This window comes from Pseudophryne corroboree, chromosome 4, assembly GCF_028390025.1.
Source record: "Pseudophryne corroboree isolate aPseCor3 chromosome 4, aPseCor3.hap2, whole genome shotgun sequence".
Lineage (NCBI taxonomy): Eukaryota > Metazoa > Chordata > Amphibia > Anura > Myobatrachidae > Pseudophryne > Pseudophryne corroboree.
In genome coordinates, this window is record NC_086447.1 from 370,044,126 (window position 1) to 370,332,483 (window position 288,358).

A 288,358-nucleotide genomic window follows, 5' to 3' on the forward strand; every position below is an offset into this window, starting at 1 on the left:
AGAAGTTTGCGGATAAGAAGCGTCGAGCAGTTCCTGCTCTCAAGGTGGGTGATCGGGTATGGTTATCCACGAAGAATTTGAGGTTAAGAGTTCCCAGTATGAAGTTTGCACCTCGCTATATCGGTCCTTTCAAGATTGAACAAGTCATCAATCCTGTTGCTTACAGACTCCAGTTGCCTCCCTTCTTAAAAATACCCAGGACATTCCATGTTTCCCTGTTGAAACCGCTGATCTTGAATCGGTTTCATTCCTCACTTCCTCCAACTCCGAAAGTCCAAACTCAACGAGGCGTTGAGTATGAAGTGGCCAAGATCCTGGACTCACGTCACCGTTACGGTCAACTACAATATCTTATTGACTGGAAGGGTTATGGTCCTGAGGAACGTTCATGGACCAATGCTTCTGATGTCCATGCTCCTGCCTTGGTCCGGAGATTCCATTCCAAGTTTCCTCAAAAGCCAAAGAAGTGTCCTGGGGCCACTCCTAAAGGGGGGGGTGCTGTCACGATCCGGGTATCTGGACGCCATTTCTTACCCATCAGATGCCTCCTAAGGCTGGCTCAGCGCTCCAGGACCGGATCCCATCTGTTATCCTGATGTGTACATTCCTGTATCCTCTCCTGTCACTCTGGGACGCTGTCACAGTAAACGCCATATTACACCTGGCATGGCGTCTCCCGCGGCCTCCGCCGCCGTCCCTGAACTTCTGCATGCAGAGTGTCTGAGTGGCGATTACGTCAGCCGCGGCCTCCGCTGTGTCCGCGTGGTTGGATGTGCATCTGTCAGCCTGGCGCCTCCTGTCTCCGGTGGCCGGCGCCGCCATTACTGTTTTCATTACCACATGGATTACAAACCAAACTTCCCTCCAAGTGTCTGCATGGGCGCAGCCATCTTGGATTCTGTCAGCTGATCATTTCCACCAATCTGTTCTCAGTATTGATAATCTGCATAATTGCCTAGCCAATCCCTTCCTTGCTGCAGGTATAAATACACTGTGCCTGAGCAAGGAAGGCGTCAGTGCTTTGGTTGTCAAACCTAGTTCCTGTTTGTCTCTCTCCTGTGATTGTCTTCCAGGTTCCAGCTCCTGTCTCAAGACTTCCACCATAGAGACCCGCACCAGCATTCCACCTGCGGTGTAGCCTGACTCTCCAATCCATTGTGGATTCATCTGTTTCCAGCTACAACATTACCTGCTTCCAGCTCAGCTTCCAGCAGAGTACAGCTTCCCTTAAAGGGCCGGTGTCCTTTCTACACTTTACCACTCTCCACCGGTATTATTATTTCTCCGCTCTCAAGTTCTACATTTCAGTTCATATTTCATCGCTCCCAAGTTCATTTATTATTTGACTGGTTCCAGCCAGTATCCACTCCGTGCTAACAACAGTCTGGTTCCAGCCAGTATCCACAGCAGCTGTTTTACCTTCAGCAACCCAGCTTTTCCTGGAACACCAGCTGGCACAATCCTGGGTTATCTCCATTGCTACAGTCGGGCCTGGTAAGGACTTTCCATCTAGAAGATCATAAGAACTATCTCACACTACCAGTGCCCTGTGGCTCCTGCCATCCTGTAGTACCCAGGAACTGTATTTATTATTTGCTGACTTTTACGTTTTCTTTTACTGCTGCTGTGTTGCGGAGTTGTCATAATAAACATCATTGACTTTTATCCAAGTTGTCGTGGTCACGCCTTCGGGCAGTTATTATTCATGTTACTTACATGTCCAGGGGTCTGATACAACCTCCCAGGTTCCGGTACATCTCAGCCCCTACAACTGAGGCTGCCTCCCGTCAGCTCAGGCCCTCAGTTGTGACAAGGAGGATAGAAAGAAATTGGAAAACCCACCCATAGTTGACGCATCGGTGTCCAGACTGTCAAAGAAGGTGGTTTTACCTGTCCCGGGATCTGCCGCGTTGAAAGAACCGGCTGATCCCAAAATTGACACTTCGCTCAAATCCATATACACGGCTTCGGGGACGATACTACGGCATACCATTGCCTGTGCATGGATTTCTAAAGCTATAGTAAAGTGGTCTGGCACGTTACTTGAGGACAATGGATAAAAGTGACGTTGAATTGTTCTTACATAACATACAGGATTCTGCAGTATTTACCGTGGAATCCATGAAAGACCTGGGTTCGATGGCTGCTGGGATATCTTCCATGTCGGTCTTGGCTCGTAGAAGACTCTGGCTGCGCCAATGTTCTGCCGACACGGAATCCAGGAGAGTCGTGGAGAACCTACCCTACACAGGTCAGGCTCTATTTGTGGAAGCGCTAGATGCGTGGATTTCAACGGCAACTGTGGGTAAGTCACCTTTTCTTCCATGATCTGTCAGTATAAAACCACCTTTTTTGAAAGGCCACCGAGGCTGCAACACCACCAAGCAAGAGGCATCACACCATGAAGACCAAGGAGCTCTCCAAACAAGTCAGGGACAAAGTTGTTGAGAAGTACAAGTCAGGGTTGGGTTATAAAAAATATCCAAATCTGTGATGATCCCACAGAGCACCATCAAACCCATCATCTTCAAATGGAAAGAACATGGTACCACAACAAACCTGACAAGAGAGGGCCGGCCAACAAAACTCACAGACCAGGCGAGGAGGGCATTAATCACAGAGGCAACACAGAGACCAAAGGTAACCCTGAAGGAGCTGCAGAGTTCCACAGCAGAGACTTGTGTATCTGCGCATGTGACCACAATAAGCCGTACACTCCACACACTTTATGGAAGAGTGGTCAGAAAAAGCCATTACTTAGTGTTAAAAATAATAAGGCATGTTTTGAGTTTGCCAAAAGGCATGTGGACGACTCCCCAAATGTATGGAGGAAGGTGCTCTGGTCAGATGAGAGTAAAATTTAACTTTTCTGCCACCAAGGAAAATGCTATGTCTGGCACAAACCCAACACATCCCATCACCCCATGAACACCATCCCCAGTGAAACATGGTGGTGGCAGCATCATGATGTTTTTAGCAGCAGGGAATGGTAAACTGTTTCGAGGGAAAGATGGATGGTGCTAAATACAGGGATATTCTTGAGAAAAACCAGTTTCAGTCTGCCTGTGATTTGAGACTGGGACGGAGGTTTACCTTCCATCAAGAGAATGACCCGAAGCATACTGCTAAAGCAACACTCGAGTGGTGTAAGGGGAAACATTTAAATGTGTTGGAATGGCCTAGTCAAAGCCCAGATCTCAATCCTATTGAGAATCTGTGGTCAGACTTGAAGATTGCTGTTCACGAGCGGAAACCATCCAACATGAAGGAGCTGTAGCAGTTGTAGCTTGAGGAATGGGCAAAAATCACTGTGGCAAGATGTGTCAAGCTCATAGAGACTTATCCAAAGCGACTTACAGCTAGTAGCTCTACACAGTACTGAATTTAGGGGGGTGAATAGTTACACACACTGAAGTTTTCTGTTATTTTGTCCTATTTGTTGTTTGCATCACAATAATAAAAAAAAAAATCTTCAAAGTTGTAGGCATGTTCTGTGAATGAAATGATGCAAACAATCCATTTTATATCCAGGTTGTGAGGGGCAACAAAACATGAAAAATGCAAAGGGGGTGAATACCAAGGCACTGTATATACATGCATGTTATCATGCATGTAATATATGTGTTGTATCTAGTTTCTCATTGGCCATTACCCACATTGTGAAGTCCCCCGGTTGGCCACCCGGGGTGCAGGGCCGCTTGTCATCTGTTCCCCCGCACCCCACCTTAGCGTGACATCTGGTCACGGCTTTTGTACATGGATGCCTGCCTAGAGCTAGTGCTAGCGCGGCTGATATCACGATAAGAAGCCCACGCTGCCCAGCTGAAATGAGGTATGTGCGCCACACCAGTGACGTCACGCACCTCGAAGAAAGAGTGGTGGCAATAGGTCGACAGGGTGAAAAGGTCATAAGGATAAAATTGTTGACATGCAAAGGGTCAACATGCAAAAAGTAAACAGGGTAAAAAGGTCACCATGACAAAGTTAGTTTTTTGGTGTCCATGTTGACAACTGTCAACATGGACCTCAATTAGTGCAAAGCCTAACCTCAAATGGCCTGCTAAACTCGCCATGCTTCGGGCACACTGTTGGAATCTCACTCTATATCCACGTGGATCATAAAGTAAGAACAAGTTGGTTAAAAAAGACATGAAAAACACATGGTGACCTTTTTCTATGTCGACCTTTTTAAAGTCAACTTTTTGCTTGTGTTGAACTTTTTTCAATGTTGACATAAACTATGTTGACCTTTTGGTGTGTGGACCTAGACACTGTCAACCATTGACCAGATATCGGTAGTATAAAAATACCTGCAGTTGCCCGAGACTGTAGGAGGCTGCACAGAAAAGAGCTCTTAGGCCCTGGTACTTTTTTGAAGCCTGCAGTGTTTCCCCTGGGAGCCTCCCAGGGGAGGATGGATCCTACTGGGGAGGACAATGACGGCGAGTCCCGGGCTGCTGGGCCCGAAGGAGGCCCCCGGGATTTCTGTCCTGCAGACAGCCGTGGAAGTTCCAGCATTGGGAGATTCGGTCAGTGTGGCAGCCCCAGTGATTGTGGACCCTGTGAAGAAACAGGATCCCCAACTAGTGACCCCCAAACCACGGGACGCTGGCTCTCCGGGTGAGGAAACCCGGGGGGGGGGGGGGGTTGATATGGCAAAGGTACCTGCCTGTGGTGAAGTGGTGGATGCTGTGGTCTCTGATAGCAGCTCAAAATCCTCTATGGATGAATATGTGAATATGATCCTGGAAGAGTTAAAAATGGAGCAGACTAGTTTAACCTCTTGTCTTTCCCTCAAGAGAAGGAAATGAAATACTTTTAGCAGCCATGAGAAAGCTCTCCTAAAGGATGAGATTTGGGAGTACTAGCCTGGCTGCAGTAAAGGAAAGAATTAAAGCGTTATGTATTCTGGCTCTTTCTCAGGAGAAAGAAGTGTTGATGAAGTCTTTACCTGAGCAGGATGGTGGGGGCAGTAGCGGCTCGGTCCCGGCAGTTTCGGTAGCGCGTCAGCATTGTGTAGTCAGGTTCTGTCTCAGGGGAAAACTGAGTTGCAGGAATCTCTGCCTGAACAGGATGGCGGTGGCGGCCCGGTCCTGGCAGGTTCAGTAGTGGCATCAGAGCCTCCAGTGGAGGGTATGGAGGTGGGAGTCCAGCCTATGGAGAAGGAAGTGGCTGTCGGGAGCTGTGATGGAAGTGATGTTTCTAAGATCGTGCATGGTGCTGTAGAGATCGTGGAAAGGCCAATGATGGCAGTATCTGGTGGCTTCCAAACGGGGGAGGTGTCTCTCCTGGAGGAAGTGCTGGGCGGTGACGCTGCAGTGGGCGTGGCAGTTGCTGGGGTAATGGCGGGTGCTGGGACTCTGGTAACTGTCGCTGCTCCCTGTGGACTTGTCCCCGAAATGCTCGCCTCTAAAGTTGCAAGTGTGGGGGCGACGCGGGCCATGGTTTATGCTGAGGCTGGCCATCCCTGTAAGCCTGCGGTGGCTGGTTCTGGCTTAGTCACCGTGGTGGCTGAGGGATGCGGGGCTAAAGACGCATCGGGTATAACATCGCAGGTGACATCATTACCCACGGCGATGGGTTTTTGAAAGTATGAAAGAGGGGCAGAGATTGGCTCAAGGGCTGCCAGCTGTAGATAAGAGCAAATTAACCCCTGAAAAAGTTATGTTGGTAGAACCTGTATATGGGCCCTCATTCCGAGTTGTTCGCTCGCAAGCTGCTTTTAGCAGCATTGCACTCGCTAAGCCGCCGCCTACTGGGAGTGAATCTTAGCTTCTTAAAATTGCGAACGAAAGATTCGCAATATTGCGATAAGACATCTCTGTGCAGTTTCTGAGTTACTCGAGACTTACTCGGCATCTGCGATCAGTTCAGTGCTTGTCGTTCCTGGTTTGACGTCACAAACACACCCAGCGTTCGCCCAGACACTCCTCCGTTTCTCCAGCCACTCCCGCGTTTTTCCCAGAAACGGTAGCGTTTTTTCACACACACCCATAAAACGGCCAGTTTCCGCCCAGAAACATCCACTTCCTGTCAATCACATTACGATCACCAGAACGAGGAAAAAACCGTGAGTAAAATTCCTACCTGCATAGCAAATTTACTTGGCGCAGTCGCAGTGCGGACATTGCGCATGCGCACTAAGCGGAAAATCGCTGCGATGCGAAGAAATTTACAGAGCGAACAACTCGGAATGACCCCCATGGTGTAAAGTTCGTTTAACTTTCAGGAAAGAAAAGCAATACCTTAAATGCACAAAATGTTCAGGCCGCTGCGACTGCTAAGCGTGTGTGTGTAAAACCCCTATGAAATGCATACACGTTGCGTAAGCACGCCGTCACGCTGTAAGCACAAAGTAGCTACATGTGCGGCGGAATACACTTTATAACCCCTAACAGGAAAGGAATGCGACACCAATTGTATATGTAATGTTGTGGTCCAACGCAGCAACAAATATTTACTTAAAAGGGGGTTCACAGAGAAATACAACAATACAAGAGAAAAGAAGCTACAACCAATGGATATATACGTTTTGTTCGCCTGCACCACCCAGATCCGGTCCTCAGTCAATCTAGCTAGATGACCTTCAGAGAATAGACTGAGGCCGGCCAGGAGGCTTGTTTTTTATACAATAGTCCAAAGCATGAAACAAAGGAAACTGTAATCTCTTCTTTCATAGGTCAAAGAGCTGGTCATTCACAGTATGTGAGAGGTCATAGGTTGGTTTGAACAGGTGGGCAATGCTTAGTCCAGGTGTACTTGCAGATGTCTTCCACTGGGTTTCCGCCGAATATTAGGAGTACAGTACATACAGTGAGGTATGAATATTGTTTTCCTGCGCAAAACTATGCGCAGGAGCATGCGATTATCTGCAAACTGCAATCGGAATATTGCCCTTGAATTACTGTACATGTGGATACCAAACACTATGTTCTGACCTATTTCTGTCCCCTCACATCCTGTAAAGTTGAATATCTCTATTGTTCCATTTCTAAAGTAAATGTAACTTGCTGGTGTGATGTGTGTAGACTATGTGTAAATTATGCACTACGTGGATGAAATGTCAATTATGTCTTTGTGGCTTTTCCATGCGAATGCGTATGCTACCGTATTTACTCATACCACGCGCTAATAAGCAGGACTTCATGAGCCAATGTACGTAGCGTGCGGGCATGTGCACACTCGGCAGAACAAGCACACGCATGGAGGCCACTCTGTGTGGTGTTTGTACTTGATGCATGTGGGTATAATATTTTTGACTTCGACAATGGTAACATGGATATGCCGGTGAGGGCTCTAGCAGCTGTGAATTTGCTTCAGGTGAACCAGGTCAGGATGACTGGTGGAGTGGGGAGTGTGGGAATAGGGGCTGGTAGTCATCTGGCACCTGCAGGTCTCCCTGTAACTCCCTCTGAGGTTAGGCCGGGTGCTGGTTCGTATGCTAATTCTTTGGCGGCTCCTGGTGGGGCGAGTGCTGGTCCTCAGTTCGGGGTGAGTGGGGGTCAGCCCATAAAAAGAAGAAATGTGGTGCAGTTCAGATGGGTAGGGGATGGGGAGGCTCCTTCGAAGTCGGAGTTCTTAGGTATGATCTTCTCACTGGGGTTTGAGGCTGTAGATCTTTTCGCATGCATTCACCCAGTGAGAACTCCAGATTTCGACCTGAGCTTCCTCTCCCTGAATGGCCTGCAGGCCTTTGGCTCCCGTTGGGAGAAAAACAAGATGAAGGAACCAGATTGTCTTTTCAAAGCCCATACCATCACGAGGCAGGACAGGGTTAAGATCACTGTGTTGGTGCGTAATGAATCACTGCCCCCTGCTGATATTATATATTGGTTGTCTAGGTCTTGTACAGTACTATCTCCTTTGGTAAAGTTTGATCATATTAGGGGGGGTCTGGGGTGGTGCCTATTTGGCCTTTGTGAGGTTACACCAGGTAGAGGTTGAGACTAGACACATACCTTCTGCCGCTTACATTGGCCGTGATCGGCTCCAGTGTTTCTACCCTGGGCAACCCAGAACCTGTCATAAGTGTGGTGACTTCTGTCACCTCAGTAGCGATTGTGGGGTGATTAAATGTGCTTTGTGTGGCCAGTTGGGGCATGGGTCCTGGGAATGAAGCAAGGTCAGGTGTAATCTTTGCGGTGCAGTTGGTCATCCCTACAGTCGATGCCCTAAGGCTTCGCATAATTATAGTGCAGGGGTGGAAGAAGTGGTGCCGGAGGTTGGTCATGGTCGCGAAGATAGCGTACCGGTAACTCTGCAGCATCAGGACATCTCAAAGAGAATAGAAGATGATGGGAAAGAGAAGGTTCAGCCTGAAAAGGGGGAGGCATCCTTTCAGATCGTCAATAAAGGGAGGAGGAGGAAGCCTAAAAAAAAGGAGGCAGATGTTGTTTTCTCAAATAGGTTCGAAATCCTGTCTTCTTCTGATGATGAAGAAGAGGGGGAGGTGGTCATGGTTGGGGAAAAATAATTAGTTTTTGTCCCAAATGTCTCAAAAAATAGAAAGCCAAAGCAGGCCTCTAATCTGTCAGTTGCTGGGAAGGAGGTTGTAGCTAAGGATAAAAAGTAAAAATGGGACAAGGTAAAGACCAAATCAAAACTAAACACTTGGAAAGAAATGGTTCTCAGGGTGAGCTGGAGAGGGATCCTGTGGGGATAGAGTTGAGCAAAGCTGTAGGACCCCTGTTAGACGTGGTTGAAGTAGCTCAGTGTCCAGAAGGGGAAGTCCCTCATTCTTCAGGTGAGGTGTTGGTGGTTGATTAAACTCCTGGGTCCCCTGGTGGGGGTGGTCCCGGAGGCGGCTCCTTTATTAGTACCCCAAAGGCTACTGATCCGAATCTTCCCCTGGACGAGGTGGTAAAGGAGGAGGGGTGTGTTGTTGGGGAAGGGATTGGTAGGAAGGGGTCTGAGAGTCTACTTAGTGAGACTGTGGTCCTTGTTGCTGATAGTGTGAGTGAGGAGGGGGAGGTGGAAGAATCTCCCTGTCTGACGAGGATGCTATCCCTTTTGGGGTGGCATGTAAAAGAGTTGGATCCTCGGATGAGGACTCTAAAAGACAAGCAAAGAAAAAGTGAATGGGATCCTACTTCTATAATCCAAAAAACATGGATCCCCAACCTATGCGATGTGCCATCATTAATGTGGCTTCCGTGTTTTCCGAACGTGCTCATTTCTTGGCCTTTGATTTTTTCAATACGGTTGATGTTGTTTTTTTTTATTTTTACAGGAGACCAAGATAGGTGACCTGGCCACACTTCATCGGGCCAAGGGTCGGTATAAGCGTGGGCCTTCCTTCTGGTCTCTTGCGGCCAAGGCATACGGTGGGTTGGCAGTGCTTTTTTACTGATATGGTAAACGTGCACAAGATTATAGAATTACAGGTAGGTACTGTAGGTGCATGGTTTTGGATGTCAACCTGAGAGGACTTGACCTGAGATTAATAAACATCTATGGGCCCCAAACAGCTTGGGACAGGAAATGTCTTTTCAGGGAGATAAAACCGTTTTTATTTACGGCCCGGCAGATTGTCTTTGGTGGTGATTTTAACACCGTCATTAGGCCAAAAGATAGGGGAGTCACAAAGATGACCCTGGGCTATGATTCCAATTTTTTAGTTAGCATGATTAGAGAGGCTGGTCTGGTCGATGTGCATGTTCGCCATTTCCCAGACCTCACCGGTTTCACCTATCATTGTGGTAGCCGTAGGTTTTGGATAGATAGGTTTTTTGTTAAGGAGTCCTCGAAAACTTTGCCTCCTGAGACAAAGCCAGTAGAGTTCTCCGATCACGTTTTTCTGTGTGTTGCTTTGAATGTCTCAGAAACCCCTCAGAAAGGGCGGGGCCTTTGGCATTTGAATTCCGGGCTCCTGAAGGAGGAGGGAGTTAGACAGTCACTTGAGACTTTTTTCAACTGCAGGAAACACTTCTGGAGGCTGGTTGGAGTAGATCTGAGTGGTGGGAGGAGTGTATAAAGAGGACTCAAAGGTTTTTTCAAAGGCTGGTAGTCAGGAGAAACTTGACAAAAAGATGTATTTACCAGAGCCTGAGAAAGAAACAAGATTTCTTGATCTCTGGATGTGGGGATTGTTGGGAAATCTCCCGGGTGAAGGCTCAGATGAGACAATATCAGTATAATCGTCTGGCTTCTTTGATTTTGGAGAGGGATTATGGGACATACCACTCGCCTGATCCCTACCAGAGTTGCAGAAAATCAGTTGATTTGAGGGAGGTCCGGGGCCTGTTTGATGACCAGGGTACTCTTCATGGAGACAGGGAGGGTATTTTGGGAGTCATCAGGTCTTATTACTGCGACCTTTTGTCTGAGCAGCGACTCATTAGAGAGAGGATGGATCAGTTCCTGGGGGAGACACCTGGGCTTGAGCAGCTTGATCCTTCTTTTGACTCTTTGGGGAATGATGTGACAGTGGAGGAGGTCAAGAAGGCTATAGACGGTTTGTCTATAAAAAAAATCTCCAGGCCCAGATGGGTTAACATCTGAATTTTTTAACGTTTTCTCAGACATCTTTGCTCCTCGTCTTGTAGAGGTATTTAATGAAAGCCTGGGTGAGGGAGTTCTCCCTCCCTCTATGAGATCCTCTGCTCTCATATTATTGTCTAAAGGCAAGGACCCAGGCCGTATTGAGAATTGGCGCCCCATCGCTCTTCTCAATATGGACAGAAATATTCAGGCAATGGTACTCTTTAATCGGCTGATGGAAGTTTCCGGGCTGTTACTTTCCCCATATCAGCATTGCACTGAAAAGGGTTGAAGCACCTTTAGTGCTATCCTTGTCATCCGGGAGGCTGTGGAGCAATGTCATGCTGAAAAATGGGGTAAGTATTTGCTGTCGTTAAACCAGTCCAAGGCTTTTGACCGGGTTAATCATCAGTACCTGTGGGCAGTGCTGGAAAGGTATGATCTTCCAGTAAGGTTGGTAGATTGGCTACGTGTCATTTACAATCAGGCTGAGAGCTTCCCGCTTGTCAATGGTTGGGTTGGGCCCGCATTTTCGGTTGACTCGGGTGTCCGTCAGGGGTGTCCCCTGAGCCCCCTTATGTACGTATTCGCAATTGACCCCTTTGTGTGTAGGATTGAGTGCGGTACTGTTGCAGGGGTGCAGCTGGGCCGTGGGCTACCACTGAGGGTGGCGGCCCACGCGGATGACGTTATTGTGGTCGTGTCGTCTGTGGCAGAGGCGCATGACATGGAACGTCTTATCTGTGAGTACTCTGGGGCTTCGTGCTCCAGGATCAATCAGGACAAGTGTGAAGCTTTCTGGATGGGGGAGGAAGGTGACGAGTTTGCCCTTCCGGATAGTCTCCCCCGTGCCAGTCCAGAGATAAAAGTTCTAGGTATTAAATTTGGCCGTGGTGATTATGCCACTCAAAATTGGGATAAGAGTCTGGAAGATGCTACTAGAAAGGTGCAGTCCTGGAGAGGGTGGCAGCTCTCTCTCGGGGAAAGGGTAGATTTGTTCAAAACCTACTTGGTTCCGCTTTTCTTATAGGTCAGTTATGTGTGCTTTTTGCCACAATCTTTGTGGACCAGGATGTATTCTTTATTCTTCCTGATGTTATGGGGGAATGGAATAAATCTGGTCAAGAGAGGGATTACCTACAGATCGAGGGAACAAGGCGGGCTGAGTATGGTCAACCCAGTAGTGTTTTCAGCTACAATATTTTTAAAGCTAAATCTAGGGAGTTTGTTTCTAGAAACTCCCCCTCGATTGGTAGAAAGTTTTAGGGCCTGGGTGTCTCCCTTCCTCGGGTTATGGATGGATGGTGGCCGAGTAAAAACCCTTGGAGTCCGGCATGGCTACCTCCCGATCTACGTTATACTGTGCTTGAAGATGACGAGGCTTTGGGGGCTGGAGGTGGGTGAAGTAAAAAACTTCTCTAGAAGGGAGTTGGAGAGAAGAATTTTACAGAGTCACTTCTATGCTCCGCTGTCATTAAGGGACTGCCTGGGCAGTGTCAAAGTTGAAAAATATAGCGACCTATGATGCCTTGTATTAACCCCATGCGCTTGCCCGCTGCACGTGCACATTCTCTCCCGTGCGTGCGCATATTCGCAGTTGCGTGACGGCGCCTCCACGGTCGTGCGCTCAGGCGCGTGGTATGTGCATTTACGGTAGAGTTTGTGTGCGTCTGGCGGGCGACTCGATCGTTACATAGTTAATCCAAATAGTATATTTTATAGGTTATGGTCCCTTTAATAATATCTGTAAGTATGTTTAGTGTAACTGGTTCATGAACAAAGGAATTCCTCTTTGCATGATACGAAGGGTCAGACAGGGTCTGAACAGTGGTGTTTAGTACCTAACCGAAGAGTATTTTATTAGAAACATTCCGGTGTTGGTTAGGAAGAGATCGGTCGCTCCAGCGTATAGTTATGTTTAAAAGAAGTTTATGGACTTTAAAAGTATTTGCTGTTATATTACACATGTGGTGTGAGTCCTGAGAATCCCTCCCAGCTGAGCATTTTGGAATAGTCACAACCCACCTGTTCAAACTAACCTATGACCTTTTGTTATAATGCGAAGACAGGTTTCTGTGTCCAATGAACAATAAGATTGTAGGGCCCTTTGTAGTGTACTGTACTTAGTGTATATAAGAACAAGCCAGGCTGGGCCAGCTCAGTCTACTCTCCACAAAAGGTTTTCATCATTGACTAACTAGAGAGCTGGTTCCCAGGACTGCGCAGCGATCATTCCCCAGTGTGTAAGTTTTTCTCTGTGACCAACTTAATCTCTGTCTGTATTTGCCATACTCTCTCTCTCTCTCTCTGTTATTGTTTAGGATTAAGACGCTATTGTATAGTTATGTGTAGTTATTCTGTTTAGATATTGATGTTAGTTTGTAATGTATAAGCTGTTAACTGTATTTTCCCTTTTTACATAGCTAAATCTCGTTAGTAAAGGTGTTGGAACCTCAGCAAGGTGTCTGTGTTTCTCTAGCTAGTACAAAGGGTTTCTGAGTATCTCAATCACTCAAACAGCTTGCTTAAATATCCAGGTTAACCAGTGGTATATCATTACAGTATCTCAATACTAAGACTTACAGTATAATCATACTCTGTGTTTAAGGTTTAAAAGGTTATTATCTGTGTGTACGCTCGCTGTGTGTATTCCGTACACTCAGCGCAGCGTTTGTACGTGACTTGCGTGCCACGTGCGAGGTCTTTGTACACAAATAGCGTATGAAGTGCGTAGCACGTGCACGTGGTTTAGCGGCCACTACGGCTACACGGTATTAGTATATAGCTAATGTTAAAAGGTAGAAAACTGACTCTATCAGCAGTGTCTGCTCAGATGGGTTGCCTCTGATTAATTCTCAGAGAATCCCACTGAAGTTCAAAGATATTGCCTGGCTTTCCTTCCAAGGGAGACTTTATGTGCGGGGTAATCTCAAGTGCCGAAGTGCCGATGATCGTGGTTGCCCACGTGAGGAATGTCTAGAGGAGGAGGAGACAATGGACCACTTCCTCCTTGAGTGTCCCTTCAATATAAAGGTTTGTAAAGTGGTTTCAAGGGCCTTGCGCATCCCGTGCCTTTCGGGGCATAGTTACCCTGAGTGGGTTTATGGGACGCTCAAAGGGTATAAAGGATATGATTTAACCACAATTTTTTTAGTTAGTTTAGCAATTAGGTTTCACACATGGGGTGCACGGTTTCAGGTTTCCCTCAGAGCAAAGGTCCTCCCCTGTGAAGTGGTGGAGGGAAATATTCTACACGAGATTAGGGGGATGATGGATATGGACTGGAGGAGGTTGGATGCTGTCGAGTGGTCCAGGCTCTGGCGCCACTTGAAACCCCCTTGAGTGGGTAGCAGAAATCCTTTTCTTGTTCATCTTCTGGCTTTGTTCTTCACCTCCCCGTAGATTTACTTTTTCTGTTTTTTTTTTTGTTGAGACGGTTTACATGTGGCTAAAAGATTTCATTCATTTTGTCATTGCTTGTGGTTATGATGTGTATTGTTTGTATAGTAGGTTGGTTTTGTCTAGATGATTTGTGTTAAGCTGTACTGGCAGTGTGTGCAGCCATACAAGCTTTGTTGCTTTCTGTTTGGTTAGATAGACAACAATTCAGTGTATACTGTGTGTCTTGTTTTATGAATTTTACCATATTTATATAATAGATGTTGCAATTTTCTTATTAAAAAGATACCGACTCTATTGATTTCAGGTGTCAAAATTGTTGCCCGAGACTCGTTAACCCTTGCAAAATTACAGCTACTTATTCATAATAGAAAATGATAGTGTTAAGGTGCCCACTTGGGCAGCGTATTTCATGCCCAAACCAGTGTTGGGCAAGGCAAAATCCATGTGGGTCATATGCAAGTGACCCGACTCTATTGATTTCTGGTGTCAAAATTGTTGCCCGAGACTCGTTAACCCTTGCAAAACTACAGCTACTTATTCATAATAGAAAATGATAGTGTTAAGGTGCCCAATTGGGCAACGTATTTCATGCCCAAACCAGTGTTGGGCAAGGCAAAATACATGTGGGTCATATGCAAGTGACCTGACTCAGTTGATTTCAGGAGTCAAAATTCTTGCCCGAGACTCGTTAACCCTTGCAAAACTACAGCTACTTATTCAAATTAGTAATTCATAATACTGTGAATGTGCCCACTTGGGCAGCGTATTTCATGGTAAAACCAGCGTTGGGCAAGGCAAAATCCATGTGGGTCATATGCAAGTGACCCGATTCAGTTGATTTCAGGTGTCAAAATTCTTGCCCGAGACTAGTTAACCCTTGCAAAACTACAGCTACTTATTCATAATAGAAAATGATAGTGTTAAGCTGCCCACTTGGGCAGCGTATTTCATGCCCAAACCAGTGTTGGGCAAGGCAAAATCCATATGGGTCATATGCAAGTGACCCGACTCTATTGATTTCTGGTGTCAAAATTGTTGCCCGAGACTCGTTAAGCCTTGCAAAACTACAGCTACTTATTCATAATAGAAAATTATAGTGTTAAGGTGCCCACTTGGGCAACGTATTTCATGCCCAAACCAGTGTTGGGCAAGGCAAAATACATGTGGGTCATATGCAAGTGACCTGACTCAGTTGATTTCAGGTGTCAAAATTCTTGTCCGAGACTCGTTAACCCTTGCAAAACTACAGCTACTTATTCAAATTAGTAATTCATAATACTGTGAATGTGCCCACTTGGGCAGCGTATTTCATGGTAAAACCAGCGTTGGGCAAGGCAAAATCCATGTGGGTCATATGCAAGTGACCCGATTCAGTTGATTTCAGGTGTCAAAATTCTTGCCCGAGACTAGTTAACCCTTGCAAAACTACAGCTACTTATTCATAATAGAAAATGATAGTGTTAAGGTGCCCACTTGGGCAACGTATTTCATGCCCAAACCAGTGTTGGGCAAGGCAAAATACATGTGGGTCATATGCAAGTGACCTGACTCAGTTGATTTCAGGTGTCAAAATTTTTGTCCGAGACTCGTTAACCCTTGCAAAACTACAGCTACTTATTCAAATTAGTAATTCATAATACTGTGAATGTGCCCACTTGGGCAGCGTATTTCATGGCCAAACCAGTGTTGGGCAAGGCAAAATCCATGTGGGTCATATGCAAGTGACCCGACTCAGTTGATTTCAGGTGTCAAATTGTTGCCCGAGACTCGTTAACCATTGCAAAATTACAGCTACTTATTCATAATAGAAAATGAGAGTGTTAAGGTGCCCACTTGGGCAGCGTATTTCATGCCCAAACCAGTGTTGGGCAAGGCAAAATACATGTGGGTCATATGCAAGTGACCCGACTCAGTTGATTTCAGGTGTCAAAATTATTGCCCGAGACTCGTTAACCATTGTAAAATTACAGCTACTTATTCATAATAGAAAATGAGTGTTAAGGTGCCCACTTGGGCAGCGTATTTCATGCCCAAACCAGTGTTGGGCAAGGCAAAATACATGTGGGTCATATGCAAGTGACCTGACTCAGGTGATTTCAGGTGTCAAAATTTTTGTCCGAGACTCGTTAACCCTTGCAAAACTACAGCTACTTATTCAAATTAGTAATTCATAATACTGTGAATGTGCCCACTTGGGCAGCGTATTTCATGGCCAAACCAGTGTTGGGCAAGGCAAAATCCATGTGGGTCATATGCAAGTGACCCGACTCTATTGATTTCAGGTGTCAAAATTGTTGCCCGAGACTCGTTAACCCTTGCAAAACTACAGCTACTTATTCATAATAGAAAATGATAGTGTTAAGGTGCCCACTTGGGCAACGTATTTCATGCCCAAACCAGTGTTAGGCAAGGCAAAATCCATGTGGGTCATATGCAAGTGACCCGACTCAGTTGATTTCAGGTGTCAAAATTGTTGCCCGAGACTCGTTAACCCTTGCACAACTACAGCTACTTATTCATAATAGAAAATTATAGTGTTAAGGTGCCCACTTGGGCAACGTATTTCATGCCCAAACCAGTGTTGGGCAAGGCAAAATCCATGTGGGTCATATGCAAGTGACCCGACTCAGTTGATTTCAGGTGTCAAAATTGTTGCCCGAGACTCGTTAACCCTTGCACAACTACAGCTACTTATTCAAATTAGTAATTCATAATACTGTGTATGTGCCCACTTGGGCAGCGTATTTCATGGCCAAACCAGTGTTGGGCAAGGCAAAATCCATGTGGGTCATATGCAAGTGACCCGACTCTATTGATTTCAGGTGTCAAAATTGTTGCCCGAGACTCGTTAACTCTTGCAAAACTACAGCTACTTATTTATAATAGAAAATGATAGTGTTAAGGTGCCCACTAGGGCAGCGTATTTCATGCCCAAAGCAGTGTTGGGCAAGGCAAAATCCATGTGGGTCATATGCAAGTGACCCGACTCTATTGATTTCAGGTGTCAAAATTGTTGCCCGAGACTCGTTAACCCTTGCAAAACTACAGCTACTTATTCATAATAGAAAATGAGAGTGTTAAGGTGCCCACTTGGGCAACGTTTTTCATGCCCAAACCAGTGTTGGGCAAGGCAAAATACATGTGGGTCATATGCAAGTGACACGACTCAGTTGATTTCTGGTGTCAAAATTCTTGCCCGAGACTCGTTAACCCTTGCAAAACTACAGCTACTTATTCATATTAGTAATTCATAATACTGTGAATGTGCCCACTTGGGCAGCGTATTTCATGGCAAAACCAGCGTTGGGCAAGGCAAAATCCATGTGGGTCATATGCAAGTGACACGACTCAGTTGATTTCAGGTGTCAAAATTCTTGCCCGAGACTCGTTAACCCTTGCAAAACTACAGCTACTTATTCAAATTAGTAATTCATAATACTGTGAATGTGCCCACTTGGGCAGCGTATTTCATGCCCAAACCAGTGTTGGGCAAGGCAAAATCCATGTGGGTCATATGCAAGTGACCCGACTCTATTGATTTCAAGTGACAAAATTCTTGCCCGAGACTCGTTAACCGTTGCAAAACTACAGCTACTTATTCAAATTAGTAATTCATAATACTGTGAATGTGCCCACTTGGGCAGCGTATTTCATGGCAAAACCAGCGTTGGGCAAGGCAAAATCCATTTGGGTCATATGCAAGTGACCTGATCCAGTTGATTTCAGGTGTCAAAATTCTTGCCCGAGACTCGTTAACCCTTGCAAAACTACAGCTACTTATTCAAATTAGTAATTCATAATACTGTGTATGTGCCCACTTGGGCAGCGTATTTCATGGCCAAACCAGTGTTGGGCAAGGCAAAATACATGTGAATCATATGCAAGTGACCCGACTCTATTGATTTCAGGTGTCAAAATTGTTGCCCGAGACTCGTCAACCCTTGCAAAACTACAGCTACTTATTCATAATAGAAAATGATAGTGTTAAGGTGCCCACTTGGGCAGCGTATTTCATGGCCAAACCAGTGTTGGGCAAGGCAAAATCCATGTGGGTCATATGCAAGTGACCCGACTCTATTGATTTCTGGTGTCAAAATTGTTGCCCGAGACTCGTTAACCCTTGCAAAACTACAGCTACTTATTCATAATAGAAAATTATAGTGTTAAGGTGCCCACTTGGGCAACGTATTTCATGCCCAAACCAGTGTTGGGCAAGGCAAAATCCATGTGGGTCATATGCAAGTGACCCGACTCAGTTGATTTCAGGTGTCAAAATTGTTGCCCGAGACTCGTTAACCCTTGCACAACTACAGCTACTTATTCAAATTAGTAATTCATAATACTGTGTATGTGCCCACTTGGGCAGCGTATTTCATGGCCAAACCAGTGTTGGGCAAGGCAAAATCCATGTGGGTCATATGCAAGTGACCCGACTCTATTGATTTCAGGTGTCAAAATTGTTGCCCGAGACTCGTTAACTCTTGCAAAACTACAGCTACTTATTCATAATAGAAAATGAGAGTGTTAAGGTGCCCACTTGGGCAACGTTTTTCATGCCCAAACCAGTGTTGGGCAAGGCAAAATACATGTGGGTCATATGCAAGTGACACGACTCAGTTGATTTCAGATGTCAAAATTCTTGCCCGAGACTCGTTAACCCTTGCAAAACTACAGCTACTTATTCATAATAGAAAATTATAGTGTTAAGGTGCCCACTTGGGCAACTTATTTCATGCCCAAACCAGCGTTGGGCAAGGCAAAATACATGTGGGTCATATGCAAGTGACCCGACTCAGTTGATTTCAGGTGTCAAAATTCTTGCCCGAGACTCGTTAACCCTTGCAAAACTACAGCTACTTATTCAAATTAGTAATTCATAATACTGTGTATGTGCCCACTTGGGCAGCGTATTTCATGGCCAAACCAGTGTTGGGCAAGGCAAAATACATGTGAGTCATATGCAAGTGACCCGACTCTATTGATTTCAGGTGTCAAAATTGTTGCCCGAGACTCGTTAACCCTTGCAAAACTACAGCTACTTATTCATAATAGAAAATTATAGTGTTAAGGTGCCCACTTGGGCAACGTATTTCATGCCCAAACCAGTGTTGGGCAAGGCAAAATCCATGTGGGTCATATGCAAGTGACCCGACTCTATTGATTTCAGGTGTCAAAATTGTTGCCCGAGACTCGTTAACCCTTGCAAAACTACAGCTACTTATTCATAATAGAAAATTATAGTGTTAAGGTGCCCACTTGGGCAACGTATTTCATGCCCAAACCAGTGTTGGGCAAGGCAAAATCCATGTGGGTCATATGCAAGTGACCCGACTCAGTTGATTTCAGGTGTCAAAATTGTTGCCCGAGACTCGTTAACCCTTGCACAACTACAGCTACCTATTCAAATTAGTAATTCATAATACTGTGTATGTGCCCACTTGGGCAGCGTATTTCATGGCCAAACCAGTGTTGGGCAAGGCAAAATCCATGTGGGTCATATGCAAGTGACCCGACTCTATTGATTTCAGGTGTCAAAATTGTTGCCCGAGACTCGTTAACTCTTGCAAAACTACAGCTACTTATTCATAATAGAAAATGAGAGTGTTAAGGTGCCCACTTGGGCAACGTTTTTCATGCCCAAACCAGTGTTGGGCAAGGCAAAATACATGTGGGTCATATGCAAGTGACACGACTCAGTTGATTTCAGATGTCAAAATTCTTGCCCGAGACTCGTTAACCCTTGCAAAACTACAGCTACTTATTCATAATAGAAAATTATAGTGTTAAGGTGCCCACTTGGGCAACTTATTTCATGCCCAAACCAGCGTTGGGCAAGGCAAAATACATGTGGGTCATATGCAAGTGACCCGACTCAGTTGATTTCAGGTGTCAAAATTCTTGCCCGAGACTCGTTAACCCTTGCAAAACTACAGCTACTTATTCAAATTAGTAATTCATAATACTGTGTATGTGCCCACTTGGGCAGCGTATTTCATGGCCAAACCAGTGTTGGGCAAGGCAAAATACATGTGAGTCATATGCAAGTGACCCGACTCTATTGATTTCAGGTGTCAAAATTGTTGCCCGAGACTCGTTAACCCTTGCAAAACTACAGCTACTTATTCATAATAGAAAATTATAGTGTTAAGGTGCCCACTTGGGCAACGTATTTCATGCCCAAACCAGTGTTGGGCAAGGCAAAATCCATGTGGTTCATATGCAAGTGACCCGACTCTATTGATTTCTGGTGTCAAAATTGTTGCCCGAGACTCGTTAACCCTTGCAAAACTACAGCTACTTATTCATAATAGAAAATTATAGTGTTAAGGTGCTCACTTGGGCAACGTATTTCATGCCCAAACCAGCGTTGGGCAAGGCAAAATCCATGTGGGTCATATGCAAGTGACACGACTCAGTTGATTTCAGGTGTCAAAATTCTTGCCCGAGACTCGTTAACCCTTGCAAAACTACAGCTACTTATTCAAATTAGTAATTCATAATACTGTGTATGTGCCCACTTGGGCAGCGTATTTCATGGCCAAACCAGTGTTGGGCAAGGCAAAATCCATGTGGGTCATATGCAAGTGACCCGACTCTATTGATTTCAGGTGTCAAAATTGTTGCCCGAGACTCGTTAACTCTTGCAAAACTACAGCTACTTATTCATAATAGAAAATGAGAGTGTTAAGGTGCCCACTTGGGCAACTTATTTCATGCCCAAACCAGTGTTGGGCAAGGCAAAATACATGTGGGTCATATGCAAGTGACCCGACTCTATTGATTTCTGGTGTCAAAATTGTTGCCCGAGACTCGTTAACCCTTGCAAAACTACAGCTACTTATTCATAATAGAAAATGAGAGTGTTAAGGTACCCACTTGGGCAACGTTTTTCATGCCCAAACCAGTGTTGGGCAAGGCAAAATACATGTGGGTCATATGCAAGTGACACTACTCAGTTGATTTCAGGTGTCAAAATTCTTGCCCGAGTCTCGTTAACCCTTGCAAAACTACAGCTACTAATTCAAATTAGTAATTCATAATACTGTGTATGTGCCCACTTGGGCAGCGTATTTCATGCCCAAACCAGTGTTGGGCAAGGCAAAATCCATGTGGGTCATATGCAAGTGACCCGACTCTATTGATTTCAAGTGACAAAATTCTTGCCCGAGACTCGTTAACCCTTGCAAAACTACAGCTACTTATTCAAATTAGTAATTCATAATACTGTGAATGTGCCCACTTGGGCAGCGTATTTCATGGCAAAACAAGCGTTGGGCAAGGCAAAATCCATGTGGGTCATATGCAAGTGACCTGATTCAGTTGATTTCAGGTGTCAAAATTCTTGCCCGAGACTCGTTAACCCTTGCAAAACTACAGCTACTTATTCATAATAGAAAATTTATAGTGTTAAGGTGCCCACTTGGGCAACTTATTTCATGCCCAAACCAGTGTTGGGCAAGGCAAAATACATGTGGGTCATATGCAAGTGACCCGACTCAGTTGATTTCAGGTGTCAAAATTGTTGCCCGAGACTCGTTAACCCTTGCAAAACTACAGCTACTTATTCATAATAGAAAATGATAGTGTTAAGGTGCCCACTAGGGCAGCGTATTTCATGCCCAAACCAGTGTTGGGCAAGGCAAAATCCATGTGGGTCATATGCAAGTGACCCGACTCTATTGATTTCAGGTGTCAAAATTGTTGCCCGAGACTCGTTAACCCTTGCAAAACTACAGCTACTTATTCATAATAGAAAATGAGAGTGTTAAGGTGCCCACTAGGGCAGCGTATTTCATGCCCAAACCAGTGTTGGGCAAGGCAAAATCCATGTGGGTCATATGCAAGTGACCCGACTCTATTGATTTCAGGTGTCAAAATTGTTGCCCGAGACTCGTTAACCCTTGCAAAACTACAGCTACTTATTCATAATAGAAAATGAGAGTGTTAAGGTGCCCACTTGGGCAACGTTTTTCATGCCCAAACCAGTGTTGGGCAAGGCAAAATACATGTGTGTCATATGCAAGTGACACGACTCAGTTGATTTCAGGTGTCAAAATTCTTGCCCGAGACTCGTTAACCCTTGCAAAACTACAGCTACTTATTCAAATTAGTAATTCATAATACTGTGAATGTGCCCACTTGGGCAGCGTATTTCATGGCAAAACCAGCGTTGGGCAAGGCAAAATCCATGTGGGTCATATGCAAATGACCTGATTCAGTTTATTTCAGGTCTCAAAATTCTTGCCCGAGACTCGTTAACCCTTGCAAAACTACAGCTACTTATTCATAATAGAAAATGATAGTGTTAAGGTGCCCACTTGGGCAACTTATTTCATGCCCAAACCAGTGTTGGGCAAGGCAAAATACATGTGGGTCATATGCAAGTGACCCGACTCTATTGATTTCTGGTGTCAAAATTGTTGCCCGAGACTCGTTAACCCTTGCAAAACTACAGCTACTTATTCATAATAGAAAATGAGAGTGTTAAGGTACCCACTTGGGCAACGTTTTTCATGCCCAAACCAGTGTTGGGCAAGGCAAAATACATGTGGGTCATATGCAAGTGACACTACTCAGTTGATTTCAGGTGTCAAAATTCTTGCCCGAGACTCGTTAACCCTTGCAAAACTACAGCTACTTATTCAAATTAGTAATTCATAATACTGTGTATGTGCCCACTTGGGCAGCGTATTTCATGCCCAAACCAGTGTTGGGCAAGGCAAAATCCATGTGGGTCATATGCAAGTGACCCGACTCTATTGATTTCAAGCGACAAAATTCTTGCCCGAGACTCGTTAACCCTTGCAAAACTACAGCTACTTATTCAAATTAGTAATTCATAATACTGTGAATGTGCCCACTTGGGCAGCGTATTTCATGGCAAAACCAGCGTTGGGCAAGGCAAAATCCATGTGGGTCATATGCAAGTGACCTGATTCAGTTGATTTCAGGTGTCAAAATTCTTGCCCGAGACTCGTTAACCCTTGCAAAACTACAGCTGCTTATTCATAATAGAAAATTTATAGTGTTAAGGTGCCCACTTGGGCAACTTATTTCATGCCCAAACCAGTGTTGGGCAAGGCAAAATACATGTGGGTCATATGCAAGTGACCCGACTCAGTTGATTTCAGGTGTCAAAATTCTTGCCCGAGACTCGTTAACCCTTGCACAACTACAGCTACTTATTCAAATTAGTAATTCATAATACTGTGTATGTGCCCACTTGGGCAGCGTATTTCATGGCCAAACCAGTGTTGGGCAAGGCAAAATCCATGTGGGTCTTATGCAAGTGACCCGACTCTATTGATTTCTGGTGTCAAAATTGTTGCCCGAGACTCGTTAACCCTTGCAAAACTACAGCTACTTATTCATAATAGAAAATTATAGTGTTAAGGTGCCCACTTGGGCAACGTATTTCATGCCCAAACCAGTGTTGGGCAAGGCAAAATCCATGTGAGTCATATGCAAGTGACCCGACTCAGTTGATTTCAGGTGTCAAAATTGTTGCCCGAGACTCGTTAACCCTTGCACAACTACAGCTACTTATTCAAATTAGTAATTCATAATACTGTGTATGTGCCCACTTGGGCAGCGTATTTCATGGCCAAACCAGTGTTGGGCAAGGCAAAATCCATGTGGGTCATATGCAAGTGACCCGACTCTATTGATTTCAGGTGTCAAAATTGTTGCCCGAGACTCGTTAACCCTTGCAAAACTACAGCTACTTATTCATAATAGAAAATGATAGTGTTAAGGTGCCCACTAGGGCAGCGTATTTCATGCCCAAACCAGTGTTGGGCAAGGCAAAATCCATGTGGGTCATATGCAAGTGACCCGACTCTATTGATTTCAGGTGTCAAAATTGTTGCCCGAGACTCGTTAACCCTTGCAAAACTACAGCTACTTATTCATAATAGAAAATGAGAGTGTTAAGGTGCCCACTTGGGCAACGTTTTTCATGCCCAAACCAGTGTTGGGCAAGGCAAAATACATGTGGGTCATATGCAAGTGACACGACTCAGTTGATTTCAGGTGTCAAAATTCTTGCCCGAGACTCGTTAACCCTTGCAAAACTACAGCTACTTATTCAAATTAGTAATTCATAATACTGTGAATGTGCCCACTTGGGCAGCGTATTTCATGGCAAAACCAGCGTTGGGCAAGGCAAAATCCATGTGGGTCATATGCAAGTGACCTGATTCAGTTTATTTCAGGTGTCAAAATTCTTGCCTGAGACTCGTTAACCCTTACAAAACTACAGCTACTTATTCATAATAGAAAATGATAGTGTTAAGGTGCCCACTTGGGCAACTTATTTCAAGCCCAAACCAGTGTTGGGCAAGGCAAAATACATGTGGGTCATATGCAAGTGACCCGACTCTATCGATTTCTGCTGTCAAAATTCTTGCCCGAGACTCGTTAACCCTTGCAAAACTACAGCTACTTATTCATAATAGAAAATGAGAGTGTTAAGGTACCCACTTGGGCAACGTTTTTCATGCCCAAACCAGTGTTGGGCAAGGCAAAATACATGTGGGTCATATGCAAGTGACACGACTCAGTTGATTTCAGGTGTCAAAATTCTTGCCCGAGACTCGTTAACCCTTGCAAAACTACAGCTACTTATTCAAATTAGTAATTCATAATACTGTGTATGTGCCCACTTGGGCAGCGTATTTCATGCCCAAACCAGTGTTGGGCAAGGCAAAATCCATGTGGGTCATATGCAAGTGACCCGACTCTATTGATTTCAAGTGACAAAATTCTTGCCCGAGACTCGTTAACCCTTGCAAAACTACAGCTACTTATTCAAATTAGTAATTCATAATACTGTGAATGTGCCCACTTGGGCAGCGTATTTCATGGCAAAACCAGCGTTGGGCAAGGCAAAATCCATGTGGGTCATATGCAAGTGACCTGATTCAGTTGATTTCAGGTGTCAAAATTCTTGCCCGAGACTCGTTAACCCTTGCAAAACTACAGCTACTTATTCATAATAGAAAATTTATAGTGTTAAGGTGCCCACTTGGGCAACTTATTTCATGCCCAAACCAGTGTTGGGCAAGGCAAAATACATGTGGGTCATATGCAAGTGACCCGACTCAGTTGATTTCAGGTGTCAAAATTCTTGCCCGAGACTCGTTAACCCTTGCACAACTACAGCTACTTATTCAAATTAGTAATTCATAATACTGTGTATGTGCCCACTTGGGCAGCGTATTTCATGGCCAAACCAGTGTTGGGCAAGGCAAAATCCATGTGGGTCATATGCAAGTGACCCGACTCTATTGATTTCAGGTGTCAAAATTGTTGCCCGAGACTCGTTAACCCCTGCAAAACTACAGCTACTTATTCAAAATGGTGAATTATAGTGTATGTGCCCACTTTGCCAGCATATTTCATGCCCAAACCAGCGTTGGGAAAGGCAAAATACAGGTGGGTCATATGAAAGGGACCCTACTCTGTGAATTTCAGGCGTCAAATGTGTTGCCCAAGACACATTAACCCTTGCAAAACTGAATGATCTGAATAAGAAGCTGGAGCTCGAATAAGAAGTGAATAAGAAGCTGGAGTTTGAATAAGAAGTGAATAAGAAGCTGGCCGAATAAGAAGCTAACTTCAGCCTCGTCATCGATGGAGGGAAACCATCTGGTTCTCACCCATCGAAGGCAAAAGTATTCTACATCGGCCATAAACCATCGATGGTCATCCCTATTCTATAGTGCCCATGGCTCCTAGTGGACCCGTCTATATCCCACAGTACTAAATGGATTCCCAGTATCCCCCAGGATGTAAGTGAAATACTATGATAAATGGGCCCCATGATCCGTGCAGTGCGGGAACATCATAGAACTGTACACAGGTGACTGTCTTATCATAGCCAGATGTTACGGTTTCAAGGTGTAGCAAGATGGCTGAAATCTGCTGCCACACACATTGAGACTTGTTGTGTCTCTTCTCGGCCACCGTTGAAAGCGCCGGGTGACACAGACTACGGTGGCCGGGTAGGGGACTGCTGCTGAGTGTATGAGTGAGTAACATGGCTGCGCGTGTGGGGAAGCGAGGTGCGGGGGGTGAGGATGAGCTGCCGCCCCTACAGGCCGTGCTGATAGCCGACAGCTTCAACAGAAGGTTTTACCCGATTACCAAGGATCGGCCACGGGTGAGTGTAGCTGCAGCGTGTGTGAGAGCTGGGTGAGCAGAGGGCTGGCTGCCGGGTGACACATGTGCATATGCCCGGGACAGGTGCAGTACCCGCAGCGCAGCAGCTGTACTCGGTAACAGAGCCATGCACAAGCTCATGAGCAGCAAGCCTTCAGTGGAGTCTGTGGGTCCTATGTACTATGCCTTGGCAAGAGATAAAGTAAGAGCCAACCAGCCCCTCACTGACATGTCACAGGCTGTTTGAAACATGACAGTTAGGAGCTGATTTGCTGGTACTGTACCTCCGTCCACTTGATCGCTCCCCAAGGCTTAGTACATAGTCCCCAGTGTGTTCTGTGTGCCGGGCTGGTGTTATCTCTGTGCGCTTATACTCCCAGCAGTGCTAGTCACCACTCACTGTATGACTGACAGACTGGCACTGCTCCGTCAGCGTGACCCCAGGGCCAGGGGTGCCTCCTCCCCTCACCGAGTGCAGCAGGCTCGTTTTACTTGTGTACTTTGGTCCAGCTACATCATATGTTTGCTAGAGATGAGCGGGTTCGGTTTCTCTGAATCCGAACCCGCACGAACTTCATGTTTTTTTCACGGGTCCGAGCAGACTCGGATCCTCCCGCCTTGCTCGGTTAACCCGAGCGCGCCCGAACGTCATCATGACGCTGTCGGATTCTCGCGAGACTCGGATTCTATATAAGGAGCCGCGCGTCGCCGCCATTTTCACACGTGCATTGAGATTGATAGGGAGAGGACGTGGCTGGCGTCCTCTCCATTTAGATTAGGGTTGAGAGAGAGAGAGAGAGATTGACCTGAGGCTGTGATACTGTAGAAGAGAGTGCAGAGTTTAGTGACTGACGACCACAGTGACCACCAGACAGTGCAGTTGTTTGTTTTATTTAATATATCCGTTCTCTGCCTGAAAAAAACGATACACACAGTGACTCAGTCACATACCATATCTGTGTGCACTGCTCAGCCCAGTGTGCTGCATCAATGTATATATATATCTGACTGTGCTCAGCTCACACAGCTTATAATTGTGGGGGAGACTGGGGAGCACTGCAGTGCCAGTTATAGGTTATAGCAGGAGCCAGGAGTACATAATATTATATTAAAATTAAACAGTGCACACTTTTGCTGGAGTGCCACTGCCAGTGTGACTAGTGACCAGTGACCTGACCACCAGTATATATAATATTAGTAGTATACTATCTCTTTATCAACCAGTCTATATTAGCAGCAGACACAGTACAGTGCGGTAGTTCACGGCTGTGGCTACCTCTGTGTCGGCACTCGGCAGCCCGTCCATAATTGTATATACCACCTAACCGTGGTTTTTTTTTCTTTCTTTATAGTCATACTAGTTACGAGTATACTATCTCTTTATCAACCAGTCTATATTAGCAGCAGACACAGTACAGTGCGGTAGTTCACGGCTGTGGCTACCTCTGTGTCGGCACTCGGCAGCCCGTCCATAATTGTATATACCACCTAACCGTGGTTTTTTTTTCTTTCTTTATACATACATACTAGTTACGAGTATACTATCTCTTTATCAACCAGTCTATATTAGCAGCAGACACAGTACAGTGCGGTAGTTCACGGCTGTGGCTACCTCTGTGTCGGCACTCGGCAGCCCGTCCATAATTGTATATACCACCTAACCGTGGTTTTTTTTTCTTTCTTTATACATACATACTAGTTACGAGTATACTATCTCTTTATCAACCAGTCTATATTAGCAGCAGACACAGTACAGTGCGGTAGTTCACGGCTGTGGCTACCTCTGTGTCGGCACTCGGCAGCCCGTCCATAATTGTATATACCACCTAACCTTGGTTTTTCTTTCTTTCTTTATACATACATACTAGTTACGAGTATACTATCTCTTTATCAACCAGTCTATATATTAGCAGCAGACACAGTACAGTGCGGTAGTTCACGGCTGTGGCTACCTCTGTGTCGGCACTCGGCAGCCCGTCCATAATTGTATATACCACCTAACCGTGGTTTTTTTTTCTTTCTTTATACATACATACTAGTTACGAGTATACTATCTCTTTATCAACCAGTCTATATATTAGCAGCAGACACAGTACAGTGCGGTAGTTCACGGCTGTGGCTACCTCTGTGTCGGCACTCGGCAGCCCGTCCATAATTGTATATACCACCTAACCGTGGTTTTTTTTTCTTTCTTTATACATACATACTAGTTACGAGTATACTATCTCTTTATCAACCAGTCTATATTAGCAGCAGACACAGTACAGTGCGGTAGTTCACGGCTGTGGCTACCTCTGTGTCGGCACTCGGCAGCCCGTCCATAATTGTATATACCACCTAACCGTGGTTTTTTTTTCTTTCTTTATACATACATACTAGTTACGAGTATACTATCTCTTTATCAACCAGTCTATATTGGCAGCAGACACAGTACAGTGCGGTAGTTCACGGCTGTGGCTACCTCTGTGTCGGCACTCGGCAGCCCGTCCATAATTGTATATACCACCTAACCGTGGTTTTTTTTTCTTTCTTTATAGTCATACTAGTTACGAGTATACTATCTCTTTATCAACCAGTCTATATTAGCAGCAGACACAGTACAGTGCGGTAGTTCACGGCTGTGGCTACCTCTGTGTCGGCACTCGGCAGCCCGTCCATAATTGTATATACCACCTAACCGTGGTTTTTTTTTCTTTCTTTATACATACATACTAGTTACGAGTATACTATCTCTTTATCAACCAGTCTATATTGGCAGCAGACACAGTACAGTGCGGTAGTTCACGGCTGTGGCTACCTCTGTGTCGGCACTCGGCAGCCCGTCCATAATTGTATATACCACCTAACCGTGGTTTTTTTTTCTTTCTTTATACATACATACTAGTTACGAGTATACTATCTCTTTATCAACCAGTCTATATATTAGCAGCAGACACAGTACAGTGCGGTAGTTCACGGCTGTGGCTACCTCTGTGTCGGCACTCGGCAGCCCGTCCATAATTGTATATACCACCTAACCGTGGTTTTTCTTTCTTTCTTTATACATACATACTAGTTACGAGTATACTATCTCTTTATCAACCAGTCTATATTAGCAGCAGACACAGTACAGTACGGTAGTTCACGGCTGTGGCTACCTCTGTGTCTGCACTCGGCAGGCAGTCCATAATTGTATACTAGTATCCATCTCCATTGTTTACCTGAGGTGCCTTTTAGTTGTGCCTATTAAAATATGGAGAACAAAAATGTTGAGGTTCCAAAATTAGGGAAAGATCAAGATCCACTTCCACCTCGTGCTGAAGCTGCTGCCACTAATCATGGCCGAGACGATGAAATGCCAGCAACGTCGTCTGCCAAGGCCGATGCCCAATGTCATAGTACAGAGCATGTCAAATCCAAAACACCAAATATCAGAAAAAAAAGGACTCCAAAACCTAAAATAAAATTGTCGGAGGAGAAGCGTAAACTTGCCAATATGCCATTTACGACACGGAGTGGCAAGGAACGGCTGAGGCCCTGGCCTATGTTCATGGCTAGTGGTTCAGCTTCACATGAGGATGGAAGCACTCAGCCTCTCGCTAGAAAAATGAAAAGACTCAAGCTGGCAAAAGCAGCACAGCAAAGAACTGTGCATTCTTCGAAATCCCAAATCCACAAGGAGAGTCCAATTGTGTCGGTTGCGATGCCTGACCTTCCCAACACTGGACGTGAAGAGCATGCGCCTTCCACCATTTGCACGCCCCCTGCAAGTGCTGGAAGGAGCACCCGCAGTCCAGTTCCTGATAGTCAGATTGAAGATGTCAGTGTTGAAGTACACCAGGATGAGGAGGATATGGGTGTTGCTGGCGCTGGGGAGGAAATTGACCAGGAGGATTCTGATGGTGAGGTGGTTTGTTTAAGTCAGGCACCCGGGGAGACACCTGTTGTCCGTGGGAGGAATATGGCCGTTGACATGCCAGGTGAAAATACCAAAAAAATCAGCTCTTCGGTGTGGAGGTATTTCACCAGAAATGCGGACAACAGGTGTCAAGCCGTGTGTTCCCTTTGTCAAGCTGTAATAAGTAGGGGTAAGGACGTTAACCACCTCGGAACATCCTCCCTTATACGTCACCTGCAGCGCATTCATAATAAGTCAGTGACAAGTTCAAAAACTTTGGGTGACAGCGGAAGCAGTCCACTGACCAGTAAATCCCTTCCTCTTGTAACCAAGCTCACGCAAACCACCCCACCAACTCCCTCAGTGTCAATTTCCTCCTTCCCCAGGAATGCCAATAGTCCTGCAGGCCATGTCACTGGCAATTCTGACGAGTCCTCTCCTGCCTGGGATTCCTCCGATGCATCCTTGCGTGTAACGCCTACTGCTGCTGGCGCTGCTGTTGTTGCCGCTGGGAGTCGATGGTCATCCCAGAGGGGAAGTCGTAAGCCCACTTGTACTACTTCCAGTAAGCAATTGACTGTTCAACAGTCCTTTGCGAGGAAGATGAAATATCACAGCAGTCATCCTACTGCAAAGCGGATAACTGAGGCCTTGACAACTATGTTGGTGTTAGACGTGCGTCCGGTATCCGCCGTTAGTTCACAGGGAACTAGACAATTTATTGAGGCAGTGTGCCCCCGTTACCAAATACCATCTAGGTTCCACTTCTCTAGGCAGGCGATGCCGAGAATGTACACGGACGTCAGAAAAAGACTCACCAGTGTCCTAAAAAATGCAGTTGTACCCAATGTCCACTTAACCACGGACATGTGGACAAGTGGAGCAGGGCAGGGTCAGGACTATATGACTGTGACAGCCCACTGGGTAGATGTATGGACTCCCGCCGCAAGAACAGCAGCGGCGGCACCAGTAGCAGCATCTCGCAAACGCCAACTCTTTCCTAGGCAGGCTACGCTTTGTATCACCGCTTTCCAGAATACGCACACAGCTGAAAACCTCTTACGGCAACTGAGGAAGATCATCGCGGAATGGCTTACCCCAATTGGACTCTCCTGTGGATTTGTGGCATCGGACAACGCCAGCAATATTGTGTGTGCATTAAATATGGGCAAATTCCAGCACGTCCCATGTTTTGCACATACCTTGAATTTGGTGGTGCAGAATTTTTTAAAAAACGACAGGGGCGTGCAAGAGATGCTGTCGGTGGCCAGAAGAATTGCGGGACACTTTCGGCGTACAGGCACCACGTACAGAAGACTGGAGCACCACCAAAAACTACTGAACCTGCCCTGCCATCATCTGAAGCAAGAAGTGGTAACGAGGTGGAATTCAACCCTCTATATGCTTCAGAGGTTGGAGGAGCAGCAAAAGGCCATTCAAGCCTATACAATTGAGCACGATATAGTAGGTGGAATGCACCTGTCTCAAGCGCAGTGGAGAATGATTTCAACGTTGTGCAAGGTTCTGATGCCCTTTGAACTTGCCACACGTGAAGTCAGTTCAGACACTGCCAGCCTGAGTCAGGTCATTCCCCTCATCAGGCTTTTGCAGAAGAAGCTGGAGACATTGAAGGAGGAGCTAACACGGAGCGATTCCGCTAGGCATGTGGGACTTGTGGATGGAGCCCTTAATTCGCTTAACAAGGATTCACGGCTGGTCAATCTGTTGAAATCAGAGCACTACATTTTGGCCACCGTGCTCGATCCTAGATTTAAAGCCTACCTTGGATCTCTCTTTCCGGCAGACACAAGTCTGCTGGGGTTGAAAGACCTGCTGGTGACAAAATTGTCAAGTCAAGCGGAACGCGACCTGTCAACATCTCCTCCTTCACATTCTCCCGCAACTGGGGGTGCGAGGAAAAGGCTCAGAATTCCGAGCCCACCCGCTGGCGGTGATGCAGGGCAGTCTGGAGCGACTGCTGATGCTGACATCTGGTCCGGACTGAAGGACCTGACAACGATTACGGACATGTCGTCTACTGTCACTGCATATGATTCTCTCAACATTGATAGAATGGTGGAGGATTATATGAGTGACCGCATCCAAGTAGGCACGTCACACAGTCCGTACTTATACTGGCAGGAAAAAGAGGCAATTTGGAGGCCCTTGCACAAACTGGCTTTATTCTACCTAAGTTGCCCTCCCACAAGTGTGTACTCCGAAAGAGTGTTTAGTGCCGCCGCTCACCTTGTCAGCAATCGGCGTACGAGGTTACATCCAGAAAATGTGGAGAAGATGATGTTCATTAAAATGAATTATAATCAATTCCTCCGCGGAGACATTGACCAGCAGCAATTGCCTCCACAAAGTACACAGGGAGCTGAGATGGTGGATTCCAGTGGGGACGAATTGATAATCTGTGAGGAGGGGGATGTACACGGTGATATATCGGAGGGTGATGATGAGGTGGACATCTTGCCTCTGTAGAGCCAGTTTGTGCAAGGAGAGATTAATTGCTTCTTTTTTGGGGGGGTCCAAACCAACCCGTCATATCAGTCACAGTCGTGTGGCAGACCCTGTCACTGAAATGATGGGTTGGTTAAAGTGTGCATGTCCTGTTTTGTTTATACAACATAAGGGTGGGTGGGAGGGCCCAAGGACAATTCCATCTTGCACCTCTTTTTTCTTTTCTTTTTCTTTGCATCATGTGCTGATTGGGGAGGGTTTTTTGGAAGGGACATCCTGCGTGACACTGCAGTGCCACTCCTAAATTGGCCCGGTGTTTGTGTCGGCCACTAGGGTCGCTAATCTTACTCACACAGTCAGCTACCTCATTGCGCCTCTTTTTTTCTTTGCGTCATGTGCTGTTTGGGGAGGGTTTTTTGGAAGGGACATCCTGCGTGACACTGCAGTGCCACTCCTAGATGGGCCCGGTGTTTGTGTCGGCCACTAGGGTCGCTAATCTTACTCACACAGCTACCTCATTGCGCCTCTTTTTTTCTTTGCGTCATGTGCTGTTTGGGGAGGGTTTTTTGGAAGGGACATCCTGCGTGACACTGCAGTGCCACTCCTAGATGGGCCCGGTGTTTGTGTCGGCCACTAGGGTCGCTAATCTTACTCACACAGCTACCTCATTGCGCCTCTTTTTTTCTTTGCGTCATGTGCTGTTTGGGGAGGGTTTTTTGGAAGGGCCATCCTGCGTGACACTGCAGTGCCACTCCTAGATGGGCCCGGTGTTTGTGTCGGCCACTAGGGTCGCTAATCTTACTCACACAGCTACCTCATTGCGCCTCTTTTTTTCTTTGCGTCATGTGCTGTTTGGGGAGGGTTTTTTGGAAGTGACATCCTGCGTGACACTGCAGTGCCACTCCTAGATGGGCCCGGTGTTTGTGTCGGCCACTAGGGTCGCTTATCTTACTCACACAGCGACCTCGGTGCAAATTTTAGGACTAAAAATAATATTGTGAGGTGTGAGGTATTCAGAATAGACTGAAAATGAGTGTAAATTATGGTTTTTGAGGTTAATAATACTTTGGGATCAAAATGACCCCCAAATTCTATGATTTAAGCTGTTTTTTAGTGTTTTTTGAAAAAAACACCCGAATCCAAAACACACCCGAATCCGACAAAAAAAATTCGGTGAGGTTTTGCCAAAACGCGTTCGAACCCAAAACACGGCCGCGGAACCGAACCCAAAACCAAAACACAAAACCCGAAAAATTTCAGGCGCTCATCTCTAATGTTTGCCCGGATCCATGGTGGTAGCGATATAAAGCTTCATAGTGGCATGCTATATACTTGTATACAGCTGCACACTATATACAGCTGCATACTTGCAACTCCATATTCCAGCTAGCCAGAACTTTGTGTGCCCATATAAACATTTTTAAGGGATCACCTTCCCAGTGCTTTTCTGTAAATGTTATACTTTAAAGTAGTGCCCAAGTTAATTTTATGCACTATAATAGATCCCTAGGGCCGGATTCAAATCATATCGCACCTGCTATCTCCCATCTAAAGTGACGGGAGATAGAGGGGCGATATTCAAATGTGCCCGTTTTTGTGCTGATCGCGCTCATTACAGTCGCGTTTAGGTGTGCCAAGCGCCCAAACCTGACTAGAGTAATGGGCGCGATCGTGAAGTGACCCGTTTGGGCGCTCAAACGGGTCTCTTTACACGCTCAAACGGGTCTCTTTACACGCCTTTTAGCGCGCTACCTCCGGGGGTAGTGAGCTGAAATGAAGTTGTCGCGCCCATTGGCAGTAACCTTAGAATACTGCCGGCAGGCTGGACGGGGGACAGAACATTTGAATCCAGCCCTTCGATTCAAGTGCTGAGAAGATTGCTGTCTACAGTGAATGTAAAACAGCGGAGGAAGGGTCAGGGACCAACCAGCTCCTACCTACCTGGGGGATACTTTCTGATGCAGAGGATTCCACTTTGAGGGAAGATCTGAATTTCAGCACTATATTGTACCGTCCTGAGACAATGCCCGACCCCAGTTCACAGGGTGTAGTTTACTCTTCCATAGTACATTGCTTTATAATGTAAGCTCTCACGAGTAGGGCCCTCTTCCCTCGTGCTTATCCTTTTCTTACGTTAATAATCCTCAACTGCCCAAATCCTGCCGTTTTTTGACCACCGTGAAACTTATCTCTATGTCGTTTACTGCTGTAGTTATACTTAGTTACCCTGTACTTGTCCTATATTGTCTTTAACTGTAAGTCACTGTTTTCCTGTTTTGATTATGTGCATATGTACTCTGTAATTGGCGCTGCGGAACCCTTGTGGCGCCATATAAATAAAGGAAGATAATAATTGCTCAATGATTAGCTCAGCTGTGCCTGTGAGGATGAAATAGGAGAGGCGGGGATATATATCAATGTGGAGCGTTACATGCAGGTAGAGACAGAGACTGCCACCTGTATGAGCGCTGACGAGTCCACCTTTCCATGTCAGGCAAAGAATTGGACCTAGTTGCTGAGTGGGCAATTCTGGGAATTTTGTTGACAAATATATGCCTTGGGCCGAGAGCTCTATAGCGATGGCACCGCCTGCACCCACAATAGTCATGCCCATTGCTGCTCCACGCTCACATGTTGTCTGCAGCGTCACTACTAATCCCACTGGGCTGTTATGGCACCATTTTGTTAATGTTGGGATTCACCCTGCTTTTTTGCCTGCACCACTTTAGAGGATGCCGCCACTGTCTCACATACACCAGTGACAGTCTGGGAGCCACCACACACAGGGGGAGATGTACTAAGCCTTGTAGAGTGAAAACAAGGAGAGAGAGAGAGAAAGCACCAGCCAGTCAGCTCCTGTTATGTTACAGGCTGTGTTTGAAAAATGACAGGAGCTGATTGACTGGTACTTATCTCTCCACTTTATCACTCTCCAAGGCTTAGTACATCTGCCCACGCAAGATGGGTGGAGCAAAGGACCAGGCGCCTGACCATATCTTGGCCTCCAGAAGGCGCTTTCCAGTCACAATGGCATTGAGCTCTCAATGCCAGCAGCAATCTGCTGACCCAGCCCCACACAGGCCGGGAGCAAAGACCACACATTTCACTCTGTCACCCTTGGGGTATGCCACTGCAAAGGTAAGGTGTGCCACCCAGAGCACGCAAATATTAGGCTTCTCAAATCTTGCAGAACAAAGGAAATTGTTGCTTGAATATAAATTTCTCTTACGTCCTAGAGGATGCTGGGGACTCCGTAAGGACCATGGGGATAGACGGGCTCCGTAGGAGACATGGGCACTTTAAGAAAGACTTTAGGTATGGGTGTGCACTGGCTCCTCCCTCTATGCCCCTCCTCCAGACCTCAGTTTACTACTGTGCCCAGAGGAGACTGGGTGCATTACAGGGAGCTCTCCTGAGTTTCCTGTCAGAAAGTATTTTGTTAGGTTTTTTATTTTCAGGGAGCCTGCTGGCAACAGACTCCATGCATCTAGGGACTGAGGGGAGAGAAGCAGACCTACTTCTGTGAGTTTCAAGGCTCTGCTTCTTAGGCTACTGGACACCATTAGCTCCAAAGGGATGGGTACGCAGGTCTCACCCTCGCCGTCTGTCCCAGAGCCGGGCCGCCGTCCTCCTCACAGAGCCGGAAGATAGAAGCCGGGTGAGTATGAGAATAAAAGAAGACTTCAAAGGCGGCAGAAGACTTCATGATCTTCACTGAGGTAACTGTCAAAGTCAGAAAAATATCTCTATGCACACTGCCATATTTGCACCTCACACAGGTCTGCGCTGCGCATGCGTGCGCTCTCCCGTGCGTGCGCATACTCGCTGTTGCGGGCACCCGCGGGCGCGCGGTATGTGCATTTACGGTAGAGTTCATGTGTTCGTAGCGTGCGACTCAATCGTTACATATTTTCACCATATAATGTGTTTTGTAGATCATGGTCCCTTTGATAGATTCTGAAAGTTTGGTTAATGTAGAATGTTCATGAACAGAGAAATCCCCCTTTGTTTGATACGAAGGGTCAGACAGGAGTAATACAGTGGTGTTTAGTACCCATCGGAAGAGTATTTAATTAGCAATATTCCGGTGTTGGTTTGAAGCGGATTAATCGCTCGTGCGAATAGTTATGGACATAAGAAGTTTATGTCCATTTACTATTATTTGCACTTACTTATCCATGCGGCGGGAAACCTTGTTTCCCTCCCACCTGAGCTGTTGGAAATAGTCACAGCCCACCTGTATGAATCAACCTATGACCTTTTGTTATAATGCGAGGAGGAATTCCTGTGTCCAATGAACAATGAGATTGTAGGGACCATTGAATTGTATTGTGTGTGGGGCATAAATAGACAAGCCGATCACATCCAGCTCACTCTTCAACGGTTATCATTGCTGAAAATCGGGAGCTGGATGTCCAGAGGCGCATGCGATCGTTTCCTTTGTGCGTAAGTTTTCTCCGCAATCATATTGTCTTTCTTGTTGTTGTGGGCCATATCTCTCTCATTTCTCTCTCTCTTCTCTTTCTCTCGTATTCTCTTAAACGTAATAGTATTGTATTGTATTTCATGTGTAGTTATCTGGTTAGGTAGTCTATGTTATATTGTAGTGTATGACTTGTATTGTATTAATTCTTTTGCAAGTATAACATTCATAATATATATATTAGGCGTTGGACCCTAAGCACGGTATCTGTGTATTTCTTATAGTGTTAAGTATTCTCAGAGCGTCGGTGACGCTCAAACAGCTTTTAAGTTAATAAGGTTACACTGTGTTGCATCTACACCCTATCTCTATACAAAGGTTTTACAGCATAGTACATTGTTTATGGTTTAGATATAAAGGTTTAACATTGTGAGCGTCTGCGCCGCTCGTGATCTCCTCGTGGTCTCGAGCGTCCGCTTCGCTGATAGCATAGCATTACGGTAGTCGCTCACCTATAAGTGTGCCCGATACCAACAGCGTATTCTCGTGAGCGTCTGTATCGCTCGAGCAGCCCGCTCCCGATACAGCGTCCGTTACGCTATAGTGAACCATTACGTTAGTCGGCAGCCAATAGCGTGCCTGCCTGTGATCTCTTTGCCGTGAGCGAACGTGACGCTTGAGCGTCTCGACCACGGCTAAGCGATTGTTACGCAACGAGCGTACCCTTACGGTACTCCATACGTAAATAGCGTACAGTGTTCTTAGACCTCATAAAGGGTTTTATATAAGATAAATATTTAGCTTTATCATAACGCACAGCGGTGAAGCTGTGCGCCATTGCTCCCATACACCTCACACACGGCAGTCACTGTAAGGGCGCAGGGGGGGCGCCCTGGGCAGCATATGAACCTCTTTCTGGCAAAAATAGACATATATACAGTTGGGCACTGTATATATAATGAGCCCCCGCCAGTTTCAGTATATTTGAGCGGGATAGAAGCCCGCCGCCGAGGGGGCGGGGCTTCTCCCTCAGCTCTCACCAGCGCCATTTTCTGCACAGCGCTGAGAGGAAGCTCCCCGGACTCTCCCCTGCTTAACCACGGTGAAAGAGGGTTTTGAAGAAGGGGGGCACATAATTTGGCGCAGTTATACATGTACAAACAGCGCTACTGGGTAAACATATTTATATAGTGTTTCTTCCTGGGTCATATAGCACTGGGTGTGTGCTGGCATACTCTCTCTCTGTCTCTCCAAAGGGCCTTGTGGGGGAACTGTCTTTAGATAAGAGGATTCCCTGAGTGTGTGGTGTGTCGGTACGCGTGTGTCGACATGTCTGAGGTAGAAGGCTTTCAGGGGGGGGGGGGGGGAGAATGAGTGTGGTGTCTCCGTCGACAACGCCGACACCTGACTGGATGGATATGTGGAAGGTTTTAAGTGCTAATGTAAATTTATTGCACAAAAGATTAGACAAAGCTGAAGCTAGGGAACAGCCAGGGAGTCAACCCATGTCTGTCCTTATGTCGCAGGGACCTTCGGGTTCTCAAAAGCACCCACTATCCCAAATTGTAGACACAGATACCGACACGGATTCTGACTCCAGTGTCGACTACGATGATGCAAAATTACAGCCAAAAGTGGCTAAATGTATTCGATATATGATCATTGCAATAAAAGATGTTTTGCATATCACAGAGGAACCCCCTGTCCCTGACACGAGGGTACACATGTATAAGGGGTAGAAACCTGAGGTAACCTTTCCCCCCTCACATGAGTTGAATGAATTATGTGAAAAAGCTTGGGAATCTCCAGACAAAAAACTGCAGATTCCCAAAAGGATTTTTATGGCGTATCCTTTCCCGCCAACGGACAGGATACGGTGGGAATCCTCCCCTAGGGTGGACAAAGCTTTAACACGCTTATCCAAGAGGGTAGCCCTGCCGTCACAGGATATGGCTACCCTCAAAGATGCTGCGGATTAAAAACAAGAGGGTACCCTGAAGTCCATTTATACACATTCAGGTAGATGGATGGTGGTGGTGGAAGGTGGATAAGGCATTAACACGCTTATCCAAAAAGGTAGCGCTGCCATCCCAAGATACGGCTACCCTCAGGGACCCTGCTGACCGCAAGCAGGAGGTTATCTTGAAGTCCATTTACACACATTCTGGTACCTTACTCAGACCGGCGATTGTGTCGGCCTGGGTTTGTAGCATGGTAGCAGCATGGACAGATACCTTATCAGCGGATATTGAGACCCTAGATAAGGATACCATTTTATTGACCCTGGGACATATAAAAGATGCGGTCTTATATATGAGAGATGCTCAAAGAGACATTAGTCTGCTGGGTTCTAGAGTCAACGCGATGTCCATTTCTGCTAGATGAGTCCTATGGACCCGGCAATGGACAGGTGATGCCGACTCAAAGAGGCATATGGAGGTTTTACCTTACAAGGGTGAGGAATTGTTTGGGGAAGGTCTCTCGGACCTGGTCTCCACAGCTACAGCTGGTAAATCAAATTTTCTACATTATATTCCCTCACAGCCTAAGAAAGCGCCACATTATCAAATGCAGTCCTTTCGATCACAAAGAAACAAGAAAGTACGAGGTGCGTCCTTTCTTGCCAGAGGTAAGGGCAGAGGAAAAAAGCTGCATAACACAGCTAGTTCCCAGAAACAGAAGTCCTCCCCGGCCTCTACAAAATCCACTGCATGACGCTGGGGCTCCGCTATAGGAGTCCGCCCCAGTGGGGGCACGTCTTCGAGTTTTCAGCCACATATGGGTTCACTCACAGGTGGATCCCTGGGCAATAGAAATTGTTTCTCAGGGATACAAGCTGGAATTCGAAGAGGTGCCTCGCCGGTTTTTCAAATCAGCCCTACCAGCTTCTCCCCCGGAAAGGGAGATAGTGTTAAATGCAATTCACAAATTGTATCTTCAACAGGTGGTGGTCAAGGTTCCCCTGCTTCAACAAGGGAGGGGATATTACTCAACCCTATTTGTGGTCCCGAAACCGGACGGTTCGGTCAGACCCATTTTACATTTAAAATCCCTGAACCTATACTTGAGGAGGTTCAAGTTCCAGATGGAATCGCTCAGAGCGGTCATCGCCAGCCTGGAAGGGGGGGGGATTTTATGGTATCTCTGGACATAAAGGATGCATACCTTCATGTTCCCATTTATCCACCTCATCAGGCGTACCTGAGATTTGCGGTACAGGATTGTCATTACCAATTTCTCTAACGTCCTAGTGGATGCTGGGGACTCCGTCAGGACCATGGGGAATAGCGGCTCCGCAGGAGACAGGGCACATCTAAAGAAAGCTTTTAGGATCACATGGTGTGTACTGGCTCCTCCCCCCATGACCCTCCTCCAAGCCTCAGTTAGGTTTTTGTGCCCGTCCGAGCAGGGTGCAATCTAGGTGGCTCTCCTAAAGAGCTGCTTAGAAAAAGTTTTTTTAGGTTTTAAATCTCAGTGAGTCCTGCTGGCAACAGGCTCACTGCATCGAGGGACTTAGGGGAGAGATTTTCAACTCACCTGCGTGCAGGATGGATTGGAGTCTTAGGCTACTGGACATAGCTTCAGAGGGAGTCGGAACACAGGTCATCCTGGGGTTCGTCCCGGAGCCGCGCCGCCGACCCCCCTTACAGATGCTGAAGATCGGAGGTCCGGAAACAGGCGGCAGAAGACTCTTCAGTCTTCATGAAGGTAGCGCACAGCACGGCAGCTGTGCGCCATTGTTGCTACACACTTCTCACTGACCAGTCACGGAGGGTGCAGGGCGCTGCTGGGGGCGCCCTGGGCAGCAATATTAAATACCTTTAGTGGCAAAGAATACATCACATATAGCCATTAAGGCTATATGTATGTATTTAACCCAGGCCAGATTTCTCAAAACCCTGGAGAAAAGCCCGCCGGAAAAGGGGCGGAGCTTATTCTCCTCAGCACTCAGCGCCATTTTCCTGCTCAGCTCCGCTGTGAGGAAGGCTCCCAGGACTCTCCCCTGCACTGCACTACAGAAACAGGGTAACAAAGAGAAGGGGGGCATAAATTGGCGATATTTATATATTAAAAGCGCTTATAACAAAAACAACACCTTTTAGGGTTGTTTATATACATTTATAGCGTTTTTGGTGTGTGCTGGCAAACTCTCCCTCTGTCTCCCCAAAGGGCTAAGGGGGTCCTGTCTTCGATTAGAGCATTCCCTGTGTGGCTGCTGTGTGTCGGTACGTGTGTGTCGACATGTATGAGGACGATGTTGGTGTGGAGGCAGAGCAATTGCCGGTAATGGTGATGTCACCCCCTAGGGAGTCGACACCGGAATGGATGGCTTTAGTTATGGAATTACGTGATAATGTTAGTACATTACAAAAGTCAGTAGACGAAATGAGACGGCCGGAAAACCAGTCAGTACCGGCTCAGGCGTCTCAGACACCGTCAGGGGCTGTAAAACGTCCCTTACCTCAGTCAGTCGACACGGGTACCGACACAGATGAATCTAGTGTCGACGGTGAAGAAACAAACGTATTTTCCAACAGGGCCACACGTTATATGATCACGGCAATGAAGGAGGCTTTGCAGATCTCTGATACTGCTGGTACCTCAAAAAGGGGTATTATGTGGGGGGTGAAAAAACTACCTGTAGCTTTTCCAGAATCCGAGGAATTGAATGACGTGTGTGATGAAGCGTGGGTTAACCCAGATAGAAAACTGCTAATTTCTAAGAAGTTATTGGCATTATACCCTTTCCCACCAGAGGTTAGGACGCGCTGGGAAACACCCCCTAGGGTGGATAAGGCGCTCACACGTTTATCAAAGCAAGTGGCGTTGCCGTCTCCTGATACGGCCGCCCTCAAGGATCCAGCGGATAGGAGGCTGGAAACTAACCTGAAAAGTATATACACTCATACTGGTGTTATACTGCGACCGGCAATAGCCTCAGCCTGGATGTGCAGTGCTGGGGTAGTGTGGTTGGATTCCCTGACTGAAAATATTGATACCCTGGATAGGGACTGTATTTTATTGACTCTAGAGCAATTAAAGGATGCGTTTCTTTATATGCGAGATGCTCAGAGGGATATTTGTACTCTAGCATCAAGAGTAAGTGCGATGTCCATATCTGCCAGAAGAAGTTTATGGACGCGACAGTGGTCAGGTGATGCGGATTCCAGAAGGCATATGGAAGTGTTGCCATATAAAGGAGATCGGTCTATCGGATCTGGTGGCCACGGCAACTGCCGGCAAATCCACTTTTTTACCTCAGACCCCCTCCCAACAGAAAAAGACACCGTCTTTTCAGCCGCAGTCCTTTCGCTCCTATAAAAACAAGCGAGCAAAAGGACAGTCTTATCTGCCGCGAGGCAGAGGAAAGGGTAAGAGAGGGCAGCAAGCAGCCCCTGCCCAGGACCAGAAGCCCGCCCCGGGTTCTACAAAGCCATCAGCATGACGCTGGGGCTTTACAAGCGGACTCAGGAGCGGTGGGGGGTCGACTAAAGATTTTCAGCAATCAGTGGGCTCGCTCACAGGTGGACCCGTGGATCCTGCAGATAGTATCTCAGGGTTACATGTTGGAGTTCGAAAGGTCTCCCCCTCGCCGGTTCCTAAAGTCTGCTTTACCAACGTCTCCCTCAGAAAGGACGACGGTATTGGAAGCCATTCACAAGCTGTATTCTCAGCAGGTGATAGTCAAGGTACCCCTCCTACAACAGGGAAAGGGGTATTATTCCACACTATTTGTGGTACCGAAGCCGGACGGTTCGGTAAGACCTATTCTAAATCTGAAATCCTTGAACCTGTACATACAGAAATTCAAGTTCAAGATGGAGTCACTCAGAGCAGTGATAGCGAATCTGGAAGAAGGGGACTTCATGGTGTCCCTGGACATAAAAGATGCTTATCTGCATGTCCCAATTTACCCCTCACACCAAGGGTATCTCAGGTTCTTGATACAAGACTGTCATTATCAGTTTCAAACGCTGCCGTTTGGTTTGTCCACGGCCCCTCGGGTCTTTACCAAGGTAATGACCGAAATGATGGTTCTTCTACGAAGAAAAGGCGTATTAATTATCCCTTACTTGGACGATCTCCTGATAAGGGCAAAGTCCAGAGAACAGCTGGAAGTCGGTGTAGCACTAACCCAAGTAGTGCTTCAGCAACACGGGTGGATTCTGAATCTTCCAAAATCTCAATTGACCCCGACAACACGTCTGCTGTTCCTGGGAATGATTCTGGACACGGTTCAGAAAAAGGTGTTTCTCCCGGAGGAGAAAGCAAGGGAGTTATCCGAACTGGTCAGGAACCTCCTAAAACCAGGAACTGTGTCAGTACATCAATGCACAAGAGTCCTGGGAAAGATGGTGGCTTCTTACGAAGCAATTCCATTCGGCAGATTCCATGCACGAACATTTCAGTGGGATCTGCTGGACAAATGGTCCGGATCGCATCTGCACATGCATCAGCGGATAACACTGTCACCAAGAACAAGGTTGTCTCTCCTGTGGTGGTTGCAGAGTGCCCATCTGTTAGAGGGCCGCAGGTTCGGCATACAGGACTGGGTCCTGGTGACTACGGATGCCAGCCTACGGGGCTGGGGAGCAGTCACACAGGGAAGAAACTTCCAGGGTGTATGGTCAGACCTGGAGACGTCTCTTCACATAAATATACTGGAGCTAAGAGCGATATACAATGCTCTAAGCTTGGCAAAACCGCTGCTTCAGGGTCAGCCGGTGTTGATCCAGTCGGACAACATCACGGCAGTCGCCCACGTAAACAGACAAGGCGACACGAGAAGCAGAAGAGCAATGACAGAAGCTGCAAGGATTCTTCGCTGGGCGGAAAATCATGTCATAGCACTGTCAGCAGTGTTCATCCCGGGAGTGGACAACTGGGAAGCAGACTTCCTCAGCAGACACGACCTTCACCCGGGAGAGTGGGGACTTCATCCGGAAGTTTCCCACATGATTGTGAACCGTTGGGAAAAACCAAAGGTGGATATGATGGCGTCTCGCCTCAACAAAAAACTGGACAGATATTGCGCCAGGTCAAGAGACCCTCAGGCAATAGCTGTGGACGCTCTGGTAACACCATGGGTGTACCAGTCAGTGTATGTGTTTCCTCCTCTGCCTCTCATACCAAAGGTACTGAGAATTATTCGGAAAAGGGGAGTAAGAACAATACTAGTGGCTCCGGATTGGCCAAGAAGAACTTGGTATCCGGAACTTCAAGAGATGCTCACGGAGGATCCGTGGCCTCTACCTCTAAGAAGGGATCTGCTTCAGCAGGGACCTTGTATGTTCCAAGACTTACCGCGACTGCGTTTGACGGCATGGCGGTTGAACGCCGGATTCTAAAAGAAAAGGGCATTCCATAGGAAGTTATTCCTACCTTGATTAAGGCTAGGAAGGAAGTGACCGCACAACATTATCACCGCATTTGGAGAAAATATGTTGCGTGGTGTGAAGCCAAGAAGGCCCCAACGGAAGAATTTCAATTGGGTCGATTCTTACATTTCCTGCAGGCAGGATTGTCTATGGGCCTCAAATTGGGGTCTATTAAAGTTCAAATTTCGGCCTTATCAATCTTCTTCCAGAAGGAATTGGCTTCAGTGCCTGAAGTACAAACTTTTGTCAAGGGTGTACTACATATACAGCCCCCGATTGTGCCCCCAGTGGCACCGTGGGATCTAAACGTAGTTTTGGATTTTCTCAAATCTCATTGGTTTGAGCCTCTCAAATCTGTAGATTTGAAGTATCTTACATGGAAAGTAACCATGCTACTGGCCCTGGCTTCAGCCAGGAGAGTTTCAGAGTTGGCGGCTTTATCGTACAAAAGCCCATATCTGATTTTCCATTCGGACAGGGCAGAACTGCGGACACGTCCTCATTTTCTCCCTAAGGTGGTTTCGGCTTTTCACTTGAACCAGCCTATTGTGGTGCCTGCGGCTACTAGCGACTTGGAGGACTCCAAGTTACTGGACGTTGCCAGAGCATTAAAAATATATATTTCAAGGACAGCTGGAGTCAGAAAATCTGACTCGTTGTTTATATTGTATGCACCCAACAAGATGGGTGCTCCTGCGTCTAAGCAGACGATTGCGCGTTGGATCTGTAGCACAATCCAACTTGCACATTCTGTGGCAGGCCTGCCACAGCCTAAATCTGTAAAGGCCCACTCCACAAGGAAGGTGGGCTCATCTTGGGCGGCTGCCCGAGGGGTCTCGGCATTACAACTTTGCCGAGCAGCTACGTGGTCAGGGGAGAACACGTTTGTAAAATTTTACAAATTTGATACTCTGGCTAAGGAGGACCTGGAGTTCTCTCATTCGGTGCTGCAGAGTCATCCGCACTCTCCCGCCCGTTTGGGAGCTTTGGTATAATCCCCATGGTCCTGACGGAGTCCCCAGCATCCACTAGGACGTTAGAGAAAATAAGAATTTACTTACCGATAATTCTATTTCTCATAGTCCGTAGTGGATGCTGGGCGCCCATCCCAAGTGCGGATTGTCTGCAATACTTGTACATAGTTATTGTTACAAAAATCGGGTTATTATTATTGTTGTGAGCCATTTTTTCAGAGGCTACTTCGTTTGTTATCATACTGTTAACTGGGTTCAGATCACAAGTTGTACAGTGTGATTGGTGTGGCTGGTATGAGTCTTACCCGGGATTCAAGATCCTTCCTTATTGTGTACGCTCGTCCGGGCACAGTACCTAACTGAGGCTTGGAGGAGGGTCATGGGGGGAGGAGCCAGTACACACCATGTGATCCTAAAAGCTTTCTTTAGATGTGCCCTGTCTCCTGCGGAGCCGCTATTCCCCATGGTCCTGACGGAGTCCCCAGCATCCACTACGGACTATGAGAAATAGAATTATCGGTAAGTAAATTCTTATTTTCAGACGTTGCCGTTTGGGCTTTCCACGGCCCCGAGGATTTTCACCAAGGTAATGGTGGAAATGATGGTGCTCCTGCGCAAGCAAGGTGTCACAATTATCCCGTACTTGGACGATCTCCTTATAAAAGCGAGTTCAAGAGAGCAGTTACTGAACAGTGTGTCACTTTCACTGAAGGTGATACAGCAACACGGCTGGATTCTCAATATCCCGAAGTCGCAGTTGGTTCCTACGATTCGTCTGACTTTCTTGGGCTTGATTCTGGATACAGACCAGAAAAAGGTTTATCTTCCGATAGAAAAAGCTCAGGAACTCATGACTCTAGTCAGGAACTTATTGAAGCCAAAACAGGTGTCAGTGCACCACTGCACTCGAGTTCTGGGAAAGATGGTGGCATCATACGAAGCCATTCCCTTTGGCAGGTTCCATGCGAGGACTTTCCAATGGGACCTATTGGACAAGTGGCCCGGGTCACATCTACAAATGCATCGGTTGATCACCCTGTCCCCCAGAGCCAGGGTATCTCTCCTGTGGTGGCTGCAGAGTGCTCACCTTCTAGAGGGAAGTAGGTTCGGCATTCAGGACTGGATCCTGGTGACCACGGACGCGAGCCTCCGAGGTTGGGGAGCAGTCACGCAGGGAAGAAACTTCCAAGGTCTGTGGTCAAGTCAAGAGACTTGTCTTCACATCAACATCCTGGAACTGAGGGCCATATACAACGCCCTACGTCAAGCGGAGACCTTACTGCGCGACCGACCAGTTCTGATCCAGTCAGTCAACATCACTGCAGTGGCTCATGTAAACCGCCAGGGCGGCACAAGGAGCAGAGTGGCAATGGCGGAAGCCGCCAGGATTCTTCGCTGGGCGGAAAATCATGTAAGCGCACTGTCAGCAGTGTTCATTCCAGGAGTGGACAACTGGGAAGCAGACTTCCTCAGCAGACACGACCTGCATCCAGGAGAGTGGGGACTTCATCAGGAAGTCTTCGCACAGATTGCAAGTCAGTGGGGACTGCCCCAGATAGACATGATGGCATCCCGCCTCAACAAAAAGCTGCAGAGGTATTGCGCCAGATCAAAAGATCCGCAGGCGGTAGCTGTAGACGCCCTAGTGACACCGTGGGTGTTCCAGTCGGTCTATGTGTTTCCTCCTCTTCCTCTCATCCCAAAGGTGTTGAGAATAATAAGGAAAAGAGGAGTAAAGACAATTCTCATTGTTCCAGATTGGCCACGAAGGACCTGGTATCCGGAGCTACTGGAAATGCTCACAGAAGATCCATGGCCTCTTCCTCTACGACAGGACCTGTTGCAACAGGGGCCCTGTCTGTTCCAAGACTTACCGCGACTGCGTTTGACGGCATGGCGGTTGAACGCCGGATCCTAGCGGAAAAGGGCTTTCCGGATGAGGTCATTCCTACTCTGATAAAGGCTAGGAAGGACTAGACAGCTAAACATTATCACCGTATATGGCGAAAATATGTTGCTTGGTGTGAGGCCAGGAATGCTCCTCCGGAAGAATTCCATCTGGGCCGTTTCCTTCACTTCCTACAAACTGGAGGGAATTTGGGCCTAAAATTAGGCTCCATTAAGGTTCAGTTTTCGGCCTTATCCATTTTCTTTCAAAAGGAATTGGCTTCTCTCCCAGAAGTACAGACTTTTGTAAAGGGAGTGCTGCATATTCAGCCTCCTTTTGTACCTCCGGTGGCACCTTGGGACCTTAACGTGGTGTTGAAATATCTCACTTGGAAAGTGGTCATGTTGTTAGCCTTGGCTTCGGCTAGGCGAGTATCGGAATTGGCGGCTTTGTCTCATAAAAGCCCCTATCTAGTTTTCCATATGGATAGAGCGGAATTGCGGACCCGCCCTCAATTCTTGCCTAAGGTGGTGTCATCTTTTCATATGAACCAACCTATTGTGGTGCCTGTGGCTACGCGCGACTTGGAGGATTCCGAGTCCCTTGATGTAGTCAGGGCTTTGAAAATTTACGTGGCCAGAACGGCTAGAGTCAGGAAAACAGAAGCACTGTTTGTCCTATATGCGGCCAACAAGGTTGGCGCCCCTGCTTCAAAGCAGACTATTGCTCGCTGGATCTGTAACACGATTCAGCAGGCTCATTCCACGGCTGGATTGCCGTTACCAAAATCGGTCAAGGCCCATTCCACTAGGAAGGTGGGCTCTTCTTGGGCGGCTGCCCGAGGGGTCTCTGCACTACAGCTGTGTCGAGCTGCTACTTGGTCGGGTTCAAATACTTTTGCAAAGTTCTACAAGTTTGATAACCTGGCTGAGGAGGACCTCCTGTTTGCTCAATCGGTGCTGCAGAGTCATCCGCACTCTCCCGCCCGTTTGGGAGCTTTGGTATAATCCCCATGGTCCTTACGGAGTCCCCAGCATCCTCTAGGACGTAAGAGAAAATAAGATTTTAAACTTACCGGTAAATCTTTTTCTCGTAGTCCGTAGAGGATGCTGGGCGCCCGTCCCCAGTGCAGACTACTTCTGCAAGACTTGTATATAGTTTTGCTTACATAAGGGTTATGTTATAGTTTTCATCGGTCTTGGACTGATGCTATGTTGTTTTCATACTGTTAACTGGTTAGTATATCACAAGTTATACGGTGTGGCTGGTATGAATCTTGCCCTTGGATTAACAAAATCCTTTCCTCGTACTGTCCGTCTCCTCTGGGCACAGTTTCTCTAACTGAGGTCTGGAGGAGGGGCATAGAGGGAGGAGCCAGTGCACACCCATACCCAAAAGTCTTTCTTAAAGTGCCCATGTCTCCTGCGGAGCCCGTCTATCCCCATGGTCCTCACGGAGTCCCCAGCATCCTCTACGGACTACGAGAAAAAGATTAACCGGTAGGTTTAAAATCTTATTTTAGCATTGAACATGCATATACCCACACATTAGATGTCAAATATCTGAGTAATCAGTGCAGACACACTACCTAACATAATTTTCTTGTGAACCTGTCGTACAGTGCTTGACATAATATAGTGTTCATTCTAGCACCTAATCAGTGAGACAGAAATATTTACCCTTCAAAAAAAAAATATGTTCTCACTGACTTAGGTTCATGGTGATACATTGAACACTATAACAAACATACAACTGTGCCGGTTGAGGTAAAAGGGAATTTCTCAAGAAATTATATCAGTAGCCATTTTATTTGGAAAACTATGAATTTTGGGCACTACTGTGTGGCATAATATGAATTCTGGGCACTACTGTGTGACATAATATGAATTTTGGGCACTACTGTGTGGCATGATATGAACTGTTGGCAGTACTGTGTAGCATAATATGAACTGCGGGCAAACAATGAATTGCAGGGATTACTGTGCTATAATATGACTTGTGGGCATTACTATGAGGCATAGTATGAATATGAATTGTGGCCTTGTTATGTGGCATTTTATGAATTGGGGGGTTCTTACTGTTTGGCAAGTATGAATTGAGGACATTATAGTATATATAATGTAATTTCTCATACGTCCTAGAGGATGCTGGGGATGCTTCAAGAACCATGGGGTATAGACGGGATCCGCAGGAGACATGGGCACACTATAAGACTTTGAATGGGTGTGAACTGGCTCCTCCCTCTATGCCCCTCCTCCAGACTCCAGTTAGATTCTGTGCCCAGCGAGACTGGAAGCACACTGAGGAGCTCTCCTGAGTTGCTCAGAAAAATACTTTATTTAGGTTTATTATTTTCAGGGAGACCTGCTGGCTACAGACTCCCTGCAGCGTGGGAGTGAGGGGAGAGAAGCAGACCTACTTCTTAAGAGTTCAAGGGCTCTGCTTCTTAGGCTACTGGACACCATTAGCTCCAGAGGGTTCGATCACTACGGTACGCCTAGCTGCTTGTTCCCGGAGCCGCGCCGTCACTCCCCTCACAAAGCCAGAAGATAGAAGCCGGGTGAGTATGAGAAGATCAGAAGACTTCAGTGACGGCAGAAGACGCGTTTGAGGTACGACCGCGACCGATGCGCGCCATGCTCCCACACTGATCCCGGCACTGCAGGGCGCAGGGGGGGCGCCCTGGGCAGCATGGGGGGCCTCAAATAGCACTGGCATAGAGTATAACAGTGCCCAGGCACTTGTTAAGGGACCCCCGCCAGTATAAAGAATTTTGAGCGGGACCTAAGCGCGCCATGTCGGGGGGGGGGGGGGGGGCTTAGCCGCATAGCTCTCACCAGCGCCATTTTTCTCTTCACAGAAGGCTGTAGAGACGCTGGCCCTGATCCTCCACACTGCTGTAGAAGTAACAGGGTGCAAAACGGGGGGGGGGGGGGGGGGGGGGCACTAGTGATTGGTGAATTATTTTATATGATAAAAGCGCTAGCAGGTCTGGGCAATCTTGTTACTGACTTCAGAACCAGGATAGGCGCTGGGTGTGAGCTGGCTGAACTCTCTCTGTGTCTTTCTAACAGGCTCTGCTGTGGGTCTGTCTCCTATATCCCAGTGTGTTTGTGGCTGTCTGTACGTGTGTGTGTGTCGACATGTCTGAGGCTGAATGCTCCTCCCAGGAGGAGGCTGGTGTGGGGACAGACAGTTCGGTGAGAGTGACAGTGTCGGCACCGCCAACAGATGATTGGGTCAATATGTTGAGTGTTTTAAATACAAATGTGACTAAGTTGGCTAAGAGATTTGATAAATCTGAGTCTAAGAGCCACACATTGAGGAAATCCATGGAAGATGCTTTGTCACAGGTCCAGACCCCTTTGGGGTCGCAGAAACGTGCATTTGCCCAGATAGTAGATACAGATACCGACACGGACTCTGATTCCAGTGTCGACTATAGTGATGCCAGATTACATCCAAAACTGGCTAAGAGTATTCAGTACATGATTGTGGCGATAAAAGATGTTTTACATATCACTGAGGACCCTGCTGTTCCTGATATGAGGGTCTGTATGTTTAAAGGAAAGAAACCTGAGGTAACGTTTCCTCCCTCTCATGAACTGAACGCCCTTTTTGAAAAAGCTTGGGAAAATCCTGACAAAAAGATACATGTTCCCAAAAGAATTCCAATGGCATATCCGTTCCCCTCTGGGGACAGGGACAGCTGGGAGTCAATCCCCACGGTAGACAAGGCTTTATCGCGTCTATCCAAAAAGGTGGCGCTTCCGTCCCCTGACACGGCAGCCCTGAAGAATCCTGCGGATCGTAAGCAGGAAAATACCCTGAAATCCATTTATGTCACTACAGGGTCGCTACTCAGGCCCGCTGTTGCTGCGGCTTGGGTGAGTAGCGCTATTGAAAAGTGGGTGGATAACTTGTCCTCTGAGGTAGATACCCTGGACAGGGATAGTGTGCTTTTGACTTTGGATCACATCAGGGACGCTGCAGCGTATTTAAAAGAATCGGTAAGGGATTTTGGCCTTTTGGGATCAAGGGCCAATGCCATGGCAGTCTCAGCTAGGAGAGCATTGTGGATTCACCAATGGAATGCTGATGCTGACTCTAAGAAGGCGATGGAGTCTTTACCGTTTAACGGTAAGGTCTTGTTTGGTGACGGCCTCACTGACCTGGTCTCTACAGCTTCCGCGGGTAAGTCATCTTTTTTACCTTATGTTACTGCACAGCAGAAGAAATCGCCTCACTATCAGATGCAGTCCTTTCGGCTCAACAAATTCAAAAAAGGACGTGGGTCCTCCTTCCTGGCTGCGAGGGGAAGAGGAAGGGGAAAAAGGTCACAGGCTGTGGCAAGTTCCCAGGAGCAGAAGTCCTCTCCGGCTTCTATCAAATCCACCGCATGACGCTGGGGCTCCTCTGCGGGTGTCCGCTCCAGTGGGGGCACGTCTCAAACTCTTCAGTCAGGTCTGGGTACACTCGGGCCTGGATCCTTGGATAATAGACATAGTAACCCAAGGGTACAAAATAGTTTCAAGACGTGCCCCCTCACCGATTTTTCAAATCGTCCTTGCCAGCTTCTCTTCCAGAAAGGGAGATAGTAAGCGCTGCGATACTAAAGTTGTGTCAAAATCAAGTGGTTGTCACGTTGACCCCGTCTCAACAGGGGGAAGGTTTTTATTTGAGCCTGTTCGTGGTCCCGAAGCCGGATGGCTCAGTCAGACCGATTCTAAACCTAAAATCCCTCAATTTCTTTCTAAAAAAAATTCAAGATGGAGTCTCTATGAGCAGTGATCTCCAGTCTGGCGGAGGGGGATTTTATGGTGTCAGTCGACATAAAAGATGCCTACTTACATGTCCCCATATATCCTCCACATCAGGCTTACCTGAGATTTGCTGTGCAGGATTGTCATTACCAGTTTCAGACGTTGCCGTTTGGTCTGTCCACGGCTCCGAGGATTTTCACCAAAGTAATGGCGGAAATTATGGTTCTCCTGCGCAAGCAGGGAATCACAATTATCCCGTACTTGGACGATCTCCTCATAAAGGCGAGGTCCAAGGAGAATTGTTGAAGAATGTTGCTCTTTCACTGACGATTCTGCAACAACACGGTTGGCTCCAAAATCTGCCAAAATCACAGTTGGATCTAACGACACGGCTGTCGTTCCTGGGTATGATTCTGGATACAAAAAGCTTTGGAAATACAGAACATGGTAAAACAGATTCTGAAACCGACAAGGGTGTCCGTTCTTCACTGCACTCGGTTGCTGGGGAAAATGGTGGCGGCCTACGAGGCCATTCCGTTTGGCAGGTTCCATGCCAGGGTGTTTCAGTGGAACCTGCCGGACCAGTGGTCCGGGTCTCACCTGGACATGCACAAGAATTTCCCTTCTGTGGTGGCTGCACAGTTCTCACCTTCTGGAGGGACGCAGGTTTGGGATTCAGGATTTGATCCTGGTGACCACGGATGCAAGCCTCCGAGGCTGGGAAGCAGTCGCGCAGGGAAGAAACTTTCAGGGAAAGTGGTCAAGTCAGGAAGCTTGTCTACACATAAACATTCTGGAATTAAGATCCATCCACAACGGCATACTGCAAGCAGAACATCTTCTTCGAGGTCTGCCGGTCTTGATTCAGTCAGACAACGTGACAGCAGTGGCGTACATAAACCGCCAAGGCGGAACAAAGAGCAGAGCGGCGATGGCCGAGGCCACGAAGATTCTTCGCTGGGCGGAAAGACATGCCAGCGCTCTGGCAGCGGTCTTCATTCCAGGAGTGGACAACTGGGAAGCAGACTTCCTCAGCAGACACGATCTCCATCCAGGAGAGTGGGGTCTTCATAAAGAGGTCTTTGCAGAAGTGACAAGTCGTTGGGGAGTTCCTCAAGTGGACATGATGGCGTCCCGCCTCAACAAGAAACTTCAGAGATATTGTTCCAGGTCAAGGGACCCTCAAGCGATAGCGGTGGACGCCCTAGTGACACCGTGGGTGTTTCAGTCGGTCTATGTGTTCCCTCCTCTTCCACTCTTTCCGAAGGTGATAAAAATTATAAGAAGAACAAGGGTTCAGGGGATCCTCATTGTTCTGTGTTGGCCAAAAAGGGACTGGTATCCAGATCTTCAGGAGTTGCTCATAGAAGGTCCCTGGCCTCTTCCTCTTCGGGAGGACCTGTTACAACATGGGTCGTGCGTGTATCGGGACTTACCGCGGCTGCGTTTGACGGCGTTGCGGTTGAACGCAATATCCTAGCCCGAAAGGGTATTCCCAGGGAAGTCATTCCTACACTTCTTCAGGCTAGAAAAGAAGTAACGGCAAAGCATTACCACCGTATTTGGAGAAAATATGTGTCTTGGTGTGAATCCAAGAAGGCTCCTACGGAAGAATTTCACCTGGGGCGTTTGCTCCATTTCCTACAAGCAGATGTGGATGCGGGCCTAAAGTTAGGCTCTATTAAAGTACAGATTTCAGACTTGACGATCTTTTTTCAAAAAGAATTGGCCTCCCTTCCAGAAGTTCAGACCTTCGTAAAAGGCGTGCTGCACATCCAACCTCCCTTTGTGCCCCCAGTGGCGCCATGAGACCTTAATGTGGTGTTGCAATTCTTGCAATCCGCATTGGTTTGAACCTTTGCGCAAGGTTGAGTTAAAATTCCTTACTTGGAAAGTGGTCAAGTTGTTGGCCTTGGCGTCTGCAAGGCGAGTGTCTGAGTTGGCGGCTTTGTCTCACAAAAGCCCCTATTTGATTTTCCATGTTGATAGAGCGGAGTTGAGAACTCGTCAGCAATTTCTGCCGAAAGTGGTTTCATCATTTCATGTTAACCAGCCAATTGTGGTGCCAGAGCTTTGAAGATCTATGTTGCCAGAACGGCGCAGATTAGGAAAACAGAGGCTCTGTTTGTCCTGTGGGCTCCCAACAAGATTGGGGCTCCTGCTTCTAAGCAGACTATTGCGCGCTGGATTTGTAATACAATTCAGCAGACTCATTCTACGGCAGGATTGCCGTTACCGAAATCGGTGAAAGCCCATTCTACCAGAAAGGTGGGCTCATCCTGGGTGGCTGCCCGGGGAGTCTCGGCGTTACAACTTTGCCGAGCTGCTACTTGGTCGGGTTCAAACACCTTTGCAAAGTTTTACAAGTTTGATACCCTGGCTGAGGAAGACCTTTTGTTTGGTCAATCGGTGCTGCAGAGTCATCCGCACTCTCCCGCCCGTTCTAGAGCTTTGGTATAAACCCCATGGTTCTTGAAGCATCCCCTGCATCCTCTAGGACGTTTGAGAAAATAGGATTTTAATACCTACCGGTAAATCCTTTTCTCTTAGTCCGTAGAGGATGCTGGGCGCCCGTGCGGGCTGTATCTGCAGTTTGCTTATAGTTACGCTCGTGTTGCGCTGTGTTTCATCACTCTGTGACTGTTGTTGGTCGTGCCGTTGCATACGTTGTTGTTAAATGCCATGTTGTACGGCGTGTTAGTGGTGTTAGCTGGTCTATATCTCACCTTAGTTAAATAATTAAATAAATCCTTTCCCTCGAAATGTCCGTCACCCTGGGCACAGTTCCTATAACTGGAGTCTGGAGGAGGGGCATAGAGGGAGGAGCCAGTTCACACCCATTCAAAGTCTTATAGTGTGCCCATGTCTCCTGCGGATCCCGTCTATACCCCATGGTTCTTGAAGCATCCCCAGCATCCTCTACGGACTAAGAGAAAAGGATGTACCGGTAGGTATTAAATTCCTATTATTAATGTATTACGATGACTATGAATCAGCTTGGCTTTAGTCACGTCCCAAATTTTGCCCCTCAAAAATAAAATGTGCCCTCCTTACTAATCAGCAGCAACTTGCCCAAAAAAATCCACTGTGAAAACTACACCACGCTCACATGTTCTTCAACTTCATACTTACATGTTATAAACTTGTAATGTGATGCCATGGCTGACACTACATATACGGATATTAGCCATACTGCGTTCCAATATGGAAACATGCAAAATCATCACCAACCCCTCATCCAGAGTCTTCCTAGATCCACACAAAATATTATCTTCTGGGTAAGACGCTATCCCTTTTTGCCTAATCCCACCCATTTTGAGGTACATAATTCAGATATGTCAAAATTGGGACAGTTAGGAGGTCAGAGCCTGATTCAGGGCTGATCGCTGCTACAACAGCAATTGCACCCTGAAGTCCTGTCTCTTGTGCGCACGCGCACCCATTGAGATGCAAAAGCATCTCACTGGTGCGATTGCCTCTGCCTGATTGACAGGGAGGCGGTTGCAGGTTGGGAGGAGGCGTGCCAACGGCATTAGAATGCCGATTGGGGGGATGCAGTCCTGACACTGCAGGCATTTCCAGACCATTGCTGGGGCGCGCCGCAGCGGCTGCTTGACGCCACACGCTGCTGCGACCCAAAACATGGCGGGTAAACATTGAAAATATATGGAAGTTGTTGAAGTGGATGCAAAAATGGCTAAGTTACACATCTTATATTAACGTATTTTATATGGCCATCGTTACCAGATTAAATATTTTATGCTCTTCACAGTTAATCAAGTAGATAGAGGCCTACATTGATTAACATTGATTCTGCAGGTTTAAGTAAATTGTATCAGAGCCATTTGGGGAGAGAAATGTAACATGAGTAACATGTCAAAGTTGATTAAAAGTATAGTTTGGGTAAACATTCAGTTTTTGTTTGTGTGTCAATAATAAATGAAGGGTCTTGTAAGTGTATAATATAACAATCATATTGTAAAAATATGAGAGCAGGTTTAAATACATATATAAGTCCCCTCAGTTCCCGTGTCCACTCTGTTGTAACATAAGTCACGCATATAAACAGTAAAATGTAACTACAGTAATGAGTGTACATTTGCTTTTATGCCATAGTAACAACTGACAAAAAGGTCTAAAAACACAAAGGGGTATATTCAATTAGGATCGGATCCATTCCGACTGCAATTTGTCGGAATGGATCCGACAACCCCTATTCAATCTCATCTCAATTCGACTTTTTAAAGGAGATGAGACTTGTGAGCGGAGGAGAGGGGGGGAGACCAACAAGGACAGCCGCTGGCAGATGGAGGAGGGCAGCGATACAGCAGTGCTGCAGAAGGATGTCTCACAGCCGCCAGACCTCACGGCAGCATCCACCCGGCTCCAGCAAGCGTGACCTCGCTTGCTGGAGCCGGGTGGACGCTGCCGTGAGCGACGCGACTATGAGACATCCTGGTGCAGCGCTGTGCAGCGATGTCTTTGCACTTCAAGAGTATCTCCCGGCCAGCGCAGCTTTAGCGTGCTGGCCGGGAACTACTCGTCACTCCCTGGCCCGCTGCGTGTGACGTCACGCAGCCGCCGCGGCCCGGCCCCCCAATGGTCCGGCCAAGCCTGCGTTGGCCGGACCGCACCCCCTAATTGGCGACTTAACGCCGCCGTCCAGCCCCCTCCCGCCCAGCGACCCCCTCTGCCTCAGAGGCGATCACTAGACAACGACGGCTGGCATGTTCCGGTGCACTGCGGCGCCGGCGCATGCGCAGTTCCGACCCGATTGCTGCACTGCGAGAAACTTCAGCGAGCGATCGGGTTGGAATGACCCCCATTGTTATGTTCCTTCTCTCAAGTATGTCCTTTCTCCTTTGGGCACTGTTTTACCTATAACTGCCTGTGGGAGGGGGTATAGAGGGGAGGAGCCAGCACACCCAGTGAAGAAATTTAAAGTGTACCAGCTCCTTTGGACCCTGTCTATACCCATCATACTAATTCTCCCCAATATCCCTTATGTACTGCAAGAAAAGGATTTACCGGTAGGTAATTAAAATCCTATATATAATTTATTACCAGTTATTTATATAGCATATCCATATTCCACGGTGCTTTACAGTGAGATTTTGGCCATTCACATCAGTCTCTGTCAGTGGTAGCTGCAGCCCCTGATCTGCAGCTCAAACCACATACGACAGCGGGAAGCGGTATAGCAGATATGAACATACATGCAGGGATGTATGTAACATATGTGCTGGCTGCAGTTGTCCTGGGATTGGCCGCGCTGTCTGTCTTCCAGCCGCCGCTAAACCCGGGATTCTGCTTTTGGCTCCACTCCTCTTCAAAGTCTGCCCCCAGACTCTTGTGAAAGCTAGCCAATGGGAGCCTGGAGGCGGGCTCAGCAGGAGGTGTTATGCTGAATGCTGAGTCTCGGGTTCAATGGCGGCTGTAAGAAGACATGCAGTGCTGCCAATTTCTGGACACCTGCAGCCAGCACATATGTTACATATCCCTGTATGTATGTTCATATGTGCTATCCCGCTCCCCCTGCAGTATGTGGTGTGAGCTGCATCCACCACTGGTCCCTGCTGCAGTGGAGCTTACAATCTATGGACTCTATTCAATTCAGTGCGGATTGAATAGCTATTCAATTCAGCGCGATGTGATGCCCAACAAGAGGGTTTCTTCTTGCATCCCTGGAGGGGTGCAAGCAGAAATCTGATAAAAGTGCTGGCGCCATGCTGATTTCTGGCAGAATCAGCATTGCCCCCGGGCACTTTAGTTGAAGAATGCCGGTTCTCGCGACAAATCACCCTGTTAATCAGCAAGAACTATGCTCACATTATTTGGATAACATTTGTGCAAGTTTTGATAATGCCACCATGACTATATATATATATATATATATTTTTTTTTTTTTTTTTTTTTTACAGGCTCTCTTACCACTGGCTAATGTGGCTTTAATTGACTATACACTGGAATTCCTCACTGCCACTGGTGTTAAAGAAACATTTGTGTTTTGCTGCTGGATGGCAAATGAAATAAAGGATCACCTGAGGTAACAAGTGAGCAAAGCACTCATCACTGAATTTAGTTAAACATTGCATTTTTTCCCCACACAGTTACTTAGCCTTCAATAAATGATTTGAGTGTGATATGGTCAGTCCTGTGTCACAGTTTGTCATGTAGTAGAATGCTAGATGATGCAATAGCTACCTAGCATTAACATGCAATGACTTTTCATCAACCGTCCTTATTACTGAAGATTGATTTAAAGGGATGTGTGTTTAATTCAACTTTCATAAAGTAAATGTATATTTTACATTTTGTTTTCAACAATAATTAACAAGATATATGTCCATATATAATTGTGCAACTAAGATAATATCCCCATTCATAAAATATGTGGGAAAAGTCACTAGATATGTAAGTATGTAAACTTTTTCACAGGCTGTGTTCAAAATATTTATACTAATTGTGTAGATATTGATTTGATATGGTTGAAAACAGTGACCTCCTGTGGGAATAGAGTACATACGTATTCCCGGCGGACGGGATGCCGGCTGTCCATATCCCGACTGCAGCATCCCGCCCGCTAGAGTTCCGCCAGCGAGCATAATAGCGCAAAAAGTCCCCTTGTGGAGTCACTGCGCTTGCCTTGCTTTGGCCTTGGTGGCTCACTGCACTCGCCACAGGTTTTATACCCACTCTATGAGTGTCATGGACACTCCCAAGTGGGAATAGCCCCTGTGCGCCAGTATTTCGGCTGACGGGATTCCTGACCGCCGGGATCCTGACAGCCAGCAAATTAACTGCATTTCCTCCTATGTGGGTTACTCCTTTCAAACCGCATATAACGTGTCGCGCCCGGGAGCCATACACGGGTGCGACCCACTGAGGCCCCTTTCACAGAGGCGTCCCAGCCCGGCATATTGCTGGGATGGTGACGTCCGCAGTGACGCGTGCGGAGGCGGCACTTGGAGATCAGATGATCTCCAAGCACCACCCATTCATGCAGTGTGAACGGGAAACGGGTTGCGTCAACCTGCCAAATATCCCGGGTCGCTCGACCTGGGATATTTCCCCTGGGCCCTTTCAGACCACACAGGAGTCAGGGTTACTGCGCGATCATATGCAATAACCCGGGTTATAAGTTGGCAATCTGAAAGCGGTATATTTTCTACTTTCCTACCGTCTCTGATATTCAGGGAAACTGTTCCTGACTTGTTTAGCACTATCCCTAAGGCCTGTCAGTTGGTGCTGCACAATTATGATATCACTCTCCTCCCACTATGGAGGGAACACTGGTAAGAAGAGTAAGGAGGATTTATGCTAAAAGAAAAAAGGAGCCACTCTTCTGCATGCTGATGGCTGCATGAGTGGCTGTGTAACAAAGAATGTGTGATGCGTTGCAGGTTATCTGTGCTAAGAAGTGTGGTAATTTCTCTTACGTCCTAGAGGATACTGGGGTTCATTTAGTACCATAGGGTATAGACGGGTTCACTAGGAGCCATGGGCACTTTAAGAATTTGATAGTGTGGGCTGGCTCCTCCCTCTATGCCGCTCCTACAAGACTCAGTTTAGAAAATGTGCCCAGAGGAGCCGGTCACGCTGAAGGAATCTCCTCCTGAAGAGTTTTCTGCATTTATTTTATGTTTGTTATTTTCAGTCAGGACTGGATGGCACCAGACTGCCTGCTTCGTGGGTCTTAGGTGGGGGAACGGCCCAACCTCTTGAACGGTTAATGGTCCCGTTTCCCGCTGACAGGACACTGAGCTGAGGGAACTATTCGCAAGCCCCACCACGGCGAGCGTACAGTCCTGCAGCACGCCGCCAACCCTAACAGAGCCAGAAGAATGAAGAGTGGTGAGTACTGAGCCGGCGTCCTGGCTAGCGGGGCGCCGGCCATTATGGCGGCATGAGGGTACGGAGACGCACGGCTTCTAAACGGGGCGTAATGCGTCTCCGGACACAGTGCACAACTGTGTCCCAGTACTCTGCACACAGTACCCATACTGGCACAACAGCCTTAAAAGTTTCTCTCCATTTTAAGCACAAAAATTACCTCAGCCAGTATAAAAAAAAGTGGGAAGACCGCGTGCCATTGAAGGGGCGGGGCTTCACTATGAGAGGATCCAGCAATTCATCAGCGCCATTTTCCCTCTGCAGCGGACACTGACAGGACAGGGACGCGCAGCTCCTCCAGTGTGACTCCAGATTACCTCAGCGGTACCAGGGGGTCATAGCAGGGTGGGGGGGAGTGATTATTTGTGTACTAAGTCCCCTACCAGGGTACTTAGTCTGTGACCGGGCTAAGCTTGGCATTAGCGATAAGGGCGTGGTGGGGGCTGGCTCCAAACAACTCTGTCTCCCTGGAGGGCTCTTTGTGGGTTAATTGTGCTTAACCTTTCCTGTGTGTGTGTGTGTGTGTGTGTGTGTGTGTGTGTGTGTGTGTGTGTGTGTGTGTGCTGTCACATTACATTGTCAGGCAAAGAGTGTGTCTTCTACCGCAGAGTGTTCTTCTTCACCAGGTGGCTCACTACCGGGTACTCGGGGTTCACAGACTAGCGGGGCTGAACCAGAATGGGTTAATTCTCTTAAGGAAAGGATCTCAACTCTTTCTACAAAATTGTCCCGCAATGAGAAAGAGATGCAATACTTAAAATAGACTGTGGGGTAAATTTACGAAGATGGGAGTTCTATTTAAGATGGGATGTTGCCCATAGCAACCAATCCGATTCCAGGTATTATCTTCCAGAAGGTGCTAGATAAATGAGAAGTAGAATCTGATTGGTTGCTATGGGCAACATTCCGTCTGAAATAGAACTCCCATTTTAGTAAATTTAACCCTGTTGATGAGTTTATGAACAGAGACTCAGTTCCCAAGACAGCGTCTCAATCCCCACCCATTTATCCGCAAAAGCCATCTCTGGACCATATCCTGCAGTCTGACACTGACAGGTCAGACATGGAGGAGGGGGAGGTAGACTCAGAGAGGGGGAGGGGGAGGGGGGGTGCAGCTCTGTCACAGGGAATAGAGGCTCTTATAGAGGCTATCAGAGATGTTCTGCATATTCCTGTTAAGGTGTCAGAGGAGTGTGAGGAATCTTATTTTCTCTGACGTCCTAAGTGGATGCTGGGGACTCCGTCAGGACCATGGGGATTAGCGGCTCCGCAGGAGACAGGGCACAAAAGTAAAAGCTTTAGGATCAGGTGGTGTGCACTGGCTCCTCCCCCTATGACCCTCCTCCAAGCCTCAGTTAGATTTTTGTGCCCGGCCGAGAAGGGTGCAATCTAGGTGGCTCTCCTAAAGAGCTGCTTAGAGTAAAAGTTTTTTATTTTCAGTGAGTCCTGCTGGCAACAGGCTCACTGCATCGAGGGACTTAGGGGAGAGAAGTGAACTCACCTGCGTGCAGGATGGATTGGCTTCTTAGGCTAGAACAAAAACGAAATTGGGCGCTGATGTTTAAATTAAACGCTAGCCGCACATTCCTGGGGCCTGGTTTGTGAGCCTCCAATTCATTTAAAACAAGACAAAACAATTTGGAACAGCGCTTAGCATTTAATAAAAGCTTTTTTTATTTTATTGTCTATAAAATTAAATCAAAATAAAAGATAAAAAATATATATATAAAAATACGGGAATTATATAATTATACAATTACCGGCCGGATTTCTTATATTATACAATCAGTCCATAAAACAATTAATATGTATATAATACACAACTGTTGCACACAGCACGAATTTCTCTAAAGTGATTATATATTTAAGCACAGCAGGATATACTCCACCAATTAAGAAAAACTTCTTATAATGACAATTATAACTTCGCAGGCGTCCCTGCGCTGTAAAATGTCTCTTATACTATCCGTTTGGTTTAGGGAAAAAAAATTTGTGATGAATTTATATCTTAATTGCTGAATGATTCCAAGCCGTCCTAAAACCGTAGATGACAACACAATAATTGGACAGATCTTAAATAGTTTATCCTTCCATGTCCATGTATCAGCACAGCGGCATAAATCACAGCTGTTGTGTGAATCTGATATTATGAAACTGCGGCACCTGGGGATAAAGGGAGTTTCATAATATCAGATTCACACAACAGCTGTGATTTATGCCGCTGTGCTGATACATGGACATTTTCACATCAGAACTCCCTCACATTTCACATAGAGACTGTTGCTTCATTCCGCTGCTTAAAGGAAGGATAAACTATTTAAGATCTGTCCAATTATTGTGTTGTCATCTACGGTTTTAGGACGGCTTGGAATCATTCAGCAATTAAGATATAAATTCATCACAAATTTTTTTTCCCTAAACCAAACGGATAGTATAAGAGACATTTTACAGCGCAGGGACGCCTGCGAAGTTATAATTGTCATTATAAGAAGTTTTTCTTAATTGGTGGAGTATATCCTGCTGTGCTTAAATATATAATCACTTTAGAGAAATTCGTGCTGTGTGCAACAGTTGTGTATTATATACATATTAATTGTTTTATGGACTGATTGTATAATATAAGAAATCCGGCCGGTAATTGTATAATTATATAATTCCCGTATTTTTATATATATATTTTTTATCTTTTATTTTGATTTAATTTTATAGACAATAAAATAAAAAAAGCTTTTATTAAATGCTAAGCGCTGTTCCAAATTGTTTTGGCTTCTTAGGCTACTGGACACCATTAGCTCCAGAGGGAGTCGGAACACAGGTCTCACCCTGGGGTTCGTCCCGGAGCCGCGCCGCCGACCCCCTTGCAGATGCCGAAAAGTGAAGGTCCAGAAACCGGCGGCAGAAGACTTTTCAGTCTTCATAAGGTAGCGCACAGCACTGCAGCTGTGCGCCATTGTTGTCAGCACACTTCATAGCAGCGGTCACTGAGGGTGCAGGGCGCTGGGGGGGGCGCCCTGGGCAGCAATGATAGTACCTTATTCTGGCTAAAAATACATCACATATAGCCCCTGGGGGCTATATGGATGTATTTAACCCCTGCCAGGTCTCAGAAAAACGGGAGAAGAAGCCCGCCGAAAAGGGGGCGGGGCCTATTCTCCTCAGCACACAGCGCCATTTTCCCTCACAGAAATGCTGGTGGGAAGGCTCCCAGGCTCTCCCCTGCACTGCACTACAGAAACAGGGTTAAAACAGAGAGGGGGGGCACTTATTTGGCGATATGACTATATATATTAAAATGCTATAAGGGAAAAACACTTATATAAAGGTTGTCCCTGTATAATTATAGCGTTTTTGGTGTGTGCTGGCAAACTCTCCCTCTGTCTCCCCAAAGGGCTAGTGGGGTCCTGTCCTCTATCAGAGCATTCCCTGTGTGTGTGCTGTGTGTCGGTACGTGTGTGTCGACATGTATGAGGACGATGTTGGTGAGGAGGCGGAGCAATTGCCTGTAATGGTGATGTCACTCTCTAGGGAGTCGACACCGGAATGGATGGCTTATTCAAGGAATTACGTGATAATGTCAACAGAGACGGCCGGCAAAAAAATAGTACCTGTCCAGGCGTCTCAAACACCGTCAGGGGCTTTAAAACGCCCATTTACCTCAGTCGGTCGACACAGACACGGACACTGATTTCAGTGTCGACGGTGAAGAAACAAACGTATTTTCCTTTAGGGCCACACGTTACTTGTTAAGGGCAATGAAGGAGGTGTTACATATTTCTGATACTACAAGTACCACAAAAAAGGGTATTATGTGGGGTGTGAAAAAACTACCTGTAGTTTTTCCTGAATCAGATAAATTAAATGAAGTGTGTGATGATGCGTGGGTTTCCCCCGATAGAAAATTATTGGCGGTATACCCTTTCCCGCCAGAAGTTAGGGTGCATTGGGAAACACCCCTTAGGGTGGATAAGGCGCTCACACGCTTATCAAAACAAGTGGCGGTACCGTCTCCGGATAGGGCCGTCCTCAAGGAGCCAACTGATAGGAGGCTGGAAAATATCCTAAGAAGTATATACACACATACTGGTGTTATACTGCGACCAGCGATCGCCTCAGCCTGGATGTGCAGAGCTGGGGTGGCTTGGTCGGATTCCCTGACTAAAAATATTGATACCCTTGACAGGGACAGTATTTTATTGACTATAGAGCATTTAAAGGATGCATTTCTATATATACGAGATGCACAGAGGGATATTTGCACTCTGGCATCAAGAGTAAGTGCGATGTCCATATCTGCCAGAAGATGTTTATGGACACGACAGTGGTCAGGTGATGCAGATTCCAAACGGCACAAAGAAGTATTGCCGTATAAAGGGGAGGAGTTATTTGGGGTCGGTCCATCGGACCTGGTGGCCACGGCAACTGCTGGAAAATCCACCGTTTTTACCCTAAGTCACATCTCTGCAGAAAAAGACACCGTCTTTTCAGCCTCGGTCCTTTCGTCCCCATAAGAGTCATATCTGCCCAGGGATAGAGGAAAGGGAAGAAGACTGCAGCAGGCAGCCCATTCCCAGGAACAGAAGCCTCCACCGCTTCTGCCAAGTTTCTCAGCATGACGCTGGGGCCGTACAGGACCCCTGGATCCTACAAGTAGGATCCCAGGGGTACAGATTGGAAAGTCGAGACGTTTCCCCCTCGCAGGTTCCTGAAGTCTGCTTTACCAACGTCTCCCTCCGACAGGGAGGCAGTATTGGAAACAATTCACAAGCTGTATTCCCAGCAGGTGATAATCAAAGTACCCCTCCTACAACAAGGAAAGGGGTATTATTCCACACTATGTTGTGGTACTGAAGCCAGAAGGCTCGGTGAGACCTATTCTAAATCTGAAATATTTGAACACTTACAAAGGTTCAAATCAAGATGGAGTCACTCAGAGCAGTGATAGCGAACCAGGAAGAAGGGGACTATAGGGTGTCCCGGGACATCAGGGATACTTACCTCCATGTCCCAATTTGCCCTTCTCACCAAGGGTACCTCAGGTTCGTGGTACAGAACTGTCACTATCAGTTTCAGACGCTGCCGTTTGGATTGTCCACGACACCCCGGGTCTTTACCAAGGTAATGGCCGAAATTATGATTCTTCTTCAAAGAAAATGGACGACCTCCTGATAAGAGCAAGGTCCAGAGAACAGTTGGAGGTCGGAGTAGCACTATCTCAAGTAGTTCTACGACAACACGGGTGGATTCTAAATATTCCAAAACCGCAGTTGTTTCCGACGACACATCGGCTGTTCCTAGGGATGATTCTGGACACAGTCCAGAAAAGGGTGTTTCTCCCGGAGAAGAAAGCCAGGGAGTTATCCGAGCTAGTCAGGAACCTCCTAAAACCAGGAAAAGTGTCAGTGCATCATTGCACAAGGGTCCTGGGAAAAATGGTGGCTTCTTACGAAGCGATTCCATTCGGCAGTTTTCACGCAAGAAGTTTTCAGTGGGATCTGCTGGAAAAATGGTCCGGATCGCATCTTCAGATGCATCAGCGGATAACCCTGTCTCCAAGGACAAGGGTGTTTCTTCTGCGGTGGCTGCAAAGTACTCATCTACTAATGGGCCGCAGATTCGGCATTCAGGAAGGGTCCTGGTGTCCAGGGATGCCAGCCTGAGAGGCTGGGGAGCAGTCACACAGGGAAAAAATTTCCAGGGAGTGTGATCAAGTCTGGAGAATTCTCTCCACATAAATATACTGGAACTAAGGGCAAGTTACAATGCTCTAAGCTTAGCAAGACCTCTGCTTCAAGGTCAGCCGGTATTGATCCAGTGGGACAACATCACGGCAGTCGCCCACGTAAACAGACAGGGCGGCACAAGAAGCAGAAGGGCAATAGCAGAAACTGCAAGGATTCTTCGCTGGGCGGAAAATCAGGTGATAGCACTGTCAGCAGTGTTCATTCCGACGCCCGGGAGAGTGGGGATTTCATCGGGAAGTCTTCCACATGATTGTGAACCATTGGGAAAGACCAAAGGTGGACATGATGGCGTCCCGCCTGAACAAAATACTGGACAGGTATTGCGCCAGGTCAAGAGACCCTCAGGCAATAGCTGTGGATGCTCTGGTAACACCGTGGGTGTACCAGTCAGTGTATGTGTTCCCTCCTCTGCTTCTCATACCCAAGGTACTGAGAATTATAAGTCGTAGAGGAGTAAGAACTATACTCGTGGCTCCGGATTGGCCAAGAAGGACTTGATACCTGGAACTTCAAGAGATGCTCACAGAGGACTCATGGCCTCTGCCGCTAAGAAGGGACTTGCTTCAGCAAGTACCATGTCTGTTCCAAGACTTACCGCGGCTGCGTTTGACGGCATGGCGGTTGAACGCCGGATCCTAAGGGAAAAAGGCATTCCGGAAGAGGTCATTCCTACCCTGGTCAAAGCCAGGAAGGAGGTGACCGCACAACATTATCACCACATGTGGCGAAAATATGTTGCGTGGTGTGAGGCCAGGAAGGCCCCACGAAGAAATTTCAACTCGGTCGATTCCTGCATTTCCTGCAAACAGGAGTGTCTATGGGCCTCAAATTGGGGTCCATTAAGGTTCAAATTTCGGCCCTGTCGATTTTCTTCCAGAAAGAATTGGCTTCAGTTCCTGAAGTCCAGAAGTTTGTCAAGGGAGTACTGCATATACAACCCCCTTTTGTGCCTCCAGTGGCACTGTGGGATCTCAACGTAGTTCTGGGATTCCTCAAATCACATTGGTTTAAACCGCTCAAATCTGTGGATTTGAAATATCTCACATGGAAAGTGACCATGCTGTTGGCCCTGGCCTCGGCCAGGCGAGTGTCAGAATTGGCGGCTTTGTCTCACAAAAGCCCATATCTGATTGTCCATTCGGACAGGGCAGAGCTGCGGACTCGTCCCCAGTTTCTCCCCAAGGTGGTGTCAGTGTTTCACCTGAACCAGCTTATTGTGGTACCTGCGGCTACTAGGGACTTGGAGGACTCCAAGTTGCTAGATGTTGTCAGGGCCCTGAAAATATAGGTTTCCAGGACGGCTGGAGTCAGGAAAACTGACTTGCTGTTATCCTGTATGCACCCAATAAACTGGGTGCTCTTGATTCTAAGCAGACGATTGCTAGTTGGATGTGTAGTACAATTCAGCTTGCACATGCTGTGGCAGGCCTGCCACAGCCAAAATATGTAAATGCCCATTCCACAAGGAAGGTGGGCTCATCTTGGGCGGCTGCCCGAGGGGTCTCGGCTTTACAACTTTGCCGAGCAGCTACTTGGTCAGGGGCACACCCTGACTGAGGAGGACCGGGAGTTCTCTCATTCGGTGCTGCAGAGTCATCCGCACTCTCCCGCCCGTTTGGGAGCTTTGGTATAATCCCCATGGTCCTGACGGAGTCCCCAGCATCCACTTAGGACGTCAGAGAAAATAAGAATTTACTTACCGATAATTCTATTTCTCGTAGTCCGTAGTGGATGCTGGGCGCCCATCCCAAGTGCGGATTGTCTGCAATACTTGTACATAGTTATTGTTACAAAAATCGGGTTATTATTGTTGTGAGCCATCTTTTCAGAGGCTCCGCTGTTATCATGCTGTTAACTGGGTTCAGATCACAGGTTGTACAGTGTGATTGGTGTGGCTGGTGTGAGTCTTACCCGGGATTCAAAATCCTTCCTTATTGTGTACGCTCGTCCGGGCACAGTATCCTAACTGATGCTTGGAGGAGGGTCATAGGGGGAGGAGCCAGTGCACACCACCTGATCCTAAAGCTTTTACTTTTGTGCCCTGTCTCCTGCGGAGCCGCTAATCCCCATGGTCCTGACGGAGTCCCCAGCATCCACTACGGACTACGAGAAATAGAATTATCGGTAAGTAAATTCTTATTTTAATGTAAAAAATAAGTCCTCAGACACTTTTCCTGCATCAAAGGAATTGAATACCCTGTTTGAAGAATCATGAGTTAATCCTGATAAGAAGTTTCAGATCGCTAAAAGGTTGCTCTCATCTTTTCCTTTTCCGCTGGAGGATAGGAATAAATGGGAAAATCCACCGATAGTGGACGCATCAGTCTCTAGGCTGTCACGTAAAATTGTATTGCCTGTTCCTGGTGCAGCTTCCCTGAAAGACATGGCTGATCGTAAAATTGAGACTACACTCAAATCATTGTACACAGCTGCTGGGGTGGCCCAAAGACCCACTATTGCATGTGCGTGGATCACTAAAGCCATTGCAAAATGGTCAGGTAACCTAATTGAGGGGTTAGATTCCTTATCTAGAGGGGATATTGTCTTACTCCAGCAGCATATACAGGACTCTGCAAACTTTATTGTGGAAGCCATAAAGGAAATAGGCATGCTTAACGCATGCACCACCGCTATTTCTGGTCGGCAAGCAGAGGCTTGTGGCTACGCCAGTGGACTGCTGATGCGGATTCCAGGAAAGGCGTGGAAGGTTTACCATTCACAGGAGAGGCCTTGTTCTGAGATGAATTAGACAAATGGATCTCCACAGCTACTGCAGGTAAGTCTACGTATCTTCCTTCCGCAGCCCCCCCAACCAAGAAGACCTATTCAGCTTCAAAGTTACAGTCCTTTCAGACGGCCAAATCCAAGGGCAAATCCAGAGGTGCTTCTACGTCCTCCAGCGGCGCAAGAGGTAAACCACGCAAACCAGCAACAGCAGGTGCTCAGGAACAGAGCTCAGGCTCTGCTTCCTCAAAGACTTCAGCATGACGGTGGACCGCAATGCAGGAAGGTTGTCTGGTGGGAGCTCGCCTACAATTCTTCAGTCAAATCTGGTCAAATTCGTGCCAGGATCCCTGGGTCATAAATCTTATTTCCCAGGGCTACAGACTGGAGTTCCAAGAGCTCCAACCTCACAGATTCTTCAAATCAGGCTTGCCAGTTTCACAAGAGGCAAGTATAACTTTACAATGTGCCATCCAAAAACAGACTCGCGTCATTGTTCCAGTTCCACCTCATCAGCTAAACAAGGGGTACTATTCCAACTTGTTTGTAGTGCCGAAACCGGACGGTTCGGTAAGACCAAGTTTGAACCTCAAGTCGTTGAACCCGTACTTACGAGTGTTCAAATTATAGATGGAGTCTGTGAGAGCGGTGATCTCAGGTCTGAAGGAGGGGGAATTCCTAGTGTCTCTGGATATCAAGGATGCGTACCTTCACATTCCGATCTGGCCGCATCATCGGGCTTACCTACGGTTTGCATTGCAGGGCTGTCACTACCAGTTCCAGGCCCTGCCATTTGGCCTCTCCACGGCACCGAGGGTGTTCCTCAAGGTGATGGCAGAAATTATGTTTCTACTCCGCAAACAGGGAGTGAATATAATTCCGTACCTGGACGATCTCCTGATAAAAGCACCATCCAGGAAGAGGTTGCTGGACAGCATTGCTCTCTCAACCAAACTTCTCCAGGATCATGGGTGGATTCTGAACCTTCCGAAATCTCACCTAGAGCCAACACGGATTCTCCCATTCCTGGGAATGATACTGGATACGGAGTTGGAGAAGGTGTTCCTTCCGTTGGAAAAGGCATTGGTGATCAAGTCAATGGTTCGTGATGTCCTGAAGCCAACCCGGATATCGGTGCATCTATGCCACAGGTTCTCAAACTCGGTCCTCAGGAGCCCACACAGTGCATGTTTTGCAGGTCTCATCACAGAATCACAAGTGAAATAATAAGCTGCACCGGTGGGCCTTTTAAAATGTGTCCGTGAGTAATTAATACACCTGTGCCCCTGCTGGGTTACCTGCAAAACATGCACTGTGTGGGCTCCTGAGGACTGAGTTTGAGAACCTATGATCTATGCATTCGCCTTCTGGGGAAGATTGTGGCCTGTTACGAGGCTCTTCAATACGGAAGGTTTCACACAAGACTCCTCCAGCTCTATCTGTTGGACAAATGGTCCGGATCGCATCTTCACATGCACCAGAGGATCCGTCTGTCGCCAAAAGCCAGGATCTCCCTTCTGTTGTGGCTACAGACTTCTCACCCCGTCGAGGTCCGGAGTTCAGAACTGGATTCTGCTAATAACAGACCCAAGCCTCAGAGGTTGGGGAGTAGTCACTCAGGGGGTGCAGTTTCAAGGAAGATGGTCCAGTCGGGAAGTCGTCCTTCCAATCAACATTCTGGAACTCAGGGCCATGTACAGCGCCCTTCTGCAGGCCTCACATCTTCAAGATCAGGCCATTCAGGTCCAGTTGGACAATGTGACGGCAGTAACATACATAAACCGACAGGACGGAACGAAAAGCAGAGCAGCAATGTAAGAGGTGTCAAGAATTCTCCTCTGGGCAGAAAGAAACGCTGTGGCATTGTCAGCAGTCTTCATTCCGGTAGTATACAACTGGGAAGTAGACTTGCTCAGCAGACACGACCTCCACCCGGGGGAGTGGGGCCTTCACCCGGAAGTGTTCAGGTGCTTGACAAGTCGATGGGGATATCCACAGATCGACATAATGGCCTCTCGTCTCAACAAGAAGCTCAGGCTGTATTGTTCCAGGTCGAGAGACCCACAGGTGGTGACGGTAGACGCCCTGACGACTCCATGGGTCTATCAGATGGTGTACGTGTTGTCTTCACTTCCTCTGATCCCAGGAATTCTAAAGAGAATAAAAAGGGGAAAAGGTTCAAGCAATTCTTATTGCTCCGGACTGGCCAAGAAGGGCCTGGTACGCGGACCTTCTGCAGATGCTCCTCGAAGATCCGTGGCCTCTTCGCGAGGATCTTCTGCAACAGGGCCCGTTCGTCTATCAGGACTTACCATGGCTATGTTTGACGGCATGGAAGTTGAACAGCTGAATCTGGCCAGGAGAGGGATCCCTAACAAGGTCATCCCGACTATGATCCAAGCCAGGAAGGGGTAATGTCTAAGCATTACTATAGTTTTTGGAAGAAATATATCTATTGGTGTGAGAGCAGAAAATATTCTGCGGTGGAATTAAATCTAGGGCATTTCCTACTTTTTCTACAAGCAGGAGTGGATGTGTACCTACGTCTGGGCTCCATAAAAGTCCAGATTTCTGCCTTGTCCATTTTCTTTAAGAAACAATTGGCTTCTTTCCCTGAGGTCCAAATGTTCTTGAAAGGTGTTCTGCACATCCAACCTCCCTTTGTGCCTCACACGGCACCTTGGGATCTCGATGTGGTGCTGCACATCCTCCAATCGGACTGGTTTGAGCCGTTACAGGAGGTCGACGTAAAATATCTTATGTGGAAGACCGTCACACTGTTGACCTTGGCTTCAGCAAGACGTGTGTCAGAGCTTGGTCTTTTGTCTCATTTAATTTTCCATGAGGACAGAGCTGAACTCTGAACTCGTCAGCAATTTCTTCCTAAGGTGGTGTCTGCGTTTCACATCAACCAACCTATTGTGGTTCCGGGTTTCACCGACACCTCTGCTACTTCAAAGTCTTTAGATGTCGTGAGGGCTTTGAAGGTGTATGTGAAAAGAACAGCTCATCACAGAAAGACGGACTCGCTGTTTGTTCTTTATGATCCCAATAAGATTGGGTGTCCTGCTTCAAAGCAGACAATTGCACACTGGATCAGACTTACTATCCAGCATGCTTATTCCACGGCAAGTTTGCCATGTCCAAAATCTGTACAGGCCCACTATACTAGGTCGGTGGGTTCTTCCTGGGCGGCTGCCCGGGGTGTCTCGGCTTTACAGCTCTGCCGAGCAGCTACTTGGTCGGGTTCGAACACGTTTGCAAAGTTCTACAAGTTCGATACTTTGGCCTCTGAGGACCTTCAGTTTGGTCAGTCAGTTCTGCAGGAACCTCCGCACGCTCCTACCCGGTTTGGGAGCTTTGGTACATCCCCATGGTACTAAATTGACCCCAGTATCCTCTAGGACGTAAGAGAAAACATGATTTTAATTACCCACTGGTAAATCCCTTTTCACGTAGTCCGTAGAGGATACTGGGTGCCCGCCTAGTGCTTCGTTGTTCCTGCACTGTTACTTGGTTAAGTAATTGTTGGTTCAGCCGTTGCTGTTCCTGTTTCAAGTTTGGTTAGCTTGGCTTTCCTCTTCTTCTTCTTTTTTTGTGTGTGTGTGTGTGTTGGTTCGGAATCTCACCACTATCTTTATCTATCCTTCTCTCGAAGTATGTCTGTCTCCTCGGGCACAGTTTCTTAGACTGTCTGGTAGGAGGGGCATAGAAGGGAGGAGCCAGCCCACACTATCAAATTCTTAAAGTGCCCATGGCTCCTAGTGGAGCCATCTAAACCCTATTGTACTAAATTAACCCCAGTATCCTCTACGGGCTGCGAGAAAAGGATTTACCGGTGTTGCATTACAGGGCTTGTATGACAGAAACCTGGTGGAAAGTAGACAGGAACATTTAAGATCCTAAAACTCAGACCTGGAACAGAGCTCTATGCTGCCTTGGGGTAGTATTCAAGTGACCGACAGTCAGCATCCCGCCCCCTCACTATCCTGACTGTCGGCATGCCGACCAACAGGGACTATTTCCACTCGTGGGTGTCCACGACACCCATAGAGTGGGAATCGGTCGACACCGAGCCCGCAAGGGGCTTGTTGTACTTGCCCCACCCCGCCGGGATCCCGACGTCGGTATGCGGATAGCCAGTTTCCTGACCATCGGTCAGCCATACCACACCCCCGCCTTGTGCCAGGTCCACCTTCTAAATCTATCTCCTAATTCTCAGATGTCATGACGTCTGGCTTAGGTGTCACTTCGGACAGCTCCACACACAGGATACTGTACCTGGTGCTTGCCAGGATTGTCCCTTGGGCGCTCTGGGGGGTGGGGGGGGGGGGGGGTTCTGCAGCAGTACTATTGGCACTCTGCAAGCCACATGCAGGTGCTGTGGAGCAGTGACTGTGCCACTCCCAAGGCCCTGGGTGACAACTCCGCTGGCATACCCCTAGTTATGGCCCTATATCTATTTGATATTTGCCAAACTATGTAACTGCTTTGGAGCTCATTTATAGTTGGACTTAAGTCAGACAGCACAGTACACACCCTCCTCAGTGCCGCGTGTGTATGTGTTGCTGCCGCAATCTCTGAATTGAGTAGGTATGTTTTATTTTTTGCCTTGGCAATACAAGCAATCACATAATCATACTTGGAATACGTGTCTGACACGTCACGTCACTATGGGTAGAAATCTCAAGTGGGGGAATTGATGCAAAAAAACTAGTCATAGGCACGTGCTACAAACAACTGGATTTTAGCATACATGAGGAAGAACAACTATTGCAGCAAATCAAAACGGCTGCGGGATTGGGGGACATCCTTGTGATTGGGGATTTTAATTACCCGGATATAAACTGGAGTAACGATTCATGTGCTAATGCGAGGGGCAGCAGCTTCTTAAATATGATTAGGGATCACTACTTGTCTCAATTAGTCGAGGACCCAACTAGGGGTAAAACTACCCTGGATCTAGTAATTACTAATAATGTGGACATTATATCAAACACTAAAGTTGGGGAGACTTTGGGTAACAGTGATCACTATATGATCACATTCGACATCAGTTTCAGGAAACATAGCTACAGGGGTTCCACCAAAACTTTTAACTTTAGGAAGGCTAATTTCAGTATGCTTAGATGTGCACTTAACGACATAGAATGGGAGGTTCTGTTTAATAACAAGAACACTTCGGAAATATGGGATGTTTTAAAAGGGTTGCTGGATAGCAATATTCATAACTTTATTCCCATGGGCAGTAAACGCAGGAGTATTAAACTCAAACCGATGTGGCTTAACAAGAAGGTTAAGGCAGAAATGGCTAAAAAAAAGCAGGCTTTCAAAGTATTTAAATCTAATGGAAAGGAGGAGTCTTTCAAGTATTACAAGGAGTGTAGTAAGAAATGCAAAAAAGCAATAAGAGCAGCTAAAATGGAAAATGAAAAGCAAATCGCTATAGAGAGTAAAACCAATCCTAAAACGTTTTTTAAATACATAAACGGTAAAAGGTTAAAAAAGGAGAATATAGGTCCATTAAAAGATGAATTAGGAGAATTGATAAATGATGACGAAATAAAAACGGAAATGCTGAACAGATTCTTTTCATCAGTATTCACCAGTGAAGAACTGATGCTGGGAGTAGAGCATAACAATTGTGACAGTAATGATTCACGGTTAGATACTTGTTTAAGCAAAGAAGTAGTCCGGGAGAGACTAAGCAAAATTAAGATTAATAAATCACCTGGTCCTGATGGACTTAACCCAAGGGTTCTTATGGAGCTTAGTTCACAACTAGCATGACCCCTATACTTGATTTTCAATAGTTCAATTAGATCAGGCATGGTACCGAAGGATTGGCGTATAGCTGAGGTAGTGCCATTATTTAAAAAGGGATCCAAAAAATCTTCCGGGAAACTACAGACCAGTTAGTTTAACATCTATAGTGGGGAAAATATTGGAAGGAATTCTAAGGGACGTCATACAGGAGTATCTAAAGTCCGCTAGGATTATTAGCAAGAACCAGCATGGGTTTGTGAGGGACAGGTCCTGTCAGACTAACTTAATTAGCTTCTACGAGGAAGTGAGCAATAATCTTGATCAAGGAAAAGCAGTGGATGTGGTCTTCCTAGATTTTGCAAAGGCCTTCGATACAGTTCCTCACAGGAGACTGATGATCATATTAAAGGAGATTGGCCTAGGAAAAACTATTTGCACATGGATAAGCAGCTGGTTGGTTAGCAGGGTACAGCGGGTAGTGGTCAACGGGAAGTCCTCAACCTGGTCCCCAGTAGTCAGCGGAATACCACAAGGGTCCATACTCGGACCACTACTGTTCAACATATTTATCAATGACCTAGAAATAGGCCTGGAAAGCACAGTGTCAATCTTTGCAGATGATACTAAACTGTGTAAGGTAATTAGTTCAGAATTGGATGTGGAGTCCTTGCAGAATGATCTATCTAAACTTGAACTCTGGGCGTCAAAATGGAAAATGAGGTTCAATACAGACAAATCCAAGGTTATGCATTTTGGGACTAAAAACAAATTTGCATCCTACATATTAAATGGGGAACGCCTAGGGGAAACAGAGTTGGAAAAAGATTTGGGGGTATTCATTGATAATAGGCTTAATAACCGTACACAATGTCAAAACACAGTAAAGAAGGCAAGTAAGGTGCTAGCGTGCATAAAAAGGGGAATTGAGACAAGGGACTCGGATGTAATCATGCCGCTGTATAAGGCATTGGTACATCCGCACCTGGAATATTGTGTTCAGTTTTGGGCACCATTGTATAAAAAAGACATCAGTGAACTCGAAAGTGTTCAAAGGCGAGCTACTAAATTGATTAAAGGCCTAGAAGGACTGGACTATAAGGAAAGACTTACTAGGCTGAATATGTATACACTAGAAAAGAGGCGCCTAAGAGGAGATATTATTAATATCTTCAAATATGTAAAGGGACATCACAAAGAGTTATCAGAGGAATTATTTATTAAAAGAACACAGTTTAGGACACGTGGGCACTCGCTGCGACTGGAGGAGAGAAAGTTCCGAACGCAACGGAGGAAAGGGTTCTTCACTGTTAGGGCAATCATGATGTGGAATTCCTTGCCAGGGAGGGTGGTAATGGCGGACTCTAATTGGATTTAAAAAAGTAATGTATAAATTTCTGAATGAAAAAGCTATCCAAGGTTATAATACTTAAAATATCAACGTGGTTAATCCGGGGGTAACCTGAGTTATAGTAGCTAACTAGTCATAAAACATTATTTAGCAAGTATGTAGAATCATCACAACTTAAAACAGGTTGAACACGATGGGCAATTTGCCTTTATTCAACCTCAAATACTATGTTACTATGAAAGTGTCAGCATGTTTTTGGTCATTCTAACCCTAATGGCAACCGTAACTCTCACGGAAATGTCATCATTATGACAGTGGAAGCATTTTCATTGAAGACCTATTAGCCATGTAGACATAATCAATGTCAACTTTCTACTTTGTGAATATCAACCTATTAAACAATGACCTAGTGACTGACTACATACCCATAATTCCCTATCCTTCAGCCTGGCTGCTCAGTGTGGAGTAGTGTCAGAACAGCGTCACCGCTAGACTAATTATCTTCTTTAAGTAACTTTTGAATGAAAAGCTCTCAAAACATAAGTGCTCCGTTGTTTACTCAGTAACCAGAGACACATTTTTAATCAGTAATATTTAAGTCTAATCTTCCTGTAACATTGCTTGCTTCTGGGATAGATATGAATACTAGAATGCCATAAGTATGCTATGTACGTATGTAATGTAATATAATTTAGCTGATTACTCACATTATTTATTCCTGGACAGGAACTCTAAGTGGTGTCGGGCGACCAGCTCCAATGTTGTGCGTGTGGTGACCTCAGAACTTTACCGCTCACTTGGAGATGTTCTCAGAGATGTGGATGCCAAATCCTTACTGCGATCGGACTTTCTGTTGGTCACTGGAGACGTAGTGTCTAATATTAACATTGAAGCAGCTGTAGAGGAGCACAGGTTGGACATTTTGTGTTTCCATTAGACACTTAGTTTCTTTTTTTATTTGATTTGCTAATCTGTAGCCACCTTTTATTGCAGAGCACGTCGAAAGCTAGAGAAGAATATTTCAGTTATGACCATGATCCTGAAGGAGTCCTCTCCAGGCCACCGCACAAGGTGTCAGGAGGATGATGTCCTTATTGCTATGGATAGTAAGAAAAAAAGAGTGCTGCTTTTTCAAAAAAGCCAGGACTTGGCACGCTACCATTTCCCTACGGTTAGAGACTAACCATTTTTCTATGTCTGCTGGTAGTAATTGTGCATAGTCTTTGTTCAGGGGAGCCCCTTCAGTTAAGCAGATCTTCTTAGACATTGTGGTAATATATGGAACTATTTAGCAGCCCATCAAAATTACAAAAAAACGTAACGATAATCTCAGTACTGGCGGCTGTGTACGCCCAAACGGAGCATCACTTGAATTGCTCCGTGGGAATCATCTAGTGGCCGCAGGCATGCAAAACAGCTAAATTCCCCCCATAGCGGTGAGGAGTAGCAGTAGCCTTTTATATAGCATAAGAAGCATATTTTGCACTTTCCAGCGGTCTTGGTTTTGAGCTGCTCTGGTGGTGGCTCTATAGTCGGCAGTAGGCTTCAGAGACCATACAGAGAGTATTGTGAATGCTTGATGAATCATGTTTTAATGTTTCTGTTTCTCTATTCTCAGAGTATCTTCCAGAGTAAGACAGATGAGATAGAGCTGCGTCATGATTTACTAGACTGTCACATTAGCATCTGTTCTCCACAGGTGAATAACCATGACCATTATATGTAACTGTTAGCGCAGAGGCATATTTAGAAATCTTCAGTCTAACATTTTTTTTATTTTTTTTTAATGTCTCCCACTTCATAGGTTGCGGAGTTATTCACAGACAATTTTGATTACCAAACTAGGGATGACTTTGTCCGTGGCATCCTTGTTAATGAAGAGGTGAGCATGGGGTAGAAAAGAGAGATAAGTGATACAGTATACAGTATAATGCACTCTGCAGAATATACCTTCCAGCAACAATAATGACCATGTAGAAGAGTTTGGAACCATGCTTTGGTTATTTGTACAAATGTGCAGACAAGCATAACGTTTCTGTGATATCACCATATTTTGTACTGGGACGCTACACAATACTGATCACTAGGCAGATTTTGGAGTGAACAATTTGATAAATTTTATTTATGTATGGGATTATGTTACTGCTGTAGTTACCAGGCTAGTGTGCTGTGTACTGTAACATATGCTTTGTGTGCATGCAGATTTTGGGGAATCAGATTCACCTTCACGTGACTCAGGAAGAGTATGGTGCTCGGGTTTCCAACTTGTCAGTGTACGAGGCTGTAACTTCTGATATCCTGTGCCGCTGGCTCTACCCCATAACCCCTGAAGCCAACTTCACGGACCAGGAGGCACAGAATTATACACACTCCCGTCACAATATTTACAGGGGGTCTGAGGTCAGCCGTGGCCATGGCAGTGTGCTGCATGAGACTGTGCTAATTGGGAGCAGCACGACCATTGGGGCAAAATGTAGCATCAGCAATACCAGTATTGGCAGAAACTGCAGAATCGGTGAGTCACGCCTGATTACACAAGGGTATGAGGGAAGACTGATAACGGGGAAGGTAATTGCTGATTCTCTGTTGATAATGTACTGCTACACTGTGTTTATGAAGCGAATGATTCACTTATTGTCTTAAAAAATACTATTGTTCTTAAATGACATTTGGTTTTAATACTTTGTCTAGTTAAGGTTTTAAATACACTGTTACCTCTACAAAGGGTAAGTTATTGAAATACTTTTAAAAGAAAAAATATACATTTCTAAAATTAGCCTTAAATATATAGGGTTTTTTATTTTATTTTAAATAGTGTTACGTTTATGTGTATGTACATTGTTGTTGTTTTTTTTTTTTTTAAGTATCTTGTAATTTTCTCATTTAAGTTTACAATTTAACAAAATTTTTAGTAAAATGACCTATATAGACATCAGTTGGTATACTGTTTTAAATGCTATTGACGTGCAGTTTTGTCTAAATTCATACTAGATTCCTAACTGATTGTACAACAGTTTTACCTGTCGCTGTTACCGGCAGTGTATCTCATGTGTCTGTCTCCATTTCTATGTTTTCTGCAGGGGATAGGGTAGTCCTGGATAATGTGTGTATTTGGGATGGTGTTCACATCGAAGATGATGTCACAATTAGGCAGTCTCTAATTTGCAATAATGTCATTGTGAAGAATAGAGTACAGATTAATCCCCGATGTGTCTTAACTTCAAAGGTAATGAAAACAATAAGGGCTAATGTGTTGTATTCAAGTGCACTCTTGAAAATCATTAATCTATAGTTGTCTTTACTTTGTCTACCCTAAGGTTATTGTTGGCCCCGATTTACAGCTGCCAGAGAACACTGTTATTTCTCTGCATCATCCAGATGAGGATGAAGAAGATGATGATGAATTTAGTGATGATGCAGCAACTGGAAAAGAGGAAGAACGATTGAAGGTCAAAGGTAATGAGGCAATTCAGGTGTTTACTGAAGATTTTGTTAAAATATAAAAACTGTATTTTTTAAATCTTTGGTTCACTACATATGATACCAGTATATTTTAGAGAAGCAAAGGAATTCCACATGGGAAAGTAAGCATTTAAATGTGAAACTATCTCTGTTCACGGTGTGTAACATATTAACATAGTATCTAAGGTTGAAAAAAGACAATTGTCCATCGAGTTCAACCTATTTGTGGTCTGCTATGCAGGATTATTTGGTATAAAATTTTGACTGATGCTGATGACTGCCGTTACGTTTTATCCCTCTTTTTTTATAATAACTATAGTGCGTGACTACGCCCCATAACCCTGGATATCCTTATCCATTAGGAATTTATCTAATCCATTCTTAAAGGTGTTGACTGAGTCGGCCATTACAACTCCCTCAGGCAGGGATTTCCAAACACGTATCGTCCTTACCGTGAAAAAGCCTTTACGCCGTATTGTGCGGAATCTCCTCTCCTCTAACCTGGGCGAGTGTCCACGAGTTCTCTGTGTTGATCTAACCAAAAACAGGTCCTGCGCAAGATCTGTGTATTGTCCCCTTATATATTTGTAGATATTGATCATGTCCCCTCTTAGTCTCCTCTTTTCCAATGTAAACATGCCTAGCCTTGCAAGCCTTTCCTCGTATTCCAGCGTCTCCATGCCCTTAATTAGTTTGGTCGCCCGCCTCTGAACCTTTTCCAGCTCCAGGATATCCTTTTTGTAGTATGGTGCCTAGAATTGTACACAGTATTCAAGGTGTGGCCTCACTAGTGATTTATACAACGGGAGTATAACACTCTCGTCCTTAGCATCAATTCCCCATTTTATGCATGCTAATATCTTATTAGCCTTCTTTGCTGCAATCCTACTTTGGGTACTACTGCTTAGTTTGCTATCTATGAGGACACCTAAGTCCTTTTCCAGTACAGAATACCATAATTTTACCCCATTTAGTATGTAGGTGTTATTTTTGTTCTTGTTACCACAGTGCATTACCTTACACTTGTCTGTATTGAAGCGCATTCTCCATTTCGCTGCCCATGCTTCTAATTTAACTAAATCATTCTGAAACGACTCGGCATCCCCCTCCGTATTTATAACTTTACACAATTTGGTATCATCTGCAAAAATTTACACCATGCTCTCTAGACCTTCTGTTAGGTCGTTAATGAAAATATTGAACAATAGCGGTCCTAATACTGAGCCTTGTGGCACACCACTTAGCACTTCAGTCCAATTTGAAAAAGATCCATTAACCACAACGCGCTGCTCCCTGTTATCTAACCAATTTTTGATCCAAGTGCATATTGTGCTTCCTAGCCCTATTTCTTGTAGCTTGTAGATAAGTCTCATGTGCGGTACAGTGTCGAAAGCTTTCGCAAAGTCTTAAAAGATTACATCCACCTCTTTACCCTGATCTAAGTTTGCACTTACTGTTTTATAACCGCCAAGTAAGTTGGTTTGACAGGGTCTGTCCTTCACAAATCCATGTTGATTCCTTTTAATGACCTTATTGACTTAAAGGAACTTCTGAATACTATATCTTAGAATACCTTCCAGTACTTTCCCCACTATAGATGTAAGACTAACTGGTCTATAATTACCTGGTTCAGCTTTACTTCCCTTTTTGAATATAGGCACTACTTCCACTATACGCCACTCTTTGGGAACCATACCTGATATTACTGAATCCTTAAATATCAAAAATAGCGGTTTTGCAAGTTCAGAGTGAAGCTCCATTAGAACCCTTGGGTGAATTCCATCGGGACCCGGTGACTTATTCATCTTTAAATGTTTTAATCTGTCACAGACTACCTCCTCACTTAAATAAGTACCTATCAGTGGGATATTCTTATTATTGAGATTATGTGTTAGTCCCTGAATTGGGTCCTCTCTAGTAAATACTGTTGAAAAAAACTAATTTAGTGTGTCCGCTATGTCATTATCATTTTTGTTTAAGACTGCCAACTTGTCTTTTAAAGGGCCTATACTCTCCTTCTTTAATCTCTTGCTATTAATTAGTGATGAGCGGGTTCGGTTTTACTCTGTTCTCAAAACGGCATCTTATTGGCTATCCAAAACACGTGACATCCGTGAGCCAATAAGATGCCGTTTTGAGAACCGAGTAAAACCGAATCCGCTCATCACTACTATTAATGTATTTAAAGAATTTTTTGGGATTCGCTTTGCTTTCCTTTGCTACTAGTTTCTACTTTAGCCGCTCTTATTTCCTTTTTGCATATTTTGTTACAGTCCTTAAAGTGCTGAAATTACTCAGTTTCTCCGGCAGATTTGTATTTTTTTAAATGCTCGCCTTTTCTTGCTCATAAGTTCCTTTATCTTTTTGTTAAGCCACATCGGTTTATGATTTTTATTCCTTTTTTCTCTAACGTCCTAGTGGATGCTGGGAACTCCGTAAGGACCATGGGGAATAGCGGGCTCCGAAGGAGGCTGGGCACTCTAGAAAGATCTTAGACTACCTGGTGTGCACTGGCTCCTCCCACTATGACCCTCCTCCAAGCCTCAGTTAGATTTCGTGCCCGGCCGAGGTTGGATGCACACTAGGGGCTCTCCTGAGCTCTTAGAAAGTTATAGTCTTAGAATTTGTTTTTTTCAGTGAGACCTGCTGGCAACAGGCTCACTGCAGCGAGGGACTAAGGGGAGAAGAAGCGAACTCGCCTGCTTGCAGCAGGATTGGGCTTCTTAGGCTACTGGACACCATTAGCTCCAGAGGGATCGACCGCAGGCCCAGCCTTGATGTTCGGTCCCGGAGCCGCGCCGCCGTCCCCCTTACAGAGCCAGAAGCAGGAAGATGGTCCGGAAAATCGGCGGCATGAAGACATCCTGTCTTCACCAAGGTAGCGCACAGCACTGCAGCTGTGCGCCATTGCTCCTCATACACACTTCACACTCCGGTCACTGAGGGTGCAGGGCGCTGGGGGGGGGCGCCCTGAGGCTGCAATAAAAACACCTTGGCTGGCTAAAATACCTCAATATATAGCCCCTGGGGCTATATATGAGGTAAATACCCCTGCCAGAATCCCAAAATAAGCGGGAGAATAGGCCGCGAAAAAGGGGCGGAGCCTATCTCCTCAGCACACTGGCGCCATTTTTCCCTCACAGCTCGGCTGGAAGGAAGCTCCCTGGCTCTTCCCTGCATTTCTACAGTACAGTAAGAGGGAAAAGAGAGGGGGGGGCACAAAATTGGCACTGTATACAGTATAAGCAGCTATTAGGGACATAACTCAGTTAGTCCCTGTATATATATAGCGCTCTGGTGTGTGCTGGCATACTCTTACTCTGTCCCCCCAAAGGGCCTTTGTGGGTCCTGTCCTCTATTTGAGCATTCCCTGTGTGTGTGGAGTGTGTCGGTACGGCTGTGTCGACATGTTTGAGGAGGATAATGATGTGGAGGGGGAGCAGATGCCTTTAGCAGAGATGTCACCCCCTGCGGGGCAGACACCTGAGTGGATGGTATTATGGCAAGAAATGAGTGCACGTATAGACTCCTTACATAAAAAATTTGACGACATGCCGACTGTGGGACAGCCGAGTCTTCAGCTCGTGCCTGTCCAAGGGTCTCAAAAGTCATCAGGGGCTCTAAAACGCCCGTTATCTCAGGTGGCACAAGTAGATGTCGACACGGATACTGACGCCAGTGTCGACGACGATGAGTCAAATTTAATGCCCGTTAAGGCCATTCGCTGCATGATTGAGGCAATGAAAGAGGTGTTAAATATTTCTGATTTACATCCAGGTACCACAAAAAAGGGTATTATGTTTGGGGAGAAAAAACTACCTGTAGTTTTTCCCCCGTCAGATGAATTAAATGAAGTGTGTGAAGAAGCGTGGGCTTCCCCTGATAAGAAATTGGTGATTCCTAAGAAGTTACTAATGGCGTTCCCTTTCCCGCCAGAGGATAGGTTACGTTGGGAAACACCCCCGAGGGTGGATAAAGCGCTCACACGTTTGTCAAAAAAAGTGGCACTACCGTCCCAGGATACGGCCGCCCTTAAGGAACCTGCTGATAGAAGGCAGGAGGCGATCCTGAAGTCTGTATATACACACTCAGGCATTATACTCAGACCAGCAATTGCGTCAGCTTGGATGTGCAGTGCTGCCGCTGCATGGTCAGATAACCTGTCAGAAAATATTGACACACTAGACAGAGACACGATCCTGTTAACAATTGACCATATAAAAGACTCAGTCTTATACATGAGAGATGCACAGAGGGAAATCTGCCGGCTGGCATCTAAAGTAAGTGCACTATCTATCTCTGCTAGGAGATGCTTATTGTTGCCTTATAGGTAATTGTCTGCACTTAGTATAATATTAGGGCAATGGATATTGTCTGAATCAAAATATAATTCATTATAAATAGGCGATGTTACCATAGTGGACAGTATACTGGATATATATAGTAAGGAATAGATATGAAATAAGTTTGAATGTATGAGGTAATGTTTAGCTGATTTAAGAGATTAGGTTTGTGTATGTGTTTATATAGATATACTGTATATTTGTGTTTTACAGCAAGATGGTAAAAAATAGTGTAGGGAACAGGTTTATTCTGCTCTAGTCATAAATAAGGCCAGAGAGGTTACAGTAAGATCAAGAGTCATTGTAGAGAAAAGGTATTAGGCCATAAATGATAATAGGTATGTGACAGAGCTCTGTTGGTCATTGGAATTCACAGGTGTGCTTACAGTAGATCAGAATCTACTGGTTTGTCTATTGTCCAGTGAAGGTTAAAAGCTAGGGAGTATAAATTAACTACTATGAAAAGAGATCACATCCATTGATAAAACATTGTGTAACCGACCCCAGGAAAACTTGTCAATACAACAGAACTTTGGATGAAAAGACATTCCAGATTTTACAATACTATACTTGCTTAAGGCAGTGTGGACACCACACTTTTATGACACCATGCCTCCGTGAACAGGACACGACAGCCCAGTTCAATGTTTGTTTTATTACACCTTGGAATCTGACAAACCTATAATTACCTATTCCATTGGAAACTATGAGAATATGATAGTTTGAATTGGTAAAATATGAGATAAAAGGACCAGACTTGTAGTTAGGAGTTAGAAGGAAGAGGGAGAGGGAGAAGAAGAAGGAGAAGGAAGGAAGTCAGTCAGGAGGAGAAGTCATGGAGAACATGCAGAAGGAATGATTCTTGGGATGGCAATCTTTAACTTGCAAGTATAAATATGATAATAATTGAAACTGTTTGTGAAACTTATGTCATGTTGTTTTATGTTATGTAACGAAGGAAACATAGCATAGCTTAATATAATTATAATTAGTATATATATCACTACTGTGTATATCTTATTCTGTACGATTTGATCTGCCTGTAAATAAAGAATCATATAAAAAGAGCGGTAATATTCAAGCTTGAACTCTCTTTAAGGAATCTTAACTTCATAATTTCATAAGTCATATATATATAAGGACTGCATATATTTATCAGCCAATTAATTTGTAAGCCTGACATAATATATTTGCAGATATATATGATAACGCATATTAATTTAAATATATCCATATATTAATAACCATATATGTTATATTGAATATTAATATTCATAAATAAGATTCCATAAATCAATATTGGCGACCACGAATTGGACTTGTTATTACTGAATCTGATTATCTGATCTATAATATTTATGAGGAGTAGCAGATGCTATAAGCTGGCTACCAAATCTGCAGAATCACGGTGGGGATGTATCTATGAAAATTTATTACCATTGTGTAATGTCAATTTTGTATTCTGTATAACCTAGGATAAATGTGTTAGTGCAATATACGTTATTTTAACTAACATAATATCTATTAGGAAGCAGCACCAAAGGCTATAAGCCTGCTGGCAAAATACAAGATCACAGTGGAATAGGTTACAAATGAGAATAAAGAATTTAAAGGCCTAGAATAGAAAATGTGCACAGTGGAAAAGAGTATTTCCAAATAAATGTATAAATGTACCAGGTATTAGAGTTTAACCTTAAGACACCGGTCAATCTTAAGGAGAGGATACCTTCAGTACTAAAAACAAAGAATATATAAATTTAGCATTGAAATGTTAAAAATGCAAAAGTTTTCTGTAGCATTTAGAAAAATGCGCAGAACTGCGGCTCTAGAAGCCAAACAGAAATGTAAAGAAGAATCAGGTTCACGTCTTCGTAAGGCGTGCCTGACCATTAATGCAAAAATGCATTCGTTATTTAAGTCCCTTAAACAGAAAAATAAACAGAAAAAGTTTGGGGCAGAAGCGAAAAGCCTGACAGTTTGTAATCAAATTGTCAAGATCTCTGATGAAGAGATAACATCCAGCAAGCAAGCTGAGATAGAAACACCAAACAGGAATAGTGTTGAGGTATGTGAAACTCTGTACACAGAGTCTACAGGAGTCAGAAATGACTTAATCAGTCAAGATCCTAAAATTAAGGAAAGTTACATGTTGCAGGACTGCATCAATGTGCAGCGCATGGAGTCTGCTATGGTCACACAGACCACCAGCAGAACAGCCTCTGTGGTAAAGGAAGAAAGTAGCAATGTGCCGGATGTGTCTATCATCAGACAGCACATTAATGTAAAGGAGGTAGCAGCAATAGGAGATGTCCCCTATACTGTGTCTAGTAAGGGGGAAGATCATTGTAACTCAGATTATGAGTATTCTGCTGAATACACTCTCAGAGTTCCCAATGTAAATGAAGAATTTGTTATGCCCTTAGGCAAAGGTGAATTGTCAGCAGATTTAAACACTGATAGCAGCAGTACAGTGCACACAGGGGTGGGGAAGTTCCCCATGGTGAAAACTCCCATGGCAACCAGAGTTGCAAACCTTGAAATGTATTCACCTGGAAACATGTTTAAAGGGAAAATCCATGAAATTAATTCAGGAATGCATGTTTACAAACAAAGTTCCCAAACTTATGTAACCCCCACAGAGCACTCAGAGACTTCTAGTGATGGTGCAAATGTTTGCATGCTCTCAGAGAGACCACATGCAGAGTGTCATTCTGCAAACCACACACCAATTAACAATGACAAAAAGGATCACCAGGATGAAAATGTTTTTATGCCCTGGTGCCATAACCATTTTATTACAGGTGTGGAAAGACAGAAAGCCCTGGGACCTGCAATACATATTTGGCAAAGTTTAACAAGTTTCTCTCCCCACAAAAGTAGGTTTTTTCAGAAGCTCCAAGATTCTTCCAAACTAAGGAGCCACACCAAGCAGCAAACGCTATGGTTAAAGACAGTCTGGGACCAGGCTGCATCACAAGGGAGTATGGTCACAAGTGAATACGGTAGTATCATTCCTTTACTTGTTAGATCCAATGAAGCCATTGTTTGCTTTGATGTTCAAACAGCCACAGTTTCCAAATTAAACCTGCATCATATCTGCAGCGACAATTGTGCTGTCATTGACACACAATGTGACAGGAAAGATTGGCACAGGCCAGAAACAATTGTTTGTTTGTTATTCAATCGTTAAAAGACACATTTGTAAATTCTGTACCTGATAACATGCAGCAGATAGGACAGAATGCATAGCAAGCTATGTTAAATCACTGTATAAATATCTGTGATAGTCATTGTATGTATTTTTGTTTGATTCATAGTAATCCTGGCAACCTGTATACAGAATGGTGCAAGACTCCAAAAAGACTCCAATTTACAAGGGAAAAGGTCTTCATTAACCCTTTCATCGCTGCTATCCAGCAAAATCTACATAGCATCCCTAAAGACTGATATATGGACAAATCCTCAAGGAGTTTTCCAGTTTCACAAGAAAGGGGAAGGTTTTCATTAACCCTTTCATCACAAGTAATCATTACTTGTCTTTCAAACTACATGTACACTCCCACAACAGTGTACAGCACATCTCATCACTGTGATTATACAGAACTGTCTCATCCCTTCATATACCTTAATCACATATATGTAAACATTTGTCTGAGATATATTTTATATCATTGCATATATACCTTGTAAATATTTTATGTTTTTTTTTATATATTACACAATAGATACTACCTATGCTTCCTTCGTAAAAGCTTCAAAAGTAATTAAATATCTAATACAGGATGGTATACCACGTTATAACAAATTGGGCCGAGATTATTAAGTGGGATGAATAATTCTCTTAATAAAGACTGTCACAAGTCTAAGATAATTATTTGTAGCATAACAGGGTCACTGTATATGCACATGGCTGCATATAAAATAATATTGGATGGAATTAGATATATTTAAAGCCATTCCTAAATGATATTTAATATCTGTTTGAAGCAAAATTATATTCATTTATTGTATTGATAGGATGTTACTATATACACATCAAAAGCATTTTAAATAATTATTAGTCAAAATATAGGTAGGATAGAAAACGCCTTTATATGGGTTAAACTGGTATAAGTTTATGTAAGATTGAGATGTATAAATAGGTACAAGGTAGAATAAGGAGATTTAAGACTGCATGGTAATTTATTCAGTGAGGAAATACAGAACAGAGTAGGTGTACTACTCACAGCCATTTGTGGTACTATTGCCCGAAGACAATTAAGACCTACTATTAACAAGCAAGGAAAGAAAGAAAGAAAGAAAAAAAAAAAAAGACTGTTTCATATATGCCTGTTCTATTCAAAATCACAACCTGTTTGTGCAAAAGCAATATGGACACTGGTCACAACTGCGGCATTGGATAAACGCAAAGGAAACAGAACTGCTAAAGACTGTATAAAGACTATTACTATTACTGAGGGTCGTCACAAGTACTGAATGTTCAAGACACAGCACTCGACGTACACAGCCCTCTGCCTCAAACAGCGAAATGGCAAGCAAAGGAGCAGCTGCTACGAAGAATTCTACTTCTAGTAATGGTGCAAATGTTGCAAACGCAAGGCCATAATGCAAACGCAAGGCATCTCCAATTGCAAGCAAACCACGCAGATGACAGTCTTATCCCAGTAAATTGCTACATACAAGAACAGCAAAAATGTCCAAACGTACTGATCCAGATACAGAAAAAAGGTCTACAATTGGGCTATGGTATTCCAAATGTCTGTAGAAATTAGTTTTCCTCATGAATACTGAATAAAAACCTCAGTTTTGTCTGCTTTAGTTAAAAGTAGAATAAGGTTAGGTAAGCTAAGAATTTTTAGAGATTTTTAAAATCATAATGGTTATTATTATTACACTTATGGTATATATTATGGTTACAACGAAAGTTATGTTTGAAGGAATATTTTGAAATGTATTTGGAAGCAATTACGCTAGTTTAATGTGTGGCCAATCAAAAGAATTTCTCATGGCCACAAGGGGGCGACTGTTGCCTTATAGGTAATTGTCTGCACTTAGTATAATATTAGGGCAATGGATATTGTCTGAATCAAAATATAATTCATTATAAATAGGCGATGTTACCATAGTGGACAGTATACTGGATATATATAGTAAGGAATAGATATGAAATAAGTTTGAATGTATGAGGTAATGTTTAGCTGATTTAAGAGATTAGGTTTGTGTATGTGTTTATATAGATATACTGTATATTTGTGTTTTACAGCAAGATGGTAAAAAATAGTGTAGGGAACAGGTTTATTCTGCTCTAGTCATAAATAAGGCCAGAGAGGTTACAGTAAGATCAAGAGTCATTGTAGAGAAAAGGTATTAGGCCATAAATGATAATAGGTATGTGACAGAGCTCTGTTGGTCATTGGAATTCACAGGTGTGCTTACAGTAGATCAGAATCTACTGGTTTGTCTATTGTCCAGTGAAGGTTAAAAGCTAGGGAGTATAAATTAACTACTATGAAAAGAGATCACATCCATTGATAAAACATTGTGTAACCGACCCCAGGAAAACTTGTCAATACAACAGAACTTTGGATGAAAAGACATTCCAGATTTTACAATACTATACTTGCTTAAGGCAGTGTGGACACCACACTTTTATGACACCATGCCTCCGTGAACAGGACACGACAGCCCAGTTCAATGTTTGTTTTATTACACCTTGGAATCTGACAAACCTATAATTACCTATTCCATTGGAAACTATGAGAATATGATAGTTTGAATTGGTAAAATATGAGATAAAAGGACCAGACTTGTAGTTAGGAGTTAGAAGGAAGAGGGAGAGGGAGAAGAAGAAGGAGAAGGAAGGAAGTCAGTCAGGAGGAGAAGTCATGGAGAACATGCAGAAGGAATGATTCTTGGGATGGCAATCTTTAACTTGCAAGTATAAATATGATAATAATTGAAACTGTTTGTGAAACTTATGTCATGTTGTTTTATGTTATGTAACGAAGGAAACATAGCATAGCTTAATATAATTATAATTAGTATATATATCACTACTGTGTATATCTTATTCTGTACGATTTGATCTGCCTGTAAATAAAGAATCATATAAAAAGAGCGGTAATATTCAAGCTTGAACTCTCTTTAAGGAATCTTAACTTCATAATTTCATAAGTCATATATATATAAGGACTGCATATATTTATCAGCCAATTAATTTGTAAGCCTGACATAATATATTTGCAGATATATATGATAACGCATATTAATTTAAATATATCCATATATTAATAACCATATATGTTATATTGAATATTAATATTCATAAATAAGATTCCATAAAGCAATATTATGGACTCGCCAGTGGACTGGAGATGCAGATTCCAAAAGGCACATGGAAGTTTTGCCTTATAAAGGGGAGGAATTATTTGGGGATGGTCTCTCCGACCTAGTTTCCACAGCAACGTCTGGGAAGTCAGCATTTTTACCCCATGTCCCCTCACAGCCTAAGAAGGCGCCATTTTATCAGGTTCAGTCCTTTCGATCCCAGAAAAATAAGCGGGGAAAAGGAGGGTCTTTTCTGTCAAGAGGCAGAGGCAGGGGAAAAAGGCTGCAGCAAACAGCAGGTTCCCAGGAACAAAAGTCCTCCCCCGCTTCCTCTTCCAAGTCCGCCGCATGACGGTGGGGCTTCACAAGCGGAGCCAGGTACGGTGGGGGCCCGCCTCAGGAATTTCAGCGATCAGTGGGTTCGCTCACAGGTGGATCCCTGGATCCTTCAAATAGTATCTCAGGGATACAGGCTGGAATTCGAGGCGATTCCACCCCGCCGTTTCCTAAAATCCGCTTTGCCGATTGCTCCCTCAGACAGGGAGGCAGTGCTAGCGGCAATTCACAAGCTGTATTCCCAGCAGGTGATAATCAAGGTACCCCTACTTCAACAAGGCCGGGGTTACTATTCCACACTATTTGTGGTACCGAAACCGGACGGTTCGGTGAGACCCATTCTAAATTTGAAGTCCTTGAACACATACATAAAAAAATTCAAGTTCAAGATGGAATCGCTCAGGGCGGTTATTGCAAGCCTGGACGAGGGGGATTACATGGTATCCCTGGACATCAAGGATGCTTACCTGCATGTCCCCATTTACAATTCTCACCAGGAGTACCTCAGATTTGTGGTACAGGATTGCCATTACCAATTCCAGACGCTGCCGTTTGGACTCTCCACGGCACCGAGGGTATTTACCAAGGTTATGGCGGAAATGATGATACTCCTTCGAAAAAAGGGAGTTTTAATTATCCCATACTTGGACGATCTCCTAATAAAGGCACGATCCAAGGAACAGTTGTTAGTGGGAGTAGCACTATCTCAGGAAGTGCTGAGCCAGCACGGTTGGATTCTGAATATCCCAAAGTCACAGCTGGTCCCCACGACACGTCTAATGTTCCTGGGAATGATTCTGGACACGGCCCAGAAAAAAGTTTCTCCCGGAGGAGAAAGCCAGGGAGTTGTCTTCTCTAGTCAGAGACCTCCTAAAACCAAAACAGGTATCGGTGCATCACTGCACGCGGGTCCTGGGAAAGATGGTAGCTTCTTACGAAGCAATTCCATTCGGCAGGTTCCATGCCAGAATCTTTCAGTGGAACCTGTTGGACAAGTGGTCCGGATCGCATCTTCAGATGCATCGTTTAATAACCCTGTCTCCACGAACCAGGGTGTCTCTTCTGTGGTGGCTGAACAGTGCTCATCTTCTGGAGGGCCGCAGATTCGGCATACAGGACTGGGTCCTGGTGACCACGGATGCCAGCCTACGAGGCTGGGGGGCAGTCACAAAGGGAAGAAATTTCCAGGGACTATGGTCAAGTCAGGAGACTGCCCTTCACATAAATATTCTGGAACTAAGGGCCATTTACAATGCCCTAAGTCAAGCAAAATCCCTGCTCCTACACCAGCCGGTGCTGATCCAGTCAGACAACATCACGGCAGTCGCCCATGTGAATCGACAGGGCGGCACAAGAAGCAGGACGGCGATGGCAGAAGCCACAAAAATTCTCCGATGGGCGGAGAATCATGTACTAGCACTGTCAGCAGTGTTCATCCCGGGAGTGGACAACTGGGAAGCAGACTTTCTCAGCAGGCACGACCTCCACCCGGGAGAGTGGGGACTTCATCCAGAAGTCTTCCAAATGATTGTAAATCAATGGGGTCGTCCACAGGTGGACATGATGGCGTCCCGCATAAACAAAAAACTAGAGAAGTATTGCGCCAGGTCAAGAGACCCTCAGGCGATAGCGGTGGACGCCCTAGTGACACCGTGGGTGTACCGGTCAGTGTATGTGTTCCCTCCTCTACCTCTCATACCAAAGGTACTGAGAATAATAAAAAAGCGAGGAGTAAACACAATTCTCGTGGTTCCGGATTGGCCAAGAAGAGCGTGGTACCCAGAACTTCAAGAGATGATCTCAGAGGACCCTTGGTCCCTGCCGCTCAGACAGGACCTGCTACAGCAGGGCCCCTGTCTGTTCCAAGACTTACCGCGGCTGCGTTTGACGGCATGGCGGTTGAACGCCGGATCCTGAAGGAAAAGGGCATTCCGGAGGAAGTCATTCCTACGCTTATTAAAGCCAGGAAAGATGTTACGGCAAAACATTATCACCGCATATGGCGGAAATATGTTGCATGGTGCGAGGCCAAAAAGGCCCCAACAGAGGAATTTCAACTAGGTCGATTTCTGCATTTCCTGCAAGCAGGAGTGAATATGGGCCTAAAACTAGGCTCCATTAAAGTACAGATCTCGGCTCTGTCGATTTTCTTTCAAAAGGAACTAGCTTCAGTACCTGAAGTTCAGACGTTTGTGAAAGGAGTGCTGCATATTCAGCCCCCATTTGTGCCTCCTGTGGCACCGTGGGATCTCAACGTGATGTTGAATTTCTTGAAATCACATTGGTTTGAGCCACTAACAACCGTGGATCTGAAATATCTCACGTGGAAAGTGGTCATGTTATTGGCCCTGGCATCAGCCAGGCGAGTGTCAGAATTGGCGGCTTTATCATGTAAAAGCCCTTATCTGGTTTTTCATATGGATAGGGCAGAATTGAGGACTCGTCCCCAGTTTCTCCCTAAGGTGGTGTCAGCGTTTCACCTGAACCAGCCTATTGTGGTGCCTGCGGCTACTAAGGATTTGGAGGACTCCAAGTTGCTAGACGTTGTCAGGGCCCTGAAAATATATGTTTCCAGGACGGCTGGAGTCAGAAAATCTGACTCGCTGTTTATCCTATATGCACCCAACAAGCTGGGTGCTCCTGCTTCTAAGCAGACTATTGCTCGTTGGATTTGTAGTACAATTCAGCTTGCACATACTGTGGCAGGCCTGCCACAGCCTAAATCTGTCAATGCCCATTCCACAAGGAAGGTGGGCTCATCTTGGGCGGCTGCCCGAGGGGTCTCGGCTTTACAACTTTGCCGAGCAGCTACTTGGTCAGGGGCAAACACGTTTGCAAAATTCTATAAATTTGATACCCTGGCTGAGGAGGACCTGGAGTTCTCTCATTCGGTGCTGCAGAGTCATCCGCACTCTCCCGCCCGTTTGGGAGCTTTGGTATAATCCCCATGGTCCTTACGGAGTTCCCAGCATCCACTAGGACGTTAGAGAAAATAAGAATTTACTTACCGGTAATTCTGTTTCTCGTAGTCCGTAGTGGATGCTGGGCGCCCATCCCAAGTGCGGTCTATCTGCAATACTTGTACATAGTTATTGTTAACTAAATCGGGTTATTGTTGAGCCATCTGTTGAGAGGCTCTATCGTTTCATACTGTTAACTGTGTTTCATATCACGAGTTGTTCGGTGTGATTGGTGTGGCTGGTATGAGTCTTACCCGGGATTCAAAATCCTTCCTTATTGTGTACGCTCGTCCGGGCACAGTACCTAACTGAGGCTTGGAGGAGGGTCATAGTGGGAGGAGCCAGTGCACACCAGGTAGTCTAAGATCTTTCTAGAGTGCCCAGCCTCCTTCGGAGCCCGCTATTCCCCATGGTCCTTACGGAGTTCCCAGCATCCACTACGGACTACGAGAAACAGAATTACCGGTAAGTAAATTCTTTTTTTTTTTGCTGCTTGTAGGAATAAATTGGAGAGTATTTTTAGCTAGCAGGAATTTTAGTACATCTCATTTCTCTGTAGTATTTTTTTCCTAGAAACAAACCTTCCCATTCAATATCCCCGAAAAATACCCTCATCTTTTCAAAATTCGCTTTGCTAAAGTTTAGAGTCCTAGTTGAGCCAGTATAGGACTGTTTATGAAAACTTATTTTGAATGTGACCATATTGTGGTCGCTATTTCCTATGGGTTCCCCTACTATAATACCTGATACTAAATCCCCATTGTTTGTTAATACCAGGTCTAAGATTGCATTGTACCCGGTAGGTTCCTCAATTAGTTGAACTAAGTAGTTATCATTAAATGTGTTTAAAAACATATTACCCCTAGCAGTATCACATGAATCGTTTTTCCAGTTTATCTCTGGATAGTTAAAATCTCCCATCACTACTATGTCTCATACTCCTGCTGCTCTTTCAATTTGCTTCAGTAACAAATCCTCATCAGATACATTAATACCAGGCGGCCTGTAGCATACACCCAATACCAACTTTTAAATTCCTTTATCCCCGCATGCAATTTCTACCCATACTGTCTCGACAGTGTCTACAGTCCCCTCCTGAATATCTTCCTGTATATCAGGTTTTAAAAACAGCTTTACGTAAAGACACACCCCTCCACCCTTTTTATTTAGTCTGTCTCTCCTAAACAGCGTATAGCCCTCTAGATTGACTGTCCAATCATGAGATTCGTCCCACCAAGTTTCAGTAATGCCTATAATATCATACTGATTTCTTGCTGCAAGTATTTCTAGTTCCCCCTTTTTACCAGTAATGCTTCTAGCGTTCACATACATAAAACTAAGATAATAAGATTTTAAACCTACCGGTAAATCTTTTTCTCGTAGTCCGTAGAGGATGCTGGGACTCCGTAAGGACCATGGGGATAGACGGGCTCCGCAGGAGACATGGGCACTTTAAGAAAGACTTTGGATCTGGGTGTGCACTGGCTCCTCCCTCTATGCCCCTCCTCCAGACCTCAGTTAGAGAAACTGTGCCCAGAGGAGACTGACAGTACGAGGAAAGGATTTTTGTTAATCCAAGGGCAAGATTCATACCAGCCCACACCATTCACACCGTATAACTTGTGTTATATATGAACCAGTTAACAGTATGAAAACAACATAGCATCAGTCCCAGACCAATGAAAACTATAACATAACCCTTATGTAAGCAAAACTATATACAAGTCTTGCAGAAGTAGTCCGCACTTGGGACGGGCGCCCAGCATCCTCTACGGACTACGAGAAAAAGATTTACCGGTAGGTTTAAAATCTTATTTTCTCGAACGTCCTAGAGGATGCTGGGACTCCGTAAGGACCATGGGGATTATACCAAAGCTCCCAAACGGGCGGGAGAGTGCGGATGACTCTGCAGCACCGATTGAGCAAACAGGAGGTCCTCCTCAGCCAGGGTATCAAACTTATAGAACTTTGCAAAGGTGTTTGACCCCGACCAAATAGCAGCTCGGCACAGCTGTAGTGCCGAGACCCCTCGGGCAGCCGCCCAAGATGAGCCCACCTTCCTAGTGGAATGGGCCTTAACCGATTTTGGTAACGGCAATCCTGCCGTAGAATGCGCCTGCTGAATCGTGTTACAGATCCAGCGAGCAATAGTCTGCTTTGAAGCAGGGCCGCCGACCTTGTTCGCTGCATACAGGACAAACAGTGCTTCTGTTTTTCTGATCCTAGCCGTTCTGGCCACATCAAGGGACTCGGAATCCTCCAAGTCACGTGTAGCCACAGGCACGACAATAGGTTGGTTCATATGAAAGGATGAGACCACCTTAGGTAGGAATTGAGGACGGGTCGGCAATTCCGCTCTATCCATATGAAAAATCAGATAGGGGCTTTTATGTGATAAAGCCGCTAATTCCGAAACTCGCCTAGCCGAAGCCAAGGCTAACAACATGACCACCTTCCAAGTGAGATATTTCAACTCCACTGTTCTAAGTGGTTCAAACCAATGTGACTTAAGGAAACTTAACACCACGGTAAGGTCCCAAGGCGCCACCGGAGGTACAAAAGGAGGCTGAATATGCAGTACTCCCTTCACAAAAGTCTGTACTTCAGGTAGAGAGGCCAATTCATTTTGAAAGAAAATGGATAAGGCCGAAATCTGAACTTTAATGGAGCCTAATTTTAGGCCCAAATTCACTCCAGTTTGTAGGAAGTGAAGAAAACGGCCTAGATGGAATTCTTCCGTAGGAGCATTCCTGGCCTCACACCAAGAAACATATTTTCGCCATATTCGGTGATAATGTTTAGATGTCACGTCCTTCCTAGCCATTATTAGCGTAGGGATGACCTCATCCGGAATACCTTTCTCCGCTAGGATCCGGCGTTCAACCGCCATGCCGTCAAACGCAGCCGCGGTAAGTCTTGGAACAGACAGGGACCCTGTTGCAACAGGTCCTGTCTTAGAGGAAGAGGCCACGGATCTTCTATGAGCATTTCCTGCAGATCCGGATACTAGGCCCTTCGAGGCCAATCCAGAACTATGATTATTGTTCTCACTCCTCTTTTTCTTATTATTCTGAACACCTTGGGTATGAGAGGAAGAGGAGGGAATACATAGACTGACTGGAACACCCACGGTGTCACTAGGGCGTCCACAGCTACCGCCTGAGGATCTCTTGACCTGGCGCAATACCTTTGTACCTTTTTGTTGAGACGGGACGCCATCATGTCTATTTGGGGCAGTCCCCACCGACTTGCAATCTGTGCGAAGACTTCCTGATGAAGTCCCCACTCTCCCGGATGCAGGTCGTGTCTGCTGAGGAAGTCTGCTTCCCAGTTGTCCACTCCCGGAATGAACACTGCTGACAGTGCGCTTACATGATTCTCCGCCCAGCGAAGAATTCTGGAGGCTTCCGCCATCGCCACTTAGCTCCTTGTGCCGCCCTGGCGGTTTACATGAGCTACTGCGGTGACGTTGTCTGACTGGATCAAAACTGGTCGGTCGTGAAGTAAGGTCTCCGCTTGACGTAGGGCTTTGTATATGGCCCTTAGTTCCAGGATGTTGATGTGAAGACAAGTCTCTTGACTTGACCAAAGGCCTTGGAAATTTCTTCCCTGTGTGACTGCTCCCCAACCTCGGAGGCTCGTGTCCGTGGTCACCATGATCTGATCCTGAATGGCGAATCTGCGGCCCTCTAGAAGGTGAGCACTCTGCAGCCACCACAGTAGAGATACCCTGGCCCTGGGGGACAGGGTGATCCGCTGATGCATTTGCAGATGTGACCCGGACCATTTGTCCAATAGGTCCCATTGGAAAGTCCTTGCATGGAACCTGCCGAAGGGAATGGCTTCGTACGTCGCCACCATTTTTCCCAGGACTTGAGTGCAATGATGCACTGACACCTGTCTTGGTTTCAATAGGTCCCTGACTAGAGTCATGACTTCCTGGGCCTTCTCTATCTGAAGGTAAACCCATTTCTGGTCTGTATCCAGAATCCTACCCAAGAAGGGCAGACGAGTCATAGGAACCAACTGTGACCTCGGGAAATTGAGAATCCAGCCGTGTTGCTGTGACACCGTCCGCGAAAGTGACACGCTGTTCAACAACTGCTCTTTTGATCTCGCCCTTATTAGGAGATCGTTCAAGTATGGGATAACTGTGACTCCTTGCTTGCGTAGGAGCACCATTATATCCGCCAATTACCCTGAAATTGGTAATGACAATACTGTACCGTAATTCTCAGGTACGCCTGATGGGGTGGATAAATGGGAACATGAAGGTATGCAGCCTTTATGTCTAGATACACCATAAAATCCCCCCCTCCAGGCTGGCGATGATCGCTTTGAGCGATTCCACCTTGAATTTGAACCTTTTCAAGTATAGGTTCAGAGATTTTAATTTTAAAATAGGTCTGACCGAACCGTCCAAGGTTGAGTAATATCCCCTTCCTTGTTGAAGGAGGGGAACCTTGAGCACCACCTGTTGGAGATACAATGTGTGAATTGTATTTAATATTATCTCCCTTTCTGGGGGAGAAGCCGGTAGATTTATTATTAGCGCTGTTTTTATTTTCTACACGCCGATAAGGAAAACCGGCTAGGAGGCACCTCTTCAAATTCCAGCTTGTAACCCTGAGAAACAATTTCTATTGCCCAGGGATCCACCTGTGAGTGAACTCAGATGTGGCTGAAGAGTCGAAGACGTGTTCCCACTGGGGCGGACTCCCTTAGCGGAGCCCCAGAGTCATGCGGTGGATTTAGCAGAGGCCGGGGATGACTTCTGTTCCTGGGAACTAGTTGTGCCATGCGCCCTTACCTCTGGTAAGAAAGGAAGCTCCTCGTACTTTCTTGTTTTTCTGCGACCAAAAGGACTGCATTTGATAATGTCGTGCTTTCTTAGGCTGTGAGGGAATATAAGGCAAAAGATCAGATTTACCAGCTATAGCTGTGGAGACCAGGTCCGAGAGCCCTTCTCCACCCAATTCCTCACCCTTAATTCCTCACCCTTGTAAGGTAAAACCTCCATATGCCTCTTTTAGTCGGCATCACCTGTCCATTGCATGTTCCACAGGACACGTCTAGCGGAAATCGACATAGCGTTGACTCTAGAACCCAGTAGACCAATGTCTCTTTGAGCATGTCTTATATATAAGACAGCATCTTTTATATATCCTAGGGTCAATAACATGGTATCCTTATATAGGATTTCAATCTCCGCTGATAAGGTATCTGTCCACGCTGCTACAGCGCTATAAACCCCTGCCGACACAATCGCCGGTCTGAGTAGTGTACCAGAATGTGTGTAAATGGACTTCAAAGTACTTTTCTGCATGCTATCTGCAGGATCCCTGAGGGTAGCTGTATCTTGGTATGTCACCGCTACCTTTTGGGTAAACGTGTCAACGCCTTGTCCACCTTAGGGGAGGATTCCCATCGTATCCTGGCCCTAGCAGGGAAAGGATACGCCATGAGAATTCTTTTGGGAAACTGCAGTTTCTTGTCTGGAGATTCCCGCTCTTTTTCACACAATTCATTTGGTTCATGAGAGGGGGGAAATGTTATCTCAGCTTTCTTCCCCTTAAACATGTGTACCCTCGTGTCAGGGACAGATGGGTCATCAGTGATATGCAAAACATCTTTTATTACAATAATCATATATTGAATACTTTTCTGCCAGTTTTGTCTGTAACTTTGCATCATCGTAGTCGACACTGGAGTCAGACTCCGTGTCGGTATCAGTGTCTATTATTTTGGATAGTGGGCGTTTTGAGACTCTGAAGGTCCCTGCGACATAGGGACAGACATGGGTAGATTCCCTGTCTGTTCTCTAATCTTTTGTGCAATAAATTTACCTCAGCACTTAATTCCACATATCCAGTCAGGTGTCGGCGTTGTCGACGGAGACACCACACACACACACACACATTTGCTTCATCTCCTCCTTAGAAGAGCCTTTTACCTCCGACATGTCGACACACACGTACCGACACACCACACACTCAGGGAATCCTCTTATCTGAAGACAGTTCCCCCACAAGGCCCTTTGGAGAGACAGAGAGAGAGTATGCCAGCACACACCCAGCGCTAATACCCCAGGAAAAACACACAATGTGTTTACCCAGTAGCGCTGTAATACTATTATTTGCTGCCAATTATGTGCCCCCCCCCCCCCTCTTCTCTGAAACCCCCTTTCACCGTGGATAAGCAGGGGAGAGTTCGGGGAGCTTCCTCTCAGCTGTGCTGTGGAGAAAATGGCGCTGGTGAGTGCTGAGGGAGAAGCCCCGCCCCCTCGGCGGCAGGCTTCTGTCCCGCTTAAATATAATAAAAACTGGCGGGGGCTCTTTATATATATATACAGTGCCTAGCTGTATATCTATCTCTTTTGCCAGAAATGAGGTTTATATTGCTGCCCAGGGCGCCCCCCCTGCGCCCTGCACCCTTACAGTGACTGCCGTGTGTGAGGTGTGTGGGAGCAATGGCGCACAGCTGCACTGCTGTGCGTTACCTCAGTGAAGATCATGAAGTCTTCTGCCGCCTCTGAAGTCTTCTTTTTCTTCTCATACTCACCCGGCTTCTATCTTCCGGCTCTGTGAGGAGGACGGCGGCGCGGCTCCGGGACGAACCCTAGGGTGAGACCTGTGTTTTGACTCCCTCTGGAGCTAATGGTGTCCAGTAGCCTAAGAAGCAGAGCCTTGAAACTCACAGAAGTAGGTCTGCTTCTCTCCCCTCAGTCCCTCGATGCAGGGAGTCTGTTGCCAGCAGGCTCCCTGAAAATAAAAAACCTAACAAATATACTTTCTGTCAGGAAGCTCAGGAGAGCTCCCTGAAGTGCACCCATCTCCTCTGGGCACAGTATCAAACTGAGGTCTGGAGGAGGGGCATAGAGGGAGGAGCCAGTGCACACCCAGATCCAAAGTCTTTCGTAAAGTGCCCATGTCTCCTGCGGAGCCCGTCTATCCCCATGGTCCTTACGGAGTCCCAGCATCCTCTAGGACGTTAGAGAAAAGTATTTACCCTTGCGTTAGGGACATCTTTCACCGTATGTAGCAACGATGACCTGTAATCGTCATTGGTTAGTGCTTTGGTAAAATCTCTTTTAGTACCCATGTTAGTAATCTTACCGGCTGCTCTTACCCTCCCCCCAACTTCTCCCCCATTTTGTTTACTACCGCCATCCCCACTATTCTCACTGCATGACCCGTAGTTTCTTGCTAAACCACCAGGCTCCTTGTTTAAGCAAGTATGTTAAACTCGATGGATTCTGGCTGTACTTTTAGTGCACTGCCTGTCTGTAATCGTTTGTGACTTCAATAACCATAACACCTAAAGTCTAAACTCTAAAGACATCTACGGATAGCCAGCAGCTGGCACCATTAGGAGTAACCGCTTTTGTACCTTCTCCAAACAGCATACAATAAAGCAGAGGTTGGGTCAGAAGGTGAAGGATACGTATGGAAGTCTTCAGTGCTGCCAGACGAAGAGGAAGAAGAGTTGCAGATGAGCCTGTGGGGTAAGCAGGGATATACTTTGCATAGGGTCAGGGATGCAGCACAAGTAGTACAGATGCTTTTTCTGTGGCGTTGAATTGCATATACTGTACTGCTAAAAATAGACTTTATGAATAGAACAATTCACAGTGGTGCAAAGAAGTCCTAAATACCATTGTGATTAACAATTACGTGTAAGAAAAGAAGAACTGAAAATGTAAAAGGAAAAATCGCCAAGTTAAATTAGGCTGTATTCCAAAACAAGAGGGAAAGATGCTCTGCGCTCCAAAAATCACTTAGAATTAATTAATTAATTAGTTAGTTAGTTAAGTGCAGTCTAGCAAGGAGAATAATTGACTCCATGCAACTCGATTTTAAGAAACAGATTGTTTTATCAAAATATTATTTGAAACAGACACACAACTAAACAAGCAGTTAATACATATATAGCAAATTAAAAGAAACAGAAGTTGCAACTTCTTAAATGCACAATAGAAGGTAATAATGTAACTATCTCTCGGAATGTGCTAGTTAAGACAACATGCAATAGAACGGAGTTAAAATTCAAACAAGGACAAAGCTCTCTCTAAATTGGATAATTGCTAATTATAACACTGGCGTCCCAGTGTAATATTTGAATACAAATGAGTTATTTGAGGCATGCAAACCGTAATAGTTACCACCGTGCTGGTTCCTGAATTATGCTACAGGGTCCTGTGTGCAACTGCACGTGGGGAAGAAAGGTGACGTGATTTTTGCCTCTTATAACAAATGTAAAGCGGACCCGCTGGTAATCTGAGATCTCTGTTGCAAAGGCCGTCCGTAATTAGCGGGGTGATGTTGTATGTAGATTCGTCTTGAGGAAGTCTCCGGTTGCTAGGAGACGAAACGCGTTGACACCCCTTTCTCACATTTGAGTTCTTCATAGTGGACATTGCTGCAGCACGGACCAGCTCTCTACTTTTAAAGTTCCCGCACTCCGCTGTTTATCCACACTACAGCCGTCCAGTCTATTTCAGCCAAACCTCCGCTGTGAGGTACGATCATTACAGCCATTTGCGGCACAGCTGTTTCTGGACACCGTTGCCGTTAGCCGGATATCCACGGACCCCCGCTGTGAGGCTGAGACAGCGCCGGCTTATTACGGCTACATTGCCATTCACCGCTGCCGCCAGCCAAACCGATGACGTCCTTTGCTGTGAGGCTTTCTATACAACATCACCCCGCTAATTACTGACGGCCTTTGCAACAGAGATCTCAGATTACCAGCGGGTCCGCTTTACATTTGTTATAAGAGGCAAAAATCACATCACCTTTCTTCCCCACGTGCAGTTGCACACAGGACCCTGTAGCATAATTCAGGAACCAGCACGGTGGTAACTATTACGGTTTGCATGCCTCAAATAACTCATTAATCACTGTGGAGCTATTTGTATTCAAATATTACACTGGGACGCCAGTGTTATAATTAGCAGTTATCCAATTTAGAGAGAGCTTTGTCCTTGTTTGAATTTTAACTCCGTTCTATTGCATGTTGTCTTAACTAGCACATTCCGAGAGAGTTACATTATTACCTTCTATTGTGCATTTAAGAAGTTGTAACTTCTGTTTCTTTTAATTTGCTATATATGTATTAACTGCTTGTTTAGTTGTGTGTCTGTTTCAAATAATATTTTGATAAAACAATCTGTTTCTTAAAATCGAGTTGCATTGAGTCAATTATTCTCCTTGCTAGACTGCACTTAACTAATTAATTAATTCTAAGTGATTCTTGGAGCGCAGAGCATCTTTGCCTCTTGTTCTTCATTAAATTTAATTTCAGTCTAACCAGCTGTTTTTGCTCAGCAGCTCCACAGCTCACTATTTATTGTATATCCCTATTTGGTAATTTTATTACTTTATATAGCGCCAGGTTATACAGTTGGAGATTATTCTCTAACTGTATTTGCACATGTATTCCAAAACACCTTATGCTTCAATGTTGAAGACTGCCTGATTTACATTAGATCTTGTTTTCATTCTGGAAAAACTGCCATTTAACTCTTAGGGGGGAATTCAATTACCCACGATCCGTTTTTGCAGTAAAACATTGCAGTAAATGTCCATTTCTCCTTCATCCACTAGAGGACACTGGAGGATCTTTACGATGGGATATAGATGGTAGAGCCGGGGCACTTTAAATTCTTTAGAATTGTGATTGGCTCCTCCCCTCAATGCCTCCCCTAAAGACCAGTTTGAAAAATGTGCCCGAGGGAGCCGGTCCTCTCTCTGGGCTTCACCAGAGAAATTTCTCAGAACAAGCCGAGGACAGACAGGCAGCCTACTGCCCCTGTCTGTCTGCAACATGGGAACTACCGGTGGGACTCTGGCACAGTTTCTTCAAACTGCAGCCAGGGTCCCCGGCTACAGGAACATCAGTCCCGGAGGTGCATCCAACAGAGCTGCTTGCAGTGTCCTTTAGGGTCCCCACACCTGTGCCCAGCTGGTCAGAATGGCAGGGGGTGAGTATAGCCGGAGCTCTGATTAGCAGAGTCTCCGGGGAACATGCAGCTTCCTGCAGGGCACTGTTACCCAGCGCAGAGTACCATGTCTAAGATAATGTGGCGGTATTACAGCACCCGCCGCTGCTCAGTAAATCACTTTTAAATTAGGCGCCACGGTGTGGGAGGCGGAGCTTCGCGCCAGGCGGCTTCCCTTTCCCAACTGGTAGCGCGCCATTTCGCAGCACTGCTGGCTTAGTGTGGCTCCCTCAACCCAGAGGCACGCGTCTCCTACGTGGCAGCAGACATTTTGTGCAGGCAGCGGTGGTCTGGTAGTGTGAGTTACCAGTATAGAGAAGGAAGGAGGGTGTATAGAGTCACATAGACATATATTTATATGTTACCGTTGCTGTAACTGTGATTATAGGGTGGCTGTGACTGGTCCTCTTCTTTATGCTCCCCCGTCTCTAATTCTCTATTTCCCTATTCTCCTGCTTTCTTCTGTGGTGTGTGTGTGTGCGTGTGTCCGACACTGACATGACCAGCAGAGTCGCATCTTCTGAGGCTTCACAGAAGCTCTATGCTTTTCAGAAGTGCCCTGCAAAATTCACACAGAAAAATGAAATGTCATTATACTGTGATAGCTGTGAGACAGGAAACTCCTGCAACTCTACAGGATCCCACTCCTACATGGTTAGAACAACTGGCGGGGGTAATGTCTGACCTGTCAGCGGAGCTGGCTGCTTCTCGTAAGGATAGAGAAGCATCCAGATCCCAGGCTTCACTGCCCAAACCAGAGTGGGCACTAAGTTAGCCAAGTCAGTGGAGGGGCTAAGGAGAACTATGGGGGCAACTAAATCCCCCACTTCTTTTTCTACACAGACGGTCTCTAAAAAGAGGCAATTACCAGCAGTGTTACAGTCTGATACGTCAGACGTAGAAGATTTGCCTCCCTTAGAGGAGGGGTAAGTTGCATGAGAGTCAGATACTGAATTGATTCAGGATGACATGGAGATAGAATCAGAGGGTTTAGACGCACATATACTTGCAGTGCATCAGGTTTTACAGATTATGGTCTCAGACCCGAGTCCACTGCAGCCTTCCTTTTTTAATAGGAGACAAAGGAATGCTATTACTTTTCCTGTTTTAGCTGAATTAGATGACCATTTTGCTTTAGCGTGGAAGCATCCTGATAGGAATTTTCAGGTTACACGCAGGATTCTACTTTCTTATCCTTTTCCGGCGGAGAATAGAATTAAGTGGGAGACTCCACCACTGGTAGATCCCTCTTTATCTAGATCAGGGTTGGCCAAACCAGTCCTCGAGATCTACCAACAGTTCACATTTTCCAGACCACCTAGCTAGTGCACAGGTGTAGTCATTACTAATTAAAATGTGCTGCATTCATTCCTAACTGACAATTCTACAGATCTCCAGGAGGCCTGGAAAACATGAACTGTTGGTAGATCTCGAGGACCGGTTTGGCCAGCCCTGATCTAGATTATAAAAAAAAAAAAAAGACTATCCTACCGGTAGCTACTTTGTTAAAGGAACAGGCAGATCGCAGGTTGGAAAATACCTTAAAGTCCATCTACTCAGTGGCAGGGGTACTTCTTCGCCCTACCCTGGTGGGTCTTTGGGTAAATAAAGATATAGAAGCCTGGGCAGAACAATTGGTGGAAGGTTTACAATCTGGTCTCTCCACAGATCAACTGATTACACTGGCGGAACATATATGGGAGTCTGCGGTGTACTTGGGGGAAGCATCTAAGGATGTCTATTTCGACACACCAAGCGCTCTGGCTCAGACAATGGCAGGCGGATGCAGAATCCAATGAGACGGTAGAAACAATTCCGTTTTCTAGCGTATTCCTGTTTGGTCAAGAACTGGATAGTTTTATATCAAAGGCCACGGGAGGTAAGTCAACTCCAGCTCCCAGAAAAGCTTATTCTGGACCGTCCTTTCGAGTTCTGAACAAATTCAGAGGATGTACCAAAGGGGGGGTCCGCTTTTTTCAGAGGTAACAGAGGACATGGTCGTGCTGCAACCACGACAACCTTACCACTGGACCCTAAACCTACCACTAAGCCCACAGCATGACGGACTCCCCTCCCTCCTTGGGGATCCCAGGGTGGGAGTTTGTTTGCAGAATTTCGGATAGGTTTGGTCAGAAACCTGCACAGACGCCTGGGTTCGAGACATCATTACCGAGGGTTACAAACTCGATTTTCAGTTCAAACCTCCTCCAAGATTTTTCACAACAGGTTTACCAGTTTTACAAGAACGTCAAACTTCCCTTCTCCAGGCAATACACAGACTACTAGAGATAGGCGTCGTAGTTCCAGTGCCTGTCCACCAACAAAAACAGGGCTTTTATTCCAGTTTATTCATGGTACCGATGCCGGACGACTCGGTGAGACCCATTCTGAATTTGCCGAATCTCAGTCCTTTTTTGCGAGTATTCAAATTCAAGATGGAGTCCCTGCGCCCTGTTATAACTGGCCTGGAAACGGGGGACTTTATGGTGTCAATAGACATCAAGGATGCTTACCTTCTTATACCAATTTGGCCTCCTCATCAGAGTTTTCTCAGGTTTGCGGTCAAGGATTTACATTTTCAATTCCAAGCCTTACCTTTCGGTCTTTCATCAGCACCTCGAGTATTCACGAAGGTAATGGCAGTAATGATGGCGCACTTGCGCTCTCAAGGGGTGAACATTGTTCCCTACTTAGACGATCTACTCCTGAAGGCCCAATCCGAGGAGAAGTCAGTGAACGAGATAACAATAGCTCAGATTTTTCTCATAAGACACAGATGGATCATAAATTTCCAAAAGTCTCAGTTACAACCGACACAGCGAATTCAATTCCTAGGAATGATCATGGACACTGCTTCAGAAAATAATTTTTCCTCTGGACAAGATACAGTCCATCCAGGAGTTGATTTGTCTGGTTTTACAGCATTGCAGAGTATTGAGACATCTTTGTATACGACTTCTGGTGAAGATGGTAGCAGCCTTTGAGGCGGTGCAATATGGCAGATTCCACTCCAGGCCTTTTCAGCTATATCTCCTTTCCCAGTGGTCAGGTTCACATCTTTTTATGCATCAAATAGTTCAGCTACTCCCCAAGACGCGCCTGTCATTGCTTTGGTGGCTGAACACAGCAAATCTGTCCAAAGGCATAAACTTTGTTGTAACAGATTGGGTGCTTCTCACGACGGATGCCAGTCTCCGAGGATGGGGAGAGGTGACTCTAGACTGTCAATTCCAGGGCTTCTGGACACCACAAGAAAGAACTCTACCTATCAATATACTAGAACTTCGGGCTGTCCACAACGCTCTACTATTGGCGAATCATCTCCTAAAGGGGCGTGCAGTCGGACAATGCCACAGCGGTGGCTTACATAAATCGGCAAGGAGAAACCCGCAGCTGAGCAGCTATGAAGGAAGTCACCAAGAGCCTACTGTGGGCCGAAAAGTATGCAGCAGCCATATCTGCAGTGTTCATACCAGGAGTGGAGAACTGGGAGGCCAGTTACTTAAGTCGTCAGGATATGCATCCAGACAAATGGGAACTGCATCCTCAAGTTTTTCAGCAACTAGTATGTCGATGGGGACTCCCGCAGATGGATCTCATGGCGTCCAGACGAAACCACAAACTTCCTCGGACATTTTTAATTTTCCATGATGCAGAGTGGTACTCAGCACTCGGATGTCTTTTTTTACCTAAGGTTGTTTCAGCGTTTCACAGTAACCAACCTATTGTGGTCCCGGTGCTCTCAGGCGATTCTCTCTCTTCGAAATCCCTGGATGTTGTTCGGGCCCTGCGTATTTATGTGGAAAGAACAGCTGACCTACGAAAGACTGATGCTCTTTTTTTGTTATTTATGAAGCGGCCAGACCGAGTTCACCAGCCTTAAAACAAACATTGGCTCGTTGGATCAAATTTACCATTAGACAAGCGTATCTCGCAGCCTCTCTTCACCACCGAGTTCTGTTTCGGACCATTGAACTCATTCGGTAGATTCTTCCTGGGCAGCTGCTAGGGAAGTTTCTTTGACACAGTTGTGCTGAGCGGCAACTTGGTCTGGGAAACATACGTTTATCGAATCCTACAAATTGGTACTTTTGCAGCCTCCGCTTCTCAGTTTGGCCGAGCGGTGTTACAGGACTCTCAGCACTATTGGGAGCTCTTGGACGTCCCCACCGTAAAGATCCTCCAGTGTATATATGCATGTCTACGTATCCACCATCTTCACGCATAGAAACCTCCAACATGATATGCTAAACAGGAGCATCGATATCATACTTGCCAGTCCTGCACTTACTAGTTGTAAATAATCTTTGTTGTATAGTAGTCACAATTTGGCATATCCTCTATTCCAGGCCTCAGTATAACCAGAGAGGAGGACAGTGACAGTGACAGTGGAAAGAGTTCATGTTCAGAGCAAATAGACAGTCGGCCAGCTTCCCCTCTTCTGGATGACATTAAAGGTGAATATAGTTTTCTGGATCTCGGTGACTTCTGAACTATAATATCTACTTTGTAGTTTGCTGATTTGTCTTGTCTATTCAAAAGTATATTTCTGTCAAAATATATTGGCATTGATAGGTTTTTCCATCTGTTCATAAGGTTTGCCATATATAGCTTACTGCCATATTCCTTTTCCTCTGATACTGATGCTGTTCCCACTCTGAAGTTTTTCAGAACGAGGTTTTGGGAACTTTGCAGAGGGGAGTAGAGGAGAACATCACGTGTGATAATCTTGTGTTAGAAATCAACTCACTCAAGTAAGTTGGAAAATGAGTTATTCGTTAACAACATCAGTAACAAAAACGTCCTTATTTTATTTGATGAAAAAAGTAGAATAAAGATGGTCTTGCTGGGTTATGGGGAGAGGGTTTGGTGGTCACTGGAGGTCAGTTTGTCACTGTTCTGTTTACCTACAGATATGCCTATAATATCTCCCTTGTGGAAGTGATGCAAGTTCTGTGCAAGGTGGTCCTGGAGTTTCCATTGCAGCAGTTAAATGGAGTGCTTGATGTTAATCCTTACTGCAATGTTTTGTTACCTGTGAGTCTTGCTTGCTTTTCTTTAGACTAGTATTTTGTTGTTTTTTTTAACCACCATTTAACGCGACTATACTGTGCTATTTAATTTAAAATATCCCTACTAAGGGCACTCTAGAGCAAGTTTGAAGAGAAATTTGTCTGAATCTTCTCTACATAATGAGACTTGAAACTCTCTCCAGAATACTCTATGTAAGGATACTTTAATTTTATCAGCCCTGTATATCCCATATAGCCAACATAACACCAATGCAATTATAATACCTCCCAGCCTGAAAGAAAGGTCTTTAGTGGTAAGTAAATCTCCCCTTCCTTTTCTTGAGTATGTATCACATTTTTTGTGTGAGATTTGCTAATAGCTGGATCTGGCCTTTTTATAAAAAGTTTTATGAATTAACTTTAAAAACAAACAAACAAAAAAATAGACATCCCCCCTTCCCTTTTCCCTTTGTTTGTCTATTTTGTACCACGTTTTGTTAAATTTTGAAATTTTAAATTCACGTTTTACATGGTCATTGTTGCTCCTTATTATCTGCATTGTACCTGTGCATACTTAAATATAAAAATATATATAAAAAAGTAGCTTTTTTCCCCACATGTAAACTACATGAAGGCCTTCTAAATGTATTAACAGTAAGCAACATACACTTTTATTTTTTTATGGGATTCTACGCAATGTTTGACAAACGTCTCAAAAGCGCAAACATGTTCTTGGTGCCTGCTCCTTAATTATGCATATTTAATGGCATTCATAATTGTAGAATGTATCCCAAAGCTACATTAGATGTGCACTTTGCTGTCTTATGAAGTAGAGAAAATATAATAAAGAAAACCGTTTTATATGGCAAATTCAGTAAGGTTTACTTACAGTGAAAATGAAGCTTAAGATAAAAATATCATTGAAACAATTATCGACGATCCCTGAAAGATTCCTTATGTGACTTTGTTTCCTGTTTACCCAGCTCCTGAAAATATGGACCCCACTTCTTAAGAACTACATTAAGCGTGCTACAGACCATTTGTGCTGTCTTAGTGCAATGGAAGATTTCTTCTTGGACCATGAGCCTCTTTGGGCAGCAGTAGCAAAGGTAACAAAGTGACCACAGAAAAAGTGACTGATGTGCCTTTATAGTATGACTGTGACTCTGTGCGTAACTTTCTTGAACCTGATAGTATTCATAAGCAACTATTTGTTTTTTTAAATATTTTAATAAAGTCAAAATGGTTGAGAAAACGACGAGGAAATAAAAAATTAAAAAAAAGGTGTTTTACATTAATTGCATTCATCGAAGACACGGTTTCAGCATCTGCAAATGCACAATACAGAATTCAAGTATTGACATTATAGACTGTAGGTTAACCAAAGACTACCTGCTTCTCATGCAAGCCGTTTTTAGGCCAACTGCTCATTGTTTACTATTTCATGCCTGCCTTCACTCCATCGATACATCGCTTGTAAAGGTATTCTTTGCAGGAGATGCTTTCATTTAAACAAACAGGACCAGTGTACTTTGTAATCAGAATACGCTTTATTGGCCAGGTATACTTGTGTATACTAGGAATTTGTCTTTTGTTTGCTATACAACAGCCAAGTAGGTATCAGATAAGCTGGGGTAGGGGGGTACAAGTAAAGTCATACAGATAGGTATACCGTAGGGATACCTCTGCTTTCACCACCTGTGTCCTATCTGTCAGGAAGTCTGCTATCCACTAGATTGTTAGCTCTTCAGAGCAGGGCCCTCTTTCCTCTTGTTATCTAAGCCCTCGTCTCAACACATTTCACTCGCAGCTCTCCCCTACTCAAAGACCATCTTTACCCTGCAAGTAAAGGCTCATCTCCATCTATGGCCACCAGCCTCTAGTAGTATGATGATCAATCCCTCAATACTTACATCTTAGCTGTATTATGTCTTGAGAATGTGTGGTGCTCTGTTACCTGTACTCTATTTCTGTTATTTATTTACTGTAATGCTATGTTTTGTCTCCCTGTACTGTCCTTTGTACGGCGCTGGGAAACACATGTGGCGCCTTTATAAATAAAATGTAGTAATAATAATAATAATAATAATACAAGTGAGTTACATGTACGTCTAGTCAGTCAATGTTCAGGAGTTCAGCAGGCGGACCGCTTGGGGAAAGAAACTTTTGAGGCTTCTGGTGGACTCGGTGGGGACGGCCCTGTAACGCCTGCTTGAAGGAAGCAAGTTAAACATGCTGTGGCTGGGGTGTAGCTGGTCCTTTACTATCTTCGTTGCCCGCTTTTTAGCTCTGTACAGGAACAGGTCCTGGAGTGAGGGAAGGTCAGCCCCGATGATCTTCTCTGCGGTTCTGACCACCTTTTGGAGCCTGCATCTGTACTTCGCGCTGGTGGAGCCGTACCATGCCAGTTTCGAGGAGCACAGTACCAACTCCACAATCGCGGAGTAGAAGAGGAGCAGAAGCTTCTGTGGGATGTTGAACTTCCTTAGTTGCCTGAGGAAGCACAACCTCTGCTGTGCTTTCCCGACAGTGGCGTCAGCGTTGGATCCCCATTTAAGGTCCCGGGAGATTGTGGTCCCTAGGAACTTGAAGGAGTCCACTAGCGATACCACACTGTCTGCAATCGTTAGCGGAGGTGCACTAGCTGACTTCTTCCTGTAGTCCACTATCGTCTCGACAGTTTTGAGGGGGTTGAGCTCAAGGTTGTTGTGGCTGCACCACTGGGCCAACCGGTCTACTTCCCGTCTGTAGACCGATTTGTCTCCATCCTTAATGAGGCCGATGACGGTGGTGTCGTCTGCGAATTTGATGATCTTTACTGATTGCGCCTCTGAGGTGCAGTCATTTGTGTACAGGGAGAAGAGCGGGGGTGAAGGGACACAGCCCTGAGGGGCCCCTGTACTAATGGACCACGCTTGAGAGGTGAATTCCTCCGCTTTCACCACCTGTGTTCTATCTGTCAGGAAGTCTACTATCCAGGAACAGGTAGCTTCTGGGACCCCTAGGCGAATTAATTTGGGGTGGAGGATGCTGGGGACGATTGTATTGAAGGCTGAGCTGAAATTGACAAACAGGACCCTCGCGTCGGTACCGGGAATGTCTAGGTGCTGTAGAATGTAGTGCAGGCCCAGGTTGACTGCATCTTTGAAACACCGAATCGATCGATAGGCGAACTGTAGGGCGTTCAGTTGGGGGCCAGTCACAGATTGAGGTGATTCAAAACCAGGTGCTTGAATGTTTTCATGACCACAGAAGTCAGTGCTATCGGCCTGTAGTCGTTCAGGCTCGTGATAGAGGGTTTCTTGGGGACTGGGACGATAGTGGGCTTTTTGAGGCAGGAAAGGACTCTCTGTAGCTCCAGCGATTTGTTGAAGATCTTGGTGAATATGGGGGCGAGCTGACCCGCACATGCTCTCAGGGCAGATGATGACACTCGTCAGGACCCGGAGCTTTCCTGGGTTTGGCCCTTTTGAACAGTGCCTCCACCTTTTCTTGGGCGATTTGCAGTGCCTGGAGTTGTCCGTCTGTGTTCGGGTCATCGTAGAGGTGATTGTTTGAGTCGCAGGAGACTTCTTTTGCGAACCTGCAATAAAAGTGGTTCAGCTCGTCTGCTACGTCTTGGTGCATGGTGGTGGACTTCGATGTTTTCTTGTAGTTGGTTATGGATTGCATACCTTTCCCTACAGATACAGGGTCATTGGTGGAGAGATCGTTTGTCAGCTTGTCCGAGAACCGCTTTTTTGCTAGCCTGATTTCTTTAGTCAGAGAGTTCCTATTTCGGTTGTATAGTGCTCTGTCACTGCTGCTATAGGCCTCCTCTTTGGCACGAGGAACTTGCCTGAGCTGGGCGCTGAACCAGGGCTTGTTGTTGTTGTAAATGCGGTAAGTCTTGGTAGGTACACACACGTTCTCACAGTAGCTGATGTAGGATGTGACTATTGTCTTTCGGGTCGTTCAGGCCGGTTGCCGAGGCTTCGAAGACAACCCCTTCCCCATTCCGTGTAGACAAAACAGGCCTGGAGCTTCATCTTAGCCTCGTTGGTCCATTTCTCAGCAGTCTTGACGACAGGCTTAACCGCTCTTAGGCCCTCATTCCGAGTTGATCGCTCGCTAGCTGCTTTTAGCACCAGTACAAACGCTAAGCCGCCGCCCTCTCGGAGTGTATCTTAGCTTAGCAGAAGTGCGAACGAAAGGATCGCAGAACGGCGTCTAAATTTTTTCAAGCAGTTTCTGAGTAGCTGCAGACCTACTTCTACCTTGCGATCACTTCAGACTATTTATTTCCTGTTTTGACGTCACAAACACGCCCTGCGTTCGGACAGCCACTCCCCCGTTTCCCCAGGCACGCCTGCGTTTGTATCTGATACACCTGCGTTTTTCAGCACACTCCCGGAAAACGGTCAGTTACCTCCCAGAAACGCCCCATTCCTGTCAATCACTCAGCGGTCAGCAGTGCGACTGAAAAGCGTCGCTAGACCTTGTGTGAAACTGCATCTGCTTTTGTGAAAGTACGTTGCGCACCACATGCATGTGCAGAAGTGCCGATTTTTTTCCCTGATCGCTGCGCTGCGAACAACGGCAGCTAGCGATCAACTCGGAATGAGGGCCTTAGCTTCTGTGTATAGGTAGGGAGTAGGTGAACGAGGAAGTAGTCAGATAGGCAGAGTGCAGCACGCGGGATAGACCGGAAGGCAGACTTGAGGGTACTGTAGCAGTGGTCAAGGGTGCGCCCTTCCCTAGTAGGACACGTGACTTGTTTGTACATGGATAGCTCCTAGCTCAGGTTAGTTCTGTTGAAGTCGCCCAGCACTATAATAAGCAGAGAGTCTGGGTGTTTTTGTTCTATGTCTGAGATGCATACGGGCAGGTGGTGCAGGGCTTCGTTCGCGCAGATGAGGGGGTGGGGTGTACACTCCCACAAGGACAATTGAGGCATATTCCTGGTGGGAATAGAAGGGGTTGCAGTTGCTAGTTAGCATCTCCAGGTGAGGGCTATATGATTTGCCTAGTATCGTGACATTGGTGCACCATCTGTCGTTGATGTAGAAGCAGATGCCACCACCCTTAATTTTTCCTGTAAGAACCTTGGAGCGATTGGCCCTGAAGAGACCAAAGCCCAGCAGAGACATCGGGTTGTCCGCAATATGGTCATCCAGCCACGTTTCCGTAAAGCAGAGGACGGATGACCCTGTAATGCCTGACCCTGCGCTGCCCAGGAGGGACAGTTCGTCGAACTTGTTTGCTAGTGAGCACATGATCGAGAGCAGGGTCGCAGAACGTGCAGACTGGTGCCATGCCGCCGCCACCTCACTAGGGCGCCTGCGCGACAGCCTCTCCTCTGAGCCTAGGTCCTTCTACTAGGGCCAACATGAGGGCATCCATCATTCTCTTTCCGGGGCCGCCGATCCGTCGGCCACGGGCAGCGAGGGCTGCAAGGGCCGCTGATCCGCCCGCCGACAGGCCCGTACGTGGCGTAAGCACCGCGGGAGCACTCCAATTTAGGAGGGCTTCCCTGCTGTATTTGGTCACTGGTGGGGTAGACAAGGGCAGAAGAAAACAAGGGGATACAGGTATTTTGGCTGAGCTGCATAGAACCGAGGCAGCCATCTGCAGCGCCATCTTGGATTGTAATCGCTATAATACAGTAGTTATTGCTATAACCTATTGCTGCTCTTTAATCCAATGGGTATATTTAAAACAAGATATAAATAAAATAACTCTGCTTTTCTGTTGCTGATTTAGTCAATTATTCCAGGACAAAACAGGCTTGTGGAAAGGTGTTAGAATCCAATTCCTATTGTGTAGGTGAGAAAAATCTCAGCATGAGAGGCGTTTGAAATAGATTTCTTGTGGGGTAGTGATAACATGTGTCCTAGGGAATGGCTCCTACAATTTGAAATGAACAGTGACCCTTCAGCAATTCAGAGCCTGAATATACTGTATATTAATTGATTAATGCAAGAAGTCACAGTTATTTTGTTGCTCAAAGAACAGAGGTGAATGATGTCTAAGTGAGGGGTTGAATGGAGCCAAAGATAGGTTGTAGTCCACAGTACCTTGGGGATCATTCTGACCTGTTCGCACGCAGCGGTTTATCGCCGCGGTGCGAACGGGTGCGGAATACGCGCGGCGGCCTCAGTGCACGACGTTGCCCGGCGACAGGGCTTTCCAGGTTACAACGCTTCTAAAGAAGGAAGCGGTCGCAGAGCCGACCGCAAAGAAGATTGACAGGAAGAAGGCGTTCCAGGGCGGATCCGGACCATTGGCTGCCGTTTTTAGTGAGTGGTAAGAAAACCGCAGGCGTGTCCAGGAGAATGGATGGCGGATGTCTGACGTCAGAGCCGGATCCAGCATCGCAGGGATCGTTGCACAGGGTAAGTAGGTATAGGCCTAGTCTAGTTTTGCTTGAAATTTTTTTAGCTTAGCAGGGCTGCACAAGCGATTGCAGCCCTGCTAAGCTAAAATACACTCCCCCATAGGCATGTACTAGTTGATTGCAGCAGCAAAAAGTTGCTGGCTGCGATCAACTCGGAATGACCACCCTTGTCTGGGATGTCCAATGCAGAGTACAGTAGATTCTAAACTGCAGGCCTTCTCAGTGGAGAGATGCAGAGGTTTCAATCCAGTGTGTATCTCAGCGCAGGAATGCAATCCATTAGTTTTTATGAGATGTCCACGTAGAGTAGTACAAGTTAAAGGGAAGTCCTTGAATATTTGTGATGATTTATAGGTCAGTTGTGGTGAATTTAAGCTGTTTTATGGAGATAATCTGGAGCATGCAAAAGGTTAGGCAGCCATCTTGGCTGGCATAACAATTTTCTCCTAGACTGATTCAGAGTTAGGAACAAATCAAAGAAAGGAACAAAAGAATGAGCACAGTTTTTTTTTTTTTTTTTTTAATTTTTACATGTTTTTGGACTATTTCGTACCTTCTCTACCCATGTCTGCATAGAGTTGGTTATAAACCTTGTTGCGAGCCACCGAGCCTGAAGCGTGGCGAGCGAAGGCCTTTCCACAATTGGTGGTCCCAGATGTCAAATCTATCCACACAAACCACAAAAATGCAAAAAAAAGGTGTCTACCTTATTTGTGTCGACCTTTTGACCATGTCGACCTAATGTCTGTCTAACATGTGGTGTCTGTTGACTGTCTAGCTATCATCCCACACCCGTGTGAACTTGGCTGCTCAGTTCTTAAACCAATTGAGTTGCCAAGATAGGGATCCCTTTACCTTTTAGCAGTAGTTCAGTACAGAAATGTCCCGTGACATCCCTGGTGGAAAAAATATTCCTGGTTCCTCAAATTATAACGTCCATGTGGAGGAAAAGGCAGGGCTCTGTGCAGATCACAGAACTTTATGTGCAGAATTAATATTCATCCTTGCCGAATGCCATAGTGGTCAGAAGTCTGGCTTATAATCTTGTTTATGGGTATGCTTGTTTGACTGTCATGAGTTTGTCAAGCAGGGTATGCCATCTCGATATTAATGTTTGTTAAAGCATTGTAATTGTGTCAGCAGTATAAATGTAAACCTGACGATTTTGGTTCATTTTTAAACTTACAGTGCCGACACTAACATTTGTACTGACAAGTAAAACAAGTAACTTTGTGTTTGGAACAATCCATGTTGCCATCCAAGGGGAGTAAAAAAAAGAATAATTAAAATATATATATATATATATTGGTGGGGGAAAGCTTATCGGCGCTTAACTGCGATACCAATTTATACTAGAATGTAGTCCAGGTTGTTTAAACACAAATAAGTCTCCTTTTTCTAGACACTCCCTTAGTATTATTTGGGCGTCAGCTACACCTTAAAGAAAGAAGCATTGGTAAGGTGCTTCATGTACAATGTAAACGAAAAAAAGGGATAAGGTGATTTTAAGCGACCTGTGGTGTCTAATATTAATAGGAGACTCAAAATTAAAAAAATGTATTTTAATAAATCTGGTAGGCACCAATAAAAACAAATAGAAAATAGCTCTATTACAAAGAGCCAGAAATATTACTAAGACTGTGTATAAGACATAAGTTATTATAAGATTAGTAATATAAATTAAAAATTAGACAAGAGAAAAACACATCCTAAAAGTAGAAAATTGGACATAAAATCAGCATAAAAAGTATAAAAATAGAATTCTTAGCTTTTTGAGAGGGTATGTATCATAGCACCCAACGCGTTTCGTCCTATCTGGACTTCATCCCTTGATGAAGTCCAGATAGGACGAAACGCGTTGGGTCGAATTTGAAAATCAGCCTCAGAGAACGTATACCGGAACGCCAGGTCAGCGTATCACTGCAGCGTCCATACCCGCCTGTCAGGACTGAATCACCTGCACACTGCCAGTGCCAGCGGCGGACACACAGTAGCTGCTCCGGTATCTCCTGTGCTGCGAGACTGCACCTTCCCGCAGGTCGGGTAAATATCACCAGCGGCAATTCCTCTGCACTGGGACGCCAGTAGCATAGAGGACGGGAGCCTTATTCATTTGTTCTCCAACTGGCTGTATTAACTGCTGCTATTCAGTTTTACTTGATACAAAGAGACCAAGATTAGGTCTATGTGGCAACATTGAAGTGACACTGTTTCTAACTTTCATAATCCAGTGATTTATTTTGAACATCTATCAGTGTGCTCGAGCTATTTTCTTTTATAATTGTTTTTTATATCTTGTGTGTGTTATTAAATTTGTTTTATTTCATCAGCAAGTTCCGCTTGAGTTGCAAATTGATTTAAGCAGACACCTTTATATTTAATATTTTTTATTTTTTACTAATTAAGCATACTTCAAGCGCAGCACCTTTGTGTATATTTTTATTTCTGTTGTTTGAGGGAGCCAGCAGTCCCTCAGTGCTTGCAGCCGTTGTATAGCTCATTTTAATTTTGCCTACTTAGTTGCGCCAGGAGTGGGGGTGTTTAAACACTCTCAAAAAAACTTTTTACTACCTGCTGTAAACTAAAATTATACATTTATGAGAAAAACAAGTAATATAAAGCAATGTTATTAGGTTTTTTTCTTGTTGATGGTAGAGTTCTAGCATGGATTATTGTATAAGGCAAACATATAAACTTTTAAGGAGCCAAGCAGTCATGGCCTTACTGAAGGAGGGGTGTAAAATCCTCCCGAGTAAACAACAGGTATGATGAGTTCCCCAACTGTATTTCACATGATTATAAGCTGGAGAACTATAGTTAAAGAAGGAAGAGCAAATGGGTGACCATCCATAACCCCAAACAAATAGGGATCTATTCATGAAGCAGTGGAAAGAGTGGAGAAGTGAGTCTGTGGAGTAGTGAGCCAGTGGAGAAGTTGCCCATGGCAACCAATCAGCTGCTCTGTATAATTTTATAGTATGCAAATTATAAATGTTACTTCAATGCTGATTGGTCACCATGGGCCACTTCTCCACTCTTGAGATTACCAAATATTTGCCCTATGTACACTGTTTATTGTGGGTTAACCATTTTAAGTAATCTTTAGTCACAGATGATGCACTCACTCACCACTCATGTTCCAAAAAGTATTTTCATTACATTGTTTGACATCTCTGCAGTTCTGTCTATGACCAGTTTATGCTCCCAGCCAAATAGAATATTTCTATCCGTTTCCTCTATTAATATGCAGATCCTGTGATTAATCTATCTTTCATGTAACCATCTGTTCAGATTTAGATTTATGTGGGGTGTGTTCAAACTGAAATCTAAATTGCAGCGTAAAAATAAAGCAGCCAGTATTTACAACGCACAGAAAATATAACCCACCCAAATCTAAATCTCTGCACGTTACATCTGCCCCACCTGGGGTTTGAAGCTTGCAACTGGAGGTGTGGCACAATCTAAAATTAGCATTGTCTGCACAGCCGGCTCCTCCCCCTTTACATCCCTCCTCCCCCAGTTTGAAAAATTGTGCTGGAGGTACAGTACGTGGAGCACTGAGCCCCTGACTAAAAAATCGATGTAAGGTGCTGCGTCCACCTAATAAAAGGGGGACAAAGCTCACTAATACGGGAGAGACAAAGATCCTTTTTGAAGGGGCCTGCATCTCTCCACAGGAGATCCTCGTCCGTTTTTCTGAGTGAGTACTGGTCTGTTTAAGGGCCCTAGTATAGTCTGTAGGGAGCTGTTAGCCTAATTAGAGAGAGAATTATTTTGCCCTGTTTTCTTTTACCAATATATATTTTGGCTATACCTAGTTAGAGTGGGTCTCACCTATTGCTAGAAGCTGTGCGGGAGATGCTGGGATGCTGAGTCCCGTGGCGCACGCTGGCCGGCGCAAGACAGTTATGCCGCGCGGCTGAGGAGATGCCTCGCTCGCGTGGGAGAGCGCAGGGCAGCCCTTCTCTTCTACGAGATGGATACACATGGATGTAGTGGCGCCGCTGTGGTGAGAGCGGCCCCGCAGCGCGCGCTGGAGGTAGAGAGACGCCGCAATCACGCGGCTGAGGGGATCCTTCGGCAGCATGGGGAGGTTTTTAATAGCGCACAGTGTCCGCGGGGTAGAGGATCTGTGCAAATATAGTAAAAGGTTTTTGTTAGGTGTACATCCACTGGGGCCATTGTTTTAAGTATATTAAGTGGATGTTACAGGAATAAAAGTGGCGGCCATATTAATTATAACATTCAGGCGCCAACCTGAGGGGCAGAGGGTCCTCCCCCTCTGTGAATAACATAAAGGAAGGTATTTTATTACAGAAATAGCTCCCCCTGCTGTTCTGACTGAATCGTTTTGCTAACAGCTCCCTCTGCTGGTATAGAATATATATACGTTATGCGAGGATCTCCTGAAAAGTAATTATACTGTACTGATTATATTTTCAAAGGAAATCTGTTTGAAAGATCCTGAAGAAAATACATGGAAGCAAGCGGATACCAACTCTAACATCGTAGCTGATTTACAGTTGGGGTTGCGAGGCGGCTGGTGTTTTTTATTTGATTTTTTTTATATATATTATTTTTTATTCTTTTTTTTTTACTTTTAAAATTATTTTGGCCTGCTCCTTTTATATCTAAGAAAGGGACAGGTAATTCCAGCCGGATCCGTTACCTTCTCTTCTGCTGCGGGGTACACTGGGCTCCACAAGTCTGGACAATGGGGTGTGGAGTAGGATCTTGATCCGAGGCACCAACAGGCTCAAAGCTTTGACTGTTCCCAGAATGCACAGGGCCGCCTCCTATATCACCCCGCCTCCCAGCACAGGAGCTCAGTTTGTCAGTTGGTGCTGCAGTAAGCAGGCACTTAACAGAGGGGCTGCTCCAAGCAGCCCTGAGAAAAGCTTTTTATGAGGTAAAAAGTGAAGACTTCAAGGGCAGCAGCGGTGGTAAATGTTTTGTGACATTCACTGCTGCAGTTCCAGCTCTCCCCAGCGGTGCTGTACACTCCCGAGCCCTGGTTGCCGGGTACCTCCGGTTTACTTCACGTTAGGCACACAAATGGCTGTGGCTCTCCAGGATCGCGTGGCCACGCTTCGGGAGGTGGTAAGTGGGTCCCGCTTGCGGGACCCGGTCTTTATCGCGATCCGGCGCGGTCAGTGGGAGGCGGGCCGCGCGCGCTGGCGGTGGACACTGTGGCAGTACAGGCAATCCCACTAGATCACCAGGGCATGGGTGCAGGTCAGGTTTTCTCTTAAAACCGATTTTAATATCGCCCACAGTACCTGGTGGTATTGCCAGCAAGGTGGATAAGGCTTAGACCTGAAGCCCCTCCCCCAGCCCCAGGGCGCCATTTCTAGCAAGTGTTCCCGCCCTGGAGCTGCATCTCTGTCTTTCCTCACTCCCTGTCAGTGTCTGCGGCGCCATTACTCCTCAGCTCACTGTTCCTGGGACTGCTTGGGCAAATCCTCCTATGTAAAGCTGCCTGGTTGTCAGCGCTGTGCCTTTACATGACACTTAAGTATTCTACCTGCCTTTTTAGTCAGTGTTAGTAAGAAAGAGTGCATTTAGTCAGGGGTTTATAGTACAATTACCCTGTGATATACATCCAGTTTCTTACTGTGTAGTGTTATATCTATTGACTATATAGCTGTGTAAGCTAGTCCAGTGCAGTATTATTGTCTGTAATAACCTCTGCATTGTACAAACTGTGACTATTTGTGTGTGCATTTGATAGCTGAGTGGTGTCCATCTCGTGTCTTTCACTCAACTTGCTATCCCTATAGTCTATAACCTGAGGGGGCTTGGTGCGTCAGGTGTTAATATAGGATTTTCACAAAGATATACTGTATTACGTATTTCTCTAACGTCCTAAGTGGATGCTGGGGACTCCGAAAGGACCATGGGGAATAGCGGCTCCGCAGGAGACTGGGCACAAAAGTAAAAGCTTTAGGACTACCTGGTGTGCACTGGCTCCTCCCCCTATGACCCTCCTCCAAGCCTCAGTTAGATTTTTGTGCCCGGCCGAGAAGGGTGCATTCTAGGACTCTCCTGAGTTTCTAAGAAAAAGTTTAGTTTTAGGTTTTTTATTTTCAGTGAATCCTGCTGGCAACAGGAACTAAGGGGAGAAGAAGCGAACTCACCTGCGTGCAGAGTGGATTGGGCTTCTTAGGCTACTGGACATTAGCTCCAGAGGGACGATCACAGGCCCAGCCATGGATGGGTCCCAGAGCCGCGCCGCCAGCCCCCTTACAGAGCCAGAAGACTGAAGAGGTCCGGAAAATCGGCGGCAGAAGACGTCCTGTCTTCAATAAGGTAGCGCACAGCACCGCAGCTGTGCGCCATTGCTCTCAGCACACTTCACACTCCGGTCACTGAGGGTGCAGGGCGCTGGGGGGGGCGCCCTGAGACGCAATAAAAACACCTTAGATGGCAAAAAATACATCACATATAGCTCCTGGGCTATATGGATGCATTTAACCCCTGCCAATTTTTCCTTAAAAAAGCGGGAGAAAGGCCGCCGAGAAGGGGGCGGAGCCTATCTCCTCAGCACACTGGCGCCATTTTCCCTCACAGCTCCGTTGGAGGGAAGCTTCCTGACTCTCCCCTGCAGTCCTGCACTACAGAAACAGGGTAAAACAAGAGAGGGGGGGCACTAAATTGGCAGATAAATCTATACAGCAGCTATATAAGGGAAAAACACTTATATAAGGTTATCCCTTTATATATATAGCGCTCTGGTGTGTGCTGGCAAACTCTCCCTCTGTCTCCCCAAAGGGCTAGTGGGGTCCTGTCCTCTATCAGAGCATTCCCTGTGTGTGTGCTGTGTGTCGGTACGTTGTGTCGACATGTATGAGGAGGAAAATGGTATGGAGGCGGAGCAATTGCCTGTAATAGTGATGTCACCCCCTAGGGAGTCGACACCTGACTGGATGGTCTTATGGAAGGAATTACGTGATAGTGTCAGCACTTTACAAAAGACTGTTGACGACATGAGACAGCCGGCAAATCAGTTATTACCTGTACAGGCGTCTCAAACACCGTCAGGGGCTCTAAAGCGCCCGTTACCTCAGATGGTCGACACAGACCCAGACACGGACACTGACTCCAGTGTCGACGGTGAGGAAACAAACGTATTTTCCAGTAGGGCCACACGTTACATGATCACGGCAATGAAGGAGGTTTTGAACATTTCTGATACTACAAGTACCACAAAAAAGGGTATTATGTGGGGTGTGAAAAAACTACCTGTAGTTTTTCCTGAATCAGATGAATTAAATGAGGTGTGTGATGAAGCGTGGGTTTCCCCCGATAAAAAACTGCTAATTTCTAAAAAATTATTGGCATTGTACCCTTTCCCGCCAGAGGTTAGGGCGCGTTGGGAAACACCCCCTAGGGTAGATAAGGCGCTCACACGCTTATGAAAACAAGTGGCGTTACCATCTCCTGATACGGCCGCCCTCAAGGAACCAGCTGATAGGAAGCTGGAAAATATCCTAAAAAGTATATACACACATACTGGTATTATACTGCGACCAGCAATCGCCTCAGCCTGGATGTGCAGTGCTGGGGTGGCTTGGTCGGATTCCCTGACTGAAAATATTGATACCCTGGACAGGGACAATATATTATTGACTATAGAGCATTTAAAGGATGCATTTCTATATATGCGAGATGCACAGAGGGATATTTGCACTCTGGCATCAAGAGTAAGTGCGCTGTCCATTTCTGCCAGAAGAGGGTTATGGACGCGACAGTGGTCAGGTGATGCGGATTCCAAACGGCATATGGAAGTATTGCCGTATAAAGGGGAGGAGTTATTTGGGGTCGGTCTATCGGACCTGGTGGCAACGGCTGGGAAATCCACCTTTTTACCCCAGGTCGCCTCTCAGCAGAAAAAGACACCGTCTTTTCAGGCTCAGTCCTTTCGTCCCCATAAGGGCAAGCGGGCAAAAGGCCACTCATATCTGCCCCGGGGCAGAGGAAGGGGAAAAAGACTGCAGCAGGCAGCCTCTTCCCAGGAACAGAAGCCCTCCCCCGCTTCTGCCAAGTCCTCAGCATGACGCTGGGGCCTTACAAGCGGACTCAGGCACGGTGGGGGCCCGTCTCAAGAATTTCAGCGCGCAGTGGGCTCACTCGCAAGTGGACCCCTGGATCCTGCAGGTAGTATCTCAGGGGTACAAATTGGAATTCGAGACGTCTCCCCCTCGCCGGTTCCTGAAGTCTGCTTTACCAACGTCTCCCTCCGACAGGGAGGCGGTATTGGAAGCCATTCACAAGCTGTATTCCCAGCAGGTGATACTCAAGGTACCCCTCCTACAACAGGGAAAGGGGTATTATTCCACGCTGTTTGTGGTACCGAAGCCGGACGGCTCGGTGAGACCTATTTTAAATCTGAAATCCTTGAACACTTACATACAAAGGTTCAAATTCAAGATGGAGTCACTCAGAGCAGTGATAGCGAACCTGGAAGAAGGGGACTATATGGTGTCTCTGGACATCAAGGATGCTTACCTCCATGTCCCAATTTGCCCTTCTTACCAAGGGTACCTCAGGTTTGTGGTACAGAACTGTCACTATCAGTTTCAGACGCTGCCGTTTGGATTGTCCACGGCACCCCGGGTCTTTACCAAGGTAATGGCCGAAATGATAATTCTTCTTCGAAGAAAAGGCGTCTTAATTATCCCTTACTTGGACGATCTCCTGATAAGGGCAAGGTCCAGAGAACAGTTAGAGGTCGGAGTAGCACTATCTCAAGTAGTACTACAACAGCACGGGTGGATTCTAAATATTCCAAAATCGCAGCTGATTCCGACGACACGTCTGCTGTTCCTAGGGATGATTCTGGATACAGTCCAGAAAAAGGTGTTTCTCCCGGAGGAGAAAGCCAGGGAGTTATCCGACCTAGTCAGGAACCTCCTAAAACCAGGCCAAGTGTCAGTGCATCAATGCACAAGGGTCCTGGGAAAAATGGTGGCTTCTTACGAAGCGATTCCATTCGGCAGATTCCACGCAAGAACTTTTCAGTGGGATCTGCTGGACAAATGGTCCGGATCGCATCTTCAAATGCATCAGCGGATAACCCTGTCTCCAAGGACAAGGGTGTCTCTCCTGTGGTGGTTGCAGAGTGCTCATCTTCTAGAGGGCCGCAGATTCGGCATTCAAGACTGGGTCCTGGTGACCACGGATGCCAGCCTGAGAGGCTGGGGAGCAGTCACACAGGGAAGAAATTTCCAGGGCTTGTGGTCAAGCATGGAAACGTCACTTCACATAAATATCCTGGAACTAAGGGCCATTTACAATGCCCTAAGTCAAGCAAGGCCTCTGCTTCAGGGTCAGCCGGTGTTGATCCAGTCGGACAACATCACGGCAGTCGCCCACGTAAACAGACAGGGCGGCACAAGAAGCAGGAGGGCAATGACGGAAGTTGCAAGGATTCTTCGCTGGGCGGAAAATCATGTGATAGCACTGTCAGCAGTGTTCATTCCGGGAGTGGACAACTGGGAAGCAGACTTCCTCAGCAGACACGACCTCCACCCGGGGGAGTGGGGACTTCACCCAGAAGTCTTCCACATGATTGTGAACCGTTGGGAAAAACCAAAGGTGGACATGATGGCGTCCCGCCTCAACAAAAAACTGGACAGATATTGCGCCAGGTCAAGGGACCCTCAGGCAATAGCTGTGGACGCTCTGGTAACACCGTGGGTGTACCAGTCAGTGTATGTGTTCCCCCCTCTGCCTCTCATACCCAAGGTACTGAGAATCATAAGAAGGAGAGGAGTAAGGACTATACTCGTAGCTCCGGATTGGCCAAGAAGGACTTGGTACCCGGAACTTCAAGAGATGCTCACGGAGGACCCGTGGCCTCTACCTCTAAGAAAGGACCTGCTCCAGCAGGGACCCTGTCTGTTCCAAGACTTAACGCGGCTGCGTTTGACGGCATGGTGGTTGAACGCCGGATCCTGAAGGAAAAAGGCATTCCGGATGAAGTCATCCCTACCCTGATCAAAGCCAGGAAGGATGTAACTGTGCAACATTATCACCGTATTTGGCGTAAATATGTTGCGTGGTGTGAGGCCAGGAAGGCCTCTACAGAGGAATTTCAACTGGGTCGTTTCCTGCATTTCCTGCAAACAGGACTTTCTATGGGCCTAAAATTAGGGTCCATTAAGGTTCAAATTTCGGCCCTGTCGATATTCTTCCAGAAAGAACTAGCTTCAGTTCCTGAAGTTCAGACGTTTGTCAAGGGGGTACTGCATATACAGCCTCCTTTTGTGCCTCCAGTGGCACCTTGGGATCTCAATGTAGTTTTGGGGTTCCTAAAATCACATTGGTTTGAACCACTCACCACTGTGGACTTAAAATATCTCACATGGAAAGTGGTAATGCTGTTAGCCCTGGCTTCAGCCAGGCGTGTCTCAGAATTGGCGGCTTTATCCTATAAAAGCCCTTAACTAATTTTTCATACGGACAGGGCAGAATTGAGGACTCGTCCTCAATTTCTCCCTAAGGGGGTTTCAGCGTTTCACTTAAACCAGCCTATTGTGGTACCTGCGGCTACTATGGACTTGGAGGATTCCAAGTTACTGGACGTAGTCGGGGCCCTGAAAATATATGTTTCCAGGACGGCTGGAGTCAGAAAATCTGACTCGCGGTTTATCCTGTATGCACCCAACAAGCTGGGTGCTCCTGCTTCTAAGCAGACTATTGCTCGTTGGATTTGTAGTACAATTCAGCTTGCACATTCTGTGGCAGGCTTGCCACAGCCAAAATCTGTAAAAGCCCATTCCACAAGGAAGGTGGGCTCATCTTGGGTGGCTGCCCGAGGGGTCTCGGCTTTACAACTTTGCCGAGCAGCTACTTGGTCAGGGGCAAACACGTTTGCTAAATTCTACAAATTTGATACCCTGGCTGAGGAGGACCTGGAGTTCTCTCATTCGGTGCTGCAGAGTCATCCGCACTCTCCCGCCCGTTTGGGAGCTTTGGTTTAATCCCCATGGTCCTTTCGGAGTCCCCAGCATCCACTTAGGACGTTAGAGAAAATAAGAATTTACTTACCGATAATTCTATTTCTCATAGTCCGTAGTGGATGCTGGGCGCCCATCCCAAGTGCGGATTGTCTGCAATACTTGTACATAGTTATTATTACAAAAATCGGGTTATTATTGTTGTGAGCCATCTTTCAGAGGCTCCTCTGTTATCATGCTGTTAACTGGGTTCAGATCACAAGTTGTACGGTGTGATTGGTGTGGCTGGTATGAGTCTTACCCGGGATTCAAAATCCTTCCTTATTGTGTACGCTCGTCCGGGCACAGTATCCTAACTGAGGCTTGGAGGAGGGTCATAGGGGGAGGAGCCAGTGCACACCAGGTAGTCCTAAAGCTTTTACTTTTGTGCCCAGTCTCCTGCGGAGCCGCTATTCCCCATGGTCCTTTCGGAGTCCCCAGCATCCACTACGGACTATGAGAAATAGAATTATCGGTAAGTAAATTCTTATTTTTTCTCTGTGATTTAGTCATCATATCTCTCCTTTATCTCTGCTGGTGCTGACTACACTGCGCAGGGGTTTGGGTTTAGGGATATAGTGCTGCTAATAATTGTACTGTGTTACCTCATACTGCAAGTTATATCCTGTCTGCTTCTGAGGGTAACGGTTCTGGTGTTGCTGAAGCCACAGGCACATTTGGGGAGAATATAGCAGCTGTGGGCTCTGGTTCTGGGAGCTCCTTGCACCCCAGTGGGATGGTGGCAACGGAGGCACATACTGACCCTCCGTGAGCCGCTTTTTCCACGCTTCTGCATACGCTAGTTCATAAACAAACACCCCTTATGGGACCCCCAATGCCGGTACAACCGTATGTGGTCCCTGCAGCTAACCCGCCGTGGGCGGACGATTTATCTGCTCAATTAAAGAAGTTGAACCAGTCCCTGACTACTAAAAAGTCTGACCAACGCTCGCCTAAGTCCAAGAGGTCCTCTAAGCGAGCGCTCGTCTCCTCACAATCCACTGCTGTCACTGACACCTCGTCTGATGAAGACAGCACATACACTGACCCCACAGGTTCTGACTCTGATACGGCTGATGGGGAGGGTAGTTCACATGTGGATGTTCCTGATCTTTTGGAGGCTATTAAGTTAATTCTGCAGATTACGGATGATCCCGAGCCATCCGTTCCTCCTAAGAAACCAGATAGGTTCAAGCGTCAGAAGGTGATTAAACAAGTTTTACCTCACTCTGACCACCTAGTGGATATACGTCAGGAACCCTGGCAAAGCCCAGGTACGAAGTTTGTGCCTCAAAAGAAGATGCTGGCTCGCTATCCCCTCGCGCCAGAGCTGTTTAAGAATTGGGAAACGCCTCCTCCAGTAGACTCACATGTGGCTAGGATGGTGGTTTCCTCAGCTCTACCTGTCACTACCGTCAAGTCTCTAAATGAGCCTACGGATAAACGTGTCGAGGGTTGTCTAAAAGCGATTTACACCCTCACGGGTGCTGCACAAAGGCCCACTACTGCAGCTACATGGGCGGCAGAGGCTATTGAAGCATGGGCCTTCGAGTTAGAAGCTGAAATCTCCTCTGACAATGCTAGACAATGCTTGTCATATATTGTCACAGCTTCTCGCTATATTAAAGAGGCGGCTTCTGATGCCGGTATCCTAGCAGCCAAGGCCTCTACTACGTCAGTCCTGGCTCGCAGGATATTGTGGCTGAGATCCTGGTCTGTGGATCTGGACTCTAGAAAAACCCTGGAGGTACTCCCTTTCAAGGGGGATATTCTGTTTGAGGAGGACTTAAATAAGATAGTGGCTGACTTGGCTACTGCCAAAACTGCCTGTCTGCCTAATACAGCTCCTTCTGTGTCGAAGGCCAAAGGCACGTTCTTTCGCCCCTTTCGTCCTTCGGGTAAAGCAAAAGGTCAGGCGTATCATAAGCAGGCCCGCACTTCCAAACCTGGTAAGCCGAAGCCCAAAAAAGCCTGGGCTGCCCGTCAGCCAGCAGCCAAGACCGATAAGCCTACCGCATGACGGGGCGGGCCTCCCCCTGGGGGATCCCAAGGTGGGGGGCCGGCTTCTAGGGTATACCCAGAATGGTTGAAGACCACTTCAGACTCCTGGGTACAGGAAGTCGTCACTCGAGGTTATGCCATAGCCTTCAAAAACCGAACCCCTCATCGATTTTGCCAGAGAGACGTCCCATCGGATCAGACAAAGGCAAACACTCGACATTCGGTGGTACAGACCCTCCTGGATACAGGAGTCGTAGTACAGGTGCCTCTTGCTCAGAGGGGCCGGGGGTACTATTCTCCGCTGTTTCTAGTCCCGAAACCGAATGGGTCCTCCCAGCCCAATCTCAATCTCAAGGCACTGAACAAGTTTGTGAAGGTTTCCAAGTTCCGTATGGAAACCCTTCGCTCTATAGTTCTGGCCTTGGAACCTGGGGACTACATGGTCTCCCTGGACATACAGGATGCTTGCCTGCATATTCCTATAGCAGTGTCACATCAACAATACCTGAGGTTCGCTATTGGCAACCTCCATTACCAGTTTCGGGCGTTACCTTTTGGTTTAACAACGGCTCAGCGAGTCTTCACCAAAGTTATGGCGGTGATGACGGTGGTACTCCGCTGTCAAGGGGTCAGGATACTGCCGTATCTGGACGACTTGTTAATCCTGGCAAATTCCCCAGATCTTCTCCTGCGTCATCTGGATATGACGGTCCGGTTTCTACAAGCCCACGGGTGGCTCAGAAATCCTCCCTGGTCCCTGCTCAGAGCATGGTGCATCTGGGAGCGCTGTTGGACACTCACAACCAGAGGTTGTTCAGGAGAAAGTCGGGAAACTTCAGGACAGGATTCGTTGCTTCCTTTCTCGTCCGCAAGTGTCGATACATTCGGCAATGCAGGTGCTGGGCCTCATGTTATCATCTTTCGACATGGTGGAGTATGCTCAATTCCATTCTCGCCCCCTCCAGAAGCTGATTCTAGCAAAGTGGGACGGCCTGCCTCACCGGATCAGGTCTCAAATGATCTCTGACTCCGGAGGTCCGTCTGTCGCTGCTCTGGTGGCTCCAGGACCGACAATTGTGCAGAGGCCGTCCCTTCTGGATATCCAACTGGGTCCTGTTGACGACAGATGCCAGTCTAAGAGGTTGGGGCGCGGTGCTGGAGCAGCACTCCTTGCAAGGTCGGTGGACCAAGGAGGAATCTCTCCTCTCGATCAACATTCTGGAATTGCGGGCGGTCTTCAATGCGTTGAACCTAGCCCAGCATTTGATTCAGAACCGTCCTGTTCAAGTACAGTCGGACAACGCCACCACAATGGCTTACATAAATCATCAAGGCGGCACTCGAAGCCGTTTGGCAATGAAGGAAGCCTCACGGATTCTACGTTGGGCAGAATGCCATCTACCGGCAATATCGGCAATATTCATTCCGGGAGTCCTGAATTGGGAAGCAGACTTTCTCAGTCGTCAGGACGTGCATGCCGGCGAGTGGGGCCTCCATCCAGAAGTGTTTCAACTCCTCGTGGAAAGGTGGGGTCTTCCAGATGTGGATCTGATGGCGTCTCGACACAATCACAAGGTTCCGGTCTTCGGAGCAAGGACAAGGGATCCTCAAGCAGCATTCGTGGATGCGCTGGCAGTGCCGTGAAGGTTTCGGCTGTTGTTCGTGTTCCCTCCGGTGTCACTCCTGCCCAGGGTAATTTGGAAGTTCAAGCAAGAAAAAGGAAGTCTGCTTCTCATAGCTCCAGCGTGGCCCAGACGGCACTGGTTCTCAGACCTGCAGGGCCTATCGTCAGAGCGTCCACTTCTACTTCCACAACGCCCAGACCTCCTCGTTCAGGGCCCCTGTGTCTACCAGGACCTAGCCCGGCTGTCTTTGACGGCGTGGCTCTTGAAGCTTCCGTCTTAAGAGCTAAGGGTTTTTCTGAAGAGGTCATTAAAACTATGTTGCGGGCCTGGAAACCGGCCTCTGCTCGGATTTACCATCGGGTCTGGCATTCCTACTATGTTTGGTGCGCATCTAACCATTATGATGCTTCCAAGTTTAGTACAGCCCAACTTTTGGCTTTTCTACAGCAGGGCCTAGATTTAGCCCTGCGTCTGGCCTCCCTCAAGGTTCATATTTCTGCCTTGTCGGTGTGGTTTCAGAGAAAAATTGCGACTTTACCTGATGATCATACTTTCACTCAGGGTGTGTTGCGTATCCAACCTCCCTATGTCCCGCCTGTGGCTCCTTGGGACTTGTCGGTGGTTTTGGAGGAGTTGCAGGAGCCTCCATTTGAACCTCTTGGTTCAGCTGACCTTAAGTGGCTTTCCCTTAAGGTGGTGGTCTTGCTGGCTATTGCCTCTGCTAGAAGAGTGTCGGATTTGGGTGCCTTGTTTTGTAGTTCCCCATATCTGATTTTTCACCGTGACCGGGCGGTACTTAGGACTCGTCCCGGATATTTACCTAAGGTGGTTTCTTTGTTCCACCTTAATCAGGAGATTGTGGTTCCAGCTTTTGTCTCTCCTGATTTGTCTCCCAAAGAGCGGTCTTTGGATGTGGTACGGGCTCTCCGTATCTATGTAAAGAGAACTGCTTCTATTCGAATGTCTGATTCTCTCTTTGTTTTGTTTGGATTTCACAAACGTAGCTGGCCTGCTCACAAGCAGACCCTGGCCAGGTGGATTAGAATGGTGATTGTGCATGCTTATGTGAAGGTTGGTCTGTCAGCTCCTGTTCACATTACGGCCCATTCTACTCGGTCTGTTGGACCTTCTTGGGCGGCCCAACGTGGTGCGACCCTTGATCAATTGTGCAAGGCGGCTACGTGGTCCTCCGAGAACACGTTCATAAGGTTCTATGCCTTTGATACTGCCGCTTCCCAGGATGCTTCCTTTGGACGCCGGGTTCTTGTGCCCGCTACAGTGCATCCCCTCCCATAAGGAACTGCTTTAGGACATTCCCATTGTCCATTCCTTGTGGAGCCCAGTGTACCCCGCAGCAGAAAACTAGTTTTATGGTAAGAACTTACCCTTGTTAAAACTCTTTCTGCGAGGTACACTGGGCTCCACAAGGCGCCCACCCTGACGCACTTGGCTTCTTTGGGTTGATATGGCATTGGCCGCTGACACTTCTCTTGTCGTGAGAGTGTGGTGTATGTGGCTACTAAACGATGTCGTCTCTTTTCCTGCTACTGCATTGGGCTGGTTAACTAAACTGAGCTCCTGTGCTGGGAGGCGGGGTGATATAGGAGGCGACCCTGTGCATTCTGGGAACAGTCAAAGCTTTGAGCCTGTTGGTGCCTCGGATCAAGATCCTACTCTACACCCCATTGTCCAGACTTGTGGAGCCCAGTGTACCTCGCAGAAAGAGTTTTAACAAGGGTAAGTTCTTACCATAAAACTCGTTTTCTGTCATCTCTCACAGTCTTTCTCTTCCTAGTTTAAAGGGTGAAAGCGCTGCGTAATTCCCTTGTAAGGGGTTTAAACAACATGTCTAAAGCACCAACCAAGACTTCCAAGACCTGTTATGTTTGTACAAAATGGAACAAGAAGAGCACATGGGTTGGCAGCTCCGGGGTGTGCGACTCCTGCTTAGACAAGGACGCTCCACCTGGGAGCAGTGCTCTGGCTAGTTCATGGGAAGACAACCTTGCAAATAGAATCTCCAAGGAGATGGCAGAATCACGCAAGCAGCAATCGGAATGGGCTGCAGGATTCTCTAAGACGATGGAGGAATTTCTCATCAAGTTAACACCGCCCGCACATGCAGAAACGAATGTGCGCAAGGCAGTTAAAAGACCTCTTTCTGCTGCGGAGTACACTGGGCTCCACAAGCATAGAGATAGGGGGTGTAGAGTAGGATCTTGATCCGAGGCACCAACAGGCTGAAAAGCTTTGACTGTACCCAGAATGCATAGCGCCGCCTCCTCTATAACCCCGCCTCCCTGCACAGGAGCTCAGTTTTGTAGTTGGTGCCGCAGATAGCAGGCACATAACAGAGGGGCTGCTCTAGGCAGCCCTGAGAAGAGCTTTTTAAGAAGAAAAGTGAAGACTTCAAGGGCTGTAGCAGTGTGTATATGTCTTTAACATTCACTGCTGCAGCTCCATCTCTCCCCAGCGGCGCTGTACACTCCCGAGCCCTGGTTGCCGGGTACCTGCAGCAGGAGGCTCCGGTTTTCTTCCATGGTCAGGCACACACGACGGGGGCTCTCCGGGATCGCGTGGCCGCGCTTTGGGAGGTGGTGAGTGGGTCCCGCTCGCGGGACCCGTACTTTATCGCGATCCGGCTCGGTCAGTGGGAGGCGGGCCGCGCGCGCTGGCGGTGGACACTGTGGCAGTACAGGCGGTCCCACTAGATCACTAGGGCATGGGTGCAGGTCAGGTTTTCTCTTAAAACCATTTTAATAGTAGCCCACAGTACCCGGTGGTTTTGCCAGCAGGGGGATAAGGCTTAGACCTGGAGCCCCAGCCCCAGGGCGCCATTTCCCGCAAATGTTCCCGCCCTGGAGCTGCATATCTGTGTCTTCCTCACTCCCTGTCAGTGTCTGGGCGCCATTTCTCTCAGCTACACTGTTCCTGGTTCTGCTTGGGCAAATCCTTCTGTGTAAAGCCGCCTGGTTGTCAGCGCTGTGACTTTACATGACACTTAAGTATTCTACCTGCCTATTAGAAAATGTTAGTCAAGAGAGAGTGCATTTAGTCAGGGTTTTCTAGTACAATTACCCTGTGATATACATCCAGTTCTTACTGTGCAGTGTTATATCTATTGACTACATAGCTATATAAGCTGGTCCAGTGCAGTATTATTGTTAGTAATAACCTCTGCATTGTAAAACTGTGACTATATGTGTGTGCATTAGCTTGCTGAGTGGTTTCCATTTCGTGTCTCTCACTCAACTTGCTATCCCTATATTCTATAACCTGAGGGGGCTTGGTGCGTCAGGTTTTATATTTATATAGGATTTTTCAAGATATACTTTAATACGTATTTTTCTCTGTGATTTTAGTCACCATATCTCTCCTTTATCTCTGCTTGTGCTGACTACACTGCGCAGGGGTTTGGGTAAAGAGGTATTGGGGGTCATTCCGAGTTCGCTCGTTATTTTTTTCTTGCAACGGAGCGATTAGTCGCTAATGCGCATGCGCAATGTCCGCAGTGCGACTGCGCCAAGTAAATTTGCTATGCAGTTAGGTATTTTACTCACGGCATTACGAGGTTTTTTCTTCGTTCTAGTGATCGTAATGTGATTGACAGGAAGTGGGTGTTTCTGGGCGGAAACTGGCCGTTTTATGGGTGTGTGCGAAAAAACGCTACCGTTTCTGGGAAAAACGCGGGAGTGGCTGGAGAAACGGAGGAGTGTCTGGGCGAACGCTGGGTGTGTTTGTGACGTCAAACCAGGAACGAAACTGACTGAACTGATCGCAGATGCCGAGTAAGTCTGGAGCTACTCAGAAACTGCTAAGAAGTGTCTATTCGCAATTCTGCTAATCTTTCGTTCGCAATTTTGATAAGCTAAGATTCACTCCCAGTAGGCGGCGGCTTAGCGTGTGCAAAGCTGCTAAAAGCAGCTTGCGAGTGAACAACTCGGAATGACCCCCATTGTGCGAACCAGTCCCTGACTACTAAAAGGTCTGACCCTCGCTCGCCCAAGCCCAAGGGGTCCTCTAAGCGAGCTCTTATCTCCTCACAATCCACTGCTGTCACTGACACCTCGTCTGCTGAAAATGGCACTTATACTGACCCCACATATTCTGACACAGATACTGCTGATGGGGAGGCTAGTTCACATGTGGATGTTCCTGATCTTTTGGAGGCTATTAAGTTGATTCTGCAGATTCTGCAGATTACGGATGATCCCCAGCCATCCGTTCCTCCTAAGAAACCAGATAGGTTCAAGCGTCAGAAGGTGGTTAAACAAGTTTTACCTCACTCTGACCACCTAGTGGATATACGTCAGGAACCCTGGGAAAACCCGGGTAAGAAGTTTGTGCCTCAAAAGAAGATGCTGGCTCGCTATCCCCCTCGCGCCAGAGCTGTCTAAAAATTGGGAAACGCCTCCTCCAGTAGACTCGCATGTGGCTAGGATGGTGATTTCCTCAGCTCTACCTGTTACTACCGTCACGTCTCTAAAAGAGCTTACGGATAAACGTGTGGAGGGTTGTCTGAAAGCGATTTACACCCTCACGGGTGCTGCACAAAGGCCCACTATTGCAGCAACATGGGCTGCAGAGGCTATTGAAGCATGGGCCTTGGAGTTAGAAGCTGAAATCTCTTCTGACCATGCTAGACAATGCTTGTCATATATTGTCACAGCTTCTCGCTATATTAAAGAGGCGGCTTCTGATGCCGGTGTCCTAGCAGCCAAGGCCTCTATTGCATCAGTCCTGGCTCGCCGGATTTTGTGGCTGAGATCCTGGTCTGTGGATCTGGACTCTAGAAAAACCCTGGAGGTACTCCCTTTCAAGGGAGATATTCTATTTGGGGAGGACTTAAATAAGATTGTGGCTGACTTGGCTACTGCCAAAACTGCCTGTCTGCCAAGTACCACTCCTTCTGTGTCGAAGGCTAAAGGTACATCCTTTCGCCCCTTTCGTCCTTCAGGTAAAGCAAAAGGTCAGGCGTACAACAAGCAGGTCCGCACTTCCAAGCCTGGTAAGCCGAAGCCCAAAAGAGCCTGGGCTGTCCGTCAGCCAGCTTCCAAGACCGATAAGCCTACCGCATGACGGGGTGGGCCTCCCCCTGGGGGATCCCAGGGTGGGGGGCCGGCTTCTAGGCTATTCCCAGGAATGGTTGAAGACCACTTCAGATGCCTTGGTACGGGAAGTCGTCACTCGAGGTTACGCCATAGCCTTCAAAAACCAACCCCCTCATCGATTTTGCCGGACAGATGTCCCGTTGGACCAGACAAAGGCAAACACTCTACATTCGGTGGTACAGACCCTCCTGGATACGGGAGTCATAGTACAGGTGCCTCTTGGGCAGAGGGGCCGGGGGTACTATTCTCCGCTGTTTCTAGTCCCGAAACCGAATGGGTCTTCCCGGCCCATTCTCAACCTCAAGGCTTTGAACAGGTTTGTGAAGGTTTCCAAGTTCCGTATGGAAACCCTTCGCGCTCTAGTTCTGGGTTTGGAACCTGGGGACTACATGGTCTTCCTGGACATACAGGATGCTTACCTGCATATTCCTATAGCAGCGTCACATCAGCAATTCCTGAGGTTTGCGATCGGCAACCTCCATTACCAGTTTCGGGCGTAACCTTTTGCTTTAACTACGGCTCCGCGAGTCTTCACCAAAGTTATGACGGTGGTACTCCGCCGTCATGGGGTCAGGATACTGCCGTATCTGGACGACTTGTTAATCCTGGCAAATTCCCCAGAACTTCTCCTACGTCATCTGGACATGACTGTCCGGTTTCTACAAGCCCACGGGTGGCTCATCAACTGGAAGAAATCCTCCCTGGTCCTTGCTCAGCATGGTGCACCTGGGAGCGCTATTGGACACTCACAACCAGAGGTTGTTCTTGTCTCAGGAGAAAGTCCTGAAGCTTCAGGACAGGATTCGTTGCTTCCTTTCTCGTCCGCAAGTGTCGATACATTCGGCGATGCAGGTGCTGGGCCTCATGGTGTCAGCATTTGACATGGTGGAGTATGCTCAATTCCATTCTCGCCCCCTCCAGAAGCTGATTCTAGCCAAGTGGGACGGCCTGCCTCACCAGATCAGGTCGTCAGTCTGTCACTGCTCTGGTGGCTCCAGGACAGACAATTGTGCAGGGGCCATCCCTTCTGGATATCCGACTGGGTCCTGTTGACAACAGATGCCAGTTTAAGAGATTGGGGCGCGGTGCTGGAGCGACACTCCCTTCAGGGTCAGTGGACCAAGGAGGAATCTCTCCTCTCGATCAACTTTCTGGAATTGCGGGCGGTCTTCAATGTATTGAACCTGGCCCAGCATTTAATTCTGAACGGTCCTGTTCAAGTACAGTCGGACAACGCCACCACAGTGGCTTACATAAATCATCAAGGCGGCACTCGAAGCCGTTTGGCAATGAAGGAAGTCTCACGGATTTTACATTGGGCGGAACGCCATCTACCGGCCATATCAACAATATTCTTTCCGGGAGTCCTGAATTGGGAAACGGACATTCTCAGTCGTCAGGACGTACATGCCGGCGAGTGGGGCCTCCATCCAGAAGTGTTTCAACTCCTAGTGGGAAAGTGGGGCCTTCCAGACGTAGATCTGATGGCGTCTCGACACAATCACAAGGTTCCGGTCTTCGGAGCAAGGACAAGGGATCCTCAAGCAGCATTCGTGGATGCGCTGGCGGTGCCGTGGAGGTTTCGGCTGCCGTACGTGTTCCCTCCGGTGTCACTCCTGCCCAGAGTAATTTGGAAGTTCAAGCAAGAAAGAGGAATTCTGCTTCTCATAGCTTCAGCGTGGCCCAGACGGCACTGGTTCTCAGACCTGCAGGGCCTATCGTCGGAGCGTCCAATTCTACTTCTGCAACGCCCAGACCTCCTCGTTCAGGGCCCCTGTGTCTACCAGGACCTAGCCCGGCTGTCTTTGACGGCGTGGCTCTTGAAGCTTCCGTCTTAAGGGCTAAAGGGTTTTCTGAGGCGGTCATTCAAACTATGTTGCGGGCCCGGAAACCGACTTCTGCTCGGATTTACTATAGGGTCTGGCATTCTTACTTTGTTTGGTGTGCATCTAACGATTATGACGCTTCCAAGTATAGTACAGCCAAGTTGTTGGCTTTTCTTCAGCAGGGCCTGGACTTAGGCCTGCGTCTGGCTTCCCTCGAGGTTCAAATATCTGCCTTGTCGGTGTGGTTTCAGAGACAGATTGTGACCTTACCTGATGTGCATACCTTCACTCAGGGTGTGTTGCGTATCCAACCTCCCTATGTCCCGCCTGTGGATCCTTGGGACTTGTCGGTGGTTTTGGTGGCGTTACAAGAGTCTCCGTTTGAACCTCTTGGTTCAGCTGATCTTAAATGGCTTTCCCTTAAGGTGGTTTTTCTGCTGTCTATTGCTTCAGCTAGAAGAGTGTCGGATTTGGGTGCCTTGTCCTGTAGTTCCCCATATCTGATATTTCACCGTGACCTGGCGGTTCTTAGGACTCGTCCCGGTTATTTGCCTAAGGTGGTTTCTTTGTTTCACCTTAACCAGGAGATTGTGGTTCCGGCACTTGTTTCTCCTGATCTGTCTCCCAAAGAGCGGTCTTTGGATGTGGTACGGGCTCTCCGTATCTATGTGAAGAGAACTGCTTCTATTTAGGAAATCTGATTCTCTCTTTGTGCTGTTTGGATTTCACAAACGGGGCTGGCTTGCTCATAAGCAAACTTTGGCCAGATGGATTAGAATGGTGATTGCACATGCGTATGTGAGGGCTGGTCTCTCGGCTCCTGCTCACATTACGGCCCATTCTACTCGGTCTGTTGGACCTTCTTGGGTGGCCCGCCGTGGTGCGACCCTTGGAACAATTGTGCAAGGCGGCTACGTGGTCCTCTGTGAACACGTTCATTAGGTTCTATGCCTTCGATACTGCCGCTTCCCAGGATGCTTCCTTTGGACGCAGGGTTCTTGTGCCCGCTACAGTGCGTCCCCTCCCATAAGGAACTCCTTTAGGACATCCCCTATGTCTATCCTTGTGGAGCCCAGTGTACCCCGCAGCAGAAAACGAGTTTTATGGTAAGAACTTACCTTTGTTAAAACTCTTTCTGCGAGGTACACTGGGCTCCACAAGGCGCCCACCCTGACGCACTTAGCTTCTTTGGGTTGGTATGGCATTAGCCGCTGACACTTCTCCTGTCGTGAGAGTGTGGTGTATGTAGCTACTAACCGTTGTCGTCTCTTTTCCTGCTACTGCATTGGGCTGGTTAACTAAAAACTGAGCTCCTGTGCAGGGAGGCGGGGTTATAGAGGAGGCATCGCTATGCATTCTGGGAACAGTCAAAGCTTTTCAGCCTGTTGGTGCCTCGGATCAAGATCATACTCTACACCCCCTATGTCTATCCTTGTGGAGCCCAGTGTACCTCACAGAAAGAGTTTTAACAAAGGTAAGTTCTTACTATAAAACTCATTTTCTATTATACCGGAATCAGAGGAGGAAGAGGGTCTTCTCATTGATACAGAGGAAGGGGAGTTACTTAAATCTAACCTAGACGCCGATTTTCCAGAAGAGGACACGGCAATCTCAGGTCTTGAGTCTTTAATTGAAGCGGTAAAGGAGATCCTAAACTTTAAGGTAGAAGAAGTTAAGGAGCCAGAAGAATTTGACTTGTTCGAATCCCAAATGCCGCGTTCAGCAGTGTTTCCCATTCCTAAATCCCTCCAATCTCAAATGGAGGATGCTTGGAAACAACCTGACAAACGCTTTCAATTTCAAAAAAGTTTTCAAATAACTTATCCCCTACCTAAAGGTGTAATGGATAAGTGAGAGAATCCACCAGTAGTGGATGCTTCCCTAGGAAGGTTGTCGAAGAAGACGATCTTACCTATACCTTATGTAACGACCTTAAAGGATGCTTCAGATCGTAAGGTTGACACAGCTTTAAAGTCAAGTTTCGTAGCAACAGGTGCAGCACAGAGACCGGCGATCATCTGTGCTTGGGTCAACAAGCCATGGGAGCATGGTCTGGACGTATTGTACAGGCTATTGAGGAGGAAAATAGCTTAGAAGAGATTATTCAACTGGCGGAACACATTCGAGAATCTGCTTCATACTTGTGTTAAGCCTCAAAGGATATTAGCAGAATAGCATCGCGCATCTCCACATCGGCCATATCGGCTAGACAGATTTTATGGCTCAGAGAATGGCAAGGAGACTCTGACACCAAGGCGACGGTAGAATCCATCCCCTTTGGGGGTGAGATGCTTTTTGGTTCAGAGTTGGACAAGTGGATTTCGCAGGCTCCAGCAGGGAAATCCACCTTTCTACCTACTCCTTATACGAGAGCCGCTCCACAGGTTAGGAGAGGTTATTCGGGACCAGCATTTACTTCATTTAGATCGCAGTCCTTTCAAGCCCGGGGAAGAGGTTTCGGTACACAAGTACGCGGGGACAGAGGTAGAGGCCGCTCACAGGCAGCAGCCAGAAAGCAGGATAAACCTGCTGACAAACCGTGGCATGACGGCCTCCCGGCTCACCTGGGGTCCCCCTTGGTGGGCGCACGTCTGGAAGGCTTTCAGGACATCTGGGCCAAAACCTCACCACAACTTTGGATAAACGACATCATTTCACAGGGGTACAAACTCGATTTTCAACAGAGACATCACAGTCCGTTTTTTTACAACGGGATTGCCTCGGTGCCCTTAGAAAGCAAAAGCACTACTGACAGCAATTCAAAAATTGCTACAGTCAGAGGTCATTATTCCAGTTCCCGCCTCTCAGAGTGGAACTGGTTTCTATTCCAATCTTTTTGTCGTGCCAAAGCCAGACGGGACGGTCAGACCGATACTCAATTTAAAAGTTTTAAACCAGTTTCTAAGGGTCTACAAATTCAAGATGGAATCAATCCAGTCGGTCATTGCAGGCTTAGAACAAGGCGAATTCATGGTATCCATGGACATAAAGGATGCATATCTGCATATCCCAATCTGGACTCCTCCCCAGGCTTACTTAAGGTTCGCACTGGTGACGGATCACTACCAACTCAGGGCCTTGCCGTTCGGTCTATCATCAGCCCCAAGAATCTTCACGAAGATCATGGCAATCATGGTTGCAGGTTTGAGACTATGGGGGTCACGATTATACCTTATCTAGACGATCTACTGATCAAGGCATCATCTCAGGAACAGCTGATCAAGGACGTTCGGACATCTCATCAATTTCTCATTCGACATGGGTGGCTTGTGAATTTCCAGAAATCCAACCTCATGCCGACTCAACTGATTCAATTCCTCGGTCTCATCTTGGACACGGTACAATTGAGAGTATTCCTACCAGAAAACAAGGTACTGAGGACACAAACTGTTTCTCTACACCTCTGTGTGCAACTTCAAGGGAAGATCGTGGCGTCGTTCGATGCTTTCCAGTACGGCAGACTTAATTCCCGACCGTTCCAGATGAACCTCATCGCTCAGGGAGCAGGTTCGCACTGGCTTCTATATCGAAGAATCCGACTTCCACCGCGTATACGAACCTCCTTAATTTGGTGGTCGTTGCACAGGAATCTCACAGCAGGCAAGAGATTCAGCATTTGGGATTGGAGGATCCTAACAACGGATGCCAGTCTCAGAGGCTGGGGTGCTGTCCTGGAGGAACATCAGTTTCAGGGCAGATGGACGCTACAGGAGAACAGACTACCCATGAACATTCTCGAGCTGAGAGCGGTTTACAACGCACTTCTCTTAGCCGAAGACCTAGTCATGGGTCAACACTTAAAGATACAGTCGGACAATGTCACAACAACGGCTTACATAAACCGTAAAGGAGGAACAAAGAGCAGGATGGCGTTACAGGAAGCCACAAAGATCTTGTTGTGGGCAGAAAGGCGAAACCTCATCCTCTCGGCGGTGTTCATTCCAGGTGTGGAGAACTGGGAAGCAGATTATCTCAGTCGCCAGGACATGCATCCGGGAGAGTGGTGCCTACATCCACGGATTTTCAACATGGTGGTGAGGAGATGGGGTCTACCTCAAGTCGGCCTAATGGCGTCTCGGCAAAACCATCAGCTGACCAGATATGTGGCCAGGACAAGAGATCCAGCGGCAGAAGGAGTGGACGCTTTAACGCTTCCTTGGTGTTACAAGAAGGTTTACATCTTCCCACCTTTCCCACTCCTACCCAAGGTTCAGAAAAGGTTGAAACGAGAGCGAGTGTGGGCAATTCTATTCGCACCAGATTGGCCCCGCAGGAGTTGGTACTCAGACCTGCGAGGGTTACTAGCAGAAGATCCTTGGCGGTTACCTCATAGACAGGACCTGCTATCTCAGGGATCGTTTCAACACCCAGACCTGAACAGACAGCGTTTAACGGCGTGGCTATTGAAACCCGGATCTTAAGGAACAGAGGGATACCAAGAACGGCCATTCCTATAATGATTGCTGCCAGGAAGCTGGTCACAGCCATGCACTACTACAGGATTTGGAAGAGATACATGGACTGGTGTCAAGAACGTGGGTGGAATTCGATGAACTTCCACTTATCCAGACTACTACTCTTCCTTCAGGCCGGTCTGGATATAGGACTGAGGCTGGGCTCTCTGAAGGTTCAAATTTTGTCTCTCTCCATCCTTTTTCAACAGCGGTTAGCATCCTTGCCAGAGGTTCAAACCTTTTTACAGTGGGTTCTGAGGATACAACACCCTTTTCGTCCTCCTACTGCACCATGGGACTTCAATTTGGTGTTAGAATTTTTGAGATCATCAATTTTTGAGCCGTTAGCAAGAACAGACCTGAAATATCTCTCTTGGAAGGTCACATTGTTGCTTGCCTTGTCTTCGGCCAGGCGGGTTTCTGAGTTGGGAGCCTTATCGTGTAAGAGTCCCTTTTTAATTTTTCATGAGGATAGGGCAGAACTCCATACAAGGGCAGATTTCCTTCCTAAGTTTGTTTTGGGGTTTCATGTAAACCAGCCAATTGTGGTCCCATCTTTCCAGGTTCTCGCAGATGGGGGACATGTCCTTGGATGTTGTCCGAGCTTTATGGGTATACGTACAAGTTACGTCGTCCTTCAGAAAGTCGGACCATTTGTTTGTTCTTTATGATGGGCCTAAGAAGGGTTGGCCAGCTTCTAAGCAGTCTTTGTCTGGGTGGATTAGATTGGCCATTCGGCAGGCTTATATTTCCTGTGGCAAACAGGTTCCGGTTCAGATGGGTGCTCATACCACCCGTTCAGTGGGTGCCTCATGGGCGGCTGCCTGCCAGAGGTGCTTCCACTACTCAACTTTACAGAGCGGCGACGTGGTCCTCAGCCCACACGTTCGCAAAATTTTACAAGTTTGATACCTTTGCGTCCGGAGACTCTAAGTTCGGACGTTTAGTTTTGCAGGCCACCGACAACACCCCCTCCCTGGGGGATAACTTTGGGACGTCCCCTACTGTATAGGACTCCAGTGTCCCCTAGTGGATGAAAGAGAAAAGAGGATTTTGGTACTTACCGATAAATCCATTTCTTTGAATCCTCTATGGGACACTGGACACCCGCCTCGGTGCTGTCAACCTGCTGTGTTCAAAGTTTTTGTTCAAACACTTCGTACAAACAGCGTTAGTTTTTCGGTTCAGAAGTTTCTTGGATGCTGTTTGGTATGTTGTACGGTTCGGTTCCTCGCCATGTGCTATAGTATCATGTCCTATTCTCTCAGTCAAAAATTTCCAAACTGGGGGAGGAGGGATGTGAAGGGGGAGGACTGGCTGTGCAGACAATGCTAATTTTAGATTCTGCCACACCTCCGGTTGCAAGCTTCACACCCCTACTGTATTGGACTCCAGTGTCCTCTAGAGGATGCAGAGAAATGGATTTATCGATAAGTACCAAACTCCTCTTTTTTTTTTTAGTATATATTTTTTCACTTTTGTGTTGGCCTGGGGTCACTCAGCTGCTTCATTTTGGGGGGTCCCGTGCCCTAGATTTGTACCCCCCAAAATGTTAGGGACTTGCCCGACTAATGAGGTCACGTGGACGCGGTGGGCAAGCCATTACTTACAGCAATAACTATGCGAAGAACCTCGCGCAAAATTTTATTGCAATGATTATTATTAATAAATTAGTAATGTTTGAATTGTGCACCTGCAACCTTTTTCTTTGTATGCAGTTCTACCTTGTAGATGATATCAGTAAAAATATCCTGCACCAAACAGTCTGATATTTGTAAGCAAACTGAAAACCAGCATATGAATATAACGGGTGGTCTTCACTTTGCCGGTGGCCGGGCTCCCGACGACCAGCATACCGGCGCTGGAATCCCAACTGCCGGCATACCGACACTTCTCCCTCTTGGAGGTCCACGACCCCCCTGGAGGGAGAATAAGCGCCACCGTGCCCGCAGCGAGACAGCGCAGCTGTCGGTATGCCGGCGGTCGGGATTCCGGTGCCAGTATGCTGGTCGCCAGGAGCCCGACCACCGGCATCACATACTACACCCGAATATAACATAAGAGGCTAAAATGTAGCCTCGGATTTTATGGTCATATGCTGATTTTCAGTTTGCTTACAAATATCCGACTGTTTGGTGCAGGATATTTCCCTATATTCTAATATCGCCTACAAGGGGACAGAGGCAACAGGCAGGCAAATCATATACAGAGATGAGGGAGGGAAATAGAGTGGAAGCAGGGTAATATACACAGTGGGCCTGATTCGTTACCAGTTGCAAATGTGAGATTGCTCGCAGTGAGCAACTAACGGCAGCATGCGCTGCAAACGCACTGCGCTTGCGAGAAGGGCAAAATGCCATCGCCTTGCGTCTGCAGCCGAATTCTAAAGTGAATGCATTTTGATTCACAGGAAGTGCCCGTTTGTGGGTGGTGACATGGCATTTGTGGGGAGTGGCTGGGAAAACGCGGGCGTGTTATGGGCATTTTTGAGGCATGTATCTGACGTCATCTGCAAATACTGCATTAAAAAAACATGGTGCCCAGTGCAACTGCATTCTCATTGATTTAAGTATGCTGGGGTCAGCCGTAAATGTCGATGGTGTCCTTTTTTTGCTTATGCATTGCGAATCTGCTAATGCCTATGCAGATTGGCAAATGCATCAGTGGGCGTCTTTTAACCTTTCTGGGCGTCTCTTCACATGCAAATTTTAGCAATAGCAGATTTGTGAACATCGCCACCCCAGCCTCAGTAGCGATTCATAATGAATCAAACCCTGTGTGGACTGTGGGGGGGAAGGGCATGCCATGGTTGCTAACCTTTTTACTTGCTGTAAATATCTTTCCCAGTCTTCAGCATCCGCATGGGCATAGTTATCTCTCTCAGGGCAGCTCCCTCCTCACATCAGGAGACACGTGAGGTGACACCATCTTTGTCAGGACTGGAGGAGGCAGGACGGGCCAATTCATTCTATAGTGCAGCCTACCATCGTCAATTGATATGGGCGCCAGTGGGCAGTGCAGGCAGAGGGAAGCCCGGCCAGAATCCAGCCTCCTCCTGCAGCAGCCATGAGTACAGTGGGGCAACCTCACCGTGGACGGGTGGAGGGAGAACGCAGTTCTGTCCCATTCCAGACCAGTTTAACCCCGGCCGACATGCCGCAAAAGGATGCGTTAGGGGCCTTGCGGGCCACAGGTTTGACATGCGTGTCATAGGCCATACCTGCATTTTACACCATACAACCACCACATGGATGGAGGAGAAATAGGGGATGATTCTGGCACAGGATAAAGATGGATATATTTGGAAATGTATAGAGTGTGGTATTTGAAGATCGGAATAGAGTGAATGCAGTCTATTCGACTGTCTGTTGGTGCTCCACCAGAATATAAAAAAAAAAAACACAAACTTGTATCTGGAAGAGCAACTAATATACCAAGTACGCTTTAATATTTTTCCAGGTCTTCAATTTTCCTGTCTGTATATACTTTGACAATAATGGAAATGTGTAATGTAGTTTTTGGTTGTGTTCACATAACTAGCAGTGCCATTGACTTGATTGAAGTCCCTTGCAGTTCCATTATTATTGGAGTCTCACAGTCTAAACTTTTACATGTAGTGTTGTTGACACAGCTGATTGGAAAAGCCATCTCCACCTGCAGTAGCTTAATATTCAAATCCCACGTGGCACATCCTGGGGAATCGCTTGAATGCAGGAGCAGCCAAATCAAATTTTCTCCTGAAATGTGATGCTTTGGAATTCTTTCGTATATGCTAGTTTAGAGGAAAGAGTTGATTCCAGAAACAAAGTAGTGTAATTAAAGCAGGTGCACTAATAAAATTAAGAATAGTTGTGTGAAATCTTAATTAAGGATGCAGTATGGACCAGGTGGTCTTCATTTTTTCCCTTCTTTTCTAGCAAGAGAACACAGAAAGTGATTATATAGTTTCCTGGGATTGTATCCCTAAACCTGCACCACCGCTATATCTAAATCTTCTTACTGTAACAAAACTTTTTTCTGTCCCCATGAGGTATTAGACTAACTTGTGCCTGCATGGACATGTGTCCTCTACCAGAAGGCATTCTTTCTTTCTCAATGGCTTCTGCTCACTTGTAACATGAATGCTAGATGTTTACCCATACGTATCCCACTCTCCACAACAGGTTCTGATGGGATTCTACCAGCAGGATGTGCTAGCAGAGGAGATGATTCTTCGCTGGTTTTCACAAACAGACATTACAGACAAAGGCAGGCAGTTGCGTAAAAAGCAAGTGGTGAGTGTGGTTATCAGATCCTTCCTAAATGCATTACTGATTGTACTGTTTTCATGGTGATACTCAATGTCTCGATTCACCCTACATTTTTGTCCACATAGCTTCAGAAGTTTATACAGTGGTTGGAAGAAGCAGAAGAGGAATCTTCAGATGAGGAGTGAGGAAGGGGGAAGTTACCTAGCCGCCTTCTCATCTCCACATGTTGTTGCTGTCTGGTATACAGTATATGGAACATCTCACTGCTCTGATTCCTGCACCAGCATGCAGAAGCTGACATTCAGAGAATGGCTCCATTAACATTCAGTTCAGGGCCTGAATGGCATAGTCTACTTACCAAGGAATTTTTTGAGCCTGCCCTTTCTGAACTAAGTGTATCAGTATAGGAATTGCTTTTTATACCACTTTGTGGTGTGATAGTTACATTGCATTCAAGGGAAATATATTTGCTGATACATAAAGTATTGCACTTTGTGTTTACTGATGCTCTGGGCATTGCTTATTTTAAAACAACTTTCTATAAAACATATTATATTACATCCTTCTCCTTTGATTAACCTGTGGAAAGGCAGTGACATTTCTGTAATTATTCCTCTATGACCAAGGATCCGCTATAATCTGCCAGGAGCTCGCTGCGTGACCACCTGCACCGGTGCCGACCTTTACCGGACGGAGAAAATTTTATGTTTTGAGTGAAAATATTTATTTCAGGGAATAAATAAAAACTATATGAATTTGTCTGCCTTTGAAATTATTGGGAATTATGTTTTTTTACTTTTTATTTGTATATTTTTAGTCTATCCAGCAGGCAGTACAATGAACTTAGCAGAATTATAATAACATAATTTTTTTTTTAGTTTGATCAGCTGTGGTGTAAAGAAAGTAATTAAAATACCCCAGCTCTTGATTGATGATCCATGCCCCAGAGGAGATGATAGAACATGTAACCAGAGGATGGGAGCAGTGAGGCGTTGAGTTCAAATCTATTGCATTTTTTTGTTTCCCACCTCTCCATATAAATGTCAGTTGTTGCCTGGATGGAGTGAATAGAAGTAAAACCTTGAGGTTGTGAGTGTTTGAGCGTGGGGAACACTGGGCCTAATTCAGATCTGATCGCAGCAGCAAATTTGTTACCAGTTGGGCAAAACTATGTGCACTGCAGGGGGAACAGATATAACATGTGCAGAGAGAGTAAGATTTGGGTGGGGTGTGTTCAAACTGATATCTAAATTGCAGTGTAAAAGTAAATCAGCCAGTATTTACCCTGCACAGAAACAATAACAGATATGGGGAGGGGGTGGGGGGGGGGGGGGGGGGGGGGGGGGGGCAGATATAACATGCAGAGAGAGTTACATTTGGGTGGGTTATTTTGTTCTGTGCAGGGTAAATAATGGCTGCTTTATTTTTACACTGCAATTTACATTTCAGTTTGAACACACCCCTCCCAAATCGAACTCTCTCGGCACATGTTATATCTGCCCCACCTGCAGTGCACATGGTTCTGCACATTAGCTAACAAATTTGCTGCTACGATCAGATCTGAATTAGGCCCCATGGCTGCTGTTTGCATAAATGAGCGATTATCGTCAGCGCGTGTGCTGCAGTCTCACTGCGCATGCATCCAGGTCTGTTGTTATCCTGCTCACAATGAGGATTTCATGGCAAAGTGATTGACAGGAAGAGACCGTTTGGAGCTGTTAATGGGGAATGGCTGCAAAAAATGCATGCATGTCGTTGCAATTTTTGGGGAGTGTATCTGCCGTCAACTGGAAGCTTGCATGTACAAGAACACATCGCCTGCGTTACTACTGCCGTGTCCACTTAATGTAACCATAAGGCAACCCTGAGACCCTATGTTCCTCGTTTTTTCATATAGGCTGTGAATGTGTATGCAGTTGTGAATGAGTTTGCAATAGCTACAGTGGCGTCTGTCTTCTTTTCTGGGAGAGGCAGCTTCACTTGCTAACATTAGCATTTTCGTAGCCTACAAAAATCACAATTGCATTTGCGTGCCCTGTGTTATCGCAACGTCTCCATTAACTCGATGTACAGTGACTAATTTATGTTAACCCTCCGTCAGGCGCACCTCTGGGACTCCTGGGTTCAGGCACCTGTTAGAGAATCATCATTAGCACCTAATTAACTCAATTCTAACGCTCTTAAAGTGATCAGTGACCTTCATTAGGACGTACAAAGAGAGAAATTGTAGGTTTTATGGGACATTTTAGCAGAAAATATGAAGCAAAAAAAAGAAAACGTGAACAGGAGTATAAGTTTGGATGCAGTGCGCCTGAGAGGCCACCCTGGAAAAACCTACATATTTCCACAAAATATGCACAACCTTTGTAATTTTCATTCATAAAATGAGCAAAATAATTAATAGATAAAAATAAAAGGAAAATCAAAAGTCAGAGGGTCACTACTGAGAGGCCAGTAGGGTCACTACTGCACTACATGCAGACAGCGGGAAAACTGATTAGTAGGGTTTCTAATAGCACCTAGAGATAGAAAGGTACTATGAGGAACAGGCCCCTGCGCCCCCTTGGGGTGGAGAGGGGAGCGAGAACAGCTTTGCGGCGCCTGTCCAGCCAGCTGTGCCTGACTGATGGTTAAATAAGGAAAGAATAAGAAAAAATAGCTGCCAAGATTTGGCAAGTTGTGAAGTAAAATCATTGCCATCAATTTGCAGATGTTAAAACCTTGGTTTAAATCTATATCCTGTTATTATAAAGGCCTGATGGTTGGTCAGACTTTTCCAACAAAATGAGCAAGTTGATTTGTCTGAGATAGGATAACATTCACATGCAAACATTTTAATTTCCTTGCTGTGAGAAGTTATACAGCGTATAGGGTCTATCCCATAGGTTCACAAACGTGGTCCAGTCACCCTAACTGTCCAGATTTTAAGTATATCTATGATTAGTGACTTAGTAACTCAGTCAATTTGATTTAACATTCTGTGCTGAGCCATGGATCTCTTTAAAATCTGGATCTTTGGGGTGCCTTGAGGACCGCGTTTGGGAAACTTTGGTCTATCCTAATTTCCTTGGGTGAAGGTTATGCCATAAGTGTAGACTGCCTGCGTGAACAAAGGAGCTTCCAGCACTGTCTAAATTAATCATCTCTCCAGGCGCTCACAGCATGGTGTAAACAAAAATGTTATATGCTGAATTCTTGCAATGAATTATGCACAGCACAAAACTTGACATTTCCGTTCACTTGTGTCTCCAGGAGGGTCATAGAGACACACAAAGCACCAATTACAAAAAAAAGAGATGACGGGAGAGGTCTGCATAACTGGGTGGACAATCAATTTATTACAATACTGTAGGTGAAAGACAGATGCAGAGTAATCATCTAAAAGAAATTAATTACTATCAAGTACATAAAAATAAACTGCATAAATATATACAACAAATAAACACAAAAAAGTGCCCTTTTTAGTGGTCTGGGTATATAAGGGTATGGCACAGAATGTCAACATGTTGGGGATGTTGCATGTCGGCATCAAGGTTTCAGCTGCTTGCCCTAAATGCAGCCATATCCTAATATTGACTGACAACATTCTAAATGTCAGCATTCAGACCATGTTGACATTCTGGTGTCGACATAATGACTGTATGTCATGTATAACATTAACACTGAACAGAAGAAAATTATAAATACATTAAAAGCTGGTGTATTAATTACTGTTAATGCATACAAGTTGGTAGGTGTGTAGCAGATGTGAGCAAGGAGGTTAGTCCACACTTTAATTCCAAACCAGAGTAGGTTTTATTGAATGTAACTGTATACATGTGATAGACAAACAGCCATCAATATTATAAGACATCAGTCTCTCTTGGACTACAGCACGTAATGGAAACTGTATAATTGTCAAAATCCAGCATACTTCCATGCTTAACAGAATGGTCGGCACAGAAGCGGTTTGGGCTTCGCTGTGTTTTTGTGTTATCGTAGCCACGCCACCCACTATGAAATGGAGAGATTAAGGGCATTATATAGCAGGAGGCATGGCTATAATGAAGCAATATAGTGCGAATCACATCATCACCCGTGTGGTCCGATCACTTCACCCAGCTGCAGGAGAGTTGCCCAGTCTTCCGAGTGGCCGGGAGCGTCACCTGATCTTTAGGCGCCTCCCGGCAGATCCGTGAGAATAAACAAGTATGTTATGGACTGAACATGCTGTACAAGGTTTATGATGTATACTGTTACCAGAGTCAGTGACCCTAGAAGTACTGAATTCTGACATTTCATTGGTGATTTAACATTTTGTTGTAATGACCTATTTCAGGGATAAATAGGCAGAAAAATGTTTGCTTTTATAATGGGTTAAAAAATATGTTTAACCTTGAGTTTTAGATGACTTAATCAATTTAACAGATATCCACATCCTCCTTTTATTATAAGGTCAATTAGTTCTGCTAATATAGTGCATCCGGAAAATATTCACAGCGCTTCACTTTTTCCACATTTTGTTATGTTACAGCCTTATTCCAAAATGGAATAAATTAATTTTTTCCCCTCAAACTTCTACACACAATATCCCATAATGACCAGTTACTTTGAGATTTTTGCAAATTTGTTAAAAATAAAAAAAAAATAAGAAATCACATGTACATAAGTATTCACAGCCTTTGCTCAATGCTTTGTAGATGCACCTTTGGCAGCAATTACAGCCTCAAGTATTTTTGAATATGATGCCACAAGCTTGGCACACCTATCTTTTGGGCAGTTTCACCCACTCCTCTTTGAACCACCTCTCAAGCTCCATCACGTTGGATGGGAAGCGTCGATGCACAGCCATTTTCAGATCTCTCCAGAGATGTTCAATCGGATTCAAGTCTGGGCTCTAGCTGGGCCACTTAAGGTCATTCACAGAGTTGTCCTGAAGCCACTCCTTTGATACAGTGGGGCAAAAAAGTATTTGGACAGCCACAGCCACCAATTGTGCAAGTTGACCCACTTAAAAAGATGAGAGAGGTCTGTAATTTCCATCATAGGTACACTTCACATGTGAGAGACAGAATCTGAAAGAAAAAAAAAAACCCAGGAAATCACATTGTATGTCAGGTTTCTGATTCTGTTTGTCCCTGGAGGGGGCACTAGTGGGTCAGTGTTGGTACGATGTATGAAACGTTGAAGCTGAATAAAAGTCCTGCGCATATGCGCTGATGTTTTTTAAACAGAGGTCACAGAGCAATGATATGGCAACAGATGGTACTTAGCATAGGTAGTGGCAGAAATGAAATAATAAATGGTAACTTAATCCAAGGTAATAAGCAAAAGTCTCTGGCAACACAAATACACTGCTCAAAAAAATAAAGGGAACACTTAAACAACACAATGTAACTCCAAGTTAATCACACTTCTGTGAAAGCAAACTGTCCACTTAGAAAGCAACACTGATTGACAATCAATTTCACATGCTGTTGTGCAAATGGAATAGACAACAGGTGGAAATTATAGGCAATTAGCAAGAAACGCCCAATAAAGGAGATGTTCTGCAGGTGGTGACCACAGACCACTTCTCAGCTCCTATGCTTTCTGGCTGATGTTTTGGTCACTTTTGAAAGCTGGCGGCGCTTTCACTCTAGTGGTAGCATGAGACGGAGTCTACAACCCACACAAGTGGCTCAGGTAGTGCAGCTCATCCAGGATGGCACATCAATGCGAGCTGTGGCAAGAAGATTTGCTGTGTCAGTCAGTGTAGTGTTCAGAGCATGGAGGCGCTACCAGGAGACAGGCCAGTACATCAGGAGACGTGGAGGAGGCCGCAGGAGGGCAACAACCCATCAGCAGGACCGCTACCTCCGCCTTTGTACAAGGAGGAACAGGAGGAGCACTGCCAGAGCTCTGCAAAATGACCTCCAGCAAGCCACAAATGTGCATGTGTGTACTCAAACGATCAGAAACAGACTCCATGAGGGTGGTATGAGGGACCGATGTCCACAGGTGAGGGTTGTGCTTACAGCCCAACACCATGCAGGACGTTTGGCATTTGCCAGAGAACACCAAGATTGGCAAATTCGCCACTGGCGCCCTGTGCTCTTCACAGATGAAAGCAGGTTCTCACTAAGCACATGTGACAGACGTGACAGAGTTTGGAGACGCCAAGGAGAACGTTCTGCCTGCAACATCCTCCAGCATGACCGGTTTGGCAGTGGGTCAGTAATGGTGTGTGGTGGCATTTCTTTGGGGGGCCGCACAGCCCTCCATGTGCTCGCCAGGGGTAGCCTGACTGCCATTAGGTACCGAAATGAGATCCTCAGACCCCTTGTGAGACAATATGCTGGTGCGGTTGGCCCTTGGTTCCTCCTAATACAAGACAATGCTAGACCTCATGTGGCTGGAGTGTGTCAGCAGTTCCTGCAAGATGAAGGCATTGATGCTATGGACTGGCCGCCCGTTTCCCAGACCTGAATCCAATTGAGCACATCTGGGACATCATGTCTCGCTCCATCCACCAACGCTACGTTGCACCACAGACTGTCCAGGAGTTGGCGGATGCTTTAATCCAGGTCTGGGAGGAGATCCCTCAGGAGACCATCCGCCACCTCATCAGGAGCATGCCCAGGCATTGTAGGGAGGTCATACAGGTATGTGGAGGCCACACACACTACTGATCCTCATTTTGACTTGTTTTAAGGACATTACATCAAAGTTGGATCAGCCTGTAGTGTGTTTTTCCACTTTAATTTTGAGTGTGACTCCAAATCCAGACCTCCATGGGTTAATATATTTGATTTCCATTGATAATTTTTGTGTGATTTTGTTGTCAGCACATTCAACTATCTAAAGAACAAAGTATTTAATAAGAATATTTAATTCATTCAGATCTAGGATGTGTTATTTTAGTGTTCCCTTTATTTTTTTGAGCAGTGTATATACTGAAGATAACTTGATGACTGAATGCAGAAGGTTTAAAGCAAAATAAAGTCTCTGATAACACAAATATATATTGATGATGACTGGATGCAAATGGTTTTAAGCAAAAAGTCACTGGTAACACAAATGTGAAATAACTTGGTAACTGGATGCAGACGGATTTGTAAATAATAACTGAAACAAATCAGAACTCCGGTATTACTTGAAAAGCACACTGTCTCTGTATCACTCAAGTTCTTATAGCCACACAAGGCCCAGGCAGGAGACGGTCCTAACACACCAAGCCTTGTTAAATGCTGGATGCACAGGTTGATATATTGATAACGAGGTGCACAGGTTAGGCAATGAAATAAACACTTGAGGAGAGTCTCTTACTGCTGATGAACTGTGGCTGGAGTCTGGAGCAAACAGAAGAAATGCAGAATGATGAATGAAACGATGAGAGGAACCACTGGAGACAGGAACACGGGGAACCAGGAGAAATTGACACACCAAATGTGACTCGTTGTCCGAGGCAATGAGACTGAGCCACAGTCTGGAACTTATACCCTTGCTTTGTGATGATTGGATGTTGAACTTTGAGAAAACACCCCGCTGGATTGGGTGTCCAGATCAGCTGAGAATTAGCTGGAGCTAATGATTCATCAGGAGAGTAATTCTGCAATGCACTGCTGATTGCTGGCTGGGCTCAGTAGTGCACCGGGAGTTAATGCTGTTAACTAGACGCACTGTGTACTCCAAGCTGCTAGCTGAAACCAGTAGTCTACCAAATGAGAGTACTGGTTGGGTGGAGCACAGTGAGCTGTGGGCTGCAGGAGACTGACCAGCAGAAAAGAGTTTTATGGTAAGAACTTACCTTTGTTAAAACTCTTTCTGCGAGGTACACTGGGCTCCACGAGGAATGGACAATGGGGTGTAGAGTAGGATCTTGATCCGAGGCACCAACAGGCTCAAAGCTTTGACTGTTCCCAGAATGCATAGCGCCGCCTCCTATATCACCCCGCCTCCCTACACAGGATCTCAGTTTTTAGTTAACCAGACCAATGCAGTAGCAGGAAAAGAGACGACAACGGTTAGTAGCCACAACACCGCATTCTCGCGACAGGAGACGTGTCAGCGGCTAATGCCATACCAACCCAAAGAAGCTAAGTGCGTCAGGGTGGGCGCCTTGTGGAGCCCAGTGTACCTTGCAGAAAGAGTTTTAACAAAGGTAAGTTCTTACCATAAAACTCGTTTTCTGCTTCGGGGTACACTGGGCTCCACAAGGAATGGAAAATGGGGATGTCCTAAAGCAATTCCTTATGGGAGGCATTGTAGCGGGCACAAGAACCCGGCGTCCAAAGGAAGCATCCTGGGAAGCGGCAGTGTCGAAGGCATAGAACCTTATGAACGTGTTCACAGAGGACCACGTAGCCGCCTTGCACAATTGTTCAAGGGTCGCACCACGGCGGGCCGCCCAAGAAGGTCCAACAGGCCGAGTAGAATGGGCCTTAATGTGATCAGGAGCAGAGAGAGCAGCCTTCACATAAGCATGTACAATCACCATTCTAATCCATCTCACCAGAGTTTGCTTGTGAGCAGGCCAGCCACGTTTGTGAAACCCAAACACAACAAAAAGAGAATCCGATTTCCTAATAGGAGCAGTTCTCTTCACATAGATACGGAGAGCCCGTACCACATCCAAAGATCAGGAGAAAAAAGCGCCAGAACTACAATCTCCTGATTAAGGCGGAACGAAGAAACCACCTTAGGTAGATAGCCGGTACGAGTCCTAAGAACCGCCCGGTCACTGTGAAATATCAGATATGGGGAACTACAGGACAAGGCACCCAAATCCGACACTCTTCTAGCTGAAGCAATAGCCAGCAGAAACACCACCTTAAGGGAAAGCCACTTAAGGTCAGCTGAACCAAGAGGTTCAAACGGAGACTCTTGTAACGCCTCTAAAACCACCGAAAAGTCCCAAGGAGCCACAGGCGGGACATAGGGAGGTTGGATGCGCAACATGCCCTGACTAAAGGTATGCACATCAGGCAAGGTCGCAATTTTTCTCTGAAACCACACCGACAATGCAGATATTTGAACCTTGAGGGAGGCCAGACGCAGGCCTAAGTCCAGGCCCTGCTGAAGAAAAGCCAACAACTGGGCTATACTAAACATGAAAGCGTCATAATCGTCAGATGCGCACCTAAGTAAGAATGCCAGACCCTATAGTAAATCCGAGCCGAAGCCGGTTTCCGGGCCCGCAACATAGTTTGAATGACCGCCTCAGAAAACCCTTTAGCCCTTAAGACGGAAGCTTCAAGAGCCACGCCGTCAAAGACAGCCGGGCTAGGTCCTGGTAGACACAGGGGCCCTGAACGAGGAGGTCTGGGCGTTGTGGAAGTAGAAATGGACGCTCTGACGATAGGCCTTGCAGGTCTGAGAACCAGTGCCGTCTGGGCCACGCTGGAGCTATGAGAAGCAGAATTCCTTTTTCTTGCTTGAACTTCCGAATTACCCTGGGCAGGAGTGACACCGGAGGGAACACGTACGGCAGCCGAAACCTCCACGGTACCACCAGCGCATCCACGAATGCTGCTTGAGGATCCCTTGTCCTTGCTCCGAAGACCGGAACCTTGTGATTGTGTCAACGCCATCAGATCTACGTCTGGAAGGCCCCACCTTTGCACTAGGAGTTGAAACACTGCTGGATGGAGGCCCCACTCGCCGGCATGCACGTCCTGACGACTGAGAAAGTCCACTTCCCAATTCAGGACTCCCATCATGAATATTGCCGATATGGCCGGTAGATGGCGTTCTGCCCACTGTAGAATCCGTGAGACTTCCTTCATTGCTAGGCGGCTTCGAGTGCCGCCTTGATGATTTATGTAAGCCACTGTGGTGGCGTTGTCCGACTGTACTTGAACAGGACGGTTCTGAATTAAATGCTGGGCTAGGTTCAAGGCATTGAAGACCTCCCGCAACTCCAGAATATTTATCGAGAGGAGGGACTCCTCCTTGGTCCACCGCCCCTGAAGGAAGTGTTGCTCCAGCACCGCGCCCCAACCTCTTAGACTGGCATCTGTCGTCAACAGGACCCAGTCGGATATCCAGAAGGGACGGCCCCTGCACAGTTGTTGGTCCCGGAGCCACCAGAGCAGCGACAGACGGACCTCCGGAGTCAATGAGATCATTTGAGACCTGATCCAGTGAGGCAGGCCGTCCCATTTGGCTAGAATCAGCCTCTGGAGATGGTGAGAATGAAATTGAGCGTACTCCACCATGTCGAATGCTGACACCATGAGGCCCAGCACCTGCATCGCCGAATGTATCGACACTTGCGGACGAGATAGAAAGCAACGAATCCTGTCCTGAAGTTTCAGGACTTTCTCCTGACACAGGAACAACCGCTGGTTGTGAGTGTCCAACAGCGCTCCCAGATGCACCATGCTCTGAGCAGGGACTTTCTCCTGAGACCAGAACAACCTCTGGTTGTGAGTGTCCAACAGCGCTCCCAGATGCACCATGCTCTGAGCAGGGACCAGGGAGGATTTCTTCCAGTTGATGAGCCACCCGTGGGCTTGTAAAAACCGGACCGTCATATCCAGATGACGCAGGACACTTGCGGACGAGATAGAAAGCAACGAATCCTGTCCTGAAGTTTCAGGACTTTCTCCTGAGACAGGAACAACCGCTGGTTGTGAGTGTCCAGTAGTGCTCCCAGATTCACCATGCTCTGAGCAGGGATCAGGGATGACTTCTTCCAGTTGATGAGCCACCCGTGGGCTTACAGAAACCGGACCGTCACATCTAGATGACGCAGGAGAAGTTCTGGGGAATTTGCCAGGATTAACAAGTCGTCCAAATACGGCAGTATCCTGACCCCTTGACGGAGTACCACCGTCATCACCGCCATGACTTTTGTAAAGACTCGCTGAGCCGTTGTTAAACCAAAAGGTAACGCGCCGAAACTGGTAATGGCAGTTGCCAATCACAAATCTCAGGTATTGCTGATGAGACACTGCTATAGGAACATGCAGGTAAGCATCCTGTATATCCAGGGAGACCATGAAGTCCCCAGGTTCCAAGGCCAGAACTATAGAGCGAAGGGTTTCCATACGGAACTTGGAAACCTTCACAAACCTGTTCAATGCCTTGAGTTTGAGAATGGGCCGGGAGGATCCATTCGGTTTCAGGACTAGAAACTGCGGAGAATAGTACGGCACCCTGTACTACGACTCCTGTATCCAGGAGGGTCTGTACCACCGAATGTAGAGTGTTTGCCTTTGTCTTGTCCAACGGGGGTCGGTTTTTGAAGGCTATGGTGTAACCTCGTGTGACGACTTCCCGTACCCAGGCATCTGAAGTGGTCTTCAACCACTCCTGGGTATACCCTAGAAGCCGGCCCCCCACCCTGGGATCCCCCAGATGGTGGCCCGCCCCTTCATGCGGCAGGCTTATCTGTCTTGGAAGCTGGCTGATGGGCCGTCCAGGCTCTTTTGGGCTTAGGCTTACCAGGTTTGGAAGTGCGGGCCTGCTTGTTGTACGCCTGACCTTTTGCTTTACCTGAAGGACGAAAGGGGCAAAAGGAAGTACCTTTAGCCGCCTTCGACACAGAAGGAGCAGTACTTGGCAGACAGGCAGTTTTGGCAGTAGCCAAGTCAGCCACAATCTTATTTAAATCCTCCCCAAACAGAATATCTCCCTTAAAAGGGAGTACCTCCAGGGTTTTTCTAGAGTCCATATCCACAGACCAGGATCTCAGCCACAATATCCGGCGAGCCAGGACTGATGTAGTAGAGGCCTTGGCTGCCAGGATACCGGCATCAGAAGCCGCCGCTTTAATATAACGAGAAGCTGTGACAATATAAGACAAGCATTGTCTAGCATGGTCAGAGGAGATTTCAGCATCTAACGCCAAGGCCCATGCTTCAATGGCCTCTGCAGCCTAAGTAGCTGCAATAGTGGGCCTTTGTGCAGCACCCGTGAGGGTGTAAATCGCTTTCAGACAACCCTCCACACGTTTATCCGTAGGCTCTTTTAGAGACGTGATGGTGGTGACCGGTACAGCTGAGGAAACCACCATCCTAGCGACATGTGAGTCCACTGGAGGAGGCGTTTCCCAATTCTTAGACAGCTCCGGCGTGAGGGGATAGCGAGCCAGCATCTTCTTTTGAGGCACAAACTTCGTACCCGGGTTTTCCCAGGGTTCCTGACGTATATCAATTAGGTGGTCAGAGTGAGGTAAAACTTGTTTAATCACCTTCTGACGCTTGAACCTATCTGGTTTCTTAGGAGGAACGGATGGCTCGGGATCATCCGTAATCTGTAAAATTAACTTAATAGCCTCCAAGAGATCAGGAACATCCACATGTGAATCACCCTCCCCATCAGCCGTATCTGAGTCAGAACCTGTGGGGTCAGTGTAAGTGCCATCTTCATCCGACGAGGTGTCAGTGACAGCAGTGGATTGTGAGGAGACAAGCGCTCGCTTAGAGGACCCCTTGGACGTAGGCGAGCGACGGTCAGACTTTTTAGTGGTCAGGGACTGGTTCAACTTCTTTATTTGAGCAGATAAATTGTCCGCCCATGGCGGGTTAGCTGCAGGGACCACAAACGGTTGTACCAGCATTGGGGGTCCCATAGGGGGTGTTAGTTTATGAACTAGCGTATGCAGAAGCGTGGAAAAAGCGGCCCACGGCGGGTCATTTTTTTTCCCCGTTGCCACCATCCCACTGGGGGGCAAGGAGTCCCCAGAACCAGAGCCCATAGCTGCTATATTCTCCTCATAGGTATCTGTGGCTTCAGCAACACCGGCAGTGTGTTCAGCCCCAGAACCGTTACCCTCAGAAGCAGACATGATATAACTTGCAGTATCAGGTAACACAGTACAATTTGTCAGCAGCACGATACCTCTAGCCCAAACCCCTGCGCAGTGTAGTCCGCACCAGCAAAGATAAAGGAGAGATATGGTGACTAAATCACAGAGAAAAATACGTAAAACAGTATATCTTTATGAAAATCCTATATTAGATAAAACCTGACGCACCAAGCCCCCTCAGGTTATAGAATATAGGGATAGCAGGTTGAGTGAAAGACATGAAATGGACACCACTCCGCTATCAATGCACACACAGAAAGTCACAGTTTGTACAATGCAGAGGTTATTACTAACAATAATACTGCACTGGACTAGCTTACACAACTATATAACAATAGATATAACAGTACACAGTAAGAACTGGATGTATATCACAGGGTAATTGTACTAGGAAACCCTGACTAAATGCACTCTATTTCTTTTTTTTTTTTTTTTTTAGAAGAATTTTATTGGTCGATTCACAGTAATGCACATAAACGGTGTGTTTCATAAGCATAGCAAACATTTTAGTACTAAGATGTACACAACTAGGAAATAACAGTAAGCAAGCGAGTAAATCTTTTTTTCTTTTTCTTTTTAAATTGAGACAATAGAGAGAGTGCGAGAAAGGAGAGAGTCCTCTAGGTCCATGGTGTGGCCAACCAGCCCAGGGGAGTGAGAGAACGGGAAGAGTAGAGACAGGAAAAGGAAGGAACAAGATTGTGGGCAAGAGAGAAGAGGAGGGGAGGTCCGAGCGGCGGGATCCGGGTAGCCAACATAAAAATAAGGGTGTGTAGCTTAATCAGTTACCGAATGGGGAGGGGGCATTTTGAGAAGTGAGCCAGGGTGCCCAGATTTTATCGAACGCCCTGGCAGATTGTCTAATAAGACTAGTCATATATTCCATCTTATAAACGTACCAAATGTAAGTGACAACGGAATGTAGGGACGGTGGGGATGGCAACCTCCAGGCCTTCGCTATTTGACATGTCGTGGCAGTAGCCACATGATGTAATAACTTGTTCTGATGTGTAGTCAAAGTCGGAAGGTCCAGAGGCAGTAGATAGTATTTAGGGTCCAGGGGGATTGGGGTGGAGAATAGGGATGAAAGAAGTCGAACAACCTCCTCCCATAAAGGTATTAATTTCGGGCAGGTCCACCAGATATGCATATATGTCCCCTCAGAAGCACAGCCCCTCCAACAGCCGTCCGTAACATCAGGGACCATCGCCTTCAATCGCGAAGGCACATAGGGGGTAATTCCAAGTTGATCGCAGCAGGAAATTTTTTCGCAATTGGGCAAAACCATGTGCACTGCAGGGGGGCAGATATAACATGTGCAGAGAGAGTTAGATTTGGGTGGGGTGTGTTCAATCTGCAATCTAAATTGCAGTGTAAAAATAAAGCAGCCAGTATTGACCCTGCACAGAAATAAAATAACCCACCCAAATCTAACTCTCTCTGCAAATGTTATATCTGCCACACCTGCAGTGCACGTGGTTTTGTCCAATTGCTAACTTTCTTGCTGCTGCGATCAACTCAGAATTACCCCCATAGTACCAACGATATACCAGTTTATATACATTTTCCTTTATCATGACACAGATAGAGCTAGAGGACGCATTACTCCAAATTTCATCCCATTCTTCCTCATCCAAAGTGACACCCAAGTCTCTCTCCCAGGCCAATTCTCTGTGATCTCTGGGGGTAGCAGAGCCGTGCAATAGCAAAGCATAGAGATCTGATATAAGACCTTTCGTAGAAGAGCGTCGCCAACATATATTTTCAAGAGTGGTGAGAGGCCTAGAAGAGAGAGTGGTATGAACCCCGGAGTGAAAGTGTCTAAGTTGAAGGTAGCGGAAAAATTCACTATGAGGGAGAGAGTATTGTGTCTGAATCTGGGTAAACGAAGGAAAGGGTGTAGTAGAGGTAATATCGTTAAGAAAGGCAACGTTTCCCTGTTTCCAGAGTGATAAAGCAGATTTAACCATTCCAGGAGGGAAGGCAGGGTTGTGGAACAGAGGTATGAGGGGGGATGGGTTAGGGGCCAATTGATGTTTCCTCACAACAAAATCCCTAATGTATAAAGAACGTGCCACCACTGGATGAGATGAGATGGCACGAGGGCGGGCGGTTCTTGGGAGCCACAAGAGGGTAGAGAGCGTGGAGATTCCCAGCTCGCCGGCTTCAATAGTTATCCACACCTTGTCCGCCCCCAGGCCACACCACTGAACACAGGATGCCATCTGGGCTGCGTGGTAATAGTATTTGAAGTTGGGTATGCCTAAACCTCCGCCCCGGGAAGACCGTTGTAGCAGCGAAAGTTTCATTCTAGGGTGTTTATTGGCCCAGATAAAACGGGAAGTTTGATACTGCAAGAATTTAAAAACGTAAGGGGGGATATATATCGGGAGCGTTTGAAAAAGATAAGTGAGTCTGGGAAGAACGTTCATCTTTACAGAATTGGCACGTCCAATCCATGAAATGAAATAGGAGGACCAAGTTTGGAGGTCAGAGCGAATTCGGTCCAAAAGACATGGGAATTTCGCCTGAAAGAGTTGATGATGTCTGTGAGTTAGATAAATACCTAGATATTTGAGTTTTCGGTTATGCCAGGAGAATGGAAATGTTGATTCATGTTGCGACCTAGACGCAGGGGTTATATAAAAATCAAGAACTTCTGTTTTAGTAGCGTTAATCTTATAACCCGAGTATTGCGAATATAGGTCAATCTCAGAGAGGAGAGGAGAGAGTGATGATGTCGGGTTTGAAAGAGAAACCAGTACATCGTCAGCATAAAGTGCAATTTTGTGTTCCATGCGGCCAATTCGAGTCCCTGTAATATTCGGATTGAGACGAACCCTGGCCGCTAAAGGCTCCACGACAAGGGCAAAAATCAAGGGCGAGAGCGGGCATCCCTGTCTGGTACCGTTAGATATCTTAAAGCATGAAGAAGTGACCCCATTGACAGAGACCCGCGCTGAGGAGTTGCGATACAGTGCTGAGACACCATCATAAAACTTACCAGAAAAGCCCATACGTTGAAGAACCGAGAAGGCGAAGGGCCACGAAATGCGATCAAACGCCTTCTCCGCATCCAGGGCTAGCAACAGGGAAGAGGACTTTTGTTGGTGGATAGAATGGATAGTATCAATGGCCCTTCTGGTGTTATCAGAAGCCTGTCGGCCTGGAATAAATCCAAACTGATCGGGATGTATCAGTGCAGGGAGAAGGGGGGCCAATCTCAGAGCTAGGATTTTTGCATACATTTTCAGATCGACATTGAGCAATGAGATGGGCCTATAATTGCCGCAGTGAGTGGGGTCTCTGTCAGGCTTAGGGATCACGACTATATCAGTTTGTGTAGTCGTTGGAGCAAAGGATGTGCCCCCCAATATCTGATTAAAGAGGGTGGTAAGGTGAGGGGCTAATATTTTAGCAAAGTGTTTATAGTAGTGTGCCGTGAAACCGTCAGGGCCAGGGGCGGCTGAGGACCGCATGGATTTCACAGCTGTTAACGTCTCCTCTACTGAGATATCTTGGTTTAGTGTGTCTAATTGAGCCGTGGATATGCCCGGCAGAGGGGTTGAGGACAGGTAGGAACGTAATCTCTCCGGGTCGAGGGAAGTGGAATGCGTCGGAGTTATAAAGAGAGCTATAGTAATCCCTAAACTCATCCACCATTTGTTTAGGATCATAAGTAGGCCTACCCAGAGTTCGGGAATACAATTTATCGATTGCGCCAGTCGCCTGTTTGTGTCGCAATTTATTCGCCAGCAGGGAATCTAACTTGTCCGCCTTGTCATAGAATTTCTGATTTAATTTCCGCAGAATGAGAGCCGCACGACGGGACAAAAGCGCGTTCAGTTGGCCTTGTAAGTTAGTGATTTTTGTAAGTAAGGCAGGACAGGAAGTCAGTGTATGTTGGGCGGTTAAAGTGGCTATTTGGGATTCTAGCGAGTGTATCTCCTGCGTCGCTTTCTTGCGCAGCGAGGAGGTCCGTGCCATAAGGAGACCTCTCAAGGTGGCTTATGAGCCTCCCAAATTATACCCGAAGAGACATCAGGCGTGGTATTCTCAGTAAAATATTGTTCTATCGCCAGTTGTATTTCTGAGGAGATTGACGAGTTAAGCAACAGGGATTCATCGAATCGCCATTTGCGAACAGTGTGTACGGAATGATACAGATCGAGGAGATCATAAACACCGAAGTCCAAGTGAAAGGGGTTATTCCTGCGTCAGTAATTCTAGAGGCAATGGATGACGAAATATGTAACATATCAATCCGGGTGTAGTGTTGATGCGGAGCTGAATAGTGGGTATAGTCTCTGACTCCAGAGTGGCAGAGACGCCACGAATCCCGCAGGTCGTGAAACTTAAGGGAGACTGCAAGCGTGCGTGAAGCTCTAGAGGCAAAGGGGGGACCAGTCCTATCTAAACTGGGGTCAAGAATGGTGTTAAAATCCCCACCCAGCACAATGTGGCCCTGTGCAACCTTGCTAATGTGACGGAAAAGAGAGTGGAAAAACTGAGGCTGATCCTGGTTAGGAGCGTATACAGAAATAAGTGTCATGGGGGGCGTGGCCTAGCTGCAGACCTAGGCAGACGTGTCTCAGCGGAGCTCCTGCCTTAGAAACTAAATTCAACGACACCTGGCTGCTCCCTAGTAATATTGGGGACTCACCCCTACCAGCTGGGGTATCCCTGCACTAGTCGGTACGGTCCGCGGAGCCGGCGGGTGTCTCCTACACCCGTGGGGGTTGCGGCCTGCTGACCTAAGAGAAGCCGGGGCCTCGACTACAGTGCGGCTCGAGGAGAGGTGACCTTTGGAGGCTGGTGCCCGGGACGGAGAACGCCCCCCCCCCCCTCGTCACAGAAGTGCCTTCCCAGCGCCATCGACTCCGGGCTTTCATGCTGCGGTGAGTGCTGCCCGCTGCCCCCTTACCGTAGAGAGACACCCGCTGATCGTGGCGGCCGCGCTGTGAGGGGCCGGGGACGGGTGGTCTCTCCCGCTCTCATCCACTGCGGCTGCTTCTTCCTGCTGTGTGGCGCTTGGACTGGGGGACCACGGCCCGCGCTGTATGCCCGTCGCTGAGCCCGCTCCCGGCTGATCTATCAGCGGCCTCCGGGGGCCTGAGCGGCGGACGGTCCCTTCCAGGTCCTGGCGGCGCCATCTTGGACTCTGGCGTGGCGCCCCCATAGATCCCTCACTCCCTGCTCGGAGCGACCCTTCTACAGCCGCAGTTTGGGAGGAACCCTGAGGCACATAAGCCCCCAGACACTGTCTGGGACTGCTCCAGCACATAGCGGGGCAAATAATCTTTAATTAGAAAAAAATAAAAAATAAACAACACACAGCAACATAAAAAATATATGCAGTGTGGGAGACGTGGTCTGGCTGCTGGGCTGAGTAACTGTGAATTACCTGGGCTCCTACTAGACGCCAGTTAACACTATACATTCGGGGTCGCTGCTGCCGCGGATAAGCACTTGTTAACCCCACATAACACGCCTGACACAGGTGGGGCGGTCTGCGGAGCCGGCGGGTGCCCCCTGCTCCCGTGTGGGTTGCAGCCCACCCCATCCTTCATAAGCTCCTCATAGAGGCCTGCAACCCCCAGGTGCACTCTAGAGTCTCTCTGCCTGTCTACACAGCAGTGACCATTTTGTTTTGTAATCAGGCGCTACAGGACTCCCCCAGCATATATTTCATTCACTCTTCTATCTCAGATCTTGCCTATTGGAGCCTCATAGATTTCTACAATAGGGTGTCACACGTGGTGCCAACGGGATTCACCCTCACGTAGATGCCCGGTCCTGAGTTCGAGGTCGCTGCTGGTCGGGACTTCCTACTTACCTTGGGTCTGTCTCATCTCCCTTGTGATTGATGGTGACGTCTGCACCGTGGGCTACCCCGGACGGCCACAAGTGATTACTCATGTTTCTCTCTCGAACCTCACATGAAGATCCACGTATGACAGTCTAATACACACGGAACGGCTGGGTACCCTTTTTGTCATTATCCTCTTGGTCCGCTTATTTGTGTAGTCATATACACGCTTCCAGTTTTGCGGGCTACTCCTGGCCCCTTGGCTAAACTCTCCGCAGTGAATTATTTCTTCAGCAGACCACTTCAGAATGGCCAATAGAACACGCCGGCCCTCCGCGGGAGCTTCCTCCTCATTCTTTGGCCCCAAACGAGGTAAAAATTCCTCGCAACAGCCCACCTCGCCAAAGTTCAACTCCAATGCCCCGTCTTCTCCGTTAAGGTCGGATGACCCCATGGCTTCTGACTCTGACCAATATGATTCTCTTATCCAACGTATAGCAGCTACCTTCAGGGTGGAACTAAAGGCGGCTATCCAGGATCTGAGGTCGGACCTCTCCTCTTTGGGTTCCCGTACGGACGCACTGGAACACAAGACAGATGACCTTTGCAATTACCAAGATGTGGTCACCCAGGAGTTATCAGACCTGCGCTCTGAAGTGGAGGCGCTACAACAGGGCTGGCCAAACCAGTCCTCGAGATCTACCAACAGTTCCCATTTTCCAGACCACCTAGCTGGTGCACAGGTGTAGTCATTACTAATTAAGATGTGCTGCATTCATTCTTAACTGACAATTCTACAGATCTTCAAGAGGCCTGGAAAACGTGAACTGTTGGTAGATCTCGAGGACCGGTTTGGCCAGCCCTGCGCTACAAGAACACGTCGAAGACTTGGAAAATAGGTCCATACGGAACAACCTGCGGATCCGGAATGTCCCGGAATCCGTCGATAATTCGGCTTTACAGGATTACCTATTCGGAATGTTCCGTCTCCTTTTGCCCGATCTCACAGAGGACCAATTCCTGCTAGACAGAGCACACAGGGCCCTCCGTGCGAAGCCCCCCCTTGATCAACCTCCAAGGGACGTTGTCCTACGAATGCATTTCTTCCACGTCAAGGCGAAAGTGTTGGCGGCATGTAGAGGGGTCCCAGCGGTTTTGTACAAGGGGTCCGAATTGCTTGTGTTTCAAGACCTGGCTCCTTCCACATTGAAAAAAAGAAGGGAAATGTTGCCGGTTACTAAAGCTTTACGAGATCGGAAGATCCTCTATAGGTGGGGATTTCCGTTTTCACTCCAATTCTCGTTCGATGGAAGGTCCCAGGTGGTGAAGACCCCAGGAGAAGAAATGGACTCCCTTCAGAAACTTGGTATCATTTCGGCCTCTGCTGAGTCTCCATCCCGTGGTCGAGCCCGTGGCCCGAAAACATGCGGTCCACCACAGGCCGAGTGGTCGATTATTTAGTTGGACCCTGCGGAGTGTTTTATGTCTATCTGTTCTGTTTTTTCCACTCTTGATTAATCTTTTTTCTTTCAGGTTCCAGGGACGCTTATTACCTTCATCGTATGTTGCTTAATGTTTACTACATTGTGTTGATTTCCCTTTCGCTTTTTATCTATAGAAAGGTAATGTAAGGGCTTCACCCCCCGGTAATAGCTATGTGGTCCGCTGAACTCTCTATTTTAATGGCGAGATAGTCTTTAGCCTCATTTTATTAGAGGGGTTTCCCGGCCCCGCCCGTGTTTACTTGAATTTGGTATGTCATGTTATATCGCCGGCTCAATAGCCAGCGTAATTGTTCTGTGTATTCTATTTGCTGGACTGTTGGTCCTCCCCCGCCATCACAGTGGGCCCCATCTTCGTAGGTGGAGCCTTTTAATTGTGATGTCCATCGAGTCCTTGAGACTTCGACCATATTTTGTTCTACTACTGGTCTATAGACCTTTGTTTCTATTTTTCTCTGCCTTTTTCCTACTTTTACTATCCTCCCCTCTCCTTGTGCACCCACACTCCTGGAGTAGACCTCACGGACATGTTGCCTTCCTGCTGTCCCATTGGTATCCACCATGAGTCTCAATGTTTTGACGTTAAATGTCAACGGCTTGAACTCTCCTTGCAAAAGAACTATGGCAATACAATTTTTTTTAAAACAAAGGGCTGACATAGTCCTCTTGCAGGAGACGCACTTCAAAGCAATTCACCCATCCCTGTCCTCTAGAGCTTACCCACAGGCTTTCTATTCCTCCGCAGATAAGAAACAAAAAGGGACAGCAATACTCCTACACCATAGTCTCTCTTACTCAATTGACCACTCTTTCTCAGACCCGAAGGGCCGTTTTAATATACTTGTGCTGAACCTGGGACAGTCGTTCTTGACTGTCGCCTCGGTTTACGCCCCTAATCTGGAGCAGGGTGCTTTCCATAGAGATTTCTTCCCAAAACTGACTGAACTCACCAAGGGTCGGGTGGTCGTGGGGGGCGATTGGAATCCTGTGCCTGATCTTCACTGGGACCGCTCCAACTCTAAGAGACCGAGCCCCGCAACGGTTAGAGAATCCAAGAGATTGGCTGACACTATTTCCTCACAGAGTCTGTTTGATGCCTGGAGAGTTCTTTACTCCTCCGAGCGTACCTATACCCATTACTCTATCCCCCACAGAGTCCACTCTCGAATTGACCTTTTTCTAATTGATGGGGGTTCCACCCGGGGACTGTCTAGAGCTTGGGTTACTCCGGTGGTGTGGTCAGATCATCTGGCGGTCTCACTGTCGATGTCCTCTTCGCGGCCTGCACCCTCTTTCTTCCGGTGGAGGTTGAACTCTTCACTCCTTCTGAAGAGGGAATTTGTGGAGCAGACGAGGAAGACACTAGACAAATTTTTCGAACTCAACGTCACCCCTGATATCTCTCCTGCTTTGGTATAGGAAGCTCATAAAGCTTCTATCCGAGGCCAGTTTATCTCTTTGGCAAAGGCGCAGAAACTCAAAGATTCCCAAGCGATTGGGAGTCTTGAGCATCAGATCGAAGCTCTCACCCGTAAGCATCAACTGACTCCTAAACGGTCAATCTATAGCAAACTCTTAGCCCTTAAAGGGCAATTACATCAAATTCTCTCTGCTAAAGCCGCCAAGACGATGAGATGGCTGCAGCACAAATTTTATGCTAAGGGTGATAAGGCGGACTCTCTCCTGGCCGCCCGTTTACGCTCTCAGAAACAAAGGAGCAGAATATTATGTCTTAATAATGCTCAGAACAGGCCGATTTATGACCCCCAAAAAAATAGCAAATTGTTTCCGGGAATTCTACCAGTCCCTATATAATTTACCCACCCCTGTCGATACTGCGGATCTGCAAAGCCGCACTGATGCATTTCTTTCTAGCTGCTCGCTGCCAAAACTTTCAGTCACACACCTTAACTCTCTTAATGCGGACATAACTGCCGAAGAGATTGACTTGGTAATTAAATCGCTCAAAAACTCTTCTGCCCCAGGCCCAGATGGGCTCCCCACCTTATACTACAAGAAATTCAGACAGTCCCTTACTCCCTTCCTGAGAGACTTCTTTAATAATGTGCTGGCCGGATCCTCGTTCGATAATGCCACTACGGCTGCAGAAATAGTAGTTATTCCAAAACCCGATCGAGATCCTACTAGTTGCAGCAATTATAGGCCCATCTCGCTGTTAAATTCGGATCTGAAAATGTTTGCCAAAATCTTAGCCAACCGCCTCGCTGGAGTGATATCCCATCTGGTTCATCCTGATCAGGTGGGGTTCATGCCGGGTAGGCAGGCCTATGACAATATTAGGAGGGCAATAGACACTATTCAATTTATTAATACCTCAAAAAAACCCTCGCTGGTCATGGGCTTAGATGCAGAAAAGGCCTTTGACCGCGTCTCCTGGCTATATATGCATAGGACACTAGCCCATTTCGGCTTTAGGGATAAGTTCCTATCGGGCATTAATGCACTGTACAACTCCCCCACGGCCCGTGTCCTAGTTAATGGTTGCGCGTCGCAACCTTTTACAGTACATAATTGCACCAGGCAGGGATGCCCCCTGTCCCCCCTTATTTTCGCCCTCATGATTGAGCCCCTGTATCACTGACCTGGTTTGGGAGTGTTGTGGACTCGGGGCTTCTTCCGATGACCGGGAAGAGGAACCGCTACTGGGTCGCAGTAGAGATGGCCGGATGCAGGTCTTCCTCATGCAGGATTAAGACGGCAAGCAGGAAGCACAGAGGAATTCTTGAAGGTCTCCTGAAAGACAAGACTTGTAGAAATACTGAAGGTTGAGGTACTGAGATATTGAAGGCACTGTGGTGTTGGAGACACTGTGGTGTTGGAGGCACTGAGGTGCTGGGAGTACAGGGAGTGCTGGGAGGCACTCGGAGGCACGAGGGTGCTTGGAGGCACGAGGTAATTGGAGAAACGGAGGTGCTTGGAGGCACGGGGGTGCTTGGAGGCACGAGGTGCTTGGAGGCACGGAGGTGTTTGGAGGCACGAGGTGCTTGGAGGCACTGAGTTGCTTGGAGGCGGGGAGGTGCTTGGAGGTGCTTGGAGGCACGAGGTAATTGGAGGCACGGAGGTGCTTGGAGGCACGGAGGTGCTTGGTGGCACGGAGGTGCTTGGAGGCACGGAGGTGCTTGAAGGCACGAGGTGCTTGGAGGCACGGAGGTGCTTGGAGGCATGAGGTGCTTGGAGGCAGGGAGGTGCTTGGAGGCACGAGGTAATTGGAGGCACGGAGGTATTTGGAGACACCAAGGTGTTTGGAGGCACGAGGTGCTTGGAGGCACGGAGGTACTTGGAGGCACTTGGAGGCACGGAGGTGCTTGGAGGCACGGAGGTGCTTGGAGGCACGGAGGTACTTGGAGGCACAGGATGCTTGGAGGCACAGGATATCACAGGGACGAGGGAGCTCTGGAATCACAGCTTCCGCAGGAGAAACGAAGATACTCAGGCACCGGATCTCTGCCTGGTGTCTGGTTTTAAATCCCCCGCCCTAGCCTGATTGGCGGAGCAGGCAGGTGACGTCAGACCTGCTCCGCCTCCTTGCCCTCGCTTATGATGGCGGCGTCCTTGCTTCCGGGAAGCCGCCGGAGGGACGCGCCGACCCGCTGCCGAAGCCGAAGACCGCCAGGAGAAGAGAGGCGCCGGGCAGACCAGGCCACCCGCAGGGACAAGCGCGGTCGCCGCTGCCCGAGGTGCGTGACAGTACCCCCTCCTCCAGGAGTGGCCCCTGGACACTTCCCGGGCTTAGTCGGATGTCTGGAGTGGAAGATCCGAACCAGACGAGGAGCCGTTACTTCAGTAGCCTCAATCCAACTTCTCTCCTCAGGACCATAACCCTTCCAGTCCACCAAGTACTGTAATTTTTTATGAAGATAACGAGAGTCAAGAATAGCTTTGATTTCAAACTCCGCTCCAGCTTCTGCCACTACAGACGTTGGCCTAGGGAATGCTGAGTGGAACCGATTCAGAATGAGGGGACGGAGTAGAGAAACATGAAAGGCGTTAGGTATTCGAAGATGGGCAGGCAAACCCAGTTTACAGACCACAGGATTTAAGACTTGTAGCACCGGGTAAGGACCGATGAACCTTGGAGCGAATTTCATGGTGGGCACCTTCAACCGGAGATTACGTGTGGACAGCCATACCCTGTCCCCAACTTTATATTGAGGTGCGGCTCGCCGTTTCTTATCTGCGAAGAACTTGTACCGGACAGAAACCTTCTTAAGATTAGCATGAACCTTTCTCCAAATTTGTCCAAAGTGTTGTAGAGTGGACGCTACAGCAGGAACCTCTACTATCGGAAGGCTTGGAAATTCTGGAACACGGGGATGGAACCCGTAGTTGACGAAGAATGGTGATTCCCCAGTGGAAGAATGAAACAAATGGTTATGGGCAAACTCCGCCCAAGGCAACAACTCCACCCAGTTGTCCTGTGAAGGAGAGAGATACAAACGAAGAAAAGTCTCTAGATCTTGATTGACTCGTTCCGTTTGACCATTTGTTTAGGGATGATAAGCGGACGAAAACTTAAGTTTAATTTGTAGGGTTGAACAGAGGGCTTTCCAAAACCTGGCGGTGAACTGTACTCCACGGTCAGAAACAATCTCTTGTGGCAACCCATGCAAACGAAAATGTTCTCGGATAAACAGTAGAGCCAGTTTCGGTGCTGTCGGGAGACCAGTCAAAGGCACAAAGTGTGCCATCTTCGAAAAACGGTCAACGATAACCCAAACGGTGTTGCAACCCTTGGAACAGGGCAAGTCAGTGATGAAGTCCATGGAAATGTGAGTCCAGGGTCTCACAGGGATAGGCAGAGGACGAAGTAACCCTGCAGGAGGCAGACGAGGAGATTTATGTTGTGTACATTGGGGACAAGAATTAACGCAATCTTGTACATCCTTCCTCATGGTGTTCCACCAGTAAGACCTTTGCAGAAACTTGTACATCTTCTGGGCACCGGGATGACCGGAAAACTTGGAGTTATGAACCCACAGTAGTATTCCTGGCCGGAATCTAGCTGGTACGGACATTCTTCCAGGAGGAGGAGCTGGAGTAGTTAAAGCAGCAGAGACAGAAACTGGATTCAGAATTAAACCCCACTCAGGAGGTTCATCCTCGTCTGTGGAAACTTGTGAACGGGAAAGCGCATCTGCTTTAATAATGAGAGTCCCGGCCCGGTACTTGATAATGAACGAGAATCGGGAAAAGAAAAGTGCCCATCTCGCCTGGCGAGGATTCAAGCATTGTGCGGATTTGATGTACAGCAAATTCTTGTGATCCGTGTAGATGGTAAACACATGTTTAGCCCCTTCCAGAAGATATCTCCACTCTTCCAAGGCAGATTTGATAGCCAAGAGTTCCTGGTCTCCAATAGTGTAATTTCGTTCGGCCGGAGAGAATTTACGAGAATGGAAGCCACACGGATGTAATTTCTTATCAGAGGAGTACTGGGAGAGAACAGCCCCAACCCCGACTGAAGATGCATCAACTTCTAAGAAGAAGGGTTCATCGAAATTTGGTTGTTGGAGAACTGGAGTCGTCATGAAAGCTAACTTTAAGTGAGAAAAAGCTACAATGGCTTCCGGAGGCCACAAACTTGGATTAGAACCCTTCCTCGTCAGGGCGGTAATGGGCGCAACAATGGTGGAGAAACCCTTAATGAATTTCCTGTAGTAGTTCGCAAAGCCCAGGAACCTTTGTATTGCTTTCAAAGAAAGAGGCTGAGTCCAGTCACGAATGGCAGACAGCTTTTCCGGATCCATGCGAAGCTCCGTCCCCGAGATGATATAACCGAGGAACGGAATAGATGTTACTTCAAAGGTACATTTGGAAAGCTTGGCATAGAGATGATTCTCTCGTAAACGGTGGAGCACCTCTTTGACTTGAGTCCTGTGTTCGACAAGATTCTTGGAAAAGATCAGTATGTCGTCCAAATATACCACAACACTCTGATACAGCATGTCACAAAAGATTTCATTGACGAATCCCTGGAAAACCGCGGGAGCATTACTAAGACCAAACGGCATCACCAAGTATTCGTAATGCCCATCTCGGGTATTAAAGGCAGTCTTCCATTCATCCCCCTCTCGGATGCGTATAAGATTATAAGCTCCCCTCAAGTCGAGTTTGGAAAAAATGCGGGCACCACGAACCCTATCAAATAATTCTGTGATTAGTGGCAAGGGGTATTTATTCTTAATAGTAATGTCGTTTAAGCCGCGGTAGTCGATGCATGGTCTCAACCCCCCGTCCTTTTTCTTCACGAAAAAGAAGCCCGCACCAGCAGGGGAGGAAGAGGGGCGAATAAATCCCTTGAGCATATTGGACTTAATATACTCCGACATGGCTTGAGTCTTGGGAAGAGACAGAGGATATGTGCGACCACGGGGTGGCGTCTTCCCTGGGACAAGGTCAATAGGGCAGTCCCCAAGTCCTGTGAGGTGGTAACAGGTCAGCAGCTTGTTCCGAAAATACGTCCTTGTACCCTTGATATGCCTCCGGAATGTGCTCTTCATCCGTTTTGGAGGTGACACGGAGCGGACAAACAGGAGTAAGACAATTAGTGTGACAAAAGGAACTCCAGGACAGAATTTGTGACGACTTTCAGTCGATGTGGGGATTATGACTTTTTAGCCAAGGCATTCCAAGAACCAGATCATGGGGCATTTCTGGGATTACCAAGAGTTCCAAATCTTCCTGATGTAGAGCCCCGACCTGCAGCTTAACTGGCCCCGTGCGCCACATTATAAGACCTTTGGAAATTCTAGTCCCGTTGATAGCAGTCAGTGAAATTGGCCGCTCGATAGGCCGTAACTTTAAACCCAAGCTTTGGGCACAGAAGGAAGAAATGAAGTTCCCTGCAGCTCCGGAATCCAATAGGGCTTCACAAGACTTGGAGACTGAATCGGAGACTAGAGTTACTGGAAGCAAACAGTCCGAAGTTGGAGAAGCTTTTGTCGTAACCCCCAGCTTGACTCCTCCGGAACAAGCTAGGCCTGCCCGTTTCCCGGACGAGATTTACAAGATTTAAGAAAATGATCCGCGGCTCCACAGTAAAGGCAGAGTTTACCCTCACGACGACGCTGTCGTTCTTCCGGAGACAGTCGGGATCGGTTAATTTGCATGGGCTCATCTGAGCTAGGTGAGGCCACCGGTCTAGGAGTAGGATTCCGGAACCTGGAACGATCCGGACGGCTACGTTCTCTTCCACGCTCCTGCATCCGAAGATCCACCTTGACGCAAAGAGAAATCAGATCTTCTAATGGATCCGGCAGATCTCTGGTAACCAGCTCATTTTTCAGCCGGTCGGAAAGACCGTTCCAGAAGGCAGCCCTCAGGGCGTCATTATTCCAGCGTAGTTCGGAAGCAATGGTCTGGAAATGAACCACGTACTGCCCCACGGAACGGGCGCCCTGTCGAACACGGAGCAAGTCGGAAGAAGCAGTGGTCATTCTGCCGGGTTCGTCGAAAATCCTTCGAAAGGACGAGATGAAGTTGGTATAGTTGGAAACCATGGGATCAGATCGTTCCCATAATGGAGACACCCAATCCAAAGCAGAACCTTCCAACAGAGAAATAATATATGCTACCTTGGACCGGTCTGTAGGAAAGTTGTGTGCAAGTAGCTCAAAATGTACCTCGCATTGGTTCAAGAAACCACGACAATTTTTAGGATTCCCATTATAGCAGGACGGAGTAGGCAGCTGAAGGCGTGGAGTGATACCGGCCGATGGTTGAACATTGCTGGCAACGGCAACTGGTGCGACTACTGGAACAGGTGCCGGAATTACTGAGGCTAGAGACGCCTGAATCTGATCCAGACGCCCGGACAACTGCTGGAGGTACTGCATCACCTGGCCTTGTGCCGCTTCCTGACTTTGTACTCGAGAAGCCAGGTTCTGGATGGCACTTGAGTCCGTGTTCCGATTCCCCGGGTCCATGTGGCCTGAGTATACTATCACTGACCTGGTTTGGGAGTGTTGTGGACTCGGGGCTTCTTCCGATGACCGGGAAGAGGAACCGCTACTGGGTCGCAGTAGAGATGGCCGGATGTAGGTCTTCCTCATGCAGGATTAAGACGGCAAGCAGGAAGCACAGAGGAATTCTTGAAGGTCTCCTGAAAGACAAGACTTGTAGAAATACTGAAGGTTGAGGTACTGAGATATTGAAGGCACTGTGGTGTTGGAGACACTGTGGTGTTGGAGGCACTGAGGTGCTGGGAGTACAGGGAGTGCTGGGAGGCACTCGGAGGCACGAGGGTGCTTGGAGGCACGGAGGTGCTTGGAGGCACGAGGTAATTGGAGAAACGGAGGTGCTTGGAGGCACGGGGGTGCTTGGAGGCACGAGGTGCTTGGAGGCACGGAGGTGTTTGGAGGCACGAGGTGCTTGGAGGCACGAGGTGCTTGGAGGCACGGAGGTGCTTGGAGGCACGGAGGTGCTTTGAGGTGCTTGGAGGCACGAGGTAATTGGAGGCACGGAGGTGCTTGGAGGCACGGAGGTGCTTGGTGGCACGGAGGTGCTTGGAGGCACGGAGGTGCTTGAAGGCACGAGGTGCTTGGAGGCACGGAGGTGCTTGGAGGCAGGGAGGTGCTTGGAGGCACGAGGTAATTGGAGGCACGGAGGTATTTGGAGACACCAAGGTGTTTGGAGGCACGAGGTGCTTGGAGGCACGGAGGTACTTGGAGGCACGGAGGTACTTGGAGGCACGGAGGTGCTTGGAGGCACGGAGGTGCTTGGAGGCACGGAGGTACTTGGAGGCACAGGATGCTTGGAGGCACAGGATATCACAGGGACGAGGGAGCTCTGGAATCACAGCTTCCGCAGGAGAAACGAAGATACTCAGGCACCGGATCTCTGCCTGGTGTCTGGTTTTAAATCCCCCGCCCTAGCCTGATTGGCGGAGCAGGGAGGTGACGTCAGACCTGCTCCGCCTCCTTGCCCTCGCTTATGATGGCGGCGTCCTTGCTTCCGGGAAGCCGCCGGAGGGACGCGCCGACCCGCCGCCGAAGCCGAAGACCGCTAGGAGAAGAGAGGCGCCGGGCAGACCAGGCCACCCGCAGGGACAAGCGCGGTCGCCGCTGCCCGAGGTGCGTGACACCCTGGCCTCCAAAATACGTAACTGCCCTGATGTGTCAAGCATCACTATTGGCTCTGATGACTATTAAATTTCCCTATATGCGGATGATGTCCTCCTCACTGTCTCTAACCCGCTTATCTCCCTCCCTAATTTATTCCGAATCCTACAAAATTTTAGCGATATTTCCAACTTCAAAATTAATGATTCAAAGTCGGAAGTCTTAGACTTCTTCCTCCCCAACCCGCTCAGACAGTCCCTGACTTCGAACTTCTCCTTCAAGTGGAAACATGTACATATGAAATACCTCGGAATTTACCTGACCAAAAACTACTCTCAACTTTTTTCTTCCAACCTCCCTAGGCTTCTTAACTCAATATCAGCAGATCTCACGAGGTGGTCTAGTCAGCTTATCTCTTGGACTGGCAGAGCGAACGCTCTAAAAATGAATGTTCTGCCCCGCCTACTATATCTCTTTCAGGCCCTTCCAATTGCAATACCCTCTAATGTATTCACCACGCTGCAGAAAAAAGTATCATTGTTCCTATGGGCCGGTAAAAGACCTAGAGTCCGTCTTAGGACTCTGTTTAACGGGGCTAGGGAAGGAGGTTTGGGGGTCCCCAATCTGAAACTCTACTATTACGCTGCGCAGCTATCACAGGCCACTCAGTGGCATATTGGGGACTTCTCTAGACGCTGGGTACAGATCGAATCTGCACTTCTGCAGCTGACTTCGGTCGCGACCCTGCTCTGGATTCCCCGAACTCAACGACCTTCCACGCTGTCCCTTTTTCCGCCTATTGCTTTGACCCTCAACATATGGGATAGGCTCTGCAAGACTTATTCGTTGATCTCCTCCCCCCCCCCGTCACTCTGCCCATTATGGGATAACCCTGCATTCCCCGAGGGCTGTGGCCGCAATAGTTTCAGTAACTGGAAGTCTCACAACTTGCTGTTTCTTAATGATTTAGCTCCCTTGCGAGGCTTCCCAGATTTTACCGCCTTGCTCGATAGACTCCAATTGTCGCAACAGTGGCCCTCATTCCGAGTTGTTCGCTCGGTATTTTTCATCGCATCGCAATGAAAATCCGCTTAGTACGCATGCGCAATGTTCGCACTGCGACTGCGCCAAGTAACTTTGCTATGTAGAAAGTAATTTTACTCACGGCTTTTTCATCGCTCCGGCGAACGTAATGTGATTGACAGGAAATGGGTGTTACTGGGCGGAAACACGGCGTTTCAGGGGCGTGTGGCTGAAAACGCTACCGTTTCCGGAAAAAACGCAGGAGTGGCCGGAGAAACGGTGGGAGTGCCTGGGCGAACGCTGGGTGTGTTTGTGACGTCAACCAGGAACGACAAGCACTGAACTGATCGCACAGGCAGAGTAAGTCTGAAGCTACTCTGAAACTGCTAAGTAGTTAGTAATCGCAATATTGCGAATACATCGGTCGCAATTTTAAGAAGCTAAGATTCACTCCCAGTAGGCGGCGGCTTAGCGTGTGTAACTCTGCTAAATTCGCCTTGCGACCGATCAACTCGGAATGAGGGCCAGTGTTTTTTCCAATACTTGCAGTTGCGCAGCTTTCACTTGGCCTGGTCTCGAAGAGTTGGAGTTTGGCCGGGGTCCCCCCTCGAGCGGCTCTGCCTTCGACGGCCCGCCGACTAAGGGCCTAATTTCCACATTTTTTCGGATGATGCTTTCTCATAACCGACCCCCTTTGGCTAAACATGAGGTAGCGTGGGAATCAGACTTCTGTGAGCAGCTGGGTCCTGACACGTGGACCCAAATTAGACGAGATATAGTTACCTCCGCAATGGCAATCAAACATAGAGAAAACTCTTATAAAATTTATACAAGATGGTACTTGGTCCCCTCTCGTCTAAAGCGTATATTTCCAGACTCTTCGGGCCTCTGTTGGAGGGGTTGTGGAAGGGAAGGCACCCTGCTCCATGTATTTTGGGAATGCCCAAGGATCTCCTCGTTATGGCTCGCTGTTAAAAGGCTGATCTTTAATGTCACTAATGCTAGGGTCCCATTCTCTCCCTCCTATTTCCTTCTTCCGTGGGAGATCCGAGGCATGGAGAGAGCGGACCAGAGATTAATCTGGCACATCACAAATGCAGTGAAGTGCAGGATTGCCTTTCAGTGGAAATCCGATACTATTCCATCTATGGCTGCCATTACAATGGCCATTTGGAATACCTATCAGATGAAATTCCTGGCCAGTGTTGTGGAGAGTAGATCTTCCACCTTTTCTAAAACGTGGGCTCCTTGGTTACGTTTCCATGATGCCCTTCCCCCCTTTGCCTGCGGTCTGTAGTGATTGATGGTCAAGTAGGCTCATCTTTATACTCTTTGGGTGTATAGTAGACAGGGGTGATGTCTCGTAGTGGAAATCGTCCTGACAGTGTTCTTAGGTCTATTGTTCTGAGGTCACTAATATGCACATTCCAGCTTCCTTTGCTTTACAATTGAGTGTTGTGGCTCCCCCCTCCTTCCCCTTCCCTCCCCCCCCCTTTTTTTCGCTCCTGTCCCCCACAGCTTTTCTCTTTCTTTCTATTTCTTTCCTTATCTCTTTGTATTTGTGCTGTTATTGCTCATTATGCATACATACTGAAATGTCTTTGCTGTATTATAAAGTTAACATCTTTCAATAAACTGTTCTTAAAAAAAAAAAGAAAGAAAGAAGTGTCAAGACTTCAGAACGGAGGGTACCAATAACCATCAAGTACCGACCGTTTGGATCCGCCACAGTTTTGCTGTGTGTAACTGGAACGTGGCGATTAATTAAAATTGCAACCCCACGTTTCTTACTATCTGCTGAGGCAAAAAAAGTCTGCGTAAATTGCCTACCGCGGAGTTGCGTATGGGAGCCCGCAAGGTGAGTCTCCTGAAAGACTACATCAGCCTTCTCACGTCTACAGGCACCCAGGAGCACCGTCCGCTTTTTGGGGGAGTTGAAGCCATTTACATTAACGGATAGTATCTTTAGGGGCATAGCGGCCTGAATAACAACATCTCATTGAGAGCCATAAAAAAGGGGGCACGAAAACAAAGACTTCCCAGGATCCAACAACCCATAAAGGAATAAGAGCAAGTAGAATTGGTACCCAGATCCAACCACAAGGACTAGGGGAGAAAAGGGGGATGAGAGAAAAGAAGGCCACAGAAGAAAAGTAAAGAAGAGCCAGAAGAAAGGAGAAAAAGCCCTTCCAAGCAAAAACCCTGTAGCAATGGGGCCCGTAACAGGACCGCCAAACGAAAGAAAAACATAGTCAAAGAAGCAATCAAGGCAGGGAGCATGGGGGTAGTGGCACGAACCACCATATCAGGCTGTGCGGCCTGACCGAGAACAGAATGGCCAAGGCCAAAAAACTATAACATACGAAGACAAAACCTGTGTCAGGAGAGGAAGGAAGAGGAGGGAGGGAGAAGGGGGGGAAAGGAAAAAGGGAGAGGAGGGGGGGGGGAAAGAACCGGGAAGGAATGAGCGGGTAGGAGGGTATCAAGGAGAATAGTATGGCAACAACATGTGGTCCACATGGTAGGGTAGGCATCATAGGGCCAAACCACGGAAACAACCGGTCATCCTGTGAACAAAAACATGAAAGCAAAACGTACATAGCAGACATGACAGGTGAAACGTTTAAAGAACCTTCGTATATAGTGCCTAAAACAAACTAGGAGGGTCCATGAAGCAGGCACCAGGTCAACCCGCTCCGTGGAGGGCCCCCAGTACAAAAAAAAAAAAAAAAACACCAGGCAAACAACAAATGTCATTGGATATAGAACATTAAGGGCAAGACATCCAGCAACGTATACAAAAAAAAACAAAAAACAAAGGAGGTCCAAAGAACCGGGGATGGTCAGTCCAGGGGGAACCTCCAGCAAACTGGAACAATGGCATAATGAAACCAGTAGTAGAAAAGGAGGCAGACAATTAAGGGGAAGCATCATCTTCACCTCTATGATGAGATACTCTCGTCCAGTCTGGCTGAGGCGGATGGGGTCGTTGTGATTTCGGTGAGGCAGATGGGTCGAGAGAAGAGAACGACGATTCTGGGAGAAGATCAAGCTTAAGAAGCAGTTCCTGCCCTTGAGCCAGGGTCTTAAGTGTATAGTTGATGCCATTGAAAGAAAACTGCAACTGAAAGGGGAATCCCCAGCGATATCGGATTTGGTGGTGGCGTAGAAGCTTAGTAATGGGTTGGAGGTCCCGTCTTTTCTGGATGGTCGAGGGCGCCAAGTCCTGATAAATCTGCAGCTGCATGCCCCGGAAGGCTATATCAGAGGAATCCCGGACTGAAGCAATTATTTTCTCCTTTGAGCGGTAATAATGGAGACGGGCTATAATGTCCCGCGGGGGTTGTGATGTCGAAGGTTTGGCCCGCAGGGCCTGTGTGCCCTATCAAAAAGGCAATCCTCATCAGATAAGTCCGGGACTAAATGCTGGAAGAGGTCTTTCAAGAAGGAGGGCAGCGTAGAGCTCTGGACTGATTCCGCCACATTATGTATGCGCAAGTTATTGCAACGGGATCGATTCTCTTGGTCCTCTTGGCGCTCCTTCAGGGTCTCAACCTCAGCATGGAGCCTCGAGAGTTCGTGGTCTAGACGCTGTTGCGAGCGACATAAGTCGTCAGTCTTTGTCTCCAAGGCATCCGTACGATTTCCAAGCGAGGCAATCTCCGTTTTGAAGTCCAAGACAGCTTTGGACAGTTCCTGCTTAAAGGCTGTTTGCCCGCCCTTCAGTAGACCAGACATCACAGCTTGTATCTGAGGATCGATACCCGACTCTGAAGAGCGTGGTGACGAAGCCTTGCTCCCGAAGAAGTTTGCTGAGGCCTGGGGAGCCTTCTTGATCGTTTGTGACATAATGGATGCCAGCCGAGGGGAGAACTATCTTGTCAAGTAGAGTTGCAATAGAGAGGGGGGGGGGGGAATAGGAATTGACACAGGTGGGTTATGAGGTGGTCAGGCCGACCATGGGTTGTTACTCACCCAGAGACCATCGCAGCCGCGAGAAATGCCAGGGCCAGACCGTATAGGCAAGAGCGGCAATCTCGTAGCCGCGGGTAACAGCGACCACTGGGGGGGGGGTCAGTGTATCAAAAGTGGGTCAGTAGAATCCCAGCAGGGGCCGTATATCAGGGTACGCTGTGGAGGGACAAAGATATAATTGTCGTGCCCCCTAATAGAGGGTAGCAGGCGGTCTTGGACTTTCAGCAGGTGAGAGCGTAACAGCTCGCGGGCAGAGGAAGACCTTTTGTGGATGGCAAATAGGAGGTGTGGGGGAGGGAGAATGAGGTGTCCCATACAGCAGATCCCTGAGTGTGGTCAGATCACTCTGGTTGCAGTATCCAGTGGGTACCTGCGGGGGGGTACAGCAGGTCCCTGAGTGCTGCAGGGCAGCCGCAGCAGGAGAAGCCCAGAGTCAGGAGTGAGGAGGGGGGACTATGCAAGCACGGGGGGAGGCAATATAACTATTGGTGCAAGGACAGCACCATCCAAATATACCAGCCTGCTTTGAATTAAAAATATAATCAGAGTAGGCCCTGGTAAAAATGACAGCAGCCTTAAGCATATATGTATATGGGGGCCACGGAGCTTCAACCCCTCCACAACAAGATGCGCCAGGTGAGAGAGGCAGACAACTGGGATCCCTCACACCCCGCAGTCTACACAGGGGGCTCCAGCTCCCCCACACCCCACAGAGACCCGTAGATGCAGGGAGCAGTGGGAAACTCACGTCCCCCCTGCAGCGCGCTATGAGCCACCTGCAGCCGTGGGCCGGCTTCCGCCTCTACGCACTGAAAGGCTAGCGGGGGGGAGAGGGTGACTCACCAGCCGCACGGGGCCGCCGCTTCCACTGCAACGCGATCCAGAGCCCGGCCACCGGGACGCAGAGGGAGTAGTCTTCTGGTGCCTCCGCTATTCACAGGGGTAGCTGCGTCTCTCCTCGGCTCATCCGCCGAACGGCCTGCACCACCGCACTTCCGGTCGGAAGGAAAGTATACTGCAGTCCCCGGCTTCAAGTGGAGCGAAAGGCCGTAACCCGCAGGTACCCTAAAAAGGGCTCCCCGGCTCCGCAACCTAGACCTTCCAATACCCAGCAGTGTAAGGTGAAATCAGCTGGGGATATAGAAAGTTAGGACCCCCTGGGGCACCGCCATGCAGGGTATTAAAGCTGAGCTGGCAGGAGCTCTCCAAATCCCCTCCACACAGCTCATAGGCTAGGCCACGCCCCCCAAATGCACTCTTTCTTAACTAACACTAACTAAAAAAGGCAGGTAGAATACTTAAGTGTCTTGTAAAGTCACAGCACTGACAACCAGGCAGCTTTACATAGGAGGATTTGCCCAAGCATTCCTAGGAACAGTGGCCCTCATTCCGAGTTGTTCGCTCGGTAATTTTCTTCGCATCGCAGCGATTTTCCGCTAATTGCGCATGCGCAATGTTCGCACTTTGACTGCGCCAAGTAAATTTGCAAAGAATTTGGTATTTTACTCACGGCATTACAAGGTTTTTTCTTCGTTCTGGTGATCGGAGTGTGATTGACAGGAAGTGGGTGTTTCTGGGCGGAAACTCGCCGTTTTATGGGAGTGTGTGAAAAAACGCTGCAGTTTCTGGGAAAAACGCGGGAGTGGCTGAAGAAACGGGGGAGTGTCTGGGCGAACGCTGGGTGTGTTTGTGACGTCAAACCAGGAACGACAAGCACTGAACTGATCGCACTGGAAGAGTAAGTCTCGAGCTACTCAGAAACTGCACAGAAAAATCTTTTCGCAATATTGCGAATCTTTCGTTCGCAATTCTGCTAAGCCAAGATTCACTCCCAGTAGGCGGCGGCTTAGCGTGTGCAATGCTGCTAAAAGCAGCTTGCGAGCGAACAACTCGGAATGAGGGCCAGTGAGCTGAGGGATAATGGCGCCGCAGACACTGCCAGGGAGTGAGGGAGAGACAGATATGCATCTCCAGGGCGGGAACATTTGCAGAAAATGGTGCCCTGGGGCTGGGAGAGGGGCTTCAGGTCCAAGCTCTATCGCCCTGCTGGCAAAACCACCGGGTACTGCGGGCTTTAATAAAACGGTTTATAGAGAAAACCTGACCTGTCCCATGCCCTGGTGATCTAGTGGGATCGCCTGTACTGCCACAGTGTCCACCGCCTGCGTGCGCGGCTCGCCTCCCACTGACTGCGCCGGATCGCGATAAAGACCGGGTCCCGCAAGCGGGACCCACTTACCACCTCCCGAAGCGCAGCCACGCGATCCCGGAGAGCCCCCGTCATGTGTGCTTGACGAGAAGAAAACCGGAGCCTCCAGCTGTAGTTACCCGGCAACCAGGGCTCGGGAGTGTACAGCGCCGCTGGGGAGAGCCGGAGCTGCAGCCGTGAATGTCCACTGACATGTAACACTGCTGCTGCCCTTGAAGTCTTCACTTTTTTCCTCAGAAAAAAAAGCTCTTCTTAGGGCTGCCTGGAGCAGCCCCTCTGTTAAGTGCCTGCTACTGCAGCACCAACTACAAAACTGAGATCCTGTGCAGGGAGGTGGGGTGATATAGGAGGCGGCGCTATGCATTATGGGAACAGTCAAAGCTTTGAGCCTGTTGGTGCCTCGGATCAAGATCCTACTCTACACCCCATTGTCCATTCCTTGTGGAGCCCAGTGTACCCCGCAGCAGAAACAGGAGCCAAGAGATGTGGTTCAGGGGTACTCAGCGACATCAATTATGACGCTCGCGGACAGTGCATTTATGCAACCGCAACTGGGGCCGTGACCTCCGGAGGCCTGCACACCAGCACGCTGGTAAGTGAGATGCTGCTGAATGCCGATTCCTGACAGTACCCCTCCTTTAAGGGTGGGCACCGAACACCCCGAGGCTCGAAAGGAGACAGTCTTATGAAAAGCTTGGACTAACCGTGAAGCGTGAACATCATTGAAGGAGCTCCCAGATGAAGATTTCGGGTAGACAGCCAGACCCCGTCATCTGGCTTTGAACTAGAAACTGCATGTCTTTTTTCCAAAACTGCGAAAACTATTGAAGAGCTGAAGGTAAGGTACGTCTATAATGGGTAAATCTTGAAATCCGGAACTCTAGGATGTTGACCATAAACTGCAAAGAACGGAGTGGTGTCTGTGGATGTATGGTAATGGAAATTATGAGCAACCTCGCCCAAGGCAACAAATCTACCCAGTCATCTTGTGAAGAAGAAACACAAAAGCAGAGGTCCTCAAAAGTCTTCCCAACTTTCATCTTCAGAAGAAAGACTTTTCTCGTCAGAACAAGTAGACCATTCATGGTCATTTGAGACAGAATTTACTTCCTGGGAGAAGGCATAGCTAGGAAGGATAGAACCTCCCATAATGTAACTTGAGTCGTCATCAACAAACTCACTTTCAGAGTCGGAGTCCAGGTCTAGTGTGGTCATGGGAGCCTTTTGTTTAGGAACAACAGTATCTGAGTCATCCTGTGGTCCAGTGAACTTGAAACTATATGAGACACCAGGACTAGGGTGAACAGCAGCATAGCCAACACTTACGTCAACAGATGGTAGACTTTGAACTGGTTTTGAAACTCTCCAACTCTTGTAATTCTTTAAATCTCTGATGCATTGATTCAACAAAACCTGATAATGCTTGGAAAGAGTGGAGTCGAAAAACTGAGAACTGGAAGACTGATCAGAAGACCGAGCAGATGCTGAATCCGGGGAGTCAATACTTTCATAAGTGTTGCTATAAAATGGAGACACGGAAGTATATGCAACTTTCAAATCCAAAGCCTGAGATCCTTGTTTTGACTTTGCGAGGTTCCCTTTCTTCGCGGTTTGGAAATCTTTAATAGCTTGGTCTGATGTAGCCAGATTTTCCACAGACAGAGATGTTGGAGAGCATTTAGCAGTAGGCAGACTGTTGACAAATTGGGCAGAATGCCCAGATGGCTTCGAATGGACTAACTTTGGAGCAAACTCCTGTTTTACTGCTTCGAGGAAAGCGGGAAGATCATTCAGTAGCGGGTCTTCAGACTCAATGAGAGGATTTGCCCAATCCAGTGCTTTACCTTTGAAGAACAGGAGAAAATATCTGATTGCATTGACTGGGGTAATACTCACTGAAGATCCTGACTCAGTAAAAGCGAGGTATTGGCTCGCCAATGCATGGAACTGAGCATAATCACCATCAAAGTAGATTGGAGCTTGAGTATCAAGTGGACCCTTGGAAGGCTGAATGTCAGTTGAAGTCTCAGTAGACATTGTAGGACACCTGAGAGTAGAGGACTGAAATAAGCATGTCACAACTGAGGGCCTGAGCTGACGGGAGGCAGCCTCAGTTGTAGGGGCTGAGATGTACCGGAACCTGGGAGGTTGTATCAGACCCCTGGACATGTAAGTAACATGAATAATAACTGCCCGAAGGCGTGACCACGACAATTTGGATAAAAGTCAATGATGTTTATTATGACAACTCCGCAACACAGCAGCAGTAAAAGAAAACGTAAAAGTCAGCAAAGAATAAATACAGTTCCTGGGTATTACAGGATGGCAGGAGCCACAGGGCACTGGTAGTGTGAGATAGTTCTTATGATCTTCTAGATGGAAAGTCCTTACCAGGCCCGACTGTAGCAATGGAGATAACCCAGGATTGTGCCAGCTGGTGTTCCAGGAAAAGCTGGGTTGCTGAAGATAAAACAGCTGCTGTGGATACTGGCTGGAACCAGACTGTTGTTAGCACGGAGTGGATACTGGCTGGAACCAGTTAAATAATAAATGAACTTGGGAGCGATGAAATATGAACTGAAATGTAGAACTTGAGAGCGGAGAAATAATAATACCGGTGGAGAGTGGTAAAGTGTAGAAAGGACACCGGCCCTTTAAGGGAAGCTGTACTCTGCTGGAAGCTGAGCTGGAAGCAGGTAATGTTGTAGCTGGAAACAGATGAATCCACAATGGATTGGAGAGTCAGGCTACACCGCAGGTGGAATGCTGGTGCGGGTCTCTATGGTGGAAGTCTTGAGACAGGAGCTGGAACCTGGAAGACAATCACAGGAGAGAGACAAACAGGAACTAGGTTTGACAACCAAAGCACTGACGCCTTCCTTGCTCAGGCACAGTGTATTTATACCTGCAGCAAGGAAGGGATTGGCTAGGCAATTATGCAGATTATCAATACTGAGAACAGATTGATGGAAATGATCAGCTGACAGAATCCAAGATGGCTGCGCCCATGCAGACACTTGGAGGGAAGTTTGGTTTGTAATCCATGTGGTAATGAAAACAGTAATGGCGGCGCCGGCCACCGGAGACAGGAGGCGCCAGGCTGACAGATGCACATCCAACCACGCGGACACAGCGGAGGCCGCGGCTGACGTAATCGCCACTCAGACACTCTGCATGCAGAAGTTCAGGGACGGCGGCGGAGGCCGCGGGAGACGCCATGCCAGGTGTAATATGGCGTTTACTGTGACAGCGTCCCAGAGTGACAGGAGAGGATACAGGAATGTACACATCAGGATAACAGATGGGATCCGGTCCTGGAGCGCTGAGCCAGCCTTAGGAGGCATCTGATGGGTAAGAAATGGCGTCCAGATACCCGGATCGTGACAGCACCCCCCCCTTTAGGAGTGGCCCCAGGACACTTCTTTGGCTTTTGAGGAAACTTGGAATGGAATCTCCGGACCAAGGCAGGAGCATGGACATCAGAAGCATTGGTCCATGAACGTTCCTCAGGACCATAACCCTTCCAGTCAATAAGATATTGTAGTTGACCATAACGGTGACGTGAGTCCAGGATCTTGGCCACTTCATACTCAACGCCTCGTTGAGTTTGGACTTTCGGAGTTGGAGGAAGTGAGGAATGAAACCGATTCAAGATCAGCGGTTTCAACAGGGAAACATGGAATGTCCTGGGTATTTTTAAGAAGGGAGGCAACTGGAGTCTGTAAGCAACAGGATTGATGACTTGTTCAATCTTGAAAGGACCGATATAGCGAGGTGCAAACTTCATACTGGGAACTCTTAACCTCAAATTCTTCGTGGATAACCATACCCGATCACCCACCTTGAGAGCAGGAACTGCTCGACGCTTCTTATCCGCAAACTTCTTGTACCTGAACGATGCCTTGAGCAGAGCTGATCGTACGCTCTTCCAGATATTGGCAAACTGATGCAAGGTGATATCCACTGCGGGAACAGAAGTTGCTGGAAGCGGTTGGAACTCAGGGACTTTAGGGTGGAATCCAAAGTTAGTGAAGAATGGTGTTGAAGCAGATGAAGAATGATACTGGTTGTTATGACAGAACTCGGCCCAGGGAAGTAATTGAACCCAGTCATCTTGAGAGGAGGACACATAGATGCGGAGGAAGGCCTCCAAGTCCTGATTCACCCTCTCGGTTTGACCATTGGTCTGAGGATGGTAAGCCGTGGAAAACTTTAGCTTGACTTGGAGGACTTGACATAAACTTCGCCAGAATTTGGCTGTGAATTGAACTCCTCGATCTGAGATAATTTCTTCAGGAAGACCGTGGAGTCGGAAGATCTCTTGTATGAATACTTGAGCCAACTTGGAAGCTGACGGAAGACCGGTGAGAGGAATGAAGTGTGCCATCTTGGTGAACCGGTCAACTACCACCCAGATGGTATTGAACTTGTTGCACATGGGTAAGTCTGTAATGAAATCCATCGACAAGTGGGTCCATGGTCGACGGGGAACGGATAGTGGAACCAGTTGCCCCGCAGGCGACTGGCGGGATACTTTATGTTGGGCACACTTTGGGCAAGATGCAATAAACTCCAAGACGTCCTTTTTCAGAGTTGGCCACCAATAGGACCTAGAGATAAACTCCAGGGTTTTTTGGATACCTGTATGTCCGGCAAAACGGGAAGCATGGGCCCAATGCATGAGCTTCTTCCTTAGCATCAGCTTCACAAAACTTTTCCCTGATGGGGGCGTAGAGTCCATCCCTACCGTGGAGAATGCCAACGGATTTATAATAGGATGCTTGTCTGAAGACTCTGACTCATTTTCTTGCTCCCATGAGCGGGAAAGGGCATCGGCCTTGCGATTCTGAGAGCCCGGACAGAACTGGAGTTTAAAGTCGAACCTGGAAAAGAAAAGTGCCCATCTGGCCTGACGAGGGTTGAGACATTGTGCGCCCTTCAGGTATAAAAGGTTCTTGTGGTCTGTAAGTATGGTGATTGAATGAGAAGCTCCCTCCAACAGATACCTCCACTCCTCTAGAGCGAGCTTGATGGCTAGCAACTCCTGGTCGCCAATGGCATAGTTGCGCTCAGCTGGGGAGAACTTCCGGGAGAAGAAACTGCAAGGGTGTAAATGGCCATCTTTAGCCCTCTGAGATAACACCGCTCCTACTCCAACGGAGGAGGCATCCACCTCTAAGATGAAAGGAGAGTCGATGTCGGGCTGTTTCAGAACAGGCGCAGAGATGAACCTTTGTTTTAAAAGATGAAATGCTTGCATGGCTTCTTCAGACCACTTGGACGGGTTAGCACCCTTCTCAGTGAAAGCAGTAATAGGCGCCACAATGGTGGAAAAGTCTCGTATAAACTTTCGGTAATAGTTGGCGAACCCTAAGAACCTCTGGACCCCTTTGAGGGTTAAGGGTACCGGCCAATTTTGGATTGCTTGTAGTTTCTCAGGATCCATCTCTAGTCCGGAACCGGACACAATGTACCCTAGAAACGGAATGGACTTGACTTCAAAGACGCATTTTTCTAATTTGCAATAGAGTTGATTGACACGGAGACGGGACAGAACCTCTTTAACCCAAAAACGATGTTCCTCTAAATCGTTGGCAAAAATGAGGATATCGTCTAGATAGACCACGACATGACGGTATAGAATGTCTCTGAAGATCTCATTGACAAAATGCTGGAAGACAGCTGGAGCATTGCTCAATCCGAAGGGCATGACGAGGTACTCATAATGTCCGTCACGGGTGTTAAAGGCGGTCTTCCACTCGTCACCCTCACGGATCCGGATGAGATTGTATGCACCTCGCAAGTCCAGCTTTGTAAAGATGGTAGCTCCGCTAACTCTGTCAAAGAGCTCAGTAATCAGGGGTAAAGGATAACGGTTCTTGATGGTAATGTCGTTCAAACCTCTGTAGTCGATGCACGGCCGCAGACCACCATCTTTCTTTTTTACAAAAAAGAAGCCTGCGCCGGCTGGAGAAGAAGAAGGTCGAATGAACCCCTTTGCTAGGTTCTCTTTAATATATTCCTCCATAGAATGCATCTCAGGCAGAGACAACGGATAAGTTCGGCCTCGAGGTGGAACCTTCCCTGGAACGAGATCAATCGGACAGTCCCATTCTCTATGAGGAGGAAGGATATCAGCAGAAGCTTTACTGAACACATCCGTGAAATCTTGATATGGAGGAGGTGGAACATCAGACGACCTGGGGGAGGAAGAACAGACAGGCAATACTTTAAACAAACATGTCTCAGCACAGGAGGAACCCCATGCCAGGATTTGCGTAGTCGTCCAATCAATTGTAGGATTGTGAAGACGGAGCCATGGAAGGCCCAGGACCACAGGATGTGTGGCTCTTGGAATCACTAAAAAAGAAATAAGTTCGGAATGAAGAACTCCCACTCTCAGACGAACTGGTAGAGTCCTTAAAGAAATAACTGCATCAAAAATTTTGCTGCCATCCACGGCAGTTAAAGAAATGGACGAAGGAAGTCTCTCGGTGGGTAGGGACCACCGTTTAACATAGGCTTCGGTAATAAAGTTCCCAGCTGCTCCGGAATCAAGGAGGGCAATGACGTTCCGATAACGTTGAGCAACTTGAAGCGAGACTGGGAGATTACAATCTTGAGGAGATGGAGAGGAGATCATTACTCCTAGCCGGCCCTCTCCTTGGCGAGCTAGGATTTGGAGTTTCCCGGACGTTTGGGACAGGCATTAATGGTGTGAGACGGAGCTGCACAATAGAGACAAAGAAACTCGGAGAGACGTCTTCGGCGCTCAGCAGGAGTTAAACGGGAACGGCCAAGTTGCATGGGCTCATCTTTAGATGGTGACAGTTGACGAGGAGGAGGAGCAGAAGATTTTGGAGCAGATGATCTTCCACGCTCAGTTGCTCTCTCTCTGAAACGTAAATCAACTTTCGTGCAGAGTGAGATTAGCTCATCTAACTTAGAAGGTAAGTCTCTGGTAGCTAACTCATCTTTAATACGCTCAGATAAGCCATGCCAGAATGCAGCATACAGGGCCTCGTCGTTCCATGCCAGTTCGGATGCCAGGATCTGGAACTGTATCAGATATTGTCCTACAGTACGTGACCCCTGGCGTAAACGGAGAATCTCGGATGAAGCTGAGGTTACCCGGCCTGGCTCGTCGAAGATGCGCCTGAATGTTGACACGAAGGCAGTGTAGGAAGATAGCAGGGTGTCGGACCTCTCCCATAACGGTGATGCCCAATCAAGGGCTGAGCCACTGAGAAGAGAAATAATGTAGGCAATTTTTGTACGGTCACTGGGAAAATTGCCAGGTTGTAGCTCAAACTGAATCTCACACTGGTTGAGAAATCCCCTGCAGAATCTTGGAGATCCGTCAAATTTTGCTGGCGTTGGAAGATGAAGACGTGGAGCAGAAATGGGTAAGGTGGGTGGGGTTATAGCTGGAGTCACTGTGGTTGACGCACCAGACGCGCCTGATCCACGGAGAGTTGTCTGAATCCCATCCAGCCGAGTAGAGAGATCCTGGAGACAGCGGATGATGTGGCCCTGTGCAGCCTCCTGATGTTCTAGTCGGGCTGCCAGTTCTTGCATCGGCCTGGCCGCTTGATCCTGGTCTCCGGCTGGATTCATTAGGTCAGTGCTTACTGTCACAACTGAGGGCCTGAGCTGACGGGAGGCAGCCTCAGTTGTAGGGGCTGAGATGTACCGGAACCTGGGAGGTTGTATCAGACCCCTGGACATGTAAGTAACATGAATAATAACTGCCCGAAGGCGTGACCACGACAATTTGGATAAAAGTCAATGATGTTTATTATGACAACTCCGCAACACAGCAGCAGTAAAAGAAAACGTAAAAGTCAGCAAAGAATAAATACAGTTCCTGGGTATTACAGGATGGCAGGAGCCACAGGGCACTGGTAGTGTGAGATAGTTCTTATGATCTTCTAGATGGAAAGTCCTTACCAGGCCCGACTGTAGCAATGGAGATAACCCAGGATTGTGCCAGCTGGTGTTCCAGGAAAAGCTGGGTTGCTGAAGATAAAACAGCTGCTGTGGATACTGGCTGGAACCAGACTGTTGTTAGCACGGAGTGGATACTGGCTGGAACCAGTTAAATAATAAATGAACTTGGGAGCGATGAAATATGAACTGAAATGTAGAACTTGAGAGCGGAGAAATAATAATACCGGTGGAGAGTGGTAAAGTGTAGAAAGGACACCGGCCCTTTAAGGGAAGCTGTACTCTGCTGGAAGCTGAGCTGGAAGCAGGTAATGTTGTAGCTGGAAACAGATGAATCCACAATGGATTGGAGAGTCAGGCTACACCGCAGGTGGAATGCTGGTGCGGGTCTCTATGGTGGAAGTCTTGAGACAGGAGCTGGAACCTGGAAGACAATCACAGGAGAGAGACAAACAGGAACTAGGTTTGACAACCAAAGCACTGACGCCTTCCTTGCTCAGGCACAGTGTATTTATACCTGCAGCAAGGAAGGGATTGGCTAGGCAATTATGCAGATTATCAATACTGAGAACAGATTGATGGAAATGATCAGCTGACAGAATCCAAGATGGCTGCGCCCATGCAGACACTTGGAGGGAAGTTTGGTTTGTAATCCATGTGGTAATGAAAACAGTAATGGCGGCGCCGGCCACCGGAGACAGGAGGCGCCAGGCTGACAGATGCACATCCAACCACGCGGACACAGCGGAGGCCGCGGCTGACGTAATCGCCACTCAGACACTCTGCATGCAGAAGTTCAGGGACGGCGGCGGAGGCCGCGGGAGACGCCATGCCAGGTGTAATATGGCGTTTACTGTGACAGCGTCCCAGAGTGACAGGAGAGGATACAGGAATGTACACATCAGGATAACAGATGGGATCCGGTCCTGGAGCGCTGAGCCAGCCTTAGGAGGCATCTGATGGGTAAGAAATGGCGTCCAGATACCCGGATCGTGACAAAGCATTCAGAAGCAGGAGTAGAATCAACTTGAAATCCTCTAGGGTGGAGAGAGGACGTCATCTCCAGAATTGACCGACGGGAGTTCCCAGCTGAGGTTGACTGAACACTAGAAGCTTTATCTTGGGGTGAGATGCTTAGAGCCTCCATCTGGGTTGAGGCAACTGCAATATCTGCAAGAACTGTGGACTCTGGACATATTGACTGGAGTTCCTTACTTGAAATACTGGAGAGAACCACACAGGGTTCAGAGGAACTGGAATCGGCAGGAACCGACGGCGACTTTGGACAGACGGATGGAACCGGGATTTGTCCGGGACTACTTGAATTGACTTGAACTGAAGGAGGCTGATCCGGACAGATGGATGGGACCAGATTGGGTCCAGAAAAGCTTGAACCGGTTGGGACCGGAGGAGTCTTCGGACTGACGGATAGGACCGGATTTGATCCGAAGATGCTGGAATCGGCTGGAACCGAAGGAGGCTGATCCGGACAGACGGATGGGACCGGATTGGATCCAGAAAAGCTTGAACCGGCTGGAACCGGAGGAGTCTTCGGACTAACGGATAGGACCGGATTTGATCCGAAGATGCTGGAACCGAAGGAGGCTGATTCGGACAGACAGATGGGACCGGATTGGGTCCGGAAAAGCTTGAACCGGCTGGAACCGGAGGAATTTTTGGATCGACGGATAGGACCGTATTTGATCCGAAGAGGTTGGAATCGGCTGGAAATGAAGGAGGTAGCTCATCGTTGGAAACAGAGTCACTCGGGCTGGCAGGAACCAGTGGAGTCTTACTGTAATCGGCTGGAACTGAAGGAGATAACCCATCATTGGAGCCACTCAGGCTGGCTGGAACCGGTGGAGTCCTTAGACCGACGGCTGGAACCGGGTTAGGTCCATTGATACTTGACTCTTTCTTTATAGACAGAATCCGGATGTTCAGACGATCCATCTTGGAGCAGTACAGAGCTGGTAGCACTCTCTGAAGTTGACAAACAAAAGTTTGTGTCTGTATCTATGTCCTTAAGAATTCCTCCTGGGATCTTGGCCCTGGATAACTCTCTTGAGGCTGAAACTCCAAAGACCCCTCCTGGGGTTAATAGATCAGACACACTTCTTTGAGTTGCATTCCCGGATGCCACTTCTGTAATCTGAACATCAGATACCCCTTCTGGGGTCACAACATCCGATGCCCCACCTGGGGCTATAGAAACAGAAACTACTTTAGTTAGGGGTAACATAGACGGTCTCTTTTGATTTCCGAACTTGGGATAGGGTCTACTTGTCACAGGACCCCAATCGTAGCCTCTTTGAACACTCCTGTTTGGGGTAGAGGAAATTGAAACTGTGAATGATATACTGGAGGGTTTGTAGGTGAAACCTCTGTGATGTTGGGACCTGTCACCAACTTTTGAGTTGCAGAAAGAACAGTCCTTAATGAGATGACTAGAAATCCCACAGTAAAAGCAGAGGTGAAACTGCTTGCGAAGCCGGCGTTCAGCTTCTGTGAGTTTGGAACGCGGGTAGCTCTGGAATCTACCCTCTCTCTGCATAGGAGGAGAGACTTTGGTTTTAAGGAAGCTTGACAAGGAGGTCGCATTAGTCTCAATAAATTGAGCAGGACTTTTCACTGCGTTTAAAGCCCCACCTAGGATTTCTGGCATTATTGGAATGATTCTTGATAGAAGACTTTGAAGTTGTTCCACTAGATGATAAAGAGTGCTTATTGGTTCAGAGTTCTCAGCAGCCAACAGAGGAGTCCTGAAACTTTCAAAAGAGGAAGTCGCTCTCTCAGGAGAATTAGTTGTGAAGGGAGTGCCATAGGACTGACTTAAGCAAGGTCCATCCACAGGAACGGATTGTGCAGGGGAAGTTAGAATGACTGGAGCAGGAGTGACTTGAACAGGAGCCGGAGGAACAACAGAACTTGGGAGGGATTGCTGCAAGGTATCCAAGCGGGTAGACATTCCCTGTAGAAACAGGATCACTTGCTGTTGTGCAGCCTCGTAGCCATTAAGTCGTGACACCAAACTTTGAAGTGACCCTGACCCCACACTCTGACCACTGTCTGGGTCCATGGGCCTCGGACAAACTGTCAGGTTTCTGATTCTGTCTGTCCCTGGAGGGGGCACTAGTGGGTCAGTGTTGGTACGATGTATAAAACGTTGAGGCTGAATAAAAGTCCTGCGCATATGCGCTGATATTTATTAAACACAGAGGTCACAGAGCAATGATATGGCAACAGATGGTACTTAGCATAGATAGTGGCAGAAATTAAATAATAAATGGTAACTGAATCCAAGGTAATAAGCAAAAGTCTTTGGCAACCAAATATATACTGAACATAACTTGATGACTGAATGCAGAAGGTTTAAAGCAAAATAAAGTCTCTGATAACACAAATATATATTGAAGATAACTTGATGACTGGATGCAAATGGTTTTAAGCAAAAAGTCACTGGTAACACAAATGTGAAATAACTTGGTAACTGGATGCAGACGGATTTGTAAATAATAACTGAAACAAATCAGAACTCCGGTATTACTTGAAAAGCACACTGTCTCTGTATCACTCAAGTTCTTATAGCCACACAAGGCCCAGGCAGGAGACAGTCCCAACATAGCAAGCCTTGTTAAATGCTGGATGCACAGGTTGATATATTGATAACGAGGTGCACAGGTTAGGCAATGAAATAAACACCTGAGGAGAGTCTCTTACTTCTGATGAACTGTGGCTGGAGTCTGGAGCAAACAGGAGAAATGCAGAATGATGAATGAAATGATGAGAGGAACCACGTGGAACCACTGGAGACAGGAACACGGGAACCAGGAGAACTTGACACACCAAATGTGACTCGTTGTCCGAGGCGATGAGACTGAGACAAGGACTGGAACTTATACCCCTTGCTTTGTGATGATTGGATGTTGAACTCTGAGAACACACCCCGCTGGATTGGGTGTCCAGATCAGCTGAGAATTAGCTGGAGCTAATGATTCATCAGGAGAGTAATTCTGCAATGCACTGCTGATTGCTGGCTGGGCTCAGTAGTGCACCGGGAGTTAATGCTGTTAACTAGAAGCACTGTGTACTCCAGGCTGCTGGCTGAAACCAGTAGTTTACCAAATGATAGTACTGGTTGGGTGGAGCACAGTGAGCTGTGGGCTGCAGGAGACTGCCCAACAGAAACAGGAGCCAAGAGATGTGGTTCAAGGGTACTCAGCGACATTAATTATGACGCTCGCGGACAGTGCATTCATGCATCCGCAACTGGGGCCGTGACCTCCGGAGGCCTGCACACCAGTGCGCTGGTAAGTGAGATGCTGCTGAATGCCGATTCCTGACAGTATGATTTTTAAACAATTTACTTGTGGAAAATAAATATTTGGACACCTACCAAGTAGAAAGATTTCTTGCTCTCACAGACCTGTTACTTCTTTAAGAAGCTCTGCTATCCTCCACTCGTTACCTGTATTAATGGCACCTGTTTGAACTGGTTATCTGTATAAAAGACACCTGTCCACACCCTCAAACAAACTGCTACCTCTCCACCATGGCCAAGACCAGAGAGCTGTCTAAGGACACCAGGGACAAAATTGTAGAGTTGCACAAGGCTAGGATGAGCTACTCAACAATAGGCAAGCAGCTTGGTGAGAAGAGATCAACTGTTGGCGCAATTATTAAAAAATGGAAGAAATTCTCCCTCGACCTGGGGCTCCATGCAAGATCTCACCTCATGGGGTATCAAGGATTTTGAGAACGGTGAGGAATAAGCCCAGTACTACACGGGGGGACCTAGTCAATGACCTCAAGAGAGCTGGGACCACAGTCACAAAGGTTACCGTTAGTAACACACTACGTCGTCATGGATTGAAATCCTGCAGTGCCTGAAAGGTCCCCCTGCTTAAGCCAGCACATGTTCAGGCCCATCTAAAGTTTGCCAGTGACCATCTGGATGATCCAGAGGAGGATTGGGAGAATGTAATGTGATCAGAGGAGAGCAAAATTGAACTCCACTCGCCATATTTGGAGGGAGAAGAAGGATGAATGGCATCCCGAGAACACCATACCCACTGTGAAGCATGGGGGGTGGAAACATCATGCTTTGGGGCTGCTTTTCTGCAAAGGGGACAGGACGACAGATCCGTATTAAGGAGAGGATGAATGGGGCCATGTATCGTGAGATTTTGGGCAAAAACCTCCTTCCCTCAGTAAGAGCATTGAAGATGAAACGTGGGTGGGTCTTCCAGCATGACAATGACCCCAAACACACCACCTGGGCAACTAAGGAGTAGCTCCGTAAGAAGCATTTCAAGGTCCTGGAGTGGCCTAGCTAGTCTCCAGACCTCACCCCAATAGAAAATCTATGGAGGGATTTGACAGTCCGTGTTGCCCGGCGACAGCCCCAAAACATGACAGATCTAGAGAAGATCTGAATGGAAGAGTGGGTCAAAATACCTGCTACAGTGTGTGCAAACCTGGTCAAGAACTACAGGAAACATTTGACCTCTGTAATTGCCAACCGAGGTTATATTACAAAGTATTGAGTTAAACTTTTTGATTGTCCAAATATTTTTTTTCCGCAAGAATATACGAATAAATTGTTTAAAAATCATACAATGTGATTTCCTGTTTTTCTTTTTCAGATTCTGTTTCTCACAGTTGAAGTGTACCTATGATAGAAATTACAGGTGTGGATCATCAAATCGACAGTGTCTAGGTCGATCACTATAGGTCGACAGTCAATAGGTTGACAGGGTCTGAAGGTCGACAGGTCAAAAGGTTGACATGAGTTTTTCATGTTTTTTTGTGTCAATTCTCCATACAGTGACTGAGAAGCCCAATTACTGCACCGTGTCCCCTCGCATGGCAAGGTGCCTCGCTTCGCGCAGCACAGATTACCGTTCCAATCATAGTCCACGTGGATCGTTATTTATGAAAAAGTTCCAAAAAAGAAAAAAAATTGAAAAACTTATGTCGACCTAGCACATGTCGACCTAGAAACCGTGTCGACCTTCAGACCCTGTCGACCTAGTGATTGTCGACCTATAGTGGTCGACCTAAACATTGTCAACCTAGACAGTGTCGATCTTCAGACCGGATCCCGGAAATTACAGAGTGGGTCAACTTGCACAATCGGTGGCTGTCCAAATACTTTTTTGCCCCACTGTATCTTAGCTGTGTGCTTAGGATTGTTGTCCTGCTGAAAGATGAACCGTCACCCCAGTCTTAGGTCAAGAGCGCTCTGGAGCAGGTTTTCATCCAGGATGTCTCTGTACATTGCTGCATTCATCTTTCCCTCTATCCCAGGCATGTCCAAACTGTGGCCCTCCAGCTGTTGTGAAACTACATATCCCAGCAGGCCCTGACACAGTTTTGCTGTCAGAGAATGCTAAAGCTGTGTCAGGGCATGCTGTGATGTGTAGTTTCACAAAAGCTGGAGGGCCGCAGTTTGAACATGCCTGCTCTATCCTGACTAGTCTCCCAGTTCCTGCCGCTGAAAAACATCCCCACAGCATGATGCTGCCACCACCATGCTTCACTGTAGGGATGGTATTGGCGTGGTGATGAGTGGTGCCTGGTTTCCTCCAAACATGATGCCTGTCATTCACGCCAAAGAGTTCAATCTTTGTCTCATCAGACCAGAGAATTTTGTTTCTCATGGTCTGAGAGTCCTTCAGGCGCATTTTGGCAATCTCCAGGTGGGCTGCCATGTGCTTTTTACTAAGGAGTGGCTTCCATCTGGCCACTCTACCATACAGGCCTGATTGGTAGATTGCTGCAGAGATGGTTGTCCTTATGGAAGGTTCTCTTCTCTCCACAGAGGAATGTTGTAGCTCTGACAGAGTGACTATCGGGATCTTGGTCACCTCCCTGACTAGGGCCCTTCACCCCTGATTGCTCAGTTTAGATGGCCGGCCAGCTCTAGGAAGAGTCCTGGTGGTTTCAAACTTCTTATATTTACGGATGATGGAGGCCAATGTGCTCATTGGGACCTTTAAAGCAGCAGATATTTCTCTTATGTCCTAGGGGATACTGGGGATCCATTTAGTACCATGGGGTATAGACGGGTCCACTAGGAGCCATGGGCACTATAGAAGTTTGACTAGGTGTGCTGGCTTCTCCCTCTATGCCCCTCCTACCAGACTCAGTTTAGAAAATGTGCCCGGAGGACCCGGTCACATCTCTGGAAGCTCCTGAAGAGTTTTCTGCATTTATTTTATAAGTTTGTTATTTTCAGGCAGGACTGGATGGCACCAACAAACTTATAAAAGGGTTAATGGTCCCGTTCTCCGCTGACAGGACGCTAGCTCCTGAGGGAACTATTCGCAAGCCCCACCACGGTGAGCGTACATTCCCGCAGCACACCTCCACCCCTAACAGAGCCAGAAGAATGAAGAGTGGTGAGTACTAAGCCGGCGTCTTGGGTAGCGGGTCGCCGGCCATTATGGCGGCATCAGGGTACAGAGACGCACGGCTTCTAAACGGGGCGGACTGCGTCTCCTGACGGTGTACATTACAGTGTACACAGTACCCAGACTGGCAACAAAGCCATAAAAGGAGTCTGTCTCCATTTTATGAACATAGACACGTACAGCCAGTATAAAGAAGAGCGGGAAGACCGTGCACCATTGAAGGGGCAGGGCTTCACTATGAGCTGATCCAGCAGCTCACAAGTGCCATTTTCCTTACTGCAGCTGACACAGATGCTGACTGACAGGGACGCGCAGCTTCTCCGAAGAGTCTGCAGATTACCTCAGCAGTACCAGGGGGTCTGTCACAACTGAGGGCCTGAGCTGACGGGAGGCAGCCTCAGTTGTAGGGGCTGAGATGTACCGGAACCTGGGAGGTTGTATCAGACCCCTGGACATGTAAGTAACATGAATAATAACTGCCCGAAGGCGTGACCACGACAACTTAGATAAAAGTCAATGATGTTTATTATGACAACTCCGCATCACAGCAGCAATAAAAGAAAACGTAAAAGTCAGCAAAGAATAAATACAGTTCCTGAGTACTACAGCATGGCAGGAGCCACAGGGCACTGGTAGTGTGAGATAGTTCTTATGATCTTCTAGATGGAAAGTCCTTACCAGGCCCGGCTGTAGCAATGGAGATAACCCAGGATTGTACCAGCTGGTGTTCCAGGAAGAGCTGGGTTGCTGAAGGTAAAACAGCTGCTGTGGATACTGGCTGGAACCAGACTGTTGTTAGCACGGAGTGGATACTGGCTGGAACCAGTTAAATAATAAATGAACTTTGGGAGCGATGAAATGTGAACTGAAATGTAGAACTTGAGAGCGGAGAAATAATAATTCCGGTGGAGAGTGGTAAAGTGTAGAAAGGACACCGGCCCTTTAAGGGAAGCTGTATTCTGCTGGAAGCTGAGGCTGGAAGCAGGTAGTGTTGTAGCTGGAAACAGATGAATCCACAATGGATTGGAGAGTCAGGCTACACCGCAGGTGGAATGCTGGTGCGGGTCTCTATGGTGGAAGTCTTGAGACAGGAGCTGGAACCTGGAAGACAATCATAGAAGAGAGACAAACAGGAACTAGGTTTGACAACCAAAGCACTGACGTCTTCCTTGCTCAGGCACAGCTTACTTATACCTGCAGCAAGGAAGGGGTTGGCTAGGCAATTATGCAAATCAACAATACAAACAGCAGATTGGTGGAAATGATCAGATGACAGAATCCAAGATGGCTGCGCCCATGCAGACACTTGGAGGGAAGTTTGGTTTGTAATCCATGTGGTCTGGGAAACAGTAATGGCGGCGCCGGCCACCGGAGACAGGAGACGCCAGGCTGATAGATGCACATTTAACCACGCGGGCACAGCGGAGGCCGCGGCTGATGAAAACACCACTCTGACACTCTGCATGTGGAAACTCAGGAACAGCGGAATCTGGTCCTGGAACGCTGAGCCCGCCTTAGGAGGCATCTGAAGGGTAAGTAATGGCGTCCAGATACCCGGATCGTGACAGCACCCCCCCTTTAGGAGTGGCCCCAGGACACTTCTTAGGCTTTAAAGGAAACTTTGCGTGGAAATTTCGGACCAAGGCAGGAGCATGGACGTCAGAGGCATTGGTCCAAGAGCGTTCTTCAGGACCATAGCCCTTCCAGTCAATGAGATACTGAAGTTGACCGTAACGGTGACGTGAGTCCAGGATCTTGGCCACTTCATACTCAACGCCTCGTTGAGTTTGGACTTTCGGAGTTGGTGGAAGTGAGGAATGAAACCGATTCAAGATTAGCGGTTTCAACAGGGAAACATGGAATGTCCTGGGTATTTTTAAGAAGGGAGGTAACTGGAGTCTGTAAGCAACAGGATTGATGACTTGATCAATTTTAAAAGGACCGATGTAGCGAGGTGCAAACTTCATACTGGGAACTCTTAACCTCAAATTCTTCGTGGATAACCATACCCGATCACCCACCTTGAGAGCAGGAACTGCTCGACGCTTCTTATCCGCAAACTTCTTGTACCTGAACGATGCCTTGAGCAGAGCTGATCGTACGCTCTTCCAGATATTGGCAAACTGATGCAAGGTGATATCCACTGCGGGAACAGAAGTTGCTGGAAGCGGTTGGAACTCAGGGACTTTAGGGTGGAATCCAAAGTTGGTGAAGAATGGTGTTGAAGAAGATGAAGAATGATACTGGTTGTTATGACAGAACTCGGCCCAGGGAAGTAATTGAACCCAGTCATCTTGAGAGGAGGACACATAGATGCGGAGGAAGGCCTCCAAGTCCTGATTCACCCTCTCAGTTTGACCATTGGTCTGAGGATGGTAAGCCGTGGAAAACTTTAACTTGACTTGGAGGACTTGACATAAACTTCGCCAGAATTTGGCTGTGAATTGAACTCCTCGATCTGAGATAATTTCTTCTGGAAGACCGTGGAGTCGGAAGATCTCTTGTATGAATACTTGAGCCAACTTGGAAGCTGACGGAAGACCGGTGAGAGGAATGAAGTGTGCCATCTTGGTGAACCGGTCAACTACCACCCAGATGGTATTGAACTTGTTGCACATGGGCAAATCTGTAATAAAATCCATCGACAAATGGGTCCATGGTCGACGGGGAACAGATAGTGGAACCAGTTGCCCCGCAGGCGACTGGCGGGATACTTTATGTTGAGCACACTTTGGGCAAGATGCAATAAACTCCAAAACGTCCTTTTTCAGAGTTGGCCACCAATAGGACCTAGAGATAAACTCCAGGGTTTTTTGGATACCTGTATGTCCGGCAAAACGGGAAGCATGGGCCCAATGCATGAGCTTCTTCCTTAGTGTCGGCTTCACAAAACTTTTCCCTGATGGGGGCGTAGAGTCCATCCCTACCGTGGAGAATGCCAACGGATTTATAATAGGATGCTTGTCTGAAGACTCTGACTCATTTTCTTGCTCCCATGAGCGGGAAAGGGCATCAGCCTTGCGATTCTGAGAGCCCGGACAGAACTGGAGTTTAAAGTCGAACCTGGAAAAGAAAAGTGCCCATCTGGCCTGACGAGGGTTGAGACATTGTGCGCCTTTTAGATATAGAAGGTTCTTGTGGTCTGTAAGGATGGTGATTGAATGAGAAGCTCCCTCCAACAGATATCTCCACTCCTCTAGAGCGAGCTTGATGGCTAGCAACTCCTGGTCGCCAATGGCATAGTTGCGCTCCGCTGGGGAGAACTTCCGTGAGAAGAAACTGCAAGGATGTAAATGACCATCTTTAGCCCTCTGAGATAACACCGCTCCTACTCCAACGGAGGAGGCATCCACCTCTAAGATGAAAGGAGAGTCGACGTCAGGCTGTTTCAGGACAGGTGCAGAGATGAACCTCTGTTTTAAAAGATGAAAAGCTTGCATGGCTTCTTCAGACCACTTGGACGGGTTAGCACCCTTCTTGGTGAAAGCAGTAATAGGCGCCACAATGGTGGAAAAGACTCGTATAAACTTTCGGTAATAATTGGCGAACCCTAAGAACCTCTGGACCCCTTTGAGGGTTAAGGGTACTGGCCAATTCTGGATTGCTTGTAGTTTCTCAGGATCCATCTCTAGTCCGGAACCGGACACAATGTACCCTAGAAACGGAATGGACTTGACTTCAAAGACGCATTTCTCTAATTTGCAGTAGAGATGATTGACACGGAGACGGGACAGAACCTCCTTTACCCAGAAACGATGTTCCTCTAAATTGTTGGCAAAAATGAGGATATCATCTAGATAGACCACGACATGACGGTATAGAATGTCTCTGAAGATCTCATTGACGAAATGCTGGAAGACAGCTGGAGCATTGCTCAATCCGAAGGGCATGACGAGGTACTCATAATGTCCGTCACGGGTGTTAAATGCGGTCTTCCACTCGTCACCCTCACGGATCCGGATGAGATTGTATGCACCTCTCAGGTCCAGCTTTGTAAAGATGGTAGCTCCGCTAACTCTGTCAAAGAGCTCAGTAATCAGGGGTAAAGGATAGCGGTTCTTGATGGTAATGTCGTTCAAACCTCTGTAGTCGATGCACGGCCGCAGACCACCATCTTTCTTCTTTACAAAAAAGAAGCCTGCGCCGGCTGGAGAAGAAGAAGGTCGAATGAACCCCTTTGCTAGGTTCTCTTTTATGTATTCCTCCATAGAATGCGTCTCGGGGAGAGACAACGGATAAGTTCGGCCTCGAGGTGGAACCTTCCCTGGAACGAGATCAATCGGGCAGTCCCATTCTCTATGAGGGGGAAGGATATCAGCAGAAGCTTTACTGAACACATCCGTGAAATCTTGATATGGAGGAGGTGGAACATCAGACGACCTGGGGGAGGAGGAACAGACAGGCAACACTTTAAACAAACATGTCTTAGTACAGGAGGAACCCCATGCCAGGATTTGCGTAGTCGTCCAATCAATTGTAGGATTGTGAAGACGGAGCCATGGAAGGCCCAGGACCACAGGATGTGTGGCTCTTGGAATCACTAAAAGTGAAATAAGTTCGGAATGAAGAACTCCCACTCTCAGACGAACTGGTAGAGTCCTTAGAGAAATAACTGTATCAAAAATTTTACTGCCATCCACAGCAGTTAAGGAAAAGGACGAAGGAAGTCTCTCGGTGGGTAGGGACCACCGTTTAACATAGGCTTCGGTAATAAAGTTCCCAGCTGCTCCGGAATCCAGGAGGGCAATGACGTTCTGATAACGTTGAGCAACTTGAAGCGAGACTGGGAGGTTACAATCTTGAGGAGATGGAGAGGAGATCATTACTCCTAGCCGGCCCTCTCCTTGGCGAGCTAGGATTTGGAGTTTCCCGGACGTTTGGGACAGGCATTAATGGTGTGAGACGGAGCTGCACAGTACAAACAGAGAAACTCGGAGAGACGTCTTCGGCGCTCAGCAGGAGTTAAACGGGAACGGCCAATTTGCATGGGATCATCTTTAGTTGGTGACAGTTGGCGAGGAGGAGGAGCAGAAGATTTTGGAGCAGATGATCTTCCACGCTCAGTTGCTCTCTCTCTGAAACGTAAGTCAACTTTCGTACAAAGTGAGATTAACTCATCTAACTTGGAGGGTAAGTCTCTGGTAGCTAACTCATCTTTAATACGCTCGGATAAACCATGCCAGAATGCAGCATACAGGGCCTCGTCGTTCCATGCCAGTTCGGATGCCAGGATCTGGAACTGTATAAGATATTGTCCTACAGTACGTGATCCCTGGCGTAAACGGAGAATCTCAGACGAAGCTGAAGTTACCCGGCCTGGCTCGTCGAAGATGCGCCTGAATGTTGACACGAATGCAGTGTAAGAAGATAGCAGGGTGTCGGACCTCTCCCATAACGGTGATGCCCAATCGAGGGCTGAGCCACTGAGAAGAGAAATAATGTAGGCAATTTTTGTACGGTCCCTGGGGAAATTGCCAGGTTGTAGCTCAAACTGAATCTCACACTGGTTGAGAAATCCCCTGCAGAATCTTGGAGATCCGTCAAATTTTGCTGGCGTTGGAAGATGAAGACGTGGAGCAGGAATGGGTAAGGTGGGTGGGGTTATAGCTGGAGTCACTGTGGTTGACGCACCAGACGCGCCTGATCCACGGAGAGTGGTCTGAATCCCATCCAGCCGAGTAGAGAGATCCTGGAGACAGCGGATGATGTGGCCCTGTGCAGCCTCCTGATGTTCTAGTCGGGCTGCCAGTTCTTGCATCGGCCTGGCCGCTTGATCCTGGTCTCCGGCTGGATTCATTAGGTCAGTGCTTACTGTCACAACTGAGGGCCTGAGCTGACGGGAGGCAGCCTCAGTTGTAGGGGCTGAGATGTACCGGAACCTGGGAGGTTGTATCAGACCCCTGGACATGTAAGTAACATGAATAATAACTGCCCGAAGGCGTGACCACGACAACTTAGATAAAAGTCAATGATGTTTATTATGACAACTCCGCATCACAGCAGCAATAAAAGAAAACGTAAAAGTCAGCAAAGAATAAATACAGTTCCTGAGTACTACAGCATGGCAGGAGCCACAGGGCACTGGTAGTGTGAGATAGTTCTTATGATCTTCTAGATGGAAAGTCCTTACCAGGCCCGGCTGTAGCAATGGAGATAACCCAGGATTGTACCAGCTGGTGTTCCAGGAAGAGCTGGGTTGCTGAAGGTAAAACAGCTGCTGTGGATACTGGCTGGAACCAGACTGTTGTTAGCACGGAGTGGATACTGGCTGGAACCAGTTAAATAATAAATGAACTTTGGGAGCGATGAAATGTGAACTGAAATGTAGAACTTGAGAGCGGAGAAATAATAATTCCGGTGGAGAGTGGTAAAGTGTAGAAAGGACACCGGCCCTTTAAGGGAAGCTGTATTCTGCTGGAAGCTGAGGCTGGAAGCAGGTAGTGTTGTAGCTGGAAACAGATGAATCCACAATGGATTGGAGAGTCAGGCTACACCGCAGGTGGAATGCTGGTGCGGGTCTCTATGGTGGAAGTCTTGAGACAGGAGCTGGAACCTGGAAGACAATCATAGAAGAGAGACAAACAGGAACTAGGTTTGACAACCAAAGCACTGACGTCTTCCTTGCTCAGGCACAGTGTATTTATACCTGCAGCAAGGAAGGGATTGGCTAGGCAATTATGCAAATCAACAATACAAACAGCAGATTGGTGGAAATGATCAGATGACAGAATCCAAGATGGCTGCGCCCATGCAGACACTTGGAGGGAAGTTTGGTTTGTAATCCATGTGGTCTGGGAAACAGTAATGGCGGCGCCGGCCACCGGAGACAGGAGACGCCAGGCTGATAGATGCACATTTAACCACGCGGGCACAGCGGAGGCCGCGGCTGATGAAAACACCACTCTGACACTCTGCATGTGGAAACTCAGGAACAGCGGAATCTGGTCCTGGAACGCTGAGCCCGCCTTAGGAGGCATCTGAAGGGTAAGTAATGGCGTCCAGATACCCGGATCGTGACAGGGTCATAGCAGGGGGGGAGCGATTTAGCAGTGTACTAAGTCCCTAATCTAGGTACTTAGTCTGCGACCCGGCTAAGATTGGCATTAGCGATAAGGGCGCCGTGTGCTGGTTCCATACTCTCTCTGTGTCTCCCGGGAAGGGCTCTTTGTGAGTTAATTGTGCATTTAACCTGTGTGTGTGTGTGTGTGTGTGTGTGTGTGTGTGTGTGTGTGTGTGCGCGCGCGCGCTGTCACTGTTACAGTATGTCAGGCAAAGAGTGTGTTTCATATAAGCAGGGGCGGATTGGGAACAAAAAGCTGCCCTGGAAAAATTTGTACTAGTGACCCCACTTACACCAGAGGTGTAAGGTCTAGACATGGGCCATGGCAGCAGCACCCTCCTCCCTAGACTTTCCAGATAGTGGGGATGTCCAGCATCAAGGGAAAGTTAAAAGGAAATAAAATTAAATATTATGAGCACATTATATGATACACCCTTAGAATTTAGGAAACTATATCATTCTTTAGAAAGATATATTTTCTTGCTTATTACACCAACCGTATCCCAATCACTATTCACTCAATCTTATATGTCAGCCAAGCAGGCAGACAGAGCATACACTAGATCATCTGCAATCACAGGCTAAGTGGCAAAGAAATGTTTATATATGCAAATTATTTAGCATCTTATTCATTATGTCTGTAAATAAGACCACATGTCCTCAAACAAAACAGGCCCCGCGGGTGCTCCGGACCACCGGGAATCTTCCCTGTAGACCCTATGGCCAATCCGCCTCTGCAATATAAGGCACAGTGTTTCTCTTCTCCAGGGGGTTCACTAGTGTGTACTCGGTGTAGCATCACTTCCCAGGATAGTGGGGCAGAACCAGCATGGATGGACTCCCATTAGGGGAATGATATCCTCCATTTCTACTAAGTTATCTCGGAATGAGAAAGAGACGCAATACTTAAGACAATCTATGACTGAGTTTATGAAAAAAGACTCAGTACCCAAACCAGCATCTCAGTCCCCTGCCATTTGTCCGCAAAAACTTTCTTTGGCCCATATCCTACACTCTGACTCTGATGATGAGGGGTCGGAAATGGAGGAGGGTGAGGAGGACTCAGAGGTGGGGGAGGGTACTCTGTCACAGGGAATAGAGGCTCTCATAGATGCTATCCGAGAAGTTCTGAATATCCCTGATAAGGTGACAGAGGAGAGTGAGGAATCTTATTTTAATATAAAGAAGAAATCCTCTGCTTCTTTTCCTGTGTCAAAGGAACTCAATACCCTGTTTGAAGAACCGTGGGTTAATCCAGATAACAAATTTCAAATCCCAAAATGGTTGTTATCTTTTCCTTTTCCCCCAGAGGATAGGAAAAAATGAGAGAATCCACCGATAGTAGATGCATCAGTCTCCAGGCTCTCACGAAAAATTGTATTGCCTGTCCCGGGTGCAGCCTCCCTAAAAAACGCGGCTGACCGCAAAATTGAGACTATGCTAAAATCTTTGTATACAGCTTCTGGGGTGGCCCAAAGACCCACTATAGCATGTGGATGGATTATGCAAGCCATTGCTAAATGGTCAGGTAACATAATTGAGGGGTTAGATACTTTATCTCAAGAGGAGATTGTTTTGCTCCTGCAACACATACAGGACTTTGCGAACTTTATGGTGGAAGCCATAAAAGAGATAGGCTTGCTTAATGCACGCACTACAGCTATGGCAGTGTCAGCACGCAGGGGTTTATGGCTACACAAGTGGACTACGGATGTGGACTCCAGGAAGGGTGTGGAAGGCCTACCTTTCACAGGCGAGGCCTTATTTGGAGATGAACTAGACAAATGGATCTCCAAAGCTACTGTGGGTAAGCCCACATACCTACCTTCTGCAGCTCCCCCAGTAGGAAGGCCTACTCAGGACCCAACTTATAGTCCTTTCGCACTGCCAAGTTTAGGGGCAAGGCCAGAGGTTCTTCTACCGCCGCCAGAGGTGCTAGAGGAAAACCACACAAACCAGCGACTGCTGGTTCACAGGAACAGGGCACAGACTCTGAGCAAGAAAAAAAGGCATTTGGTTTCCCCCAGCACCCTGAATGATAACAGTAACCAGATATAAATCCCACATAATAATAGAATTCAGAGATCTTCGTTACACATATTTGCACAAATGTGTGGTTAAGCCCCAAAGCCGCATCAAGGCGTCTCTGTATATTTGGGGTCCCTAGCGCTATATCTAGTTGCAGGGTGTGGCACCCCAAAACACCAGCATACGCCAGAAAGCCCAGCGTAGCATACCAGTGAAAAAACTATAGTGTTAATAAATTAGTATTTAGGAAGCCGAAGCTATAGAGAGGGTGATACAAACATGAAATGTAATTAAAATAGAGAAATAATGTAAAAAAATTAATAAGTGAAAAGTGTTAATAGAATGTAAAGGTATGCTACACTAAAGCCATCCAGCTCAGCCAGTCCAGAGGCACCACACCTCACACCTCCATTACCCCAATCTGGGTCTAATGTTAACCAGCAAGGAGCCACATGATAATGGCTCCTTACTACAATATGTCTAAGCTAAGAGCTACCTACCTTGGAGCAACCCCATAATGCTCCATGTGGCATGTCAGGGCCTGCACCTCCTCCTAATGCAGGAACCTCTCTGCCTAACATTATTTCTCTATTTTAATTACATTTCATGTTTGTATCACCCACTCTATAGCTCCAACCTTGGCTGAACAGTTTGAGATGTGCCCCCACCCGAGCGGCCTCCCGCAAAGGAGCCCCAGCGTCATTCTGAAGATTTGGCAGAAGTAGGGTTAGACTTCTGCTCCTGAACCTGAAGTCGCTGTGGACTTCTTTCCCTTTCCCCTTCCCCTACCTGCAAAGAAGTGGGAACCTCTTGCTTTTTTGTATTTATTGGGCCCAAAGGACTGCATGTGCGGGTTATATGTTTTTTTTGCTGGTGCAGGCGCAGAAGGCAAAAATGTCGACTTACCTGCGGTAGCCGCCAAGACTAACGCATCCGGTCCATCGCCAAATAAGGCCTCACATTTATATGGGAGAGCCTCCATATTTCTTTTGGAATCTGCATCCGCGTTCCATTGGCGAATGCACAACGCCCACCGAGCCGATACTGCCATGGTAGCGGCTTGTGAACTCAAGAGTCCAATCTCTTTCATCGCTTCTAGCATGTATGCGGCAGCATCTTTGATATTCCCTAACTTAAGGAGTATCTCATCTTTATCAATCGTGTCAATTTCTGATGACACGCTTTCTGACCATTTTTCAATAGCGTGACTCACCCACGCGCAAGCAATAGTGGGCCTGAGCAGCGTACCATTGGCAACATAAATGGATTTTAATGTAGTTTCCATCTTTCGGTCTGCCGGCTCTTACCTTGTTTGTAAACCTGGACAGTGCACTGTCTAACACAGGGGGTGACTCCCATTTTTTCCTGTCCTCCACCAGGAAAGGATAAGCTATCTGAATTCTCTTGGGAATACGAAATTTATTTTCGGGATTCACCCACATCCCTTCAAAGAGAGTATTAAGCTCGTGGGAAGGAGGGAAGGTGACATTGGATTTCTTTTCTTTATAGAAATAAGCCTTCTCCTGAGGTACAAGAGTGGCTTCCGTAACTTCCAGCACTTCCCCTATAGCTACAATCATATATTGTATATTTTTTTCCAATTTATGATCTATTTATCTGGAGTCACTATCGTCGACACAAGAATCAGTGTCCGTGTCGGTATCAGTATTCACAATATTCACAAATGGTCTCTTATGTGACCCAGAGGGGTCGCCTGCGGATGGAAGAACAGAGCCCTGAAAAATCACATCTTCCACAGATTTTCTCCAGCACTCAGCATGAGATTCAGACTTATCTAATCTCCTATTGATATGATGCATACTATCACATATTTCTTTCACCCATGCAGGCTCTTGGTGTACCGGCAGCGCCACCATATTACACTTTTGTGTCCCTAAAATGGTTACCTCCGGGGAGGAATTCCCTGCCTCTGACATGTCTTACACACGTGTACAACACACACACAGTCACACTGGGACTTATAGGGGACAGACCCACAGTAAAATCTGTCAGAGGGACACAGTTTAGGAGCAGCCAGTTCACAACCCCAGCGCCAGTATCTAATGCCTGTGAACACAGAATGCCCACTGACATGCAGCGCTTTTTACACAGTAAAACACACTTGTAAAGTACCAAATTCGCTTGTGCCCCCCCCTGTTTTGCACCCTGATACTTGTAGTCAGAAGTGGAGGACCAGCGATGTCTCTGCAGCCTGAGGAGAAAATGGCGCTGAGCAGTGTGCTGGCTGCCTGAGGAAGAAGCTCCGCCCCTGCAATGGCGCGTTTTTACCTCAGAGACTTTGTGTAATATTTATACTGGCGGTGGTAGGGCTGTGCCTGGGCATCTTATGCCCCCTTTTTGCCAGTTTATAGAGGTATTTTTGCTGCCCAGGGCACCTCCCCCACCGTGCCCTGCACCCTGCAGTGCCTGTGTGTGTGGGCAGCAATGGCGCGCTGTGCTCCCGCCAGCCGCGCTGTACCTCAGCCGTCACTTTACTTGATAGAAGATCTATCTTCTTCTACTCACCTGTGTTCTGACTTCTGGCTCTGTGAGGGGGGTGACGGCGTGCTGTGGGAGGGAGCATCTAGACACGGCTACCGTTCAGTACCCTTCAGGAGCTAATGGTGTCCTGTCAGCCAGAAGTAGAGCCATGAAACTCTTCAGGAAGTTGGTTCCTACTTCTGCCCCCTCAGTCCCACGAAGCAGGGAGACTGTTGCCAGTAGTTCTCCATGAAAATAAAAAAACCTAACATAAGTCTTTTCAGAGCAGCTCAGTAGAGCTCCCCTAGAGTGCATCCAGTCTGCCTGGGTACATTTCTAAAACTGAGGTCTGGAGGAGGGGCATAGAGGGAGGAGCCAGTTCACACCCATTGAAAAGTTTTAAGAGTGCCCATGGCTCCTGCGGAACCGTCTATACCCCATGGTCATGAAGTGGACCCCAGCATCCTCTAGGACATATGAGAAAGAGGGTTTAGTGTTAGGCAGTATGGGAGTGGTTAGCCCTATCTGCCACCCACCGAGGGTTACCCTTAGCCACCACCCCTGGAGGGGTAGGGGAGGGTAAAAATACCCTCCCCAAAGTCCGGCCCGGGTGCCAATTGCGGCCCGTGCTCAAATTTCCACTGGCCCACAGCCTCTGTGAAAGCTACTTTAGAGGTGTGTCCTGGCATCTGAAGGCTAGAGAGTCGTGTCTCTGCTGAGCTCCTACAAGGGCTACCCATAAACAGCTAAAGCAGACATCTCCCAGCTAAGCCCACTCTACTGCTCACCTGATATTGTGGAGACTGAGCAGCGGAGCCTAGGAGTATATAAATATGTTCCTGCGGCCTTCCTCTCCACCCTAGGCCGGTATCCGAAGCACAGCACGCCCTGTCCGCGGGCATCCCGGACCACACGGACAGACTCAGCGTGACGTGAAGCGGCTAGCGGTGTCCTCCGCTAGACGTCCCCGCTCTGCTGGACCCCTTCTTGTGCCGTGGATTGTCGGCGAATGGCCGGTTAGTTTACTGTGCTCCCCTGGGACTCTGCAGTGTGACTGGGATGGCACACATGCGGCGGTGGCCATCTTGAAAAGGTCTATGATCCTAATTTTATGCTCTTCCCCAACTAAACAATAATAAGAATTTACTCACCGGTAATTCTATTTCTCGTAGTCCGTAGTGGATGCTGGGGACTCCGTAAGGACCATGGGGAATAGACGGGCTCCGCAGGAGACTGGGCACTCTAAAGAAAGATTCAGGACTATCTGGTGTGCACTGGCTCCTCCCCCTATGACCCTCCTCCAAGCCTCAGTTAGGAACTGTGCCCGGAAGAGCTGACACAATAAGGAAGGATTTTTGAATCCCGGGTAAGACTCATACCAGCCACACCAATCACACCATATAACTCGTGATAGGAACCCCGGTTAACAGTATGATAACAATGGAGCCTCTGAACAGATGGCTCGCAATAACAACCCGATTATAGTAACAATAACCATTTACAAGTATTGCAGACAATCCGCACTTGGGATGGGCGCCCAGCATCCACTACGGACTACGAGAAATAGAATTACCGGTGAGTAAATTCTTATTTTCTCTGACGTCCTAGTGGATGCTGGGGACTCCGTAAGGACCATGGGGATTATACCAAAGCTCCCAAATGGGCGGGAGAGTGCGGATGACTCTGCAGCACCGAATGAGAGAACTCCAGGTCCTCCTCAGCCAGGGTATCAAATTTGTAGAATTTTGCAAACGTGTTTGCCCCTGGCCAAGTAGCAGCTCGGCAAAGTTGTAAAGCCGAGACCCCTCGGGCAGCTGCCCAAGATGAGCCCACCTTCCTTGTGGAATGGGCTTTCACTGATTTAGGCTGCGGTAATCCCACCGCAGAATGCGCCAGCTGAATAGTGCTACAAATCCAGCGCGCGATAGACTGCTTAGAAGCAGGGGCCCCCAGCTTGTTGGGTGCATACAGGATAAATAGCGAGTCAGTCTTCCTGACTCCAGCCGTCCTGGAAACATACATTTTCAGGGCCCTGACTACGTCCAGTAACTTGGAATCCTCCAAGTCCCTAGTAGCCGCAGGCACCACAATAGGTTGGTTCAAGTGAAAAGCTGAGACCACCTTCGGGAGAAACTGAGGACGAGTCCTCAACTCTGCCCTATCCATATGGAAAATCAGATAAGGACTTTTACAAGACAAAGCCGCCAATTCTGATACTCGCCTGGCCGAAGCCAGGGCCAACAACATGACCACTTTCCACGTGAGATATTTCAAATCCACAGTCTTAAGTGGCTCGAACCAATGTGATTTCAGGAATTCCAAAACCAAATTGAGATCCCAAGGTGCCACTGGGGCCACAAAAGGAGGCTGAATATGCAGAACTCCTTTGACAAACGTCTGAACTTTAGGCAGTGAAGCCAGTTCTTTTTGGAAGAAAATCGACAGAGCCGAAATCTGGACCTTAATGGACCCCAATTTGAGGCCCAACGTCACCCCTGCTTGCAGAAAATGCAGGAATCGACCCAGCTGAAATTCCTCCGTCGGGGCCTTCTTGGCCTCACACCACGCAACATATTTTCGCCAAATGCGGTGATAATGTTTTGCGGTGACATCCTTTCTGGCTTTGATCAGGGTAGGGATGACTTCCTCCGGAATGCCCTTTTCCTTTAGGATCCGGTGTAAAACCGCCATGCCGTCAAACGTAGCCGCGGTAAGTCTTGGAACAGACAGGGTCCCTGCTGCAGCAGGTCTTGTCTGAGCGGCAGAGGCCAAGGGTCCTCTGCAAGCATCTCTTGAAGTTCCGGGTACCAAGCTCTTCTTGGCCAATCCGGAACCACGAGTATAGTTTTCACTCCTCGCTTTCTTATTATTCTCAGTACCTTGGGAATGAGAGGCAGAGGAGGAAACACATAAACCGACTGGTACACCCACGGTGTCACTAGAGCGTCCACAGCGATCGCCTGAGGGTCCCTTGACCTGGCGCAATATCTTTTCAACTTTTTGTTGAGGCGGGACGCCATCATGTCCACCTGTGGTCTTTCCCAACGGTCTACCAGCATTTGGAAGACTTCTGGATGAAGTCTCCATTCTCCCGGGTGGAGGTCGTGCCTGCTGAGGAAGTCTGCTTCCCAGTTGTCCACTCCCGGAATGAACACTGCTGTCAGTGCCAACACATGATTCTCTGCCCATCGGAGAATCCTTGTGGCTTCTGCCATCGCCATCCTGCTTCTTGTGCCGCCCTGTCTGTTTACATGGGCGACCGCCGTGATGTTGTCTGATTGGATCAGTACCGGCTGGTTCTGAAGCTGGGGCCTTGCTTGGCTTAGGGCATTGTAAATGGCCCTTAGCTCCAGAATATTTATGTGAAGCGAAATCTCCCGATTTGACCACAGTCCTTGGAAATTTCTTCCCTGTGTGACTGCACCCCAGCCCCGAAGGCTGGCATCCGTGGTCACCAGGACCCAGTCCTGTATTCCGAATCTGCGGCCCTCTAGTAGATGAGCCCTCTGCAGCCACCACAGCAGCGACACCCTGGTCCTTGCTGACAGGGTTATCCGTTGTTGCATCTGGAGATGGGACCCGGACCATTTGTCCAACAGGTCCCACTGGAACGTCCTTGCGTGGAACCTTCCGAATGGGATTGCTTCGTACGAAGCTACCATTTTTCCCAGGACTCGTGTGCATTGATGTACCGACACCTGTCCTGGTTTTAGGATGTCTCTGACTAGAGATGACAACTCCTCGGCTTTTTCCACTGGAATAAACACTCTTTTCTGGTCTGTGTCCAGAATCATTCCCAGGAACAGAAGACGTGTCGTCGGGACCAGCTGTGACTTTGGAATATTGAGAATCCAGCCGTGCTGTTGTAGCACTTCCCGAGAAAGTGCTACCCCCACTACCAACAGTTCTCTGGACCTCGCCTTTATCAGGAGATCGTCCAAGTATGGGATAATTAAAACTCCCTTCTTGCGAAGGAGTATCATCATTTCGTCCATTACCTTGGTAAAGACCCTCGGTGCTGTGGATAACCCAAACGGCAGCGTCTGGAACTGATAGTGACAGTCCTGTACCACAAATCTGAGGTACTCCTGGTGCGGAGGGTAAATAGGGACATGCAGGTACGCATCCTTGATGTCCAGGGAGACCATGTAATCCCCCTCGTCCAGGCTCGCAATAACCGCCCTGAGCGATTCCATCTTGAACTTGAACCTTTTGATATAAGTGTTCAAGGCTTTTAAATTTAAGATGGGTCTCACCGAACCGTCCGGTTTCGGTACCACAAACATTGTGGAATAGTAACCCTTTCCCTGTTGAAGGAGGGGTACCTTGACAATCACTTGCTGTGAATATAGTTTTTGAATAGCCACCAACACTGCCTCACCTGGCAGAGGGAGTTGCCGGTAAGGCAGATTTTAGGAAACGGCAGGGGGGAGACGTCTCGAATTCCAGCCTGTACCCCTGAGACACTACTTGAAGGACCCAGGGATCCACCTGTGAGAGAGCCCACTGTGTGCTGAAATTCCTGAGACGGGCCCCCACCGTACTCGGGTCCGCCTGAGCAGCCCCAGCGTCATGCTGTGGACTTACCGGACGCAGGGGAGGACTTCTGCTCTTGGGAACTAGCTGTGTGCTGCAGCTTTTTCCCCCTACCTCTGCCCCTCGGCAGAAAGGATGAGCCTCTAGCCCTCTTATTTTTCTGGGGCCGAAAGGACTGTACCTGATAATACGGTGCTTTCTTTTGCTGTGGGGTAGCCTGTGGCAAAAAGGTCGATTTCCCAGCAGTAGCTGTGGAAACGAGGTCTGACAGACCATCCCCAAAAAGTTCCATCCCTTTATAGGGCAAAACTTCCATGTGCCGCTTCGAGTCGGCATCGCCTGACCATTGCCGAGTCCATAACCCCCTTCTGGCGGCAATGGACATAGCGCTTATTTTTGATGCCAGCCGGCAAATATCCCTCTGTGCATCACGCATGTATAAGACGGCGTCTTTTATATGCTCTATCGTCAGCAAAATATTGTCCCTATCCATGGTATCAATGTTATCCGACAGGGAATCTGACCACGCAGCTGCAGCACTGCACATCCAAGCCGATGCAATAGCGGGTCTCAATATAATGCCGGTGTGTGTGTATATAGCTTCAAGGGTATGTTACTGCTTTCTATCAGCAGGTTCCTTTAGGGCGGCCGTATCCGGAGACAGTAGTGCCACCTTTTTTGATAAGCGTGTCAGCGCTTTATCTACCCTAGGGGGTGTTTCCCAACGTGACCTATCCTCTGGCGGGAAAGGGTACGCTGCCAATAACCGTTTAGAAACTATTAATTTCTTATCTGGGGAAGACCACGCTTCCTCACACACCTCATTTAATTCCTCAGATGCAGGAAAAAATAAGAATTTACTTACCGATAATTCTATTTCTCATAGTCCGTAGTGGATGCTGGGAACTCCGAAAGGACCATGGGGGATAGCGGCTCCGCGGGAGACTGGGCACAAAAGTAAAAGCTTTAGGACTACCTGGTGTGCACTGGCTCCTCCCCCTATGACCCTCCTCCAAGCCTCAGTTAGGATACTGTGCCCGGACGAGCGTACACAATAAGGAAGGATTTTGAATCCCGGGTAAGACTCATACCAGCCACACCAATCACACCGTACAACTTGTGATCTGAACCCAGTTAACAGCATGATAACAGAGGAGCCTCTGAAAAGATGGCTCACAACAATAATAACCCGATTTTTGTAACAATAACTATGTACAAGTATTGCAGACAATCCGCACTTGGGATGGGCGCCCAGCATCCACTACGGACTATGAGAAATAGAATTATCGGTAAGTAAATTCTTATTTTCTCTGACGTCCTAGTGGATGCTGGGAACTCCGAAAGGACCATGGGGATTATACCAAAGCTCCCAAACGGGCGGGAGAGTGCGGATGACTCTGCAGCACCGAATGAGAGAACTCCAGGTCCTCCTCAGCCAGGGTATCAAATTTGTAGAATTTAGCAAACGTGTTTGCCCCTGACCAAGTAGCTGCTCGGCAAAGTTGTAAAGCCGAGACCCCTCGGGCAGCCGCCCAAGATGAGCCCACTTTCCGTGTGGAATGGGCTTTTACAGATTTTGGCTGTGGCAGGCCTGCCACAGAATGCGCAAGCTGAATTGTACTACAAATCCAACGAGCAATAGTCTGCTTAGAAGCAGGAGCACCCATCTTGTTGGGTGCATACAGGATAAACAGCGAGTCAGATTTTCTGACTCCAGCCGTCCTGGAAACATATATTTTCAGGGCCCTGACTACGTCCAGCAACTTGGAATCCTCCAAGTCCCTAGTAGCCGCAGGTACCACAATAGGCTGGTTTAAGTGAAACGCTGAAACCACCTTAGGGAGAAATTGAGGACGAGTCCTCAATTCTGCCCTGTCCGTATGAAAAATTAGGTAAGGGCTTTTATAGGATAAAGCCGCCAATTCTGAGACACGCCTAGCTGAAGCCAGGGCTAACAGCATTACCACTTTCCATGTGAGATATTTTAAGTCCACAGTGGTGAGTGGTTCAAACCAATGTGATTTTAGGAACCCCAAAACTACATTGAGATCCCAAGGTGCCACTGGGGGCACAAAAGGAGGCTGTATATGCAGTACCCCCTTGACAAACGTCTGAACTTCAGGAACTGAAGCTAGTTCTTTCTGGAAGAATATCGACAGGGCCGAAATTTGAACCTTAATGGACCCTAATTTTAGGCCCATAGACAGTCCTGTTTGCAGGAAATGCAGGAAACGACCCAGTTGAAATTCCTCTGTAGGGGCCTTCCTGGCCTCACACCACGCAACATATTTACGCCAAATACGGTGATAATGTTGCACAGTTACATCCTTCCTGGCTTTGATCAGGGTAGGGATGACTTCATCCGGAATGCCTTTTTCCTTCAGGATCCGGCGTTCAACCGCCATGCCGTCAAACGCAGCAGCGGTAAGTCTTGGAACAGACAGGGTCCCTGCTGGAGCAGGTCCTTTCTTAGAGGTAGAGGCCACGGGTCCTCCGTGAGCATCTCTTGAAGTTCCGGGTACCAAGTCCTTCTTGGCCAATCCGGAGCCACGAGTATAGTCCTTACTCCTCTCCTTCTTATGATTCTCAGTACCTTGGGTATGAGAGGCAGAGGAGGGAACACATACACTGACTGGTACACCCACGGTGTTACCAGAGCGTCCACAGCTATTGCCTGAGGGTCCCTTGACCTGGCGCAATATCTGTCCAGTTTTTTGTTGAGGCGGGACGCCATCATGTCCACCTTTGGTTTTTCCCAACGGTTCACAATCATGTGGAAGACTTCTGGGTGAAGTCCCCACTCCCCCGGGTGGAGGTCGTGTCTGCTGAGGAAGTCTGCTTCCCAGTTGTCCACTCCCGGAATGAACACTGCTGACAGTGCTATCACATGATTTTCCGCCCAGCGAAGAATCCTTGCAACTTCCGTCATTGCCCTCCTGCTTCTTGTGCCGCCCTGTCTGTTTACGTGGGCGACTGCCGTGATGTTGTCCGACTGGATCAACACCGGCTGACCCTGAAGCAGAGGCCTTGCCTGACTTAGGGCATTGTAAATGGCCCTTAGTTCCAGGATATTTATGTGAAGTGACGTTTCCATGCTTGACCACAAGCCCTGGAAATTTCTTCCCTGTGTGACTGCTCCCCAGCCTCTCAGGCTGGCATCCGTGGTCACCAGGACCCAGTCCTGAATGCCGAATCTGCGGCCCTCTAGAAGATGAGCACTCTGCAACCACCACAGGAGAGACACCCTTGTCCTTGGAGACAGGGTTATCCGCTGATGCATTTGAAGATGCGATCCGGACCATTTGTCCAGCAGATCCCACTGAAAAGTTCTTGCGTGGAATCTGCCGAATGGAATCGCTTCGTAAGAAGCCACCATTTTTCCCAGGACCCTTGTGCATTGATGTACTGACACTTGGCCTGGTTTTAGGAGGTTCCTGACTAGGTCGGATAACTCCCTGGCTTTCTCCTCCGGGAGAAACACCTTTTTCTGGACTGTGTCCAGAATCATCCCTAGGAACAGCAGACGTGTTGTCGGAATCAGCTGCGATTTTGGAATATTTAGAATCCACCCGTGCTGTCGTAGTACTACTTGAGATAGTGCTACTCCGACCTCTAACTGTTCTCTGGACCTTGCCCTTATCAGGAGATCGTCCAAGTAAGGGATAATTAAGACGCCTTTTCTTCGAAGAAGAATCATCATTTCGGCCATTACCTTGGTAAAGACCCGGGGTGCCGTGGACAATCCAAACGGCATTGTCTGAAACTGATAGTGACAGTTCTGTACCACAAACCTGAGGTACCCTTGGTGAGAAGGGCAAATTGGGACATGGAGGTAAGCATCCTTGATGTCCAGAGACACCATATAGTCCCCTTCTTCCAGGTTCGCTATCACTGCTCTGAGTGACTCCATCTTGAATTTGAACCTTTGAATGTAAGTGTTCAAGGATTTCAGATTTAAAATAGGTCTCACCGAGCCGTCCGGCTTCGGTACCACAAACACCGTGGAATAATACCCCTTTCCCTGTTGTAGGAGGGGTACCTTGATTATCACCTGCTGGGAATACAGCTTGTGAATGGCTTCCAATACCGCCTCCCTGTCGGAGGGAGACGTTGGTAAAGCAGACTTCAGGAACCGGCGAGGGGGAGACGTCTCGAATTCCAATTTGTACCCCTGAGATACTACCTGCAGGATCCAGGGGTCCACTTGCGAGTGAGCCCACTGCGCGCTGAAATTTTTGAGACGGGCCCCCACCGTGCCTGAGTCCGCTTGTAAGGCCCCAGCGTCATGCTGAGGACTTAGCAGAAGCGGGGGAGGGCTTCTGTTCCTGGGAAGAGGCTGCCTGCTGCCGTCTTTTTCCCCTTCCTCTGCCCCGGGGCAGATATGAGTGGCCTTTTGCCCGCTTGCCCTTATGGGGACGAAAGGACTGAGCCTGAAAAGACGGTGTCTTTTTCTGCTGAGAGGTGACCTGGGGTAAAAAGGTGGATTTCCCAGCCGTTGCCGTGGCCACCAGGTCCGATAGACCGACCCCAAATAACTCCTCCCCTTTATACGGCAATACTTCCATATGCCGTTTGGAATCCGCATCACCTGACCACTGTCGCGTCCATAACCCTCTTCTGGCAGAAATGGACAGCGCACTTACTCTTGATGCCAGAGTGCAAATATCCCTCTGTGCATCTCGCATATATAGAAATGCATCCTTTAAATGCTCTATAGTCAATAATATACTGTCCCTGTCCAGGGTATCAATATTTTCAGTCAGGGAATCCGACCAAGCCACCCCAGCACTGCACATCCAGGCTGAGGCGATTGCTGGTCGCAGTATAATACCAGTATGTGTGTATATACTTTTTAGGATATTTTCCAGCTTCCTATCAGCTGGTTCCTTGAGGGCGGCCGTATCAGGAGACGGTAACGCCACTTGTTTTGATAAGCGTGTGAGCGCCTTATCTACCCTAGGGGGTGTTTCCCAACGCGCCCTAACCTCTGGCGGGAAAGGGTATAATGCCAATAATTTTTTTAGAAATTAGCAGTTTTTTATCGGGGGAAACCCACGCTTCATCACACACCTCATTTAATTCATCTGATTCAGGAAAAACTACGGGTAGTTTTTTCACACCCCACATAATACCCTTTTTTGTGGTACTTGTAGTATCAGAAATGTTCAAAACCTCCTTCATTGCCGTGATCATGTAATGTGTGGCCCTACTGGAAAATACGTTTGTTTCCTCACCGTCGACACTGGAGTCAGTGTCCGTGTCTGGGTCTGTGTCGACCATCTGAGGTAACGGGCGCTTTAGAGCCCCTGACGGTGTTTGAGACGCCTGTACAGGTAATAACTGATTTGCCGGCTGTCTCATGTCGTCAACAGTCTTTTGTAAAGTGCTGACACTATCACGTAATTCCTTCCATAAGACCATCCAGTCAGGTGTCGACTCCCTAGGGGGTGACATCACTATTACAGGCAATTGCTCCGCCTCCATACCATTTTCCTCCTCATACATGTCGACACAACGTACCGACACACAGCACACACACAGGGAATGCTCTGATAGAGGACAGGACCCCACTAGCCCTTTGGGGAGACAGAGGGAGAGTTTGCCAGCACACACCAGAGCGCTATATATATACAGGGATAACCTTATATAAGTGTTTTTCCCTTATATAGCTGCTGTATAGATTTATCTGCCAAATTAGTGCCCCCCCCCCTCTCTTGTTTTACCCTGTTTCTGTAGTGCAGGACTGCAGGGGAGAGTCAGGGAGCTTCCCTCCAACGGAGCTGTGAGGAAAAATGGCGCCAGTGTGCTGAGGAGATAGGCTCCGCCCCCTTCTCGGCGGCCTTTCTCCCGCTTTTTTAAGGAAAAATTGGCAGGGGTTAAATGCATCCATATAGCCCAGGAGCTATATGTGATGTATTTTTTGCCATCTAAGGTGTTTTTATTGCGTCTCAGGGCGCCCCCCCCAGCGCCCTGCACCCTCAGTGACCGGAGTGTGAAGTGTGCTGAGAGCAATGGCGCACAGCTGCGGTGCTGTGCGCTACCTTATTGAAGACAGGACGTCTTCTGCCGCCGATTTTCCGGACCTCTTCAGTCTTCTGGCTCTGTAAGGGGGCCGGCGGCGCGGCTCTGGGACCCATCCATGGCTGGGCCTGTGATCGTCCCTCTGGAGCTAATGTCCAGTAGCCTAAGAAGCCCAATCCACTCTGCACGCAGGTGAGTTCGCTTCTTCTCCCCATAGTCCCTCGGTGCAGTGAACCTGTTGCCAGCAGGATTCACTGAAAATAAAAAACCTATACTTAAACTTTTTCACTAAGCAGCTCAGGAGAGCCACCTAGTGTGCACCCTTCTCGTTCGGGCACAAAAATCTAACTGAGGCTTGGAGGAGGGTCATAGGGGGAGGAGCCAGTGCACACCAGGTAGTCCTAAAGCTTTTACTTTTGTGCCCAGTCTCCTGCGGAGCCGCTATCCCCCATGGTCCTTTCGGAGTTCCCAGCATCCACTAGGACGTCAGAGAAACTACTGGTAGTTTTTTCTCACCAAACATAATACCCTTTTTTGTGGTACCTGGGGTATTAACAGAAATGTGTAATACATTTTTCATTGCCTCAATCATGTAACGGGTGGACCTATTGGAGGGTACACTAGTCGCATCATCGTCGACACTGGAGTCGGTATCCGTGTCGACATCTGTATCTGTCATCTGAGGTAGCGGGCGTTTTACAGCCCCTGATGACATTTGAGACGCTTGGACAGGCACAAGCTGAGAAGCCGGCTGTCCTATGTCGTCAAACCTTTTATGTAAGGAGCTGACACTGTCACGTAATTCCTTCCATAAGTCCATCCACACAGGTGTCGACCCCGCAGGGGGTGACATCACATTCACAGGCATTTGCTCCGCCTCCACATCATTATCCTCATCATACATGTCGACACAGCAGTACCGACACACAGCACACACACAGGGAATGCTCTGACAGAGGACAGGACCCCACAAAGCCCTTTGGGGAGACAGAGGGAGAGTATGCCAGTACACACCAGAGCGCTATATATCACAGGGATATCACCTTATAAAAGTGTTTTCCCTTATAGCTGCATATATATTGTATACTGCGCCTAAATTGTGCCCCCCCTCTCTTTTTTACCCTTTCTGTAGTGCAGGACTGCAGGGGAGAGCCAGGGAGCGATCCTTCCAGCGAAGCTGTGAGGGAAAATGGCGCCAGTGTGCTGAGGGAGAAGGCTCCGCCCCTTTTTCGGCGGGCTTTCTCCCGCTATTTTAAAACGTCTGGCAGGGGTTAATTTACACCTATATAGCCCCTGGGGCTATATATGGTGTTAGTTTGCCAGCCAAGGTGTATATTATTGCTGCTCAGGGCGCCCCCCCCCAGCGCCCTGCACCCATCAGTGACCGAAGTGTGTGGTGTGCATGAGGAGCAATGGCGCACAGCTGCAGTGCTTTGCGCTACCTTGGAGGAAGACAGAAGTCTTCAGCCGCCGATTTTCCGGACCTTCTTGCTTCTGGCTCTGTAAGGGGGACGGCGGCGCGGCTCCGGGAACGGACGACGAGGTCGGGTCCTGTGTTCGATCCCTCTGGAGCTAATGGTGTCCAGTAGCCTAAGAAGCCCAAGCTACCACCAGTTAGGTAGGTTCGCTTCTTCTCCCCTTAGTCCCTCGCTGCAGTGAGCCTGATGCCAGCAGGTCTCACTGTAAAATAAAAAACCTAAACTATACTTTCTTTCTAGGAGCTCAGGAGAGCCCCTAGTGTGCATCCAGCTCGGCCGGGCACAGAAATCTAACTGAGGCTTGGAGGAGGGTCATAGGGGGAGGAGCCAGTGCACACCAGATAGTCCTGAATCTTTCTTTAGAGTGCCCAGTCTCCTGCGGAGCCCGTCTATTCCCCATAGTCCTTACGGAGTCCCCAGCATCCACTAGGACGTCAGAGAAATATATATATCAAGGTGCACTATTGCTGGGACTGCCTCTTCTATATCTGGATAGGTGTGTGCTATATCAGGATCCTTTATAACTGAACAGTGCATAGTGCAAGCCCTTATTTACATGTTATAAATATATGCTGTGCCATCCTGGCACTCTGACAAGCAGCTCCTTCTTGTCAACTTTTACCGCCAGCTTGTTTGGCTCGCCATAATTGTGCGAGAAGACATTCTCAGTTATGAAATGACAATGAACAGTCTGGGGTCTAGGTCATAGACTGTTCTGAACCGGCGCTTTAAATATATACTTAGTATCAAACAGTGTTTTTGGCTGCTGAGTGAATACAGCTTGCTAAGCTGCAATTGTAATAGTAGAACAAAAAAGAGAGAGAATCACTCTGCGATCCAAACACTAGATATATAATCTTATATAACTAAATGTGCGTTCTATCAGAACGAATTGACTCAGTGGGACTCAGTACAAAATAAAAGTAATCCTACTGTCATTGCATGCTTTCTAACTATTTTTATACTAATACTTGATGCTTACAAGCTACTAAACAAGTGTTTATTGTTTTTATGTATCTCATGTATGTGTTTTTTTTATTTCTTGATCAAATATTTTATTTTGTACTGAGTCAATTCGTTTTGACAGATCGCACATTTAGTTATATAAGATTATATATCTAGTGTTTGGAGCGCAGAGTGATTCTCTTTTTCATTCTCTGTTATGAACCGTAACAAAAAACGCGTTGAGGACAAGACTAAGTGACTCTCACCTGTATGACCTCTTGCGCATCAAAACCACTGTCTTTGAGCCAGACCTGGCCTATTTACTGCAGTCGAGATCTCAGTATCACCCTTCACATTAGAGCAGGTAAGACAAGTTATTTGTTTAGTCTTCTGAGGTGATTAATGGTTCAAAGAATGTCAGGCTGAATGGTCGGCCCCCACACATTTTCACCCCACCAAATCAGGCCCTCTTTGCAAATAGTTTGGACACCCCTGACTTACCCCTTCCGATGTCGGGATCTTCAGTGTTGGGATGCAACTGTCGGTCATGTGACCACCAGCATCTCCACCACCGGTATTTCATACCAAACCCATATACTATTTATGTTGTATTGTGAATTTTATATAGAATAAAAAATAGGATTTTAATTACCTACCAGTAAATCCTTTTCTCGTAGTCCGTAGAGGATGCTGGGGTCCACATTAGTACCATGGGGTATAGACAGGTCCACCTAGAGCCATTGGCACTTTAAAAGTTTGAGAGTGTGGGCTGGCTCCTCCCTCTATGCCCCTCCTACCAGACTCAGTCTAGACACTGTGCCCGAGGAGACGGATTTTACACAGATAGTGGCGAGATTCACACCAGCTCACACACAATGCAAACCAAGCGAACCAGCTAGAATCATCAGCAACGGCTGAACAAGATTACTTACCAAGTAATAAAACAGTACTTAACCTAGACTAAGCAGTACTGAACTAAATAACCACTGCAGGATCACGAAGCGCTGGGCGGGCGCCCAGCATCCTCTACGGACTATGAGAAAAGGATTTACCGGTATGTAATTAAAATCCTATTTTCTCTTACGTCCTGGAGGATGCTGGGGTCCACATTAGTACCATGGGGATGTACCAAAGCTCCCAGAACGGGAGGGAGAGCGTGGAGGCTCCTGCAGAACCAATTGACCAAACTTAAGGTCCTCAGAGGCCAAAGTATCAAACTTGTAGATCTTTGCAAACATGTTCGACCCCGACCAAGTAGCTGCTTGGCAGAGTTGTAAGGCCGAGACACCCCGGGCAGCTGCCCAGGAAGAACCCACCTTACGAGTATAGTGGGACACGGCAAGCCTGCTGTAGAATACGCATGCTGGATAGTGAACCTGATTAAGCGAGAGATCGTCTGCTTAAAAGCAGGACACCCAATTTTCTAGGGATCATACAAGACAAACAGAGAGTCCGATTTTCTGTGAGGAGCAGTCCTCCTCACATAGATTTTTAGAGCCCTTACAACTTCTAAGGACTTTGATGAAATTGAGGAGTCAGTCGCAACTGGCACCACAATAGGATGGTTGATATGAAATGCCGTCACAACCTTTGGAAGAAACTGCTGACGTGTCCGAAGCTCAACTCTGTCTTCATGGAAGATCAAGTATGGGCTTTTACATGACAAAGCCCCCAACTCCGACACACGTCTAGCAGAAGCTAAGGGCAACAAAGTGACAGTCTTCCACGTGAGAAACTTGACCTCAACCTCCTGTAGAGGCTCAAACCAGTCCGACTGGAGGAACTGCAACACCAGGTAAAGATCACAGGGCGCCGTAGGCGGTACAAAGGGAGGTTGGATGTGCAGAACTCCCTTCAAAAAAGTCTGAACCTCAGGGAGGGCAGCCAACTGTTTCTGGAAGAAAATGGATAGGGACGAAATTTGAACCTTTATGGATCCTAACCTCAGGACCACATCCACACCTGTTTGAAGGAAGAGGAGAAAATGTCCCAGTTGAAACTCCACTGCAGGAAACTTCTTGGATTCACACCAAGATACATATTTTTTCCAAATACAAATGTAATGTTTAGATGTTACTCCTTTCCTAGCCTGTATCAGGGTAGGAATAACCTTGTTCAGAATGCCCTTCCGAGCTAGTATCTGGTGTTTGTAAATGCTGATTTACTTACAGGACTAAAATAAGATTTTACTTACCGGTAAATCTATTTATCGTAGTCCGTAGTGGATGCTGGGGACTCCATAAGGACCATGGGGAATAGACGGGCTCCGCAGGAGACATGGGCACTCCAAGAAAGAATTTAGATTCTGGTGTGCTCTGGCTCCTCCCTCTATGTCCCTCCTCCAGACCTCAGTTAAAGAAACTGTGCCCGGAAGAGCTGACAGTACAAGGAAAGGATTTTGGTAATCCAGGGCAAGATACATACCAGCCACACCAATCACACCGTATAACTTGTGATAAACTTACCCAGTCAACAGTATGAACAACAACAGAGCATCAGTACAACCTAGGGAGGCCAATCCCGGGATCGGCGGGATCCCGGGATTTGGGCCCAAAAATGCCGGGATTTGAATCCCGGGATTGGAGCATCCAATCCCGGGATTCACGGGATTGCACTGCGTATGTGCGGGAGGGAGTGTGTGTAAGTAATACTACTTACACTTAGGCGGGCAGCAGCCATAGACGAACGCTGAACGCGGCGACACTTCAAATGTGGCGCCGGCCGCCAGCCAATCAGAGCTGGCGGACCGGCAGCCAATCAGGGAAGCTGCCGCGGCAGCCAATCAGGAGCTACTGCTGCGGCCGCTTCCCTGATTGGCTGCTGGTCCGCCTGCTCTGGTTGGCTGGCGGCCGGCGCTTCATTTGAAATGCCGCCGCGTTCAGTGTGTCCATGGCTGGCGCCCACCTAATAGTAAGTGTTATTACTTAAGTTACACCCAGCCTCCCTCCCGCGCCGCTACCAACCCTCCCCGCTACCTACTGTACACCCTCCCGCCCAGCTACCTACAACCTCCGCACCGCTAACTACACCCTCCCGCCCAGCTACCTACAACCTCCGCACCGCTAACTACACCCTCCCGCCCAGCTACCTACACCCTCCGCACCGCTACCTACACCCTCCCGCCCAGCTACCTACACCCTCCTGCACTGCTACCCACACCCTCCCTCCCTTCCCCGCCGCTACCTACACCCTCCCGCACCGCTACCTACCCTCCAGCGCTGCTCCCTACACCCTTCTTTACTGATCCCTACTGCAATCCCGGGATTGATCGTTTTTCAATCCCGAATCCCGGGATTGACAAAACGGCCCGGGAATGGCCTCCCTAGTACAACCCTAATGCAACTATAACATAACCCTTATTGCAGCAATAACTATATACAAGTATTGCAGAAGAAGTCCGCACTTGGGACGGGCGCCCAGCATCCACTACGGACTACGAGAAATAGATTTACCGGTAAGTAAAATCTTATTTTCTCTAACGTCCTAGTGGATGCTGGGGACTCCGTAAGGACCATGGGGATTATACCAAAGCTCCCAAACGGGCGGGAGAGTGCGGATGACTCTGCAGCACCGATTGAGCAAACACAAGGTCCTCCTCAGCCAGGGTATCAAACTTATAGAACTTTGCAAAAGTGTTTGAACCTGACCAAGTAGCCGCTCGGCACAGCTGTAATGCCAAGACCCCTCGGGCAGCCGCCCAAGAAAAGCCCACCTTCCTAGTGGAATGGGCCTTAACTGATTTTGGCAGCGGCAATCCAGCCGCAGAATGAGCCTGCTGAATCGTGTTACAGATCCAGCGAGCAATAGTTTGCTTTGAAGCAGGCGCCCCAAGCTTGTTGGAAGCATACAGGATAAACAACGACTCTGTTTTCCTGACCCTAGCCATTCTGGCTACTTAAACCTTCAAAGCCCTGACCACATCAAGTAACTCGGAATCCTCCAAGTCAGTAGTAGCCACAGGCACCACAAAAGGTTGGTTTATATGAAAGGATGAAACCACTTTCGGCAGAAATTGTGGGCGGGTCCGCAATTCTGCTCTATCCGCATGGAATACCAGATAGGGGCTTTTATGTGACAAAGCCGCCAATTCTGACACACGCCTAGCCGAAGCCAAGGCTAGTAGCATGACCACCTTCCACGTGAGATATTTCAATTCCACCGTTTTGAGTGTTTCAAACCAGTGTGATGTCAGGAAACTCAACACCACGTTAAGATCCCAAGGTGCCACTGGAGGCACAAAAGGGGGCTGAATATGCAGCACTCCCTTTACAAACGTCTGAACTTCAGGTAGAGAAGCCAGTTCTTTCTGAAAGAAAATGGATAGGACCGAAATCTGGACCTTAAGGGAACCCAATTTTAGGCCCAAAGTCACTCCCGACTGTAGGAAGTGAAGGAAACGGCCCAGCTGGAATTCCTCCGTAGGGGCATTCCTGGTCTCACACCAAGCAACATATTTCCGCCATATACGGTGATAATGTTGAGCCGTCACATCCTTCCTAGCCTTTATCAGCGTAGGAATAACCTCATCCGGAATGCCTTTTTCTGCTAGGATCCGGCGTTTAACCGCCATGCCGTCAAACGCAGCCGCGGTAAGTCTTGGAACAGACAGGGCCCCTGTTGCAACAAGTCCTGTCTTAGAGGCAGAGGCCACGGGTCCTCTGTGAGCATTTCTTGCAGATCTGGATACCAAGTCCTTCATGGCCAATCCGGAACAATGAGTATTGTTCTCACTCCTCTTTTTCTTATGATTCTCAGCACCTTGGGTATGAGAGGAAGAGGAGGAAATACATAGACCGACTGGAACACCCACGGTGTCACCAGTGCGTCCACAGCTATCGCCTGAGGGTCTCTTGACCTGGCGCAATACCTCTGTAGCTTTTTGTTGAGGCGGGATGCCATCATGTCCACCTGTGGCAGTTCTCACCGACTTGCAATCTGCGTGAAGACTTCTTGATGAAGTCCCCACTCTCCCGGGTGGAGGTCGTGCCTGCTGAGGAAGTCTGCTTCCCAGTTGTCCACTCCCGGAATGAACACTGCTGACAGTGCGCTTACGTGATTCTCCGCCCAGCGAAGAATTCTGGCGGCTTCCGCCATCACCACCCTGCTCCTTGTGCCGCCTTGTCGGTTTACATGAGCCACAGCGGTGATGTTGTCTGACTGAATCAGAACCGGTTGGTCGCGAAGCAGGGTCTCCGCTTGACGTAGGGCGTTGTATATGGCCCTTAGTTCCAGGGTGTTGATGTGAAGGCAAGTCTCCTGACTTGACCACAGACCTTGGAAATTTCTTCCCTGTGTGACTGCCCCCCACCCTCGGAGGCTTGCATCCGTGGTCACCAGGACCCAGTCCTGAATGCCGAATCTGCGGACCTCGAGAAGGTGAGCACTCTGCAGCCACAACAGGAGAGACACCCTGGCCCTGGGGGATAGGGTAATTAACCGATGCATCTGAAGATGTGATCCGGACCATTTGTCCAGTAAGTCCCATTGAAAAGTCCTCGCATGGAACCTGCCGAAGGGAATGGCCTCGTATGATGCCACCATCTTTCCCAGGACTCGAGTGCAGTGATCCACCGACACCTGTTTTGGTTTTAATAGGTTTCTGACCAGTGTCATGAGTTCCTGAGCTTTCTCTATCGGGAGATAAACCCTTTTCTGGTCTGTGTCCAGAATCATGCCCAGGAAAGGCAGACGAGTCGTAGGAATCAACTGCGACTTTGGAATATTTAGAATCCAGCCGTGTTGCCGTAACACTTCCAGAGAACGTGCTACGCTGATCAGCAACTGCTCTCTTGACCTCGCTTTTATGAGGAGATCGTCCAAGTATGGGATAATTGTGACCCCTTGCTTCCGCAGGAGTACCATCATTTCCGCCATTACCTTGGTAAATATTCTCGGTACCGTGGAGAGACCAAACGGCAACGTGTGAAAATAAGAATTTACTCACCGGTAATTCTATTTCTCGTAGTCCGTAGTGGATGCTGGGGACTCCGTAAGGACCATGGGGAATAGACGGCTCCGCAGGAGACTGGGCACATCTAAAGAAAGATTTAGGTCTATCTGGTGTGCACTGGCTCCTCCCCCTATGACCCTCCTCCAAGCCTCAGTTAGGACACTGTGCCCGGAAGAGCTGACACAATAAGGAAGGATTTTGAATCCCGGGTAAGACTCATACCAGCCACACCAATCACACCGTATAACTCGTGATAGGAACCCCGGTTAACAGTATGATAACAACGGAGCCTCTGAACAGATGGCTCGCAATAACAACCCGATTTGTGTAACAATAACTATTTACAAGTATTGCAGACAATCCGCACTTGGGATGGGCGCCCAGCATCCACTACGGACTACGAGAAATAGAATTACCGGTGAGTAAATTCTTATTTTCTCTGACGTCCTAGTGGATGCTGGGGACTCCGTAAGGACCATGGGGATTATACCAAAGCTCCCAAACGGGCGGGAGAGTGCGGACGACTCTGCAACACCGAATGAGAGAACTCCAGGTCCTCCTCAGCCAGGGTATCAAATTTGTAGAATTTTGCAAACGTGTTTGCCCCTGACCAAGTAGCAGCTCGGCAAAGTTGTAAAGCCGAGACCCCTCGGGCAGCCGCCCAAGATGAGCCCACCTTCCTTGTGGAATGGGCTTTTACAGATTTAGGCTGCGGTAGTCCCACCGCAGAATGCGCCAGCTGAATAGTGCTACAAATCCAGCGCGCGATACTCTGCTTAGAAGCAGGAGCACCCAGTTTGTTGGGTGCATACAGGATAAACAGCGAGTCAGTTTTCCTGACTCCAGCCGTCCTGGAAACATAAATTTTCAGGGCCCTGACAACGTCCAGTAACTTGGAATCCTCCAAGTTCCTAGTAGCCGCAGGCACCACAATAGGCTGGTTCAAGTGAAACGCTGATACCACCTTCGGGAGAAACTGAGGACGAGTCCTCAACTCTGCCCTATCCATATGGAAAATCAGATAAGGGCTTTTATAGGACAAAGCCGCCAATTCTGACACATGCCTGGCCGAAGCCAGAGCCAACAGCATGACCACTTTCCACGTGAGATATTTCAAATCCACAGTCTTAAGTGGTTCAAACCAATGTGATTTCAGGAACTCCAAAACCACATTGAGATCCCAAGGTGCCACTGGGGGCACAAAAGGAGGCTGAATACGCAGAACTCCTTTGACAAAAGTCTGAACTTCAGGCAGTGAAGCCAGTTCTTTCTGGAAGAAAATCGACAGGGCCGAAATCTGGACCTTAATGGACCCCAATTTGAGGCCCAACGTCACCCCTGCTTGCAGGAAATGCAGGAATCGACCCAGTTGAAATTCCTCCGTTGGGGCCTTCCTGGCCTCACACCAAGCAACATATTTCCGCCAAATGCGGTGATAATGTTTTGCAGTGACATCCTTCCTGGCTTTGATCAGGGTAGGGATGACTTCCTCCGGAATGCCCTTTTCTCAGTACCTTGGGAATGAGAGGCAGAGGAGGAAACACATAAACCGACTGGTACACCCACGGTGTTACTAGAGCGTCCACAGCGATCGCCTGAGGGTCCCTTGACCTGGCGCAATATCTTTTTAGCTTTATGTTGAGGCGGGACGCCATCATGTCCACCTGTGGTCTTTCCCACCGGTTTACCAGCATTTGGAAGACTTCTGGATGAAGTCCCCATTCTCCCGGGTGGAGGTCGTGCCTGCTGAGGAAGTCTGCTTCCCAGTTGTCCACTCCCGGAATGAACACTGCTGTCAGTGCTAACACATGATTTTCCGCCCATCGGAGAATCCTTGTGGCTTCTGCCATTGCCCTCCTGCTTCTTGTGCCGCCCTGTCTGTTTACATGGGCGACCGCCGTGATGTTGTCTGATTGGATCAGTACCGGCTGGTTCTGAAGCAGGGGCCTTGCTTGGCTTAGGGTATTGTAAATGGCCCTTAGCTCTAGAATATTTATGTGAAGCGAAATCTCCTGATTTGACCACAGTCCTTGGAAATTTCTTCCCTGTGTGACTGCGCCCCAGCCCCGAAGGCTGGCATCCGTGGTCACCAGGACCCAGTCCTGTATTCCGAATCTGCGGCCCTCTAGTAGATGAGCCCTCTGCAGCCACCACAGCAGCGACACCCTGGTCCTTGCCGACAGGGTTATCCGCTGTTGCATCTGGAGATGGGACCCGGACCATTTGTCCAACAGGTCCCACTGGAAAGTCCTTGCGTGGAACCTTCCGAATGGAATCGCTTCGTACGAAGCTACCATTTTTCCCAGGACTCGTGTGCATTGATGTACCGACACCTGTCCCGGTTTTAGGAGGTCTCTGACTAGAGATGACAACTCCTCGGCTTTTTCCACTGGAAGAAACACTTTTTTCTGGTCTGTGTCCAGAATCATTCCCAGGAACAGAAGACGTGTCGTCGGGACCAGCTGTGACTTTGGAATATTGAGAATCCAGCCGTACTGTTGTAGCACTTCCCGAGAAAGTGCTACCCCCACTACCAACTGTTCCTTGGACCTCGCCTTTATCAGGAGATCGTCCAAGTACGGGATAATTAAAACTCCCTTCTTGCGAAGGAGTATTATCATTTCGGCCATTACCTTGGTAAAGACCCTCGGTGCCGTAGATAACCCAAACGGCAGCGTCTGGAACTGATAGTGACAGTCCTGTACCACAAATCTGAGGTACTCCTGGTGAGGAGGGTAAATGGGGACATGCAGGTACGCATCCTTGATGTCCAGGGAGACCATGTAATCCCCCTCGTCCAGGCTCGCAATAACCGCCCTGAGCGATTCCATCTTGAACTTGAACCTTTTGATATAAGTGTTCAAGGATTTTAAATTTAAGATGGGTCTCACCGAACCGTCCGGTTTCGGTACCACAAACATTGTGGAATAGTAACCCTTCCCTTGCTGAAGGAGGGGTACCTTGACAATCACTTGCTGTGAATACAGTTTTTGGATAGCCACCAACACTGCCTCCCTGGCAGAGGGTGTTGCTGGTAAGGCAGATTTTAGAAAACGGCGGGGGGGGGGGGGGGGGGGGGGCGTCTCGAATTCCAGCCTGTACCCCTGAGATACTACTTGAAGGGCCCAGGGATCCACCTGTGAGAGAGCCCACTGTGTGCTGAAATTTCTGAGACGGGCCCCCACCGTACCCGGATCCGCCTGTGAAGCCCCAGCGTCATGCTGTGGACTTACCGGACGCGGGGGAGGACTTTTGCTCTTAGGAACTGGCTGTATGCTGCAGCTTTTTCCCTCTACCTTTGCCTCTCGGCAGAAAGGATGCGCCTTGAGCCCTCTTGTCTTTATGGGGCCGAAAGGACTGTACTTGATAATACGGTGCCTTCTTTTGCTGTGGGGTAGCCTGTGGCAAAAATGTCGATTTCCCAGCCGTAGCTGTGGAAACGAGGTCTGAAAGACCATCCCCAAACAGTTCCACCCCCTTATAAGGCAAAACTTCCATGTGCCTTTTCGAATCGGCATCACCTGACCACTGCCGAGTCCATAACCCCCTTCTGGCGGCAATGGACATTGCGCTTATTTTTGATGCCAGCCGGCAAATATCCCTCTGTGCATCACGCATGTATAAGACAGCGTCCTTTATATGCTCTACTGTCAGCAAAATAGTGTCCCTATCCAGGGTATCAATATAATCCGACAGGGAATCTGACCACGCAGCAGCAGCACTGCACATCCATGCTGATGCAATCGCTGGTCGCAATATAATGCCCGTGTGTGTATATATAGCTTTTAGGGTACCCTCCTGCTTTCTATCAGCAGGATCCTTTAGGGCGGCCGTATCCGGAGACGGTAGTGCCACCTGTTTTGATAAACGTGTAAGCGCTTTATCTACCCTAGGGGACGTTTCCCAACGTGACCGATCCTCTGGCGGGAAAGGGTACGCTGCCAATAACCGTTTAGAAATTATCAATTTCTTATCGGGGGAAGTCCAGGCTTCCTCACACACCTCATTTAATTCCTCAGATGCAGGAAAAACTACTGGTAGTTTTTTCTCACCGAACATAATACCCTTTTTTGTGGTACCTGGGGTACTATCAGAAATGTGTAATACATTTTTCATTTCCTCAATCATGTAACGGGTGGACCTATTGGAGGGTACGCTAGTCTCATCGTCGTCGACACTGGAGTCGGTATCCGTGTCGACATCTGTGTCTGCCATCTGAGGTAGCGGGCGTTTTAAAGCCCCTGATGACATTTGAGACGCTGGAACAGTCACAAGCTGAGTAGCCGGCTGTCCTATGTCGTCAAACCTTTTATGTAAGGAGCTGACACTGTCACGTAATTCCTTCCATAAGTCCATCCACACAGGTGTCGACCCCTCAGGGGGTGACAACACATTTACAGGCATTTGCTCTGCCTCCACATCATTTTCCTCATCATACATGTCGACACAGCGGTACCGACACACAGCACACACACAGGGAATGCTCTGACAGAGGACAGGACCCCACAAAGCCCTTTGGGGAGACAGAGGGAGAGTATGCCAGCACACACCAGAGCGCTATATACCACAGGGATATCACCTATAAAGAGTGTTTCCCTTATAGCTGCATATATATATTATACTGCGCCTGAATTTGTGCCCCCCCTCTCTTTTTTACCCTTTCTGTAGTGCAGGACTGCAGGGGAGAGCCAGGGAGCGATCCTTCCAGCGGAGCTGTGAGGGAAAATGGCGCCAGTGTGCTGAGGGAGATGGCTCCGCCCCTTTTTCGGCGGGCTTTCTCCCGCTTTTTGTGTTATTCTGGCAGGGGTAATTTACACCTATATAGCCTCTGGGGCTATATATGGTGTCAGTTTTGCCAGCCAAGGTGTTAATATTGCTGCTCAGGGCGCCCCCCCCCAGCGCCCTGCACCCATCAGTGACCGAAGTGTGTGGTGTGCATGAGGAGCAATGGCGCACAGCTGCAGTGCTGTGCGCTACCTTGGAGAAGACAGAAGTCTTCAGCCGCCGATTTTCCGGACCTTCTTGCCTCTGGCTCTGTAAGGGGGACGGCGGCGCGGCTCCGGGAACGGACGACGAGGTCGGGTCCTGTGTGCGATCCCTCTGGAGCTAATGGTGTCCAGTAGCCTAAGAAGCCCAAGCTACCACCACTTAGGTAGGTTCGCTTCTTCTCCCCTTAGTCACTCGCTGCAGTGAGCCTGTTGCCAGCAGGTCTCACTGTAAAATAAAAAACCTAAACTATACTTTCTTTCTAGGAGCTCAGGAGAGTCCCTAGTGTGCATCCAGCTCGGCCGGGCACAGAAATCTAACTAAGCCTTGGAGGAGGGTCATAGGGGGAGGAGCCTTTCTTTAGATGTGCCCAGTCTCCTGCGGGGCCGTCTATTCCCCATGGTCCTTACGGAGTCCCCAGCATCCACTAGGACGTCAGAGAAATTGGTAATGACAATCCTGTACCACAAATCTGAGGTACGCCTGATGAGGTGGATAAATGGGGACATGAAGGTATGCATCCTTTATGTCCAGAGACACCATAAAATCCCCCCCTTCCAGGCTTGCGATGACCGCTCTGAGCGATTCCATCTTGAACTTGAACCTTTTCAGGTATATATTCAGGGATTTTAAATTCAATATGGGTCTGACCGAACCGTCCGGTTTCGGTACTACAAACATGGTCGAATAATAACCCCTTCCTTGTTGAAGGAGGGGAACCTTGACCACCACCTGTTGAAGATACAATTTGTGAATTGCAGTTAACACTATTTCCCTCTCCAGGGGGGAAGTTGGCAGGGACGAATTGAGGTATCGGTGCGGGGGCATCTCTTCGAATTCCAGCTTGTATCCCTGAGACACAATATCTATTGCCCAGGGATCCAACTGGGAGTGAACCCACTCCTGGCTGAAATTTCGGAGACGCGCCCCCACCGGGCCTAGCTCCGCCTGTGGAGCCCCAGCGTCATGCGGTGGATTTTGTGGAAGCCGGGGAGGACTTCTGATCCTGGGAACTAGCTGTGTTGTGCAGCTTCTTTCCTCTGCCCCTGCCCCTGGCAAGAAAGGACGCACCTCAGACTTTCTTGCTTTTCTGTGATCGAAAGGACTGCATTTGGTAATACGGTGCTCTCTTAGGTTGTGAGGAAACATATGGCAAAAAATTTTACTTTCCAGCAGTAGCTGTGGAGACCAGGTCCGAGAGACACTCCCCAAACAATTCCTCACCCTTGTAAGGTAAAACCTCCATGTGCCTCTTTGAGTCGGCATCACCTGTCCATTGCCGAGTCCACAGGACCCTTCTGGCAGAAATCGACATAGCATTTATTCTAGAACCCAGTAGACTAATGTCTCTTTGAGCATCTCTCATATATAGGACAGTGTCTTTTATATGCCCCAGGGTCATCAATATAGTATCCTTGTCTAAGGTATCAAGTTCCTCAGACAGGGTGTCCGTCCATGCTGCTACAGCACTACACACCCAGGCCGACGCGATCGCTGGCCTCAGTAAGGTACCTGAATGTGTATAAATGGACTTCAGGGTACCCTCTTGCTTTTAATCCGCAGCATCTTTGAGGGTAGCCGTATCCTGTGACGGCAGGGCTACCCTCTTGGATAAGCGTGTTAAAGCTTTGTCCACCCTAGGGGAGGATTCCCATCGTAACCTATCCATTGGCGGGAAAGGATATGCCATAAGAATCCGTTTGGAAATCTGCAGTTTTTTATCTGGAGATTCCCAAGCCTTTTCACATAACTCATTTAGCTCGTGTGAAGGGGGAAAGGTCACCTCCTGCCTCTTTTCCCCATACATATGAACCCTCTTGTCAGGGACTGGGGTTTCCTCTGTGATGTGCAACACATCCTTAATTGCTACAATCATATAACGGATGGATTTAGCCAACTTTGGCTGTAACTTTGCATCATCGTAATCGACACTGGAATCAGAATCCATGTCGGTATCTGTGTCAACAATATTGGATAGTGGGCGCTTCTGAGACCCTGACGGCCTCTGCGACATAGGATCAGGCACGGGCTGAGACCCTGACTGTCCTAAGGCTTCAGCTTTTTCCAACCTTTTATGCAAGGAATTAACATTATCATTTAAAACCTTCCACATATCCATCCAATCAGGTGTCGGTGCCGTCGGCGGAGACACCACATTCATTTGCTCCCGCTCTGTTTCCACATAGCCTTCCTCGTCAAACATGTCGACACAAGCGTACCGACACACCGCACACACACAGGGAACGCTCTTTTTGAAGACAGTTCCCCCACAAGGCCCTTTGGAGAGACAGAGAGAGAGAGTATGCCAGCACACACCCCAGCGCTATATAACCCAGGAATAACACAGTAACTTAATGTTAACCCAGTAGCCGCTGTTTATATTGATTTTTGCGCCTAATTATGTGCCCCCCCTCTCTTTTTACCCTCTTCTACCGTGTATCTGCAGGGGAGAGCCTGGGGAGCTTCCTCTCAGCGGAGCTGTGGAGAGAAAATGGCGCTGGTGAGTGCTGAGGAAGAAGCCCCGCCCCCTCAGCGGCGGGCTTCTGTCCCGCTTCAATGTACAATTTTTGGCGGGGGCTCATACATATATACAGTGCCCAACTGTATATATGTTAAACTTTTGCCAAAGAGGTCCCAATTGCTGCCCAGGGCGCCCCCCCCCTGCACCCTTACAGTGACCGGAGTATGTGAGGTGTGTGTGGTAGCAATGGCGCACAGCTGCAGTGCTGTGCGCTACCTCAGTGAAGACTGGAGTCTTCTGCCGCCGATTTCGAAGTCTTCTTGCTTCTCATGCTCACCCGGCTTCTGTCTTCCGGCTCTGCGAGGGGGACGGCGGCGCGGCTCTGGGATCGGACGACGAGGGTGAGATCCTGTGTACGATCCCTCTGGAGCTAATGGTGTCCAGTAGCCTAAGAAGCAGGACCTATCTTCAGAGAGTAGGGCTGCTTCTCTCCCCTCTGTTCCACGATGCAGGGAGTCTGTTGCCAGCAGAGCTCCCTGAAAATAAAAAACCTAACAAAATACTTTCTTACAGCAAGCTCAGGAGAGCTCACTGAACAGCACCCAGCTCGTCCGGGCACAGATTCAAACTGAGGTCTGGAGGAGGGACATAGAGGGAGGAGCCAGAGCACACCAGAATCTAAATTCTTTCTTGGAGTGCCCATGTCTCCTGCGGAGCCCGTCTATTCCCCATGGTCCTTACGGAGTCCCCAGCATCCACTAGGACGTTAGAGAAAAAGCAATACCTTAATACACTCAATACACTTAAATTCGAGCCGCTGCGGCCGCTGTATGTAATCCTTAACCTACGTACTTTTTACTCAGCGTACAAAGGTCCGTACCGTGTACGCACTTTGCGTATACACGCCTCAATGGACGTACAAAGTACACGCTGTGCATACACACACACTGACACGCTGTGAGCACAATACAGCTACACGTGTGGCTGAAATACACTTTAACCTTAGCAGGAAGGAGACACAACACCAATTGTATTTAAAATGCTGGGATCGGACCCACCAACATATATTTGCTAAAAGGGGGTTACAACAGATATACAATCACAATAAGAGAATAGAGGCTACAATCAATGGTACATACGTTTTGTTTCGCCAGCGCCACACGGTCCCGGTGCTCAGTCAATCAGGCAAGATGACCTTCAGAGAGAGATGAATGACCGGCTAGGCAGCTTGGCTTTTATACATTTGGTCAAAACATAATACAATAGAAACTGTAATCCCTTCACCCATAGGTCAAAGGGCTGGCCATTTACAGTACAGGAGGGGTCATAGGTTGGTTTGAATAGGTGGGCGATGCCTGGTCCAGGTGCACTTGCAGTTGGTCTCCACTGGGTTCCCGACCAATATCAGAGTACAGTAAATACAGTATAATATTAATATCCTGTTCCTGCGCATAATTATTCGCAGGAGCATGCTATCTTCTGCAAACTGCTACCGGAATGTTGTCCTTAAAATACCCTATGTTTGGATACCAAACATCACCTCTTAACCTAATGCTGTCCCCTCATATCCTGTAAAGGTAAATCCCTTTGTTGTTGTACCTTTTAAACAAGTATAACTTGCTGGTGTGGTGCGTGTGGGCTATGTGTACATTTTGCACTATGTGGATTAAATATGAGATATGTCTTTGAGGCTTTTCCATGCGAATACAAATGCTACCGTAATTACTCATACCACGCGCTAATACGCAGGACCGCATGAGCGGTCAAACGCAACTTGCGAATATGCGCACGCATAGCAGAACAAGTACGCGCACGGAGGCCATCTGTGTGGTGTTTGCACGTGATGTGTGTACTGTAATATTTTCCGACTTCGACATTTTCAACCTCCATGCCATCAAACGTAGCCGCGGTAAGTCTTGATAAGCGAATGGCCCCTGCTGCAGCAGGTCCTCCAGAAGAGGAAGAGGCCTCGGTTCTTCTAGCAGTAGATCCGCAAACCAAACCCTTCTTGGCCAGTCCGGAGCAATAAGGATTGCCTGAACTCCTAATGAGTTTTAGCACTCTTGGAATGAGTGGTAGTGGAGGAAACACGTGCACCGACTGGAACACCCACAGAGTCACTAGGGCGTCCACCGCCACTGCTTGCGGTTCCCTCGACGTGGAACAATATCGCCGAAGCTTCTTGTTGAGACGAGAGGCCATCATATCTATTTTGGGTATGCCCCAAAGATCTCTTACCTCCTTGAACACCTCCGGATGGAGACTCCACTCTCCTGGATGGAGATCGTGTCTGCTGAGGAAGTCCGCTTCCCAGTTGTCTACTCCCGGTGTGAATATTGCCGACAGCCCCAACGCGTGTTTTTCCGCCCAGAGGATGATTCTTGTTACCTCTGACATTGCAGCTCTGCTCTTCATTCTGCCCTGTCGGTTTATGTAAGCCACTGTCGTTACACTGTCCGACGGCGCTTGAATGGCCCAATTTCACAGAAGATGGGCCGCTTGGAGAAGACCATTATAGAAGGCTCTTTGGGGGTCATTCTGACCCGATCGCACGCTGCAGTTTATCGCAGCGCAGCGATCGGGTCAGAACTGCGCATGCGCCGGCATCGCAGTGCGCCGCCGTCGCTGAGCTACGATCAGGCAGAGGCGGTCGCTGGGAGGGGAGCGGAATGGCGTTTTGGCCGCCGTTTCGTGGGCGCGATCCGGCCAACGCAGGCGTGGCCAGACCGTGCGGGGGGCAAGCTGCAGCGGCTACGTGACGTCACACGCAGCCGCTGAAGACCGGGGAGCGACGAGTATTTCCCGGCCAGCACGCTAAAGCTGCGCTGACAGGGAGCTACTCCTAAAGAGCAAAAGCATCGCCGAAGTGCACTTTTGCACTTCTGCGTGTGTGTGTGGGGTGGGGGCGGCACTGACATGCGGGGCGAGATAGCCCTGTGCGTCTATTGTCATGATTGTAGCCCTGCTACATTTTGCAGGGCTACAATCAACTCGGAATGACCCCCTTAGTTCCAGAATGTTTATAGGCAGGCCGGCTTCCAGACTTGACCACCTACCGTGGAAGGTTTCCCCTTGAGTGACTGCGCACCAGCCCCAGAGACTTGCATCCATGGTTAGAAGGATCCAGTCCTGAATCCCGAACCTGCGGCCCTCCAGAAGGTGAGGTAATTGCAGCCACCAGAGGAGTGAGATCCTGGTCTTTGGCGACAGACGTATTCACTGGTGCATGTGTAGGAGAGAGCCCGACCATTTGTCCAGGAGATCCAGTTTGAAGGACCGAGCATGAAATCTCCCATACTGCAGAGCCTCGTAAGAGGCCACCATCTTCCCCAGAAGGCGAATGCACTGATGAACAGACACCCGGGCTGGCTTCAGGACATCCCGGACCATTGTTTGTATCACCAACGCTTTTTCCTCTGGAAGAAACACCCTCTGCACTTCCGTGTCAAGGATCATTCCCAGAAATGACAACCTCCTGGTAGGGTGGTCTTCAGTATGCCGAATGTTGGGATCCCGGCGCACAGTATACCGGCGCCGAAATCCCGACACTCGGCATACCGACAGATATTCTCCCTCGTGGGGGTCCATGACCCCCCTGGAGGGAGAATAAATAGCGTGGCGCGCCACCGTGCCCGTAGCGTGGCGAGCGCAGCGAGCCCGCAAGGGGCTCCTTTGCGCTCGCCGCGCTGTCGGTATGCCGGTGGTCGGGTTCCCGGTGCCGGGAGCCCGGCCGCCGGCATACCATACTACACCCTACTGGTAGGTTCCAAATGTGATTTTGGAAGATTCAGGATCCAACCATGTTCCCTGAGAAGCTGGGTCGTGAGAGCTATGGACTGTAACAGCTTCTCCTTGGAAGATGCTTTTAACATCAGATCGTCCAGATATGGAATTATGTTCACCCCCTGTCTGTGGAGGAAAACCATCATGGAGAGGCCGAATGGCAGGGCCTGGAATTGAAAATGACAGTCCAACAGTGCGAATTGGAGATAAGCTTGATGCGGCGGCCAAATCGGAATGTGGAGGTACGCATCCTTGATATCCAGGGATACCAGGAATTACCCCTCCTCCAGACCTGATATCACGCCCTTAGAGACTCCATTTTGAACTTGAACTACCTCAGAAAGAGGTTTAGTGATTTTAAGTTCAGAATGGGTCTGACCGAACCATTTGGTTTCGGTACCACAAAAAGGTTCATCTGGGGAGGAACTGGTACAATAACCTGTGCCTCCACCAACTTCTGGATGGCTCCCTGTAGGGTAGCCCTGCCTGCCGGCAAAGCTGGCAAGCCTGATTTGAAGAACCGGTGAGGAGGGAGATCCTGAAATTCCAGCCGGTACCCCTGGGACACAATATCTTGTACTCAGGGATCCAGGCCGCACGACACCCAGACGCGACTGAAATGTCTGAGTCTCACCCCCACCTCCAGGCCGTGCGGTCCATTGTCATGCGGAGGACTTTGGCGTACCTGAAGCAGGCTTCTGTTCCTGGGAACCTGCAGCAGCAGGTTTCTTGGATTTTGGTTGACCTCCTCTAAAGAAGGTGTTAGACGGTTTGGCCTTTCTTGTTTGAGCAAGCCGAAAGGACTGTGATGCAGCTGAAGTAAAAGGTTTCTTTGTAGTAGGTGCAGCTGAGGGAAGAAAAGGTGACTTACCCGCTGTAGCCGTGGAGATCCACGCATCCAGCACTTCCCCAAAGAGAGCCTGACCTGTGTAGGGTAGGGTCTCCACACCTCTCCTAAATTCCATGTCGGCAGACCACTGGCGCAGCCAAAGTCCCCTACGAGCTGAGACAGACATGGAAGATATCCTTGCAGCCATGGAACCCAGGTCTTTCTTGGATTCCACCATAAATCCTGCAGAATCCTGAATGTTACGTAAAAACAATTCAACATCCCTTTTAGCCATTGTATCCAAATCCTCAAGTAACGTGCCTGACCACTTAACTATAGCTTTGGAAATCCATGCACAGGCAATGGTGGGACGTAGAATCGCCCCTGAAGCCGTGTATATGGATTTGAGCGTAGTATCAATTTTGCGATCAGCCGGCTCCTTTAAGGCGGTAGATCCTTGAACAGGTAAAACCACCTTTTTTGAGAGTCTGGATACAGACGCGTCCTCTATGGGTGGGTTTAACCCTCTTTTCCTATCTTCCTCAGGGAAGGGGAAAGCAACCAGAACCCTTCTAGGGATCTGGAATTTTTTCTCTGGGTTTTCCCATGCTTTCTCAAAAATAGCATTTAATTCCTTGGACGCAGGGAAGGTTAGCGAGGCTTTCTTATTGTCAGTGAAGTAAGCCTCCTCAACCTGCTCAGGTGTTGTATTAGCAATATTCAACACATCCCTAATAGCCTCTATCATCAACTGCACCCCTTTAGCAAGAGATGCGGCCCCCCTGAGCACACCCTCATCACCGTCTGCCGTGTCAGAATCGGTATCCGTGTCATCTTGCATAATCTGGGCAAGAGCATGTTTGTGGGAACCTACAGAGGGGGGCCCTGAAGTAACAGAACCGGACCAAACTGCCATAGAGTACTGTAAAACCTGAGTTGCTATTCATTCTGTGCAACCCTAGTAGAAATCTGAGAAATCATAGATTTGATAGAGGATAACCATTCAGGCTCCCTTGCTGGTATCTGCGCTAAAACAGTGCAATCCTGATTAGATGGAATGAGATCATCCTGAAAGGATATATCCTCTGCAGCATATGACACAGAGTATCTGGACATAGCTAAATGGAGACCACAGACACTCCACACACACACACAGGGGAGGATAGACCGAGTTTCACCGCCAAGAATGGCGAGAGACACAGAGCTTGGACCAACCCACACACAGCGCTTTCCAGGTATAGGTAGACCCCAACCAGGGCTGACTGTGCACTTTAACAGGTTACAGTCTGTACACAGCCCCCCCCCCCCCCCTTCTACAACCCCCTGGTACCGTAAGAGGTAGCTGGAGTTGATATGGAGGGACTGCTCTTCACTGACGTTTCTGCAGGCAGGAAAATGGCGCTGAACGCTGCTGGGTCCGCTCTGAGGAGAAGCTCTGCCCCTTTAATGGTGTCTTCCCGCTCTTCTGGAGATTATACTGGCCTGAGGAATCATGCTGGCAGCGATCCTGGGACCCTGACAGGCTTGGTGGTCGGTGTAGGGTGTAGGCCAGAGGCGTCACAAGGGGGGTGCGGGGGGTGCGGCCCGCACCCGAGTGTCACCTCCAAGGGGGTGACACCAAAAGCCGCACTCACCCGCACCCCCTGCTGACATCATTTGCTGCAGTCGCACAGGACAGTGCTGCTGCTGCTGCCTGGTGACGGTGAGCAGTTCCCTCCCAGGAATGCCAGTGCTGGCGTGACATCATCGCAGGCGGCATTCTGGGAGCGGCTGCAGGGAGAGAAGACGGAGGAGCACAGCGGCAGCGCAGCATAACACACAGACTCCCGCCCACAAGTACCCGGCGTGCAGCAGCCGCCCTGGCTACCTCTTGTCTGCTTGAACCCCCGGCCCTAAAGAGAAAGAGTCTCATCACAGCCAGGAAGTCCTGGATGCTGGCACCAAGAGCAGCACACCCCTGTAAGTTATATGCTCCTGCTCTGTCCCACATATTGTAAGCTTGCATATTATACATTACACATTATATATATATATATATATATAGAGAGAGAGAGAGAGAGAGAGAGTGTATATATATAGTATATGTATATATATATATATATATATATATATATATATATATTTCTTTATAGTCATCACACTGTGGATATAATATATGATTGGTATAATATATGATAATTATCTGATGATATAGGTGCATTCACATGTATATGTGTCGGGATGTAGTTATGTAACCAGCATGTAGTTAGTTACCACCCACAAACTGCCTCTTCCTGTAAATCACCTTGCAAGCATCCGTGCTATCGAAATTTTCGCACCATTTTCTCACTGTTTGGCGACGCATGGTCCATACGCATGCGCAGTCGTTCAATGATCGGCCGCTGTGCGAAAACGCACAGCAGCGATCAAGTCTGATTCCGGCCCTATATCATTGAACGCTATACCATTCAACAATATAGTCGTCCATCACCGGCAATCCCGAATTGCGTAGTGTGCACCTGCCTTTAGGTACTGTCAACCATTTCAGCTGCTAGCTGTACTGAGATTGTGACTTATTTTTTGGAGCAAGTAAGAGAGTCTATGTGGAAACAAATTGTGGATTGTTATATTGTAAGTTAGTAAACTACACTGTCACTTCATCAAATATATATTTTTTCCTGAAGTAAAAGAGGATTGTATTAAAATTAACATTTATTTCTAAAAAAAAACAAATGGTACATTTCAATACACTCCACTATATTTGATATTGAAAAAGTTTTTGGGGAGTAATTTAAGATGACTTCGGTGGTCATTCCGAGTTGATAGCTCGCTAGCAGTTTTTAGCAGCCGTACAAACGCTATGCCGCCTCCCACTGGGAGTGTATTTTAGCTTAGCAGAAGTGCGAACGAAAGGATCGCAGAGCGGCTACAAAGTTTTTTTGTGCAGTTTTAGAGTAGCTCAAAACCTACTCAGCGCTTACGATCACTTCAGACCATTCAGTTCCTGATTTGACGTCACAAACACGCCCTGCGTTCGCCCAGCCACGCCTGCGGTTTTTCTGGCACGCCTGCGTTTTTCCGAACACACCCTGAAAACGGTCAGTTGCCACCCAGAAACGCTCACTTCATGTCAATCACACTGCGGCCACCAGTGCGACTGAAAAGCATACGCATGCGCAGAAGTGCCGATTTTTTGCCTCATCGCTGCACAGCGAACGAATGCAGCTAGCGATCAACTCGGAATGACCACCTTCAATCGGTAATTCTCCGTGATGCATGGGACAGCTACACAAATTCAAACAACATACTTCTCCAAAATACCAAGATTTTAGTGGGTCTTAAGTTATAGGGTAAGGCATTGCTACTAAGCAATTACGTTTTCATGTACAGTAACAACAATTTCTTAACAGACCAGTTTAAAGGGATTTTTTTTTAAAGTGTGTGATGCACAGGACTTTATGATCACTTTCTGGAGAATCACCCTAATATTTTTTCAAATAATCATCAGAAGCAATTATTTTTAGGAAAACATAACTATGGATTTGTTGTGGTGTGTCGTGATACGGGAGGGGTCCATGGGGGTGACACCATGAGTTACCCCACCGGGTGACACCAACCCTAGTGACGTCTCTGGTGTAGGCACTATGTACCGCTGCGACCCGGAGCGCAGTTGGGGGGGTGGGTGGTGACTGACTCGCCACTGATCTTCTGGCTCTGTAAGGGGGTGGCGGCATGCTGTCGGGGTAAGCGTTCGATCCCCTCAGGAGTTCAGTGTCCTGTCAGCGGAGATAGTGGATCAGACCCCGCAAGGCGGACACTACACCCCCCTTAGTCCAACGAAGCAGGGAGGCTGCTGCCAGCAACCTCCTTGTAAAATAATAAACTCTAATAATAAACTTTTACCAGAGAAGCTCTGTAGAGCTCCCCTAGCTGTGACTGGCTCCTCTGGGCACATTTTCTAAACTGAGTCTGGCAGGAGGGGTATAGAGGGAGGAGCCAGCCTACACTCTCAAACTCTTAAAGTGCCAATGGCTCCTAGTGGACCCGTCTATAATTCATGGTACTAACGTGGACCCCAGCATCCTCTAGGTCTAGGACGTAAGAGAAAAGAATTAGGTAGACAAGGGGTGATGGGGAGGGTAGATATAAACCTGGACATAGTATGGGTGATGTAAATGGGTGTAAAAAAAAAATCAATATTGGAAAAAGGGGTGAAGACTGTATAATAGAGACAGCAGTAAAACTGCAGGAGTTCAGGTAAAAGTATGGTGTTAGTAAATGTGTACTATTGTCAAAAATAATTGCGTTACAGGTGAAACTTACAGTGAATATTAGAAGATTGCATTAGTTCACTTTTAAAATGGACTGCTAAAATTGAGAGTCGTTGTGAGATTAGGGAGAAAGCAATGGTAATCCAGATAGGATTTACACGAATATGTTAAAGCAAAATTATATTGGCACAGGTGAGACTTCAGATGATTTTGGTAAGCTATAAACATAAATGTGAGTAGTTCCAGATGAAGTGGAAAGGTCTTGCAGCGTTCCTAACACAAATGTAAGATATGTGTCCAGGTTACTCAGACTGGAGTAGTTTGATGTGGACTCGCAATGGTTAGAAAGCTGTCCTTCAGTGGTCCAGATTGTGGGTTGATTGTTGTCCTTCTGTTTTCCTTCGGTTTAATGTTGGTGTAATGTCAAAATGATGTTTAAAAGTTTTAAGTTCACTGTCTGTTGCAGGTCTCTGTATTTTGTACTGTGTGCAGTTCTACTTGAAATGTGTGTATCTCCCCTTCCCCTCTTGATTTAATTGCAAAACCTTAATAAAAATGAATATTAAAAAAATGTGATTGGCGAAGTAAGACATTTGTTAATAAATAAATAAAAAATAATAATTGCCAGATGTAGTAATTCTAATGATAACAAATAAACTAATCTGTGTACGCTCATACGCTGCAAACCTCAGCTAGTTATCTACTTTAGTATATTCCATTTTTTTGTTGACCGCTATCCAGTGTGAACCAGTTTAAAGTATTCAGTGGTTATCAGTGTTCATCTAATATTGATGACACAATCCGTTGTCTTCAGATTCAGGTGCATGCCTTGTCGTCATTTTGAAACAAAAAAATTAACCTCTATGTAACGTATACTAACAACATAAACAGACTCTCCAACATGACCCGCCCCACTAGGTACAAAATGCTCTGTTCCTGGACTTCCCTCTTAATTTATGATTTCCATCACCTGTGTTGAACTAGTTACATGATAAGAAAGCTGTTTCCTCACAGGTGATGGCAATCATAAATTAAGAGGGAAGTCCAGAAACAGAGCATTTTGTACCTAGTGGGGCGGGTCATGTTGGAGGGTATGCATAAATGAACGGGTGTCAAAGGGATCGTGTGTGCTTGGTAGCAGTTGGCAGCGGCGGCAGCAAACACACATGGCTCTCCATCTAATAATCAGCATCAGTAATGACAGACAGACATTGTGTGGGAGGAGCAAACGAAGGTCCAGAGCAGCGGATATCCGGAGCAGTATCAGGTGTCACGTGATCAGTGGGCGTGGTTAGCGTTTGCAACTCTCCTCTGCTGCGCATGCGCAAAGTGCAGCTGGACCATCAGCTGCTATTACGCATGCGCAGCACTCTAGAGACGGGCACCGAGTGACAGAAACAGACAGAGGAACCGGCCGGGAAGACGCACCGAGGGGATAGACATAGGCCTCTGTGCGGGCAGCCGGAGTCCCGAGTATCCAGGGAGTGAAAGATATCTGTTGTTGCCGAAGTGACTGTCGGGACCTCGTGTGGGGCAGGATCTGACAGGCCACACACACACACCAAACTGTTTATTAGTATCTCTCCCCCACCATCCCTTACCCAGCCTGCCCACCTCACCCACCCGGCCTGCCCACCTCACCCACCCGGCCTGCCCCCCTTACCCAGCCCGCTGCACCCATCACCTCTCCGCTACACCCCTGCCACCACACAGCCTTTGCCTTGTCCCTCTGTGTCCTTATGGCCTCCCCTGCATGACAGGCACCGGGGCTGGGCCCCTTCCCACACCTGGATAACACCCCACTGTGGCCCTCTCGCCCGGCTGGATTATCATGGGGGAAACCAAGGTTATCTACCACCTGGATGAGCAGGAGACGCCGTATTTGGTCAAGCTGCCGGTGCCCTCTGATCGGGTGACGCTGGGAGACTTTAAGGGGGTGCTCAACAAACCCAACTACAAGTTCTTCTTCAAGTCTATGGACGATGACTTTGGGTGAGTAGCATACAAGGACCTGGCCAGAAGATCTGTGGGGCATTATGTGTGAAGACTTGCATCATGCCAGCATATTAGTCCAAGCACAACACAATTGCTTATATGTATGGTTGGGCAGCCCTTTGGTGAGATCATAGATTTAATGCTTGTACTATTGGGGTGTTTGATCCCGGGACATCTATACCAGGTACTTGCTGTTAGAAACCAGGATTTAATCTGTTTAATGGTTTTAAATGTTTGACTTTTTTTTTCTTCTCTTAAATTCTAACCAATATTTATCAAAATGAGTTTGTATGTACTATTATTGCCACTTATATTTTGGTTCAGGGCGGGATGTGTCCCATGTTCAAGGAGCCCTCACAAATCAGTAATCTGGCACTGTAGGTTACTATAGTCTATTTGGTTGGGAACATGACCTCTTGGAAAGGAGCTATGGTACCTTGAATATAGGATCTGTTTAGGGGATTTCTGTTGGGTCTTAATCTAAAGTTTTATAAATTGTTCTGGAGTTTAGAAAGATGAAATGTTTATAATATGTAGTCACTGATTTTCCTTCTCTTGTATTTACATAAACATCATTTTTGGAGACCTTCCTAGAGCTTATAATTTCAAATGTGGACATGGTTATTGTTGTATGTTCCTTCTTTTTTTTTTTTTCTTTTTTTAATTTTTTTAAGACCTTAGCTTGTTACGAAATAACCAAGAAAAGGTATTCCAGACACCCTCTTGTTGAGTGATATGAGTTCATTGTGGGATTACAGTATGATAACATTACAGTGATTCTACAACATGAATTTGTGTTGCTAATCTCAAAAATAAGTGCTGGATATGAATGAATTCTTATATGCACCTTAGGGATGTCACAAATGTGCTCAAGGCTTTATATAAGCTCTGCAGCAATTTCTAGATGTAAATAACCACAACAGCACAGCTCTAGGTCTGTTCTCATCATTGCTCTGCCCAGGCTCTTTGTCTGAGAGAGAGAGAGCACAGCTGCGGAAGTTAGCGTTGCTGTCTCAGTCACCCAGGAAGAGTTTGGAAAAAAGTAACTGTCTTCCTGCCAAATGTAAACCAGTGGCATAGGTTGATGATCATTGGCTGCTATTGCAAACTATGCTATTTATATAAGCACTTTGCAGGAGGGGGAATGCTGCTTCATTACATTTTTCTATTTCAGGAAATTCATCTAGTTGTTTTGCCTTCCTATTATTGAAATAAAATCTGAAGGTTCAACTTTCTAGTGATTACAAGAGCAATGTAATTGCACATCTCTGCTTACCTACATTGGAGTACAGAAAGAGGACGTTTGTGGGAACCGCACCAGTCAAAATTTTTTGAATGAATACATATGGATAATGTCCCCTGAAAATTTATATTTCAGAAATAGCTTCTGATTAGGGTAACTAACCATACACATAGAAGATTTTTAAATCTTTTAAAGTGTAAGTATGAGTCACCATTCAGTGGTGCTCCCTTGAGTAAAAAAGTATCAGAACGAATACAAAAAAACAAAAAGAAAATGGACAAAAGTAGACTCTTATTTGGGAGCACTCTGATTCAGATGGACTGATTTGTTTCAATACCTGGCTTATTCTGATAAAATCATGTCTTTATTAAATTCAAGTTAAAATATAGTTATAGGCGTTCAATTAATATCGTTGTGAATCAAAACTTAAGCAAAATTATTGTAGAAATTAGAATATATAGTAATGTAAATGGTACAATATAAAATAAGCCGGAAATATATTTTCTATGGCCACTAAGATGTCATTTTGTAATCATGGCGTTATCCATTGTGAGAAGTATGACCATCATTCATTCTGCAGAAATCCCATAGGGAAGTTTTATGGCAGAGAATTAAATAAGTCCTACAGATCCGAATGCCAATTGATATTCTTTATCAGTTACACATAGATGGGCAGCAATATTTACATTTGAGTGCGACTAGCCCAAAATGACATGCCTGATTTATGGTTTATTGCAGTGGGTCCCAAACGCGGTCCTCAAGGCACCCCAACAGTCCATGTTTTAAGGATATCCATGCTTAGGCACTGGTGACTTAATTAGTGCCTTCAGTTTGATTATACTATCTGTGCCCAAGTAGGGATATCCCTTACACCTGGACAGTTGGGGTGCCTTGTGGACCGTGTTTTGGGACCACTTGTTAATTAAATTTCTTTAGTTTTTTGCCTGAAGAAAGGAAAATAATTGGTGCTAGTTTGGAGAATTTTTTTTTTTTTTTTTTTACAATCTCCCAGAGATGCAGTGTAAAGGCCCATACACACTGGGCGATTTTGAGCTGAAAGCAGCTCAGTTTTGGTGTGTTGAGCTGGTTTCAGCTCAAAGCCGCACAGTGTGTATGCCCCGGTGATGAGCGCTGATGCGCGCCCCCACTTCATTGCCGGCATCTGCTGTTCATCTGCTAGTATTACCAGTAGATGAATGGCGGAGTGAGCAGCTTTCCATAGCGTCCTGCTATGGAAAGCCATTCACCCCTGCTGACATTGATGGGCACTGGGAAAAAGCGCTCAGTGTGTATGCACCATTAGTCTGTTACTTTGTACCCTACCTTAGATCAAGATGGCTCTGAATGTATTACTGTTAATCCAACTACTGCTTTATTGGCAGGTAATGGATTAAGGGCCTAATTCAGCATGGATCGATATTGCGAGAAATTGCAAGTCGAGCAATTATCGAACGACTGCGCATGTGTATGTTCGCATTGCGCATGCAAGAGGATACAGCAACAGAATATGCGTACAGATTGTAATTGGAACGTTGCCGCTGTTTTACGGACAGGAAGCCAGCATTTCTGGGCGGAAGCCTGACGTTTTCTGGGTGTGTTTAAAAACAAACAAACCGCAGGTGTGCCCAGGACTCTGACGTCGGCGCAGTCGTCTCAGTCGCAGATTAGTGGCAGCCTCAGAGTTACTCACATTTGCTCAGCGGCAAAGTTTCTTCAGTGTTCTGGGAATTGCGCATGCGAGTGGATAGCGAACGGCTATAGCATTTGTAATTTTTGACAGGGGCGTTTTTCCTTCCCGTCGGGGCGGCACCTTTCTATTCGCAGACAACTGCAATTTCTCACAATAGCAATCCATGCTGAATTAGGCCCTAAATTTCCAAGCAGTATATCATCTCTGGTTTGGGTTTAGAGTATCCTTCAGTCTATAATTCCCATTCGATATGAGTGCTTGGAACATGTCCAGAGCTGCAGGCAGAGCCGGCCTAGGCATAGGCAAACAAGGCAAATGCCTAGGGCATTTGATATACCTAGGGGCACAGCAGCTTCTGCTGATTAAAATGATATGCGGCATGCCTATATTCTGTGTGTGACTGCGGCTGTATCTGCATACGAAATGCTACGTTACAGTGTATTTAAATCACTGTAATGTAGCATTTTGTATGCAGATACAGTCACACACAATATAGGCATGCCGCATATCATTTTAATCAGCAGAAGCTGCTTGTGCATCCTAGCCACATAGTAATGCAAGTAAGTTGCATTTTCAAAAAAGGCACGCAACGTTAGCAGAGCTGCCAGCTGACTCACGCCAGGCATCTTCTGCTGCATGGAGTATTGAGGCAAGATGTATGAGGACACATCTGTATCCAAGAAGAGGCAGAGGTCACAGTGTTAGTGGCCATGTGAGTGCTGTTTGTGGATGGGTTGGTTGTGCAGTAGTGTTCGGCATACCTATATGTGTAAGGGGCATTATGTGTCATTTGTATAAATGCATTAATAATGTGCGTGAAATGTGTAAGGGGCACTGTGTGTCATTATGTGTACAAGTGCACTAATAATGTGCGGCATATGTGAAAGGGACATTATGTGTATAAGGGCATTAATAAAGGTTGGCATAATATGTAAGGTGCATTATGTTTATAAGGACATTAATAATTTTGTTTTAAATGTGTAAGGGGCATTACTGTGTAGTATTATGTGTATAAATGCATTACTAATGTATGACATTATGTGTATAAAGTGCTCTACTGTGTGGTGTAACGTATAGAAAGGGCACTATTGTGTGGTCTAATGTGAATAAAGAGAAATATGGTGTGGTGTAATGTGAATAAGGGGCAATTCAGTGTGATGTAATGTTAATAAGGAGTACTACTGTAAGGAGTAACGTAAAGTGGTACTACTGTGTTATTTACATTATGTAACATGAATTAGGGACACTCGTGATAAAATGTGAATAAAGTGGACTACTGTGTGGCATCATTTCAATTGGGGGTACCATTGTGTGGCCATGCCCCTTCCCAGCAAGAACATGCCCCTTTTTGGGCTGTGCGCCGAATGTGCGCACTGTTCCTATTTAGAATATAGGCGGTAGAAACACCAAAATGACTGCTAGGGGTCAGTGGTGATGGTGCTGGGAAAGGGGTGCAGGGTCAGAGGCAGAAATAGCGGTGGTGCTAGGGGGTACCAGCCAAAATCTTGCCTAGGGCATCATATTGGTTAGGGCCGGCACTGGCTGCAGGTAACACTTTACAGTTTTTGTGAATTACGCCTACATGATGCTTTCACTATACAAGTGACCGTACACAAGATATATACTTTATGTATATCTATATTAGGATTGCTTTCAGTAGTGAGTATAACAAAAAGTCTTACAAAAAACACCAAAAACATACCAACAGAAAAAGGACATGCAAGGTTAATGGAAAAGGTGTATGAGGTAGGAGGCAGATTATTATGTAATAAGTACTAACAACAATAGGAAGGGGATGATTATAAAAAGCATATTAGCAATAAAAAGTAATTTGTTACAAATTGTATTTCTCTATCGTCCTAAGTGGATGCTGGGGTTCCTGAAAGGACCATGGGGAATAGCGGCTCCGCAGGAGACAGGGCACAAAAAAGTAAAGCTTTACTAGGTCAGGTGGTGTGCACTGGCTCCTCCCCCTATGACCCTCCTCCAGACTCCAGTTAGATTTTGTGCCCGAACGAGAAGGGTGCAATCTAGGTGGCTCTCCTAAAGAGCTGCTTAGAGAAAGTTTAGTTTAGGTTTTTTTCTTTACAGTGAGTCCTGCTGGCAACAGGATCACTGCAACGTGGGACTTAGGGGGAAAGTAGTAAACTCACCTGCATGCAGAGTGGATTTGCTGCTTGGCTACTGGACACCATTAGCTCCAGAGGGATCGAACACAGGCCCAGCCGTGGAGTCCGGTCCCGGAGCCGCGCCGCCGACCCCCTTGCAGATGCTGAAGCGTGAAGAGGTCCGGAAACCGGCGGCTGAAGACTCCTCAGTCTTCATAAGGTAGCGCACAGCACTGCAGCTGTGCGCCATTTTCCTCTCAGCACACTTCACTGGGCAGTCACTGAGGGTGCAGAGCGCTGGGGGGGGGCGCTCTGAGAGGCAAATATAAACCTTATACAAGGCTAAAAATACCTCACATATAGCCCATAGGGGCTATATGGAGATATTTAACCCCTGCCTGACTGGAAAAATAGCGGGAGAAGAACCCGCCGAAAAAGGGGCGGGGCCTATCTCCTCAGCACACGGCGCCATTTTCTGTCACAGCTCCGCTGGTCAGAACGGCTCCCAGGTCTCTCCCCTGCACTGCACTACAGAAACAGGGTAAAACAGAGAGGGGGGGCACATTAATGGCTATATATATATATATTAAAGCAGCTATAAGGGAGCACTTAATATAAGGATATCCCTTGTATATATAGCGCTTTGTGGTGTGTGCTGGCAGACTCTCCCTCTGTCTCCCCAAAAGGGCTAGTGGGTCCTGTCTTCATTAGAGCATTCCCTGTGAGTTTGCGGTGTGTGTCGGTACGTGGTGTCGACATGTATGAGGACGATATTGGTGTGGAGGCGGAGCAATTGCCAAATATGCAGATGTCACCCCCCAGGGGGTCGACACCAGAATGGATGCCTTTATTTGTGGAATTACGTGATGGTTTATCTTCCCTTAAACAGTCAGTTGAGGACATGAGGCGGCCGGACAATCAATTAATGCCTGTCCAGGCGCCTCAAACACCGTCAGGGGCTGTAAAACGCCCTTTGCCTCAGTCGGTCGACACAGACCCAGACACGGGCACTGATTCCAGTGACGACGGTAGAAATTCAAACGTATTTTCCAGTAGGGCCACACGTTATATGATTTTGGCAATGAAGGAGACGTTACATTTAGCTGATACTACAGATACCGTAAAACAGGGTATTATGTATGGTGTGAAAAAACTACAAACAGTTTTTCCTGAATCAGAAGAATTAAATGACGTGTGTGATGAAGCGTGGGTTGCTCCTGATAAAAAGTTGATAATTTCAAAAAAGTTATTGGCATTATACCCTTTCCCGCCAGAGGTTAGGGCGCGCTGGGAAACACCCCCTAAGGTGGACAAGGCGCTCACACGCTTATCCAAACAAGTGGCGTTACCCTCTCCTGAGACGGCCGCACTTAAGGATCCATCAGATAGAAAGATGGAAGTTATTCAAAAGAATATATACACACATGCAGGTGTTATACTACGACCAGCTATAGCAACTGCCTGGATGTGCAGTGCTGGAGTAGTTTGGTCAGAATCCCTGATTGAAAATATTGATACCCTAGATAGGGACAATGTTTTACTGTCGTTAGAACAAATAAAGGATGCATTTATCTATATGCGTGATGCACAGAGGGATATTTGCACACTGGCATCTCGGGTGAGTGCTATGTCCATTTCAGCCAGAAGAGCCTTATGGACACGACAGTGGACAGGCGATGCGGATTCAAAACGTCACATGGAGGTTTTGCCGTATAAAGGGGAGGAGTTATTTGGAGTTGGTCTATCAGACTTGGTGGCCACGGCTACTGCCGGGAGACACCAACAGGCAGCTCCTTCCCAGGAACAGAAGCCCTCCCCGGCTCCTGCAAAAACCTCAGCATGACGCTGGGGCCTCTCAAGCGGACTCGGGGACAGTGGGGGGCCGTCTCAAAAATTACAGCGCGCAGTGGGCTCACTCGCAGGTAGACCCCTGGATCCTGCAGATAATATCTCAGGGGTACAGGTTGGAATTAGAGACGGATCCTCCTCATCGTTTCCTGAAGTCTGCCTTACCAACCGTCTCTTCCGAAAGGGAGAGGGTGTTGGAAGCCATTCACAAGCTGTACGCTCAGCAGGTGATAGTCAAAGTACCCCTATTACAACAAGGAAAGGGGTATTATTCCACTCTATTTGTGGTACCGAAGCCGGATGGCTCGGTAAGGCCTATTCTAAATCTGAAGTCCTTGAACCTCTACATAAAAAAGTTCAAGTTCAAGATGGAGTCACTCAGAGCAGTGATAGCGAACCTGGAAGAAGGGGACTTTATGGTATCCTTGGACATCAAGGATGCGTATCTACACGTTCCGATTTACCCCGCACACCAGGGGTACCTCAGGTTCATTGTTCAAAACTGTCACTATCAGTTTCAGACGCTGCCGTTCGGATTGTCCACGGCGCCTCGGGTCTTTACCAAGGTAATGGCCGAGATGATGATTCTTCTTCGAAGAAAAGGCGTATTAGTTATCCCATACTTGGACGATCTCCTAATAAGGGCAAGGTCCAGAGAACAGCTGGAGACAGCTTTAGCACTATCTCAAGAGGTGCTAAGACAACACGGGTGGATTCTGAATATTCCAAAATCCCATTTAATCCCGACAACTCGTCTGCTGTTCCTAGGAATGATTCTGGACACGGTTCAGAAAAAGGTTTTCCTTCCAGAGGAAAAAGCCAAGGAGTTATCCGATCTGGTCAGGAACCTCCTAAAACCAGGAAAAGTGTCAGTACATCAATGCACAAGAGTCCTGGGAAAAATGGTGGCTTCTTACGAAGCAATTCCATTCGGCAGATTCCATGCAAGAATATTCCAAAGGGATCTGTTGGACAAATGGTCAGGGTCGCATCTGCAGATGCACCTGCGAATAACCCTGTCACCAAAGACAAGGGTGTCACTTCTGTGGTGGTTGCAGAAGGCTCACCTATTAGAAGGCCGCAGATTCGGCATTCAGGATTGGATCCTGGTGACCACGGACGCCAGCCTGAGAGGCTGGGGAGCAGTCACACAAGGAAGAAACTTCCAGGGAGTATGGACGAGTCTGGAAAAGTCTCTTCACATAAACATTCTGGAACTAAGAGCAATCTACAATGCTCTAAGCCAGGCGGAACTTCTCCTGCAAGGAAAGCCGGTGTTGATTCAGTCGGACAACATCACGGCGGTCGCCCATGTAAACAGGCAGGGCGGCACAAGAAGCAGGAGTGCAATGGCAGAAGCTGCCAAGATTCTTCGCTGGGCGGAGAATCACGTGATAGCACTGTCAGCAGTGTTCATCCCGGGCGTGGACAACTGGGAAGCAGACTTCCTCAGCAGACACGATCTTCATCCGGGGGAGAGGGGTCTACATCCAGAAGTCTTCAACATGTTAATAGACCGTTGGGAAAGACCAATTGTAGACATGATGGCGTCTCGCCTCAACAAGAAACTGGACAAATATTGCGCCAGGTCAAGAGATCCACAGGCAATAGCTGTGGACGCACTGGTAACTCCTTGGGTGTACCAGTCAGTGTATGTGTTTCCTCCTCTGCCGCTCATACCAAAGGTATTGAAGATCATACGGCAAAGAAGAGTAAGAACAATACTAGTGGTTCCGGATTGGCCGAGAAGGACTTGGTATCCGGAACTTCAAGAGATGCTCACGGACGAACCGTGGCCTCTACCTCTGAGAAGGGACCTGCTACAGCAGGGTCCCTGTCTTTTCAAGACTTACCGCGGCTGCGTTTGACGGCATGGCGGTTGAACGCCAGATCCTAAAAGGGAAAGGCATTCCAGAAGAAGTCATTCCTACCTTGATTAAGGCACGGAAGGAAGTCACCGTGAAACATTATCACCGCATTTGGCGAAAATATGTAGCGTGGTGCGAGGATCGGAGGGTTCCGACGGAGGAATTCCAACTGGGTCGTTTCCTACATTTCCTGCAATCAGGATTATCTATGGGTCTCAAATTGGGATCCATTAAGGTTCAAATTTCGGCCCTGTCAATATTCTTCCAAAAAGAATTGGCCTCTGTCCCTGAGGTCCAGACTTTTGTCAAGGGAGTACTGCATATACAGCCTCCTGTGGTGCCTCCGGTGGCACCGTGGGATCTAAATGTAGTTTTAGATTTCCTCAAATCCCATTGGTTTGAACCATTGAAAAAGGTGGATTTGAAATATCTCACATTGAAAGTGACTATGTTACTAGCCCTGGCCTCTGCCAGGAGAGTATCTGAATTGGCGGCTTTATCTTATAAAAGTCCTTATCTAATCTTCCATTCGGATAGGGCAGAACTGCGGACTCGTCCGCATTTTCTCCCTAAAGTGGTATCAGCATTTCATCTGAACCAACCTATTGTGGTGCCTGCGGCCACTAGCGACTTGGAGGACTCCAAGTTGTTGGACGTTGTCAGAGCCTTAAAAATATACATTGCAAGGACGGCTGGAGTCAGAAAATCTGACTCGCTGTTTATATTGTATGCACCCAACAAGTTGGGCGCACCTGCTTCTAAGCAGTCGATTGCTCGTTGGATTTGTAACACAATTCAACTTGCACATTCTGTGGCAGGCCTGCCACAGCCTAAAACTGTAAAAGCCCACTCCACAAGGAAGGTGGGCTCATCTTGGGCGGCTGCCCGAGGGGTCTCGGCATTACAACTCTGCCGAGCAGCTACGTGGTCGGGGGAGAACACGTTTGTAAAATTTTACAAATTTGATACCCTGGCAAAGGAGGACCTGGAGTTCTCTCATTCGGTGCTGCAGAGTCATCCGCACTCTCCCGCCCGTTTGGGAGCTTTGGTATAATCCCCATGGTCCTTTCAGGAACCCCAGCATCCACTTAGGACGATAGAGAAAATAAGAATTTACTTACCGATAATTCTATTTCTCGGAGTCCGTAGTGGATGCTGGGCGCCCATCCCAAGTGCGGATTATCTGCAATACTTGTACATAGTTATTGTTAACTAATTCGGGTTATTGTTAAGGAGCCATCTTTAAGAGGCCCTTTCTGTTGTCATACTGTTAACTGGGTTTAGATCACAAGTTGTACGGTGTGATTGGTGTGGCTGGTATGAGTCTTACCCGGGATTCAAAATGCCTCCCTTATTGTGTATGCTCGTCCGGGCACAGTACCTAACTGGAGTCTGGAGGAGGGTCATAGGGGGAGGAGCCAGTGCACACCACCTGACCTAGTAAAGCTTTACTTTTTTGTGCCCTGTCTCCTGCGGAGCCGCTATTCCCCATGGTCCTTTCAGGAACCCCAGCATCCACTACGGACTCCGAGAAATAGAATTATCGGTAAGTAAATTCTTATTATTTCATGTTGTTAAACATATGTATTTGCATATACAGACGTAGACAACTTTGTTGGTACCATTACAGCTCAAGGAAACACTGCTTCATTCCTTCTGAAAAGTGATGAAATGAGAAGCTATTATGCCTTTGCTATATCATAAGATAAAGCAAAGAAGCGGTGAAAATAGATAATGTATTGCTTGTTCTCCAAATGTATTCTAAAACAGCCTGGACAGATTTGTTGGTACCTCTAAAGGCCAGTACACACCAGCCGATGCGGGAGAGATGTGTGCTGAGCGAACCGCTCAGCACACCTCTCTCCCCCCGCTCAGCACAGCGCGATGTGTGCTGAGCGTGTGGGGGGAGACGGGGGGGCTCATTTCACCCAGTGGGTGAAGTGAGCAACCCGCTAGATTGGCCTGCACAGCAGGCCAATCTAGCACCAGCGATAGCGATGCGCGTGGCTGCGCATCGCTATCGCTGTGAGGGGTACACACGGAGCGATCCTGCCTACAATCTAAGCAATCTAGTCAGATTGCTTAGATTTTAAGCAGTGATCGCTCCGTGAGTACCCCCATTTAGAAAAGGTAATAAATAATTGGATTATAGCGACATTCCAAACTAATTGTTTTCTTGAATTAGCATCACACATCTCTTCATTCTTCTAATCAGTCATTCAGCCATTTTAAATTGTGAAAACTAGTCCCTCTGCTGTTTATTACCATTGTGTGCGCCACACTGAACATGGATCAGTGAAAGCAAAGGGTAGCGTCTGATGAGATCAAAAAGAAATGTATACCCCTTTCAGACCGCCACTTATGAAAACGGGTTATTTGCACATGAGCGCGCATAACCCATGTTCAGCTGCGGTCTGAAAGGTGCCAGGGTTGAAATACCGGGTCGCGAGCAGGGTTGAACTCGTATTCAACCCGGCTCGCTGTGTGGTGTGAACGAGAGCCGGGACGACGAGACCCGTTTCTTGTTCACTGTGTGTGCGGGCAGCGCTAGGAGATCATGTGATCTCTAAGTGCCTCCACCGTTGCGTCACCGCTGACATCAACAGCGCCGCAATATGTTGGGTTGCTTACAGCGGCGGTGGGGCGCCTGAGGCGGGTCGCACACTTGGAGCTCACGTGTCAGACTCCTGGGTGCGACTCGCTTCAGGCGGTCTTAAAGGGGTATTATAGACCAGCATGTTAAAGGTAAAGGCTGTAAGACCATCTCAAAGTTTCTGTAACTATAGTTGCATATATTTTTAAGAAGTTTAGAGTCCATGAGACTGTAGTCACACTCCCTGGATGCAGCCACGAGTGGATAATCGAACCTAGATTAAACAGGATAGTGAGAATAGTAGAAAAAAGAGCCAAGTAAAACTTCCAAAGAGATAAAAGCTCAACTCCAAGGTCAAGGTTCAACAGTGATCACACCATCCAGTGCTTTTTGAGCCACAATGCTTCTGGGAGGATGTCCCTTGCATAGATGACTTAAATTGGAGCTGATGAAAAGTTACATCAGATCTATGTCAGATTCCGCCCATTAGGCCGGATTCAGTTGTTTTTGGGCGCCCGTGCATAGCTGACATGCTGCACCGGTTGTGTCTATGTTGCCTTCATGCAAAGGACGTGGACGTGACAAAACGAGTGGGCAGGAGAGAACTTCCGCCCTTACAGCTCCTAAATGTTTTCTTCGTTCTCCGTCCGTTTGGGGTATTTTTTTTTTCTATGTATCATTGGACCCTCGCGGGCTCGCTTCGCTCGCCACGCATCAAGCACGGTGTCTCGCTTCGCTCGCCACACTTTTCTATTCCAAATAGATTGTGACATGGACCCAGGGGGTTATGGGAAAGGTCCTCTGCACGAAGAGAATCTAGACGCTACCATGCTGCACCCAAATAGACACGATTTAGCAATGTTCAACAGCTAAACCCATCGAAAAGTGTCTAGTTAGTGCAGAGTTTTTCAGGAGGCTGCGAAAAGAAATGTCACCCCTGTGGCTAACAGGCACCTGAAGCAGCAATTGAGTTGCTCCGTTTTACGCCCCCTAGTGGTAGCCGTGGGGTGAAAATAATTGAATTGCCCCATAGTGGTCTATAAAATGCTAGCTATAAGCTGATTGCTATAGACCGCAATCACCACTTGTCCTCTTTAGGAAAGTTTATATAAATCTCCCCATAGACTCTCACAAAAAACAAACAAACCATAGATACCCAATACTAGGGGGGATAGGAGGGTGTTTTCAATTAGTTACGGTAATTGACCGCAGGCTAATTGATCATCTTGGGGTATTCAGTTGTCCCCGAAGTCAGCCTGTAGCAGTGCACTTAATGGGGATTTTTCTTAGACATGTGCTGGTTCGGATATACTCTGTTCTTAACGCTAAAATTAGTGCGAGTTCGGATTTATCCGGATTTTTCTTCTTGGCTATCCAAAACACGTGACATCCGAGAGCCAGTAAGATGCTGTTTTGAGATCTGGATAAATCTGAACCCGCACATCTCTAATTTTTTTTTTCAAAACCTGAGCAGGTTTGAAGATAAAAACCTTGTTAAATACCTTGTTGTAACACACAGGTCGGGGAACTTATCCTGGATTCTGCGCGATAACACACGGAAACAGATAATTTACCAAGCAAAAAATAAATGGCTATAATTGAAAAGCCTGGAGCTAAAAATCATGAAAAAGTGTCCAAAGCAATTGAATTGCTCCATTGGGAGCCCATTATTTATCACAGCACCCAAAACAATTAAATTCCCTCTTTGCAATATAGGAACCACAATGTATTATTGTTTTTAGGAAAAACAAAAAGGGTAACCTTAATTAAGATCCTGGTTTTATGAATAAAACATTTCAGAACTTTTAATGTACTTTCTGTAGCGGGGTACACTGTGTTCCACAGGGAATACATCGGGGTGTAGAGATGGATCTTGATCCAGAGGCACCAACTTGCTAAAGCTTTAGACTGTCCCAGAATGCATTGCGGGGCCTCCTCTATAACCCCACCTCCAGACACTGTGAGCTCAGTTTTAGAGTTGGTGCCTGCATGAAGCAGATCACTTAATAGAGGTGCTGCGCTAGGCAGCCCTGAAAAAGCTTTTTAAAAGACTTCAAGGGCTGCAGCACTTCATATGTCAGTGTGACATACTGTGCTGCGGCTCCAACACCTCCCCAGCGGCGTTGCATACTCCCGCTTGCTCTGTTCCCGGGTACTTGCGGCTGAGACGCTTCGGCTCTAGGCACACGGTCGCAGACGCTCCCCTGGTTCGCTTGGCTGCTACAGAAGGGAGGAGGTAAGAGGGTCCCCCAGGCGGGACCCGCCATTAAATCGCGTTCCGATCGCAGTCTAAGGAGATGGACTGCGACACTCCCGTGGACATCTTCACCGAGCAGGGACCCCCACTATATCCACCAGGGCATAGGAGTACAGGTCGGATATACTAATATCCATTTTAATAAGACTCCATTGAACCAGGTGGTGAAGTCCAGCATAGGGGAGCTGGTGCTTGACCTGTAGCCTCTCCCACGGCCCAGGGCGCCATCTACTGCTGGTGTTCCCACCCTGGAGCTGCCTCACACACTCCCTCACTCCCTGACTGAGATGCTGGGTGCCATTTTCTAAAATAGATGCGACTGGTCTCCGGGACTGCAGGGCATATATTAATTCAATGCAATTTTATTGGCATGAAAATAATTATCTGCATTGTAAACATGACTGTGTGCCTGTATCTGCTATGTGATTTCACTGCGGTGTATTGTAGATATATCTAATACTGTATACTATACCCTAGGAGTCTAGGTGCGTCTGGGTCAGTATATAGTGCGTCACAGTATTTACCTATTACGTGTATTCTACTGTGTACTCAGTCACATGCTAACGGATTTATTCACCGGTATTGTACTCTGTCTGGCTTCATCGTACTAAACTGCTCTCTGTTGCATTTGTGTATAATGTTTAACATGTAGGGCAGTGAATCTGGGGACGTTCCTGCATCCTGCAGAGCATGCGCAACGGTTTTACCTGAGGGGGAAGTTTGTGTGATGGTCTGTGTACTACGTCTCGCATATCTCCCAGTCAGTCCGCAGCTCCTGTAATCAATCATGAGCCAACCTGAGATGCGTTCTCAAACCTACTGGATATTCTAGTTGAATGCTTTATGCCCCCTATGGGACCACCTGTAACATTACAGTCACTGATGTCCCCGTGGTTACTCTGCTTTCCACTGGAAAATTTTCTATCACGGGTTGTAGTGTATGACTCATTCCTTGGTCAGGCAAAACCTTATTCGAGGTCACTCTAATGTCTCTGGGTCATCTAAGCGGGCTGCCTCCTCCACCCTATCCAATAAGCTCTCTGATATTTTATCTGAAGAGAGGGGGATAATGCTGTCCTGTCAGTCCCTATATCAGGTGTTTCTGACAAGGATATTTCATTGCTAAATGAAACCACTGCCCTTGTGGTTACTGGGAGGCAAATCCTACAAATCACTGATAAGAATATTCCCCTACTGTGGTTAAGCAAACTGATATGTTCACATGTCAGAGGGAAAATAAAATGTTATCACAATCTGACCATTACGTGTACATCAGACAAGACCCCTGGTCTAATCCAGGGAAGACATTCCCCCTGTCTACAATGGGCATTAACGCGATATCCACCCCCTGCAAAGTTTTATATAACAAGTAGGTAATTCACTGTGCTAGTGAACTCATGTGTCACCCATCGGGTGTCGTCCACTCTGCCTCTCACCACTGTCCTCTCACTGTAGGAACCGACAGATAACCGTGTGGAGGGATGCCTGAATTCTGTTACTCCCTTACGGGTGTTGTACATAGACCACGATTGCGTCCTCTTGGGGCTGCAAAATAGATTGATGACTGGATCAGGCATTAGAGGAAGAGCTGCCCGAGGATATATCTGACAATGCCAGACATTCCCCATCTCAAAATACCACCGTCACCTTTTTCTATACCTGGAGGCGTCCCTTGTGTGCGGTGTGTTGGCTGCAAAGGTGTCAAATACGTCTGTCCTGGCTCGCCGTATTCTGTGTTTGAGGTCATGGAAGGTGGGCCTGACTCCAAAAGTCCTTGGAGGTATTCCTTTTTATTTAGTACATCTTATTTGGGGAAGACCTAATTAAAAATTGCATCTAAATCGGCGGCTACTATGACTGCCTTTCTCCCAAGTGCTACTCCTTCTGTACAGAAGGCAAAAGGTACCACTTTTCCCTACTTTCAGCCTTAGGGGAAAGAGAAGGTCAGGCATACCCAAGATGGTCTCGTGCTCTCAACAACCACTAAGCCCAAGGCCTAACAATCCTGGGCTGCTCGTCAGCCTGCTTCTCATGACAAGCCTGCTGCATGATGGGACAGGCCTCCCCCTGGGGGATCCCAGGGTTGGGGGGGCGACTTCTACGATTCATCCAGGTCTGGTTAATGACCACTTCAGACGCATGGATGCGAGAAGTTGTCTCTCACGGGTACACATTCTCTTTCAAGAGACGTCCCCCTCGACAGTTCTGCACAACGGTTATCCCTTCTGATCCGTTAAAGGCGCAAGCTTTACAGATGGTTGTGCATTCCCTGCTGGATACAGGAGTGGTAGTGCTCGACCCTGTTTTCTAGTCCTGAAACCTGATGGGTCTTTCCGGTCTATTCTCAACCTCAAATCGCTGAACAAGTTTGTGAGAGTGTCCAAGTTCCGTATGGAAACACTGCGCTCAATTGTACTGGCCATGGAACCCGGAGACTATATGCTATCCCTGGATATACAAGATGCTTACCTGCATGTGCCTATTGCCATATCGCATCAGCAATATCTGCGGTTTGCTATTGGCAACCTTCACTATCAATTCCAGGCTCTGCCGTTTGGACTGGCCACGGCCCCTCGGAGCTTCACCAAGGTTATGGTCGTGATGACGCTCATCTCTGTCGCCAGGGAGTCGGGATCCTGCAGTGACTTGACGATTTGCTGATTCTGGCAAACTCCCACAATGTCCTCCGCAGTCATCTACAACTGACGGTAAACTTCCTACAAGCCCACGGGGGGCTCATCAACTGGAAGGAGTTCTCGCTGGTCCCTGCTTGGAGCATAGTGCACCTGGGAGCACTACTGGACACACACAGCCAAAACTGTTTCTGTCTCCAGAGAATGTCCTGAAACTTCAGGACAGGATCAGATACTTCTTCTCTCGCCCAAGAGTGTTGATACACTTGGCGATACAAGTACTAGGCCTCATGGTGTTGGCTTTCACTATGGTAGAGTACGCTCAATTCCATTCCCGCCCTCTACAGATGTTAATCCTTTCCAAGTGGTCTGGCCTGCCTCGTCGGATCAGGCCTCAAGTGATCTCCTGGACTCCGGAGGTTCGACTGTCACTGAGCTGGTGGCTACAGGACCGGCAGTTGAGCAGGGGCTGTCCCTTCTGCATCCACAACTGCGTCCTACTGACTACGCGTGCCAGTCTGAGGGGTTGGGGCGCTGTGCTGGAGCAACACTCTCTCCAGGGTCGGTGGACCAAGGAGGAGTCTCTCCGCCCGATAAACATTCTGGAATTGCGGGCAGTGTTCAATGCTTTGACTCTTGCCCTGTCTCTGATACAGAACAGGCCTGTTCAAGTACAATCCAACAACGCCACCATGGTGGCATACATAAACCATCAAGGCGGCACTTGAAGTTGCATGGCAATGATGGAAGTGTCAATAATCCTTCTTTGGGTGAAACGCCATCTGCCAGCAATATCGGCAGTGTTCAACTGGGAAGCGGATTTCCTCAGTCGTCAGGACGTAGACGCCGGAGAGTGGAGTCTTCATCAGGAAGTCTTTCAACTCCAAGTGGACAAGTGGGGTCTACCAGATGTAGACCTGATGGCGTCACGACACAATCACAAAGTTCTGGTCTTAGGATCAAGAACAAGGGATCCTCAAGCAGCGTTCGTGAATGCACTGGCAATTCCATGGAACTTTCGGCTGCGCTATGTGTTCCCTGCAGTGTCCCTTCTGTTCAGGGTACTACGGAAGTTCAAGCAAGAAGGAGGAATACTACTTCTAGTCACTCCAGCGTGGCCCCGATGTCATTGGTTCTCAGAACTGCAGGATCTATCGATAGAGCGTCTTCTACTTCCTCAACGGCCAGACCTCCTCGTTGAGGGCTGTTGTGTCTACCTGGCCTGGCTTTGACGGCGTGGCTCTTGAAGCTTCACTCCTGAGGACCAAAGGATTCTCCGAGGCGGTTATCAAAACTATGCTAAAGGCCCGCAAGCCGGCTTTTGCACGGATTTCTTATAGGGTCTGGAATTCTTACTTCATGTGGTGTGCTGCTAAGAATTACAATGCTTCCAAGTTTAATACTTCCAGACTTTTGGCTTTTTCGCAACAAGGCCTGGATTTAGGACTTCGTCTGGCCTCCCTCAAGGTTCACATATCTGCCTTGTCGGTGTGGTTTCAGAGAAAAATTGTGTCTATACATGACATTCATGTATTCACTCGGCGTACTGTGGATTCAGCCTCCCTATGTCTCTCCGGTGGCTCCCATGGGATTTGTGTGTTGTCCTGAGTGCCCTGCAACAGTCTCCATTTGAACCTCTTGAGTCAGTGGACCTTAAATGGCTCACAGCCAAGGACCTGTTTGTGCTGGCTATTGTCTTTGCTAGATGGGTGTCAGACTTAGGCACTTTGTCCTGTCGTCCAACTTTATTGATATTTCGGTGTTCCCGAGCAGTTATTAGAATCTCTCTCTCTCTCTCTCTCTCTCTCTCTCTCTCTCTCTCTCTCTCTCTCTCTCTCTCTCTCTCTCTCTCTCTCTCTCTCTCTCTCTCTCTTTTATATATATATATATATATGTGGAGAGGACTGCCTCTTTCAGGAGGTCAGATAACCTCTTCGTACTGTTTGGTTTCCACAAACGTGGCTGGCCTGCGAATACGCAAACCATGGCCAGATGGATTAGAATGGTGATTGCACAAGCTTATGCGCAGGCTGGACTCCCAGCTCCTGCTGCTATTAAAGCCCATTCTACTCGGTCTATTGCACCCTCTTAGGCGGCCCGTTGTGGCGCGTCCGCAGAACAATTTTTGCAAAGCAGCTGCGTGGTTCTCAGTGAACACGTTTATTAGGTTCTATGCCTTTGATACTTCCGCCTCCTAGGATGCTTCCTTTGGATGCCGGGTTCTCATACCCGCTAAGGTGCGTCCCCTCCCTTGAGGAACTGCTTTAGGACATCCTTGATGTATTCCGTACACTGGGTTCCACAGGGCGGCCGCACTTGGCTCCTTTTGGGTTTGTATGGCATTAGCCTCTAGTCCCTTCTCCTGTCGTGAGAACTTGGTTCTATGTGACTAACATCTGCCTTCTCTTTTACCTGTTTCTGCATTGGACTGGTTAACAAAACTGAGCTCACAGTGTCTGGAGGCGGGGTTATAGAGGAGGTCCCACAATGCATTCTGGGACAGTCTAAAGCTTTAGCCTGTTGGTGCCTCTGGACCGAGATCCATCACTACACCCCAATGTATTCTCTGTGGAACCCAGTTTACCTCACAGAAAGAGATTTAACCATGGTAAGTCTACCATAAATCTCCTTTTATATACCGTATATACTCGAGTATAAGCCGACTTTTTCAGCACATTTTTCTGTGCTGAAAAAGCCCCCCTCGGCTTATACTCGAGTCAATGGCTGCAGCAGACGCCGTGGGCTGTGTGGGCGTCCGCTGCAGCCGGCTCCAGGACAGACACTAGAGGTCATTATTGACCTCTAGTGTCTGTGCGCGTTGCTATGGGAGAGACGTCATGACGTCTCTCCCATAGAGATGATCGGGTGCCGGGGAGCGGGCGGCCGCACAGAGCGGCGGCCGGACGGAGCGTGCGGCCGGATGGAGCGAGCGGACGGACGGAGCGGAGCAGCGCAGCAGCAGAAGAAGCGGTCGGGAAGCAGGAGCGGGGCAGTGGTAAGTATTGTTTTTGTGTGTGTTTGTGTGTTTGTAAGCGGCGACGGGGGCACTGCAACAGGGGGCAAAGAAAGAAGGGGGCACTGCAACAAGGGGCAAAGAAAGAAGGGGGCACTGCAACAGGGGGCAAAGAAAGAAGGAGGCACAACTACTGGGGGCAATGAAAGGGGGCACAACTACTGGGGGCAATGAAAGGGGGCACAACTACTCGGGGCAAAGAAAGAGGGGCACAACTACTGGGGGCAAAGAAGGGGCATAACTACTGGGGGCAAAGCAACGGCAGCATGTTTTTATCTGGCACTGTGGGGGGATATCTGTTACTGGGGGTATATGTGGCACTGGGGGCACAACCCTAGCAACAAGCATTACCCCCTGGCAACAAGCATAACACCTACCGCATGAAACCCCTGGCAACGAGCATGACACCCTGAGCATGAACACCCCTGACACCGTACATTTCCCACCCTAGGCTTATACTCGAGTCGGTCATTTTTCCCATTTTTTTGTGGTAAAATTAGGTATCTCGGCTTATATTCGGGTCGACTTATACTCGAGTATATACGGTATTATTCAAAAGTAATTTATTGCTCCCAGTTTTAATTTTGATGTTACTCCAAAAGAAAAGCAAGTATAAATTCAAAAAGAAAATTTAGATGCAGCAGTAGAGGAAAAAAAAAAAACTGACCCCTTAAATCTCAAAAACCCTCTAAAGTTAATGGTCCTGATGACTTTTTTTTTTAAAATGAATTTTCTTTTTTTTTTATATGACATTATGCAATTAGGAAAAATGTAGCCTTATACACTATTTACTGTGATCCCTAAATCAAATAAAGACTTTATTAAGTGCAAATTATAGACTCTGCTCAATACAGTATGGATAATACAACTTTTATGAAGGTCTTTGCAAATACACTTCACAACCATCTGATTAAATTGTTCAAGCCTGATCAGGTAAGATTCTTTTAACCCTGAAGACAACACAGAGAAGGTTCATAAATCCTAGCTCTCACAAAAAGAAAATTAAAGCTCCCATAAGTTATATTAGCACTTTTGATGCTGGAAATAGGCTTTAAAACATTACAAACTATAGATTTAATGGAAATATTTTAAAGACTATCATAGCCACATTTGATAATCTTTTATCTGGAGCTTTTCGTACCATGGGTCCAAAAATACTAGTAAAACATATAATCCTGAAACAGTGCGGCTTTATATCACCATAGTTGTATTATGAAATCTCTAGAAATCATTTTAAATTTGTGTGTCAGACTGTAACATTTCACTATATAGCTGGATCATACATCACCAAGGAATACAGACAGTTATTACCGGGAAGTTATTTCTCATTTGAGTGCTCAATTAAATCTGATCAGTCCACATACCCTCTTTACATCCAGTGGAATTGTATTGTTTTGCCCAAGCTACGTACATGTTCCAAACTATACCAGTTCAAATTAGTATAATCAATTTAATACTAATTTATTTGCAATCAGAAAAACAAAAGATTGCTTTTTAAATCTAGAGTTGCAGGAGGTTGTCATATTTTAGAAACTGACACATTTGTGGGAATTCAGTTCAGCGTGATATGGCTGCTAAGGTAACTGCTAATTATGATACTCCTTTCTGTGCACACTTCCAATTAGTTGAATAGAATGCTCCACATTGTGTATTGGCATGTTGACCAGGCCTAAAGAATTGGGCATCCTTTGTAGATTCTCTACTACAAGAAGATATTCTTAACTTTGCTCTCTGGCTTCTTAGACCAGCCTTGGCATACTCTATCCAATTTACTTTGTAAATATGGGATAAATTCAAGTAAACAAAAGTTCTCTTTTCTTCTCACCTAGCTTTGGAGACCTCCTCAACTTTTTTCATTAAGAAATGTTGCCAAAAATGTACTTATATGGGTAACACCAGAGATGAAAAGATTTCTGTATAATGGGGCAGATTCATTTAGCTGCAAGCTTGCATCAGTGCATTTTTCTGTGCATTCCTGTCGGCAGATTTTATTCACAGCTCCATAGGCTGCGAGCAGAATCTGCATTCTGCAGTTAACGCGCGGAAGCTATTGAGACCCATTCCGGCGGCTTCAACGCCTAATCGAATTTGCACCAATATGGGTGATTATGCACCAAATTGTTTCATTGGATTCTGACAAAATGGGCAATTACAAAAAAGTTTATTCAACTTCAGATGAAAAATTAGTTTATTCAACCTAGATTTGATAGCACATGCAAATACACTACAGAGAGACTGGAACAATATCTTATATATAAAACAACATGTTACCACTGACTCTCAATCTGCAGAATCATTTGAAGCATCTAGGGAATTACTCTTGATCATGATGGTAAGTTAAGACAAGAAGGGGGGAGAAAAAAGTTGAAAGCTAGATTTTCACTAGATGCTGTTATAAAGAAACATATTTAGAACATTTATACAAGATGACATCTATTACCTTCTAATATCCCTTCTCTAATATCTTCTACTACTGTGGAACTATAGCATTGTTCAGATGATCTCCAAGCGCCCCCTACTCCTATAGTGTGAACAGGTAATGGGTTGCATTGATCCAACAACTTGCTCACACCGCACAGCAACCCGGATCCGACCCATGTTTAACCCTGCTTTAAACACTGGTTGAAATGCCGGGTTGCTCGAACTGGTATATTTCCCCTGGCCCCTTTCACACTGCACACAAACCCCGGTTACTGCACCTTTACGTGCAATAACCCAGGTTTTTTTGGCAGTGTGAAATGGGTATGAATAACTACTGTCCAGATACCTTATGACCAACTATTACCCTTTTCAGAAAAAGATGTCTAAAAATCCCATCTTTTACCCGGCGTTACAGTGCCAGTTAGTTTTGCCGGTCCCTGCCTGACCCTCCTTTCACACAGACAAGCAAATTACCGGGTCAAGTATTTCTACCCGGTATTTTGTCTGTGTGAAAGGGTCAACCCTGGTAAAATCCTGGGTTGAAGTCCCGGGAATTTCAACTTGGGTTGACCTTTTCACACAAAAAAAGAACCCGTGTTTTTCGGCAAATGATCAGGTAGAATTGTTTCACCCGGGAATTTGCCTTTCTGTATGAAAGGGGTATTACTGTGTTATTTACCAGTCCTATAAAATAACTTGGTAAATCCTTAGATAAATGTATTCTCCATGTAGGCTCTGCTGTTAAACTTAAAATAGCTAAGGATTAAAAGGCGGGTACACACTACCCAATGTTTAAATGCCGGTGGTGAATGACTATATTGTTGAACGCTGTAGCATTCAACGATATAGTGCGTACACACTGAACGTTATCGTTCAACGAGTGATGTCAACGCCGGCATTCCTGAACATGCAGCTCAGCCTGACATTAACAGGTTGAGCTTTATGTTAGCTCAATATTGGAGAACGCTGAATGATGAGCGGGAGCGTGCATCGTTCATCAGTAACCAATATCACCCGCATACACACTGGACGATTTCAGGCTGACAATAAATGATAACGACATAAATGTCCATTATTTATTTTTTAGCCAGCAATCGCCTAGTGTGTGTACCCCCCCCCCCCCTTTAAAAGAACCCTGATTAGTGTGGTTAGAATCCGAATGTTATATAGCCTCTATTGAATAGACATCAAGACTGCTCAGTAGTACATTAAAGCAAAATATGGGATACTCGGTGTTGCTACAATAAGAAACCTTTTACTGTTTATTTGATTTATTTAATCTGTAGCTCTTAATTTATTATTGCTGCAGTTCAGAAATATAATAATCCCACAATCTGTCAAATGTGTTATTTATCCTCTCCCCCCAACTCCTGTAGTTTTCCTATAGTATACATTTCCTCAAACATATACCGTATATACTCGAGTATAAGCCGACTTTTTCAGCACTTTTTTTTTGTGCTGAAAAAGCCACCTCGGCTTATACTCGAGTCAGTGCAGGCAGAGGCAGAGCAGTGTGAAGGAGGGACATGGAGCGCACAGCGCGCGGCGCTCCTGTGTCCCTCCTGCATCTCCGGCGGCAGCAGCGGCGGTTCTATTACAGGAAATACCCGTTCGTGACCTCTGATCACGAACCGGCACTTCCTATAATAGACCCGCCGCGGCCGCCGAAGATGCAGGAGGGACACAGGAGAGCCGCGCACGCTGTGTGCTTCGTGTCCCTCCAGAAGACAGCGCGGGATCGACGGAGGGGTAAGTAACAACACTGTGGGGCATACCTGGCACTTGGGGAGGGAACGTATCTGGCAGCACTGTGGGGGCATATCTGGCAGCACTGTGGGGGCATATCTGGCAGCACTGTGGGGGCATATCTGGCAGCACTGTGGGGGCATATCTGGCAGCACTGTGGGGGCATATCTGGCAGCACTGTGGGGGCATAACTGGCAGCACTGTGGGGGCATATCTGGCAGCACTGTGGGGGCATATCTGGCAGCACTGTGGGGGCATATCTGGCAGCACTGTGGGGGCATATCTGGCAGCACTGTGGGGGCATAACTGGCAGCACTGTGGGGGCATAACTGGCAGCACTGTGGGGGCATATCTGGCAGCACTGTGGGGGCATAACTGGCAGCACTGTGGGGGCATAACTGGCAGCACTGTGGGGGCATATCTGGCAGCACTGTGGGGGCATATCTGGCAGCACTGTGGGGGCATATCTGGCAGCACTGTGGGGGCATATCTGGCAGCACTGTGGGGGCATATCTGGCAGCACTGTGGGGGCATATCTGGCAGCACTGTGGGGGCATAACTGGCAGCACTGTGGGGGCATAACTGGCAGCACTGTGGGGGCATATCTGGCAGCACTGTGGGGGCATATCTGGCACTATGAGGGCATATCTGGCACTGAGGGCTGTGTACGGCTAGAGCTGCATTTCCCACCCTAGGCTTATACTCGAGTCAATAAGTTTTCCCAGGTTTTTGTGGTAGAATTAGGTGCCTCGGCTTATATTCGGGTCGACTTATACTCGAGTATATACGGTATACAATGTACAGTACTGTTATCAATAAAAAATATTTCAATACGTTTTCATTTCTATACTTAACTGCACTTAAAATTGTATCCTACGGAGTTTGTTAATGGAAAGGAAGGCAGAATCTTATGCTATTAATTCTCTACAACGCTGTATCTATACCTGTGTGACAGATAGTTACAGTGTAGAAATGTATGTGATGCACTCTCAGGATTATTTGGGTGATACTTGTATCCTTTGCTACTGCTGTTTGAAGAGCCTTGTCTGACTACAATTTGTAAATTGAAGTTTATTATGGAAAGGGTGCATGGAGGAGGTTTGGCACATGGGAACTTTCCAGGTGAGATGTGGACGACAACTATCTTTTATAAAGCACAAACGTGTTAGTTCTGGTCATTACACAGAAGATGGCTGACACCGTTATTTGCAAAACACAATTTGGGTGGATTCATTTGTTGGCACCCAACGGAGCAATTCAGTTGTTGCTCAGTTTGGGTGTTCATGCAGCCGGGGAGACACATTTCAGCTCGCAGCCTCTTGAGGTGAAAGCTGAAATGTGCATAAACTGTGGTTTGGGCGCTCCAATAAGAATTTGAGCACCCTAACCTGTACTTTAGACGGGTTTAGCCACTTTGCTCTGCTAAACCCAGTACTAATGGGTCGGCATGCGCGTCAAACATGGGGCAACAAATTGATTAGCCCCGGTGGGCGCCCACAAAAAATGAGTCAGCCCTGTTGCATCAATGCTTTTTCTACTTTTTATGGCATTACTTTAAAGTTTCTTGTTGTCATGTTTCAAGTAATATATACTACAGATATCACAATCAAAGTGTCAGGAAAGAAGGAGTTATTAAGTGATGGATGAAAAAAATGTAATTCAGTTTGTTGCAGACTAATGAACATTTTGCAAATACAGTAATTGTCATGGTACTCGGTGTCACTTAATAGTGACAAATGAATTGTAGGTATGCTAACCAAAACAGCAATGCCTATTGACTTACTGTACATACTGAAAAATGCAAATTAAGAATAAATTATGTGCACACCAATGCACATACACATAAGGCAACAGGGAATGCAGTTAAAATGTAAGCTGTTGGGATCCTGGCGTTCAGGATATCCATGCTGAAATCCCGCCAGCCGGAATCCTGGCACACCATGGCTATTCCCACTTGTTGGGGTCCACAACACCCATAGTATGGGAATAGTTCCTGTGGCGAGCCCGCAAGGTTACTCTTTAGTGCTTGCTCCTATGTCGGCATTCCGAGGGCAGGATACCGTTGTTGGAATATTGACAGCCGGCATCCCGTCCGCCGGTATTATGTATACAGTAGTGTAGATTAACCATTTTCCCCCATTTGTGACATCACCATTATGTCACGGTTTCTACTGCTGCTTATTAGCATTGTTGTCTTATCTCCAGTAATGTACTTCTGAACTTGATTGTCAGATCTGTCAAAAACTATAAACAAGCCCTAGGGTGTTTTTACAGTGTCATGATACTAGATTGTCAGAAGGAATTGAACTGTATACCTGCACTAATAAGTATATAAGTTAACATAACCAGCCTCTGCCCTAATCTGCTGAGCAAAGTTTGCTGTTGGAGGTGGTATTGAGGCTGGAATCCTACGGATACATATACAGTATATTTGGCAAAAGTATGACAATTTGTATAACCTGGGCACATTTTTAATAAAGTAATTGAATTACCATGCTGTGGTAATGGAATCACCAAGTTGGTAACGAGCATAGCAGACTTTAATGGTATCCGGATGATCACAGTCACAGTCAATAGGTTGACCACATATGGTTAACATGCAGTAGGTAGACAGTGCTCAAGGTCAACAGGTACAAAAGGTCGACATGTTCAGATGGTCGACACAAGGTCCCGCGCCCCCCCCCCCCCCCCCCCCTTCCCCATCATTTTCCTACTTTACCATCCACTTGGACTAGGATTGGAAATAGTAACCTGTTCCAAGTGCAGCAAAACACCTTGCCCGAAGCATGGCGAGCAAAGCAGTATACCAATTGGGCTTACAGGTGGTTTAATGTCAAAAATAGCACCCCAAAAAAAGCAACTGGTGTCAACCTTTTTTTGTTGTTGACCATTTCCATGTTGGCCTTTTGACTGTCGACCAGTTACATGTTGACCTATTGACTGTCAACCTAATGAGCCACACCCAACTTTTATACAGAGTTGCATTTTAAGGTACTATCTCAAAAATCTGAATAAACCAAACTTTTTCTCTAACGTCCTAGTGGATGCTGGGGACTCCGTCAGGACCATGGGGAATAGCGGGCTCCGCAGGAGACAGGGCACATCTAAAAAGCTTTTTAGGTCACATGGTGTGTACTGGCTCCTCCCCCCATGACCCTCCTCCAAGCCTCAGTTAGGTTTTTGTGCCCGTCCGAGAAGGGTGCAAACTGGATGGCTCTCTTAAGGAGCTGTTTAGTAAAGTTTTTTTTAGGTTTCTAATCAGTGATTCCTGCTGGCGACAGGATCACTGCAACGAGGGACTTAGGGGAGAGACTTGCAACTCACCTGCGTGCAGGAGGATTGAAGTTTTAGGCTACTGGACACTGAGCTCCAGAGGGAGTCGGAACACAGGTCAGCCTGGGGTTCGTCCCGGAGCCGCGCCGCCGATCCCCCTTACAGACGCTGAAGAAAGACGGCGGAACGGAGGTCCGGAAACAGGCGGCAGAAGACTTCACAGTCTTCAGAGAGGTAGCGCACAGCACTGCAGCTGTGCGCCATTGTTGCTACACGGCTCACTGACACGGTCACGGAGGGTGCAGGGCGCTGCTGGGGGCGCCCTGGGCAGCAATATAAATACCTATTTGGCAAATAAATACATCACATATAGCCATTAAGGCTATATGTATGTATTTAACCCAGGCCAGTTTTCCTAATAACTGGGAGAAAAGCCCGCCGTGAAAGGGGCGGAGCTTATTCTCCTCAGCACTCAGCGCCATTTTCCTGACCAGCTCCGCTGGTGAGGAAGGCTCCCACTCTCCCCTGCACTACAGAAACAGGGTTAAAGAGAAGGGGGGCATAAATTGGCGATATAATTATATATTAAGAGCCCATATATAGAAACAACACCTTCTAGGGTTGTTATATACATTATGGCGCTTTTGGTGTGTGCTGGCAAACTCTCCCTCTGTCTCCCCAAAGGGCTAGTGGGTCCTGTCCTCTATCAGAGCATTCCCTGTATGTGTGTGCTGTAGGTCGGTACGTGTGTGTCGACATGTATGAGGAAAATGTTGGTGAGGAGACGGAGAAAATTGCCTGTAATGGTGATGTCACTCTCTAGGGAGTCGACACCAGAATGGATGGCTTACTTATGGAATTACGTGATAATGTCAACACGCTGCAAGCCGGTTGACGACATGAGACAGCCGGCGGACAAATTAGTATCGGTCCAGGCGTCTCAGACACCGTCAGGGGCTTGTAAAAACGCCCATTTACCTCAGTCGGTCGACAGACACTGACACGGACACTGACCCCAGTGTCGACGGTGAAGAAACAAACGTATTTTTCCTTTAGGGCCACAAGTTACATGTTAAGGGCAATGAAGGAGGTGTTACGTATTTCTGATACCACAAGTACCACAAATAAGGGTATTTTGTAGGGTGGGAATAAACTACTTGTAGTTTTGCCTGAATCAGATAAATTAAATGAAGTGTGTGATGATACGTGGGGTTCCTCCGACAGAAAGTTATGGGCGGTATACCCTTTTTCCCGCCAGTAGTAAGGGCGAGTTGGAAAACACACCTTAGGGTGGACAAGGCGCTCACACGCTTATAAAAAACATGGCGTTACCGTTTCCAGATACGGCCGCCCTCAAGGAGCCAGCTGATAGGAAGCTGGAAAATATCATAACAGTATATACACACATACTGGTGTTATACTACGACCAGCAATCGCCTCAGCCTGGATGTGCAGCGCTGAGGGGGCTTGGTCGGATTTCCTGACTGAAAATTTTGATACCCTTGACAGGGACAGGATTTTATTGTCTATAGAGCATTTTAAGGATGCATTTCTATATATGTGTGATGCGCAGAGGCATATTTGCATTCTGGCATCAAGAGTAAATGTGATGTACATATCTGCCAGACGAAGACACGACAGTGGTCAGGTGAGGCAGATTCCAGACGGCATATGGAAGTATTGCCGTATAAAGGGGCGGTCCATTGGACCTGGGGGCCATGGCAACAGCTGAAAAATCCACCTTTTGTTACCCCGAGTCACATATTGGCAGAAAAGGACACAGTCTTTTCAGTCTCAGTCCTTTCGTCCCCATACGGGCAGGCGGGCGAAGGCCAGTCATATCTGCCCAGGGGGAGAGGAAAGGGAAGAAGACTGCAGCAAGCAGCTCATTCCCAGGAACAGAAGCTCCTCACGGCTTCTGCCAAGTCCGCAGCATAACGCTGGGGCCGTACAAGCGGACTCAGGTGCGGTAGGGGGTCATCTCAAGAGTTTCAGCAACACTCGCAAGGGAACTCCGGGATCCTACATGTAATATCCCAGGTGTACATTGGAAATTCGAGACTTCTCCCCCTCACACAATTCACAGGCTGTATTCCCAGCAGGTGATAATCAAAGTACCCTTCTTACAACAAGGAAGGGGGTAGTATTCCACACTATATTGTGGTACTGAAGCCAACCGGCTCGGTGAGATCTGAAATATTTGAACACTTACATACAAGCGTTCAAATCAAGATGGAGTCACTCGGAGCAGTGATAGCGAACCAGGAAGAAGGGGACGATATGATGTCACTGGATATCAGGGACGTTTACCTACAGGTCCAAATTTGCCCTTCTCACCAAGGGTACTTCAGGTTCCTGGTACAGAACTGTCACTATCAGTTCAGACGCTGCCGTTTGGATTGTCCACGGCGCCCCGGGTCTTTACCAAGGTAATGGCCGGAATGATGATTTTTCTTAAAAGAAACATGGACGCTTTCCTGATAAGGGCAAGGTCCAGAGAACAGTTGGAGGTCGGAGTAGCACTATCTTAAGTAGTTCTACGACAGCACGAGTGGATTCTAAATATTCCAAAATCGCAGCTTTTTCCGACGACACGTCTACTGTTCCTAGGGAAGATTCTGGACACAGTCCAGAAAAACGTGTTTCTCCCAGTGGAGAAAACCAGGGAGTTATCCGAGCTAATCGGGATCCTCCTAAAACCAGGAAAAGTGTCAGTGCATCATTGCACAAGAGTCCTGGTAAAAATGGTGGCTTATTACGAAGCAATTCCATTCGGCAGATTTCCCGCAAGAACTCTTCAGTGGGATCTGCTGGACAAATGGTCCGGATCGCATCCTCAGATGCATCAGCGGATAACCCTATATCCAAGGAAAAGGGTGTCTCTCCTGTGGTGATTACAGAGTGCTCATCTTCTAGAGGGCCGCAGATTCGGCATTCAGGATTGGATGCCGGTGACCACGGAGGCCAGCCTGAGAGGCTGGGGAACAGTCACACAGGGAAAAAAATTTCCAGGGAAGTGTGATTAAGTCTGGAGAATTCTCTCCGCATAAATAAGCTTAGAGCAAATTTATAATGCTCTAAACTTAGCTAGACCTCTGCTTCAAGGTCAGCCGGTATTGATCCAGTGGGATAACATCACGGCAGTCGCCCACGTAAACAGAAGGGCGGCACAAGAAGCAGGAGGGCAGTGAAAACTGCAAGGATTTTTCGCTAGGCGGAAAATCATGTGATAGCACTGTCAGCAGTGTTCTTTCCGGGAGTGGACGACTGGGAAGCAGACTTCCTCAGCAGGCATGACCTCCACCCGGGAGAGTGGAAACTTCATAGGGAAGTTTTTCAACATGATTGTGGACCGTTGGCAAAGACCAAAGGTGGACATGATGGCGTCCCGCCCGAACAAAAAACGGGACAGGTATTCCGCCAGGTCATGAGACCTTCAGGCGATAGCTGTGGATGTTCTGGTAACACCGTGGGTGTACCAGTCTGTGTATGTGTTCCCTCCTCTGTTTCTCATAACCAGGGTATTGAGAATTATAAGACATAGAGGAGTATGAACTATACTAGTGGCTCCGGATTGGCCAAGAGGGACTTGGTACCCGGAACTTCAAGAAATGCTCACAGAGGACTAAGGGCCTGGGGAGCTGAGAGGGACTTGATTCAGCAAGTACCATGTCTATTCCAAGACTTACCGCGGCTGCGTTTGACGGCATGGCGGTTGAATGCCGGTTCCTGAAGGGAAAAGGCATTCCATAAGAGGTCATACCTACCCTGGTCAAAGCCAGGAAGGAGGTGACCGCACAACGTCATCACCACATGGGGTGAAAATATGTTGCGTGGGTGAGGCCAGGAAGGCTCCACGACGGAAATTCAACTAGGTCGATTTCTACACTTCCTGAAAACAGGAGTGTTTTGGACCTCAAACTGGGGTTCATTAACATTTAAATTTCGGCCCTGTAGATTTTCTTCCAGAAAGAATTGACTTCAGTTCCTGAAGTCCAGATTGTAAAGGATGTATTGCATATACAGCTTTTTTGTGCCCCTAGGGGCACCGTGAGATCTCAACATAGTGTTGGGATTTCTTAAAATCATATTGGTTTGAACCGCTCAAATCTGTGGATTTGAAATATCTCACATGGAAAGTGACCATGCTGTTGACAAATATCTCACATGGGAAGTGACCATGTTGTTAGCCCTGGCCTCGGCCAGGCGATTGTCAGAATGGGCGGCTTTGTCTTACAAAAGCCATATTAAAATTTTCCATTTGAACAGGACAGAACTGGGACTCGTCTCCAGTTTCTTCATAAAGGGGTGTCAGCGTTTTCACCTGAAACAACCTCTTGTGGTGCCTGCGGCTACTAGGGACTTGGAGGACTCCAAGTTACTAGACGTGGTCAGGGCCCTAATAAATATATATATATATATATATATATATATATATATATATATATATATATATATATATATATATATATATATATATATATATATATATATATATATATATATATAGTTAGGACGGCTGGAGTCAGAAAGTCTGACTTGCTGTTTATACTGTATACACCCAACAAGCTGGGTGCTCATGCTTCTAAGCAGTCTATTGCACGCTGGATTTGTAGTACAATTCAGCTTGCACATTCTGTGGCAGGCCTGCCAAAGACGAAATATGTAGATGCCCATTCCACAAGGAAGGTGGGCTCATCCTGGGCGGCTGCCCGAGGAGTCTCGGCATTACAACTTTGCCGAGCAGCTACGTGGTCAGGGGAGAACACGTTTGTAAAATTTTACAAATTTTGATACTCTGGCTAAGGAGGACCTGGAGTTCTCTCATTCGGTGCTGCAGAGTCATCCGCACTCTCCCGCCCGTTTGGGAGCTTTGGTATAATCCCCATGGTCCTGACGGAGTCCCCAGCATCCACTAGGACGTTAGAGAAAATAAGAATTTACTTACCGATAATTCTATTTCTCGTAGTCCGTAGTGGATGCTGGGCGCCCATCCCAAGTGCGGATTGTCTGCAATGCTTGTACATAGTTATTGTTACAAAAATCGGGTTATTACTATTGTTGTGAGCCATCTTTTCGGAGGCTACTTCGTTTTGTTATCATACTGTTAACTGGGTTCAGATCACAAGTTGTACGGTGTGATTGGTGTGGCTGGTATGAGTCTTACCCGGGATTCAAGATCCTTCCTTATTGTGTACGCTCGTCCGGGCACAGTACCTAACTGAGGCTTGGAGGAGGGTCATGGGGGGAGGAGCCAGTACACACCATGTGACCTAAAAAGCTTTTTAGATGTGCCCTGTCTCCTGCGGAGCCCGCTATTCCCCATGGTCCTGACGGAGTCCCCAGCATCCACTACGGACTACGAGAAATAGAATTATCGGTAAGTAAATTCTTATTTTTACCTTCTTCAGTAACTGAAACACCTTTACTTTGTATGTTTTAATTTAACCATATCATGGAGAGATAATTATCATTTGCTGTCTAAAGTACTGCTTTGGCTGTCCAAACAGTAGTTTGCACACTTGTGACCTCCGTTGCTGCTGGGCACCCGAACGGTAGAACAATTGAATTACTGCCGTCAGGCACTATCTAGTGGTGGCTATGATTAAAACATTTGAATCTGCCCCCAAGTCCATTATTTCATGGAATTGCTCCTTGTTAGAAATCTTAACAGTTGGCCATAGGCATTTGTAACTGTCCATTATCATTTTATAATAGTTAAACACAATTCCTCTTCTGGCTCCGATGAAGGCTGTAGCTTTTGTGCTGCAAAGACACTCTTGTTCTTATCTGCCATCTCAGATTATGCCCAGTATATTTGTTTGGGAGGTTGGGTATGCTTTACCGGTGGCCGCCACAACGCCTTGCGGAGGCCACAGGTTCTACAAGTGAAACTCAGAAAATTAGGATATCGTGCAAAAGTTAATTTATTTCAGTAATTCAACTTAAAAGGTGAAATATATGCTAAAGACTCATTACATGCAAAGTGAGATATTTGAAGCCTTTATTTGTTATAATTTTGATGATTGTGGCTTACAGTTTAAGATAACCCCAAATCCCAAATCTTAGAAAATTAGAATATTACATAAAATCAGTAATAAAAAGGATTTTAAATACAGAAATGTTGGCCCTCTGAAAAGTATAATCATGCATATGTACTCAGTACTTGGTTTGGGCCCCTTTTGCATGAATTACTGCCTCAATGCGGCGTGACATGGATTTTATCAGCCTGTGGCACTGCTAAGTTGTTATGGAAGACCAGAATGCTTCAATAGCGGCATTCAGCTCTTCTGCATTGTTAGGTCTCATGTCTCTCATCTTTCTCTTGGCAAGTAAGTTCTGGTTTGTTGTGAATCTGCATTTGCGTTTTTATCACTGCATGTAGTCTAGCTTTCAGTGTATAATTGTCCCTCATCGGGCGCGAGGGTCGTGTGTGCGCGCCCATTAGTACTGTCTAGCTGCACCAAGCAGCTAAACCCGTGTAAAGTTCTGCTTTGAGAGTCCCAAATTGCTGACTCATAGCAGCTACGAGCTCTGACAAGCTGAAATGTGTGCCCTAGCGACTCTTCACACCTGAACGGAATAACAATTGAATTGCATCTTGTGGCCCCTACAGAGATAAACAATCAAATTTCTCATACCTCCTAGAGGATGCTGGGGATGCTTCAAGAACCATGGGGTATTGATGGGATCCGCAGGAGACATGGGCACTTTAAGACGTTAAAAGGGGTGTGAACTGACTCCTCCCTCTATGCCCCTCCTCCAGACTCCAGTTAGATTCTGTGCCCAGAGAGACTGGTCACACACAGGGGAGCTCTACTGAGTTTCTCTGAAAAAGACTTTGTTAGGTTTTTTATGTTCAGGGAGCACTGCTAGCAACAGGTTCCCTGCATCGTGGGACTGAGGGGAGAGAAGCAGACCTACTTCTGTGACTTCAAAGGCTCTGCTGCTTAGGCTACTGGACACCATTAGCTCCAGAGGGTCCGATCACTTGGTGCGCCGAGCTGCTTGTTCCCGGAGCCGCGCCGTCACCCCCCTTGCAGAGCCAGAAGAAAGAAGCCGGGTGAGTAAAAGAAGAAGACTTCAGTGACGGCAGAAGACTTCAGTGTTGAGGTACCGCGCAGCGGTCACGCTGCCCGCCATGCTCCCACACACACACAGCGGCACTTGCAGGGCGCAGGGGGGGCGCCCTGGGCAGCATGAATACTGAAGTCTTAAAACTGGCAAATACATATATTAAAAGTGCCTAGGCACTAAATATAGATCCCCCGCCAGTATAAATATATGTATTTGAACGGGACTGAAGCGAGCCGGTGAGGGGGCGTGGCTTAGCCCTCACAGCTCTAACCAGCGCCATTTTCTCTTCACAGTAGCTGCAGAGACACTGGCCCTGACCTCCACACTGCTGTACAAGTAACAGGGTACAAAAAGGGGAGGGGGGGTGCACAGTAGATTTAGTGCTATTATCTTTATTATAAAAGCGCTAGCAGGTCTGAGGCATTGTATGTAAAGTCTGAGTACGGGGTTGGGCGCTGGGTTGTGAGCTGGCAAACTTCCTCTGTGTCTTTCTAACAGGCTTTGCTGTGGGTCTGTCCCCTATAGCCCAGTGTGCTTGTAAGTGTCGGTACGTGTGTGTGTCGACATGTCTGAGGCTGAGTGCTCTTCCCAGGAGGAGGCCGGAGTGGGGACAGAAAAGACTGTGGGAGTGACCGTGTCGGCACCGCCGACTGCTGAGTGGGTAAATATGTTGAGTGTTTTGAATGCAAATGTGGCTCGGTAGACTAAGAGATTAGATAAATCAGTGTCTAAGAACCAGACATGGAGGAAATCCATGGAAGATGCATTGTCACAAGCTCAGACCCCTTCGGGGTCACAGAAACGTGCATTTACCCAGATAGCAGATACAGATACCAACACGGACTCTGATTCCAGTGTCGACTATAGTGATGCCAGATTGAATCCTAAACTGGCTAAGAGCATTCAGTACATGATTGTGGCGATAAAAGACGTATTACATATCATGGAGGACCCTGCTGTTCCTGATACAAGGGTCTGTATGTTTAAAGGAAAGAAACCTGAGGTAACGTTTCCTCCCTCTCATGTCCGGGACGCTCTTTTTGAACAGGCTTGGGAAAATCCTAACAGGAAGGTTCAGGTTCCCAAAAGAATTCCAGTGGCATATCCGTTCCCCTCTGGGGACAGGGAAAAGTGGTAATCAACCCCCACAGTGGACAGAGCTCTATCGCGTCTGTCCAGAAAGGTGGCGCTTCCGTCTCCTGACACGGCAGCCCTAAAGGATCCTGCGGATCGTAAGCAGGAAAATACACTAAAATCCATTTATGTCACTACAGGTTCGCTACTCAGGCCTGCCGTTGCTTTGGCATGGGTGAGTAGCCTTATTGAAAAGTGAGCAGATAACTTGTTATCTGAGAGAGATACCCTGGACAGGGATAGTGTGCTTTTGACTCTGGGTCATATCAGGGACGCAGCAGCATATTTAAAAGAAGCTGCAAGGGATATTGGCCTTTTGGGATTAAGGGCCAATGCCATGGCAGTCTCTGCTAGGACGGCATTGTGGATTCATCAATGGAATGCTGATGCTGACTCGAAGAAGATTATGGAGTCTCTACCGTTTAACGGTAGTGTCTTGTTTGGTGACGGCCTCACTGACCTGGTATCTACGGCTACTGCGGGTAAGTCGTCATTTTTACCTTATGTTCCTGCGCAACATAAGAAAACGCCCCACTATCAGATGCAGTCTTTTCAGCCCAATAAATACAAAAAAGGACGAGGATCCTCCTTCCTTGCTGCGAGAGGAAGAGGAAAGGGAAAAAGGTCACAGGCTGGGGCAAGTTCCCAAGAACAGAAGTCCTCTCCGGCTTCTACCAAATCCACTGCATGACGCTGGGGCTCCTCTGCGGAGTCCGCACCAGTGGGGGCACGTCTCAAACTCTTCAGTCAGGTCTGTGTTCGCTCGGCCCTGGATCCTTGGATATTAGAAATAGTAACCCAAGGGTACAAATTGGAGTTTCTTCCAGAAAGGGAGGTAGTATGTGCTGCGATACTAAAGCTGTGTCAAAATCAAGTCATTGTCACGGTACCCCTGTCACAACAGGAGGAGGGCTTTTATTCGAGTCTGTTCGTGGTAGCGAAGCCGGATGGCTCAGTCAGACCGATTCTGAACCTAAAAATCCCTCAATTTCTTTCTAAAAAAAATTCAAATTCAAGATGGAATCTCTCCGAGCAGTGATCTCCAGTCTGGAGGAGGGGGATTTTATGGTGTCGGTCGACATAAAGGATGACTACTTATACGTCCCCATATATCCTCCACATCAGGCTTACCTGAGGTTTGCTGTTCAGGATTGTCATTACCAATTTCAGACGTTGCCGTTTGGTCTGTCCACGGCTCCGAGGATTTTCACCAAGGTTATGGCGGAAATGATGGTTCTCCTGCGCAAGTAGGGAATCCCAATTATCCCGTACTTGGACGATCTCCTCATAAAGGCGAGATCCAAGGAGCAATTGCTGAAAAACGTTGCGCTCTCACTGGCCATTCTGCAATAACATAGTTGGCTCCTAAACTTGTCAAAATCACAGTTGGTTCCGACGACACGGCTGTCGTTCCTGGGTATGATTCTGGATACAGAATTACAGAGTTTTTATTCCAGTCGAAAAGTCTCTGGAAATACAGAACATGGTAAAACAGATTCTGAAACCGGCAAGAGTGTCGATTCTTCAATGCACTCGGTTGCTGGGGAGATGGTGGCAGCCTACGAGGCCATTCAGTATGGCAGGTTCCATGCCAGGGTGTTTGAGTGGGACCTGTTGGACAAGTGGTCCGGGTCTCACCTGGACATGCACCGGAAAATACTCCTATCTTCCAGGACCAGGATCTCCCTCCTGTGGTGGCTGCACAGTTCTCAGGTTCGGGATTCAGGATTGGATCCTGGTGACCACAGATGCAAGTCTCCGAGGCTGGGGAGCAGTCACACACACGGGAGAAATTTTCAGGGAAAATGGTCAAGCCAGGAAGCTTGTCTGCACATAAACATTCTAGAATTAAGGGCCATTTACAATGGCATTCTGCAAGCGGAACATCTTCTTTGCGGTCTGCCTGACTTGATTCAGTCAGACAACATAACAGCACTGGCGTACATAAACCACCAGGGCGGAACAAAGAGCAGAGCGGCAATGGACGAGGCCACGAAAGTTCTTCGCTGGGTGGAGAGACATGCAAGCGCTCTGTCAGCGGTCTTCATTCCAGGAGTGGACAACTGGGAAGCAGACTTCCTCAGCAGACACGATCTCCATCCAGGAGAGTGGGGTCTTCATCAAGAGGTCTTCGCAGAAGTGACAAGTCGTTGGGGAATTCCTCAAATAGACATGATGGCGTCCCGCCTCAACAAGAAACTTCAGAGATATTGTTCCAGGTCGAGGGACCTTCAAGCGATAGTGGTGGACGCCCTAGTGACACCGTGGGTGTTTCCGTCTGTCTATGTGTTCCCTCCACTTCCACTCATTCCAAAGGTGATAAAGATGATAAGAAGAACAAGGGTTCAGGCGATACTCATTGTTCCAGATTGGCCAAAGGGGGCCTGGTATCCAGATCTTCAGGAATTGCTCATAGAAGATCCCTGGCCTCTTCCTCTACGGGAGGACCTGTTACAACAAGGACCGTGTGTGTATCAAGACTTACCGTGGCTGCGTTTGACGGCATGGCGGTTGAACGCCAAATCCTAGCCCGGAAGGGTATTCCCAGTAAAGTCATTCCCACACTTCTTCAGGATAGAAAGGAAGTAACGGCAAGGCATTACCACTGTTTTTGGAGGAAATATGTGTCTTGGTGTGAAACCAAGAAGGCTCCTACGGAAGAATTTCAGCTGGGGCGTTTGCTCCATTTCTTGCAAGCAGGTGTGGATGCGGGCCTAAAGTTAGGCTCTATTAAAGTACAAATTTCAGCCTTGTCAATCTTCTTTCAGAAAGAATTGTCCTCCCTTCCAGAAGTTCAGACCTTCGTGAAAGGCGTGCTGCACATCCAACCTCCAGCATCCTCTAGGACGTATGAGAAAATAGGATTTTAATACCTACCGGTAAATCATTTTCTCTTAGTCCGTAGAGGATGCTGGGCGCCCATCCCAGTGCGTGCTGTATCTGTAGTTTTGTTATGGTTACACTCATTGTTGAGTTAAGTTCCGTCAGTGTGTGGCTGGTGTTGGTCATGCCGTTGCATGCGTTGTTGAATGCCGTGTTGTGCGGTGTGTTTGAGGTGTAAGCTGGTATGTATCTCACCTTTAAAAAAAAAAAAATATTAAATAAATCCTTTTCCTCGAAATGTCCGTCTCCCTGGGAACAGTTCCTATATCTGGAGTCTGGAGGAGGGGCATAGAGGGAGGAGCCAGTTCACACCCTTTTTAAAGTCTTAAAGTGCCCATGTCTCCTGCAGATCTCGTCTATACCCCATGGTTCTTGAATCATCTCCAGCATCCTCTTCGGACTAAGAGAAAAGGATTTACCGGTAGGTATTAAAATCCTATTTACCTCCTGAAGGTCTATTGATTTAACAAGGATAAATCCTATTTTAAACCTAAAAAAACCCATTACCTCACTCTCTGGGCAATGTCCTGCTGTACAGCAATATTGGGTATTGAGCAATTTTGGGCAATGTCCTGCTGTACAGCAATTTTGGGCGTTGTATTACCCACCACCTTGTTAACTATCTACCTCTCACCCATGTATTCTGCCTGATGGTATTTGAGTGGTTAAGGGGCAAGGTAATTGTTATTGGCTGTATTGGCTGCAGCCAGAAAATGTATTGTGGAGCTGTGGATACAGGGGATGATTCAGACCTGATCGCTGGGCTGCTAACTTTGCTGTCCTGCTTTCAGATTGTCGCCACCCAAGGGGGAGTGTAAATTTGTCGTGCAAGTGTGCGATCGCATGTGTACGCCAAGCTGCAAAAATCCAGTGTGTGCAGTCTGTGCGCAGCCCAGGACTTACTCCTACAGTGCGATGAGAACAGGCTGATCGGGGGCCGGAGCTGACGTTAAACACCCTCCCCGAAAACGCTTGGGAACGACTGCGTTTTTCCGGACACTCCGAGTAATAGGTCAGTTACCACCCACAAACAGCCTCTTCCTGTCAATCACCTTGCGAACGCCCGTACTAATGAAATTTTCGCACCATCCTGTTGCTGACCAGCGATGTCTGTTGTTGTTGGCCGACACACGTGCGCATTGCGGTGCATATACATGCGAAGTCTGTTGCTGATCGGCCGTTATGCGAAAATGCACAGCAGCGATCATGTCTGAATCACCCCCATAGTCCACTACCCCATCATTCTCAGTCTTCTATGGGGGGAATTAAATTTGAACTTTTAATTTACGGGTGTGATAAAGGGTGGTATCCTGGGGCTATTCAATTAAAGCACCTTTAAAGAGTAAATTAACTGTTTTGGGGGTTTAACACACATAATCTGGGATACGTTCCTTAACCTATGTGTTAATGGGTTTGTGGCACCTGAAAAAATTATTTTACTTAAAATATATCTTTTTATTATATCCATAAAGTTGGTCTAACCATGAAATGGGGACTGTACACACAATACATATAGTGAACAAAGTGTACAAAAAAGTGATGCTAAAATCAAGGCACGCTACCCGTCTGCTGTATTCTTATTTTCTCTAGCATCTATAAGGGATATTGGGGACAGATTAGTACGGTGGGGTATAGATGGGTCCAAAGGAGCCAGTGCACTTTAAATTTCTTCAACTGGGTGTGCTGGCTCCTCCCCTCTATGCCTCCTCCCACAGGTCAGTTTAGAAAAAAGTGCCCTCAGGAGAGGATGCACACTCTGCAAGCTCCAGAGTTTTTCTTCAGTTTCTTTTAAAGTTTTCTTTCTTTTGGTATGCTGTTTGGGCAACAGCATACCTGTACCGTGGGAGTTAGGGGTGGGGGGGGGGGGGTGGGGTGGAGGGGGGGACGTTCACTGGCCTCTTGAGGTGCAGAGCCGCATCCCTGCTGCAGGACCACCGTCCTGAGGGGCTGTTTGTTCAGCGGGGTATGGCATCTTGGCTGTCGCAGCTGCACACACCCCTAATGCTGCCTGAAGGTGATCATCGGTGGTGAGTACCAACTGGGGGCCCCGCTAAGGTGGTCCCCCTGGTTTAATGTGCGGGCGAGGCGTACGGGTCCCTCCTTGGGGGGGACCCGCTGTAGCCCATGCGTGAGACTGGCTAACATCAGTTGTACTGTTAGGATCTCCTGCTCTGTGCTGCCACGTCGCCATGGCAACCGGGAGACAAGTGTTAGCGAAGTAACCTGAGCGCAGCTGATACTCCGGTCCGGGTTTTTACTGTGTAGTGGTTACAGGCTCTGTGCACGGCAGGGAATCCGGCGCTGGTTTTGTGCTCACAGTCTGTGAGGTCTGAGTGGGGCGTGGACAGCACCTGCTATATAAACCATCCTCTCAGGCTAGGCAAATGCTGCTGAATCTTTGTTTGTTAGTTCCAGAGAGTTAGCTAGTACTGTGTGACTTTGTATTTACTTGTTGCTTACTGCGACTAGGCCTTGGGATTCGGTACTTCATTCTGCCAATCCGGACCTAGCAGTAAGACTGGAGTCAGTTGTTTGACCTGCTGGGGTTCTTTTGCTATTCTGTGAACCCAGCAGGTTTGCGGCTGTACTCTCAGACCTGCTTGCTTAATCCTCCCTCACTGTGCAGGGCGTCCAGGTGTCAGTTTAGTGGCAGTAAGCTGAACCTGTGCCCTGCAAGTGGGGGTTAGGATTGTGGATACTCTCCTTGTGTCTATATTTCTATCTCTGACCAAGGAGTTTATTCCCACACCCGTTGGTAACCCTTTGGGGTTTTTTCTGTTGCTCTTAGCAACATCATTTCAGGTGCTCCACATGTTAAATCACTACACATCGCTTCATTGTCCGCTCTATTCCATCTGAGCATTCCTGACACTAGGGAGACACCCAATTCCTGAGCCTTTGGGCTTCTCCGTTCACTTTGTGTTTATTAGTTATTCCATCACCTCCTGTGTATGTTATGTTATACTGTCGAGTTAGTTTGCTTCGCTTCCCTCTCTGTTCATACACCGGTATACTCCTGTTAGCACTGGTGTGCGTAACATATTCAGCAGCCTTACTCCTGTTGAAATTTTGTGGGAATATGGAGCATACCCCTCAAAATACTTTGCAACAGGTGGTCGATCAGGTGCAGGTCCTGACTCGACAATTTAATGAGATGTCCATTAAAATGAACACCCCGCAGGCCGCTAGCGGAGCTCCCGCAGCAGCAGCGGCAAGTTCAGGGGTTAAGGAGCTGAAAGTAAATCTCCCGGATCGTTTTTCTGGAGATCGCTCGCAGTTCTTTTGTTTCAAGGAGAGCTGTAAGCTATATTTCAGGCTTAGGCCCCAGTCTTCTGGGTCGGAGTTTCGGAGGTTGGCTCATGATACCCAGTGGAATGACCCAGCGCTGAGAAACCAGTACCGAAGGGGCCTTTCTGACCAGATAAAGGACCAACTGGTACAATATCCCTCGCCTGATAGCTTAGATCAGCTCATGCAGTTATCCATCCGGGTGGATAGACGGCTGAGAGAGCGTAGGCTTGAAAGGGAGACCGCAGTTTTCTTTTTTCCCAAGGGAACCTCAGACTCTGAGGAATATTCCGAGGAGCCTATGCGGATTGGGGCTACCCGCCTCTCCTCGCGTGAGAAGACGCGGAGGAGACAGCAGGGTTTGTGTTTGTACTGTGGGAATAAAGGTCATGTTGTAGTATCATGCCCAGAAAAAACGGAAAACTTCAGGGCCTGAGGGTGGTGGGAAATATCCTGTCAGGCCAGAAGTCAGAATTTCCTAAAAAGACTTTTCTCATTCCGGTGACTTTGGAGATCCTCGGTCAAACTGTCAAGACTGAGGCCTTTGTTGACAGTGGGGCCGATGGGGTTTTCATGGACCGTCAATTCGCCCTGGAACACTCTGTTCCCTCAGTACCTTTGGCATCAGAGATTGAGATCTGTGGGTTAAACGGGGAACCATTGTCCCAGGGTAAAATTACCTCCTGCACCAGCCAAATTCCTTTGTTTATTGGAGCCACACACTCTGAAAAATTGTCTTTTTATGTGACTGTCCTTTTGCCCCATTGGTTTTGGGGTTACCCTGGTTAAGGGCCCATAACCCTCAATTTGACTGGGTCTCTGGGGAGATTCTTAGTTGGGGTAGTGATTGTTTCAGGAGTTGCTTGAGCCTTCCAGTCAGGCTCTCGCAGCTAAGTTTGCCAGGATTGCCAGGATGTTATGCAGATTTTGCGGATGTGTTCTCCAAAAAAATTGCGGAGGTACTACCTCCCCATCGCCCCTATGACTGTGCCATTGATTTGTTGCCGGATGCTAAGCTTCCCAAGAGCAGGTTGTACTCCCTGTCACGTCCTGAGACTCGGGCTATGGCAGAGTACATTCAGGAGAACTTGGCTAAGGGATTTATCAGACCCTCACAGTCCCCAGTTGGGTCGGGGTTCTTTTTCGTGGGTAAAAAGGACGGTTCGTTGCGACCCTGCATCGACTTCAGGGAATTGAACCGTATCACGATTAAAAACTCGTACCCACTGCCTCTCATTTCGGTTTTGTTTGACCAGCTTCGTACTGCCACCATTTTTTCTAAGATTGACCTACGCGGTGCTTACAATCTAATCCGAATAAGAGAGGGGGATGAATGGAAGACTGCCTTTAATACCCACTCAGGGCATTATGAATATTTGGTGATGCCTTTTGGGCTCTCTAATGCCCCGGCAGTCTTCCAGGAATTCATGAACGATGTGCTCAGGGAATATTTGGATAGATTCTTAGTTGTTTATCTAGATGACATCCTAATCTTCTCTCATTCCCTGGAGGAACATCGGAAGCATGTACGCTTAGTCCTCCAGAAACTCAGAGACCACCAGCTTGGGGCGAAGCTGGAGAAGTGCGAGTTTGAAGTCCAGCAAATCGCATTTCTAGGGTATATTATCTCCTCAGAAGGTTTCCAAATGGAGGGTTCTAAGGTACAGGCAGTCCTGGATTGGGTGCAGCCCACTAGTTTGAAGGCGTTTCAGCGTTTTCTGGGCTTTGCAAATTTTTATAGACTGTTTATCGCTGGATTTTCGTCTATAGTGGCCCCCTTGGTGGCACTCACTAAGAAAGGGGCGGATGTTGTTTACTGGTCTTGTGAGGCCAAAGCGGCCTTTGCCCGTCTCAAAAGGGCATTTGTCTCGGCCAAGGTGCTGCGACACCCAGATCCAGAGCGTCCTTTTGTGGTAGAAGTGGATGCCTCTGAGATAGGTATTGGGGCAGTGCTCTCTCAGATGGGGGTGTCTGATAATCTCCTTCATCCCTGTGCTTACTTTTCCCGTAAATTTTCGTCTGCCGAGATGAATTATGATGTGGGTAACCGGGAATTGTTGGCTATAAAGGATGCACTCGGGGAGTGGAGGCACTGGCTTGAGGGGGCTAAGTTTGTGGTGTCAATTCTCACCGACCATAAGAATCTGGCATATTTAGAGTCAGCGAAGCGGCTCAATGCCAGGCAGGCACGATGGGCTTTGTTTTTTGCTCGCTTTAATTTTTTGATAACATATCGCCCTGGGTCAAAAAACATCAAGGCCGATGCGCTCTCGCAGAGTTTTGCTCCAGTTCAAGAGACCACCGAGGAGCCATTGCCCATTGTGTCCCCATCATGTATTAAAGTGGGCATTACCCAGGACCTCTTGTCATTAGTCCT

The 288,358-nt window shown here is 47.3% G+C and overlaps 2 protein-coding genes across 6 annotated transcripts in view; both read left to right on the top strand.

Moving 5' to 3' along the window:
* Positions 1-25,725: 25,725 nt before the first annotated feature.
* On the top strand, positions 25,726-145,127 carry EIF2B5 (eukaryotic translation initiation factor 2B subunit epsilon). Of its 3 annotated transcripts, none has more exons than XM_063916582.1 (16): positions 25,726-25,744; positions 57,735-57,859; positions 76,012-76,197; positions 76,279-76,456; positions 76,904-76,984; positions 77,090-77,167; positions 77,488-77,800; positions 78,366-78,511; positions 78,603-78,741; positions 100,116-100,217; positions 107,063-107,170; positions 107,377-107,467; positions 107,627-107,750; positions 108,709-108,834; positions 144,282-144,392; positions 144,494-145,127. In XM_063916582.1, the coding sequence occupies exons 2-16, from the start codon at positions 57,831-57,833 to the stop codon at positions 144,551-144,553; spliced, it is 1,872 nt and encodes a 623-aa protein (XP_063772652.1). In that variant the 5' UTR covers positions 25,726-25,744; positions 57,735-57,830; the 3' UTR covers positions 144,554-145,127. The 3 variants fall into 3 exon arrangements, with proteins under 3 accessions (XP_063772652.1, XP_063772651.1, XP_063772650.1); XM_063916581.1 differs by lacking the exon at positions 25,726-25,744 and adding an exon at positions 25,752-25,886; XM_063916580.1 differs by lacking the exon at positions 25,726-25,744 and adding an exon at positions 25,893-26,044.
* A 99,060-nt stretch (positions 145,128-244,187) lies between these two features.
* DVL3 (dishevelled segment polarity protein 3) overlaps positions 244,188-288,358 on the top strand; it is a 241,293-nt gene continuing 197,122 nt past the window's right edge. For all 3 annotated transcript variants that reach the window (XM_063916586.1, XM_063916583.1, XM_063916584.1), the window contains exon 1: positions 244,188-244,903. In XM_063916586.1, coding sequence (XP_063772656.1) covers positions 244,743-244,903 — 161 coding nt within the window. In that variant the 5' untranslated portion in view covers positions 244,188-244,742. The remainder of the gene's footprint in view (positions 244,904-288,358) is intronic.

Excerpts from the sequence above, each read along its gene's own strand:
- EIF2B5 (XM_063916580.1), top strand. The coding sequence starts at position 25,922 with ATGGCTGCGCGTGTGGGGAAGCGAGGTGCGGGGGGTGAGGATGAGCTG. Across the intron at positions 76,457-76,903 it reads CACGCTACCATTTCCCTACG|AGTATCTTCCAGAGTAAGAC; the intron begins GTTAGAGACTAA and ends CTCTATTCTCAG. Across the intron at positions 107,171-107,376 it reads TCTTCTGGATGACATTAAAG|TTTTTCAGAACGAGGTTTTG; the intron begins GTGAATATAGTT and ends CCCACTCTGAAG.